The sequence below is a fragment of the Erpetoichthys calabaricus genome, chromosome 11 (genome assembly GCF_900747795.2).
Source record: "Erpetoichthys calabaricus chromosome 11, fErpCal1.3, whole genome shotgun sequence".
Lineage (NCBI taxonomy): Eukaryota > Metazoa > Chordata > Cladistia > Polypteriformes > Polypteridae > Erpetoichthys > Erpetoichthys calabaricus.
In genome coordinates, this window is record NC_041404.2 from 37,650,109 (window position 1) to 37,893,901 (window position 243,793).

General features: G+C 36.8%; 4 protein-coding genes and 1 pseudogene across 12 annotated transcripts; 4 read left to right on the forward strand and 1 right to left on the reverse strand.

Moving 5' to 3' along the window:
* The first annotated feature begins 5,675 nt into the window (after positions 1-5,675).
* Positions 5,676-7,174, forward strand: LOC114660329 (heterogeneous nuclear ribonucleoprotein A0-like). Its single transcript, XM_028812959.2, has one exon. It carries the CDS (start codon positions 5,763-5,765, stop codon positions 6,660-6,662), a length of 900 nt encoding a protein of 299 aa, XP_028668792.1. The 5' UTR covers positions 5,676-5,762; the 3' UTR covers positions 6,663-7,174.
* A 9,349-nt stretch (positions 7,175-16,523) lies between these two features.
* On the forward strand, positions 16,524-23,983 carry LOC114660330 (heterogeneous nuclear ribonucleoprotein A0-like). 2 transcript variants are annotated; one of them, XR_003717704.2, is made up of 2 exons: positions 16,524-17,691; positions 23,836-23,983. XR_003717704.2 is itself a non-coding variant. In XM_028812960.2 (1 exon), the coding sequence occupies exon 1, from the start codon at positions 16,602-16,604 to the stop codon at positions 17,496-17,498; it is 897 nt and encodes a 298-aa protein (XP_028668793.1). In that variant the 5' UTR covers positions 16,524-16,601; the 3' UTR covers positions 17,499-18,462. The 2 variants fall into 2 exon arrangements, 1 of the variants encoding a protein (XP_028668793.1); XM_028812960.2 differs by lacking the exon at positions 23,836-23,983 and having other exon boundaries at positions 16,524-18,462.
* A 15,045-nt stretch (positions 23,984-39,028) lies between these two features.
* Positions 39,029-106,808, forward strand: klhl3 (kelch-like family member 3). Of its 2 annotated transcripts, none has more exons than XM_028812970.2 (15): positions 39,029-39,235; positions 55,191-55,313; positions 58,027-58,133; positions 72,752-72,873; positions 76,135-76,297; positions 78,555-78,664; positions 85,460-85,576; positions 90,180-90,329; positions 90,724-90,841; positions 92,633-92,830; positions 95,984-96,085; positions 98,926-99,054; positions 103,460-103,600; positions 104,862-105,005; positions 106,270-106,808. In XM_028812970.2, exons 1-15 carry the CDS (start codon positions 39,222-39,224, stop codon positions 106,296-106,298), a joined length of 1,767 nt encoding a protein of 588 aa, XP_028668803.1. In that variant the 5' UTR covers positions 39,029-39,221; the 3' UTR covers positions 106,299-106,808. The 2 variants fall into 2 exon arrangements, with proteins under 2 accessions (XP_028668803.1, XP_028668802.1); XM_028812969.2 differs by lacking the exon at positions 39,029-39,235 and adding an exon at positions 53,098-53,387.
* Positions 106,809-114,028: 7,220 nt separating this feature from the next.
* Positions 114,029-242,965, reverse strand: fam13b (family with sequence similarity 13 member B). Of its 7 annotated transcripts, none has more exons than XM_028812962.2 (25): positions 242,754-242,965; positions 203,425-203,591; positions 201,775-201,960; positions 197,486-197,698; positions 197,134-197,311; positions 195,647-195,788; positions 182,708-182,847; positions 168,539-168,580; positions 167,528-167,659; positions 162,470-162,620; positions 162,215-162,256; positions 159,002-159,108; positions 157,164-157,218; positions 142,012-142,132; positions 134,685-134,750; positions 128,550-128,757; positions 128,054-128,192; positions 126,501-126,582; positions 123,986-124,209; positions 123,704-123,787; positions 122,920-123,015; positions 122,738-122,821; positions 119,143-119,327; positions 118,615-118,716; positions 114,029-117,639 (listed from the first exon to the last, which is right to left on the reverse strand). In XM_028812962.2, exons 3-25 carry the CDS (start codon positions 201,929-201,931, stop codon positions 117,516-117,518), a joined length of 2,874 nt encoding a protein of 957 aa, XP_028668795.1. In that variant the 5' UTR covers positions 201,932-201,960; positions 203,425-203,591; positions 242,754-242,965; the 3' UTR covers positions 114,029-117,515. The 7 variants fall into 7 exon arrangements, with proteins under 7 accessions (XP_028668795.1, XP_028668796.1, XP_028668797.1 ...); XM_028812963.2 differs by lacking the exon at positions 242,754-242,965 and adding an exon at positions 232,034-232,320 and having other exon boundaries at positions 201,775-201,957; XM_028812964.2 differs by lacking the exon at positions 242,754-242,965 and adding an exon at positions 232,034-232,319 and having other exon boundaries at positions 159,002-159,069.
* LOC114660334 (eukaryotic translation initiation factor 1b-like) lies at positions 196,017-196,406 on the forward strand (annotated as a pseudogene).
* Positions 242,966-243,793: the final 828 nt, after the last annotated feature.

A 243,793-nucleotide genomic window follows, 5' to 3' on the forward strand; every position in this document is an offset into this window, starting at 1 on the left:
GGCAACATATAGAGCTGATTTTGTCTTTTGTTGAAGTAGGTGAAGACCATAGCTTCTCTCAGCAAAGACAAGTTTTTAAAACATGTCCTTAAATTCCATCCAGACTAAATGCTTTATGAATGTTGACTCTTTTATAAATAAAAATCTACCCGGCATAATTGACAGAAACAGAGAATCATGTGGTGACTGCAGGTTCTTGCACTGGAGAAACTATGTTGTCACAATGAGAACAGCGGGCTTAGAAAGCATTAAGTTCATCCAGGTGAGAAATGTGGATGCAACCGAATAAAACTTTAGTATGCAACCAGTGACCTTATATAAACACTGACACATTTTAAATGAATCGTGACTGCTATTCAGTATCCAGCTTATCCCCATACTGACATTATCTGACTTTAATTGCTTTTTTGAAATGGTACCTACATTTCCTTCATGTTTTCATATCACTGACCTGAAATTCTTTATGCTCTTTTTCATGTCACTGGTGATCCAGTTTCTTATTAGAAAATATGTGGATTGTTTTTGTAGGCAGTCATCTATACAGTTAAATTCAGTTTATAACAATTGCATAGTCATCTAGATTTGAAGCATAATCTTTAAGCATTCCCTTAAAGCATAATTAGAATACAGTAATCCTCCTATTTAGTGCCTCTTTAGTACAGTGCTCATCCACCTTCCTTACTGGCTCCTTGCACTAACGTTTCTGGAAGCTCTGGAAAGCGGGAGTAATGAAAGACTTTCTGAGGTGAGGATGCATTAGCAGGTGATAAATGTCTTTTTTTGGGGTTCATTTCAATACTTTGGGTAAATATTCCAGTAAATAATCCATCAGCATGCTGGCAATGTCTTTTGGAAGAGAAAAGAGCACTTGATCATTAAATATTCCAGATCTCAGACCTTTTTTTGGGTTGAGATCTTTTAGATAATTTCAACATCTGTACACCATGCCATCTCCTATGCTCTTACTGAGCATGATGATTCAGTCCATTTTATACAGAAACTAGAAAAGCCTTATAGTTATACTGCAACATTTTGTATCTCAGAGGTCAACTGTGTTTCTCAGAAACAGAAAACACAGCAGTTTCTGAATCTGTTTCATCTGTCACCTTGTTTGTTATCCAGGGACTGATCACTGGCCTAAACAATGCTGGGCACAGGCAATTGGTTGTTGCAGTGTTTTATTTTTACCCATTTTCTATTTCTTTGTATCTAGCTGTCCCCAGCTGAATCATGTTTGTTTAGTTGCCTGCAAAGAACTCATGAAGGCTGCTCCGCATTTAACTGGTCACCCTTCCATTAATTTTTGTTCCAGTGTTTAAAAAGATAACCATCAGGATTCACTATAATCTGTGCAGCATTTTCATGCACCTCTTGTATGTTTTGTGGGACATTCCACGAAATCCAAGAACTGGGGTTGCTTGGGCAGCCATGACAGTCCCATTCATCTATTTGGACACTCAGAGACACAGTTCTCAGTAATTTTATCAAGGCCATACACTGGCCCAGACCCATTTCTTTAATGTCTACCAAAGCTGGTAATTGATCATCTTTTTTAAACAGGAAAATTGACCACTGTGTTTCTAAGGAATTATTTGGTTTATTTTTTAGAAAAACAAGATGCTTATATTCATCACTGAATACATTTACCTAGTAAATATGAATTCTTGTGTGGATAATTAATATGAATTTTATATGTAAATATAATTTGGAAAAACTATAAAACTGTTCTTACAAGGCTGTTTTATTATCATCCAAATTATTTGTGTGACTAACAGATAACTTCTTCAGAATTTACCAAATCATTTTTTTTTCTTAATTCTGCAATTTGTGATTATATGTAACCTGCAGGAATAGTAAATTATTCATGTCTTCCTAAGCTGCATGGTCACTGTTGAAGGTTATTTGCAATGTTCTAGTTCAGTGGTTCTCAAACTCAGGCATGGAAAGACCCCCTGTAGCTTCAGGATTTTTGTTCCAGCCAGTTTTACAATCAGTGTGTCATTTTCCCACTAAATGATCTAATTTAATCAGCTCATATATTTTCCCTTCTCTTATTCTGCATTCTGAAATGAACAACAATGAGATTTTTTTATTTATAAGACATTTCCATATATATTTGTATTTTTGCTAAAGCTTTGAACACTTAACTATTTTTGTTAATTTGCTATTAAGTGGCATTTTTTCTGTGTAATTTATTCTCTTAATAATGACAATTACAAGGCTACAACCACTTCATCTTACAGCGGCAGACACACTAACATGCTCACAAGTAAAAAATGGATTAAAAAACCAGAACACTTGGAAAAGCAGAGTGAAAATCATAATGGTTATAATGTTGAAGATCTATAAAAACAAGTTAAAATGCCCTAAGTTATCCCCATATAACATACATACATACATAGATGTTTGGGATATTCTAACAAAAATTTACCAAACTTAAGTTTTTTTAATTTCTACACTGACTTCAAAACATAAAACTGAGAAACTACAGCTTGCTTTTTTAGGCTAGGAGTCCAATTAAAAACAGACATTGATTTGAATAAAATTCTTGAAGCACAAGGGGTCTTCCACCATGTTAATTATAACTTAAATCCTTAGTATGTCTGTCTTCTTGGCTACCTATCTATCTATCTATCTACCTGTTTCTGCTCCAAATTTATGCTAGTGAAACGTATCAAACCAGTGTAGCATTTCTATAACACAATAGTCCACAAAACGTTAATTACACTTTTTAACTAATTTGTTATTATTCTGTGGTGAATTCTCTCAGGTTAAGTAAGTTAATTTCTTAGGTTAAGTTAATAGGTAGGAATACTTATTTGCACCTCTGCCTCTTATTTAGAACTGTTCTCCTTTCCCTGAATAAGTATGATAATTGTCCCCTGGAGAAACCCAGAATAGAAGCGCTACTTCCCCACATAGACAGGAACCAATGTAAATGCACTGGGCATGTGTACTTTTGAAAGTGTGACCAAACAAGGCCCACTAGGAGAAGACCCAGGATATGCTGGTAGGATTAAAGCCCATGATGGATGTGGAAGCATCTGTGAATTGACCAGGAGGAGTTGAAAGAAGTTGATGAGTACAGGATGTCCTGGTTTGCTCAACTCAGTTGCCATCGTGACCCACACAGTGATAAGTCAAGTGCAAATGAAGTGAACTATGGAAAAAACAACTGCTATTATTGCTATATTGCATTGCACAAACACTACAGAGTCATTTAGTATTCAGCGAACAAGGGAAACAAATGGTCTTGTTAAAAGTAGATGGTTGTAATGAAAACCTGAACCTGCTTCAGCTTCCCAGAATAAAATTATATAGCAGTGACTTAATACGTGTATGGTTCCCTCACATGTGTACTCACAAAAACCTATACATTGTAACTCATTTGTTAACCAAGCTTCATGTTGGCAGGTATCATCATTGAAGGAAATATACAGGATAATGTCTAATCAATTATTTTTGAAAGTTACTGGGTAAAATGGCATGTCCACACTGGTAAATGTTCACTGTAAAATGAAATTAAAATCTTCATCATTTGGATAAATGGGCTTTCTGATCTAGACTATATCTACCTATTTACAGTGATTAAAAAATACTTTGATGGATATTACCTTGTTAGACCAGAATGTTTTAAAGCAGTGTTTCCTAACCTCAGTCCAGTGCCCCTGCCCGTTCCAACCAGCTTCTGTTTTTAATTGGACTCCTGGGCTAATTAAGTGATGTGTTATTTCCCAAGTTCTGTGTTTTGGGAACAATATTGAAATTAGAAAACTAAGTTTGGTATATATATATATATATATATATATATATATATATATGTATGTTTTATATGTACCAAGCAGTTATATGAGAACGATGTATTTTTTTCTTTTTAACAATATTTTCATCTTCATTTTCAGTCTACTTTTCTAGGTGTTCTAATTGTTTACTTAATCCTTTATTTACTAATTAGTGGGTCTGATGCTAAAGTAGTTGCAGCCTTTGATTATTCAGTGTGCCTGCTCTGCTCATTTTTAATTGTCATCAATAAGATACAATAAAGGGGAAAATCTGCACAGAGAAAGGGCAACATATAATAAAATCAACAAAAGAGAGTTAAGCATTTAAATCTACAGTATAGCAAAAGCAGAAATATTTCTAAATGACTTATAAATGTAAGAATCATGCTGCTGTGCTTTTCTGAATGTAGAATAAAAGAAAACTAATACCAGCTAATTAAATGTGCTCAGTGTTACCAGGTGTTCTCACTGATTAGGAATCTGGTTGGAACAAAAACCTGCAGTCACAGGGAGTCCCCAGGACCGAGGTTGGGAAACACTGCTTTAAAATATAATGTGGTGCATTTAAACCACCATTCCTTTGGCACTTTATATCAGTTGCATTTGATTTAGTATGACACATTAAATGAAAAGACATTCTTAATTAAAATAAGATGGTTTGCATAGAAAATCATTTTATTTACGTAATAAAGCTTTATTAAGGCATACCTTACATGTATGCTTATTTTTACTAACTTACTGAAGTAAAGATATTATTGCAGCACTACAAATATATATATATATATATATATATATATATATATATAATATTCTGTAAGTGCCTTGAGCATGGGAAAGGTGCTATATAAATAAAATATTATTATTATTACTATTATTATTATTATTATTAAATACAGTATCCTCAGTTTAAATCATGTGTCTGGTCATTATTTGTGTGGATTTTCCATGTTCTCCTAGTGTCTATATAGGTTTCCCTACGAGTTTTCAACTCATGTCCTTAAATACATAAAGATGAAATTTCAAATGGATCCTGTTGGAGTGTAGCTGCGTGTTTGACAGAGATCAATGCTGGATCCCTGTCCAGGACTGGTCCTGCCTTGTGTCCAGTTCTGCCAGAATAGGGTTCTGTCTTTGGATCCTCAACTGGATTAAGTGGTTTTGCAAATCTTATAATGTTATATAGTTCTTATATCAAATGTATAAGAGGGAAGTTCTAAAGAAAGCATTATTTTTGAGCAGCCTGCAGTTAAATAACATACAAAATATGTGAACAAACTGAAAGAATTGGGCCCCACCCAGGGAAGGTTTCAACCATTAATGGGATGCTGCAAGGAAAGGCTTCAGCCCACCACACTCCTCAACTGAATTAAGTGGATGTAAGGGAATGGTCTGGGGTGACATTCTAAAGTACAAAACCGCTGCAACAAAAATCATACAAGTCAGACAAATGAATTGCTCAAAGTATTATGTATATTTGTACACAAAATAAGAATTGACTTATCCCTTGAATTTATACGAGTTCAACATTTGCCTTTATCCAAAATGCCACAAAAGACTGGCACGTTTTTAATAAATCTACATATATGAGTAATTACCAGAAAACTGAAAGTGACGAACACAGAAACGTAACATTTCTATTATCCCCATGTAAAAAAATATTGTTTTAAATAGAAGTGAAAACTAATACTAAACAGTATATAGTACAATATACATTTAACGTAATTTCATTACTATTTTAAAGTGTTTTGTCTTAATCTATAACCCCATTTTAAACCTTACTTCCCTCAAAAGACGACAGCCATCTACATGTTCTAGCGAACAGAGCTGTGGGTATTTGGGGGAGGGGAAGTAGGCGGGAATACTTTGCGTATTACGTACGTTCTGACGCCTTGCGTGCCTCGCTTTCGTTTAAACAGAGAGGCAGCCCGCCGGTATTGTAAGTTTAACGCACGAACCTCGAGTGCTCATTTTATATTAGCAATGGAGAATCAACTTTGCAAGCTTTTTGTCGGTGGATTGAATGTCCAGACTACCGATGATGGACTGCGAAAGCATTTCGAACAGTATGGGACGCTCACTGACTGTGTGGTAGTCCAGAACCAGCACCTGAAGCGTTCCCGGTGCTTCGGCTTTGTCACTTACTCGACTCCGGAGGAGGCCGACGCAGCTATGGCGGCCCGTCCACATGTGGTGGATGGTAATAATGTGGAGCTGAAGAGAGCCGTGTCGAGAGAGGAGGCCGGCAAACCAGAGGCCCTGGCTAAAGTAAAGAAAATATTTGTCGGAGGTCTGAAAGATGATGTCGAAGATGAGCATTTAAATGATTATTTTTCCAAGTTTGGTTCAATCGAGAAAGTCGAGGTGATAAGCGACAAAAACACCGGTAAGAAGCGAGGTTTCGGATTTGTCTACTTCGATGATCACGACTCTGCTGACAAATCTGTTGTGCTGAAATACCACACGATCAACGGACACAAAGTAGAAGTAAAGAAAGCCCTTTCGAAGCAGGAGATTCAAGCAGCCACTGCTCGCGGTGGTGGACGGGGTCGAGGAGGTCGGGGAGGCCCTGGAAGGCCACAGGATAATGGTTATGGAGGCTTCAGCAGCAGCAGCAGCAGCGGCGGCTATGGCGGCGGCTACGGTGGAAGTGATAGCTACGGATATGGAAGCAGTCTCGGGTACAGCGGTTATGGTGACCAGATGGGTAGTGGATATGGAAATGGGAGCATGTACAGTGACTTTGGCGGTGGCTATGGACAGCAGACTTCCGGCTACGGAGCGATTAAGGGGAGTAGCTATTCGGGCAGGAGTACTGCACCTTACTCACGAGGTGGTGGTGCCAGCTATAGCAGGGGTGGTGGGTACGGGGGAACTTACTGAAATCTCCTTCATTGTATTGCCTTTTGACCGGAAGCAAATTATATGATTTTCTGGCGCCAAATTTTTTTACTTACGGGATCGATTATTTTGATATGCCCCCCGCTTTTATGCCGTATTGCACCGCGAATTTCACCTCGGTTAGCAATCATTTTTGTTTAGTTTAAGAGAATACAGTATGGACATTTTAATGTTTCACGTACCTTTGTCTTTTTGAAAAATACTTTTTAAAAAATTTCAGTAACTTGTCAATAATTGTTTTATAAGTCCTTATTGTGTGTTTGGATGGTAAAGATGCATTCATGTTTTATTTTAACGGATTTGTATTGTATGAAAAGGTGTGGGGGGAGCAGCATTTTGTAATTTTATTCTTTTGTATATTTTAAGGGGAAAGATGATCACTCTCGTTTTTGCTAATTGCAAATGATATACCTTTCCTATTGTGTTGGGAGTGTTGTTTTTTTTTTTAATTTTATTTTTAACCTGTTTCAGTCCAATAAACACATTGAACTTTTCTTATCGTGTCTCTTTTGTTTTCACAATGTTCGTTTACTAATCTGGATATGTTTACACGGCTTTTTTTGCAGCTTTAAGAAAAAATAAATTGCCAGGGCACAAATTTTATCTTGCGTTTTGTATCTGTAGTGGTTGCATAGTCCTAAATGGCTTTCTCTGGTCCTAGAAGAGCATTAGTGAAATGCAGTAGAGGGAACTGCAGGTTAATTAGTCTGGCATTTGGTTATATATATATATATATATATATATATATATATATATATATATAAGAACTTCATCCATTTTAATAACCACTGTGTCATGATTGTGATGGTAATAAAGTTCTTGATTGCCAAGCTGCACGTTTATGTAACATGGGGGGAGAGAGAGTTGAAGTACTGCTACACAGAAGTTACTTGTGTTATTTATTACAAGTTTCTTTTTCAGAAAGTTGTCATAGTTTCAGACTTTAAGCTTTACAGTATATTCCTCACTGTAGAAAGTTTGCAGGTTGTGTCTCCAATTTTTAGTAGTTTAATATAAAGCAAGATTATGGGCTGGTGATTCACATTTATGTTTATTTGGATCTATGTTTAATTTTCCATTTTAACCCAGCTTAGAGTTATGGGGTACGGCCCACTCCTCCTCAGGATGGAAATGCCAAACCAGTACATGGGGACACTGCTGCAGTCTGCCACATTTACTACTACAAAGCCAACTTTGTTACTCCTTTACAATGCCATGCACATCGTGGTTGAAAACTTGTACCTTACATTCTGCCCCAGGTAGTATAAAGCAGACATGCTAACCACAGTGCCACCTTCTGTTTGCATACTATTGTGAAATCTCACTATTGACTACACATTGGTAGCGGTTGCTGCCTCTCGGAAGGAACATTCTGGGTCCACTTAGTGTGGGGTTTGCCTGTTTTCCCTCAGTCTTTCTGGGTTTACCACAGTCCAAGACGCATACCGGGGCCAATTTACCATTGCCAGGCCACCGTGTGTGTGTGTTCGAGTTTGCCCTGCAATGGACTAGCACCCTGACCAGGGATTGTTTCTGCCTTGCTTGTGCAACTTTTTGGGATAGTCTTCCTGCAGTTCTGCTCAGGATGAAGTGGGTTTAAAAGATGGATGGGTAGACTGCAGCATATAGGATTAATAGTAAATGACTTTGGACTTGTTTTCTTTATCTGGATTGTGACATGCATTGGCAATTATATGAAAAATATGTAATGAAGGATACTCAATCTTTATAAAATTACTACTTTAAAAAAAATGGAATGCTGTATAAAATTCAATTAGAAACAATTGTTTAATTCATTCAAACCCATAGTTAAATAAAAATGTTTAATGTGGGGGAAAAAATTGGTGGATTATCAGATGTAAAGATGGGGAGTGGTTCACCACTCATTGAAAGATTGCAGAGGTAAGTGGTGCCACAATTTAAGAATAATGTGACTCAACATAAAATGGTAAATAATTTGGGGATTTCATCATCTATGGTACCTAATATCATTAAAATATTTAGAGAAATCTCTGGATGCAAAGAACAATGCCGAAAACCAATATTGGGTAGCCATGAACTTCAGGCCTTCAGGTGGCACTGCATTAAAAACACATGATTCTGTAGTGGAAACCACTGAATGGGGTCAGCAACCTTTACGAAAAGCATTTTATGTGAACACAGTTCGTAACTGTGTCTACAATTGCAAGTTAAACCTCTACAATATGAAGAAGAAACCATATAAATATATATATATATAAATATATATATATATATGCACACATGATCCAGAAACACTGTCCCCTTCTACAGGCTTAAGGTCATTTAAGATGGACCGAGGCAAAGTAGAAGTCTGCTGTGGTCTGAGAAATAAAAATTTGAAATTATTTTTTAGAAATCCTATGGGCACTATGTCCTCTGGGCTAGAAGAGGGACCATCTTGCTTGTTATCAGCACATTTCAGAAGCCAGCATCAGTGCATGTAGCATTGGGTAGCTTACACATCTGTGAATGCACCATAATTAACACTAAACAATATATACAGGTTTTGGAGCAATATATACTGCCATCCAGATGATGTCTTTTTCATGGAAGGCCTTGCTTATTTCAGCAAGACAATGGCAAACCACATTTTGCATATATCACAACAGTATAGCTCCACAGCAAAAGAGTCTGGGTACTACACTGGGCTGCCTGTAGTTCACACCTGTCACCCATGAAAACATTTGGCACATTATGAAGCAACAAATACGACAAATGAGACTCTGAACCACTGAGCAGCTGATATCTTATATCGGGCAAGAATGAGATTACGTTTCACTTTCAAAGCTACGGCAATTGGTCTTCTCGGTTCCCAAACATTTACCGAGTTTTTAAAAGACAAGGTGATGCAACTCAGTGGTAAACATTTCCCTGTCCTAATTTTTTTGAAACGTGTTATTGGCATCAAATTCTAAATGAGCACAAATCTTTAAAAAAACAATACAATTTCTCAGTTTTAACATTGGATATGTTGTCTTTGTACTATTTTCAAGTAAACATAGGGTTTACGTGATTTGCAAATCATGAAATTCTCTTTTCGTTTACATTTTACATAGCATCAGTACTTTTTTGGTAATGTAGTTGTAAATACTAAAATTAAAAATTGGTAGATAAGAAGGATTACATTAAATGATGAATATTTTTCATTACACCCCATATTTCAAAAAGTTCAAATTAGTAGTAAGTTAAAAAATATGCTTTGTGTTGTAATTGAGGAATACAATTAATATATTACTTGTCAGATGAAAAATATTTTGAACATGATACAAGTGAATATGCTATTTTCCTGAAACCGTAAATGAAGCCTTTCAAGACAATTTTAATTTAAACTTTTAAAAATGTGGCTGCATGAATCCCTTGGAATGTGATCATTTTCCTTGTGTTTTTCTTGTACCTCCTGGCATGGAAAAAAAGTGCTGAAATCAGGTGGTTTGAAAAATTGTGTGTGTTCTGTGAATATGAATCCAGGCCGAATGAAGACGTTTTTGAATGCCTTTTAGATACAGTAAATTTGGGGATTTGGTAAATTTTAATTTGAGGTTAGCAGGCATTTTATTTAAATCATTTCAACTCTAAACATACTCGATGAAAGGATTTACAAAAACATTGTCAGACTATTTATATTCAACTGTTCATACCTCACACATTTTAAGGGTAGCGAGAACGACTTCATTTCAAATTCAAATGCACAATCCTTTTCATCAATTACAGGAGATACATGAGTAACGAGCTGTCTTTCAATACATTGACATTTTTATTTACATGTATTTATTTGGCTAAGGGTTTTATCCAAAAAGAGGCACAACATTTGAGATGTTGGTTACATTTCTTTTGTTTTTTCAAATGGAGTACAGGTGAGTTAAGTGACTTGCTCAGGGTCACACAGTGTTAGTGGTAGGATTCATTAACTACTGCCTGTTGTGCAAAATGTCTTAACACCTGTGTTGAAGCTTTTAAAGACTAGATCACCAAATGTTAAATATGATACGTAAATATTGTTATTTTCTTAAAAATAATTTTATTTTATTGTTAATACCACTCAAAGTATAGTAAATATATCTATATAATCTAAGTGTCTATATTAGCATTATTTAGCAAGTTTGGTGTTGATTTGCTATTAAAGCCTAATTATATTAATTGTAACATCCTTCTTTTTCTGAACTTGTTTTACAGTAGCCTATCCCAGCAGAAAAACGTGTAAGGTAAAGACCAACACTGGACAGAATGGCAGTTCATTGCAAGGCACACACCAATTCATACTAGGCCTTTGTAATATCACTACACACTATCTTAGATGCATTGGGATATGGCAGAAAACTGGAGTGTACAAAATAATAAAAAAAAAAATCTTAAAAAGATTAAATGGAAATGAAAAATATACACATGAACTCTAGAACCCTGACATTTCTTTAATGGCAGAATTCCTAGTCCTAATTGTTTTGGCCTGCCAACTGCAGCTCAGAAACCTCCATTTCAAATCTTGTAACAATGTTTATTAAAGAGTATGAGAAACATATTTGAAACATATAGTAAATATATTCAGTTCATCTAAAGGGACACCTTGCATAATCTTCACGTTTTGAAGTAGTCAGCTATCTCAGAAAAGAAGCAAGCCAAGGGAGCCAGTGGAGTTTGTGCTCATGGCTTCTCTATATATAAATATAAATTGAATATTTTTGTGTAGTATTAAGAGATTATTAACATTTGTTTGTCCTTCTGCTTTTCTAATTACAACCTGGCTAATGTAGGCAGTATCATTGTATCTCAGTCTTCTGTAGAAACTATCGGTATAGCACAGATTAGACTGAGTTAAGCAAATTAAACCTTTAACATTCACTGCATTAAATAAAAAATGTTTAGGCAAAGCAATCATCTCTGGAATCATCTTTAAAATAGTAGACACTGCCTCTGAGCATCACAGAATGAGTATCAGTTTGACTGTCCTACTGCTGTGTATGTTGGCTGATCCTCACTCTCTACAGAAATGGACATTTACAAATTCCCCATTTATTTATAATAAGGAGTGACAAGTCAAATTTTCCTTCCAACATTTACAATAAAATAACTATAGAGAAATAATTTGTTGTAAATAAATCAGTAGAACTGGGACAAATCATAGCTTATATAGGTAGCTACATAGTCTAATATTTCACATGCTGAGTGAGAATATGAGCAACAATATAAGCACTAAGTGAACTCTTCGCCCTTTTTTTTTTAAACCAAGCCTGTTATGGTCTACTGCTCAGCACTTGTTTGGGTTTTCCGTTTAGGGGTCAAGATGTACCTATAGTGATGTGCAAAAAGTATTCAGGCCCCTTGAGTGTCAAGCAGAAAATTATGATGACTTTCAAGGGGATTGAATTCTTTTGCATGCAACTGTAAAGAAAAAAAATGGAAAGCATGCACATGTGACTCCTGAGCACCTGAAAGTTTATATGTACTACTATTCTTTTAGTAAAACACTTTAAATGTGTAGATATGAAAGTGGGAACACTGATATAATAGGTAACTATAGACAAAAGCCAAGAGGATGTGGGCTTGTTGTTGCTCACAGGAGATTAATGTTTGCATCAGGATATGAAGGAGACATCAGTTAGTTAATAACAGTTACGTTACTGAAGAGTAATATTTAGTAGTCCAATTTAATTTTGAAATGTCACAGTCTACTGATACTGTAATTTTCAAAATGTGTTCCAACTGATGATGAACTGAAGCCCTGTAAAGCACCCTTTCTTATATTGTTCTCAAGGTTCATCATATAAGTGATCATACATAGTTGTTGCTTATTCCTTTGTGCATTGAGCTAGACTGACCTTAACTGTCGTAATTACTCATAACTTAAGATCATTACTCCTGTACCATTCACAAACGTATGGTATGTGCTTTCACCACATTCATCACATTTTAGTTGTTATACCAGTGAACATTACTTTGCCATAAAAAAACAGCTAATGACAACAATTCAGTGTTTGCTGATTCATTTTCAGCAATTAAATGTGTTTTTTTTAGTAGTTTTAGGACTGTGGTGGGCTGGCGCCCTGCCCTGGGATTTGTTCCTGCCTTACGCCCCATGTTGGCTGGGATTGGCTCCAGCAGACCCCCGTGACCCTGTGTTAGGATATAGCGATTTGGATAATGGATGGATGGATAGTAGTTTTAGGATATTCTGAACTCGGAAGCTGCCTTGGATAAAGACAAATACCTTAGTCAAATGTTCAAATATACTTAGCTAACAGTTAAGCTAACTTGTTAGCTTTATCTAATCAAAATACATTTTATAAAGGTTTCTGTTTCTTCTATATAATTTGGTAGTTTGGTCCATATTCCTGCTACTCTTTCTGTGAAGAAACAATTGCTGGATTCCATCTTAAATGTATTTCTCAAATATGTGATTCACCACTTAGGTAAAACAATTTTATTGGATAACGTTTATCATTCCATTTTTAATTTTTAAAAATGTGGATAAGGTCCTAAAGTAGCCTTGTCTATTAAGCACCAAACAGTTTTCATTTCCTTAGCCTGTCCCAGCAGACGAGGCCTTATAGTCCCAAGTTGGACTTGGTTGTGTTTCTCTGTACAACTTTGAGAGTTGGTGTGTCCTTTTTTGCATGTATTTATACTCTAAGCACTATATTTTATTCCTTTTCATACTTTATATTATGTGGAACAAATATTACATTAAATTATTCCAAATATACTGTGAAATAAATTATTATTTTTTTCTTTGTATTGCTATTATAGAAAAAAGAATTTTCTTTAGCTTCAGCTAAAAGATGGCATGGATTTCATTGTGTGATAAGTTGTGTACTTTAGGTTTCTAACTTTCTAGGCAACTTTCCACAGTCTATAAGATAATTTACTACTTTTTAGCTGTTTTTCTTATCTACTGTATGTCTATATAAAATTAGGAGACTAGGAACCTGTTTGTTCTACCTGAGTCGTTCTGAGTAGACAAAGAGTTCACTTGCTGCTTTTCTATAGATTTATTGAATTAAAAAAAAAAAAAAAAAAAAAAAAAATATATATATATATATATTTGCAGTTGGAGATCCACAAAGGGAGAAAAAACGAATCACGTATCATAAAATAGTTTTATTCCTGAGCTTTTTTCTCCCTTTGTGGATCTCCAACTGCAAATATGCAAACCGTATCACAGACCTTCTCTTCCATTCATATATATATATATATATATATATATATATACAGAAATCCATGACAATACAAAGCAGTTCTGTAATTCTGTCATTTAGTCATCTTTCTCAAGGAGTAGATTTTTACTCTGAATCTGACTGCATTTGGATTTTGATATTTACCAAACACTATTAGCAGTTTATGTGATCAGTCCATTGCATAAGTTATTTTAGTTTGTTTAGAATAAAAGTTAAAAACTTAATTTTTTTTAAATCTTATAATCTGTGCTCTCCCATACAAATTCTAAGATAATTTTATTGCTCTACTCTGACCACTGAGCTGGAATACACACTTCTGGAGCTACGTCCACCAGTCTGGGAATTCATTCCACCTTTTAATTTGCACCGTAGTGACACTAGGGCAGGGGTAGGCAACGTCGGTTCTGGTGAGCCGCAGTATGTGCAGGTTTTTGTTCCAACCCAGTTCCTTAACGAGAACTGAATTATTGCTGATGAAGCACATATTGCTTAAGTGACATTTTGATGCTTCATTTTAGTGGTCTCGCTTGTTAAGGTTCTCCAACCTTAATTGCTTATTTCAATCTTAAACTGCTGCATTCAGTGTTTTAATTGATCCTTATTAGCAATAAGATGTAAAAGACAAAGCAGCCAGCAGTTCTCCAGCTAGCTTTTTTCCAATTACATCTGTGTGTGTTCATCATGCACTGTTTGATTTAATAAAACACTTAATAGAAAAATGTGACAGACTGAAAATGATCTGTTTTAGGCTTCATATCATTTGGATGATATCTTTGGAAAGGAAAAAAAATCTACGATATAAGAGCCTTACATTGCACAGACTAACAAGCCATAAAATTAAATAAGGTTTGAGATTGGCAATGATTGGTTTCTAATTAAGCAATTGGGTTGGAATGAAAACCTGTAGCCACTGCGGCTCACCAGGACCGACGTTGCCTACCCCTGCACTAGGGCAACTGTGCCTGTGTAGCTGTGCAACTAAGACCTCATTAGGCTAACTACTGTATACTGGAGTTTATCACTTTTTTACCACAAGGATTGAGGATATTGTGCAAGTGATATGGAAATGGGCATAACAATTACATCAAATAGACTGATTTGTGTTTTCATTACTAAAATTAAATTATGTAATTTAATACATTCTTGGTTATCATGGTGCTGAGAAGTAGTATGTTAGTTGGATATGCAAGCAAGAATTTCACTGTATGTGGTAAATATTTGATAATACTACTACTGCACCATCTTGGTTCAGTTACTTCAAATTTATTTTAAATGATTTTCCTGCCCAAAAAAATAAAAGGTATAATTATGAAGAATTCCATTACTGCTACTGATTCAGCCCAAAACAGACACATCATGTCTCAGATTGATTGGTCAATTAAATTCTGTGAAATTTTAATTACAGTAATGAAACATTCTATTGATAAGGTTCTAAAGCAAACCTAAATCGGTCAAATAGTTTGATAACACTGTCTTAACGTGTAACTAAATTTCATATTCTACACTGCCTTAATTTAGAATTTAACGATTAATTGATTGGATGTATTTGTACGTCCTGTGATTATTCTTGTTTTTGTTACGTTTCCACTTATGTATGCATTTTAATTTTCCCATGGTATTAATACAGTTTGTTTAACTAAGATCTAATCTTTACTATATGACATCCTCACACTGAACTGAACACAAATAGATAACATTCTCAAGCCTGCTTGATGCAATTTAAGATCGCGTGGGCCCGCAGTCTGCCCCGGTGTACACCAGCAATATCAGGCACAAGGTAACAATTTGGAAATGGAGCCCTTTACCCGCAGCGCACGTTGCCGCACACAGCCAGTCAAATAGTCCTATTTTAAGCCACCGTACGTCTTTAGAAAGGACCATAAAGAATTGACATCGACAACAACCGAGGGCAGAATTCGAACTCGGGCCGTTTCTAAGTTTTCACTGTAACGGAGTTTTTAGCCTCATTTATGGATGTCTATGTATAAACGTGGATCTGGGCTTAATATTAAAAGAATGTAATGATGAAGTGTTTAAACCTGCCTAAGACCCGCCAAACCACCCCCCGGCCACCGTACCACTGTGAGGATGATGGATCAAAAAGGCAAGTTGCGTTAAACGGGCCCATGTTGCTTTTGGCACGAAGTCTTGATTGAAATGCGTTTCATAGTTTCGTATACTTAAAACTACTCCGTGTGTCTCTCTGACCGAACACCTATATATCTTCAAGGTAGGTTATGCAGTGTGCTTACAGTCACTGCAGATTGTAGATATATTTAATGTGACTTGAGTGTAAGTGAAACACGATTTGATACTCAATTACACTGTAAAGTGAAAATAAACACGCGCAAAGCTGGCTTCTTCAACATAGTATTGCTCACGACGTTATGCTGGGAGGTTTGCTCAGTGACAATTCATTACACGTGAAATCCTTTCGAGAAACACAATACTTAAAGCTATTCTTAGTTTGTTAATATTGTAAGTACATGTGGTTTTAAGATTTTTTTTGACTACAACAAATCAAAATGTCGTCGCCAATTGGCAAATGGACACGGCGCCTAGACGACCACGATGTAACAAACTGATGTGTGATTGGTTACTGTAGCAGTTAAAGGATTTGCACGTGCGCATTGTACGCCACAAGACACGCCCTTCTGCCTTTCTTTATAACAGCGAACAAAAGCAGTCCGTAATAGTGCACGAGGAGACACCGGCAAGGGTTTGTTAGAAAATGGAAAATCAACTCTGTAAATTGTTCATCGGTGGATTAAACATCAACACTACCGATGACGGACTTCGGAAACATTTTGAACAGTATGGAACGCTCACCGACTGCGTGGTAGTTCAAAACCAGCAACTGAAACGTTCCCGCTGTTTCGGCTTTGTCAGTTATTCGACTCCAGCTGAAGCAGATGCAGCAATGGCGGCTCGTCCGCATGTGGTGGACGGTAATAATGTGGAGCTGAAGAGAGCCGTGGCGCGGGAAGACGCTGGAAAGCCAGAAGCCCTCGCAAAAGTGAAGAAGATATTTGTGGGAGGCCTGAAAGAGGACGTGGATGAGCAGCACCTGAGTGATTACTTTTCTCAGTTTGGCTCCATCGAGAAGGCCGAAGTGATTGGCGATAAAAATACAGGCAAGAAGAGAGGCTTTGGCTTTGTTTACTTTGATGACCACGACTCCGCAGACAAGGCTGTTGTGTTAAAGTATCATACAATCAATGGACATAAGATCGAGGTTAAAAAGGCCCTCTCTAAGCAGGAGATGCAGGCTGCGACGACATCCCGTGGAGGCAGTCGTGGACGAGGAGGGCGTGGAACCGGTAGAACCCAAAATGGCTTTGGAGGCGGAAGAGGAGGCAGCTCCTATTCGAGTTACAGCGGCGGCTACGGTGACGGTTATGGCGGTGCTAATACTAGCTACGGAAGCGGTTACAGTACCAGTTATGGTAGTGGCTATGGGGATAGCCAAGTGGGAGGCTATGGAAATGGCTACAGTGACTTTAGTAGCAGTTACGGGCAGCAGCCTTCCGAATACGGAGCAGTGAAAGGCAGCTACTCGGGGCGAAGTGGCACGCAGTATTCTAGAGGTGGCGGCTACAGCAGAGGGGGTTATGGAGCCCCCTACTGAGCGCATTTATGCGAACATTTGCTGCTGTGCTACAAGCACCCGAGCAATCCCCCATTCAGAAAAATCGACTTTCCACGAAAAACTCTGAAAATGATTTGGACTGGACCGGAACTTTATTTTTTTTCCCCCCATTCCCTTCCGCAACCCACTGGTAAGAGCAAAGGAGGTCTCGATTTCAAGCTGGGTGACACAGGTAGGGTACTCGCTACCCGAGCTAAAGAGCCAGCGAATACAGTGCGTACCAGCCTTTTTTTTTTTTTTAATACAAATAGAAGCCGGTGCCTCCTGTCCGACAACGACCGTTTATGCTTCACAGGGCGCACATTTATGACATCTTCTCGCTGATAAAGCTTACAACATTTCTGTATAAAAATCTTTAATGATGTAGCTTGAATGCCTTTTCTTTTGGGAGTTTTTTTTTTGGTTTTATGTTAACTTTTAAGTACTAAAAGCTTTGTGAGGTTAATGAGCGGGCACTGTATATTTGTAACTTATGTTTAATTCATGTTTTATAAGTATTGAGTTACTCGGAGAGGATTATAGAAGTTTGTCTTACTGTAGTGCCCTTTTATATTCAACATGGTCCGAAGGAGAGATTGGTACATTCTCCAGGAATTGTGAAAAGCATTTTCGCCAGAAGAAATTAATCGCAAAGCACGTGGTACCTGAGCCCCCCCCCCCCCCCCCCCCACTTGATAGTTACCTCCTGCTTCTAACATCACGCAGTCATTCTTCAAGGATGTATGTCGATTAGTACTCAATACTTCCTGCTTCACGACTTTGTGTTCGTATTTTCTAAACTTAGGTTAAACATGCAGTTAACCGAAAACGGGAGCAGTTGAATTCATTTTCAGGAAAGAAAAATGTATTAATGTAGAACTATTGACACTTTGACGTGGTATTGTTATGTCTGTATGTATTCCATTTCAGAAAATAAAACTTTTTATTCCAAACAAAAATAAAACCTGCAGATATTCTTAGACTGACGTAAGCGTAGGTTTTCTAACATGTAGCTTTTTTCAGGTTGGTACTGAAATCTTGCTTCATTAGGATGTCTCGGCTGCATTTGGATGCTGTAGTTCTTAAGGATCCAGTTGCTGCCAGTACAAATCCATTGTGGGATAATGTGTGGTGGTTTTTTTTTTTTTTTTTTTTTTTTTTTTTTTATAAATCCCAGAAGCCTTGGTTCAATATGAAAGATGTCTTTTTCCAGGTTTGAACTACAGTTTCTTATTCTAGCCTTCATTTACATGGATTTTACCACATTTAAGCACTCTTTGAAAGTGGTGTTTTCTTGGAGTCCTACATCTCCTGACATCATAAGGGCAGATTATTCAAAAATTATTCCCATTGTCGACTCATAGGTTTGTATAGTTATTTCAGCCTGACGTTTATCAATGCAAAACCAGGCTTTTGAATAAATGTAAGTTTCTTAATCCTTTATGGTTGCCTGCTTTTGTTATCCATGTGGTACTGTATGGTGGTAGCACTTTGTCTTAAATCATTATCATTTTTTTTTTTATTTCAGTGGACAGAACACATCAGATGTACAATACTTGCCAAAAGGTGAAGTTTGTTTCAAATGGAAGGTGATTGGCGTTAAGACTAAGATTCAGACTACCTCATGGGTTGTGTCAGTTTAAAACCATATCATCAGAGTCCCTCCATTTCCCCCAACAGTATACATGCTCAAATGAACTACAAAGAACAAATTTTAAGTAAAATGTTATGCCATTGTGGAAACTTAAAACATTTTAGTTCTTCATGAGGTATTTCTTCTCAAGTTTCCAATTAAGTTAAATTTTAGAATCCTGGCACAAACACAAAGTTGAAAAAGGAAATTGTGGATAGGCTTGGGTCATTTTGAGGTTCATGTCTGATTAAGAAGCAAGCATAGCACATGCTCCGTTTTAGAATATTTTTATTTTTTTGCTTGCTTGTCATTAATATGTCAGATCAATTACTATCTTTGACAACATTTGTGAAATTAACCTACCCCTTGGAGGCAGTTGGTTCAGAAGCAATTCAGGATTGTCAGGTATGTCTTCTGCAGTTAATACACAATAGGATCTGGACATGTAGGGTTTGGTTTATAGCTATGGAAATAACTTTTGTCATATGCTTTAAAAGCATGACATAAGTAGTGTATATACCCCCTATTGCATTGGCATTATCTTGGAACACCAATTTAAAAAAAAAAAAAAAAAAAAAATCTGAAGCAACCTGTTCTGTCACATATTGCAAGATAGTGTCATGGTGGTCCTTCTCATTGCTGCAGTTGAGCTTTTAGAAATCATGGCTTAGCTTTTTTGCATTTATTTCATTGTACCCAGAGCACACATTTGCTTGGGGGCTTTAGAAAGGTGAGGTGAAAAAGTTGCTTAATGTGGTTTACACAATTCTCATTGGATATAACTTCTATGTAACTTATTGTTGTGGCAATACAATGCCTCACGATCTGTGATACATTTTTCAGCCTAGGTAGACTGTGTGTGGTGGTTTTTTTAAAGTATAAAAAAGAACCTCACACTTTCTTATACAGGGTCTGTTTTAGTGTTTCCTGTAAAGATACCTTGCATATGTCTTGGATATTGCAAACAGTTTATAGCAACGAGGAAAAAACGTATAGGTAGTACCCTAGACTTGTTAGTTGAAACCTTCTACTTCAGCTTAATTTAATCTAGTTAAATACAGCTATGTTGCTGACAGCATCACTGAACATGTATACGTCCAGAAGTTCTTGAGTGCAGTGGAGCAACATATAATTCTCAAATCCAATTAATATCAACAAACTAGATTTTGGCTTTATTGAACAAATTCAGTTTAAAAGGGATATTTTTGTGATACTGCCTTACTGTACCCCCTTAAATGCGCATTTCTGTACATTTAATAAATGCACTGCTGTTGTGGATAGTGCATTTGTCATATGGCTCCATATTCTTGGCATTCAATCCTGCACTTAGTTGCTTTGTGTTATGTTTACACATTTTGTTTCATTTAGTGTTTGAGGGGTGCTTTTTTCCAATTTAGGTTAACTGGTGATTATATAAATTTTTATATTGAGTAGGCTTGGGGTTTTGCTCAGGGTTAGTGCCTTTCTTTGCCATGCATAGACAAAATAGGCTCTTTTCCCGAGCAACCATGAGGATATGTTAATTCTGCTGTTTGATGGTTTTTGTTTTGGTAAATTGTCCTAAGCAGTGACTTTTTCTCAAGTATACTTCAGATTCCAAAGAATGTCCAGGGGTTTTTTTGCATTAGAAAGTTACCTCTTCCTGTTTGAAACAGGATTGGGTAGACTCCAGTGAATTATCTTTTTTTGCATTTCACAAACACTAGTGATTTAAGATCTTAATGCTTTTTTTTTATGTCGCAAAACAATGGCAGAACAGTTAAGCTGCTGCTATTACACTAGACGGGTAGAGGCAGATTGCACATATATTTATATTAATTTCTAGTGGGGATTGTATCACCACAAAGCAATGGGGGGTAAAAAGGGAATCTGCTGTGAGCCTAAACCCAACTTCCACATTGCTATACTTGTTTCAAGAGACTTGTTATGCCTTCCTTCAATATCTAAAGAATACTATACTGAATTGTTGAAATTGATTTTTTTCAACTTTTTATTTTTTCACTTTTCTAGATTTGACCTTTTGTTTATTTTTGTATATTAATCAATTAGAACAGATCCAAGAAAAAAATGAAAACATTAGGTTTCCAACCTTGTTAAATTTAACCTCCATGCTACATCTTAAATTTTAGTAATTGTTTTACTATATTTAATTTTTTTTAACTGGATACTTATGCCCCCCAGCCTAAATATCCAGTCTGTACCCCACAATACTGAGCTATCTACATCTAAATCTGAAGACCACTGGTTAAGTACCTACTGAAAGAAAACAAATTGATTTTTGAAACTTCTGTACCTTTTTATCACCTAAAGGTTAGTTTCCTTAAGGACAAATAATTATCAGTCTGTATTTGTATTGCTAGTCTTTCTGTGTAGTAAATTGAGTAAGTCAGAATTGTATGTGGCACCATACCTTTAGTTGACTCTTCTTGGCAAATGAAGTAATAACTTCCCTAGCTGTCTTAAGAGTCATTTTAACAAGTGAGGAGCATGGGAATGGACTTGTTGAATATGTAGACAATTTTCATACCTGGTTGATGGTTGGGGTGCATTAGAGTAAACCTAGAAATGCCAGAACTTAAGTCTGACTATGCAAAGAGGAATGTTAACCCTTTGTGGGAAAAACTGCAAGAAAACCTGGCATCTTTCTCTTGCTGCTGCTTATACAGAAATGAGCTGTCATCAGTTTAATATCCTGTTACACTTGGTTGGCTGTCTTTAATTAAAAAAAGTGATATTTATTGGAGTAATGCATATTAAAAACATCCATTCCTAAAACATTGCCTCTCTGCTTTCCAGTTTACTATTTGTTCTGCTTGAGGGATGACAATTGTAAATTATGCAGAAATTAAGAGGAAGTAATCCTGTAAATGCTGCTCGGTAAGCATAATGAACAAATAGGTCCTCAGTATTTAAGTTGCACTAAAACAACCTCATGGCTGTACATCTGTACATTATGTAGAACAGGTCCTAAGCTTTGCAGCCATATTAAAGTTCTGAAACAACCAACACTTTTTTTCTAGAGACTTTGACAGATTTGAATATACCGTCCAGTACTTAAAAAAACAAAAAAAAAAAAACACACCCATTGGAACTACAATTAGTCACAGACCCTCCACAACCAACAATTAATAATAGCACATCAGTGTCACTTTAACATTGCGTGAGTTTGAAATTAGTGTCTATAAAAGCTATTTACCCACTCCAAACATGTTTGAAGTTTTTAACTACATCACTCTTTAAAGTACTATTAAAATGTGTACTTAATGTAGTCTACTAATGCATGCAATTGCTTACTTTTATCACTCATTTTAAATATGACTCACTGGTGCAAAATTACTTAATGTAGTAACTGTATCTTGAGGTTGCTTAAAAAAAAAATGCTTCAAGTTTCAAATCAGTTAATGAAGTCCTGCAGTCCACCTAAATTGTGGGGTTTTTCTGTTTCTCCTCACCCCTTAGAGACCAAATAGTGAGTGAAGTGAACAAAAACAATGGAGACCTGGGTTTTATAGCCTACTGTGGAGTATGTTGTACTGCTGAACTTTTTTTTTACTTAGAAAAACCTATACAGTGCTTGTATTATATGAAACGTTAATTTTGTTATCGACCAAAGCAAGGAAAGAGCTGTGAATATTTGGAGGAAAATATTTATGAAGGTTTTTTTTTATGTACAGTAAATGTGTAGGTTTTTCATTCTGCATTAATCAAAGTTTACATTGAAAGGAATGTAAAAGTACTTGAGTCCAGTTACCCAGTAGGATGGGTTTTATGGACCATCTTGTATCTTCACAACATCTTGAAACAAGCTGGGTGTTTACCAGTTTCATGGGGCCACAAGCTTTAGCAAGGCAATATCTTAATGGCTAGCAAAATTTGAATTTATTCATACAACACCAACATTTGAAAATTGGTTATCTTAAGATTGTTCAGTAATGTGGGGTGGGTGTGTGTATATATTCTGATATGAAATACTTGACTTCACAGTTAGTAATTTAACTTAATTTAGATGTGCTGCAAAACTTGGATGTTGTTCAGTCTTGCCTGTGGTATGTGGTTCTTTTTGGAGTGGTGTCAGTTTAATTAGGCTCATCTTACAATTTCAGATATTTTGACTACACAAGACCTCCTCAACAGCAAAAGGACTTCTTTTACGGGAGGTTTTTTTTTTTTTTTTTTTTTTTTACAGCTCCTTTTAACTGTATTGTAGCACACAGTTTGGGCTTGAATGCACATTCTAGAGTTTATCATGGACGTATCTGTCAATTCTTTCAAACTTCCCTCTACTCCAGCCGCATTGTTTTAACATTACGGCAGAGACCATATACTAGACCCAGTGATTGTCCTTTTTTTAAGTGACATAGTAGAATTTGGATGTGCAGAATGGTTTCATTCTCTTGCAACAGGTTTTTAACATAATACTTTGCCCACACACCCACCCACCATATTTATGTATGAATTGGATTGATGTAGAAATATCTCGCTCCACAAACTGAATTTTTCATGTTCACATTTTAAGACATATTTCTTCACTGTTGCCTCCAGATGTAGAGTGTATACTGCAAAACTAGATGTTTATGGAGCGTGTGGCAGGGTCCGCTTTTGAGCTTTGTCGCCCAGTTTGTTAGTTGTGAAATGTACTGATTTATACAATTGTATGCTTGTTAAAGTTTGATTATTGATTTGATTTTTTTTTTTTCTTTACAGGAATGTTCAAGTTTCAGATGATATTTTAAAACCTTGGTGCCAAGTGATCTAGCCTTAACCTGAAAATGTTTCGTCTAAGGATTCTGGGTGAACGTTTTTCAAGGAATCTTGAATTTCTGGCTGTTTTGTTTTTGAGAAAGTGTGTTATATCGATTATTTTTTTAAAATCTTTAAACAGAGTTGCTCTCTATACTATTTACATTTTTATTGTACTTTCCAAATATTTTTACAAATGGTTTTTATTACATGATTATGGGAAGTAAACTTGGATTTATGCATATCCCAGTTTTAAAGTATTGCGCTATATATATATATATATATAATAATTTTTTATTTTTTTTTTAATAAAACTTACTTTTTAAAGTCATTTTAGTTTTGGGCTTTTGTATATTAATAAATTCAAAAAGTGTTTCGGTGTATTTCAATGTTTGAATTAACTTGAATTTTTCCTTTTTTTTTTTTTTTTTTTTTTTTTTATTCTTGATTCATGTATAACTAACAATGCAAAGTGCTGTATTTGGCTTTATGTCCTTGCTTTTTGGGTTACATTTTGTAAAATTTAAGTTCTTAATGGGTAGTAAATTGATTTTATATAACATTCTTTTGGTAAAGATTTTTTCAGTAATTGAAGATGTTTGGCTAAGGAATTGAGCTTCAAAGCACAAAGCTTGTGATAACTTATCTTTTTAAATTTATTAATGTCCCTCCTTTAAGGGTTGTTTTTTTTTTTTTTTTTTTTATAAATGTACTTGATACTTTTTAGTCAGTAAAAAGGGGATTTTCCCTATGCTGCCTTTTTAAATAACTCGCAGATAATTAAGGAAACACAACTTTTCAAGAATAGTAGGTTATAAACATTTTAATCCTGTTGAAATATACTGTAATCTATATAATATAAAATCCCTATGGGCGTGTGGGTGTCTTCTGATGAAGTGCGCATGCACGGTGCGACGCGCGATATTACTGTCGGAGAAAGTTAGAGGCGTTTTACGGAAATACAAACCAGTATTACTGCGAGAGGAAATTAAAGGTACACAATACAGTGACGCATATTACAGCCACATACAAGCCAGTATTACTGTCAGAGGAGATTAAAGGCATATTACCGACTTGCACGTCTGTATTACCGCCAGAGAAAATTTAAAGGTATGTTACGGACGTACAAGACGGTATCCTTCAATAAGGGCGCGCACAGGTATCCTTCAATAAGGGCGCGCACAAAAAGGTGAGCCTCAATTGGGCATAGCGAATAAAGGCGCGCGTAAATAAAGATCTGCACCTTTGTTGCTCTTCACATATTCCAGAGCCATTTGAACTAAATTATCTACGAACGCCTTTATTCGCCGCGCTCAATTGAGGTAGCCCTTTTGAAGCTCGCCTTTTTGTGTGCGCCCATATTGAATAGAGCCGTAACAAGACACTATTACTGTCACAGAAAATTAAAGACACACAATACACGGCGGTAGCCCACGAAGAACAGTCAGTTCAGCAAGTAAACATCAACAAAAGAGAGGCTGAAAGAGAAAAATACGACCAACAAAAAGAATGAGGTCAAAGTCTCTTGCCATTTAATATAGTGTTCCTTCTAATGTTTATGCACTACTGTTCTAGCACCCGTTATTGTAACGGGCTAAATGACTAGTAAGATTAAATAATAGAGCAGTGGTTCTTAACATGGTAACCACAGAAAGGATTTAAAAAATGGGTAGTTTTTAATAGAATGTTGAAATACCTTGCATGCTCTCTCGGAGTTTGCTTGTAGGTGCCAGTTCTAATCGGCTTGCAGAAAAAGAAAAGCGTCAAGGTTGCATAAAAGTTAATATCTTCAAAGATCCTTAGTGGTGGTGGGTGTTTTATTTTATTATAAATATATACAAATGCTTGGTGACTGGTGATTTGACTTTTATTCATTTCAATATAACTGGTAACATTGCAGTTTTTGCTCAGTATTTACGGGTGTAGTACTCGTGGAAAAGGAATGTGAACGGACTGTGGGGTATTATTGTGGTATAACCCTCTACGTACCCTTTAACTAGGGGTAAGTGTACTCCTCAGATTCATTACCAGGTTGGTCTACTGTCGCACCTTAAGATTATCACACACATACATAGATACACGCATACACACCGACCCTAACCACAACAGTCCCCCTTGAATGACACAGACAGAGCTGGCTAACCTCTAGCACTTTAAACCACACAAGTGCCTTAGGAATAACACAGCCTGTCACTCTCTTAGCACTGCAAGAGACTTGTTTATCAGCATGAACAACATCCGATGTTTTAAATATCTCAGACCTAAATATTACTTTTGGTCTCCAAGAATACATTTTAAACATAAAGGCTCAGCATCCCTGACTACAGGCCATTTATAAGCCAAGAATGCCTTACTTTATGTACTGCTCCCCACTGTTGGGTGGAGCTCTCAGCCTTAATGAGCCTCACAGCACAGAGGTAATGGCAAACCTCAGGCTGCATGAGGTGCCCAAAGAAATGTACCTTTATTACTTCAATCACTCAAGACATTAAGACAAAGCATAGAAAGTTAAAAGCAGCATGGTATTTATTACAGGAATAATATCAGTGGAGCAAAGAATAGAAAGTAGGACTGATGGTAAAGTCTGGATTATATATAGTCTTTAGAAAAAGCTTACGAAAAAGTAAAGATGACGAGGATAAATGTCGCAGGCAGCTTGTGACCTAGCACTCGTAGTTTGTTAGATGCTTTTCTGATGATCAGAAAAATCGGCTGCATGTTGACCTTGCTCTGTTCTGTTCTGATGTTCTTCAGGCAAGGCATATTTATTATAAAATTCTCCCGGGGGGTTGGGGGTGGGGTGTTTGCAAGATGTGATTATTAGATATTCCTATTGGCAGGCTGTCATCCGTTTCCCAAACAACATTTTTTGATGTCGCTTAGTACTACTGGTATGTCTTCCTTTCCAAGGCTGTAAACCAATTTAGTAACTTCTTGTCCCAGATCTCCGGTTTTAAAGTAATCGATAGCCTGAGGAGTCTCCTGAATTGCTGGTCAGTTCAAACAAATGGTACTGTGATTTAGGAAAACTGATTAATTGCCTTTGATCTTAACTGTCCATGCAGGTATTAAGTTCATCTGTTTTGTCTTGAACAAAATATAATGAAAATATAGTCAAATTTACAGATTTTTGTACCCCACAACAGGTGGGTTTGTGGGTAGGGTGCTGCAATGTAAATTACATTAATGAGTTAGTGTCTGTTACGGATTCACACTGTGAATGTGACTAATTTGACTTGCCATTCTTCTTGTTTGTTTCAGATTAGTTAGGAGTCCGGTCAAATAAAGTCCTAAATAAATTATTATTCTTAGTCTGTAGTGAATGTACTGTATCTGTGGAAAGATGGTGCTTTTAGAGGGTCAGTAATTACAGGTGTAAAATAAGAATAGACCAGGAAAATATATATATCACACATATGAGGGGAGAAAGTTGTTGTTGAATGTACTAGTTAAGATATAACTGGCTTTGTGTTCTTACAGCACTCTTAAGTTAGTGCAGTTGTATAATGTTTAGTGTTAAGTTGTGCAAAAAAATAACATACTGTCAAAATATCATCAAAGGTAGATGTTGCCTAATAAATTAGAAGTGAAGCTTCATATATTAGTCCTCTAATTGCAGAGCAGCAAATGAACTACATTGTGGATAATACTTCCTTTTGACCCTGCTTTTATAAAGTAAAAGATAAAATATCTTTGTAGTTGTGAATTAGCTGATTAACATTTAAAAAATGTAAAGTTCTAAGGAAGATTAAATAAAAGGTAGACTCTGCCCTTTGATTAAGAAATTAGCACAAAAGGAAGCAGTCCCTGTGGCCTCCGAAGTGCTGGGGTTTGGAAACTATTCAAGGCTGCATCTGCCAAATGAATGTTAAGTGTTAGTGTTTTTTTATTTGAAAGAAAATAATGGTCAGAGATCGGCTTTAGGAAGTGAGATATGCACAAAGAAAGTGGTGAAGATTTATTAATTCTTCATGCAACTGAAACATGCCATACTGTTTGCCTTATTTGGTAGTACATATGAAATAGATGTTCAGTATTGGTGGAATTACAAGTAAACCTGTGGAGTTTGAATCCAAGAATACTAATGACACAGGGAGGAGTCTTTCAGCACTGCTACCTCACACCAAGTAGTCCAGGGTTCATGTCTTGGGCCTTCCCTGCATGGAGTTTGCATCTCTGCGTGGGTTTCCTCTGGGTGCAGCGGTTATCTTTTATTGTCCAAAGACATGCAGGTTTCGGTGAATTGGTGATGCTAAATCTGCTATAGTGTGTGTGTGTGTTTTGTTCCTACCTTGTGCCCTGCGCTAGCTGGATAGGCTGTAGCACCCAGCCCACAACTCTTGTTTGCCTTTAGTGGGTTAGAAAATGACTTTACATCTTGTATATAATAAATAAATAAATGAACTAAACATTACATTTGACGTAAATAAGTGGCAGGAAAATGTAGAACTGAAGTAGTAAAAGAAGTGTTGGGAAGATCATAGCCCAAACAGGTGAGGTTTCCAATCCTTGGTGTTTTTCATTTAATTTGATTTAGGTTTCCTTGTCTAACGTGGTTATATGGAAAGCCAAATTAACATTTTCAGATATAGCTAAATGCATTTCAAGGTATCTAGAAATTCATTCAAAATATCTAAACATGAATTAACAGATGCAGCATCTCAAAATAGGTCTATTTCAAGATATCTGAAGTGTATGTTAAGATATCTTGAAATTATAAACTTTGTTAATTTTATATGTAATTGCTGGCATTTTAAATTGGACTTGCTGCCTACTTCAAAGAAGGAGTTCAGTATTTCATCACAAACATACAATATATACTGTAGGCATGTAGCATGCAATATTCTAAATTTAATCGCTTTCTATAAATTGCATACAATGCCTACACTGGCGCTTTATGTTGTAATGTATGGAGCATGGTGGAAAAGCTTAAAGGATTACCAGATATGTTCATTTTGAAAGCCAAGACAAGTTGTCAACTACTCGGAGTGTCTTACGATTACAGACGCGTTGTAAAATGGTTTATACCTGTCACTTTTGAACAGAAAAAAAATGAAATTCAGTCATTTTAAAAGTAGGGGAGCCTTCTGTGATGGCACTTACAACAACCTTTCACCAACCATGGGGATGTGGTTTCTTCTCTACAGACCAAATCACATTAAACTGTGCCACTAGGTTGGTTTAGTTTTGATTTACTTCCATATTTATGTGAGATGTATCCTTGCCACAAGAAAAATAGTACCAGGAATATGTGATAATATGATTACTTCCAGATTCCTTTTGTTGTCACAAACATGCTTCAGAAACACTGAAGGTGTGTGGATCAATACTTCACAACTGTCTTGGCTTGAAAAAAATATATTTGGACACTTTTTAAGCATTTAGTTTGTGCCCTATACTCTGTTATAAAACACCCAAGTGGGCAAGATGTATATGTTTTTATTTTTATAGCTTATCACTTAATTTTGTGTGGCAAATGCATATATACCATGTTTGTGAAGAAATAACTTCAACTTTAAAAATACCAAACCTAATCCTTTGAGATATCTTACAATGGTCAATATTATTTAAAGATAATCATAAAATGCATGTTAAATCTTCATATTGACTCATGTTACAGATTATTAAAATTCATTTTTTGATTGTCGACCACCTGGGTGCATACAGCCACCCTAACCTCTCACATGCACACACAGAGGCCAAGTTCAACTTGGCACACGTTTATTTTCAAGTTTAAATCACAGTCAACACTTCTCTTGCTGCTGCTTCCTCCGCCGCCGCCACCACCTCCTCCTCCTCCATTGCCTTCCACCTGACTCTTGCTCCTCGAATGGAGTGAGGCGGCTTCGTTTATTCTACTCCTGGCAGTGCTCCAGGTGGCACATTAGTACAGTATTACCTGGAATCGTCGGACCCAGGTGTGGTTGAAGTCCACTGTAAGGCTCTACAACTCCCCCTGGCAGCCCCCACGGAACACCAACAAGGCTGTACCAAACTCGAAGTCCCGGCATGCCCTGTGGGAATCCATGGTGCCACAGCCGCTCGGGAGGGCTGCCCTCTAGTGCCCTCAGGGGAGGTAGTGCTTCGGAGATGCTCTCTCCTCTGGTCCTTCTATCCCATAGGTGTCATGGCTGGGTGGCCACCCATAACAAGATATATGATGAAATTAATTTTTGATTTTTAACATAGGTCTCTGCTTAATTTCATATCTTAAACTGTCTTTCAAGATGTCTCAATTACATTTTAAGGTGTCTTAAAACAAGTTAATTTCATTTTAAAGATATCTGAATATTTTATATGTACAGTGAAATTCTAGATATCATGAAATGGACTTCATGTCATATTGCATTTCAGTATATCTTAAATTTGATAAGAAATTCTATTGAAATAATAGGAAATTTTTACAGGAAGTGATTTTCTAAATATTTCAATATGAATTTTAAAATTTTAAATTGCAAGGTTAACTTGAGATTTCAGAATGTATTTGAGATATCTTGAAATGAATTTGATCAGTAAAAGAACATTCTGAAGTATCTGGAAATTAGTTTCAGGTATCTTCTAATGTGAACTTCATTTTAGGATATCAAATGAATTTTGAGATCTCTAAATGTTGATTAACTTGCTTTATTAATTTGGATTAAATATTTGAGGATAAGTTCCATATTATGTTTGTAGTCCCCACCTGTGTTGAATTTCATGAATTGAAAAATCTTGTCTGCCAAAAACAGATTTGATGTTTAGAAGATGACAGTTTATTTACATAAGTTTTCTCACTATTCAGACTGCTTTATATAAAGAGGGGGGGAGCCACTTCAACCACTACCCATGTTCAGAATCCACCTACATGATACGACAGCCATCCATCCATTATCCAACCCGCTATATCCTAACTACAGGGTCATGGGGGGGTCTGCTGGAGCCACTCCCAGCCAACACAGGGCACAAGGCAGGAAACAAACCCTGGGCAGGGCACCAGCCGACCGCAAGGAGCGCACACACTAGAGACAATTTAGAATTGCCAATGCACCTAACTTGCATGTCTTTGGACTGTGGGAGGAAACCCACGCCTTTTCATTTTAAAATTTCCAAATTTGGCACTGAACTGGTAAGTGAGCTCAGATGGTGGTATGTATTGTCAAATATTTCTCAGTAGCATATATGTGATGACAATTTTACAAGAACTAAGAGTAATTCTTTCAACATATAACTAATAAGCACTTTTAACAGAACTGCATTTTCTGAAGTCCTGTTGCTTCTCCTCCTATTATAGTATCTATTTTACATAGTCAATTGTAGTTGAACTAAACATGTTTCATTTGCAATGGCTGGAAAGAGAAGCAATAGACTTTTGCATCATATGTTTTCCCCAACTCACATGATGTTTTTGTTTGGTATTGGGTAGATTTCACATACTGTAGTATGTTGAATTGAATGAAAGAGTTTTGAGAATTTTGTTCGTACTATATGACCTCTGCTGGTGAGATAGGCATAATACACCCTGCTACTATACACTGTTTCTTGAGGTTGTAGGTTTGCCCTTGGTATAAGAACAGCTCTTAGTATCCTAAATGTGGTTAAAATTTTCACAGCTTATTAACATATTCCACATTTAAAATTTTCTTTATTTAAACTCTTCTCATTACAATATATTATTGGTGACCAGGCTAAACTTCCATGGGACTGTTTTTCTAACTATATTTATATACAGTGTTAGTAATTCACTTTAGTGCCTTGTGACTTCTTTTAAAAATTAAATTTCCAATGTGTGTTTTTTACTATTACCTGGATAGTGTAATGTGATGCCTGTCTAAGAATACATGACTGGTGTCTTTGTCACACCAAAGAATTCGCTATAGAACATGAGGTACTGTATCCGAGTAGCACAAAATACGTTTACCCGGTAGCTAGTCTTGGAAAGCAAGTGAAGGTAGTGTTGGTTCTAAGCCTTGTTGCGATCAGAGTTTCAGTGTTTATTTAAACCTAGGTTACTCCTAGATTAAGTATAAATGGCAACTTATCAGCAGTAGAGGTACATTTGGAGTTGTGGGCATCAGTTAGTTGACAATATTAAAAAATAACTGGCTCCATTATCTGTTTCTACATTGTCAGTTTTTCTCTGGATAGGCTCTAGCTCACAAAACCTTGGTGCTGAGAAATGTGGTTGGATAACCTAATAAATAAACCTTTGATAAATATCCCTTGTTATTCTCTTGTTCATAGTTTTCTCCTTTACAAATACTCTTTGAATTTTTGGTACCAGTAGATGAGATATTTGACTTCCAAATATACATTTTTAAAAGGAATGCAATTTTTAACTAACTGGATGCAAAATATTTGGGTAGAAGGCCAATGCAGGTCACAAAATTATAATCTGCAAAATAAATGCATGATGAAATATACAGGGGCGGGCAAAAGTAGGTTTACAGTTGTTTGTATAGAAAAAGACATGCAAGTATTAATTGCTACACAGAAGCACACTTTTATAATAAGACAAATAATACAAATAAATAATACAAGAATAAACCCTGTGTTTCGTGTACTCACAGCTGTAAATGTACCTTTACACACCCCTGTATATTATTTTCAGTGTTGCAGGGTCTTCACAATTATGCAGCATATATAGATAAAACTCACACACACACAGAGGATTTCACATATTTGATTGAGATTGATTTTAAAATACAGCTAAAACTTCACTAGTGTTACTAATGGCTATTACTGCTTGGATTGATTGATTTTTAATTTGTTATTCATGTGTGACTGCAAAGCTTCATTTTCAGCAGCCATTCCTTCTGTGTACTAATGGTCACTCCCTTAGCTTATCCTTAATTAGTCAGGTATTGGTTATTAGAGAAACCTTTGTCATTGCATTAGCACAAATGAAACCAGTTATTCTGTTCACTTGGGATTCAAGGTACTGGCATTCATAAAATCCAGTTCTGGATTAAAAAATGGCCAAAATGAAACCGCTTTATCAAGAAACAGGTTAGTTTATTGTTTTTGTGCAGAGTGAAGGTTATTCCATGTGCCAGACTGGTAAAAGACTGAAAATTTCATACATATGTGTCTATCGTTGTATAAAGAGAAGAGGGGAAACAGAGGTAACCAGGATAAAATAAGATGAGGATGGCCCATAAGCACAACTGTGTAAGAGGAGAAGTGCATCAGAGTCTATAGTTTGAGAAACAAACACCTTACAGGTCCACAATTTATCTTCTTTTTTACATACACACAAAATACCTAGGTCATCTGCAACAGTTAAAAAAACAACTGTGGGATGTTGATGCAGGAGGCAAAGTTTCATAGAAAGAGCCATATCTAAAACTGGCATAAATAAAAGATTAAAATGGGTAAAAACACAGATTGGAAAAGCATATTTTATGCATTTTTTTAAAGCATATATTATGGTTAGCATCCTGGAGTCACTTTTTATCTGTTACAGATGATGCTGGTATTTGCCATGTATTTAAGAAAGAAACCAAAGGAGAACCTGTAAGGTGTTTGCTGTTCAAAGTACAGACTGTGATGTACTTACCCTAAAACTTTTGACAGCACTGAAATGTTTGAGGTTTCACAGCAAAATCTGTGTTTGACTAAATAATACACTTGATGATCATGGACCTGGGGAATGGTTACTTGTTGCATGTTGGTCAGACGTGCAGACAGGAATTTCACTGTTCTCTTTGTATGTAACAATAAATTTGAATTTTTATAGCAGTTATCTCTTAGTTACGTGTCCATTTATATGCTGAGATGAACCTATAAGAAATGTGCCTCAGTGCTGTTCAATGCAGCTGACAAAACAGGAGCTCTAGAGCAAAGCAGGTCTACATCTCTGTAAAACAGTAAGAGGGCAATAATTCAGGGTTTGAGGAAGAGAAATCGTTTGTGCAAAGTTTAAAAAAATACACCAGTTTAAAAATTAGGACTTTTTTCCATCGGAGGTTATTTTACTGATTATCCTTTGCATCAAGTAAATGCATCATGGTTTTTTTTTTTTTTCTCCCTCTTTTTTGCTTATCATTGAGTCAGTGTTGCCACTACACACATAATCCTTGAATATCTATGATTCAGGTAGTGTAGGGCTTTAAACAACATCTATTGATGCATAATGAAACGGCAAAAAGCCTATGTTTAAATAGTATTGAGCATTCCCTAAACAGAAAAACACAAAACTAAAACATCTTTTGTATTCTTACATTGTTTAAGGGTCATATAGACTTTTTTTTTTATTATTATTTTGTGTAGAATGTGTAGATTCTGTCTTTCTTCTGGGTCTCCTTTGGTGACTTTGGTTTCCTTGTTATCTAATCTAACGTAGTTGGATTTACTGGTAACACTAAATTGGCCCAGTGTGTTTGTGCATAAGCTGTCCCTGTTATTGCTGCATTTTTGCATTTACTGTATTTTTCATTACACTGATTGGTTTGATTATTTGATATATAATATATCCCAATCATTTTTATTATGGCAATCATTCTTTTAATTGTGCTTAAAAAAAAAAAAAACCAAAAAAAAAAAAACCAAAGAATCATTATAGATTTGTATAGTGAAAGAGTGATGCAGGGATTACTGCTGCTACTTCATAGATTAATTGTCCTGGGTACAAATTCTGTACCCACTTGTTATGTGTGGGGGTTTTTGTGTCCATGTGGGTTGTCTTCTAGTTTTCCTTCTACATCCCCAAAGAAATGCATGTCATATTAACTGGACATTCAAAACTGGATCTTTGTGGATATGTGCAAAAGTCAACCCTGTAATGGATTGGTGCAATTTGCAGTCCAGCTCTTGTCTTCTACCCAGTGCCACCAGAAGAGCCCCAGAAATCCCATGACTCTGACTTGGATAAAGAAGGGTTGAAAATGTTATGAGAATTTATATTTCATGAAGCAAAGTTGAATGCAATTACTTAGCAATAGCATTATGTAGCTGGAGCTCTGTCTACCTAAAGCCTTCATTTACAACATTCAGGTCCAGACTGAAGCATCACATTTTCACTGTTTTTATTTTTTGTTTAAATTGTATCTCTTTCTTTTGTTGCTGACTTACTGTATATTTACCTTTCTTTACAGTATTTTCTTGATTTAACAATTCCACACATAATGCTTTAATGAAAAATGGCTTTATAAGCTGGTATTGAATTAAAACAAATTTTATTGCAATGCAGTGTGCACTGGAGGTTACGGATGTAGACTGTACATCATTAGGTTGCTTATTCAATTCCAACCTCTGAGGTTGTATGTGAACTTGAGCAAGCTATTGAACCTTATGTGTAAAACACAGGTATATCTTGAAAAAATGTTTATTTCATGTGATTTTTATATAATGTTTGGCACTGAATTCAAAAATGAAAACCATTTTTCTCATTACATAACATTTTCACAAAACTATTTTGTAGCTGTCAATTATCGGTTTTTCTTTTGTTTTTGCACTATAACATTTACATATCAATATTTTATTATAATAGATTTTAATATTAGAATATATTATCTTTAAAGCAAAGGTTATTTTATTCAATAATAAGGCCCAAATATAACTGGAATAGAACATGATGATGAGTCATATCAGCAGGTAAGCAGCATGTAAAAAAATCTGTTAAAAGATATGTCTGTTCCTGTGCTTCCCTTGCCAATGATACACTTCACACGAGTGTAACAAACATAGCTCAGTGTGACTCAGTTGATCATTGCTCATATAAATGATCAGTAGAAAGTTTCTTTTTGTTGTACAGTTAATTCATATTATGGCCTCTAGAGGTTAAGTAGACAGTTCTGATGTTTTCTCTGCACTTGTGGGAAGTTTGTAGTAAAAAACAAAGAGAAATAGATTTTTAAAAGCTTATTTCAGAAAAAAAAACTTCAGTTTTTGCTCTCTATTTGTGTTTAGGAACTACAACAACAGATTAAAGGTAAGGTGTTTGATACGGAGGAATCCCAAAAAAAACCTGACAATTATCTTTTCAGTGTTTATTCAAGGATATAGTAAAAAAAATGAATCAGAAATTGTTTACCCTAATCTTCCATCAACAATAACACCTGTATCACATGGACCTGATGTATACCCCACCTGACAGTCTTGACTTTGTAGAAACTCACTCGGAAGGAGAAAGTACTTCTAGGGACAATGTAGAATTTGTCCCAACATGTTTTAAGCAATGAGGCACAGCCCCTCAGTAATGAACTTAATGATTTACTGTGAGATCTAGGCTTTCCCAAAGAGTCTGCTGAGCTCTTGGGAACCCCAATTAAACAGAAAGTATTTTATCCAGATACAACTGTCTCTTGGTACTGAAATAGAGAAGAGTTTGCTGTGTATTTCAAGAAAGATATATGCTTGGTTTACTAAGTGTCCTAGTGAAGAAACTTGTGTAGAAGAATGGAAGCTATAGACTCATTTAAAAGACACCTAAAAGAAATACTTCTTAACATTAATAAATACGCATCAATACTTATTACTCATTCTGTGCACTAGAAAGAAATGTACGAGAACATTAAAAATCTTCTTGCGAAAATTAACTACTATGACCACTGCTTATTCATATATGGTGACCTGCAAATGTTGTGCTTCTTACTGGATCGGCAGTCAAGGCATTGAAAATTGCCATGTTTTCTCTGTGAGTGGGACAGCAGAACAAAGAGTTTAAATTGTGTTCAGAAGAAAAGATCAACTAGAAAAAAAGTATAGAGCCAAAAAACATCACCACAACCAGATTGGTGGATCCAGATAAAGTGCTGCTACCACAGGTTCATATAGCATTAAGGTTAATTTATTGAAGCAGTTTTTCAAAGACCTATCAAAAGATGGAGCCTGTTTTTTACAGATTTGTGACAAAAGTGTCTGTGTTTTTCTGAGGCTAAACCGATCTATGGCATTTTTGCAAGGTCCGGTATTAGAAAACTGATTTCTGATGCGGAATTTAGATTCAAGGAAGTTATTTCTATGTTTTTAGGGAACAATTAGTATTCAAATTTTATAAAAATATTGAAAAAATGTACTAGTTATGTTTAAGGAACAGTGTTGGAACATGAATCTAAAAGTTAACTTTTGGATTTGCATTTGGAATTTTTACCTGAAATTTGTGGAGCAATAAGTGAAGAGCGGGGTGAAAGATTCTATCAGGATATCAGGGACATGGAAATAATGTACCAGGGGCATTGGGATGTCAGTACAATGGTAGACTATTGCTGGATGGTTAATTTTGATGTGCCAGAAAAAATGTAAATAACAGATTTTGTTCAAAAAACCTAAGTGACAAAAACTAGATGTTCTGTACGTCAATGAATACGTATTGTTTGTTTTCTTTAAAGTATTAGATTGCCTAAATATGTTCATGTTAAACTGATTTAATACAATATTGTATACACAAGTAAATTGTGTTATTTGTTATTTTAATTACATTTATTAAATGTGTTGTGAAGAAAACATTGCAATTATATTTTTTTTATTCATGAATTCACAAAAAATAACCTTTGACAATTAAAACTTTTATTAGTTTAATGAACAGCTTATGTATGTATCTGTACTTGTAAAGTGCCTTTGGATAGTGTTCACTGGAGAAATGAGCTACTGTATACAAAATAAATGTTCTCTGAGATCAGAGATAGATAAGGATAATTTACCATATGAAAAATAAAAATGTTTTATTGTGACGAGCCACTTCAATCTATACAATGTATCAAAAATGTTAACATATGCCCAGCTTGTTTATTTGTTCCCATCATTAATAAATTCTTGCCAAATTCTGAAGATGTTTTGGACTATTTCTGGTAGAGGAAATTTGACTTATTCTAATTTTAAAGAAATAAGATATCCTTTTCTCAGCGATTTATGGAAGGTGGACAAGTATCGTTAATTAGTAAATTCTTAAGATACCACACTATTTTCTAAACCCACTCTGAAGCAGAGTCACAGCGGACTACTGTCTTTACCAGAAAGCATAGTGGACAAGACAGGGCGCCAAGCAGTCACAGGATAAGCAACCTGTCTCTCTCTCTCTCTCACACACACACACACACACACACACACACAGGGCCAATTTACCTCCGCCATTCCACATAACCATCAAGTCTTTGAACTGTGAGAGGACACTAGAGCAAACCTCCACTCAAACGGGGAGAACATGCAAGCTTCACGCATAGAGGACCCAGGATGTGAATACCGGTCCCCTTACATAGTGGTGCAGTGGTAGCGCTGCTCCCTCAATGCCACACAACAATTACGATTTTAATTTTCAAATACACAATTATTTATTTTGCTTTAATTGCATTCATATTACATATTATTCCCTGCGTGGAGTTTGCATGTTCTCCCCGTGTCTGCATGGGTTTCCTCCGGGTACTCCTGTTTCCTCTCACAGTCCAAAGACATGCAGGTTAGGTGCATTGGCGATTCTAAATTGTCAATAGTGCATGCTTGGTATGTGTGTGTGCGCGCCCTGCAGTGGGCTGGCAACCTGCCCAGGGTTTGTTTCCTGCCTTGCGCCTTGTGTTGGCTGGGATTGGCTCCAGCAGACCCCGTGACCCTGTAGTTAGGATATAGCGGGTTGGATAATGGATGGATGGATTACATATTATTGTGTAAATAATTAACTAAGTACTGAGGGTTCAGTCATCATTTGTTAGTTTGTGCTTTAAGCTTATTTTGTATATAGTGTATTTGGGTGCTTTTGTGAATGGCACTCACTAAAAATGAAGTCTAATTTATTGCGTTAATTTTAAGACCCGAAGCATCACACTTGCTTACTATCTTGCAGCTCGAACAAGGCTTTACTTTTACCTGTACAGAATGTAGATGGAATGCAATACACAATGAATGCCATCCAAAATGTGACAATACCTACCATCAAATGGGCTGCTTATGTCTGATGTTGCCTGTGCGTGAAAACCCCATAGTAGGCCAACATAAGTACGGGTAGACAATGCTTATTCCACACAGCTAAATGCCAAAGTGACCTTACTCTAAACCCGTTTTTTTATTATTATTATTATCATTATTAGTAACGAATAGTGTCATTACGAGAGGAGAGCAGAACCAGTACCTTTGTGAAGGAGGCAGTCTCCGGTTGGGCGGGAAGGCGTGTTTCTTTGAGCGCAATTTTTTTGTGTCATACAACACTGAGGTCGCTATGCGGGCGGAGCGAGAGGTGCGCGTTCGCGCGTACAAGGGGAGAGAGAGAGAGAGTGATTTCGGAGAGAACGCGAGCGAGCTGTTCGCTTGTAGGCTCAAATTGTAGTTGCTACGCTGAATCCAGGCCGTTACATTCTTCGGTATTAATGGAAGCTAGAGCAGCGCCATAGCCGGTTCATGGGAGGCAGGGTCCGTTTGGGAATTCAGGCGTTATACGGCACACCATGGAGGATGAAGGGTGAGTTGCGTGGCTACTACTAGCATGTTTCCGATAGTCGTGTATCTCAGCTGGCGACACACTGAACGCCTGCTCCCCCTGAGAAAAAGCCGGCACTCAAGTGCCAAAATACTGGCGTCCAGTCGATTCCTTCCAAAGGATGATGATGCGCGTGCGCAGACTGTTAAGCATACTGTGTGATTTAAGATGTTGCCATTTAGAGTACTTATGAAATAGTGTCTGCCTTGTTATATAATGTTTGTAAAGAACCTGAAGAGGATTGTGTACATTTGGTATTTTTTTGGCGGTCGGGCAATGTATTTATATTTCCTTTTCGATCCCTCACACCACTATTTAGAATCCGGTTTCCTGATCCTGTGATGTTGACAGTGCTTGCTCAGAAAGCATCGACATTGCACTCTTTTTGTGCTAAACCTTTGCTTACACTTCTCAAGAGAATAAAACGACTGCCCCTAACGACATCACAGTCTTGCTGTAACTTAAGTCCATGTTTTGGGGATCTGGCGTGACTCGTATGCTATTAATCAAAATAAAATCCGGTTTCAGTGTTTTGCTTACATATTTGAAAGTAGTTTATATATAGTATAAACGCATATATTGCTAAAAATCTACTATTTTCTAACTTTGTCCTTTTAAATTTGTACTGTTAGTTTTACCATACATGTATTTTAATAGTGCCCAGCATGTATTATACGATAATTTATGAAGTACATGGATCCATGGCATAATTTCAGGTACATTTTAAATTTACCAGAAAGTTGATGAGCCTTCTTTATATGCGCTGTGTTTCCTGTTGTGGGTTCGGAATGAGAACTGGAATCAATAATATTAAATCTTGGTTGCCTTTTAACTAGGCATAGATCCTGCCGAAAGATACTGTACATTTAATGGCTTTAATATATTAAATGAGGGTTACCAGGCGATCAGCAGGCAAATGTGTTTTGAATGTATTTAACAGAAATCATAGCAATTTCTCTTCTCACTTTCGTTTGAGGACATGCAGTAGCAATTTTATATTAACACAGGTATATAACTTTATATACTGTATAAATTAACTGTTAGGTAAAGTAAAATATAGATACATTGTTTTGCTAGTTAAGATTTCATGTGTGGTGAGGCGAGGAAGCAAATTCATTGGGAGAGTTAAATCTTAATACCTTAAGTTTCTCTGAAATAGGTTTGAGCAGTAAACTCGTTCAACACCCTCCTCATGGAGATCCACAGATTCACATGAATTTAATTTTGTAAACTGTCATATATTTTGTAATTTTTTTGTAATATACTCATGACCTGTGGAACTTTACACAGTTATCTCTTTAACAGATGCTTTTATTTGATGCAACTCAGAAACTGTAAGTGTGGAAGGTCTTCTTTTTGCCTTACATTTGTTAGGTATTCAAGAAGCTGGTGGTCTGGAAAGTTGGATCTAATATCTTTATGCTTTTAGACAAAAATGTAAAATTTACAGATTTACTGGGTTTTTATTGTCATGTATACAGAATACAGTACAGTGATATTCTTCCTTTTATGCACTTACGTATTGCCACTCTCTGGTGTCATGAGTAGTAAGTTTAAAGACCTTAACTCAGAACTTATGCCTTCTTAGCCTTAAATATTTACCTTACCTCAAAGCCTATGTCCTTGTTACTTGAAAAATCTCAGAATTCATTTTTCATTTCCCAGTAACATAACAAAACGCACATATCTCAAACACTGAAAAGATGACATTCTGCCAAGTTTACCTGCTAACAGTAAAATGTAATGTATGTTTTACAAAATATGTTTATGAGACTGTTAAAACTTTTGTTGTATGCAAACTAATGTGCATGAAAATGCTATGCTGTGCTGTGTATGCATACAAAATGCTAAAATTCTTCTTAAATTGATGTTGCTCCATTTGTATGTGATATTCTTTCATCTAACCATTTTTTCTGAACTTTCTTTGCCCATTACATTCCTTTGAGGAATAGAAAACTAACCAGGCAAAAATCGCATGCAATACAGAAAGCAATCACACGTGGGTTGCCAGAACATAAGTAAGAAAGAAATCTGCACTCGCTCATTGAAGGCTAACTGATACCAATAAATCTGATACACACAGCCTTGTAAAGAGCAACCTAGAGTACATGAAGAAAACTCACATTGGGACAATATGGTTGACTACATAGACAATGGTCAGACCAGAAATACAGCAAAATAAGAATTGCAAACTTATCTGTAGGCTTTAGTTTAGATCAGTGTCCATCTTTTTAACACACAATGGGGGGTTCGGGGGGGGGGGACCTAAATATATCGCTCAGTTTTACCTCAAATATAATATATTAAGTAGTATAACCATCAAGACCTGTAAAAATTACCTTAACAGTTCAGCAGCTATGCAAAGATATTTTATGAAGTATATTAATAACTCTTTGTTAGGTATAATTTTAGAAATTATTAATTTATGAGAACGTTGATCTGTAAAATATATTTAAATTTTAGATGAATATTAAAGACTTTAAGGTCCGTCTTAAAAGTGTCCAGTTCTTTTTTAAGTGTTTTTTCCTGTCCAAGAAAGAGGAAGGTTAAGCTTTATTTGTAGCAAGGCATGAACCTATTAGCCTGTCCAGAATGGTACATCAGTCTATTGCCTGACGCTGTATTTCAAATATAACAATACTTTTCATAGTTCAATTAAAGCACTTTGAAGTAATGTTATTGGATTAGGAGGTCACATTGCTTCAGGGGACAATTAAAACTTTACAGTAGTGACACATTAGTGAACTGCTCTGTGTTGTGTATCTTTAAGTTTAAATAGTTTATACTTAAGGATAATTTGGTCATCCAGCAGCCATGCAGTAGGAAAACATCTAACTTCATGGATTGTGTATTGTAATTTTCTTGTGCCTGTCTTGTGTCTATATGAATTTCAGTGTCCACTCTGGTAAAATATAGAAAAGAATATAAAATATACCGTGATTTTCTCTAAGTACTAAATACTGTATCTGTCCACCTGTTTTCTGAGCCAGTTTTTTTTAGTTCACACATGCTGGTTTTCTTCGTGTGCTTTTAATTTGCTTTCACTAAAAATGTCTGCAAAATATGTACATATCATCCTAACTCACATGTATATTTTTGTGGTATATTCTAGGACAAGGAGTATGTTACACACACACACACATACATTCTATCTCTCTCTTGCAATTTTTTTTATATATTCTAGGACAAGGAGTATTTTGCACACACACACACACACATTCTTTCTGTCTCTCTCTTTTTTGTGCTTTTTTATTTATATTCATAAGCATACGACAACTTACCAGGTGTCATCATCAGAGGAAGAATAGACATACAAAAATGAAAGGTTATATATACCAAATGAGTAATAGAAAGAATAGTAAACCTTCAGAAAACTAGACTTCAACCTGATGTCGCGTCCAAATCAGGAATCAAAATAACGCTTAAACCTTCAATCACACAGTTCATTTTAATGCCAAAAGGAAGAAGTCTGCATCACAGACACGGAATGCAGCATACAGTATACCATGCAGTGCATACACAGCTGTATACGTGGGACAAACATCTAAAACACAACATGCATACATGAACATTGCAATGATGTCAGAAGGAAAGACCCACAATCTCTGATATACGCATATATGAGTTCAACTGGACACATATTTAACTGGGACACAGTGCGAGTAAAATTGAGGGTTAATAATAAAAGAACTGGCTGAATTGTGGCTCTCAAAAGAAAATGCCCAGCATATGCAGGCTTAAAAAGAAGTACATCTAAATAATCAAAAAGACTTTATGACCAACACCCTCTGAAACACACCTTATTGATCCACCCCCACCGCCTCATTTGCTATATATTGTCTTTGATTCCTGTATGTATAATTATTTTCCTCTGATGATGACACCTGTTAGGTTGTTGAAAGCTTAGGAATAAAAAGCAAGTTTAAGATACATGATTCATTTTCACCCTTTTTGGATTACTAGCTAGACATATATATATATATATATATATATATATATATATATATATATATATGCACTGAAACACTTGGACCTTCGGTCCTTAAAGACAGACTGCTGATGTTCTTCTTATTCTTGCTTAATATCATGGAGTTCTTCTGAAAGGTGCTCTTTAAATTTATCCCATGTGTTCTGTACCTTGGTGACTGTCTGGCAAGGTGATGGGCCTCAGTGTTAGCAAGCTTCTCAATGGCTCTATATTCAGGCTGACCTTTTGGTTTGGTATTTGTGGCGGTGTGCGTCTGATTGGCCTGTTCAGTGTGCTTCTTTTTCTGCAGATGTTACCACTGTTCTTTTCTTGACAGCTTTGGTGCATACCTGCACAGCTGTTCTTTTCCTGTCAGCTATTGCAAGTGCCTACGCCACTGTTTGCTATGGACCCAAGGACTAATTATATTGCTGGGGTATCCCGCACCTCAGATTTATTTTTTTTTAAATGTATACATTTTATTTGAAGAAAATAACATTCTGTATAATCAAGACTTTAACAACAAAGAAAATAACATCTATCAAACCTGAATTCAACAACAAGACCAATTCTTTAAAAAACAAGAAAGAAGGGAGAATATCCTTTCTCCCGATATATAAGCTTAATCTAAAATTTTATTAATTAGATCTTGCCATATTTTAAAGTTTTGAACAAGTCCTCTAAGTGAGAATTACATTTTTTTTTTTTTACAATTTCAAGTATAGAATATCAGTTACCCACTTAGGTATAACAGGTGGGTTGGAATTCTACCAGTTGAGCAAGATAAGTCTGCGAGCTATTAGCATGGTGTAGGCATTTGCAATCAGTTTGTACTTGTCCACATTAAGCCCATCCGGGAATACACCAAACACAGCCGTTAATGGGTTAGGAGTGATTGTGGAACCAAGGTTGGTTGTTAGGCATTCAAAGATTTTTGTCCAGAATGATGTTAATTTGGTACACGCCCAAAACCTCTGGCACATGAGCAAAATTGCAATGTTCACAGATTGAATATTGGACTGGATACATATCGGACAGTCTTAAATGAGGTAATTTTGCTTGATAAAGTATTTTAAGTTGAATGATTGAATGCTTTGTGCATATGGAGGTAGAGTGTATTCTATGCATAGCTGCCTTCCACTCCTTTTCTGAGATTTTAAGTGAAGTGTCCTTTGTTGGTGGAAGGTGAGGAAAATTAAGCAGGTTCCTTTTAACAAAGTTTCTGATTTGAAAGTACTGGAGAAATTGTGTTGATGGGAAGTTAAATTTGAATTAATTGTTCATAAGATGCAAAGACATTATCTATATACAAATTTCGAAGTGTTTTAGTCCCAAACGTTTTCCAAAGGTTAAATGCTGTGTTAAACCCTAACTACAAAGAGGACCATTTCATTTATGTTAGGTAGAATGCCCAGAGGGAACTGGGCGGTCTCATGGCCTGGAACCCCTACAGATTTTATTTTTTTTTTCTCCAGCCTTCTGGAGTTTTTTTTTGTTTTTTCTGTCCACCCTGGCCATCGGACCTTACTCCTTTTCTATGTTAACTAATGTTGTCTTATTTTAATTTTGTATTTTGTCTTTTATTTTTCTTTTCTTCATTATGTAAAGCACTTTGAGCTACTTTTTGTATGAAAATGTGTTATATAAATAAATGTTGTTGTTGTTAAATTTGATTGTTATGTAGAGGTGCAACAGATAGAAGCTTTTCTGCCTTAAAGTGCTTCCTGCATTGGTTTCATATTCTGAGTGATTGATGGACAGTTGGATTATTAGCATATTGATGATAATTTGTATTTACTGGGGCATAGAGCAGAGCATATAAAGAAGTACAGCAGAATTTTATTTCTTTTGCAGACCATGCTTGTGTATATTCATCAATTTGTGTCAAGTTCCAGGTCTTCATAGCTTGTATATTTTCCTCTTAGTAATAAAATTGAAAGTTAGGAAGTGCTATGCCCCCTGCTGCTTTGGGTCATTGTAGAGTCACCCTTTGGATGCGTGGATGTTTCGAATTCCAAATAAATAAGGTTATTATTGAGTCTAATTTCTTAAAGAACAATTTGTTAGTGTATAAAGGGATGCTCTGAAATAGAAAAGAAGCTTAAGAAGGATGTTCATTTTGACAGCATTAATTCTCCCTGCTAACGTAAGATGAAGTGTAGACCATCTGTTCATCTGTATAATTTTTTATGTGCTGATAGCAAAATTTTGTTAAGAGATCTTTATATTTACTTGTGATGTTTACCCCAGGTATTTTAAACTGATCTGCTAAAATAAATGAGATGGTATCCAGTCTAATACTGTGTGCAAAAGAGTTCACTGGATAAAGCACACTTTTATTTAAATTAATTTTAGATTTCTTTTGAAATTCTGAAATGCATTAAGGACTACTTTTACAGAATTTTGTAGGTCTGATATTTACAGTACCATATCATCTGCATATAGTGATATTTTCTGTTTGCAGGTCTGATATTTACAGTACCATATCATCTGCATATAGTGATATTTTCTGTTTGAGTCCTTCTCTGGTAATCCCTGTTTTCTCTGGTGCATTTTGAAAGTAAATGACCAATGGCTTGATGGAGATTGTAAAGAGCAATGGTAACTGGGGGCATCCTTGTTGAGTACCATGTTCTAGTTTAAAATCATGTGAAATAAGGCTGTTAATATGAACTGAGGTTTCTGGACTAGTATAGAGTAGTTTGATCCATGCATATATGTTTGGGCTGAACCCAAATTTGTGCAATGTGGTGAATAGGTAGTCACATTCAATCATGTCAAATGTTTTTTGGCATCAAAGGTAAAGATAATAAGACCTCTGGTGTGTTAGATTTTATGGGTGAGTATATTACATTAAACAAACATTGGAGATTAGAAGATAAGTGTCTGTCTTTAATAAATCCATTTTGGTCTTCTGATATTACAGAAGGAAGCACTTTCTCAGTCCTTCTAGCTTGAACTTTGGAGAGTGTCTTAACATCATTATTCAGAAGTGAATTTGGTGTATATGATGCACATTGTAATAAGTTGTTATTTTTCTTTGGAAATACAGTAATTAATACTTGGAGAAAAGTTTGAGATAAAGTTTTGTTGTCTTTAGCTTCTATAAACGCTGGAGTGGAGCTAACTTATTTGAAATTTTTTTATATAATTCCACTGGGTAGCCATCAGGGCCTGCTGCTTTCCCAAATTAGAATGAGTTTATAGCATCCAGTACTTTTGAGAGGGTCAGAGGTTTGCCAAGGACCTTGGCACTATGAGTATCTAGCTGTGGCATTTGTAATGAATCAAAAACCTGTTAAATTGTGTCTTATCTTCTTTAAACTGAGTATAATGTAAGGACCTCTAGTACTCTCTAAATGTGTGAGTTATATTATTATGGTCAATGATTTTATCTCTATCTGCATTGGTAAATTCTGTTATTGTGTTGTGAACTCCATGCTTGTGGATTTGTTGAGCTAAGATCTTATTAGCCTTCTCTCCATGTTCATAAAAATAATGTCATGATTTAAAGATGAGCTGTTCAGTTTCTTTTGATGTCAAGAGGTTACATTTTGATTTCAGAACCTGTCTTTCCCTGTAAAGTGCCTCATTTGATATATTCTGGTAATTTCACTAATTAACTCAGAAACCTTCTTGATTTCCAGTTTATATTTGTTTGTGAGATATTAAAAAGATATGTCCTGTTAATAAAGCCTTCAGAGTTTTCCAGAGTATCCCTGCATAGACCCACAAAGATGCATTTGTCTCTGAAAAATAATCAGTTTTCTTCGAGATGAATTCTGTGCAGTGATCATCAGCTAATGACAATTGTTTAAGGTGCTAGCAACGAATTGAGTGTGTAGGACGTAGTACTTTAAGTTCCATGATCAGAGGGGCATAGTCGGAAATAACAATAGCATCATACTTGCAAGATTTGATAGTGGGCAATAAATTATTAACTATAAAGAAATAATCAATTCTTGAGTAACTGTGATGAACTGGTGAAAAGAAGGAATAGGCTGTTGAGTTTAGATTTAAAAATCTCAATGTGTTTGGTAAGTTATGATCCATTGAAAACACTGTAATTATTTTTACAGTATTGGATGATATTCTCATTGTAGTTGAAGACCTATCCAGGCCTGGATTTAAAACATAATTAAAGTCTCCGGTCATTATAATTTTATTAGTGTTCACATTAGTTATAGATACAAATACATTTTGGTTGAAGTCTCTGTCATCCACATTAGGTGCAATGATATTTGTCAAAATCACCATGACATATACAATGCAATTTATTTTTGTATAGCCCAAAATCACACAAGAAGTGCCGCAATGGGCTTTAACAGGCCCTGCCTCTTGACAGCCCCCAGCCTTGACTCTCTAAGAAGACAAGGAAAAACTTCCAAAAAAAAACCTTGTAGGGAAAAAATGGAAGAAACCTTGGGAAAGGCAGTTCAAAGAGAGACCCCTTTCCAGGTAGGTTGGGCGTGCAGTGGGTGTCAAAAAGAAGGGGGTCAATACAATACAATACACAGAACAGAACAAATCCTCAATACAATATAAATATAAAAATTTTACAAGTATGGAGCAGAATGTAACAGTAGATGATATCACATATGATTTGGATTTGTTTAGAGACATATTGCCCTACAGGATCAGATACTAAGTCTGATGCTACAAATATTGTTTTGTAGTAGTTGATTTGAAATGGTACCTTATGATTGACCACATATAAAAAAATTAATAACGGTGAAGCTAAAAGTAAAATTTTTAGAATATATATGAAACATTTTCAAGTTGTATTGTTAAGATTAAGAAAATTCCACTATTTAAAAGTAACTGTTTTAAAGGATGCAAAGACATCAGATCCACAAGTATAATTAAGTTATGGAAAGTAGAATATAATACATTAATTGGTGAGAGTGAAATCTTAACCTACCACTACTTGTTTGTGCATTCATACAATCACTTATACTAGTAATTCCACTTACGAAATCATTAAATGGTGTATGTAGAGATATGGTCAGTTAGGGATTTTTCTCTGTAATCTTGTAATTCTGTGTAAGCATTGTTATTATTAAACTATACTCTAAGATCACAATCCTGCTAGCCTCATTGATTTTTATTTTAAAAATATACACTGTTCTAAAAAATTAAAGGAACACTTTTTAATCAGAGTATAGCATCAAGTCAGTGAAACTTGTGGGCTATTGATCTGGTCAGTTAAGTAGCAGAGGGGGTTGTTAATCAGTTTCAGCTGCTTTGGTGCACTAGAGGGGCAACAATGAGATGACCCCCAAAACAGAAATGGTTTAACAGGTGAAGGCCACTGACATTTTTCCCTCCTCATCTGTTTTTTCACTAGTTTTGCATTTGGCTACGGTCAGTGTCACTACTGGTAGCATGAGGCGATACCTGGACCCTACAGAGGTTGCACAGGTAGTCCAACTCCTCCAGGATGGCACATCAATATGTGCCATTGCCAGAAGGTTTGCTGTGTCTCCCAGCACAGTCTCAAGGGCATAGAAGAGATTCCAGGAGACAGGCAGTTACTCTAGGACAAGTGGACAGGGCTGTAGAAGGTCTTTAACCCATCAGCAGGACCGGTATCTGCTCCTTTGGGCAAAGAGGAACAGGATGAGCACTGCCAGAGCCCTACAAAATGACGTCCAGCAAGCTACTGGTGTGAATGTCTTTGACCGAACAACCAGAAACAGACTTCATGAGGGAGGCCTGAGGGCCCAACAGAGGACGTTGGGCCCTGTGCCCACTGCCTGACACAGTGGTGCTCGGTTGACATTTGCCATAGAACATTAGAATTGTCAGGTCAACTACTGGTGCCCTGTGCTTTTCACAGATGAGAGCAGGTTCACCCTAAGCACATGTGACAGACGTGAAAGGGTCTGGAGAAGCCGTGGAGAACGTCATGCTGCCTGTAACATCATTCAGCATGACCAGTTTGGTGGTGGGTCAGTGTTGTTCTGGGGAGGCATATCCATGGAGGGACGCACAGACCTCTACAGGCTAGACAATGGCACGTTCACTGCCATTAGGTATCGGGATGAAATCCATGGACCTATTGTCAGACCATATGGTGGTGCAGTGGGTCCTGGGTTCCTCCTGGTGCACAACAATGCCCGGCCTCATGTGGTGAGAGTATGCAGGCAGTCCCTGGAGGATGAGGGAATTGATACCATTGACTGGCCCCCACGCTGTCCTCACCTAAATCCAATAGAACACCTCAGGGACATTATGTTTCGGTCCATCCAACGCCACCAGTTTGCACCTCAGACTGCCCAGGAGCTCAGTGATGCCCTGGCCCAGATCTGGGAGGAGATCCCCCAGGACACCATCTGTCATTTCATTAGGAGCATGACATCCCCCCTGACGTTGTCATGCATGCATACAAGCATGTGGGGGCCATACAAACTACTGAATATGATTTTGAGTTGCAATGAAATTTCGGTAAAATTGACTAGCCTGCAGTCCATCAATTGTTCACTATGAATTTTGGGGTGTCTTTGAATTCAGCCCTCTGTAGGTTGATCATTTTCATTTCCACCAAATGATGTGACATCCTTTCGTTCCTAGCACATTACCCAGTCCATATCAGCAGAGATATCCAGCAGGATTTTTTTTCCCCCCATTGACATCTGATGTGTTTTCAAAATGTTTTTTGAGCAGTATATAAAGCTTTCTGAGTTACCTGCACACCAGAAAGACCCTCCCAAAACTTTCTGAACAGCTTTAATATAGTGTTCTAAAACCCATACCTCCCCCACCGACATGTGAAAAGAGCATTAACTCCACAGTGATCAGTACCTTTAAATGATAGACCTTCGTAAGCATGAGTTTCCAGCCAGACCTTGGTATATGGTTTTACTTTTCAATACTTATACATATCCTAGAAAGTTAATGCTATAGCTTTCTGTTCCTTGCATAACATGAAAGCAGTGTTGGCATTTTTGCTGACTTCAGAGCTTTTACATTTTCTTAATAATGAAATTTTAGATATTTAGCAAAGAACATTTTTTTTATCCTCCGGTCAATATGACGATTTAATAACCATTCACTGTAGTGTGTCAACAGCATGAGTGTTCCCTTCATCTGGTGGAGCCAATGTACATCTACAAAAGTAGAAAATTGTTAAGGGTTCTTTCCACTGGGTGAACAGTTGATAAGGATATTGTTTTGGCTTTGTAGTGTTAATGAAGGTAGTGCACCAGAAGTTTTTAACATGAACAAGTATTGTATTTTGATCTAAATTCTGCAAATGATGCCATATCTGGGATATGGGTTTAGTGAACAATCGGTAGGCTTATCATAATAGGGTGAAGTACTAGATCTATATGCATTTAAATTGGGTTTTGCACAGTTTGAGTGCTGCATACCTTTGCAAAAGGCAAATAAATAATCTAGATCACTACAGTTTTGTGATAAATCCCATTGTTGGCATTGTTACCATTGCAGTGAAAAATTCAGTGTTGCTTGAAAAATCAGATGTAAATAAATCAGTTGACATCATCTTATCAATGTTTATTACTTCACCTTGAGCCATTTTATAAGGAGGAGCACTTTCTATAGCAAAATTAATGACAATGCACTTAACAAAGTGGGCAGGGGTAGAATAGAACTAAGCTCACAAGAATACAGTTCCAAAATACAAAAGCACAATACAGTAAAGTGAAGATATAGATATACGCGCTTATGCTTTTAATTTTTTTCTCTATTGATTTAGTTTTACAAATGTTGCTTTGTACAAGGTGTGCTATGATTGCCATGGACTGTTTATAATCAATCCTTTAATGAATGAATGTAGATATGATTTCTGTTTTTTAAGTGTTGCTTTAACATTTGCATTGTTTTCCTTTTATTAAATAGACTACCAGTTCTGAAGACGGTTACTTGCTGTGTAAATGAATACGGAATCAGAGTGTTGCATGCTCTATTACTTTTAAAAGTGCATAAAGCACAAGGGAATCCGATGTTTACTGGGCTCTGAATATTTCATTGTATGTCCCTTCAGGGAGTTTCTCTCTGATATGTGCATGCCCAGTGTAAGAGAAGGTCCACGTCATATGCATTTTCAGCCTCTTTGCTGTAGACAAAGATACTTTTGTAAGTGATACGAAAACTTCACTGTGGAAGGAGATCATTTTCATTTAGAAGTATCATTTTTAAATGAAAATGCAGTAATGTGGATGTACAGTTAGGTCCATAAATATTTGGACAGATACAGCTTTTTTCTAATTTTGGTTCTGTACGTTACCACAATGAATTTTAAATAAAACAACTCAGATGCAGTTGAAGTGCAGACTTTCAGCTTTAATTCAGTGGGGTGAACAAAACGATTGCATAAAAATGTGAGGCGATTAAAGTATTTTTTGAACACAATCCCCTCATTTCAGGGGCTCAAAAGTAATTGGACAAATTGAATAACTGGAAATAAAATGTTCATTTCTAATACTTGGTTGAAAACCCTTTGCTGGCAATGACAGCCTGAAGTCTTGAACTCATGGACATCACCAGATGCTGGGTTTCCTCCTTTTAAATGCTCTGCCAGGCCTTTACTGCAGCGGCTTTCAGTTGCTGTTTGTTTGTGGGCCTTTCTGTCTGAAGTTTAGTCTTCAACAAGTGAAATGCATGCTCAATTGGGTTAAGATCAGGTGACTGACTTGGCCATTCAAGAATTTTCCACTTCTTTGCTTTAATAAACTCCTGGGTTGCTTTGGCTGTATGTTTTGGGTCATTGTCCATCTGTATCATGAAACACAGCCCAATCAATTTGACTGTATTTAGCTGGATTTGAGCAGACAGTACGTCTCTGAACACCTCAGAATTCATTCGGCTGCTTCTGTCCTGTGTCACATCATCAATAAACACTAGTGTCCCAGTGCCACTGGCAGCCATGCACGCCCAAGCCATCACACTGCGTCCACCGTGTTTTACAGATGATGTGGTATGCTTTGGATAATGAGCTGTTCCACACCTTCTCCATACTTTTTTCTTGCCATCATTCTGGTAGAGGTTGATCTTGGTTTCATCTACCCAAAGAATGTTTTTCCAGAACTGTGCTTTTTTAGATGTTCTTTAGCAAAGTCCAATCTAGCCTTTCTATTCTTGAGGCTTACGAGTAGCTTGCACCTTGCAGTGCACCCTCTGTATTTACTTTCATGCAGTCTTCTCTTTATGGTAGACTTAGATATCGATACGCCTACCCCCTGGAGAGTGTTGTTCACTTGGTTGGCTGTTGTGAAGGGGTTTCTCTTCACCTTAGAAATGATTCTGCGATCATCCACCACTGTTGTCTTCCGTGGATGTCCAGGTCTTTTTGCGTTGCTGAGTTCACCAGTGCTTGCTTTCTTTCTCAGGATGTACCAAACTGTAGATTTTGCCACTCGTAATATTGTAGCAATTTCTCGGAAGGTTTTTTCTGTTTTCGCAGCTTAAGGATGGCTTCTTTCACCTGCATGGAGAGCTCCTTTGACCACATGTTGTCTGTTCACAGCAAAATCTTCCACATGCAAGCGCCACACCTCAAATCAACTCCAGGCCTTTTATCTGCTTAATTGATAATGACATAATGACGGACTTGCCCACACCTGCCCATGAAATAACCTTTGAGTCAATTGTCCAATTACTTTTAAGCCCCTGAAATGAAGGGATTTTGTTAAAAAAATGCTTTAGTTGCCTGACATTTTTATGCAATCGTTTTATTCACCCCACTGAATTAAAGCTGAAAGTCTGCACTTCAACTGCATCTGAGTTGTTTCATTTAAAATTCATTGTAGTAATGTACAGAACCAAAATTAGGAAAAAAGTTGTCTGTCCAAATATTTATGGACCTAACTATAGCCTTAAACTGAATTGCTCCCTTATACCTGACTAGGTATCTGGTTCTTGGTAATACTGGTGGTTAAAGCAAATGTTACTCTCTCTCTGTCTTTTATACTATTCCTGATTCCAACCTCTTTGTTACATAATTTGAACCTTCACTGACTTTACTCCTGACTCCAGACTCAATACAGCTTTATTCATGAAGTGGCTTCAAACCACGCCCCAGACTGTCTTCACAGCAAGTTTTCACACAACCTAATTTTTGGTCCACTGTAGTCATCAGAATAGACCCACCCTAGTGGTCTGTTCCCTGGTTTTCATGATAGCTTCTCTGCTTATTTACCCACAGTGAGTAATAATTTCACTTTAAATTGGGAGTTTTATGCTAGTTTCTAATGCCTATTTTAAGACTGGATTGTATTGCCCTCGTTCCAGTCATATCTGAGCTTGCCCTTGAATGAATCACCTACCACAACACCCCAGCTAATGAATAATGGTTTAGTTACTATAGGCATTATAGATTCCTCCTATATTGGCATGTGCAGGATCATTACTGATACCTTTATTACATACTTTTTTTTGTACCAGCCTGATGGCACCCCTGCCCCTGGCAACTACTAGACAGCTGGGTGCCTGTTCACAATGGTTATTGGGAAATTCAGAGGTAAACATCTCCTTACCTCCTTACATTTAAGCCCCAGTTTGGGGAGTCAAGCTGAAAAAACTCCTTTGTGAATATATTAATCTAAAAGATAAGAATATAGAAATGTTGAAATACAGAGTTTAAAATGAACTTCGGCATAGGCAGATTTATTCAGGTTATCATCTTGATTTATTCTCGCGGAATTAATGCCACCGCAATCCAGATTCTGTATCTATTTCATAAATATAGTTAATAGTATAATGGTATTTAGCATTGTTAGTTGGATATGCAGAATGATAATTGTGTGATTTGGGAAATAACAGCTGTTAGAAACACATGGGATCCAGTCATAAATGATTCTTTTTGCATCACAACTGTTGCTTATATTAATCTGTCATTTCATATTTCCTATTGTATCTTTCATAATGTATATTGCAAATAAGCACCTAAAATCTGAATTAAAGTACTTTATATCCCTTTGACAGTAAAGTAAAATCAACAGGACATAGCATTAAAAGATTAAAGATGTCTCGCAGTCTTATTCCAGGAAAGGAAAGATGAATATGTTTTCTCTGGATATTTAAATGTAAAGTAATTTTAGTGCATTGCCTTTGAAATATTATGACAAGATGCAGGAAAAATAGGCTCTGGATTCTGGTGAATTTTGAGGGTCCCAAAACACTATTCAGGATAGCTACCACTGCTGTGATCCACACAAATGCACATTTTGACACCTTTTTTCTACACTCTAATGACCAGAGGAGCTGGTGATGTACTTAACTTAGAATATGTATTTACTTCTGTCCTATTATAAAGGTGTGAGATGCAACTGATGAGAGTATAATACTCCTGGGGTATTACTGGGATGGAGACTTTTATATTAGGTGGTGCCCAGAATTTCAAGGCAGTCATAGCTTATACTGCTTATTTTTTTCATGAGTTTATGGTTGTTTCATGAAGACTTGTTGTGGCTCTCCTCACCGAACAGTTATTTCAGCTATATAGGAGAGCCTTAGAAGTTGTATATTCAAAATTGAAATATTATATCTTAAATGATCAGAGATTAATTTTAAGATTTTACTGTTTAAAGATGTGGTTCAGGGTTGCTCACACAGTACCAGGACATGATGCTTAGTGAAATGGTGGATAACCACTATTAATTTAGCATGTCCGTTCATTGTGTTAACATCACAGGTAGTGTCTTTGCCAGATAGGTAGCAACAGAAAGTGATTTCAGCCACTTAAGTCTTGGTATTATTTGGGTAATTTTTATAGCAAGCATCACCACAAGTCATTTTGCAAAGCAAATGAGAGTGCAATACATAGCAGAACAAAATAACAAGGCTCACTGTAGCAGTTATGAAATAAACTGAAAATACCATTAAAATACTGCAGTTTTGTTTCTCTTGTATTTGAACACAGGATATGAATGAATGAATGAATAAAAGGTTGTCAATCATAAAGATTCTTAATGTATTCCATACTAAGCAGCCTCTTCTCTAATTTAGGAGCAGAAAGTCTAGCCCCCAGCCTCCTGCGGATACTGAGGAAGAAGAGAAGGAGCAGGGTGTGGTCACGGTTAACCAGTCCCACATGAAGAAGGCTTTTCGTGTAATGAATGAGTTGAGAAGGTGAGTGTGCACTATGAGAAAGCCTATTTAATTTCTTGATGTTGAAGTATGTGGAGGTTATATTTTTGCTTGGAAATGTTTCTGATTAAGAAAAGTAAGATTTTTTTAGTCAAATACGGTGTTTTCCCTATATATGAGGATTTAAAGCTTTTATTTGATTTTTAGATATTGTAAATTATTTTTGGGTAGTATTAGTGCTGCTGTCCTACAGCACCAGAATCCTTTGTTTGCATTCAAACCTGGGATACTGTCTTTGTGGAGCTTGTTCATTTTCCATTGTCTGCATTGATTTTTACTTGTTTTGTTTTTCTTCTTCTTTTTTATACATTTCAAAAATATGTGCACTTGGTTAATCGATGAGTCTAAACTGTCCATGTATAAATGAGTATAGGTGTGTCCTTGAGTATACATTGCGTTTGACTTCTCCTACCTTGTTTGATGCGGCTAGTATAGGTTGTGATTTTCCTGATCCTGAAATGATTAATAGTGTGCTGATGGATAGATGGATGTACATGTAGAAAGAATCCATCCATTCATTATCTAATTTGTTTACAGTCCAGGGTTGTGGGATTCAGAGCCCAAGTCAGTAGCATTATATGAAAGACCTCCTGCAAATAACATCTATGTACGACCCAAATTCCAAAAAGTTGGGATGCTGTGTAAATAAAAACAGAATGCAATGATTTGCAAATCTCATAAACCCATATTTTATTCACAATACAACACAGAATACATATCAAATGTTTAAACTGAGAAAATGTACATTTTAAGAAAAGAATAAGGTCATTTTGAATTTCATGGCAGCAACACGTCTCAAAAAAGTTGGGACGATGCTACGTTTACCACTGTGGTAGCATTCCGTCTTCTTTTAACAACAGTCCGCAAATGTCAGAGAACTGAGGAGACCATTTGTTGGACTTGTGGGAGAGGAATGTTATCCCATTCTTGTCCGATATCGGATTCTAGCTGCTCAACAGTCTTGGGTTGTCTTTGTCATATTTTTCGTTTCATGATGTCCCAAATATTTTCAATTGGTGAATGGTCTGGAGTGTAGGCAGGCCATTTCAGCACTTAGTGTCTTCTACTACAAGGCCATGCTGTTGTAATAGATGCAGTATTCGATTTAGCATTGCCTTGCTGGAATATGCAAGGCTTTTCCTGAAAAAGATGTTGTCTGGATGGGACCATATGCTGTTCTAAATCCTGTATATACCTTTCATTATGGATGGTGCCTTTCCAGATGTGCAAGATGCCAATTCCATAGGCACTAATGCACCCCTATACCATCAGAGGTATAGGCTTTTGAACTGCGTGTTGATAACAAGCTGGGTGGTCCATCTCCTCTTTAGTCCAGAGGACACAGCATCCATGTTTTCCAAAAAGAATTTCAAATTTCAATTTGCCTGACCACAGAACAGTTTTCCAGTTTGCCTCAGTCCATTTTAAATGAGCTTTGGCCCAGAAAAGATGGCAGTGTTTCTGGATCATGTTCACATATGGCTTCTTCTTTGCATGATAATTCTTAAATCTGCATTTGTGAATGGTACGTCAAAAAGTGTTCACAGAAAATGATTTCTAGAAGTGTTCCTGAGCCCATGCAGTGATTTCCATGAAAGAACCATGCCTGTTTTAAATGCAATTCTGCTTGAGGGCCTGAAGATCAAGGGCGTCCAATACTGATTTTCGGCCTTGTTCCTTTTGCACAGAGATTTCTCCAGATCCTCTGAATTTTACGTTGAAGAACATTATTCTGAAATTGTGACACAATTTGTAGACACATTTTTTTTGCAAATTGGTGAACCTCTGGCCATCTTTACTTCTCTACCCCAGTAAGATGCTCTTTTTATACCAAATCGTATTACTGACCTGTTGCCAGTTAACCTGGTTGGTTGCAAAATGTTTTTCCTGCTGTTTCTTTTTAGTACCACTTACTTTTCCAGGGTTATGGTGCGCCCATCCTAACTTTTTTGAGATGTGTTGCTGCCATCAAATTTAAAATGAACTAATATATTTCATGAAATAGTAAAATGTCTCACTTTCATCATTTAATGTTTTCTTTGTTCTATTCCAAATAAAATATGGGTTTATTTGATTTACAAATCATTTCATTTTTGTTTTTATTTTACACAGCATTTGAGCTTTTTTGGAATTGGGCTTGTAATATAGATATTTAATTTACAAATAGCAGGGGACTGCAGAAAATAAAATAGGATGCCTTCTGTGGGAATTTTCGCATGCATTTTGGGAGAGCAGAGTATTTTTATTGCTAATTTTGCCAATATATCACCTTTTCAAGAAGATTGTTTTAATGATTTGTGTTGTATAAAGCCAAATTGGCATTCTGTAAGGCTGCCTTTGAATGCATGGCCTTAATTATTTATGAAATAGTCCATTGTCTTAAGTATCATCTTCTATACAGTATCTATAAATGGTTGGATAGCTTGAATCTCTAACCTCTTTTTCCAGTGCACTCAGGGAGCATATCTGAAAATTTTTTAATTATGAGTTAAAGCTATTATAGTTTGCTTAATTACATACATATATTCTTTGTAGGATCTGTTGCTATTTTTGAAGTTTTCTTAAATGTGCTCAACTGTAGGTGTATGTGTAGGTCCCTTGATCATATTGAACTTAGTTTCTAGGAACTAAACATCACTTTATAATCAAGAGATGCACAGTATATAATCTTTGGTATATCCATGTGTATTTACAGTAAGAAGATGCTGTGTGATGTTACAATAGTAGCTGAGGATGTAGAAATATCTGCCCACCGCATTGTGTTGGCTGCCTGTAGTCCGTATTTCTGTGCTATGTTCACAGGTAAGTTTATTGAAGATTCTGGATCTTGTTTTTTGATACAGTAAATGGGGTGTAGTTGAACCATTTTATATTATAATTGGGGAAATCCTGTTGATTATATTGATGTTCATTATGTATGGATTGAGCCCTTCAATGAAATCCTTGTAGTGCCGCTCTTTTTTTAACCAAATGCAAGTAACCTTTAATTAGAAAATGTGTTTTCTTTAAGGGCTATTCTGACATTCTTGTATTTGTTTTATCTTGTTCAGTACAACTCATTTTTTGATGCTGGCAGCCTTGAACCTGATTTCAAGATGGTATTATGCACAGTTTATCAGAAAGTATTGCTGCAAAAAGCAGTTTATCCCTTATATGGATGACTGAATTTCCTTAAGAATAAGTATAAATACAGATTTTTCTGTTCAGACCAGAAGGGTATTCCATGAAGCATGTTTATGAAATCTTGACTTAACTGAGTGTCGCTTTAATAAGACTAATCTTACAATTGAGGCTCAATTGGTTCCACAAACGCAGTGTTTCTTGTTAACCTAAGTTGGATTTAGGCAATCCACAATTATGTGTGCATATTTGATATTTAAGCAGCCCAGAGAAATAATTGTTGAGTACACTTATCATGGCTCAAAAAACAAAGCAGAGTGCAGTGTCCACAGATTGAGAACCTGTAACTTTAAGTATGAGGCTGATGGGATGCATGGTATATAATATGATAGCTTGAAAAACTTCGAGTTTAATTAATTTTTGTAAAATAAAACATACAGTATATCAGACAGTGGCAGTCTTTTTAGAACCTGAACAATAAGTAATAGTTGATCAGTAATAACATAAAAATGAAATGCATACACTATTAAAATAGTGAGAGAGGCTATGTGGCAGTCTGTGCCAGACCATAAAAATATGTAAGTATAGTGTTTGTATTGCATTATTAATTGTTAATGAAAATGTTCAAATTAAAAAAAAAAGTTTAATTTGAATTGCCCATTTTGATTTGTAAATGTACAAGTTACAAAAATGTTGTATTTTTAATATCACACTATTGAAAAAAGAACATATATGGACTATTTTAATGTAACTGCATTGACAAGTAGCATTTGCCTTGGGATGAGCAACCAGCAGAATAAGTTGGCATTTCATCTTGCAAATGAGCAGCATCAAAGCCAGCTGCTGGGAAGCCTGTGAAAATGTCAAGCCTGCCAATGTTGTATTCCAACAGTGATGTGTCAACAGTGAGCTACCTAAAGAGTAATGTAAAGAGCAAGAATCTGATGTCACTCAGCACCAGTGAGTACTGGTGTGACAATAAAATAATAATAAAGAGGTCCAATGAGACTATTATCTCAGGGAGCACTTTGATAAGGGCAGCTTTTTCATGCAACTTTTTTTTTTTTTTTTTAATTGCGAAATAATAATATAAAAAAATTAAGTGTAAATGTTAAGAATTACATACTGATCCAGCATCTTATTTATGTACAACTTTTAAAAAGGGTGAGAAATATTTTAATTTTTAAAGTTTCAAATCTGGTATAATGCAGTTTGTAACACCTCACCACACAGTAACCCCCATTAGAATCAAAAAGTCACACGTGCATTTTGATGCCAAAAAAGTGTTAATTTTCGAGATTTTTACATATCAGTATAGGTGCTGTCTTTAGGGGGAGAAATCATGGAACAATACTAGAGAAAAGCTGCAATGGTAAAAATAAGTTGAAAAGCCCACACCAGCTGCATTTGTCTTTATGTGTTGCTTTAGCCAACTGAAGTACAGTGGAGCTGCAGTTTTTTTGGTTCATATGCAGTTTTTTTCCCCAAATCAATTTTGTAAGTGTTTGAAATGCAATGAAACTGTGTACCATTATTCAATTGTAAGTCTGCAAAATTAATAAAAATAAATCGATAACACAGATACAACCTAATAAACATGAATATCTGGTACTTGCTTACCTTAAAATGTTTACAGTGCATATTGTCTGAGAATTGATCAGCTCATGATTGCAAGATACTTTGACTGGAATCACCACTGCTGAATCTATCTGTAATATTTCTCTGGAAAAACATGTGTTTGAGTGCCTGAGATGTCACATTAAAGAAAACATGTAGTAATTAGGCTGTATTGGCAGGCTTTGTTTTTTTTTTTTTTCCTTTTTATTTCACATTACTTGAAAATGATCAAGTGACATGAGTGAAAAATACATAATCTTTGAAGAACAGTATAAACAAATATTATTTAGGGTGTCTGCCTTTTTAAACTGCCAGCCTACCAGGTAACTTGCTGTGATGTTGACAGTGTAACTATTTTTTTTTACTCTGCTTCCCCATATACAATAACCATTTTACAGATTACATTAGGCTCTCAAAATAAATTGACTAGCCAAATAATCACAAGATTCAATGAAACCAAAGTATAATGAGTGTCTTTAAACTAGTGCTGGGCAACGATTAAAATTTTTAATCTCGATTAACTGCATGATTGTCTGTGATCAATTGCAGGCAATCACATTTTTATGTGCAAAATTCAATAATGAACTCAAGAGTAGTGTATTGCGTGTATTTGGTTTGCAAACACCTTAAACAAATAAGGTGCTTTTTAACAGCCGCATTCCCTTTACATAGTAGCAGTTAAAATATTTCTTGTAAATCTCAACTTAAACATTAATGTAATCAAATCAAATATAAAACCAAAGCTATTTGCCACTGCCAGGGCATTAACATTTTATCTAGTTTGTTATAGAAAAACAACTTACCCTCAAGAGTCCAGAGCCACGATCAAGTTAACATTTCTAAATCTGTTTTCTTTTTTATCTGAATAGATACCAGCAGAAACATTTTCTTTTATCAGGGAGCAGCATAAACAGTCTATGTTCAGTAGCAACTCTTTGAGAGCTAATATTTTTTCCAAAAAACTCAGTTTTCTGAAAAGAGCACAAAGCAGTGGTTTCACACATACATCAACATAAAACATCTGTTGCTGCCTGTTGTGCCTGCTGTCGGTGCCTGTTTGCAGTTTGCGGTAGCAGCGGCGGCTGCGAGGAGGGCGGCTCGACGGCCAGCAGGAATGCATGGTGGGCTGGATGTCTTTGTGAGACGGATGCGTGGGGGTGGCAGTTGCAGTGAGATGCAATATGGTTTGTATCTCCTGTCATCGTAAGTGTCTGTCCTTCCAGGCGATCGTTGCCATAGGTGCATCAGCTACACAAATGTGTCCAGCACCATGATCAGCCGGGGACCGATCAGCTGATGCCGGTACCTCAGTTTCGTTATTGATCTACAACTCCAGATCACTTGCATCAAAACCGGAGTCAAACAAATCAGAGTCCAATTCAGCAATAATACGAAAAAAGTCATCCACGGATTATAACAAAAACTGTGTTAATGCGTGATAAAATAATTGTCGGAGTTAATTAATTAATGCGTTAACGCGATAATAATGTGTTAACTTGCACAGCCCTGCTTTAAACATTTACCTATATGATTCTTGTTTAATATATCCTCGCAAATGTATGTGAAGAAGGCAATATTGCCATCCAGTCAATGCATGGTGTCATTTTTTCCAGTGAGACTCTGGCTGTGGAGAACTTTTTAGCATGCCTTGAATGAATGTGAAAAGTATAATAATCAAGTTACTGGTGGTGGTATACTTGGGGCTGAATTTTTAGCAAAACATTTAAATTTCATTGCTGCCTTGTTGATGGTTTATTTTGCTTTGTGTCTTCTGTGCTATCCATTGATTGGATGGTGAGATTGACTTCTTTGCAGACATTTAGTTGGAATGATGAGATGTAAACTAGAATAATATGTTTAAATGTTTAGAAATAATCATTAAACTTTAGTTTCTTTACATTTTGTGATTTATATTAGCCTAATCAGTTTCGTTCATGGGTATAAATATAATTTACATTTTTATAACTTGTGGGATTGCATAGTAAAATTACAATTCTACTGTCATCATCAGTGTTAACTATCTAATTAGATGGTGGTTCAAATATAGAGCTACAGTGATCCCTCGCTATATCGCGCTTCGCCTTTCGCAGCTTCACTCCATCGCGGATTTTATATGTAAGCATATTTAAATATATATCGCGGATTTTTCGCTGCTTCGCGGGTTTCTGCGGACAATGGGTCTTTTAATTTCTGGCACATGCTTCCTCAGTTGGTTTGCCCAGTTGATTTCATACAAGGGACGCTATTGGCAGATGGCTGAGAAACTACCCAACTTACTTTCTCTCTCTCTCTCTCTCTCTTGCGCTGACGTAGGGGGGTGTGAGCAGGGGGGCTGTGTGCAGCTGCTTCCTGAAGGACATGCTGCACAGTGCTTCGCATACTTAAAAGCTCAAAGGGCACGTATTGATTTTTGACTTTGTTTTTCTGTGGCTCTCTCTCTGTCTCTTCCTGCTCCTGACAGAGGGGGTGTGAGCTGCCGCCTTCAACAGCTTTGTACCGGCGGTGCTTCGCATACTTAAAAGCCCTATTGATTTTTTTTTTTGACTGCTTGCTTTGCACTCCTTTGAAAAGGAAGATATGTTTGCATTCTTTTAATTGTGAGACAGAACTGTCATCTCTGTCTTGTCATGGAGCACAGTTTAAACTTTTGAAAAAGAGACAAATGTTTGTTTGCAGTGTTTGAATAACGTTCCTGTCTCTCTACAACCTCCTGTGTTTCTGCGCAAATCTGTGACCCAAGCATGACATTCTAAAAATAACCATATAAACATATGGTTTCTACTTCGCGGATTTTCCTATTTCGCGGGTGGCTCTGGAACGCAACCCCCGCAATGGAGGAGGGATTACTGTACTGCAATTTTCAATTATCCATCCATCCATTATCCAACCCGCTATATCCTAACAAAGGATCATGGGGGTCTGCTGGAGCCAATCCCAGCCAGCACAGGGCGCAAGGCAGGAACAAATCCTGGGCAGGGAGCCAGCCCACCGCAGGGCACACACACACACACACACCCTCCCCTACACACTAGGGACAATTTAGGATTGCTAATGCACCTAACCTGCATGTCTTTGGACTGTGGGAGGAAACCGGAGCACCCGGAGGAAACCCACGCAGACACGGGTAGAACATGCAAATTCCATGCAGGGAGGACCCAGGAAGCAAACCCAGGTCTCCTTACTGCGAGGCAGCAGCACTGCCACTGCCCCACCGTGCTGCCTTAATTTTTAATTATGTCTCCTGCAATTCAAATATATATTTTTTTTGCTCATGATAGATAGATATGACCTTTTTAGAAAAATGAGAAATGCAATAATAATAAAGAAAGCCTGCCAATGCAACTGAATTTCTAAGTGCTTTCTGCAATGTGATGCCTCAAGCTCATCTCAGAGTCTTGCAGATACTTTTGGCAGTGATGTTTCTGGTCAGAGCATCTTTCAGCACTGGCCATGGTATGCTAACCAATTTGGAGGTGCCCTGCATTGTAAAAAATATGAAGTCTGAATGTAGCTGGTATTCATGTTTGTTTATTAGGTCCCATCTGTCTGATGAATACAGTGGTGTGAAAAACTATTTGCCCCCTTCCTGATTTCTTATTCTTTTGCATGTTTGTCACACAAAATGTTTCTGATCATCAAACACATTTAACCATTAGTCAAATATAACACAAGTAAACACAAAATGCAGTTTTTAAATGATGGTTTTTATTATTTAGGGAGAAAAAAAATCCAAACCCACATGGCCCTGTGTGAAAAAGTAATTGCCCCCTTGTTAAAAAATAACCTAACTGTGGTGTATCACACCTGAGTTCAATTTCCGTAGCCACCCCCAGGCCTGATTACTGCCACACCAGTTTCAATCAAGAAATCACTTAAATAGGAGCTGCCTGACACAGAGAAGTAGACCAAAAGCACCTCAAAAGCTAGACATCATGCCAAGATCCAAAGAAATTCAGGAACAAATGAGAACAGAAGTAATTGAAATCTATCAGTCTGGTAAAAGTTATAAAGCCATTTCTAAAGCTTTGGGACTCCAGCGAACCACAGTGAGAGCCATTATTCACAAATGGCAAAAACATGGAACAGTGGTGAACCTTCCCAGGAGTGGCCGGCCGACCAAAATTACCCCAAGAGCGCAGAGACGACTCATCCGAGAGGTCACAAAAGACCCCAGGACAACGTCTAAAGAACTGCAGGCCTCATTTGCCTCAATTAAGGTCAGTGTTCACGACTCCACCATAAGAAAGAGACTGGGCAAAAACGGCCTGCATGGCAGATTTCCAAGACGCAAACCACTGTTAAGCAAAAAGAACATTAGGGCTCGTCTCAATTTTGCTAAGAAACATCTCAATGATTGCCAAGACTTTTGGGAAAATACCTTGTGGACTGATGAGACAAAAGTTGAACTTTTTGGAAGGCAAATGTCCCGTTACATCTGGCGTAAAAGGAACACAGCATTTCAGAAAAAGAACATCATACCAACAGTAAAATATGGTGGTGGTAGTGTGATGGTCTGGGGTTGTTTTGCTGCTTCAGGACCTGGAAGGCTTGCTGTGATAGATGGAACCATGAATTCTACTGTCTACCAAAAAATCCTGAAGGAGAATGTCCGGCCATCTGTTCGTCAACTCAAGCTGAAGCGATCTTGGGTGCTGCAACAGGACAATGACCCAAAACACACCAGCAAATCCACCTCTGAATGGCTGAAGAAAAACAAAATAAAGACTTTGGAGTGGCCTAGTCAAAGTCCTGACCTGAATCCAATTGAGATGCTATGGCATGACCTTAAAAAGGCGGTTCATGCTAGAAAACCCTCAAATAAAGCTGAATTACAACAATTTTGCAAAGATGAGTGGGCCAAAATTCCTCCAGAGCGCTGTAAAAGACTCATTGCAAGTTATCGCAAACGCTTGATTGCAGTTATTGCTGCTAAGGGTGGCCCAACCAGTTATTAGGTTCAGGGGGCAATTACTTTTTCACACAGGGCCATGTAGGTTTGGATTTTTTTTTCTCCCTAAATAATAAAAACCACCATTTACAAACTGCATTTTGTGTTTACTTGTGTTATATTTGAGTAATGGTTAAATGTGTTTGATGATCAGAAACATTTTGTGTGACAAACATGCAAAAGAATAAGAAATCAGGAAGGGGGCAAATAGTTTTTCACACCACTGTATATATTTTTATTTATTTTGCAGATTCGGGATAGATATTGGTCGGTACAAGGTAGGGGTTTCAAAAGCTTCCAAATGTTGATTGGTATTGATGTTAACATATTAAAATTATTTCAATACTCATTTTTCATTGTATTGATTCTGCAGCATGCATTATGAATGCACTTCCAGTTCGCCATGGCTAAGATAGCAACCCCATTTCCACCCACTCACAGGTGTTAATACACCAACTTCACTATCTTTGGAGGCTTCACTAGCATGCTTACTTGACCAAGATGGAGTGGCATCTGTATCTGTTTTGTATTTGTGCAAATGGGGACATAGCCACAAGATGCATGCAAGCATACATGCAAGATTTGCTATTGCACAATACCAACTAAAGGGGCTAACACAATTAATTTATTCAAACACTTAAAGGTAGTGACAGTTGAAGCCTATATTGATCACTAGGCAGTAGAGTGCCCCTCAGGTAAGTTAAAGTCTGAGTGCCCTGAACACTAAGTGGTGCCCTTGGTGATCACTGAATGTTGCTTAATGAGTTGACTAAAAGACCATCACGTAAGACAGTATGAATCATTTTAAGAGGATCCTATTTATGAATTACGGAAACATTAATAAGTATAAACCTGTAAATTGTTGTGTTTCAAGTAGGGAAGTGACTTTGTTTCTATAGGTAAAACTTTTTCTGTTGTTTATTAAATATTTATAATGGCATTAAGACAGGGATTTGTAATTTTTTTCCCTCTGTGCCAGTTTTATTCTCTGTTGTTCATTCAGGGGCAACAATCTTTTGTACTGGCACTCCTTCACTCCCTTGATTTTTAAACTGCTACAATGAAGTGTACTGCTCTATTATGTTTCTTATTTTATTATGTGCTATTTTAAAAATTATATTTCATCACATTTACTGTATAATGTAAGGTGCTATAATTTGTTCGTGCTTAATTGTGTAAATAGGGGTACAACTCTTTCATGTGCTCTTTTTCTTCAGCTATGCTTCAGAGCATGAATTTAGAATGTTAGTGCTCATTTGCAGCCCTATAAAAGTATCTCTCATGGAAGAGCACCTTGAAATGCTAGCCATTCTTGCAAAAAAATTGGAACTTACAAAGACATCATAGTTTATTTACGCAATAATATAACGTGTACTGTTCGCTTTTATGCACCATCTTTAAGTGTGTTAGTGGTCTGTTTGTGTGTAACTTTTCTTAACAATTGTTTACAAAAGACCACATTAAAGTTTTTTTTTTTACTTGAATGCTTATTTAATGTTTGTTGTAAAATTTTTTAAAGCAATGCATATTAATACTTGCAGTGGTTATTAATTCTGCTTTTAATGACATTTGTAACATTACCTACTACATCCTCAGTGATGTACAGTGATCCCTCGCTATATCGCGCTTCGCCTTTCGCGGCTTCACTCCATCGCGGATTTTATATGTAAGCATATTTAAATATATATCGCGGATTTTTCGCTGCTTTGCGGGTTTCTGCGGACAATAGGTCTTTTAATTTCTGGTACATGCTTCCTCAGTTGGTTTGCCCAGTTGATTTCATACAAGGGACGCTATTGGCAGATGGCTGAGAAGCTATCCAGCTTACTTTCTCTCTCTCTCTCTCTCTCTCTCTCTCTCTCTTGCGCTGACGTAGGGGGGTGTGAGCAGGGGGGCTGTGTGCAGCTGCTTCCTGAAGGACATGCTGCACGGAGCTTCGCATACTTAAAAGCTCAAAGGGCACGTATTGATTTTTTTTATCTGTCTCTCGCTATCTCTCTCTATCTCTCTCTCTCTCTCTTTGTCTGCTCCTGACAGAGGGGGTGTGAGCTGCCGCCTTCAACAGCTTTGTACCGGCGGTGCTTCGCATACTTAAAAGCCAAAAAGCCGTATTGATTTTTTTTTTTGACTGCTTGCTTTGCACTCCTTTGAAAAGGAAGATATGTTTGCATTCTTTTAATTGTGAGACAGAACTGTCATCTCTGTCTTGTCATGGAGCACAGTTTAAACTTTTGAAAAAGAGACAAATGTTTGTTTGCAGTGTTTGAATAACGTTCCTGTCTCTCTACAACCTCCTGTGTTTCTGCGCAAATCTGTGACCCAAGCATGACATTCTAAAAATAACCATATAAACATATGGTTTCTACTTCGCGGATTTTCCTATTTCGCGGGTGGCTCTGGAACGCAACCCCCGCGATGGAGGAGGGATTACTGTATTTGTTTTCATCATTGTAAAACAAAGCAGTTTCAACACAGTTAAGAGTTTTTATTGTTTACAGAGCTTTGCTTTTACATTTTACAAAAGATTGCAACAACTTGAAGTATTTACATTTAATGACTAAAATTTCTATTTATTTTCATCAATATAAAGATTTGAATGCATACAGAAATGCAGTTTGATTGAGTTGCATAAAATACTTTGGCGGGTATTGAAAATGGTATCAAATTTCAATTCTTTTCTTAGTATAGTATTGAAGTTTGAAATTTTGGTATCATGAGAACCCTAGCACATAGTCATATATTTGAATTATGTGCAAAATTAACTTGAGCAATCAAAGAAGAAATCATGCACGATCCAAAATATGGAATTGAGACACTTTTAACTGCAGTGGAGCCTCAGTGGGCTGTAGCAACATATGGAGTAAATCGCAGTCGGTATGGACTTTTTAACTCATGTTTACCATTATGATTTTCCTGTAGCACCACTCCAGTATTTCTCACAATTTTTAAAGATAGTGTATTGAAATTATTAGAGTTCACACTTTTTTGTTGCATTATTTCAAACTGTTAAAGAAAAAATAAAAGTTACATGACAATGCTGCCCTTATCAAAGTGCTGCCTGAGGCGATTGCCTTGTTGCCTCACCACACGTTATAGTCAGACCTGACAGTGTAGTTAGGAGGGTTTGACATAATATTTAGGAGAGCTTAGCCCGACTTGTGAATTTGTGAATTTCCCATTGGGATTAATAAAGTATCTATCTATCGATCTATCGATCTATCGATCTATCGATCTATCTATCTATCTATCTACCCTCCTGTAGGTTATCCTGCCTCAGATTCAACTTAGAACTACAGGATGACAAACCTTGATCTCCAAGAATAAAATACACACATGGAGGCTAATACACCTTGATCAATGCCACTTACCAACCAGTGATATGTAACTCATACTGTAGTGTCCTTCTTTTGGGGACATCCTTCCTCAGCCTGCTAACCCTTTGTCTACTTTATCACTCAAGATATGCAAAGAAAGTGTAGAGATTTCATAGTAAAGCAGTTATTTATTTAGAATAGACAAAGAAATAAATGATAGATATAGTGAATAATAGTAAAATCAAGATATACCCTTGCTTTAAAGTCTAAAAGCTTAAACAATACTTTTGGTAAAGATAAAGGTTACATTTGCGTCCAAGGATGAGTGTTGCTGGGTGCTTTTAGATTTAGCAGATGGGCTGATGCATGGCATCTTTAATGTTTGGGAAAATTTTAAACTCTCTGATGTAATGTAGCCTGTATCTCTCTGATGTCACCACTCTGACAGGCTGGTCTTTATGCCAAAAGGCACATGCGGGGCAGAGTACCTTGTAATGTTACGCAGAGATAATAGGCTAGTAATGGGCAGCTCTTCCTATAAACTTTGACACAGAATTGTGATTGGATGGCCAGAACAGATTCCACTATAGGAACCCCAGAAGGGTGTAGGCGGCCAGTTGGCTGAGGTTTCTGAGACTGTGACTTTTGACTTTAACTTTCTATATTACAGTTTTAATCTCCATTGTCAATGGGCCATACTTCATCAGTTAATTAATGTACAGATATTCTTAGTTTCCATTTATGTGTAATCAGTTTCTACCTTGTTTTCTATGTGTTTTAACACATTTGCATTTATATGTGTACCAGTTCTGTATTTAATAATTAGTATAATCTATACTATGTAATTTAACTGAAACTTTTTCACAGCATTTTGCGACTGCACTCAGTGAAGGGGGGCTATGCAAAAAATAAGTTGTACTGTGATCCCTCGCTATATCACGCTTCGACTTTCGCGGCTTCACTCTATCGCAGTTTTTTCTCATACACGCTACGTCACTACGCATGCGCTTTCTGAGAACTTTTATCTAAGCCCCACAATGGCTCCTAAACGTGCTGCTTTTTCTAAGCCTTCTGACAATAAAACTAAGCGCCGGAGGAAGATGCTTACCCTCCAGGAGAAGGTGAAACTCTTGGATATGATCAAAGATGGCAAGAAAATCATGGAGGTTGCCCGCCATTGCGACTTTAATGAGTCTACTGTTTGCTCCATTCGTAAAGATGAAAAGAACATCTGTGAAACAGCTACCGTCTCTTTCAATAAGGAAGCAAAGCGCGTTGTGACAAGTCGTAATAAGTTCATAGTGAAAATGGAGTCTGTCCTAGCCATTTGGATCAGCGACAGCCGCAAGAACAACATTCCGTTGGATTCGCTGGTCATCCGGGAGAAGGCGAGGCAGCTCTATCAGCGCTTTACGGCGGAAGAACCTCAACCAGGACCCTCTTCTGCAACGTTCATGGATTTCACGGCGAGCAAGGGTTGGTTCGTTATTTCATGTCTAGAGGGCTCTAATAATGTTAAAAAACATATTTAGAAGATCGTAAACAGGTTTTCTATACACCAAACTGCGAAAATATTCAATTTATAAATAAAGAATCCTACTTCGCAGAAATTCATTTATCGCGGTAGAGTCTGGAACGGATGAACCACGATAAACGAGGGTTCACTGTATTATGTAATGCAAAACACTTTATCTTGTTAAGGGTGCTTTATCATTTTTGTTTTTCTCCTGTTCCATTGATGTCTCCATTTCCCACATGTGGATTCTACCAGGTAATGTTTTGGAATATGTGGTCATTCTAATCTAAGATCATAATGTAGATAACAATGAAAGAAAATGGGCCTGGACTTAAAAAGAAAAATATAAAAAATACATTGGTTAAAATAGTGTGTCTCACAGTGCAACTCAGAGCATTGCTCTTCACAAAGTTGTATAAGAGAATTAATTTACAGCTCATTGCAGTCTGTCTGAGCATAAACATGTAAATAAGGCCTAATAGTTTGCATTTAGTATAGTGCCTGCAGTCCTACAACAATGATTATCCTGTCCAAAACATATATTGCTTGTTTGTCAGTCTCTTCTGTTTTCTTTCCTTTCTTTTATGTAGATGTATAAGCAGTTCTCATATTTATAATCCTTGTGTTTATCAATAAATGTATTATTCTGTTTCTTAAAACAAGTGTGTTTTAGTATGAACATTACTAAATTATTTTACTTAATTTTTAGCATTGACAAAAGAAAAGACAATAATTAATTGATCAGCATAAATTGATTGATTCTTCTCACCCACCTTAGCATATTTTCCTCAAATTTATGTCTGTATTTTTGTTTTCCACTCCCAAACAGTCTAGTTTAAATACTTGCACACTTGTACAGAGGTCCTTATTTCCATGTATTTTTCCCTTTTTCTTGTAGATGCACCGAATGTTGTAAGTAAAGAAAGTGATTTTGGTTTTCCTTTGGCTGAGAAAACTAAAACCATCTTATTCACAACTTGTATTCTTCTATGCATTATAACTGAAGCTTTGATGGTGTAGCTTTTTTTTGCCTTTTTATCCAAATAAAAATTCTTACTGAACAAACTGGTTTAAGCTTTTTGAGGCAGATCTGCCATTATTGCATTCTGGGTTCTCACCCAGGGGCCCATGATGGTAAGGTGCCTTTTCACCAATTCCCAAATCTCCCCAAACCTCTGAACTGACCAATGATGATCAACACTCCCCTTGGTCAATGAGACGATCAAGATTGTGCATGTAGAAAACAAGTGTGAGAAATACCTTGTTGCTTTAAGTGAATGGGTGTCTGCATGCTGCTTTGTTAAAAGTGTGATCATCTGTCTGCTAAGGAGCTAAGTCACCCAGGGGCCTGCTGGGGTCTCAATGTGGGCTTGAAGCTGTTAGATTCTGTATGCATGTAAGATTAAATGATGGGTTTTCTTAAATTAATTATATTATATGTAGTAATTATAGAAATGGATTGGAGAATCCATGAATCCAAGCAGTTAGCCTAAAAAACATATTAAAAATATAACTTAAATTAGGTATGTTGTTTCATGTATGGCAGAGATGTAGCAAGCCCTTGAGGTTTCTGTTCTTAAGAGCTTATTAGTTTAATTCATCATTAATTTTTATTAATTACTAATAATTAAATTCACGTGTTTTTTTTTTTGTTTGTTTAAATGTCAACGATGTGTTACAGTAGTGTTAAAATAAGACGATTCCCTTCTGTTGTCAACTAAGTATTGGAACAACTGTATATTAACTCTCATAATTAAAAGGAAAATTACTACTACAGATTGCCATCCAGGTTGGTCAGCCTTCTCAACCTTTCACCAGCAGGTTATATGCCACTGTTTTCTAGGAGTGGACCGTATCTTCAGTTTTGCTGGTGTACTTATTGTAACTATGTCACATTAAACTGTGAAATGCCAATAATGTTAATATTAACATACGAGTTCATTACCTATAGGTATTAAAGATTCAAACTGCAACTTTCCCAAGATGGGTTACTCTCTGCACATTAATATCCAGTTCATGATCTCATGATTAAGAGAGGAAAGAAAACACACCCTTGGCAACATTGATGCCCAATTTCAATGGGTTTCATATAGTGGAAAGTTTATGAACACTAATGGTAAAAAATGTGTCTTATTAACTCCAAAATTGTGGCCCATTAACTCCATACTCTTGCAGAATGTCTTATAAAATGTTACAGGGTATTCAGTCAGGAGCCATTTTTCTAGTCCAGGAAGTATATATACATGATTGGCAGACTACCACAAACTCTTACCTATCTGTATAAGGTCAAATAATTAGATCACTATTATATAGAGAAAAATAAGTTAATTAAAAATAAAATGAAAAATGAGACCCTTTATTCACAGATTTTAAATAATTGTCTTTCTGACTGCAAAATGGGAGCAAAAAGATAAGCTAATTAAACAATAAGTTAATTTGGTAAATAACTTGGTAACTTTGGCCTGAGCAAAACCATTGCTGACCATTGCTTCATCATGCAGTGCTCAATTTGAAGAAGCAATCAAATTATTTCTGACAGTCACAATAACCAAAGACCAGACAGAGACAAAAAAGTCAACAGTTGTTAACAAGGATTAGCTACTTAAGTGTGATTTCCTATTTTGTAGTCATAAGCTTAAGTAACTTAGACATTTTTAAAATAAAGAGAGCATATGCAAGATCAAGAAGACTTAAACTTGATTTAAAAATGAACACAAAGTTAAAAATTGGCTAGTGATAGTAGGATTCCACTTAAAAGATGGAATTTCTTAGAATAGATGTTGAGAATCGCTATTAGATTTTGGAGACAGTTTGTGAATAGCACATAAACGGGGAAAATAAATGTTAGTTTAGTGAATAGTCACATTTTCTGAAATAACTAGAATCTGATCTTTTTATTCTACAGGAGACATGACTGAAAGGAAAGCAAAGACAATAGAGATTAAAGATATGGATGGTCACACACTGAATAAACTGATAGACTACATTTATACTGCTGAAATAGAAGTTACAGAAGACAATGTTCAGGTGAATGTCATGCAGTAACTGTGCCAGTTTCGTATATTTGTGGTTAACTTTAAACTGGAGCATCAGTATTTTTTATAAAATTAATTTATCCTTATAAATGATATACTGTATCTTATATAAGTTTGGAGGATCTTTTAATCTGATGATTATGTGTTGCTTTTCTTCAGTTAGTGGTTCTGGGCAATATTCTTAACAGCATGTACTATATATATTCAACTCCTTATATGCAGTCCATCACCTGGCCTGCTTTTCTTCTCCCCCACTGCTGTCGAGTCCTTCAGAACGATGACAACAAGCCCATTAGTAGGCAAGGCTTTTCCTGCTGTTGTTGCAAAAGGAAGCAAGGTCACTGCAAGGGGATATCCTCTGTGTGTTTGTATCAGTTCTGTTTTTGTGGCGTGCAAAGAAAACATGTAAACCAAGAAGAATTGGTGTATATATGTTCTGGATTACTGCCGATTGTGCATAGGAGTTGTAAAAAGTAGGCCTTTATTGGAAAAAACTTGTCATTTTCAATGTAGTTGAATCTTTTCCTTTTCTCAATCTGAAGTATTTAGATCATGAGTAGCCACTCCTAAATTCTATTGTAATCATACAGAAGAAGAAGACAAAATCTGAACCAGGTACAGGACATGTAGACATGAATACTATGTCTATTTTATGTTTTATTCATTTGTATAGTACTGCTTTGTCACAAATTCTAGTTTTTCCAAATAAACCCTGCCTTCAAAATTGAATTATTTATAGTTATTGTGGCAAGAAGTTGTTCCCTATTAAACTAAACTAGTAGAAATGATCTACCCTAGAGGTCCTGTATTAGAAATAGAACTAAGATATCTCAGTTTCGTCATTGCTAATGTACAGACTAAATTACAGATTTTTTCCCCCCCATTTGCCATCATTTTTTAAAATGACCCTGCATATTAATGCTAATTTAAGGTGAATGTCAAATGGGTATTTATTTCTGTGAAATATGTGTGTAAAAAATTCACTGATATACTGTTTGCTGTTTCTAAGAGATAAGTATTTAAATCTTGAAAATATCGGGCTATAGGTTCCTAACCAACTGTAAGCTAATTGTTTTACCCCGTGTGTTGTCATTGCACCTCTCTAATGTGAAGATATCTTATAAGAGATTTTATTTTTGTTGTACCATTTATGGGCTTTTATTGGGTTTCAAAGGTACTAATGTGATTGGGTTTCAAAGGTACTATATAAAAAGGTGCGGTATAAAATAAAACATTTGTTATTATTAACATGTAAGAAGCTTGTATGTATTAATCTTCTAAATAAATAAATAACTCTTAACTACAAAATGCAAATCAATTTAGAAATATTATGCCTTACTGCATTTTTTTGCCTAATAGTACATGCAACAATTAATGTACAGCAAAAGGGAACTACAATGAAGTCAATAGCATTCCAAAATAAATTCTTTAATATTAGCATACCAGAGTGCTTGGATAATAATTCTACTAGATGTTGACTACAACAAATCATATTCTTCAAACAAAAATATATGTCTAAGAAATTTTATTTAAAAATGCATTTACTGGTTAATGTTTGGATGCAGCATTAAATAAGATATAACTAATGAAACATTAACTTGCATATGTATGATCTATTTTATGAATGAAAACTATATAGAAAACACTGATTTTATTGTTTAGTGGTGATATTTGATTTAGAATATGTAAATAAAAAAAAATCCTCCTTTTTTATTTTATTTTTTTTGGAAAATGGTAGTGATGTTGGAATTGTTTATCATTATCTCATTTTCATATTATGTGCCTTACTCCATTTATTCTGGTTGATTTGTTTATTACAAAACGTATTCTATGCATTTCATTGTATGTAAAGGGCGTAATGCAATACTACATTTAAAATTATCTGAAGAAGTACAGATTACTTTTGGAAGAAATTGGAATAAACAGCCTTTATTTTATATAGCATCTTTTTGTAGTAAAATGTCATCCCGTAATAGATTTCAGTTGCAGAGTTACAATATTATATACTGTATCTGCGGAGGGCTGGCGCCCTGCCCGGGGGTTTGTTTCCTGCCTTGTGCCCTGTGTTGGCTGGGATTGACTCCAGCAGACCCCCCGTGACCCTGTAGTTAGGATATAGCGGGTTGGATAATGGATGGATGGATATTAAATATAAAGATTTAAATTAGATTATATTAAAATTGTGTTGTGTATTTTTGTTTTTTTCACTGGAGCAAGTGAAGTTTCAATGACTTGCTTGGTGCGCGTACAAGACATCACAACCTATTGCAACTATAATGCAGATCTAGCAGCATAACCGTTTCTACAACTAGAGATGTTACACATATTGAGAAAGTTTATTAAAGTACATTACATTTGCTCAACACATTTTCAAATAAGGCAGTTTTTTATGTTGAATTTCTGGTGATTACACAATATTCACTTTCTAGTCTAGGGTACATATTTTACAAAAAGGAGACCCCATTTCTTTTCAGTCTTTTCTGTTAGATTTGTGTTACAGATTTGTTGTTAGTAACAACTGTTATTTGTGAGGAAGACCCAGATCTTAGGATTTGATTACCAACATCAACATACAAGTGGACACTTCCCTTCACTATGAGCATATTTTTTTTTCCACAATTTGTCCCACATTAATGAAAATGTACACCACACACAGGACAACCATCAGTGATTTAAATTCTGTACAGAATAGTATGTCTTGTGGCAGTGAGGTAAATTTATTAAAAAATATACACTGTATTATGAAGTGCTGTGCCTTTCACCATTAAATAAGTAAGTTAAATAATTTATGTGTGTGTGTCCTGTACATATACACAATGCATCAATCATTATCAGATTACATTTATAAGAAGTGACAGATATAAAAGTGGCAAGAAGAAGGGATGAATGACAAGTGACAAATGACAAGTGACTTGGAATATTGCACATATGGACAACCAGCTCAACATATTGGAACAGCAGTCTCTGCTCTGTATAAATGTATCTTTTTTCCATCGCTGATTTAAAACATTAATGGAGGAAATAAGCTACAGTGCAGATTAAACCTTTTATTAGAAATATAAATAAGCTGTTTGTTGGATTGTAATAAATGGTCATCTGGAGATTGATTTATTTGTATTGTTTTAAAATATATTATTTTTTCTTTTTAAAATGGGTCTTAGGAAGTTAAGCAACCTAGGTAGGACTTGTTAAAAGCAATGTTTCATATTCTGTGGTTTAGATTCTGACTCGTCCTGTTTCTCTCTGATCTTAGGTCCTGCTCCCTGCTGCAAGCTTGCTGCAGCTAATGGATGTTCGACAGGTGTGTTGTGACTTCCTTCAGTCGCAGCTTCATCCCACAAATTGTCTGGGAATTCGAGCTTTTGCAGATGTGCATGCTTGCACTGAACTGCTTAACCAGGCCAATGCTTATGCAGGTGAGGTTTAACTGGCATAAGAGGACATTCTGCAATTCCAAGCTACATCCTGACTGTGAATTCAATTTTTAAAAATGTGGTCATCCAGAAGCTTACCTGGTTTTAAATTGGAAGCTCATACAAAGTGTTGCCACTTCTCTTGGTCTTCCTCATAAAAGAAGTGAAAACCTTCAAGTTTATTTTTCTCATAGTAACTTCAGATTTTTCCTTGGTGAGAAAGGCCACTGTTAAGTGGGTGAATAAAAAGGAGTTCTGATATTGGTGCCACAGAAAAGTGATTTCAGTTAATGTTTAACCAGAGCCCACTGTTTTTGCCCTCTACAAGCAAGCATGTCCCGCTCTGTTACCAGCAATGGTGATTAAGAGAAAAGTATGAGCAGTGAATTCGGTTAGGCCTTGGCCATTAATTAAAAGGGTTGCCTATAATGGGATCTAGAGTTCTATAACCAGAGACTCATTGCAGGTGCTAACACAATCTAATTAAAATTCTTTAGAGCTCAGATTCAGAATTAAGAGCATTAACTGCCTTTGCTCAGCTGATGGCATAAATTGGAAGCTCATTTAACCATTTGAACTGAGGTGTAGAGTATACAAAAGTGCTATAAACTGTTATTTATGAAGAACTGAAACTTAGACCTTTGTGCTAAAATATACAGCTAACATTTACAATGTACTCCAAGTAATAATAAAACTGTCTATACACACACACACAGACACAGACACACAAGCCATTAAAAAATAAAGGTTGAAGGTTACTATATATAAAGGAGGTGTTTATTACTCTTTTTTTCCATAGTTGCATGGTTGATCCAGTGACACCATATGCTTTTATCTTGTTACGTGAACTTAAGCTGCAAAGATTCTGTGAGCACCTAGAATAATGCAATGCTATAGTACCTCCTGATGATGAGTGTGTCCATCAGGGAGAGTTAGCACTTTGAATGAATTCAGTCCAATACTGGGACCCACACTGTCGAAACATTGTTCCACTTACAGTGCTGGCTTTGAGCCACACCAGCAATAAAATAACCATAAGAACAACAAAATACAATCATTACACCAACAATAATTTTATACTTTGTATTAAAGAATCTTTCAGCATACAAATCCATAATTTGGCTCTGTCAGGAGACCCGCAATAAAAGTCGACAGAGGTGAATGTAAGTTGTTACTTAAGGTGCTCTTAAGTTCTCTGGCTGTTGTCTTCTCAAAATGCTGCCAGAATGTGAAAAAGTTTGGAATTTGGAAGCCCAAGGGTTAAATAGGTTAACAGTTATGCGTCCTGTTTGGGGTCTAGCAGTTGTTGAGTCTCAGATGCCAGGGTGTAGTAAGTTTTTGAAACTTTAAGGCAATATTGTTTTGGTGTAGGAAATCAGTGTCTGAATTGGAACTTCACAACCACATTTCTAGAAATCTCTGGAAGCAATTAAGCTTCTCGCCATTTTTCTTGGCAGAGCCCAAGAAATACTTTCTTGCACATTGATACAAAACAATGATGAAACCAAAAAGATATGGATGAATAACAAAAGAAAAAACAAACAATGCTACCTAAACACAATAATAATAGGGAGAAATAAAATGTATTCTATAAGTAAGAATAATATTTCGCAAGTAGGTTATTTATACGAGTTCAAACCTTATTAAATACACAGACCACAGTGACACACTGATTATTAATCTCCAATACTGCCTACAGTAATTTTATAATTAAAAAAGACATTATAAATATTGGCTCTCTGTGTTGGTTTTCATTGCCTAATACTTCAAATTACAACTCGGTCTACTCAGGAGGAAAATACTGTATTGGTTATTCACAGTGGAAGGAGACAAATGTAAGCTAAGTCTTCTATACTGTGTGGTTTCTTAAAAGTCTTGTGTTAGGTCTCCACATACAGAAAAAGTACAATCATTGCACACCAGTACCAGGTTCCAATGCTATGCCCCATGATGAGTAAATATGGAACCCTCTTAGGCACACTAACCTCAGCCAGTGCTGACCAGATGACATAAGTTGGTCAAGGTGAAAGTGATGTAAAGTGCCATTTCATGGCAAAGAGAAGAAAAAGACAATAAGTGAAATTTAACAGCAGCCTGTCACAGTGATTACCACAGTTAGTTAAAAGATAACTTGGACTGTCTTAATGGGAGTTCCAAGAAAAAAAGGTTCATAGCAGTATCAATCTTGTATTCTTGTCCATATTCCTATAATCCTCAGTTTTTTGTGCAACACTTTTGTGATATTTTTGCTTTTGAACAGAACAGCACTTTCCAGAGGTGATGCTAGGTGATGAATTTTTAAGTTTGTCCCTGGAGCAGGTTTGCAGTCTTATTTCAAGTGACAAGCTAACGGTGTCTTCTGAGGAAAAGGTAGGAATCACTTGTGACCTAAATTTTGGTTTGAAAATTAATATAAATATTAATGTTTTATTTAAGATTTCTTTTTGTTTAAAATGAATTGCAGATTTTGTACATCTTTTTGTTCAGCTTATACCTTTGATTTATTTTCTTGTAAATTTACTTTATGTGCGTTTAGTCAATCAATTGGTTAGTCTTTTGACAATGCTTCTCAATTTGAACAGTTATGTTTTTCTCTTTTACAGTAGCGAAAAGTACTCTTTCATGTGTGAGCTTTGATAAAAATGTGCTGTGAAATGGTGTAGTTATTTTTGTATAAATCACCAGAGAAGACCAGTAACATGATGGTCTACTACTAAACTGATGTAACAATGATGTCACCATTCCAATCTTCTGTGTCAATTTACACAGGGTTGCGTTGTTTCATGCCACGATTTTTTTAAACCTCTTACATGAAAGAGTACTTTTCGGTATTAAAAAAGGAAAAAATGTGACTGTTCCTCTTAAATAGATAGCAAGAAAACTATTCTGGCATTTGTTAATCAAACTGCTTGAAATCATTAGAGAATGGATGGGTCAAAAGAGCACTATGAGGATGTTAACCTCTGTTGATTCTAAATTGTTCCATAATTATTTCATATTAGCTGGTGTTTGTTGAGATTAATTAACTTGGAGATACCTTTGCTTTTAACTGAATCCACATGTTATGTTTATAGAGAAGTTTTTGGATTTTCCCATCTTTGTTGCATGACACATTAACTTGTTAAAAAATATTTTCAGATTGGTGCACTGCCTCTGTGTCTCTGTGTGCCTGTTTCAGACGATAATCACATCTGTTGTGCACCCCGACATTATTGTATTTGAATCAGCTGACATGAACAGCTGATTGCATGCAATGAAAACAAATCCCCACATTACTATACTGTCCCTTTTGAGCTTACAGTTTTGACATGAACAGGATGGACTCATGAACATGCAGGCATTTTGCTGTATCTTGCCAACCACACACCAGTGTATTTTAGCAAGAAACAGGATTTTTCATATCATATTATTTTTTTCAGCCCTCTGATGTTTGAGAAAGACACTTTTTTAAGACATTAGAGCAGCTGTTTAGGAGTTAGGGGTGCCTGCTGCCACACTCCATTCATAACAAGGAATGAATTGTGCTTTGATATGCATTTTAGGAGACCATTGCTGTATTCAGTTGACTGCTTACAGACTGTTCGGTACCCTCCACAACTCATGTCAGTCTGTGAGATATGTTCATCAGGAGAAACACCCATGGCCATTGAACCACACCAGTCATATGTGAAATTCCTGTCAGGAAGTTTTTTTTTTTCATGCACTCATACTAGCACTCTTGACAACCAACAAAATGCCCCTGTCAAAGCCTCTAAAATCTTTCCCAATTCATCCTATGAACTGATCTGTCTGTATAATCTGTTGGTACCTGCCTATCTGCATTAATAATGTGCCTGTTAAATCAGTCTTTATAAGATATTAAAAGCAGGATAACAAGCATACCTAAGTAAGCATGCTGTTAATCAGGAAAGATAAATTTTACTGCAGTAAGCAAGCCGTGGACCATGAGAGATAAGTCCGTGTCTTGCCTTTGTGAGGATTATAGAGTAGATTGTATCCATCACCTTTAAACGACATATATGAGATGTTAGTTGAAAGTTATTTTTCTTTGATATTTTTGACTGTTGTTTAGGGTAATTGTTTTTGTATCTTAATATATAAACCAAGTTTATAATTAGAACATGCCATGCTTTTTAGATAAATATGTTTTTAGCTTAATATTGTTATTTTGTACATTTATTCTCTTACCCTCTTATTCCAGTAGTGGGTCTAAGCAGGATTGAAAACAAAGCAGGAACCAAACATAAATGCAGGGCAAAATCACTATCACATCCACCCTCATGCACCTTAGTGCCATTTACAGTTGCCAGTTAACCTGTCCTACATTAATTTAGAACAGGCATACAGGTTCCAGGCCCAGAACTGAAAATAGGACTCTAGAGCTGTGGTACAACACAACCATTGTGCCTCAATGCCACCCAAAAATATTTCCTTAGGATAGGATTATTTAATATTAAAAATGTAATGACCATATTGATATTTTTTTCTGTTTAGGGTTTTATTGGAAATTTACAGGCATATATACACATTTTACTTAAGTAGGTTTAGGCAACTTTTGTTTTCCTTTATAAACCTAGGCAATCTTATTGAGAGTTGCAGAAAATCACTGGTGCAGAGTAAATACATTATCATGTACACATGGGCTCATTTATTGTCGAGAAAAAGGAAAACTCCACGACATCTTTGTTGACTGTGAAACATCACACAGAAGGAATCCTAGCTGAAAATTGAATCTGCCATCCTAGTGCAACAGAGCTGAAAACAGAGATAGGCATTTTAAAACTGTTAGTATTTGATAATCCTGATATGCTACTGAAAGAGAGAAGTAATTTTTAACTAAAAAATGTGTATGCCTTTGATAATTGTGGGCTTGAATTTGATTTTTGTAAAACAACCAGGCAGTTCAGGATTAATACCCCTTTGATTAATGTTGTAATAAACGTTGCCTTCAATAAAAGAAAAATATATGCCACTCTCTGATTTACTGGTTTTGATGCAAACAGTGCTTTATGTCAGAGAAATTGGGTCCACCACTTATGGTATAATATACTATCCATATTTGTACTGTAGAGCTAAGATACATGCAGATAGAGGTAAGATACATGAACTGATTTATAGGAAGTAAGAATGAGTCCAGCCCATTGTGTAGTTAATTCATTGGTCACTGGAGCTTACATCAGTACTTAAGTCCAATAGTAGATATCCATCCATCCATTTGCCAACCCGCTGAATCCGAACACAGGGTCACGGGGGTCTGCTGGAGCCAATCCCAGCCAACACAGGGCACAAGGCAGGAACCAATCCTGGGCAGGGTGCCAACCCACCGCAGGACACACACAAACACACCCACACACCAAGCACACACTAGGGCCAATTTAGAATCGCCAATCCACCTAACCTGCATGTCTTTGGACTGTGGGAGGAAACCGGAGCCCCCGGAGGAAACCCACGCAGACACGGGGAGAACATGCAAACTCCACGCAGGGAGGACCCGGGAATCGAACCCAGGTCCCCAGATCTCCCAACTGCGAGGCAGCAGCGCTACCCACCGTGCCGCCCCAATAGTAGATATATTATGCATTTATAATAAGTTTCAATTAAAACATTTCTTAACTATAATCAAGAAAGAAAGGCAGTCACATAGAAATACTTTTTACCATTACTATTCTACAAACATTTTGAGTGGTGCAGCATACAGTTTTATTACATTTTCTATATTATAATATGTATAAAAAAGTAATGTGTTAAGGAAGGATGGATATTTCACTCCTTTTTGCTTTGCACCCTCACCCACCATAACCTATCGTCTATGGGGGATGAGCGAAAGCTTTAGATTCAAAAATTTCATGCTTCGGTTTTCAACAGATCTCCTGATACCGAAAACATTGATATCTCGATGATGTGTGTGTGTCACAGTTTCTTGAGGACAGTCTAGAGCTAAAATGGTTGGAAAGGAAAGTACCAAACTCGAAACTTAAGCCTGTTATGAGATGACGATGTGCTGATTACTTTTTGAGCCAAATCCTGCAAGAGAAAGTGGCACTCTAGAGGAACCCTTAAATACCTTAATTCTGCAATTAATTATGAATTCTTCTTGTCAATTGCTATTGTAATGACCAATTTTATGATCGGAAAGATCAACATCAGAGCGGTAAATAATTTTTGAAATGTAATGGAATATTTCGGGCAACTTGGTTAATAAGGAGCAAAGCCTACTGACGCTCACATCCAAATGGTTTTAGTTAAGTTAATATGAAATACATGTGGTAACATGGGATAACAAAGTGGCAAGTTCATTGAGGCCTCCTTCAACAAAATAGCTGAATAAGGAAAGAATATATTCTATAATTTTAGATTTAAATTCTCAATTAGCATAAAATATGTATTTGTGCCTGGGCCTGGAATGTGGGGGAAGAGGAGGAGTACCTGGAGAGAGAAACACTCTGACATGGGTAGAATGCACAATTTAACACAGCCAGTTACCAGGCTAGAAATCAAACATAGATCTTTAGATCTCTGCTGCCTGTAATTAATAATCATTCTTTGAAATTTACAGACGTAAAAGCTTTTACTTGACTGACAATTTTGTGATTCATACAGATAAGTCTACGTCTCTTTTTTCCCTAGTGCCATAGTTGTGAAATCCACCTGACAAGTTCATTGTGAGACACATAGACCACAAAGGTTGTTGTTGTGCCATGCATAACTCTCTTATTTGTGTTAGCACTGCTCATATTTGCATCATTATGAAAATAGTTGAGAACTTTTTAAACTATAAATGTGAGTAGCAAAGAAAAATATTGAGAATAATGACGAGAACCTTAGAAATGTAGAGTTTATTTTAATTTTCAAGATCATAGTACAAAGTAATGATTTTAGTGTTTTAATTGGAAGTAATTGTCTCTATTTAGGAGGAGCACATGGATCAAAGTACTAAAATTAGAAATTATTTGAAGAGTTTGTGGAAGAAAGGGGGTAGGAGACTCCTTGTTAAAGAACTAAGTCCAGGAGGGCAGCGCTTAACCTTTTCTGAGTGCCAATAAATTGCTAGCAGTCAAGTCAAGTTTAAATGTGAATGCCTTAAGGTTATTGTACTGTATTTCTTAGGGAATTGCTTCACTGACTCCTGCTGATCCTTATCAAAAGCTTCCAGTTGAGTTGACATTAAACTGACAAGGTTTAATCTGAGAATAAAGGCGTGGCTTCAGTGAAAATTGAGCTATATCAACTGAAATGCATTCATGAACACATAGAATGAGAGTTTGATTTGGGAGGTCTTTAGTGTCATTGTGACTAGAAAATAAAATATATATGGAATATTATATTTTAAAAACCCTTTCCAGTTTTCTTTCCTCTGGTACACAGTTTAGTTTTTTTTCTCTCTTTTAAAGTCAGCTACATTTCAGAATATTTATCATCACTGCTTTTTCCATATAAATCTTTCGGATTCCTGAAATCCTCAGGCTTTAGTCTTCTTGCTATCCCAAAGTCCTGCATGCAGCACCTAGTGAGAGGTATTTTGAGTTTGCTGATCATGATTTTGATAATATTTGTAAGCATGTGTTGTATCATTTTAGACTATTTCAAAGTCAGTGATTAAGAATATGATGTTATTTTTGATTTCTGATCCATTGCTATGGACTCTTGTCGATATAAATGAATATAAATGCATTGCCTAGTGGCAGTTGTGCATTATAGGCAAAGAAAGAATCATCTTTAGTAAATTTCTGCCTGTCATCTACAGTTGGGTTTTCTTGATATCTGATAAGAAGACATTAAATAAGGGTGGCTTGGCAGACAGAAAGGTGTTTTGATAGCAAGTATTGGGAGACCTCTTGAAGATGAAAGATTGTCACATGTTAGGACAGAAATAGAAATACATAATGAGAGAAGGCCTTAAGCAGGTTATAGAAATATTAACACTTTTACCTTTTACAGTACTGAAGCAGAAGAATCTAAGAGGGACAATGAGTTTAATAAGAGAGAAACAATAGTTGCCTAAAACATATTACCTCTCATTCATCTGTGATCTATAGTATATTAGATGGGTGATATAAAGGAATATCCCTTGCTGACTTTACTAGGTTGTCATTGTTAATTCATCCTGTGTTGTAATTTAATCATTACCTATTAATTGCCTTCATGGTAAAGATCACTATTGAGGAGAATATATGTAAGTAAATGTTGCTTGGTCAATGGATATAATTTGATAACAAAATAATAACAAATGAGTTTGTATACTGTAAATAGGTTAGGATGTAATGGCTTGCAATGGAAATATGGGTATAACATTTAAAGAAGTTCTAAAAATACTGCTATGATTAATTTACTTATTATTTAAGCTATGAAGCCCAGTAATTCAGTAGATAGATGCAGCAGTGAGATATTTAACATACTGTATAGAGCAAGGGCAAGCAAATTACTAGAAACTATGATCTATTATTTACCTATTATGTGTCAAGAAAATTGTGGCAACATTTTAGTATTGCCATAAAATGTCTGTGTGTATAGTAAAAAGATTTATGGGGGTCATTTGTTTGTAACCTGAGAGCAAAGCAAATGTGAAAACTAGAGAATCAATCAAAAACATCACTTAGTCACCACTTAGCTTTTAATTTACACAGAAGGAGTCATAACTGAAAGTAGTCATTTTACAAAGCATATAATTTCAAAAACAATTTTGGAAAAAGACATTCCACTCTCTAATATTTCAAAATATGATGTACATACATTTCCCTTGGGTTCCTTGTTATTAGGTATTATTGGACCCTGACAGTCAGTAGCTATAGAATTGCAAGTAAAGGGATAAAGTACCATGGTTTAAGTGGTTTGTAAATTAATAACCAAGCATTCATAATGAGTAAACTGGTAATTGGGAACCCTTCCAGCACTCATTAGTTACGTGCACACTCAAAGATTAGAGGCTACTACTGCATGGAGGGAAAAAAACAAATGCGTCATAAAGCAGAGTTAAGAGTTAAGCAGAGTTTTAAAAGGCTATTATTATGGTTCATTTTGAATTACTCTTGCATCGATTTACATGCATATGTCTGATGGTTCTTATACAAAGCTGTAGATATTAAACTTCTAACTGAGACAAAGTGATCAGTAGCATTGTAATTTGGATTCTATTTATAAAGCATTTACCTTTGTATTTCTGGGCAGGTTTTTGAAGCTGTCATTTCATGGATCAAGTATGACCAGGAAGCCCGCTTGGAATACATGCCCAGATTAATGGAACATGTCCGGCTGCCACTTCTACCCAGAGACTATCTAGTACAGGTAGGAGAAGCATGGAAATTATTTATCTGTCTCTAGGCTAATAAATTTATGGGAAGGAATAGGCTTATATGCATATAATGGGTGTAGATAACATTTTTAAGTATATTTTTATGCATAAATGTATTACCTGATATCAAACACTTTATTGTCATTATGTAACACAACAAAATTACTTTTGTAACAACCCCAAAGGTGCATTTAAAATCTGAAAAGGCAAATACTTCATATAGATAACAAAACAATAAATAAATATAAAATAAAAGCTAAAAACAGAAAAATCATACAAAATATGTTCAAAATATTAGCAAGATGTCATATACAGTGTTAAGTATTCAAGCAACCAGGACAGATTATTCTTGCATAGGTGTACAGCAGCATAAACTATTATTACACATATTAGTAAACGGTGTATTACACATTACCAACATCATTTTTTGTACATGTTTAATGAAAAAGTATACTAAACTGAGGAGATAAAAAAGTTCAACAGGTTTATGGCAGTTGAGGAAAAGATATTTTTTAGTCTATTTGATTATGTATGAATTGATCTGAAGCACCTGCCTGATGGAAGGAGCTTAAACAAGTTAAGTCCAGAATGAGTGATATACTTGGTGATGTGTTTAGCCCATCTCACACAGCGAGTCTTATATAGATGTTAAAGTGATGGCAGTTCAGTGCCAACAATGTCCTGTGCTGCAGGGCTTTTTTGGCGGCTTTGTTGCAGCTGTTGTACCTGGCTGTCATACATTTAGTCAAGATGCTACCTATAGTGCATCTGGAAAAGTTGACCAACAGCTTCTGCGGGAAGCTAGCTCTCTTTAGCCTTCTCAGAAAGTAGAGGCAGTGTTGTACTTTGCCTGCTAACCAGTGAGGTGTTGTTAGCCTAGGAGAGTTCTTCTGTGATGGTAACTCCCAGAAACTTAAAGCCGGAGACTCTCTTCACATCCTCTGCTTTGATAGCTACTAGACTATAAGTGGTCTTTTTAGTGGTCCTAAAGTCCCCAACGATTTCTTTGGTCTTTTTGGTGTTTAAGGCCAAGTTTTTGGTGTCACACCACACTGTCAGGTTCTGAGTCTCCTCCTTGTATGCAGCTTCATCGTTGTTTGATATGAGCCCAATGATGGTCACATCGTCCGCAAATTTAACAAGAATGTTTGATTCATGGGTAGGGTGACAGTCTGTGTTTTCATTATTCTTTTCATTGAACTTACTATGATTTATGTGCAACTTTCTTTAAATACAGTATAGTGGTTAGCAAAAGTGTATTAAATGATTTCAACTTTTGTTGATAGGCTAAAATTAAGATAAATTATGATGGACTTTTTTAAGTTAAGATCATGTAACCAACAAAATGTAAATAAATCTTTTTTTCCCAAAAATAAAAAACTGCATTTTCAATGAGTGTGCAGCCATTTGTCATCTATAGCTCAAGTTTCAGATACTAAAATTTCTGAAACTTGACACAGATTTTCATATTATATTGAATCTAATGCTTACAATTATGAGTTGTAACACATTTAAGAAAGGTCTGGTCAAACCATAATTCTTTTTTTTATTTTATTTTATTAATTTTAATTAAAAGCAAATAACAATCCATATATCCACAATCAAATCAAACTTAACAGAACCAAAATTCAATTGTAGAGATGCTATCTGAGTCTTCAAGACTAATCAATATTTCTTCTGGAATAGAAATAGGTGAAAGGTGAGGAAAATTGGATAGGTTCAGTTTTGCAAAGTTTCTAGCTTGAAATTTGTGGAAAATATTGTGATGAAAAGTTCAATTTCAACCTTAATTGCTTATAGGATGCAAAAACATTATTGATGTACAAGTCTCTAAATGTTTTAATCCAAGACATTTTCCAAACATTAAATATTGTGTATGTTAGAGAGGGTGGAAAAGAGTGGTTGTCATGTAGAGGTACAATAGATAAGAGCTTCTCTGTCTTAAAATGCTTCCTACATTGGTTCCATATTCTGAGTGAATGAAGGGCAGTTTGATTATTAGTGTATTGACGATATTTTGCTTTTACTAGGGCACAGAGTAGGGAATATAAAAAAGTACCTACAAGATTTTAACTCTATTGCAGACCAGGCTTGTGTATATTCATTTTTTTTGTGTCAATGTCCAGAGGAAAAGAGGAAGTCCTAAGAGAAGGTTTATGGATGTGGTGAGCGAAGACATGAAGGTGGTGGGTGTAACAGATCAAGATTCAAAAAAGAAATAGAATGTATAGTTACGGCAAATGTCGCATTACAAATGGTCCAAGTTGCAAGCAGACTCTTCTTTGCCTTGTCAGAATACAGTTTGGCTCATGATCATGTTTCAAAAGGATGTCAGTATCACTCTGCTTAGCTGTTTTTCTGCTTCATTTGGAGAGCTAAAAATGTAAAACTGACTTTCAATATACACTTTTAACTTTGCATGATACAAGAGGCTGCATCTGATATCAGCAATGCATAGACACTGTTTAATACTGTAGGATACAGTGTGTTTAGCAGCTGTTGTAGGGGAGAAATCTGGGGAAAAAATAAAAACATTTGTTTTCAAATATAATCTCCTCTTTCTGCCTGAAAAGGGACATGAAGTTTTGTTTGGCCTGTAGTTTGTTGAAAAGGACAACAAGGCTTCTCAGTTTTGATGCATTCTATCCACGTATACGGTAGGCTGCTGAGATCTCGGTGTCCGATTTGAAGTAGTCTCCAATTATTTTAGAGAATAGTTCAGCTATGAATTTTGCTGGGTTTGGACTTTCTCGTTTTTCAGGGAGACCTTTGATTCTGATGTTGTTTCTTCTATATCTATCTTCCAACGCAGCTAGTTTATCAGCGAGCACTTTGCATTCTGATTTTGCAGCCGTTGCCTTTTTGTCAGTGGCGGATGTCAATTGTTCAACAATTTCAATACAAGTTGTTAACATTTGCTTAACATCTTCAAGCTGAACATCGAGTACTCTAATTTTACTCTCTAACTTACTTATATTTTCCTGTATTTTTTCGTCAATTTTTCCTGGAGTTTCTGTAAAGGCTGTCATAAACTTATTACTTAAACGTTTCTCCAGGTGTTCAAAGTCTTGATGGTGTTTCTCATTCTTCTTTTTTAGGTCCATTATTTCTTTCTTTCTGTCCTTATTTATATTGCTCTTTATATCATTTATGTCCACCCCAAGGGTGGCAATCATTTCCTTCAGCTCAAAAAATGCATTTCGGAGTTGGGTCTGGTTGGGGTTGATGCAGCTGACTCTTGGTGGGATGTATTAGCTGCAGTTGACAGCAGGGATGAAAGGGCCATGCTCAGTTCTAATTGTCCTTCTGAAATTGATAAATCCTCCTTGCCTGCCTCGCTTGCAGTTTTGCTCTCACATTTGCTTTTGGCTGGAGAAGATGCTGCAGCACCAGGTCCTGGCAGATCAATTCCTTTGCCCATCTGTTCTAGATCAGTCTCTGGTAGGCTGTACCATGACTTTGAAGCCAGTTTTGACTTTGATGAAAGTTAAACTGGTCAAACCATAATTCTTCCTCAAATGCCAGGAGCCATTTCAACTGCTACCCATCCATTAACTTACACTCACCAGCTCGCAAACTTAGTGTTAGTTCACACAGAAGATTCTTTTTCACACAAATGTTTTAACTTGTGCATACTAAAACGTCTATCAATACTGAAACCCCAATAAAGGGAACTTATTTGCTTGAAAAAGACATACTTCATCTTCCTTGCCAGATTGCTGAAAAAAAACTACTTTTCGTAGTAGAAATGAATAAATACTCGCAGTTAGATTTGGAGTATCGTGACTCTAAATACAGTATTTAAAGTATATGTTCTTTGAAGTGAATGGTTGTATGTTATTTGTTTGTTTGATTGAGAAGCATGCCATTGAAATTAAAATGTAAAAAAAAAAAAAATACAGTACATCTTGGGGTAATTCATACAATCATATTACACATTTACCTGTAGTTAATCTGGGTTAGATCTTGTTCAAGAGCACATATCTAACAAGCACTTTAGAAGTTTCCAGTGCTTCAGTGCATAATGGCAGAGCCTCTTCCCACGTGATATTTTAAATCCTGTAATTTCTTGCAAATCAGCCTTCAACTGGATTTTTTTTATCAATTATTAGACAATATAGTTGTTTTCTATAGTACAGGACCTTATCCTCTTAGCTACAGACATAATGAAAGAAGGCAGTTGCTCAGGGTTGTCTGGATCACTCTCAGTAATTGGGTAATAGATTTAATAATATGAACAGAACTTCAAGTAAAACCACTGCTTTTTGTGGCCTTAGAGGAACTAGTTAAAAGTATTCTGCGAATGTAGTGTGTATATACAATGGGTGTGATCCACATTAAGAGACTAGTTATGCAGGCAGTTGAATGTAAACAAACCGATTTCAAGGTAGGGATGTTCAAAATCTTAATGTTGACTGTTTACTGGTTGCCATCACAAAATTAGGTTTTGCATTTGGACCTGCATGCAAAGTAATTCTTCGGTCTCTCTCCAAATATTTCTTGGAATAAATTTGTAAACTTCAGTTGAAGATGGTATTTATATTTAAATGTTGACTGTAAGTTTGTGATAAACTGGTAAATCACTATCTCTTGTAGACTGTGGAAGAAGAGGCCTTAATCAAGAACAATAATACATGTAAAGACTTTCTCATAGAAGCCATGAAGTATCATCTACTTCCTGCTGACCAGAGACATCTCATGAAGAATGCAAGGACTCGACCTCGCACTCCTGTCAGCCTCCCCAAGGTATTCTGCTTTTAACTATGCCTTGCACTGATGTCTGTATGATTGACTAACCCATTCATTGTGTCATGCATTGAGTCATCAGCAAAACTTGCATACTGTATTATTGGTTAAATCCTGGTTTCACATATTTCTTATTATCTAATTTTTACTTCACTGCCTACACTAAATTACAACAGCATGAAAAAAACCACTAAGTGGAAAGTGTTACTAAAATATACAGGTATACGGTATCTTTTAACAGAAATTTAACAGATACATTAATAGTCCAATACAGGTAAATGAACCCTGTTGTCAGATCATTTATTTTTCGGATTGCATAAGCAATGTTTTTGTAAATAAATTATTTATAAGAAAGGCTTTGTGTTTTTTTTTTTTTTTTATATATTATATATAGGTGATGATTGTAGTTGGAGGACAAGCCCCAAAAGCAATCCGAAGTGTGGAGTGTTATGACTTTCAAGAAGATAAGTGGTACCAGGTAGCGGAGCTGCCGTCGAGAAGGTGCAGGGCAGGTACCAGAAGTTCACTTCCTCCCAAAGTCTGTTATCATCAAGGGGTACACTTGTTCTTTTCAGGCACTGGAGCAGACCACTAAAACACCACTACTGTCTTTTCCGCTGTTTGATTCAATTTTATTTTCACAGGGAAGTCTAGCTTGCTGCCTTGTATGAAACCGTATGTGCTTCATATTTGACATGAAATTAAGTTTCAGTGAATTTGTCAAATTCCTGTTGCTAGCTTTTAATTTAAATTGGTTGATTTGATTAATTTTAATCTTCCATTTTGAAACCCCTGGCACTTGTCCCATTTACAAATATACTATAGTCAAAATAAAATTAAAAGAATAATTTCATGTTACGAAACACAAAAGTACAACGCTGACCACAAAAATCTAACAGTATGTACAGAGTGCTATACAAATATCCCATCAGAAATGGAACACCTTTGCCAATATGATGATGGGACTCGCCCATCAAGACTACTTTAATAGAATTTCTAGCTAATTTAGTTTATTAAACAGAAACGTTTGTAAATGAATAGTAACTATACATAATGTTTTAAACATGTATACTAGGCGTGCTAATATCTTATTTATTTTCGTATATTTATTCAGATAGAAGGACTTGTTATGGTGATTATTTTAAAGTGGTGACACATTGTCAAAAAATGCTCTAAACAAGCAGACAAAGGTGAAAGTATTGCAAGAAATAAAAGAATATTGTGTGAAAGTATCATTTTTGTTGATATTTTGAAATAGATCGGAATATCTCAATGGCTTCAGTGTCGCAAGTGCCAATTTGTATTTATCATTTAATTTGTATTGGTGGTATAGTGCATATGAACATGACCTCCATTCATAAAATACTGCCTCATTACCTACTATATATTTGCCTACACTGCAATACATAAAATTATTGTTTGAAAACCTTGATGACTCATTTTCAAAGCTTTATGCAAAGTCATCAAAGGTCCCGTTTTTCTTTTGTAGCTGTTCATAGAGATATTAAACATAACACTACTTTAAGCAGACAGCTAGAATTTTAAGTAAATTCTCCACTCCATGGTTGTGCAGTGATTAAAATGTATGTCTTACAAGTCCAGGAGATAGGGTGCTTTGAATCCTAGGCCAGATCACTGTTTGTGTTGGATTTGCATGTTCTCCCTTTGTTATTTTTTTATTTCCACAGGTTCTCCAAAAAAGGAAAAAAAGACAGTAGAGTGTTGCAATATTTTTGTCACACTATATGATGGATACACTGAAAATGAGTATAGGTCTTTTGCCTCATTTTTTTTTCCTTTTTTGTGCCTTATGTTTGCAGTGAATCATCTTTTGGAATGAAGTAGTAATGAAGCTTGCATTTTACATGATTAGGTTATTCACAATATTATAGCAAAGAAAGCTCAATAAGACAAGTGCAATTTGCAAGTATCATACTGAAACTACATTGACGTGAAAGTGCTGCTGATTTATACTGAATTCAGAATTTTTGTTTCATGCAATCATACAACTAGTAGAAAAGTTAGAAACCTCAAATGACCTCACGAATCACATTCCGCTATAACAAAGCTCTGCAAGCAAAAGAGTCAAGTCACTCTGGATAAGGATCTTTTATGTCTGGCATTATTAAAAAACAGAAGTATAGTATACCCTAATTTTTGCATTTCCATGGAGTGCCTGCCATCACTATGCATTTCTCTCAAGGAGGTATTATGGCTGGAATTTTGAAAATCAAGAGCAGAATATACTTTGATTTACATTCCTTTTAGCTGTTAATAATATGCATTTGTCTCATGTCTTCCAGGAGTTGTTTACATGGCAGGCCATGTTTATGCAGTTGGTGGGTTCAATGGCTCACTACGTGTCAGAACAGTAGATGTTTATGATGGTGTAAAGGATCAATGGATATCTATTGCCAGTATGCAAGAACGACGAAGCACATTGGGAGCAGCTGTCTTGGGAGATCTCTTGTATGCAGTTGGAGGCTTTGACGGAAGTACAGGTAGGTCAGCCTTTAGTTTAGTCATAAACAAAAGTAGTGCTGAAATTGTTTGAAAACACCTTTATTTGTATATAAATGTGAAAAGAAAAAAATAAATCTGTGCGAGTCCTGTCCTTCATTCATTACTGTGTTCTACAGCTTGGATACTGATTGTATATTTTGTATTGGTTGGCTTGTCAGAAAGTGGCATTTTTTCCAGGTTTTTGGGTTCGAATTAATGTTGATTAACTGCTCATGAAGAGTATGCACATTCTCTTGGTAATCTGACTCCCATAATATATGCATGTTAGATTAATTGGGCAATTATACATTGGTGAGTCTGATTGCATCTGCAGTATATAAAGTAAGATTTTGGATCATATTTCTGTTTATATTTTGAAGCTTTTATAAAATCTGAGATTCAATGAATTCTGCTAATATTTACTCAGTGATTGTATTCAGTGATGAAGGCCGTTTTTGTTTTTACATCATTTTCATTTACACAGTGTTCAGTAAATACATGTATGGATATCATATGATATGAGCGATATTTGCTACAGTTTAAATTTCCTTAGATGGCACGTTCTTCAGAAGGGGCCTGAGTTGCCTCGAAAGTTTGCATAAAGTAATCTTTTTTATTTAGCAAATAAAAGGTGTCATTTTGCTTGACTTCTCATTACATCCATAATGGCGAACACAGTACAACACCCTAGTAATTAGATGGCACAAAAGAGCAGTGGTTTGCATTGCTTTCTCTTAGTTTCAGGGTCTTGGATTCAGATCTCAGAATCTAACCACATCCCAAAGACATTCAAGTAAGGTTAAGTGAGATCTCTAAATTAGCCCGTTGCAAAAAAATTTATCATGTTGTAGACTTGTGCGCCATCTAGTTGGTTCGTGCCTTGCCCTCATTGTAGCTGTGATAGGCTCCCTATGACCTATGCAGAAATTAGAGGTTTGTAAAATGAATTAATAAATTCACTTTTACATTTCAGTGTCTAGATATTTATTTATTGGAATTAATAAGTATTCTAACATGTTTTTGTTTCTCAAATATATATAGATACTCTGATTGAGGTTTTGTTTTGTTATTTTTTTACCTGAATGTGAACTATAGTATGTGGAAATGATGGTTACTCGTATACCAGTAATAATTTAAAAGTGTACTCCAAGTATGCTCCGCTTTCCACCTCTATTTGTATAGATGTTGGTTCTGATATGTTTTAAAAAATTTCCACAGATTTGTTTTCTCTCGGGCGGCACGGTGGCGCAGTGGGTAGTGCTTCTGCCTCGCAGTTAGGAGACCTGGGTTCGCTTCCTGGGTCCTCCCTGTGTGGAGTTTGCATGTTCTCCCCGTGTCTGCGTGGGTTTCCTCCGGGTACTCCGGTTTCCTCCCACGCTCCAAAGACATGCAGGTTAGGTGCATTGGCGATCTAAATTGTCCACAGTGTGTGCTTGGTGTGTGTGTGTGTGTGTGTGCACGCACCCACACTGACGCCCTGCCCGGGGTTTGTTTCCTGCCTTGCGCCCTGTGTTGGCTGGGGTTGGCTCCAGCAGACCCCCGTGACCCTGTAGTTAGGATATAGCGGGTTGGAAAATGGATGGATGGATAATGGATGGATGGATGTTTTCTCTCAGGACCTATTTCCTGTACTTAGTTAGTATTTTGAGTGTATTTAAGTGTAATTTTGTGATTTTAGCCAACATAAAAAATCAGAGATAATATTTTCCTCATCAGTAATGATTATCAGAAATTCTGGTAGAGATTTGAGGTGGTGGAATGGTTACCACAGCTGCTTCACAAATCCAAGGTCCTATAATAGAATCCTTTGTGGAGTTGCTGCCTATGTAAAGCTGCACATTTACCTGTGTTTCTCCGCATATTTTTTATTTTTTAACCACACCCCAAAGATATGTGTTCCAAGTTGATTTGCAAATCTAAATAGACCCAATCTGAGAGTGGGGGATATGCCTTGTATCTGCTGGTGTTGAAATAAACTCTAGCTCCCTTAGAACCTCAGTTGGATTAAGTGAAACTAAAAATGTTACTAATTTTGACTTTGGAGCAGATCAAGTTTGCAGTGTAAAATGGTATACTTGTTCTTTGGAGGAGGATTTTAGTATTTACCATCCATCCATCCATCCATTTTCCAACCCTCTGAATCCGAAGACAGGGTCACCATCATTTACATAAAACATAGAGTATCAACTGTAATATGCTAGTGTCTGTCACAGTGTAAAGCCATGTCTTTTTTGCATCCTAGACTTTAGATTACTGCTGAGTCACTAACTGACATTGAACACATCACTTAACCAGCTTGTGGTCCAATTGTAAAAATACATATGGAAACAATTGCAATATCATAATCTTGCAATTCTCTTTGGGTAAAGGTGTTTTTCAAGTATGTAATAATAATAATGCAATATGCACCAGAAATGGAACCTAACAGAATTGACCCTTCAGCCCCTTTTATATCTAGGATTTCTTGAGACTTTATTATATCTCCTGTCTTACCAAGCACTATGTTTTGGGACAGGGAAACTTATAACAGTTGAGAACTTATCCTTCACACAGACTATTCATTTTGATTACAGTAATACCAACTACAAGTGTACATTTGCTGGCTTTACTCGGTCTACTAAGTTACAAACAGTAGCCTTGGGAAAAGTAAAAAGTACTTGTCTGCTTTATTACTGTTGTCTCAGGTGGAAGTGATGCCTTTTGATTCGTGCAGGGTCTGTGGAAAGCTTCCTTTCACACATGTTGAGGGATGTGTAGGATGTTTTTCTCTTTTATGAGTTTAGTCGCACCTAATGGTTGCAGGCTGTACTGCAGTGACTGTCTTTTGAGGTTTCACACTCAGTGGCCCTCTTTTTACATCTGCTGAGCAGTTAGAGCTCTATTGACTTCCTTTCTTCAGCAAGACAGTGGTGCCCTCTCTGCCTTGCTTGTGTAGGTCATTGTCCTTCAAAGTTGACATTTTATTCTATGACACCATGGTTGTGTGTGTGTTTGTGGGTAAGTGTTTTTGTATACTATGTATAATATAAAACATATGCTTTTATTTTCTATTTATATCTTTTTAAGAGTTCACTTAAATGAAATAGCATATAATGGCAATAAACACCAAGCCCATCAACAGCTGTGTCTTCATTGATTTATGTTACATGCAGGCCTGTCATCAGTGGAAGCCTACAGTTATAAATCCAATGAGTGGTTCTTTGTGGCTCCCATGAACACAAGACGCAGCAGTGTGGGAGTTGGAGTAGTAGATGGTGAGTGTAATTTTTTTTTCTTAAACTGAAATTAACTGAACCTTCTTCTGTGATATTTTTTCTGTTTATTTTAGTAATTCCACATTCAAAATGTTTTCAGCTCTCACCCTGTTTTATTTTTAAGTCTTGCAGTCTAGCAGATTATGAGTTTCTGTGTCATGCATTCTTCTTCATAAAGCTTGTCCTTAAAAATAAAATAAAAACATTTTTTAAGAATACACCTAAGGCTATATATATAGAGATATCTTGAATTGAAGGTCAGCACTTTGTTGAACTATTTCTGAAATCTGTCCTATTTTGTGTTAAGACTCTCATAATCTTTTAACATTATGATGTCACATGATTAGCTCATTGTTCCATGTAAAGTGATCTATCTGTGTTAAACTGATTGAAGAACCATAAAATGAGGAAACTGACTGGGTCATTCAAAGACAACTGTTGTCTTTAATCCTCTATATCAGTGCTCCGCAACCGGTGTGCCGCGGCACACTGGTGTGCCTTGAGCCGATACAGGTGTGACGCGGTCAAATAAGACAATTGTCTAACTAAATAATATTTCAACGGTCCTCCTTAGAAACACAATAACGAGAATACGTGCAATGAAATATTCGCGTAAATAGCCTTTTAAAGGTTTCATAATTTTATGTGTCATTTCTCTGAAATAATAAATCCCATCGCCTGTCGCCTACGACGTAGGCCCTACGTAGTCGCCAGACAACTCCGTAGTATGCTTTGATAGGCAGATCGCTCCGTGCCCTCACCTAGATTCAATTCAAGCTGACGTGTTAGTCGTGCTACGTCGCATTCACTCGTCTTGCGACAGTAGTTATCATTCATTACTATTAGTTGTGTTGCTGAATTGTGTATGGTTAACGTTCTTCGTGTGATTCATATTTAGTTTTATACCCCTTTAAATATGGATAAATTTTTACGTGGAAAAGATTCGTCTTCACGTACAGATGATGAAGAACCCAGCACAAGTGTTGCAAAAAAAAAACCAAAGAAGATTGTGAAAAGGAAGTACAACGAAGACTACATTCGATACGGATTCTCGTGGTGTGGTGACGAAACGGCTCCAAAGCCACAATGCATCATTTGCGGCGATCAGCTATCAAACGAGGCAATGGCACCCAGTAAACTAAATCGCCATCTAAATTCAAACCATCCCAGTTACGCCAAAAAAGACAAACAACTCTTGTGTTAATTAAAAATGATAAGCGGTCATGCTTAAAAGATCTTGACCAAGAACTTCGGGTTGCGCTGTCAAATATTGAGCCGAATATAAAACTTTTGTGTTCATTGAAACAAGCGCAGGTATCACATTAATCAGTCATTATGTTATAATAATTATTAAGATTGCATAAAAGTTAATATAGTATAGTTTTTATGTATGTATACTTATAATAAATGTATACTTATAATAAAAAATGAAAATTTATTGTAATATTTGTGTATTAAATTCATATCTATATATCAGTGGCGTAGCTGGAGATCATGTTGCCCGGGGCGGTGAAAAATTTGACGCCCCAAAGCTGAAAGAAATTTTTTTTTTTGCGCCTCCTCAAGGAACAAAAAAAAAAGAAAGTACCGTAGTTTGGACGCCCCTAAATAGCTGCCGCTCGGAGCGGTTGCCGCCCCCCCCCCCACACCCCCCCAGCTATAGCGACGCCACCGCTATATATTTTAGCTTTTGATGTGCCGCGGAATTCTAGGAAGAACTTTGGTGTGTCGTAGGTGAGAAAAGGTTGCGGAGCACTGCTCTATATTGTTGTCTTGGCAGTTGGTTTTGGAACATTGCTATTTTTAAACGCACATCTTTGCCAGTCTGTTTTATAGTAGATGACCACAGGTACTGTACAGTATTTATCTAATAATTTTTTGAATTATGTCTTATGTCTTATCATTGTTTACACATGTCTTAAACAACTATTATCATACACTGATAATTTCTGTATTATCTATACAGTATCTATTATTTATTACTTATTTATTATATTAAATATCTTACAGATCAATATTGCTGCTACTTCTTTGTCTTTGCACAATGTCTTGTCTTGTTTGTGTTTCAAATTTAAATTCTATTTTTATTATTTGCACGTCATGTTATTCCACTGTGGACCCTGAGCTTCGCAATTTCGTCTATCTGTATACTTGTATATGGTTGAGATGACAATAAAGTTCACTTTGACTTTGATCCATTCTTGCAAGCTTTCTATCCTCTGCTGTTGAAAAGTATCTACAAAATATAGTGGAAATACCACAGCTACAGTGTGGATGATGTGAATTGGGTTGTGTGTGTTGTTTGATTCGCACCATAAATTGTTAACCTTTAACTCAGTTTTGATGATGAAATGAGAAAAAAATGAATCAGCACATACTTGTTTACATTAAGAAATAAAGTGGATATTTTACAGCTGAATTGAATAGCAAATTTTTTATATATGATAAAAGTGTGTGAAATTGTTGGGAAAGCCAAATTACATAAATTACAATTGCTGTTATTAATTTGTTTGGGACAAAAATATTATTATAACTCATGTCAAATATTAAAATGTTTAAAAAAAACAAACTGCAACAGCACTAGCACCAAATGCAGCAGTGTTTATTAGAAGGGATTTGGACTGATATATTGAGAAAAGCTTCTTAGTGATCCATGAAACACCATTATTTTGTGTGAAAAACTACAAAAACTTGCACACCAATCCTAAAAATGTATGTTTCAATTAAATGCTTCCTTTTATCAACTGATAATTTTTTTAACTGGCTATATTTTTCTTTGTTTGAAGTTTAAAAACACTGAAGGAATTAGTTTTATTATTTTCAATATTTTTTTCTTACAGGAAAACTATATGCAGTGGGAGGCTATGATGGTGCATCACGACAGTGTCTAAGTACTGTGGAAGAATATAATCCTGTCACCAATGAGTGGTGCTATGTGTCAGACATGAGCACGCGTCGTAGTGGAGCAGGTTGTAATAATGCCTAATAAACTCAAGTATGCGGGTTCAATCAGTGCTGTTCTACTTCTTTTTCCATTCCTTCGCATTATCCCATATCTTTAAGCTCACAGAGTTATCTGAGGACACAATAGGTGGTAATATTAACCCAATATGCCCAAAAAAAGTTGTCCTGTGAACATAATTTAAGTTATGCTTGTTGGCAGGTGTGTAGATTCTGTTATGAGAAGAAATGATTGTGAACTCTGCTGTTTTGCTTTCTTACATAAATGGCCCTTAAATTGTTATCTGGTCTTTTCCAAGGTATTATAATAGGCATATGTCTGTTGACGTTTACGTTTAATAATTCGTGAAGCCTCTGTTGTTCATACCTGCACAGTTTCTAGCGCACTTTGGGACGTTTCTCATTAAAAACTGTTTATTCACATTGCTGTGATGAAAACAGAATTGCTTTGTCCCATACCATGGAATTTCAGCAGTATTAAGGTCAGGATTGTGACCTGGTTGTTCTAAAATACAAGTTCTATACAGGTGGTATAAGTTTTTTGTGTGTTGACATGCAGTGTTTTGTTTTCACCAAAGCTGAAAGTTCAACATTTGTCTAATCTGGCCACAGAACATTGTATCAGTAGTGTTTTTGAACATCCAGGCAGTCCTTGGCAATGTTTAGACATCCAGAAACATCACTCTTGCTCATTTGCTCAGTGTTTTTATTAATAAAACAGTGGTTTAAGTCCTAGCTAACTGATAGGCAAGAGTTTGTTAGTCTTGGCAACAACAGGTCCAGCTCCGTGTCTGTCACACAAGGAGTTCCTTAGGGCTTTGTCCTCGGCCCTTTGCTCTTCTATTTTTATATGCTTCCCCTTGGCTGTATTATTCGCAGCTTTGGACTGGGTTATCATTTTTATGCAGATAATACTCAACTCTGTTTCAATGTTAAAAGCGAAACTTCATCAGAGCTTTCCCAGCTCACAACTTGCCTCTGTGAAATTTAAACCTGGATTGAGCAAAACTCTTTGAAACTTCTGCAAATTGGTACTAAAGCACAACTAAAGAAATGAGCTCCTTTTCAGTCACTCTTGATGGTGAGCTCATTAGACCTTCTTCTAATGCAAGGAATCTTGGTATCATTTTTGATTCATTCCTTTCTTACTCCACCCACATAAACCATATTGAGAAACTTTCTTCCACCTCTGTAATATATCCTGTGTTTCCTCTTTCCTCTTCTTTTCTAATGCTGAGAAACTTGTTCATGCTTTTATCACATCCCGCATCGATTATTGTAACTCCCTACTGGCAGGTGCCACTTCTAATCTTATATAACCGCTCCAGTTAATTCAAAACTCTGCTGCAAGAGTCCTAATATGGACCAACAACAGCGAGCACATAACACCCATTCTGCTTTGCTTTCACTGGCTTCCTGTGTCTTACAAGACTGAGTATAAATTCTTTTAATAACCTACAAAGCTTTAAATGGCCTCACACCGGACTACATCAGTGACCTTCTCTATCACTATGCTCCCGTTTGCCCACTAAGGTCCTCTGATTCTGGCAGTCTTGTTGTCTGCCACTCTAAACTACACTCTATGGGTAACATGGCATTCAGCTGTATAGCGCCCATGCTGACCTCCGAAAATTAATTAGATCAGTTGACTCCATTCATTCTTTTAAAAATAATTTAAAATTCATCTGTTTAGGAAGGCTTTTACTTAACCTACAGTAACTCTCTGCCCTTTCTTTCAGTTTACCTCTCTGTCCAGATGCTTGGGATAATTTGTGTGTGTGCGATATCACAAATGACATGTGTTGTCAGGCATTTCTTTTAGTATTGAATTTAGTATTATACTCTGGCTTATTCTTTTTTATTTTATTTAATACTTTTGTATATCCTGTGTTTTTTGTTTATTATTCTATACAGAAACTATTTGTATCATTTTTGTTTTATGTGCCTTGCACATGGGAAATGCACTATATAAATACAATTTATTATTGTTATTATTATAGACTCATGAGCCATGGGGATTGTGAAATGCAAGAGGTACCCCCAGATCCTTAGTCACCAGAGATCTTTCTCACCAGGTTAAGGATTGTACAGCACACTCTAGGGAGTGATCTTTGTGGGACAACCACCTCTAGTGGATTTCTTCCTTTCATACACTGCCTTGTCTTAGAAATCTAGACCATTTCTGGCTTAGAAACCTCAAGGGTTTTTACAATTTTCATGTATTGTCCCTTCTCCTACCTTGTATTTATAGATACAGACACTTCAACAATTCTTGACTTTTCTTTATATCTTAACTCCTTTTGAAAAAGGTATTATACCCACCTGCAATCAGTGATGGCAAAAAATTAGTCTAGATTTTATTGTGTATGATTATCCCCTTCTCCTCCATTTTGATGAAGCTCACAAAGAATACACTACACTGGTCAACAAGCATTTTGCAACTGGGATTCTTTCACCTGTTCTTTAACAAATTTCACTTGCTGACTGCAAATCTGAAAACCGTTTTCGTCCAGCAGCACGTCCCATTTTTTAGTTATGCTGTTCCAGGTCTTGGACAACTAGGGTGACTGGACAGTAAAGATGGATAACCATTTTGATAAATACCGGTAATTCTACTATGGATGCCATACGCTACTAACAGCTGTGAGTTGTTTACCTTATTATTAATTTTATTTAAAAATTATTCATTTTTAATTTGTGGAAAAAATATTTGTTACTGATTACCAAGTCTTATATGATTCTTAAGCATAATGACACAACTCAGACTTGACGCTGCAGTAGGTAGTCGGTTTTTACTGCATTTCAGCACATTTTGTTCATTAGATTCACCATTACTTTGAAAATTTTGTCAAGGCGATGGACAGAAATGGCAATGCATTTAAGAAATGTTTGGTCTCGAGAAAAGTGAAGCCAAAACTAAGGAAGGTGTTTTGTGTTGGTCCTGATATCCATGAACTGATGCTTGACGATGAGTTCAAAAGGGAACTGAAGCCAACTGAATCAGCAGCATGGGCATTTGTGCAGGTTGTCCAGAATTTGCTTGGCAGTCGCAGAACAGAGAGTTATGCTGAGCCTGTGGAGAACCTGCTGGTATCGTCTTCTGGTTTGTTTGCAGAATAAACACATCAAAACAATTTTGGTGGGACAGAGTTCAAACTCCAGATATCGTGTTGATATATTGATATTCAAAAGTGTTACAACACCAAAGATGTGTATCTCAAAAACCTGACGTGCTAGCTTAATTCCGATTTCACATATGAAATCAGTGTAAAAAACTTAATAAAGAGCTGGTCGGAAGTTCCCAGTAGCAAATAAAAAATATTTTTTTGTAGACCTGTGTTATCAATGTCTTGATATAGCATACTACCTTTTGCATTTAGTAAATTCTTCAAAAGGAACAGCATGGAGGCACAGTGGTTAGCACCACTGCCTGACAGATCCAGCATCATCTGTTTGAGTTGTGTGTTTGATTTCCCTGCATCCACATGGGTCCAGGTACTCTTGTTTTACTCCAGAATACATGCTATCCTAGATAAATTGTTAACTCTAAATTGGCTATGTGGTAGTGTAGGTGTGTGTAAGTGAACTCTGTGGTGGACTCACACCCAATTCAGAGTTGTTCAGTACTGCCAAGAGAGGATCCTGCTTTCTGTGACTCTCAATTGGATTAAGCAGGTTTGAGAATGTTATGTTTTTATTCTTTATAACTTATTTTATATCATCAGATACACAATTTTGTGTTACGTTTGAGTATACTTGTATCCAGCAGGGGGCGTTAGCTCCCTTGTTGGAATGAGTTCTTTTGTAATTGCGGTGTGTTACATAACCTGAAACTATATAGATATAATATAAAAAGGCGATAACCCCTCCCTTAGTGATATGGCGGTAAGAAATCACATAGGAGAAATAACAGCTCTCTTTAATGACGGCTTACGCTGCATAACAGACGAAAGAAGCCATGACAAGAACCCAGTTCGGGAGTGGGAGCCCGATGTGTAGAGTCTGCCATTTTCATCACTGTGTTGGAAGGATTTTCCGGATCAGATGAGGTTATCTCCCATCTGTCCGTTGGCTTCAAAGGTGTGCTGAGCAATGTTCCAAGGCTTTATATTCTTTCTTCATGTGCAGGCCCCCCCACTTAGTTGAATAATAGAATTCCAAAAAGGGCAAAGAGGGTAAAATTTTATGCTGACTCAGACAGACGAAAAATAGTGCACGTTTCCCCCAACTGTCTTTATCTGTCTTGTCTTATGCTTTGCCTAGCAGTTCTAAATGATGAGCCCCCTGTGCTAAATGTGTCAACTGTGCATGTGAGTAGAAAGAAAAGTAGATTTATAAAATATATTTGTACAGAGGACAGTGACATATTAAACTTATGTTCTGATTATAATATCTAGTATCTTTTTTTGGCAGGTGTGGGAGTTCTAATTGGGCAGCTTTATGCTGCTGGGGGTCATGATGGACCACTGGTGAGGAAGAGCGTGGAGGTGTATGATCCTTCTACCAACACTTGGAAACAAGTGTCAGACATGAATATGTGCCGTAGAAATGCAGGTGAGTTTGTGAGCTGACAGAAAGCTTACTGATGAGTCGTAAAAATAGTGTATTTGTAGAATAAGAGTTTACATTTCACTTTAATATTCAGAACAGACCTTTAGTGGGGTTAGGTCCATGTCATCTGTAAACTATAATAAGAATAAATCTAACTATACATTGGTAGTGAGCTGCAGCAAGGTTCTTCATCCTAGTAGCAGACTTGCCACTGCACTGCAGGTATTATCAACATATGCCACTACTTTATATCTCGCTCAATAAACTTTGTTTGTGTTCATACATGTGTATAAATATAGCAGTTTCTATTCTACATGGGGCAGACATTCAAGGGATCTCTTTGCAAGTGTATGGTCAATATATATTGACACTTAAATGTGTAATAGATACTGTGTACTGAAAATTGTGGTCCAGGTCTTGACAATTTCTTGTATGCCATAATTACAGCTACACACACACACTTTTATATCTTCAGAAAATAAAAAGTCTGACAATTAAGAGAAAACTAATTCATCAGGGGTTTTGACCTTGTTTTAAAATATTGGCCTAGTGAGTGAGATAAATTCATTTGCTTAATTAATGATTTTTATTTTGTTCAGAGCACTAATGGCAACAATTCATGCATTCAAGCATTAGTGGCTGTGTTTAGACTTTATTATATACTAGCTGTGTAAGCAGCCCGGGCTCATAGAAACTATTGAAATTGTCAGTAAAACAATTGTAATGCAGAGTCGTCAGTTTCGTTTTGAGGATGTGCTCGCCCCCCTTGACTATCGGTGGCTAAGCGAGTTTCTCTCTCCTCGAAGGCTTTGGTTTGCCGATGTGCTCGCCTCGCTTGTGTATCAGCGGCTAAGCGAGTTTCTTTCGTCGGCGGTTTAATTTTGGTGACAGAGTCGCTTTCTTTCAGCTTCATGCTGTAGCCTCGCACTTCTTTTCTTCTTCTGACTCGTTAACTTGGGAGCCCGCCTTGCTGGCTCTTTGAGCTTCATGCTGTAGCCTCGCACTTCTGGGCCAGACAGACAGACACACTTACACGCATAGACATTTATATACAGTATAAGATATGGTAAGTGACCAAATTCATGCTAATCAAGTGGTATCTACAGTATTAACCAAAAAGAGAATAGAGGACATACCGTGACCTCTTTCATAAACCTCAGTTGTGTCAAAGCTGCTAGCTAAACTGAGGTGGCTTACCGTAGCTTTTGCAGATCCATCCATTTGTCTGTTGTATGCTTGTTTTTAATCTTTCCTGTCACTTTAGGCGTGTGTGCAGTGAATGGCCTGCTTTATGTAATTGGTGGAGATGATGGCTCTTGTAATTTGTCTTCTGTGGAATTCTATAATCCAACTACTGATAAATGGACCCTTCTTCCCACAAGCATGAGCAATGGCAGGAGCTATGCAGGTAAAGGCTTGTTCAAATGTTAGCAGTAATATTAGTGGTATAGCTCACAATTGTATTTTGTTAATAGCAAAAGTAAACAAACTTAGTAAGGTAAGTACAGTTTTTTTTTGTTTTAAATAAATTGCAGCGAGTCAGTAAAACAGAATCTCTTTAAACTTTGATGCTTGTGGAACTATTGCTGGATTGAAAGAAATTTTATTTTAGTATGTTACAGGCACTTATTAGAACTCAAAGAGTTTTTAGTTTCTTTACATATTTAATAGAATCTAAGTTGTGATCATAAGGTTAGTTCAAAGAAAAATCTGCAGGCACTATGGGCCTTCAGAACAAGACTGCTTAGTCCTGATTGTGAGTGCAATATATAAACAAAATTCCTTCTAATTTCTGTAAATAAATTAAGGTGCAGAATAATTCATCTTATTGTTAAAAACTGTGATTCAACAGAAATATTATGCAGAGTAAGTTGAAATGTCGTGAAGTCAAAGTTTATGCTGTTGAGTTTCAACTGACCCCAACAGAGCTTGTATGTCGTTATACGAGATGTGTAGCAGTACTGTATTCTGTATACTGTATTCCTTTTGCATTCCATGCTTGTTCCATTTCGGTCCTACTTTGGAACAGGAAAGTACAGTGTCTGTTTAAGTGACCAAAACTGTATCTTCTGAAGACATGATTGACAACTGGCTATTTGTAAACCAAAGCCATTCATTTAATAAATTTAAGCTGGACTATACATTTATGAAATTTGTCCGCTTGTGCACTTATTTCCCATTTTAAAATACCTGTGCTTCCTATTAAGTTCAGATATTTCAGTAACTAATCACAAAGCAGGTTTTGGGACAGAACTTGACTTCTGTAAGTGACATGGTGGGTGCTTTCTTGTTCCTCACAGCTGATTGCAATTTTTGAAGTTATGGATGAAACAATGTTGACCCGTATTGTGCCCATGGTACAACAAATACTGTAAATTGTATTCTTGGAAGAAAAAAAATAGTTGTTGCCCCTTGTATTATACTACCGTATATTAAACTGAACTGACCAACAAGTAAATATTGTTGCAGCCATCAGACTTGAGTATACACCTTGAACAGCTGCCACAGTAGAAGTAACTCTCTTTTTGCTGTGGATGTAAACAGAACAGGTGTGTAGTGCAAAGGTAATGCAAAGTACAAGAGAAATACCGTGGTACAAATAAGAGCAACTAAATTAAATAGGTGTAAATATAACATGGCTGCCACTTACTCACTGCTCTGATCTGTTTCAGGAGTGGCCGTCATCGACAAGCCATTATGACTAGAAACACCGGTCAGCAGGAATGCTCGACCGGTAGAAAGAACAAGGTGGCTTCCTTGGTGATGAAACAATCCATTTCCTAATCAGCACTTGGATGGAATACTGTTTTCTTATTTTGGTTCAGGTGACTGCATAGAAAGAACTCAAAATTTTGGGAAATGGCAACATGCAAAATAAGCAGAGGTAATGACAACAGTTGTTTAATCTTCCTCATGCTTTAATGAGGCTGCTACTGATCCAGGTTAAGCTGGAATCCTATGGACATAAATCTAAAGCTAGCATACTGTAGAACTGTGCGGAATGAGGACATGGCCTATAAAACTTTATATTGTGGACAGACACAGTTCATCAAAATTTGAAAAGAAGCAAGTGGACTGTTATGCTTAAATCTACAATGTAGGATTTATAGATTGTACTACTGATCTGGGATGCACTGAATCACAATTTTATGTATGTTATTTGTTTTATGGAATCTTATTAAGAAATGAAATTTTAATTATTACGGTTTTATTTTTTATAACAAATTATATGTTAAGGCTAAAAGTGATTTTTTACTGTTTTAGGTCCAGAGTTAATAGAGGAATGTTAAAAGAAAAAAAAAAAAAAAGAAAGAAAGACGTACTCCTGAGATTTGATCTGGTAGCGTTCATACAAAAATCTGCCCTGTGGATAACAAAAACTGGAAACTTCTTAATGCTCAGATTTTATACAAGAAAGAGTGCGTGATATATCGTAACAGTGTTAATCGCAAGTACCAGCTTGCAACAATGCTTCAGGTTCTTTAAAATTTATTTGAAACTAAGAACTGCAGTAGTGACGTGTGAAACAAGAAGCTCCATTGACAGATTTTGTATCAGGCTACACGTATGAATGAGCCCATGAACCTGAGGCAATACACTAAAGTGATGTAGCCAAGAGTGTATACAGTAGCTTTTAATCGTTTCCGAGGTGTTCATTCTGTCTGAAGAGGTAGGACACAGATGTATACACACTCATAAAAGTGAAATTCAAGCAATTTCCAGTAGCAGATATATATTTGCTTTAAAAAACACAAGTTGTTTACTTCCTAAATTTTCACAGGCAAAAGCAATATAGTGAACATGTATAACTGGGGGCTGGATCTGCAGATTTATCATTTCGATTGACTAGAAGCTAAGCCAACCTTCAGCTGAAGGCCATTGATTAGTGATCATTCTTGTCATTTAGTAAAAGATTGATATTACAGAATATGAGGCTCATAAAGGTGTAATCTGTCACTGTTGAGCCGTCACTAGTTTGCTTCATGAGGGTTGTGTTTCACTTTTAAACAGCTTAGAAATGGGGCGACTGAATTCCTATTAACAGTGGAACTTTTAATTCCTTACTGCTGGCATTGAGGCCTTTCAATGGACTGCATGTTATAAGAACAATGCACAGTTTTCTTATGTTTTCCAACTGCGGGGCAATTTTAAATCCTAAGACTGACTACAGACATAGGAGAATAAAAGTGTAAACTTACCAGCCCATTAAATTACTAGAGGGAATTCGTCTTTACTGCCACTCTGCAATAGAGCCACTTTGGGCACTTATGGGGTCCATATAACAAATATATCCAAACTACATTTTATATCTAAAACTGAAGGGCAACAGGAGTTTGCTGTGTAAAACATATTGTAAAATAAATGTTTTTAAATGTGTAATAACATTTTGAAACCACTTAATCCAATTAAGGATCACATAGCCGAATCGTCATTGAAGCAGCTCTCGTCAGGTCGCCAGTGCCACATGCACACTTATACACTCAGCCAGTGCCAAATGACCATCTGCAAAATATTCAATACAGCTAGAGTCTGTCACGGTCTCTACAGAAGCACTCATTTTCATAATTGTTTTGTTGATGCTGTCCACATGTGCTAAATCAGTTAATCAAATGTCAGCTCTTACTATGGCCAGTCCTGGGCAGCAAAGGTGGCAGGAGGGTAGCCTGCAGAGCGAGCCCCTTTACTGTCCGACACCAGTTGTGCTGAGAGTGCAAAGTCAATTATAGTTCAAAGAATGGGGTTCTATCAATTTCTTGGTACAGTGCATTCAGAAAATTACTTTTCTTTACATTTTGTTATTTTCAGCCTTATTCTAAAAGTGTTTAGATGATTTTTTTTCCCTAATCAAGCAACAGTTGATACCTGGAATGACAAAGTAAAATGGGATATTAGAAATTTTTGTAAATTCAGTAAAAATAAAAACCTGAAATATCCCATTGACACAAGCATTCAGACCCTTCCTTGGCTTGTCTGGTGTGACGAGCTGGCTGTCCACACACACACACACACACACACACACACACAGATTTTGTGACACTTCTCTCTGCAGGTCCTCTCCAGCTCTGTCAGGTTCAGGCCTTTCCAGAGATGTTTGATTGTGTTTGAGTCAGGCCTCCGGCAGGGCCACTCGCGGACATACACAGTTATTCCTAAGCCTGTCCTGTGTTGTTTGTGCTGAAGGTCAGTCTCCTCTTGGAGGTGCAGAGTGATCTGGGACATATTGTCATTAAGAATATCCCTGAACTTGGCTATACTCGGCTTTCCTTCAACCCTGAGTAGTCTTCCGGTCCCTGCTGCTTAAAAACAAACCCACAGCACGATGCTTCATAACTGGATGGTATTGGAGATGATGAGTAGTGCCTGGTTTCCTCCAGACCGGATGCTTAGAATTAAGGGCAACCACTCCAAACTTGGTTTCATTGGACCAGAGAATCTCGTTTCACACGGCGTGACCTTCATTAAGATGCCTTTTTGCAGACTCTGAGCAGGGTTTTGTGTCTTTTACTGACCAGAGGCTTCCGTCTGGCTGCTTTGCATAAAGGTCAGGGATGTGGGTGTTGCAGTGACGTTGTCCTTCTGGAGGTTTCTCCAGTCTCCACTGGGGTTTTTGGGAGCTCAGCCAGAGTGACCATCGGGCTCCTCTCTTATAAAGGTCCTCTCCTATAAATGTTCATTTCGGCTTGGTGGCCATCTCTAGGAACAGTCACGGTTGTTCCAAGCTTCTTCCACTTAAGAATTATGGATTCAACTGTGGTCTTAGAAACTTACGTAGAATTTTTTTGCAGCCTTCCCCGGACCTGTGCCTTGACACAATCCTGTCTCTAAGCTCTACAGGCAGTTCCTTTAACTTCATGACTTGGTTTTTGCTCAACTGTGGGTCCTTCTCTAGGAGGTTTAACATGCCCGGTAAACTGAATTGACCACAGGTGGACGCTAAACAAGGTGTAGAAACATCTCAGAGATGAGCAACTTGAATGGGATGCATCTGAGCCAGATTTTAAGTATCATAGCAAAGGGTCTGAATACTTGTGTCAATGTGAGACTTCTCTTTTGTATTTGTAATAAATTTGAAAAAAAATGTCTAAAATCCTGCTTTTGCTTTGTCATCCTGAGGTACTGCATGTTGCTTGATATGGGAAGTGAATAATTTAAATGATTTTTAGTGTAAATATTCAACATAAAAAAATCAGAATACTTTCTGAATGCACATATTTGGGACTAAAAATGTATCAGTGACAAGCACACACTGTGTGGCTGGGAAAGGCAATGTGGTGTGAAGCACATAAAATGCAGGTGGTCTTTCATTAAGACAATTAATGGGAGTGTGGGGGGGTCCCCTTCAGCATTTTGCAGTGAAAAGGTGGGCTTGGAGACCTTCTAAATGCCCAGGCAACAAGCAGAAGGCCTACTTACTTTACGTTTTCAAAGACACTGGCATGGTGGTGCAGTGATTCCGGGTTTCAGTTCCAAGCGTAGTCCTTGCCCAGGTGTATTGTGTATGTTATCCATCCATTATCCAACCTGCTGAATCCGAACACAGGGTCACGAGGGGTCTGCTGGAGCCAATCCCTGCCAACACAGGGCACAAGGCAGGAACCAATCCCTGGGCAGGGTGCCAACCCACAGCAGGACACACACAAACACACCAAGCACACACCAGGGCCAATTTAGAATCGCCAATCCACCTAACCTGCATGTCTTTGGACTGTGGGAGGAAACCCACGCAGAGAACATGCACACTCCACGCAGGGAGGACCCGGGAAGCGAACCCAGGTCTCCTAACTGCGAGGCAGCAGCACTACCCGCTGCATCACCGTGCCACCCTGTGTATGTTATACCCATGTCTATGTGGGGTTTCCTGACACTTTCCCTAAAATGTATGGATTAGAATAACTGAAAACCGGAGTGGGCCCATGAACTAATAATAATTCTTTACATTTATACAGCGCTTCTCTCTCTACTCAAAGCCGTCTCCACACAGGGAGGACCCGGGAAGCAAACCCACAATCTGCTTACTGCAAAGCAGCAGCACTGCCTGTGAGGATACGTCCTGTTCAGAGCCGTTTCTTGCCTTGAGCTCAGTTCTGCAGGGATCGGCTTTGGCCCACCACACTCTTCAGTTCCATTATGTGGGTACGAGTGTGTTCTGCACAGACATTCATTTAATGATAATGTAATCTACAATTCAGACCAAAGGTTTTTGATTGTGTTCAAGCTCAGACAGTGACATGCTCCTTTTTGTCGATTTCTGTACGGTGCTAATAATCATGCTAAAAAGTCCACTTGCCACACCTCTACAACTTCCTAAAAGAGACCGTCCATTTTTACAATTTATTCAGATGTAACATCCAATTACTTCTTTGCACTCATGAACTGAAAAGCAGGAAAAAAGGGCCACATGTTTAATGATCTGCTGCCAGATTTGAGAATGTCTTCTTCTGATGCCAAATGCACTAATGGTGTGATTGGTCAGAAAATTCCATTTTTGGCCGCTGTAGACCGTAACATTCTTGTTTTATTTTAAGTGCCAAAACTACTTAACAGCCATTTGTCAGTGAAGGCTTACTTCTTGCCATCCTTTTGTCCAGACCTTCTCTGTAATTGTTGCTGAGGAGACTTGGTGACCCTAAAAATAAAGGCCGATGCTGCACTTCCCCGTTTATGCTGGTATGGATTGTTTTTTGTATCCTTATTTCCCCTCTGTGTGCGTTGCCTGCTTGTCCTGTTTAACTTTTGTTGTTCCTTTGAAGTACTAGTTACGGTTTTAATAGTGCCAAGTGGTATATTTAAATTCATGTGCTTTTTTAAATTGCATCATTTATGAATCATAACATTTGTCTCGTTACGTTCCTCAGTTCTTTGCTTTTCCTCCTGGTGATGGATGGATGAAAGCTATTCTAATGGAGGTTTTCCCTTTTTTTGACCGTGATGAGAGAGGTGGCACAACAGTCATTGTTTAGGATTAAGGTTTATGTGACCTAGCAATGAAGAATTCATTTTATTTGACTTTGCTTCCAAAAATATCACCTAAAAGTGTTTTTGAAATAATTGTGTCAGAATAAAATGATGTCGTTTTACCATTTGTGCTGCATAAAATATAGCTCATCATCTTCTGTGCCTTACTCTTAGCGTTTCACCTATAATTGAAGGTTTATAGGGTCATTACTGCCACATGTACAGAGTGCAGTCAAGTTCTTACTTGCATGGGCCAATCAACATTTAGTGCCATGATTAGTGAATAGAACTCCTGTCTTCCTTACCTCAAAAATCTCAGGACACAGTCAGTCAGTGTACAACACTAACTACCGCTACAAGACATACGGAGTTTCGTTTAAATTGTAGCGCAGCTCTACAGAAAAGAAATCTAACATTCAAAAAAAATGCACTAAGAAGTATTAAATTAATTCAATTAAGATGCATAGATTCGTTAAAGTGAAATTTCTAACCAGCTTAACTATGAAAAGAAAATGACACTTCATGATAAATTTGATTGAAGTACAGTGGAACCTCAGTTTGCAAGTAACTTGGTTTACGAGTGTTTTGCAAGACGAGCAAAAATTTTTAATAAATTTTCACTTGATAAACGAGCGAGGTCTTACAGTACGAGTAGCATGTATACGCTTTGTCTGCTGAGCGTCATGTGATCACAACTGAGCTGATGGTTCTCTTTCTGTCGCTGCAGGATTGTGGGTAATCCTCTCGTATTCTCCGTCTGAGTTGGTGAGCCTCACTCATATAGTCAACATCCGTACGAGTGTATACTGTTTACTACAGCATTGTGACTGTGTGTGTGTGCATATGCTGTGACGTGCGAGTCCCCGTCTTGCACCCCAAAACATGAAGCTGAGTCTCGGTTCTTCAACACCAGCTTTATTCAGCTTGAAACAGCAACAGCGCGGTTATTTTTTGTAGCGGGATCAGCCGCTCTCCTGTACACAGACACAGCAGTCAGGCAGGGTGGTGGCCAACTAGGACTGTGCCCTGCGCCTTTATAATGTTCCTTGTATCACCCCGACGGCAGGCACTTACAGCATGTCCGCGATCTTTTTGGATTTGCTTTTACGGCGAACTGCTACAGCGCTGGGAGACTGCGATTGCTTCGGGACGCTCTTCTGCGTGTCGTCCCATTGGGTGGAATCCAACAAGAGTTTAGAAACTCACTCACACCAGCCATGATTCTTTTCAAAGGTAAAGTGCAGGTTAATTTGTTTTATGTATTTTTAGTTTATATTTTGTATTAATCATTTTTATATGAATAGTTTTGGGTTGTGGAACGAATCATCTCAGTTTCCATTATTTCTTATGGGGAAATTCACTTTGATATACGAGTGCTTTGGACTGCGAGCATGAGGTTCCACTGTACATGCGATAACTAACAGAACAGCTACTTTGTTTTTAATATTTGGAAAATAAAACATTGTTTTCTAATGGGACAGGTCTACAAAAAATATTTTTTGTTTGCTACTGGGAACGTCCGACCAACTCTTTATTAAGTTTTTTACACTGATTTCGTATGTGAAATTGGAATTAAGCTAGCACGTCAGGTTTTTGAGATGCACATCATTGACATTGTGACACTTTTGAATATCAATATATCAACACGATATCTGGAGTTTGAACTCTGTCCCACCAAAACTGTTTTGATGTGTTTATTCTGAAAACAAACCAGAACACGATACCAGCAGGTTCTCCACAAGCTCAGCATAACTCTCTGCTCTGTGACTGCCAAGCAAATTCTGGACAACCTGCACGAATGCTTCCCATGCTGCTGATTCAGTTGGCTTCAGTTCCCTTTTGAACTCATCAACAAGTACCAGTTCATGGATATCAGGACCAACACAAACACCTTCCTTAGTTTTGGCTTCACTTTTTTTGAGACCAAATTTATTTCTTAAATGCATTGCCATTTCTGTCCATTGTCTTGACAAAATTTTCAATGTAATGGTGAATCTAATGAACAAAATGTCCTGAAATGCAATGTTATGTTAAGGAAACAGTAAAACCGGCTACCTACTGCAGCGTCAAGTCGGAGTTGTGTTGTTATGCTTAAGAGTCATATAAGACTTGGTAATCAGTAACAAATATTTTTTCCACTAATTAAAAATGAATCATTTTTTTAAATAAAATTAATCATGATAAGGTACATGCTGTTAGTAGTGTGTAGAATTACTGGTATTTATCAAAATGGTTATCCATCTTTACTGTCCAGTCACCCTAGTTGTCCAAGACCTGGAACAGCATAACTAAAAAATGGGACGTGCTGCTGGACGAAAACGGTTTTCAGATTTGCAGTCAGCAAGTGAAGTTTGTTAAAGAACAGGTGAAAGAATCCCAGTAGCAAAATGCTTGTTGACCAGTGTAGCTGAACATAATTGTTGGAAAATGCAACGCCCAAAACAACATCTCGTTAATAACAAAACTCAAGAGTGATTGATGTTTTTTGTCATTTATTGTGAAAGAACAATTTGAAAAGTATAATCAGGAAAAGCAAAACTGTAAATGTCATTAAACCGTATGTCCATGCTGCAGCAATACACTTACAACAACACTCTTATAAGGAGCTCTACTAGGAGCTGTACAACAGGTGGCACACTTTAAAGTCGCCCATACCCATGCAGTCTATTAGGTTGCAGTGTTTCTAGTCACAGTTGGTAGCCAGCAGTTTTGGCATTGGGGGGGTGCTTGGCTGGTAGAAGCAATAATATAAAACACTCGTGGTGCTCAATACAACAAGCTGCTGTTTTGTGGGGAAAAGGAGAATATGACTGACTTTTAAAGTAGGTACCCTACATACAAACCCAGCTGGCACATTGAGACATCTCTTGCACTGTTTCTTGCCAGCTTCTCCCATCATGCCACTCATACAAAGTCTCCACATTACATTTAAAAAAAGAAGACAAAAAAGTGCTTGTGTGTGCATTTCAAGAGAAGCCGGGTCTGTGAAGAAGCCTGTTCTTAATACAGAAGTGATAAGAAAAGTGCTGTCATGGACAAGACGTCTCAAAAGCTCACTGCCAAAGTCAGGACAGGACAGTTAAGAGTACCAAGTGGTAGGAGGGACGTTTGTTTTGGACATTTTAGGGAGCTTTTGTCAACAACAGAACCACATGATTTGTATCTGCAAAGTCTCAATGTCATCTGGAGCCCAATTCCTCCATAATGGTCTCAAATCAAGTGTTGAGGGTTTCCAGCGCCTGTCCTGGCAGCTCTGGGCACAAAGCAGGAAACTGCTCTGGACAGGTTGCCAGGCCAGTGCAGCGCCAACTCACCTAACCAGGGTGTCTCAGCATCAGGCATGCGAGTTGAACTGCAAAGGCCTCATCTGTGGGGTTGTGTTAGTGTTAAAACAGCATCTTCTTGAATGAGCACATTTACATTGTCACATTCATTTTTTGTCCATGTTCTGCTTCTGTTATGGATTATGAGGAACACGTGATGTTAATATTCTACCAGTAAATGACAGTGGGATTTCTCATGTACAGATTCATAGCTGCAGATATGTGTGTGTGTTTGTAACTGGCATTCCTATTTATTCCTTCTATTTTGCCCGTTTGGCTTCACATACTGTGCAGCTTATCTTGCTTTAATTTTTTAAATGCACATCAATACACATGCATCCAGAAAAAAATAAAAAACAAAAGGCCAATGCAGCACAGCATTCTGTGACCACATTAAGTGCATGCAGGTCTGTTCACAAAGGAAGATAAAAGAGCACCAGGAACGTGACAAGAGACGTAAAACAAACTGCTCCACTTCAGCATCACGTTCAGATTCAAGGAACAGAAATAAAGATGAACACAGTTCATAAATTAGACATTGTTCAAAGATTTCGTTTAGGTGGCCAAGCAGCTGAGTAAGAAAGCACGCTGTAGAATAAGCAGCTCCTGTCCTGTTTTAGAAGGGGCACCAAAAGCTTTGAGCTGACATGATTTGGTTTTAAGTGTTTGCAAACGCTGTGGCAGATTAGAAATGAAATGCTCAGAGAAGTCACTGACAGACTAGCGTTAAGGAAATAAAACACAGTAACCATCTGGGGAGTTTCTAACTCTAAATGTACTTCAAAGGTGGTCTCTAGTACCCTCATTCTACAAGTTTCTTCAGCCTCCTGTGCTCTGCATTTCTGGGTCCAGAAATCACAATTCAGGATTTGTTTGCCACGGTGAGCTGGAATGAATTAAACTCTCCAGAGCACACGGACGTCTTGTGTTCCAACACCAACCCCAAGGGCTATGTGAAAACGAACAAATTCCTAATACAATAAATTGCGTAAGGCGAAATAAAGAACTTTCAAAACAGTCGGCAGCTTGGCCTGAAGAAGATCGGCTTTCTCTCATCTTTTCCAAGTTATCTGCTTTCAGAGCATTTCAAGACAGAATTGCCAATACCTACACCTCACGCAAATTATAAGTCCAGCACATTTATAATCAGGACTTGGCAAAGGAAATAAAAAGAATAAATCAAGTATTCTAATGGCAGGAGGTCAGGAAAAGACAAGCCAGAAGTGTGCAATCTTCACTTTCTACCTTCTGCAAAGTATTCTAACAAAGACTAGCGGGCTCGGCCTCTCCCTCTCCTTTTTTCTCAGATCTATCCCAGTAACACTGGATGGAGATGACTTCACTACCACTGCCAGGCATCCAAGGATGATTTCTTTAATTTTGTTACATTCATAGAATTCTTTTAGAACAATAATAGCATCTAAAGCTTATATGTCACGTGCCTAGTACGCTAGGAAATGCTCAACTTTCCAGGCCAAAAAAAAAAAAAAAAAAAAAAGGTGAAAACTTGGTGTAGAGATGTTCATGCGTGTTAGATGTCACAACTCTCGCCTTTTCAGCTTGGATGTAAATCTCTTCTAGTGCCTTTCCACCAGAGTCCGGGGTTGTCTGGGTGAGGTACATCTCTGCTCACAGGACTTGGCAGAAGACAAACGGGCCTGTACCCCTGGACTACATTTAAAACCTTGAAACTGAGTCCTCACTCCAAGGTGAGCCGCTCCACAATCACGTGTCACAAAAAGATATTCTGTCAAGTCCACATAAACAACGTTAACCTTTTAACCCTTCACTCTCCTCGAAAAATGTCAAAGTTTAACAATAACTACAACTTTAAAAAGGTACACATATTTAAAAAGCTGGAAATTAACATTGAGAAAAAAGTCAAGTTTCCGTCAGTCATCTTGAAAATGAATTGCGTTCAGATTTCCCAATCTGCGTCCCACACTGCGACACTTCTTAAAAAACAAAAATTGTGCAAACTGTTTGAGCTTTTCACAAAGCAAACTAAAATGAACTACGTTAAAAATGCAAGTATGGTTAGCCAAGCTTTTTAAAATCCTGACCATTTTTACATCACCAATTTGAAATGGCCTAGAATCTTTTTTCTTCATACTTTCCGTCTTGTGCGCATATAATACATTTATATGTATAAAAATGAGTTTATAATACAAGCAGTAAATGTCAACAGTAGTTCCAAGTGCCTTTGCTTTCCAGAAACAATAAAGGCCATGCCAGTCAAGATTCAAAATCTTATCAGTCCTAATAAAATGTTTTACAGCTTGAACTTGAAAATTCTGCATCTTTAAATATGTTAAAAAATGAAAATCAAAAGAATAGCAAAAGAGATCCTTAAAGACTCGGACACTTACATGACGGGTTGCAAAAAAAAAAAAAAAAAAAGTTTTCCGATTGATCGGTCATCGTGTCTAAATGAGTGAAAGTGAAAATTTATTTAAAAAAAACAAAAAACTCAAACACTACACACCAGCAGACTTGTCTAAATGCTAGGACTCAACATCCTGGATTTTTCCCCCCAAGATAAAGATGGCATGGGGTGCCAGTTTGGCGATGTCCAGAACTTAAAAAGAAAAACGTGCACAGAGGCACTTGGGATTGTCCAGGAGTTGAACTTTGTGAGTTTAAATGGATTTCGAAGAATCCTGCTTACTGATCAGGACTTCTAGTAGTCGTAGTTTGGCTTTGATCCTTTTGTACTCCTTGTACTCTTCCATCATTGGAATGCGATCTTCTTTTTGTACATTCCTAGTAAAACAGAAAGAGACAACAACAGTCGTCACATAGTGTCCTACCTGGTGACAAGGAATATTAAAAAGTTATAACACTAATCAGGACCTGGAGTGATAAACTTTTTATTCAATTTTAATTAATTGATTTAGTATTCTTTTTAAAATTGCCATTAGTTTTCAGAGTATTATTTGTAAATATTATTGTCCTTTTCAAACCTACTTGTCCCAGCAAGCACTGGGCACTAAGAAGGAACAGCCCAGAATAATTCTGTTTCGGTTCGCTGTTGGGCTCCAACAGGAGATACGCAGCTAACTACGGCACACCAAGCAGACTCCCTCGAAGTACAAGACCTGCATTTATTTGGGTTTTTCTACATTGTGGTATGTTTTCAATCAATACGACTTAATTTTGAGTTACTAAAATAAATTTATGAGAGTGACTTGTAGCAACACTCTAATTTCAGAGTTATGTTTTGCAGCTACAACAATGAGTAGGTGTGTTCACAATGACAAGGAGTTTTAATGTTGGGTTAAGGGGTGTAACGTAAGCACAAAGCACATGGTCGCCGACTCGTACATTATACTGAGCTACCATATCAAAAAGGTCAGGCCTTGCCTTTAGTAATATCTCACGCACTTTCAATATTTTGGTCTTATTTTAAATCTTGCACGATTCTTTCCCTTTACAAGAAAGAAATAAATTCAATATTTTCCTCCTGTGATCTATAGGGGGGCATATCAGAGCCCCAAACCCCAGACACAACTCTCCAAACATAGTACCCCCCCCCAAACAACAACAAGGTTGCCCACCAAACTATACTTCCCATTTAGTCCTGTGGGAACATACTGTGTGTATGGGGAACACACAAGGCTACAAGAGGAAGTTTTCCTTTGCCCTTCTGCTATAATAATGGCCTCCTGGTCAGGAAAAGTACCAAGAGCCATCCCAGCATCCTCCTTTTACACTACCAAATTACTGAGGTGCGCTTACCTGCCATTCTGCTGATAAAAGTTGTCCTCAAATTCCCGAATGATTTTCCTTAATTTCTTTTTATCAGCTTTCGCCTTCCATAGCTGTTCCAAGAGGTCTGGCCTAGAAAACATTTCCTTAAGGTCACGAAACACATTTTTTTTCCCCCAAGAATTCCAACTCAAGCACTTGCCTTGCTTTGTTCTTGCCTTCTTTAGGCAAGTGCATCAAATAAACATTGCTGTGGGAAACCTTTATGTTCTCTTGATCTACTGTTTGATCTTCTGCCAGAGTTCAGATATATGGTGGACAGATAAATTATTGATATTTTGGTGAAGTCCTGCCCTTATGAATTGCATTTTGTCTTACAAACTGCTTGCACAAGACCGTGTAAGAAAAAAAACTGAATTATACAAAATGGAAGATTAAAACAATCTGCAAATATTCATGTCACATGCTCTTATAAGATGGGTAAAATCTGCTCTAAAACACTCCGTGCACTGTACTACATGAATATTTTCAGTTTTAGTCACAAGTCAGTTTACTTACATGGATGTTTCACTGGTGTTGGACAAATGTAAATCAAGAGGTAGTTTTCCTGACCGCTGTTCTGGTGGCTGGTCTATCTTCTTGCTTTCTAATTGTACTTTTAAAGAGCCAGGATAAATAGCTGGGTCCAGCATCACCATAATTGATGGACTTTCACTAAGCTCTTGCTCTTCCTCTTCTTCCTCCTAGTTTAGTGTGGGGGTGTGGAGAGAAAACAAAAAAAATTGTTGAATGCAATTTACATAAACGCCGAGCAAAGGCATGTTCAAGTAGAAAAGTTTTTAAAGGACAGTATGAGTAACTGTCACACGATTGTTTTAATCCATCTTTATACTGCAAACTGAAGTGAGGCAATGTACTTCAAAATCACCTATTCACGGTCTGAAATGGCTCAATTCAATCTTTACTGTGTGTATATTTCATATTATGACAGTATATGTGGACAGTGCCAAGTCAATAAAAAGTAAGTCTCAAAAGGTGCGCCATACTTATTATACTCTCAGATCTACTCCATGGGCAGATGGCAGACCAACTTGCTGTTAGGTAGATCTAATTAGATGCAGTGGTCACCTCCTACCAGTTTTAAAAATGAAAGATTTTTATACAGATGTTGTCTAAAGGCGGCACGGTGGCGCAGTGGTAGCGCTGCTGCCTCACAGTTAGGAGACCCGGGTTCGCTTCCCGGGTCCTCCCTGCGTGGAGTTTGCATGTTCTCCCCGTGTCTGCGTGGGTTTCCTCCGGGCGCTCCGGTTTCCTCCCACAGTCCAAAGACATGCAGGTTAGGTGGATTGGCAATTCTAAATTGGCCCTAGTGTGTGCTTGGTGTGTGGGTGTGTTTGTGTGTGTCCTGCGGTGGATTGTTTCCTGCCTTGTGCCCTGTGTTGGCTGGGATTGGTTCCAGCGGACCCCCGTGACCCTGTGTTCGGATTCAGCGGGTTGGAAAATGGATGGATGGATGTTGTCTAAATGACTAGCAAAAATGCAAGGTTGGCACCCAAGATTTTTGTTATTTAGTCTTTCTAATTGTGCCATATTTTATTGCATCACATGACAAAAACTCTTATCAAAGAGAAATGCCACAGACCTTTCATAATTTAAAATGAAAATGACTCTGGTCCATAAGCATTCACGCCTTTGCTGTAACACATTTAAAGCAGCTCCGGGTAACCAGTTGACGTCATACATCATAACCACTTGAACCCATGGAGCAGGTCTAGTAAGTGGGTTAAAGACACATTGGCTCAGTAGTAAAAAAAGAACTGAAAACTTGTTTTGTTAAAGTCAAAGAGGTGGAGACCACCTATCTGCATAAAGTTCTTGTTGCAAATAATGCATTTCATTTTACTACATGTGTTTATATGAAAAATACTATCACTGAAAACCAACAAGCTAGGTTTACATTTCAAAGTGCTGGATGTCAGGCCGTCATTCACAATAACCCTTTGGTTTAGTATAAGTTGTCACCAAGGTCAGACCAAGATCTCAGTGGTGAACTTCAATTAGGAATACCGAGGTTGAGCATCACCTGATTGTTGAATAAATCCAAAGGAGTAACAAAGGGCTAAATGGAAACTTATGTTGGGGGCACCATTTCTTAACTCTGTGCTCGATATAATATTTTTAAGTTTCTAAGGGTGGATATTACAATAATGAATTATCCAAAAATGTACTTGTGGAAGTTGAAGAGTGATGAATCAAATACACACAAATGTTAATGAGTGCTCTAACTGACAAGCTACCACTGCAGCAGCGTGAAGTGTGTGCTAAGAGTGAAAGGGAAACTGCTCAGCTGACATCTCCGGAGACCAAACTCCAGCTGAGTAACCGAAAAGATCAAAATAAAACTGCTGTTATCAGGAGAAAGACTGGCAAAATATAAACTTGGATGGATGCAGTCGCTGCAGCCGCACTGATCTTAAACAATGAAAGGAGATTCTGTGACGGGCTGGGGGCTGTGGCCAGACGGGGTCGCTGCTTATGAAAGGCAGTGGAGTGGGACAAGAAGCAACTAGCATTAGTTACAAAACTGTATGGAACTCTCAGACACGTCATAGTTTGGTTCTCCACGGCTGTAACAATGAAGCTGAAATAGGAGTCTGGAGGCTGCAAAAGTGCCTGATTTTAATAAAATCAACAAATAATCTTACATACAAAAAGGGCTGTGCTGTCAATTCTGTGCCCTGTCTCTGTGTATGGTACTCATTACAATATTTTAAAGCAATCTTATTATGGTACAACACAAATATCATACACATAAATAAAAGTGAAGGAAACTGCAGTGCCCTTAAAGGCTTGAAGAATGAGGTGGACTGCTGAACACAGTGGTCATGCGGTGGCACAGACTGGCAAGCCCTGGTCTTACCTGAGGTAACAGTAAACAGGGTTGCATTTTACACTTGTAAGAAGTACATAACAGACTAACATATCCCCACATTTTAAACTTTACTTTGCTCAGAATTATAATTGACAGAAACTGTTTTAGATAATATATGCAGATACTCCAGGATATTAGACTGATTAATGATAACAACTGTCCAGAAAATTTGGTGTGCCAAGTCAAAAGTTGGCAATGAATTTCTTTAACACAAAAACGGTCTTCTTTTATTTAAGCAATGTTTTCAATTTGTATACATCTTCTTTATGAAACTAGTGTGCTATGAATGAATGATTTCTTGATTTTAATCAAATAAAAAATAATATTCAAAGACACTGACATTTTGAACTTGATTTTCATAAACTGTTCATATGATTGTTTGCACTTGCCAGGATACTGTAGGATTGTCAGATTTACATTACAGATGACTCTGCCAAGTGGGAAAAAAGTCTAGTTTGTCATTGCATTATCATACTTCTTGTAAATTTGTGAAGATGATGATTTTTGAAGGCAAAATGCTAGTTTTGTGCTTAATTTTTATTCTTTTGTGTTTTTTTTTTATTCTTTGTGATATTCTGCCGCATTTAAGGCTCTACTTGAAATATATTTTCTTTTAGAGGACAGTTATAGGTGCATTTTACAATCAATAACTTCTTATTAAAATAAAAAACAGTCAGTTTAGTCTGTACAAGTGAGATAGAACGGGCCTCTCCATTGCAGTTTCCAAGTTGCAGTTAATCACAAAACACACGGAGGATGACCCCACACTGAAGAGCACAGACTTTCAAGACTTATCAGAATTTAATGCATTGAAATTTAAAAAGGTGCTGTTATGAAGAAACTGCAGTTCACTAAACACCTCTAAAGTAATTCTTTTTTATATACCACAGATCAGAGTAAACTTTCAGCTAAAGGCAATTCAACTTCAAATCAATGTGGATTTGCATTACTGCAGGTAAACAAGGAACTAGTGAGAGGAGTCCATTCTGTCCAAAACTACACAGACCACATCACTCAATCTTTTGGAAAACATTTTCTGAGCGGTCTGGAAAGAGTGCGGTCAAACTCCTTTTTAAGGCAAGAAGTTTGTTTGATGGGTTATAGGTGTGTTTCTTGCTCTGACAAGGTAAACAACTCATAAGGTAGTTCTATCTGTCTGACTGTCATACAACGGTGATAAAATGCTCGCTGACTCATCTTACCACACGGTTTCAATCCTACCTTGATTTCGTCACAAAAGTGAGCAGTTTCCCCTTCAATGATTGGCTGCAACATATGACCACGTCTCTTGGTTGACGGTGAACCCTGGATACAATGAAATAAAAAAGAAACACAAATTTGCCAAAAACAATAATCACCAGGTCTATATAAGAAATTACAAATGAAGTGGAAGGGTGACTTACAATAATGGGTGTGATACTGACACGGGTCAACATCTGTTTCACAAGACGATATCTATCATACAAGGGCTTTACAATTAGTCGTTCATCTCTAGTAACCTGTGAAAGAAGAAAAAAGTCTGTCATAAGAGACTACTTCATTCAAACACAATGATAGTTAGTTGACAAAAAAAATAACAGGAAAATGTGAAAAGCAAGATACTAGTACAACACTGCTGTATTTTAGATTCAACCCACCACCAAAATAAAATAGCATTTTATTATTCTAAGTTCTCATATGAAGCTGGGATGTAAATGTATGGGAACTACTTCAACAAACTGTTCTCGTTAGTCTTCTAATCCACCACACTGCTAAAATTATCCACATGCTAAACAAACATAAAGATAAATACTCAAATAGCTCCCTTTCTTAATCACTATTTGAACTTGTTTTCTGTAATACTTGATTTCCTTTGAGCACCGCCGGTTACTGTTTGTTGGGCATTTTCACAGTCAAACTGTACATGAATGATTTTTGAGCATGAAACATTAACTGACAATACAACTAAAAGCTTAAAGAGTGCAACATACATGGAATCAGTGGCAGTGATTTTAGAGCAATCATATACTTGTAAATTACAAGACATTCTGCATATTGGGACACACGGAAATTAAATATTTGAAAAATGGGCAGCCATTCAGTCTGGAAGGATAAAACACAGCTATTGGAATTTCATGATTTTTTTTTCTTTCCTGAACATAATTGAATTTAAAATCTATTGACAGAAATGAAGAAAGAAGGCAGTACCGGCCGACCGTGAATACTCTCATAGTACAGTAGGTTCTTCTGCAGTGTCGTCTTCTCGTACGACAGGTGTTCTTTTGTCATTTTCTGTGTTTAGGGAAAGTCAGGGAAAATAAATACATTTTAACTGAGTGATTAAGTTACTATTAATGGTGTAATAGCTCAATTAATTAACAGAATAAAATAATAAAAGCCTGTTATTAAAATGTTTATTTATGACCATGCAGTTTAAACAACATTCTGTTTAATGATCTGTAGGAAACTGTCAACATTCTCTGTCCTCACCTTAATATCCTCAGGCCATTTGGCCTCTTCCCGTTTGTCCTTCAGTCTACACAGGATGAGCTCCACAGTGGCCTCGCGGGTTGGTTTCTGACTTTTCCCATCTTCTTCAGTTAACACTTCCAGGTCCTTTTGATCAAGGGTAGAACCAAAGCTTTTTGGCAAAGTCTTGCTCCTGGGGCGTGCCTGTGGTGCAAGTTCCCCATTAGATAACTTCTGTTTGGTGTCTGGCCAGGAAAAGAGAAACAGAACAATATTTATGAATTCCTAACACATATCAGTTGTTCATGCCTTCTCAAAAACAGGTTTTATAGTCTGTTTATACTGTAGTACACTATCATTAAAACTTTATGTTTAAAGTACTGCTGCTAGTGTTCTGAGCTGGACCAAATGTAATTGCTACATTGTCCAACAACTGTCTAGGCCACAGAGATTTCATGTCCATTTCAAAGCTGTTTGGAATTTCTGGGACAATACCTGGTGGCATTCTGTCCCTGCATCTGTGGAGTAAGACTCGAGAGTGTATCTTGTGTCCTGGCCATTTCAAGTTTTTTATTTTTTTATGGTTAGATTATCAATGTGCAGCCAAGATGTAAAGGGTATTCAGCTTGGAAAACTACGGGGTAGAGCTCTGATGTTTGCAGATGATGATGTTCTCATCAGTCTCTGATCTCTGGTATGCACTGGAAAGGCTCGCAATTGAATGTGATGTGGCCAAGATGAGAATAAGCACCTCCAAATTTGAAATTAAAAGATCCCTTCTGGAAAAGTGTGGAATCTTCTCTGTAGGTGGGGCGAGCATCTGTCCTAACAGGATGAGTTCCAGTACCTCAGGGTGTTGTTCATGAGCAAAGGAGGAGGTGGCTGAGAAACTAAGCAACAAATTAGTTGAGCAAGAAGGAGGAGCTAAATCTGCAGACAACACTGTTTATTTACCAGCCAGTCTACATCCCCATCCTCATCAATGGCCACAAATGTAAGAGTGGAGACTGAAAGAATAAGTCATGGGTACAAGCTTCCAAACTGAATCTAGATTGACAGGAGACAGCTTAGATAGTTTGGGCATGTAGCTAGAATATGAAGGTGTATTAGGTGTGTTCTAGGAGAACATCTGTGACAACATGCTGGAGGGAATGACATCTCGGGATTTTCTTGGAAGTATCTAGATTTTTAGTATTTCTCAGGAGGGACTGAAGAAAGTTGCTGGGTATGGAGAGGCCTGGTTAGCCCAGCATAGCTAGTTGCTACCACAACTCTCTCTAGGAAAAGCAGAACAAGTTAATGTATGAATTGTATTATAGTTTGTTTGCACTCAGTGTATTTTTTATTTTGTATTACCATTTCAGTACTAACCAGGCTGGGAATGGAGCACAGGGTTTTGGAACTTTGATGCATCTTAGCTAACGATTACTGTGCTATAATGCCAAGACTCCAAAAATATCTTTCTAAACAAGAACATAAAAATGTTATATTGCCAATATTTAGATGAGAATTAGGAAAAACAAAAGTTTGTTTTTGATAGAAGAGTGCCATTAAGTTAATGCATATGTTAACTGACTTATATGTTAAAATGAAACCTCTAAAGTCAATGTGAAATTGTACTAACAGAAAGTGCAAATGCCCCATGACAAAATAAATGTAATTTCTGAATACAATCCTTGCTTTCTCATAATGTGCGAAACTAAAATACACTTCCATAATTTGTGCTAAACACAGGGCAACTTAACTCAAAACTTAACCAAAATGCATCTGGGTCAAGACCCTAACTGTGATCATCAAACACCTTGCAGGGGCAATTGTTTTGTTAATGGCCCAGAATTTACTGGAATTAATTCTCTTCTTCTGTATCAGAAAGTTTTGAGATCACAATAATCCGTAAGCCTCCATCAGACCTGGCTGGGGTAACACCCAGTGGGACATAAGTGCTTAACAATGTATCGCAATAACTTGTGCTGCATTGCTGGAGTCTTATCTTGCTCAGCCAGAAAAAAAAAAAAAAAAACACTAACCGCCCACCATAACACGATTGGGATAAATGTCCTATTTTTACTTACAAAAAAAAAATAAAAAAAATGAAATTTGCAAAGAACAGTTAAAAAGTTAATTAAGAATCTCAAAGACGTGTATTAATGTAACCCTCAACCAGCTTAGCATGTTGAATATTTGAGCAGCAATGTGGTATACACAAGATGCAAACCTTTGAACAAAGCTGAGGCAGAATAAATGACTTTGACAGTGATACACCACAAGCCTTAAAAGATGAATATTTGAAAAAATATTTAAATTAAAAGGGTTGTAGACTTAACAAACCAAGACCTAGAACACGTCGCTAGCTTTAATTTTATAAAGAGATCATGCTTTATTGTTTAAAGTAGTATTAAACTCAGCTTAGAAAATTAAAGAATTCACTAGCATCCCTAGTTCTGCTGCTATACATAAAAAGGTGTAATCCATGCATCTTCCAAACAAAGCTACCACAAAATACCTAGGAAAATATATGACTTAAGAGAATGATTACCTTTGATTTGTTTACGTAACTTTGTGAGCTCTGTCATCCACTTCAACACCTTTGGGTTAGCTGCCTTATCACTGTGTGAAGGCTACAAGGCAAGAAGATTTACAAGTACTTGCTTAGCAGACAGTTTTATCCAAACAGACTTAAAAAAAGAGGTCAACATAATTGAATAACCATTGGTTTGGGGGACTGTTTAAGAAGAAGCGTAACAGGACACAGGTACAAAACTGACCATCATAAGTGAAGAGCTCAGAACAAAATACAAGCCAGTTACAAAAACCTAACAGCTAATAGCACTTAGACAGAAATTCACCAGAGTCTTCAAATGCTTCTTAAGCACATTGACCTTTGGATGGATGTGAGCTGCCCGCTCCACAAGCTAGAAGCTACACATGAAGAGTCTGGATTGAGGTTTGATGCCACACAAAGGTGGCATCATCAGATACCTTTCCTCAGCAGACTCGAGTGGTTGAGAAAGAGCATAGGGCCTCACAAGTGTTGCCTCACAAGACCCAGTGACTACTCTGTAAGTAAGCAACAAGGATTTGAACTTAATACGTGCCACTATAGGGAGCCAATGTAGTGATCTGAATAATGTAGCAACATTAAATATATTTAATATATTTGACTATACTGTTGTAGCGGATGCCACATGTGCTTTATTCCAGGGGCAGTTTGCTGCCTCTTTGTGTGCATTTCAGGAAAGAAGAATACTGTAAATACACCTTTAAGGGGGAGGTCATAACTCGGTCAGGGCGGTTAAAAACCGGAAAAGAAGGGGAGAAAGAGAGACATCTTGTGGTGGAGCAAAGAGAAGAGACGAGGTAGCGCCAAGAAAAAATATCTGCTGGAACAAGTTCTTTTTTTTGAAGACTCAGCGACACAAGGGAGACGCGTCTCTGAAGACGGACCTTTTTTTTTTCTTCCTTTGATTTCGCTGGAATACTTGGACTGGTAGGATTGAACTTTTTTGTTACCGGCTCGACGGCCGGCGTATTCCCGTATGGTTTCTCTTTGCCCTGCACAATAAGGACAGTAATTCCGTTTGGTCGAACTGGTTTCTATGATTTATGAACATTGCGCGTTTAAACCAGAAAGGAGGGGGGTTTGATTGTTATGTATTTGCTTGTTTGTTTTTTTTCATGTAAGATAATATATGTGTTATTCTTTTGCTTCTTCTTTGTGTTGTAATATGATTTGTTGTTAATGCTAAGTTGGGACTGGTGGTGGGGAAATCAATAAAAGGACGAGCGTTGGTCACGTTGCCCGATAGATTTTACATATTGAACTGCTTTACATTAGCAGTTTTCTAATCGTGCTTATCCCGGGGTTTAGTTGTTTCTCCCAGGGCAGCGGTACACTGTATATAAATAGATTCTTACATATACATTGCAGTTGACAATGGAAGCAGTTTCTGTATAGAAATTAGTTTATAGCTTTCTGGTTAGCTTATGAGGCCTGTAACACAATATATACAAACACGTCAGTGTCAACGTATGTATCATTATAGATGCATTATCATGTTAATTAAAGTAGCAGTGAAAACCTAAACTCACTTTATAGTTATGGTCTTTCTCAAACTGTTCCTCAAACTGTTTGATCTTCTTTTTGAGGCTCTGAACTTTCTTAGAAACCTGAACAGGAACAGCATCTCCCCTTCCTTCTTCTTTGGAACTGAACGAGGCTCGACGAGGTCTGGAAACAGACAAAAGAGGTCATGTGTGAGACTATCAGCCAGAATACCTGTTATAAATGTAACATTAACTCTGATGTTAAATATATCAAAACCGATGCCTTAATACATTGCTAAGTTTTTGAGTGTGGTCATTTTAGTCAGAATCAAAAATAAATTAACTGTATTTCAATTTTATAAAGAACAGAAGTATTTGATGTACTTGTCCAGTGTCTTATTTTGATTTGTGCAGGTGTTCAAACTTAAGTATGAGAGAACATTCCAGTGTACGCTGCTTCCACCATGAATCAGAAGAAAACATGATTTGCATACAATTCCTAACAAATGTAAAGGAGGAATAAAAAAATAATACTACGTACCTGCCAAGTGGTGGTGATTTCACAGGAAAGTTTGTATCCTGATCCTGGAGAAAACGCTGACTGTGTCCAAATTCAAGGAATCTGCGTGCAAGAAGGGGATGGCTATCATCTTCTAAAGGATGGTGAACAATGCGTCCAGCCAGCGGAGAGAGCTGAGCCTCTCCAGACTCTGTGTCCTCCTGCCAGGACTTGAATGCAGGCACTGGGTCTGTAGCAAAATAAAGGATATGGCCTCTATTATAAATGCATTATTCTCACAATTAAAGAAATCAGTTCATACACAAAAATTGTACTACAAAGCCTAGATGAAGAAAAAGTACATTTAGAAAATACAGAATTATCACAGCTGAATGCTGAAAGTTAATGGCTAAAACTACAATGAAGAGTTTTCAGCAGAGTAGCACCCACGTGAATCAGTGGACTTAATGAGAAATGATTGTTGAGGTGCTGCCAACTACCTACTGCAATTATAATGTAAATCTGTACACTGCCAATGTAAGCATAAATGAATATTGCACATTAACAGCTCTGCTGGAAAACAGTGCAATGCATTTTGGTGGATAACTTGATTCCGTGTCATTTTAAATTATACAAAAACTGTACACTAAAATCAAATAACTAATGATGATGGCATCTTTTTATTTTTCATGCCAAAAATGGGGAGAATTGCAATGTATAAAGTATAAATTTGCAGAACAATTAAGATAGGCTCTGGACATATACAACTCTAAAACAGTAAGAAGGTTCAGATAATGCATGGATACAACTGGTTAAATGTGTAATATTTAATTGGTAACACATTTAACTGAGTATTAGAATAATTATCAATTAATATCCATGTCATTTTCTTGAATCATTTTTCACGTTTTTGTTTTTGGCTACATTTAAATACACAGATTTTCCATATTATTTGCCAATGTGTGTTTATAATCCTTTTAAATTTTAATTAGCTTTTTAGGCACCATATAGCCTAAATATTCTTCTGTACTTTTGAATTTGAAGGTTATTTTGGTGTATTTAGTCACAGAAAATTATATCATGAGCTCAGTTGGAAAAATAGTTGTCTGAAACTTTACTTTATACTTCACAATAGCACATGCTCATACACAAACTTTTAATATAACTGAAGCACTGAAAGGTTAAATAAAATTTTCTGTCATACCACAGAGGTTTACCATGAACAGCCAGTCACATACTGTATACTTCAAGTAATCTTAATAAAGATTTTTTTTAAATTTAATTCTTTTACCTCATACTGTGATAAGCATATAAATGTTTGTTTTTTGTGTGTGTACATGTGGATGTACCCCTTACTGTTCGAATTACTCACGTACACACATAAAAATTAAGACTTATGCTAACCTTTTTGGCTGTGCTGCACAATATATCACTTTAATACATTTTAAATCAAGAAGCAAAAAAAGTATCCTCTTTAATAAAATCCCTGTGTGCATCCAGGTGTCCGTGTGTGTGTGTGTCTTTTGGTGAAGTGCGCATGCGTGGGGCACGGTGCGATGCGCGCTATTACTGTCAGAGAAAGTTACAGGCGTTTGAAGGAAATACAAACCAGTATTACTGCGAGAGGAAATTAAAGGTACATAATACAGTGACGCATATTACAGCCACATACAAGCCAGTATTACAGTCAGAGGAGATTAAAGGCATATTACCGACGCGCACTCCTGTATTACCGCCAGAGAAAATTAAAGGTATATTATGGACGTACAAGCCAGTGGACGCACAAGACAGTATTACTGTCACAGAAAATTAAAGACACACAATACACGGCGGCAGCCCACGAAAAACGGTCAGCTCAGCAAGTAAACATCAACAAAAGAAAGGCTGAAAGAAAGAAAAATATGACCAACAAAAAGAATGAGGTCAAAGTCCCTTGCCATTTAATATAGACTGTTCCTACTAATGTTTATGCACTACTGTTCTAGCGGGCTAAATGACTAGTGTAGGTATAACTACATGCAAAGCTTTATGGCAAAGACTGGGGAGCTACTATTGGAAGAAACAAGCTGAAGCTTTCATATTGTTTGTAAGGGCCAATGCCACAAGAATGTCAGTTATCTGAATGTTTACAATTTTTAATGTATTTGCTCTTATATAGGATCTTCAAAAAGAATATGATCAGTAATAATTACAGCGGCTGAATAATCACTGTTATTGTGTGCGATTAATACATTTCAAATTTTAGGGGTAACATTTTTTAATGCAACCCCTAAATGTGTTCATTTAATGTGGATAAATTGGACCGGGTTCCACACGTTAAGAAGCACCATTAAATGAATTGAAGTCTATTAGTAGCAGGTCACCTGTGCTTGATCATGTTCTATGTTACTTCTTGATAAAGGTGTTCAACCACACACACACAAGTTGCCACTCAGCCCTCTGTGGTGTTGCGGGTCCACAGCTCCCATCAGGAAGGCCAGTTTTAAATAAATAATCACCACACTCGCGGCTTAGCGAGGGGACATGGTGGTTGTGTGGCTGAAGCGGTTCCCGGGGTGATTTGTGATGTGGGTGTTTCTCACCTAAGTGCACAGGTGAGAAACCGTCCGCATCCGTAATTGTTCCCGGGGCTGCTGATTTGCCACAGCTGCCATGTCCTCTTCATAAATAGAAGCGCGAGGCGGCTAAGGGGAGAAGAGTAAAAGAAAAAGAGCCGGAGGTTGCAGGAAGCAGTATGGAGAGAGAACTGGTGTGAGTGAGCGTGTGCTTGCAGGCAGGCAGGCAGCTGGACAGTAAGCCCTAGCAGGGGTGTTTGGCCGACACTTGGTGGGGCAGAAGGAAGCAGTCGCTCCAGCTGAGCGAACAAGGAGCTGGAGTGACCGGGGATGAAGGACGGCTGGCCTAGTAAGGCCAAGATGGCAGCAGGAGTCGTGGAGTCTTGGGAAGGTGAGACTCAGCGTGAGCGACCTGGCCATTGAGGAACCCAAGTCTCAGTCCGGTAAGGGAGCTGTACGGAGCCAGGGAACAGAAGGCAACCGGACAGTAGTAAGGTCAGCTGCAGGAGGGGCGACTCCACTGTTGAGAAGCCCATATGGGAGAAGCAGGGGAGCCGCCAGATAAAGGGTCTGCTTCCAGCATTGTTTTAACCTCGTTTTAAAGGATTGTTGTTTTTCTATTTATTGGATTTATTAACCTCCACTCTACACCTATTTTATGGATTTATTTATTGAAGATAATAAAAGCACTTTGCACTATGACACCGTCCCCTTGCTCCATTTGTTATGCCTCACTGCCAAGCTCATCTGTGACGTTACAGACGGTGCAGGTTTCAAGGGCTCCTCGAACGCAAGATGGGAGCATGGAGCGAACCCGCATCGTCACACCGTCACGATATGGGATCGTTCTGTATTTTTGTTTCATATTTACTAACTCTTTGAAATACAGACAACAGCACGAGAATGATTAAAATCAAAGCAGTTATACAAGTGGAGTGAATGGGTTTTATTTTTACGTCATGCCAAGATTGCAGACAATCGAGCAAAGCGCACGGAGTGAGACTGCATGTTAGCGTCATCCTTGCCATTTTGCTGCTTTCACACATTTGACCATTAAACAAAAAAAAAATATGTCACATTGTGCAGTATGGTGGAACATCCAGAAAATGCCGTAATGTCTATTAATGCAAGTCTGCCAGTGAAATGTAAGAGTCTGTTGAGGTACAGGTCTGAAAGTTAGTGGGTCAGCCCTGTCCCTAGAGATGTATGTTTGCCGTGGACCTTTTTTGGGTGCCCATAGAGGGATATTTGACCCGAAACAGCACAGTACAGGTGCTACCCATGTCTGAGCAGCTACAGAGCATATGACGCAGAGTGGAATCTCTTGATTCCTTATATCTCAGTCAGACTTCCCCAAAGTATAGTTAATTGTATGTTACCTCCTGTAGCCTACTTCAATAAATAGGCAATAATCAGTGTAAATCGATCATGCTAATATTTCCATTTATTTCAGCTGAAGATGATAGTCAGACTTGTTTTATAATTCATAAATGATACATTATATGGCAGTGTTCAAATTAAAACATCTAAATAAATAAACCAATCAGATGCATACTTAAGAATTTTTTTCAGTCAAATTTTTGCTATTTAAAATCTAAATTCAATATACATTTTTAATCCAATTAACAACTTCTTCTCTCCTGGTGACAGCAGCAAAGTTGACTTGTGTGTATCACACAGTTAAGCATAACCTGAGCTCTAACAGTGCTGATTTTGCACAAAAGCTGAACCAGGATTTGATGTTTGCTTTATAATATTTGTTTGTGTGATTGTTAGTGTTTTTGGAATGTTGTCTTGTAACATAGCGCTTCAATCCATATGTATTGGTTTCCCCAAACATTATAGCAAACCCCATGGGGTTTGTGTGTACGTTGGGGTATTTGGTGGTCGTTGGGCATTGTTTCTGTTATACAAAACTGTTCATTAAACTGGAATACTTGAGTATGCACAGAGAAGTGATTATTAAAACGGTTTTGAATCAAAATTAATAACAGAATCATTTCTGGCTTATAGAAAAATATTAATATGCTTGAAAGTAATTGCGATAAATTGAGAATAATATGCAGTTAATTTCAATTAAACTTTTTAATCACACCATGACTTCCGATTAAATTTTTCTTTAAATCAAACAGCATCCTAAAAATACTTTTGGGTGAAATATTCCTTTCCGATCATTCAGCAGAAAGCCTTGAAGTTCATTCCTAATATATTGGGCCTATACACCCTTTTTTAAACATTACTCACAACATAGTCTAAATGGTGCTGTGTCCATGCGTTTTTCTGTAACAGTGTGCAGCAACTATTTTAATTGTTCATTATAACAATTGGTATTCTTTATATTAAAAATATAAGGTAAAAGGCGTCCACTAGAACCAGTTTATTGTGCTTAAACCATCCTGTAGACATGTCTGAACATAATTTGTTCTGTAAAAACTAAAACCAATCTTTCTTTGGCCAAGAATACGAAAGCTATATTTCACATCTATAGGTCCTGCGGAATTCTGAATTACTTATATTGGTTGAAACTAGTGAGTAAGATGGGTGTTTTCTGCAGCACATAAAGTTTAAGCCATACCTCAACAAGTGGTGTTATGCTCAAATAACGTGGATAACATGAGTGAATTGGTACCAGCAGTTTTACTGAGATTAACTCTGAAAGCATCTCAAGTGTATTCATATGACCAAGTGCTTAAAAAAACAAAAAACCCCACTAATTTATGTGGAAGGGATACAATACCAACAACTTTACTTTTATTTAAGATAGACGGATAGACACACAGAACTTTATTTGTCTCAAGGGGTAAATTCAGCTAGCTTTTAAAAATTTTAAATAGTGGGAAAATAAAGTCCTATTATTTGTGTGATGATAGTTTATCCTTCTTTGTGTACCAGACTGACACATACAGTTATGTATCTCTTTCATGTGTTTTATTTTTTGAAGAGATGAATGGACTTGAAACAAAAATCCTCATCACTTTATATGTCATAAGAACATAATCAGAACTGCTCAAAGATCTAATCATCTCTGTCCGTGAATATAAGAAACTGCCTGGACAGAAAATCGATAAAAGCCAGCCTTTTTTAATCGAGGATACAGACATCTAGACACACAGAAATTATTTTTTTTTTTTTGGAACAACATAACAAAATGTTCCTTTTGTAATTTAAAAAATAAAAACAGAACTGCTTACTGTCTCTACTGAAATTCCTGATACATGTTTTTATTCGATATTATAGTCTGTGCATATACAGTAAATACATAGCAAATGTACATACTGTTTTCTATCAAATGTGAATAAATGTTCATATGTTTATTTTACAGTTCAGTCTTTATTTTTGTAAGGTGATTTAGTGAAAGAAACACATATCCATTCACATTACTATAAATATACTATTCAAAGCTTTACTTCTTTACTTTCTAAAATGCAGCACCCACACAACATAGCACATAAAACAGGAGAAGCACAAGACAGAATTCAGATATCCACTGGGCACTATGGGAAACCAAAACCAGACACAAACAGAGAATTTGGTGAGATGGTTCTACAACACGCAGTAATTAATAATACAAAAATGGGGGAACGTTTTATTGAGGTGTGGGTGGATGGCAGAGTGTACTTACCTTCCCCATCCTTCTGCAGGTGCATTGATTTGAAGTCAATGAGGGGGAAAGTGATTGAACATGGTGCTGACAGAACGGGAGAAAAATGGTAGAAAATACTGCAGTGAGCAGACATCACAATCAAAAGAAACTCAACATTTACTGAAAACAAAGGCAGAACAGAGCTGGGACAAAAAAGCTGCTGGGTCTTTTTCACCACAGTGAGAATGGGAAAAGTTAGACATTGGCAAAATGAAAAGCAATTAGCTATAAAGTAACTAAATACAGCAGTTTATAAAGGTCACTTTAAGTTTATTTAATTATAAATTATATATAACCTTTTGGATCAGACTAAATTCCAAAATGTACTAAACCTTTGTAAACACAACAAAAACAGAATAATGATAACAATAAAGCCACCTCTTCCTAGTACCACTGCTGATACGACTTTACCTTTCTAATATGTTAAAAAACAAATGTCATATTAGTGTAACAGAAAAATAAACAGCATGCATTGCATTATTTTTTCTTCATGTTATTCAAATTTGTTATGACAGAAAGCATAAATTTCATCAACATATCAAAGATGTACCTAAACTGTTACTATGAAATTCTACTAAAACAATAAATCGCTGCTTTTGTAAAGCACCTTGAAATAAACTTTGATATGGAAAACACTACACAGAACAAAACGTGGTGGATCGAGGTCTGTTTTTATTCATTTTTTTAGTCAATAAGTATAATAAATTCTGAATGGTTTTTAGTATTCAACACTGAGAATTCCAAATTCAAATTGCTGGATTACTTTATAATCAAAAATAATTATTGTTATCTCTGAAATTAGAGAGATAAGTCCTTTCAAATAAGCTTACAATCAGGAAACATACAATGCAATGCTTACTCTACAAGCAAACTGTTGAATTTGCTTTTACACACTTTGGATAAATAAAGAACATTTAAAAAAAGTTTTAAAAGAAAGCTAACTGACAGAAGTCAAGGAGACAACTACTCTGACAGTGGCAATTGTCCATTAAATTGGACAGGTGATTTTATATAAATGCCATTAAACATTAATAATGTGTAAAACATGGGATAAGGACAAAACTGGAAATGTGCATACGGCCAGAAAAATTCAGATGTATAAAAGTGCGTAAGCAAAGTTTCATACACCTTCCTTTTATTAATCTCAAAGAATTTGAATGAACATTCACGCACCTACAGCCACACCCCAACTCCTCCCTGAATTTCACATATTTCAATATGCAAATCAATATAAATAGCCCCTTCCATTCAGTGTTTTGTTAAAAGACAATGCAAAACACATGGAAAAAAAGAAGAATTTCAGCAAATGTGAAGAGGAGGCAAGGAAAAACATTATTTGTTGGCTCAAGCAGTGGTATAACAAACAAAAGAAAATTGATGGAATAACAGAGATGCCGAGACACATGAAAGTTCAAATTCAAAAAGTCGCACAGTGCCCAAAATAAAAAAAAAAAAATTGTCAGATATCAAGTCACAGCCCACTGTCTGTTTATTCCATTACAGACAATATTACAAAAGCTGACCCACATGCTGAGGTCACGATGATGGTGCTGCCTTTGGCTCTGTCTGCACATAAACCTCTGACTCAGAAACCGCTGGGCAACCATCTGGCCGTGTGCTGATGGACACTGTTCTGGAGTTACAAAATGCAATAGTGGATTAACTATGGAATATAAGGGCTGTACTACAGTATGTGATACTCAGCACAAGTTAAAAAATAAATGCTGCATCTGATTGCCTGTTTTTACATTCGGCTACTTACATTCAAATTAATTTGTAATGCACTCAGATATGGCAGATCATTTGGTGGTTCAGGGTCAGGTTCATCATATCGCATTTCTTCAGGTATAGGCAAGCCATGAATGTGTGCCATATTATGCAGCACGCCACATGTTTGCACAATGCAACACACTTACTGTGCACAATAGAGCAGCACATTAATAGAGTGGACATGCTTTCAATTTAGATAAGCAAATTCATTCTCTGAAGGTGCCTTTGTAGTGTTGTGTCGGTGACAAGTGCCACAACAGATAGATGCTCTGGACTTTACATGGCTCTTTGAGGTGACTCACTATCCTTAACACTAGAATTACCAGAGCCTACGAAAAAACTCGTAGATCTGTCCCACCTTAAATCGCTTTTTAAATCCGTTCTCCGCCATTGTCTTTTGTCTTCTAAATGTGCAGATAAAGACAAGCTGCAAACAGCTGACTATTCCATCCCCCCACCGACTTAGAACGTGCACAAACTTCTCCCAGCTCATCCCTTGATTGATTATCTGGGAGTGAAGTGGAGTTTTAGAGTGGAAATAACAGATCTTTATTTGAAACGCACGCATTTCATGTGTGTTCTGTTTCTACAGTAATCTGTGTAAACATATTTTTAAAACAGAAACATTTTTCATATTCTAGCAGTAAATGACAAAATGTAGGCATAAACTATATAATGTATGAAGCCTGAAGTCCAAATATCAATGAAACACTTTCATGAAAGGTACAAATATAACAGGACAAGTGCGCTTTTATTCAAAAATATAACTACAGAAAAAAAAAAGCCGCCTTAGTGTGCGACACTGACACTCATTTACTACGACGGCCCCTTGGCGCAACAGTATCAGTTGCTAACTGGGAACCAAAAGGTCACGAGTTCGATCCTGCACGACTCTCTTTTGAGAAGTGAACTGCTCTTATTTTTACTATTTTAGAATAAAAAGTTACATTTGATTTCAGTCTGTAACAGCTGGTGTAATTTATGAGATTTGTAAAGGTTGGCTTTGTTTGTTTTTTTTATTCACTTTTCATTCTCTCAGTCGTGTTCAAGATCCTTCCCTACTCCATCTGACACTGCTGTTTTCACATAAAGACGCGCTGTAGCTCTGCAGTGTATCATGATACATACAACCGCATGTTTTTTCCCCCCCCAATCTTGCCAGTCCCCACAAGTTGCTGTATGCCGTTTCTTTTGTACTCCAGGACATGCAGAGGAAAGCATTGTAAAGAGCCGTAACTTCAGCGCTATATGCAATCATCAGACACTCCCCATTTGACACTGCTGTTTTCACATAAAGACGCGCTATAGCTCACCCAAGGAGCGCCCGTCCTACATTTACAACATGTGTACTTGTTGCAGTGTACACACCTCTCTGTGCTATGGTTCCTATTACACTGAACAAGCACCTGTAATTTGCAGCTCTATTCATTATCTCAAAACAAATATATGTGATGTTTTGAAGAAATCATTTTATGACGTGAATAGTACCAATCAGAAAACATCGTCAAAGTAATGCAATATTATTTGAAAACAAACAGCGTCAGATTGAGTGTGATTTATACTGGTGCTGTTACTTAGAGTCAGATCAGAAGCTGAATAAGCTCCTGTTCTGACTCTAAGTAAAAAAGCATGAATTAATCAACAGAAATAACCGCGATCGACATTTTAAACTTAACGATTTACTGTGCATACCAATTTATAAATTTTACGTCCATTTGAGGCGACAAAGAAAAAAAAAATTTCTTCCCCAGCGGGGAATCGAACTCAGGTCTCTATGGCGCAGCAGGGCTGCCATGCTCTGAGTCAGCAAATCTCAGCGTTACGCCATGGAAGGTGTTGTGACATTCTTGTGAAAGTGTTTATTTGATGTTTGGCCGTCAGGCTTCAGACATTCTATAGTTTATGCCTACATTTTGTAACATTTATTACTAAAATATAAAAAAGTTTCTGTTTTAACAATGTGTTTACACAGATTACTGTAGAAACGGAACACATATGAAATGCGTGTGTTCCAAATAACGATCTATTATTTCCACTCTAAAACTCCAGTTCAGTCACTCCCAGATAATCAAACAAGGCATGAGCTGGGAAAACTTAGTGAACGTTTTGTGATGGTAGGGGATGGAATAGCCAGCTTTTTGCTGCTCGTCTTAATCGGAACATTTAGAAGACAAAAGAGAGGTGAGAACGGTTTTAAGGTGGGCCGGATCTACAAGTTTTTCGTAGACTCTGGTAATTCTAGTGTTAAAAAGACTGCATGCCTTTTGCCACTCTAGTTGGAAAAAGCACCTGCAACTGGGCAGAGTTGCCATTTTTATTGACGCTCCTGCTATAAATGATGTAATGCCAGCTCATTATTTTGGTGATTCATCCCTGGTTGATGTAACTTGTCTGGAGCCATTGCAATAGCAATGAGAGTGCAGTTGACCACTCCGATTACATTTGGAAAAGCGGGCATTGCTGCAAATTACTCTTTGATGTTTGCCAGTCCAACCACAGTGTAAAGAAAAATTATATATCTGTATGACATTCAGATAATACCACCCCATACAACTGGCATGGCACGACTCACTGATGATTGTGAAATACCCAATCGGTCAGCAAGCTGACGTTGAAAAGCACCTGTGGCTATAAACCCAAGAGTGGACAGAACTTGCAAAGGAGAAGATAGAGCACAATACCTGAAAGTCTGCCTTTGTAAAACCGGCACCAATTCAGCACATAGCTTCAAAAGGATAGCTCTTGGAAATCAAAATTGACTTAGAAGCCAGTCATCATCACCTATAAACGTGCACTCTCTTAATTCTTCCATTTGCAATGTCTTCTAACAAAGCTAAAGCAACTATGGTAGTTTGAATAGTCTGGCCATTCCATGCACCATTATATTGTTACTGAATGATTACAATCAAGTGAATTAAATTTGTAAACCATATGCAATTAATCTCAGTGTATTTGATAACCTGTCATGGATGCGAATATGAAACAGAAACGGAAACTGCAAAGAATTAATAGCACTGCTTTGATGGTGTGTGCTGCCCATTTGCAAAACCGAGCAGAAAAGTATGTATGCATGGTTCGAGGCTGCCGAGAAAATGAGTGGCTTTATGCAAAGCTTAGTTTTTATACATCTTGAAGTGTGCATGGAAACGGGCGTACACCATTTTTGTGCGTACACACCGTTTATACATGAGGCCCTTAGTGTCAGAGTTCAATATCCAGTAAGTATCCTAACATGAAATGAGTGTCCCAGCATCTCAAGTTACTGGTAATACAATGAATTGGGAACCAAAATTATACAGATAACAGCATAACACAAAACCAAGACTATTCCCAAATTCTCAATATGCTGAACTATAGAGATGCTAGATATGAAGATACATTACATGCTTGAGAAGCATGATGTACATTGACTATAAACTTGAGAATGTACAATTTGCTTGGTGTACAAAACAACTTTCATTTCTGAATACCACCAAATCAATATGTAAAAAGCTTTCTTTCTGTCAAAATTTGACATGGGGGGTGATAATAAAAATGTCAAAACAATGATTATTCAATCATCCAAGAAGGGCACAGAAGTACTGAGAAAACGCATTATGCATAGGGCAGTGAAAAATGCTCAATTGTTGTGTAATACAGTATTACGTGAAAATATTGACTTTTACAATTTTTCAGATCTGTCTGGATTAATTTCAAAACCAATTTTCAAGACAAAATTAGTTATGTGTCAAAACCTGGAATATGCTGCATTTATTAATATTCAGACCCCTATACTCTAGCATATTTTGATATCTGGAAAAAAATCTGCATAGCAAGCATAAAGTTAAGTTAGGTCATATTTATTTTTAATAGTGTTCTTCAATGAGTACAGAAAAACGACATTTTTTAAAGACTGCATGATATATAAACACACAATTAGGATAGAAGTGCCTTGCACTGATCTAAATTTGTGCATCATTGAAAGTCAATTTATATTTTCTGGATAAACACTCCATGTCAGTTTAGAAATCACTCTTCACGCTGTGAATCTGACAACTAATGAACATCTAAAAGAAGTCAGAGGTAAAAGTAAAAAAAAATGCATTAATTAGGAAAGAAGTCTAAATTTGTATTAAGGATTTGCAGTACACCTTAATTGTGAATTCCTGACTCAATACTTATAATGTAGGAGCTTCAAGACAATACACATATACTGCCTAGAAAAGGACATCTTATCAAAATTCATTATCAAACAAGAAAGAAACATGATCGTGAAGTCACTGACAGCCCATGAAAGACCTATAGCATGCAGTGGCTGACAGCGCAGAGAAGGTGCATTAGTTGACTCTTCCAAGAACTCTGCCTAACAATGGAGGAAAAAACACTTACCCCAAAAGAACTGTCTTATGGTCTCTCTGGCTGAAAACACAGCAGTGAAGCAGTTAAGTTTTGGGAAAGGACCTTGTATTATGATGAAAACGAAACTCAGCTTTTGACTAAAACTTCAAATTTAAACATAAAAATGCACATATCCCAGGAAAACACTATTCCACAAGTGAAGTATGACAGGAGCAACTGCTAGAAATCTGAAGGTACTATAGAAAATCTGCCAAACTGCATGGACAAAATCACTTCTAACTAGTATACAAAGCTGAAGAGCACATACCCAAAATGACATGAAGCTTTTATTATTGCGAAAAGCGTCTCAACCAAGTATCATTGTGTGGGGTCAGAATGCTTATGCAAACAATTTGCATTGTGTATGCAGCAATTCTGAGTTTCTGACTTAAGATACAATGAGAAGCCTGGCAAAATGCAACTCAGGCCCCTTCTTCAGGCAGTCTGTAATTGTAACGTTTCTGATTACAAACTGCCTGAAGAAAGGGCCCAGGTTGACTCTAAAGCTTGTATATTGTAACATGTTCAGTTAGCCAATAAAAGGTGTCATTGTGCTTGACTTCTCATTGCATCCATAATGGTTAACACAGAAAAACACCCTACAACTACTGACTTTAAGATATTTAGTGGAAAAAAATGTGAATTTTGGTCAAGCAAGTTTGCCAAAAACTAACACATTATTTGTAATCCAGTAACACATCAAATCATACAATGATGTATTTTAAAGATACAGGATATTAGTGTCTAATGTACTTTACTGATAGACATTTCAACAAGAATTCCGTAAGCTTTCAAAGTTTCATGCTAACACTGATATTAAGACTAATGTCTACAAAAACGTGTACAAACTTAAACATTTTATACTGTTTTATGAATAGTATAATAACCACATAGATACTAAAATGAAATTGTTTTTTAAAGCACAAGTTAAAGCTGCTTTCTACACAAACATTAAGCATGCAGACTGCTGACTATCAAGTACATAAAAACCGTTGTGTGTATGTCTGCTTGTCTACAAGGATGGATCAAATATTTAACAGTGTTATATCAGCCTACAGTAAGTTGATTCAAAATGCTCAAATTATTAAAAATAAATAAATTTATATATATATATATATATATATATATATATATATATATATATAAAGCATTTGTTTACCTTCTTGTGTCACTTCTTCAAACACACTGCGCAGGTCCAAATGAGAGGTTCCAAGTGACTGACAGAGTAAATCCACAGTTTTCGAATTTGCATTTATATCGCATTCTTTTGTGATGAACTGCTATAAAATCAACAAAAAGAAACAAGCATGTAAGATTTACCTTGGTAATTCGCAACAAAATCATAAAAAAATAATTTCCTGGTTTTGTCAAAAATAACTTAACACTAAATCATTACTTCACCAGGGAGCTCAAATATTGTACCTTGTCATTTTGTGTATAGATTTCATTTTTGAATCTCTGCAAAGACGAAGTAAGCAGCACACTAGGATAATGTCTAATGTTGTGTACCCCAAAAGTCTGTGTTAGGTGCTTCATGTTGCCTATCTGTGTGTAACATTTAGGTATGGGTATCTAATCCAAAAAAGTGGTATCTTCTGATTACGTTGGCCAAGTAGTAAAATGTCAGTTAATACACTGTATATGCCAGGCCAGAGATATGAAAACTAATAATTTATTAACTAAATCATCTAAACTTATATAAATGACTGGGATTATAAGAAATGGCAAATGTTTTAGAAATTTTTTAATTCATGAATATTCATGAATATTGCTGTAATAGAGTAAATTGCATGCAGCTTGATGTGATTGCACTCATATAAATAAAATACCAATACAAACACAAAACATAAGAACCAATTTAACAAAAACATACTTGTATATGTTCATCAAAACAGTGAAGAAGTCTCTTTAAGATCAATCTATAATAATAAAAGGCAAAGCCCTCACTGACTGACTAACTGACTCACTCATCACTAATTCTCCAACTTCCCGTGTAGGTGGAAGGCTGAAATTTGGCAGGCTCATTCCTTACAGCTTACTTACAAAAGTTAGGCAGGTTTCATTTCGAAATTCAAAGCGTAATGGTCATAACTGGAACATATTTTTTGTCCATACACTGTAATGGAGGAGGCGGAGTCACGTATCGCGTCATCACGCCTCCTACGTAATCACGTGAACTTATTGCGTCATCACGCCTCCTATGTAATCACGTGAACTAAAAACAAGGAAGACATTTACAACACGAGTCACACGCGGGAACGAAGGTAAATGACGTTAATTTTTGACTGTCTTTTAATACTGTGTAAGCATACATATTAACACATGTGCAATTAAACGTGTGCATTTACGGGGTGATTTGTCAGGCTTAAAAGCTCACCTTTTATCAAACGCGGGAACAAAGGTAACTGACGTTGTTCACTGTCTTTTAATACTGTGTAACCATACATATTAACACATGTCCAATTAAACGTGTGCATTTACGGGGTGATTTCTCAGGCTTAAAAGCTCGCCTTTTACTAAAAAGGTAAATGCAAAACTATTTTCAATCAGTTTATTGAAACGCTCCCGTTAAGGATTGCAATAACATATTCGCGAGATAAAAGAACGAAGTAGGGGAAAATGGAGGAACAGCCGCAAACAGCGAAGAGCAAAAAATTAATTAAACAATTGAGAACGGAGCGAGTTAAGCATACAAGCATGTTCATAAGGGAAACAAAGCACGGTGTAAAACGTAAGTTTAAATTAAGTTTATAGAAACGCTCCCGCTGCGGATTGCAATAACATATTCACGAGATAAAAGTTTAATGAGAAGACACGAGGTATAAACGAACCACACGCCGTGGCGCAACGTTAGGGGCAACAGTTTCAACCATTCTATGATCTGCTTCTCGCAACTGAAAGACAGCACATGGCGGATGTTAGCCGACTTGCTGACCGCAACGTTAGGGGCTTCAACTATGGCGCTGACGCCACATCTCAGTGCCAACACTTTGCAGACTGTACTTAAAAGACACGCCCTCCTCACTGGACAGTTAAAAACACCAATCAAACTAACGATGACATCAAGTATTACCCAATCAAAAGTAGGAAAGGAGGCATCTTCATAAAATGCGTGTGGGATGATTTGCATGAGACGCTGCTTTAAAAAAAAAATGATAAAAAAAAATACGGGATAAATCCCGTCCAGTATTGATTCAAAACGGGACGTGCAATTTTTATTCTCAAACGCGGCACGATTCCGTATTTTAAAGGACGGGTGGCAACCCTACAGTGCCAGGTAACCACCCATACAATCAGATTGTGATTCAGACTAGGAATGCAATGAATGTAATTACCCCGATCTACATACAAGGCGAAAGTCTTGCAACATTCAAAGATGATGGTTTGGGATAAGTACACCATACAACATAAAAGAGCTTATGAAGCCTTGAACCGAAAAAAGCAAGATCTCAGAGATCGTAAAAAAAAAAAAATAGGAGGTAATGTCGTTTTACTCACTGTAGATTTTAGTCAAACATTACCAGTTATTCCACGAGGGAGACCAGCAGATGAACTCAAGGCGTGTTTAAAATCCATGCTTCTCCCACGCTCGGTTATATGTCGCGTGTTCTCCGGTAGGTGCACCAAAAAATGTATACATTTAAGCATGTAATGGGCAAACAAAAAATGAGGTATACCCGAAGGCACTGCATTAGTACTTAATGTAACTTTACTTCTTAAATGTTAATGTTTTACTGTTTAATAATTTATACGCTTCTTATATGTTGTTCAAATTCTTTTATCAAAATACCACTGACAGCGCAATGCACGATAACATGGAGTGAATACACCATACGCATCCGCCCACGGCCGCCCTGGTGTGCGCAGATAGGAGTTGATTCTACAATAAAATAAAATAAAGATAAAAAGAGTAAAACAATCATCACCCATAAAGCGGATAGTAGACGTGACGTACTATATGTGTACCACATTTCAAGTGTATAGGTGAAACGGTTTGCGAGCTACAGGTCATTTTAAATCCTGGACAGACACACAAATTGCCACGGTAGCAAATTACAGAAGAAGATTTTACTGTTTAATAATTTATATTTATATGAAATGTGCTTCTTATATATTACTTCATATTCTCATATGATAATGATGTTAATGTTTATATTGATTTCTGTGTTATTAAAACTGCATGTATGTGTGTATATATATATATATATATATATATATATATATATATATATACTAGCAAAATACCCGCGCTTCGCAGCGGAGAAGTAGTGTGTTAAAGAGGTTATGAAAAAAAAGGAAACATTTTAAAAATAACGTAACATGATTTGTCAATGAAAGCCCGTTTCAGTCAGTAAGTCTTATGTGTGTGTTTATGTATGTGTGTATATATATGTAGATGTGTATATGTAGATATGTATATATATGTATATAAATGTTTATGTGTGTGTGTATATTATATATATAATATATAATATATAAAAGACAGCAACAGTTATAACAATGACAACACAATTACATTGACAATCATGTTACGTTATTTTTAAAATGTTTCCTTTTTTTTTTCATAACCTCTTTAACACACTACTTCTCCGCTGCGAAGCGCGGGTATTTTGCTAGTCTATATATATATAATTCACAGTCGCCTCCAAAGGGGAAGACACCCATGAAAGCACGCACACCAAAACAAGACACCCATGAAAGCACGCAGGAAGAGGCATGGATTCACTAAGCCGCCGACAAGTAGGAAAGAGCCTCGCCCACCAACTCTATGACCATTGGATACGACGACAACTCACAGAGCCACGGCCACTAACTGGGACGCGACGCCTCCGAAAAAACGGCGTCATTTATGCTCATCTGTTGTACGCTACACATGGACCTCTGAGCCACCTTGAGTTGGGGGCAGCAAGTCTTTGATAGGCTGCAACAAAATGATGAAAGTACGGGCGCATTTTTTCACACAAGCTGTGTGTGTGTGGGTGGGTGTTAGTTAATTTGTTACTCGAAGGATTTCAAGATTTAATATGCACAGGCGGTAACACTGCAAATGCAGCCCAAACGAACCAAAAATCTTCCACAGTCTCCTTACTGTAAAGCAGCAACACTACCACTGTGCTACAAGACAGAGAATGCAGTTAAAGAATGCACCAGTCTCGATTTTACTTTCACTTCTGTTTGGACAACTGTGTCGTTCAGAAAGTGTTCACCCATCAATACATAATTATGCGACATATGATACGCCGTGAGTTGGCAAGAGCCACGAGTGTTCAGCGGTGTTTCCCAAACTCGGTCCTGCTGAACCCCTGTGGCTGCAGGGTTTTGTTCCAACCAGATTCCTAATCATTAATGCCGGTGAAACTCATCAGGGATAAGTCGGTTTTTCAAATGCAGTCGTGTAGCAGATTAGCTGGATGTAATAATCCGAGATGAATGCGCACCTCCGCGCTGAGTGAAAACACAATGTATATTGCTGCAACAAAATGATGAAAGAACGGGCGCATTTTTTTCACACAAGCTGAGTGGGTGGGTGTGTGTTAGTTAATCTATAATAATAAAAGGCAAAGCCCTCACTGACTGACTGACTCACTCACTCACTCACTGACTGACTCACTCATCACTAATTCTCCAACTTCCCGTGTAGGTGGAAGGCTGAAATTTGGCAGGCTCATTCCTTACAGCTTACTTACAAAAGTTAGGCAGGTTTCATTTCGAAATTCAAAGCGTAATGGTCATAACTGGAACATATTTTTTGTCCATACACTGTAATGGAGGAGGCGGAGTCACGTATCGCGTCATCACGCCTCCTACGTAATCACGTGAACTAAAAACAAGGAAGACATTTACAGCACGAGTCACACGCGGGAACGAAGGTAAATGACGTTAATTTTTGACTGTCTTTTAATACTGTGTAAGCATACATATTAACACATGTGCAATTAAACGTGTGCATTTACGGGGTGATTTGTCAGGCTTAAAAGCTCACCTTTTATCAAACGCGGGAACAAAGGTAACTGACGTTGTTCACTGTCTTTTAATACTGTGTAACCATACATATTAACACATGTCCAATTAAACGTGTGCATTTACGGGGTGATTTCTCAGGCTTAAAAGCTCGCCTTTTACTAAAAAGGTAAATGCAAAACTATTTTCAATCAGTTTATTGAAACGCTCCCGTTAAGGATTGCAATAACATATTCGCGAGATAAAAAGAACGAAGTAGGGGGAAATGGAGGAACAGCCGCAAACAGCGAAGAGCAAAAAATTAATTAAACAATTGAGAACGGAGCGAGTTAAGCATACAAGCATGTTCATAAGGGAAACAAAGCACGGTGTAAAACGTAAGTTTAAATTAAGTTTATAGAAACGCTCCCGCTGCGGATTGCAATAACATATTCACGAGATAAAAGTTTAATGAGAAGACACGAGGTATAAACGAACCACACGCCGTGGCGCAACGTTAGGGGCAACAGTTTCAACCATTCTATGATCTGCTTCTCGCAACTGAAAGACGGCACATGGCGGATGTTAGCCGACTTGCTGACCGCAATGTTAGGGGCTTCAACTATGGCGCTGACGCCACATCTCAGTGCCAACACTTTGCAGACTGTACTTAAAAGACACGCCCTCCTCACTGGACAGTTAAAAACACCAATCAAACTAACGATGACATCAAGTATTACCCAATCAAAACTAGGAAAGGAGGCATCTTCATAAAATGCGTGTGGGATGATTTGCATGAGACGCTGCTTTAAAAAAAAAAATGATAAAAAAAATACGGGATAAATCCCGTCCAGTATTGATTCAAAACGGGACGCGCAATTTCATTCTCAAACGCGGCACGATTCCGTATTTTAAAGGACGGGTGGCAACCCTACAGTGCCAGGTAACCACCCATACAATCAGATTGTGATTCAGACTAGGAATGCAATGAATGTAATTACCCCGATCTACATACAAGGCGAAAGTCTTGCAACATTCAAAGATGATGGTTTGGGATAAGTACACCATACAACATAAAAGAGCTTATGAAGCCTTGAACCGAAAAAAGCAAGATCTCACAGATCGTAAAAAAAAAAATAGGAGGTAATGTCGTTTAACTCGCTGTAGATTTTAGTCAAACATTACCAGTTATTCCACGAGGGAGACCAGCAGATGAACTCAACGCGTGTTTAAAATCCATGCTTCTCCCACGCTCTGTTATATGTCGCGTGTTCTCGGGTAGGTGCACCAAAAAATTTATACATTTAAGCATGTAATGCGCAAACAAAAAATGAGGTATACCCGAAGGCACTGCAGTAGTACTTAATGTAACTTTACTTCTTAAATGTTAATGTTTTACTGTTTAATAATTTATACGCTTCTTATATGTTGTTCAAATTCTTTTATCAAAATACCACTGACAGCGCAATGCACGATAACATGGAGTGAATACACCATACGCATCCGCCCACGGCTGCCCTGCTGTGCGCAGATAGGAGTTGATTCTACAATAAAATAAAATAAAGATAAAAAGAGTAAAACAATCATCACCCATAAAGCGTGTGTGTGTGTATATATGTGTATATATATATGTTGATATGTGGATGTGTATATGTATATGTATATATATGTTTATATGTGTGTGTGTGTATTTTATATATATATAAAACACAGCAACACTCATAACAATGACAACACAATTACATTGACAATCATGTTACGTTATTTTTAAAATGTTTCCTTTTTTTTTCATAACCTCTTTAACACACTACTTCTCCGCTGCGAAGCGCGGGTATTTTGCTAGTTAGTTACTCAAAAGAATTCAAGATTTAATATGCACAAGCGGTAACACTGCAAAAACAGCCCAAACCAGGAAAGACAGCTGGCAAAAAGTCACCAACAAACTAAACGCGTGTACATTGTACTTACTGAAAGCAGCGTTACGGATTTTACAAATGTTCATTTTTTTCCCTCTGCTTAAAAAACATTGAAAAAGCGGCGTATACTACGCCTTGGGTTGGTTTGCAGCGTGTAAAATAGTCTGTTTGTCGCGGATAATTTGCTATCCACACAAGGAGGAACCAGGAAGCGAACCCACAATCTTCCACTGTCTCCTTACTGCAAAGCAGCCGTACTATGTAGCTGCGAAAAAATAAAAGCAATACGAGTTTTAACAGACGTCATTGAAGTGTATCATAAGTTTCTGTAACGTTAATAAAAATGGCCAGGAAGTGTCACTACAGAGGTGAGTGTTAAATGCTTCGAAGCTTCGATACGATTTCCGACACAATTGCTTCAAACGTGTTGATGCTTCGTGAGGCTTCGGCGTCCTTCCCCTCACCTCCGGATTTTTCAAATGTTCATTTTTTCCCTGTGCTTAAAAATGATTAAAAACCCAGCCTGATTATGCGGCGTATGGTAAGCCGCGGGTTGGCTAGTACTCTAAGTTTCATCTCATAACTTACTGGTACGTATTTTGATAAACTTTTTAACGGACTACTTTTATTAACTACTTGTTTACTGATGATTAATGTAAGCTGGTTAATAGACATAAGTAGAGTGAATAAAGGGCTGACAGAGTATGACATGCATGATTTTAATATTAAAAGTTTCAATGTAGAAGCATAGACTGTATTCTCAGTGGAAATGTTAACAACCAATGACTTTAGAAGCAGTGCATCTCTCACTTTCTCCCTAATTCCTGTCCTTAGAAGGACAAGATTCACATCACCTAATCTTATTTTTGCCCCCCCCCCCCCCGCCCAATGGCTGCCAGTAAGCTTTACTCATGTGTTGCTTATTTGTAGGTGTTATGAATTTTCCTTATTTCTGTACTATGAATATCCTAACATCAAGCTGTACATTATCAAATATTTAAAGACGCTTCAAAATACAAAGATCAAGGCATTTCAGCAAGCAACTATAACTGAACAGATAGAATTGCTGAAAAAAATTAACCCTGAAGACAAAACTTACAGTTAGGTCCATAAATATTTGGACAGAGACAAATTTTTTCTAATTTTGGTTCTGTACATTACCACAATGAATTTTAAATGAAACAACTCAGATGCAGTTGAAGTGCAGACTTTCAGCTTTAATTCAGTGGGGTGAACAAAACGATTGCATAAAAATGTCAGGCAACTAAAGCATTTTTTTAACACAATCCCTTCATTTCAGGGGCTCAAAAGTAATTGGACAAATTAAATAACTGGAAATAAAATGTTCATTTCTAATACTTGGTTGAAAACCCTTTGCTGGCAATGATAGCCTGAAGTCTTGAATTCATGGACATCACCAGGTGCTGGGTTTCCTCCTTTTTAATGCTCTGCCAGGCCTTTACTGCAGCGGCTTTCAGTTGCTGTTTGTTTATGGGCCTTTCTGTCTGAAGTTTAGTCTTCAACAAGTGAAATGCATGCTCAATTGGGTTAAGATCAGGTGACTGACTTGGCCATTCAAGAATTTTCCACTTCTTTGCTTTAATAAACTCCTGGGTTGCTTTGGCTGTATGTTTTGAGTCATTATCCATCTGTATCATGAAACGCCGAACAATCAATTTGACTGCATTTAGCTGGATTTGAGCAGATAGTATGTCTCTGAACACCTTGGAATTCATTCAGCTGCTTCTGTCCTGTGTCACATCATTAATAAACACTAGTGTCCCAGTGCCACTGGCAGCCATGCACGCCCAAGCCATCACACTGCTTCCACCGTGTTTTACAGATGATGTGGTATGCTTTGGATAATGAGCTGTTCCACGCCTTCTCCATAACTTTTTTCTTGCCATCATTCTGGTAGAGGTTGATCTTGGTTTCATCTGTCCAAAGAATGTTTTTCCAGAACTGTGCTGGCTTTTTTAGATGTTCTTTAGCAAAGTCCAATCTAGCCTTTCTATTCTTGAGGCTTATGAGTGGCTTGCACCTTGCAGTGCACCCTCTTTATTTACTTTCATGCAGTCTTCTCTTTATGGTAGACTTGGATATCGATACGCCTACCCCCTGGAGAGTGTTGTTCACTTGGTTGGCTGTTGTGAAGGGGTTTCTCTTCACCATGTAAATGATTCTGCGATCATCCACCACTGTTGTCTTCCGTGGACGTCCAGGTCTTTTTGCGTTGCTGAGTTCACCAGTGCTTGCTTTCTTTCTCAGGATGTACCAAACTGTAGATTTTGCCACTCATAATATTGTAGCAATTTCTCCGATGGGTTTTTTCCGTTTTTGCAGCTTAAGGATGGCTTCTTTTACCTGCATGGAGAGCTCCTTTGACCGCATGTTGTCTGTTCACAACAAAATCTCCCACATGCAAGCACCACACCTCAAATCAACTCCAGGCCTTTTATCTGCTTAATTGATAATGACGGACTTGCCCACACCTGCCCATGAAACAGCCTTTGAGTCAATTGTCCAATTACTTTTGAGCCCCTGAAATGAAGGGATTGTGTTAAAAAATGCTTTAGTTGCCTCACATTTTTATGCAATCGTTTTGTTCACCCCACTGAATTAAAGCTGAAAGTCTGCACTTCAACTGCATCTGAGTTGTTTCATTTAAAATTCATTGTGGTAATGTACAGAACCAAAATTAGAAAAAAGTTGTCTCTGTCCAAATATTTATGGACCTAACTGTAGAACAGAAGGCAGAAATCAGCCCTATGATGATGATTTAAAATGCAATGAAAGGAACACCATCCATACTGCTTCTTTGGTGGCTTTTTATATTCAGTGCCTTCAAATGAGATGGGTCTGTTCCTCATGCTTGGGTAGAGGGTGAAGAACAGAAGTTGCTGCAAAGCCACTTTTGAATGGAATAAAGTCATGTGGCTGAAGCATTATGGCACAATCCCGGCTTTGTTTTAAATTACAGTTTCAACCACTAACACTGTAAATAATGCCAGGCTGTTTGCAGATCATTGTTGGTTTTTACTACCTAGTCTTGACTGGCAAAAGCTAAAAAACAGAAATGCAAATACAAAATAAAACAATTTTGCCATTCTCTGCCAATTACTGGTAGCATTTACATAAGGAGCACCATATTTTAAAATTTGTGAAAGACTCTAATTTTTAGTCTTTATACATGATAAAGAGAACAATTTTGGACCTACTAGCACAGGGGTGGGCAAACTTTTTGGCTCAGGGGCTACATTGACTTTTAACATTTGACAGACGGGCCAGGCCAGCACTAGATGCATACATATCAAGCATAAACATAAAAAAGGCATTACAGTGTTAATATTTACATTCACTTTTAGTGGGAACAGTGTTGTTGATCACACTTTTTTGCCAGTGCATCGAAGTCTGGTGTTAGTTTTGTTGTGGCAATTTTCAGAAAAGATCTGAGGTGTTCATCGCTCAAGTGGGATCTGTGGGGTGCTTTGTTAGTGTTCATCACAATAAAAGTCTGTTCACCCACATACGTAGAGCCAAACACCACCAGAATCCTCTGTGCCATCTTCTGGACGTTTGGAAATTTGGCTGCGCTTAATGAAGCATAAAATTCATCCAGTTTAAGAGAGTTGAACTTCTCCTTTAAGATGGTGTCACACTGGAGATCAATCAGTTCCAACTGCAACTCCTGTGGCGCCGTTTCAGGGTCCTGTGTGAAGGGACATGACACCAGCTGAAGTGGCTTGTAAATTTTTCCAAAATCAGAGAACAGACGGCAGAATTCTCCATGCAGGTCGTCCAGTGATTTCCTATATTTTTTCACAAGTCGAGGGGCCTCTTTCAGCGTAGCCAGTGTGGGGAAATGAGCGAATGAGTTGTTTGACATTTGCTTTGAGAATAAAGCTAGCTTGGTTTTGAAGGCTCTGACGTTTGTGTACATTTCATGCACAAACTGGTATTTCCCTTGTAGCTTCACGTTCAGCTTATTCATGTGTGTCAGTATGTCCACAGCAAAAGCTAAATAACAAAGCTAATCTGTGTCACTCAGCTCAGGAAAATAGTCAGCTTTCTCAATTAGCTCCAAACATGACATAATCTCCTGTTTGAGCTCCCACACTCGTCAACATACTTTCCCCAAACTTAACCAGCGGACATTGGAGTGATAAAGCAAGTCCTGGTGATCAGCGTCAATTTCTTCATTAATAAACGGACGATGCTGAAGTCCCCTCACTCGAAAAAAGTTAACGAGTTTTACAACTGGCTTCACTACATAGTCATGCTGCAATACGGATTTACACAGTGCTTCCTGGTGGATTAGGCAGTGTAAGAAAATTACCTCCTGCTCAGGGTTGTCCTCCGTCACCCTCTCCTGGATTCTTTTGAGCAACCCAATGTTTTTTCCAGTCAGATTTGGCGATCCATTAGTGGTAACGTTGGCGAGCGTACTCCATGGTAGCTTGTGCCTATTGTGGTGCCCGGCGGGCATCCATGCCCGGCCGGGACGCCTAGGAGGAGGGCTTGTGCCTCCTCCAGGACACGAGAGGGCGTCCACCCTGGTGGCTTTGGGGACCGCGGGTACGGAGCTTGGAAGCTCAGCCCTGTGGGGGCCCGTGGTCACCGCCAGAGGGCGCCCCAATGCCTTGGGAGTGTTGGCCCTCAGTACTTCCGCCACACCGGGAAGTGCTGGGGGGAAGAAACCTGAAAGCACCTGGTGGACTTCCGGAAACACCTTGGGAGCTTCCGCCACACAGGGGTGTGGCCACGGAGGCCCTAATGATGCACCTGGAGCCCATCCGGGGCATATAAAAGGGGCCGCCTCCCTCCAGTCAGGGCGAGAGTCGGGAGGAAGGAGACAAAGCGTGTTGGAGAGGAGTGGAGGCGGACCAGGAAGAGAAAGGCATTGTGTTGTGGCCAGGACTTTAAAAGGGGTGATTGGTGCTTTGTGCACTGGGTTTGTGCAATTAAACTATAAATATAATGTATAATAAACGTGTGTTGGGTGACATGAACGTGTCTGCCTGTCTGTGTCCGAGCCAGTCTCCACACTATTTATGACCCCCGATACGCTGTCATACAAGTCCTCTCCCCGCGTTTTCCCCTTTAGGGATTCCATGGCCAAAAACTCCTCCGTTATCTCAAAATTGTCATGAATCCTTCGGATAAAAATTAAAAGCTGAGCGGTGTCCTTTATGTCATTACTCTCGTCCAGTGTCAAGGAACATAATGTAAATGACTCCGCTTTTTTGTTTAACTTCGTCAATTAGCTCAACACGGCGAGTCACTGTCTTGCGTGATAAGCTAATTTTTTCAAATTTGTTCTTGCTCTCAGGACACAGGATACCTGCTGTCTCTACCATGCACTCTTTGTGAAACTCCCCTTCGGAGAAAAGCTTGCTGGTCTTTGCTAATTTGAATGCCAGCACATAACTTGCCTTCGTGCTTGATTCTTGGATGGCAGTTTGTTGGATAAAGGTGTTTTGCTGAGCCTGCAAACTAGCTGGCAACCTCTGAGCAGTAGCCGTCCGTTCTTGCGTTGACTGGTTTTTAGCGTAATTAGCATGCTTGTTGGAAAAGTGACGGCTGATGTTGTATTCCTTTAAAACCGTAACAGTTTCTTGACAAATAAGACATACAGCCTTTGACCGGACTTCAGAGAAAAAGTATTTAGTTGTCCATTCCTTATTAAACACTCGGCACTCACTGTTGACTTTTCTTTTCTTTGGCCCACTCATTGTTGCAGATGGGGTCAGAGCAGTAGCAGAGTAATAACAGAGAGTAACCTGGGCTCCGCAAAATCAAGTCAATGTATCACTGCGCCTAATGCGCCAACTGGTGGAACGCCAGGCATTACAGGACAAGGTCAAAGGAATGCAGTCATAATTATGATATGACTTGATTTGGGCCATTTTGTACCAATCTTCGGCGGGCTGGATTAAAAAGACCAACGGGCCCGATTTGGCCCGCGGGCCGTAGTTTGCCCACCCCTGTACTAGCAGTACATATGCCTAAGCAGGTTTATCTAGCTATTAGGGTGACCAGATTTTGTTATTTAAAGAAGAGGATGAGGGCAGGGATATAACTGAAACTTGATACATGCCTTCATTTACAATATTGGTCTTTACTTATTTTTCTTCAGAGGGAACATGAGCTTTAAGTAACATATACAAGCTTTCCTGATCACATATTCAGCTTCCTACTAGTTATGGTCTCATTGAAAGCCTGGGCATTATTATTATTTTAATTATTTTACTTGTCTGTAGATGTGCACGTTTGCTTTGTTGGAACGTTTTGTAATTACAGCTTGTTCCTGAATGGTAACGTTGCTCTTCTCAGCCTTTCTGGATATCAGAGTCAAAACTACATTTCTGCTTTTCTTTAAACAAACTCTGCATTGTACACAAGTTGTACTGACTCCAAGATGCACACATGTCACATATGGATTAGACAAAATCTGTACATCTACAGGTGGAGACCTATACAGTTTATTTATACAGTTTAAGTAACGATCAAGACAAAATCCTGGATCATTTCTTGCAAGTCTCAAAAACAGAACATTGTCAAGAATAACAGGATACCTGGTCACCATTTTTCTATTCTTCATTCAATTATTTTTTGAAAAAGATAATACAGTGATCCCTCGCTATATCGCGCTTCGCCTTTCACGGCTTCACTCTATCGCAGATTTTATATGTAAGCATATTTAAATATATATCGCGGATTTTTTGCTGGTTCGCGGATTTCTGCGGACAATGGGTCTTTTAATTTCTGGTACATGCTTCCTCAGTTGGTTTGCCCAGTTGATTTCATACAAGGGACGCTATTGGCAGATGGCTGAGAAGCTACCCAGCTTACTTTTCTCTCTCTCTCTCTTGCGCTGACTTTTTCTGATCCTGACGTAGGGGGATTGAGCAGGGGGGCTGTTCGCACACCTAGACGATACGGACGCTCGTCTAAAAATGCTGAAAGATTATCTTCACGTTGGCTACCTTCTGTGCAGCTGCTTCGTGAAGTGACATGCTGCACGGTGCTTCACATACTTAAAAGCACGAAGGGCACGTATTGATTTTTTTATCTGTCTCTCTCTGCTCCTGATGGAGGGAGTGTGAGCTGCCGCCTTCAACAGCTTTGTGCCGCGGTGCTTCGCATACTTAAAAACCAAACAGCCCTATTGATTTGTTTGCTCCTTTGAAGAGGAAGATATGTTTGCATTCTTTTAATTGTGAGACAGAACTGTCATCTCTGTCTTGTCATGGAGCACAGTTTAAACTTTTGAAAAAGAGACAAATGTTTGTTTGCAGTGTTTGAATAACGTTCCTGTCTCTCTACAACCTCCTGTGTTTCTGCGCAAATCTGTGACCCAAGCATGACAATATAAAAATAACCATATAAACATATGGTTTCTACTTCGCGGATTTTCTTATTTCGCGGGTGGCTCTGGAACGCAACCCCCGCGATGGAGGAGGGATTACTGTAGATCAACTCTGATTGTATTGCAAAAAATCAGTCATAAGAAGATTTTTCACTTGTGTTATCCCCTTTCCCACCCCCTTATAGTCTGATGTTTTAATACCCCACTTAGGTTTTAAGTCCAATTCAAGTTCCATTTAAAGGAAAAAGAGAGAATGTGGTTGGGAGAGGAATGGAACATCTTGTGGACCCAGGATGACATTTCGTCAGCACCAGCCAGAAGTGGGAAGAAACCATGGCCAAAATCGGTACTGTGCAGACCTCTAGATTACATTAACTTCCTGTCATTTACGATGGTATTAATCTGTTTTGATCTTACATATATTTGCAACTTTCACTGTACCCCAATTCAACATTAGCACATTTTACATTTTTGAATGGTGAAGGTAGGTTTTCCAAAAGTAACAATTACTTAAAAAATATAATTATTTAAATATCAGTAATTTACTGTATTTAATGAATTACAATAACAGTGACAAATACTTTTAACAGGTATGCCATATTATTATTGTAAAAAAATAAACGAAACATTTTAAACGCTAAATTTGCAATTTTTCAACAACTCAAGTGTCTGATAATTTAACATTAACAATTTTTATTGTTGTAGTAATAATCAAAATTAATAATTGCAATTATAATATTAAGACAATTATGGTCAATTATGAATTTTGTAGTAATCTTGCACTCCTATTAGAAGCCATGACAGAATTGAATGGACTTCTGTTTCAACCAATTTATTTTAAAAGCATTTGCATTTCAGTTGGGAGAAAGTGACAATCTAGAGACTATCTAAAGTAGTACACGGTTCATTCTTGTCTTAACAAGAAATTCATAACTATCTGAAGTTACTCAAATAACAGAATGTATGTGATGGACTACTATAACATTGAGTATATTTTCTAATGAATGCGCTAAAAATTTCCAATGTGTAAAAATTAGTGAGCTCAATACTTTGTGTCAAAAGTTGAAAAAACAAGTATTTACTTACAAAAGTTATTATTTCAGAGATGCTGTTGTCTTCAGGTACAATACATTCTTCTGGTCTAAAATGAAAAAATAACCATTGGTATGATTTACAAACATTTAAGGAATAGTTTTGTATTGTATCAAATAGGTTTTAGAATTTTGGCCAGTACTAGATTTAAATAAAAGGCCACATTATTACATGTTATACATAACAAAATACATAACTATCTAGAAAAGAGCAGTGGCAACACACAACCAGTATATTGGAGCTGTAAATGTTAGTCAGCTGAAAAATAATTACAACTGCAGTAATATTAAATTATCAATTTTAAACATAAAGAGAGCAATAACAAGCTATTTAACTTAAAACTAAAAGCAGATTTCCACATTTCGGACATATTACCTTATACTGTTTTAAAAATCCATAGCTTACAACAAAAGTATATTTATGACCTAAAGAACATCCTGAATTGTATTTCTACTATCAAAAACATTTAGACACCTTAAAAATTTAGTTTTTTTTGGTGAAATTTTAAAAGCACTATAGGATTGTTAAATGAAAGTTTCTCTGCATGTGAAGATGTCTTAAAAGTTGATAGTCAAATTTAAAGGACTGCTCCTTTTCATAGAAAGGGATTTTAAAATTCCTTCTATTGGAAAAGTCATTTTAAACAGAAAGCAAACTATTAAGAATATTGAAATGATGAATGAGAAGTGCCATTTTCACTGTTTCAACATGCATAAATAACATCAGTCTGATATAGTGAATTGCTTTTAAAAATTTTATTCTATGTTTTTAACTTGTGGTGGCACAGTACATTAGCTACTGCTACTGACTCATAGCACCAGGGACAAGGCTTCGATTGCAAACCTGGTCTCCATTTGTATGGAATTGCACGCATATTCCACTTATATTTATTAGGAGCAGGACTCCTAAGAAAGAAACAACAGCCACAAGGCAGGAACTAATCCTGAACGGAATTAAAGTTCAATGCAGGGCTTACTCATTTACTTAAGTATAGTTGGTTACAATAGGCCAAAGTAGTGCTGCCAATTGTTTTGACTACATGTCTTATCTGTTAAACATTCTGATTATGTCCACTGGGAAAAAATTCTTTCTATGATGAAGAGAATACTTTATGTTCATAACTCTCCCATCATCTTGGAGTTTGCATTTTCTGCTTAAACAAGTTATTTTTTCTCTGGAATTCTCTGCAGTTTTCTACCACAGTCCAAACACTAGCAGATAAGATTGATTGCGAAATATAACTTGAACCAATATGAGTGAGTGTGGACACGTGTGTGTGTGTGTGTGTGACAGAGACAACATCTCCTGTGATGGACTAGTGTCCACAGAGTTGACCAACAGACAAAAGCAGATGCCTCAAATCTGATAAAATATTTATAAATACAAATGTAATTTTACTTATTTAGTAGATATGGTAAAAATGAGGACTATTAAAAAATGATATTTTAGGAATTTAAGAAAAATTTTGATAACTGGCCACACAGTCCAATATAGCTTGTTAATTTCATGCCTTCCCTCAATAACCTAAATCCAAGTAATAAATCACAAGAACCTTAATTATTAGAACCATAATTTCACCTGCTTGAATCTTCTCTCTTTTTAATCCACATTTCCTAAGGATGAAAAGATTCAGCTTCTTCTATCTGTCCTCATAGTTTCTGATCTCCAGTCCTTGATTTGGAGGAATTTTTAAATGTAAATTGAAGAGGTGAGAACTTTGCATTTTTCATATAAGATTTCTACCTTACAATGTAAGTTTGTTTTTGACAAAAATTGATGGAGCACCTACTATAGGCTTGCACTATTTTATACATAAAAGTCTTGATACAAACCTTGCTTTGTTGAGATTGTTTTCTGCATCAACCAATACTGTGCTACTTAGTTCAATGGCACTATCTTCCTGTTGATCAAGAGTTAGACAGGAGAGGTTTTCAGCTTGCTGGTAACACAAGAAGAGGGGAAAATATGAGTTGGTAAAAACAGAAATACAGTGGAACATACAGGTTTTAGTAGATCTTTTTTCCTTTAATGTTAATTTTTATTTTGTTTTTCTGAAGTCTAAATAATGCAACAACAAAATGTGAACTTTTATTGTAGAAACTGGACTGAAAAAATCAGAAATGTTTTTATTCCAGCAGTTTAACACATTAATACAGGTTTTTTTTATAATGAAAATGGTGTTCACTTTTTGATTACAGGCAATTTTTGGAGTGAAACATTATTACCGGAACTAATTGAACTACCTGTCTAAGACAGGTTGAAATCTAAGTAATCAACGTACACCTCATGTTTTTTATTTGGTACATGGGTTGCCATTTAGTCTGGTATAATAATACGCACCAGATGCCTTTCCCTCGCGGTGGGATTTTTCCTCTTCAGATAGAGTCATCTGTTTGTAACGCTTCCTCTCAGCATTACTTGTTGAACTGACCACTCTTGTAGTTGAAGTGTTTTGCTGAGAAAATGTGCTGTGGTCACTACTGCATTGGCCTGGTTTAGTGACTCAGTAGCCTAGACATGTCGGAGTGTTGGTTTCCTGACGTGCGTGTCGATTTATCTTTAATTTCACTCATCCACTGCCCACCAATCTATCATGCATTACCATTTCAACTATAAATCTCTCATGTGGCATGTGCGGGTGCAAGAAAGTCACTACTACATGTAGTTGTCACCATATAATGTAGGACAATAGAATAGGCTGATAAGACAAATTTTCTTATTTTTAGATCTTTATTTGGTATTTTTATCATAATTTTTGACTCTTCTATATATTTTGCCCATTTTAAATTTTTTATGCCTAACCTTAGAAACTCAATGGATACCCAGATACACACACACATTAAGGTGGATAATAGAACTGGAGGAAGGATAGACAGACACTTTATTAAATAATCACAAAGGAAATTGTAGGGTTACAGCAGCAGACAAAAAAGGCACAAGCATGCACATAATGGGGACTATAATAATCTTAGGTATGCTAACAAGGTACACATACACATATAACATTAATTAACTGTAATTAGATTAACAAAATGTAGGCATTTACTAAGTGTAAAGTGATTAGAATTGAAATACTTAAAAGTTACAATTTCATAGTACAGGATTGTCACTAGCATAGTATATTGCACATGGCCACGAGGTCTGTTAGGATGTCTGCTAGATAAGATCAGTACCTTTTAGCAAACAGAAAACAATAGGCCAAGGGTCAAATTATTATAAAGCATTTTAGCGGAGGGTAAAACTACCTTAAATGGTGCTCAATGAAGCAACAGAGTTGTATCAGTGTGTTACAAAATGCGCTCCTCTGTTTAGCCAAACCCTCATTCAAGGGGCGAGTGTCATTGCCCTGGATAGTCAGCAGCTTCCTGAGTGACCTCTACTATACCAGTTCCTCCAATGTTGAGAGTCATATTGGGCTCGCTGAACTAGCCTATCTGACCACATTATTTAGTCTGTTGGCGTCAATTGCCATTTCCCAGGTACACTATTGCACAGAAATAAACACTTATCACTACAGAATGATAGCAAACATGTAAAAGTGGCCAGCATATACCAAACGACCTAAACCTCCATGTTGGTACTCCACTCAAGGCTACCATTCAAATGCACTCCAAGGTATTTGTATATACTAAACTATGGCTGTGTTGTCAGAAAATTTCTATAGATGACATAATTCGCTATTGTATCTAAAGTCTGAAATGTATAGGATAAACAGGAAGGTGGAACCCCTGTGCAACACATCTTAATGTACCTTTCTAAAAATTTCAATTTTATTTGTCCAAAATATTGTTTTATGTAGCTCTCCATCCAGGTACTGTTAAATGTCCTGTTTATGTATGTGAATCTACATAGAATACAGGTTTATTATAATGAAATAAGTATCTTCAACATAACGAAAGTTTATGAAGAAAAAAAGAACTTAAAACTTCAAATCCCACAGTCATTGAGCAATGCCTAAATTTAAAATGAATTCCTTTAACATAATGAATTTTCTTAAAACAATAAAGAAACATGAAGCACTCCTTGCTATTACATCCTAACTTACTCAGTGGTGGCATTATCAGGCGCACCTATCTAGTAGGCCTTTTCAGTTACCTTTGCATACTGTAAACTAAAAATACTCAATTAGACTGAGATTTGGAGATTTTGCAGGCCAGTGAAAAAACTGAAGTCACTGCCATATTTGTGGAAAAGCCTAAGAAAACAGGAGCTTAGAGAAATGGCACATCATTTTGCTGGAAGTATCTGTTTAGTAGATTGTGACCATAAAGAAATGGACATGGTCAGCAACAATACTCAGTTACACTGTGGTATTCCAATAAAGCTCAGTTGGTATTAAGAAGCCTAATGTTTGCATAAATGTCTTCCATACACCATTACATGATTACCACCAGCCTGTACCACTGATCCATTCTGTTAACCACAAATTGAGACCCGACCATCTGCATCTTACAACAAAACATTTTGCTGAAGCATGGAACATTTTTCTACTCTTCAGTCACCCAGTTTACTGACAGCCTGCCTACTAGAGTCACATCTTTCTGTTCTTAACTAATATAAGTGGAACCAAGTATTGATAATCTGCCTCCTACCTATCTGCTGTTGTGTATTCGGGTATCCCTTTTTGTACATACTGCTGTAAAGAGCAGTTATTTCAGTATTTGTTGTCTGTCAGCTTGCATGAGGCTGGCCATTATTTGTTAACCTCATTTATCAAAAACTACTGTCACAGAGATGTCTTGCACCAACTATCGCTCCTCAGTTAGTCAAGCAGATAAAGTGTCTTGCATATTCTAATGTTGGGTTGAGCAACAAATAAACATTTTGGATCAGTATGCATGCTACATACTGTACATACACGGATTGCTAAATGATTGGCTATTTGGAGGAGCAGGATTTTAGCATTAATAACCAGTACAAAATAAAGTGGTTACTTAGTGTATGTTGACAACTACACAGCATAAAACCGTTTCTGGTTAATTTAGACTTATAATAGACTAATTGAAAAAATATAATAGGTAGTATATTAATAATAAATTCAGTACCTTCTTGATTTTTGATTGGTAACATCTTGTCAACCAGGTTCCCTTGTAAATAAATTAAATTAAAACTGTTAATTAAGCTAAACTAAATCAGAAACCTAATGATTATTTATATTTTAAAAGACACCACAGTCAATGTTATCTTAGTGATAAAGTTTGATGCTCTGATGTCTGTCAGCTCTTAAGCCGTCCTAGACCAGAGTATTATTTCATTCAAAATTTCTTATACATAGCTCTTTTCCAAAATTGAAATCTTACCTTGTCATATTCCTCCACAGTCACCACTGGACAAACTGAACTGCAAAATATGTGGTTTGAAAGCAGATCTTGAGCTAGTACATTTACTTCCATGTAGTTGTCCTCATTTTTCTTTTCTGGGCTTATGGGATTCTCTGCAGTGTTGTTCTCCCTAATAACATACAGTAATATTATTTAATGTTACCAGGCAATATTAATAGTTAAGGGTTATCTAAATAATAAGTCAAAGACTAATGTTCTTATGACTGTACTGTATATTATCAAATAAAGCTAGATCTTTAACCTTGTATCTAAAGCAACCCGATGTTGATGTTGGAAGTGCAAATCAGGCTAGCAACAATGTTGTTTAGGAAGGAATGTTATTCCTTATCAATTTTTACTTTGATGACAATGCAGCTGATGAAGCCCTTTCCAATATACAATAAGAGGATCAGGCCATAAACACAAGATACATACAGTATGTGTTGATTCATGCAGTCACCCTACATTCTTATCTGTCGCTGTGATTTTGGCAGCAAAGCTGCATTTTAATTCTCTTTCCTGCTTTTTGCTTTGCACTCTCCCCCACCATAACCTATCGTCTATGGGTGGAGGAGCAAAAGCTTTAGATTCATCAAAAATGTATATCTCCAGTTTTCGATGGATCTCTGCGTTTTAGGGTCCCCCGATACCGAAAACATCGGTATCTTGATTATGTGTGTGTGTTTGTCTGTGTGCCACTGTTTCTGGAGGATGGTCTAGTGCTAAAATGGCTGGACGGAAAACTATTAAACTCGAAACTTAAGCCTGTTACGACATGATGATGTGCAGATTAGTTCTTGAGCCAAATCGTTCAAGAGCACTCTAGAGGAGCCCTCAAATACAGTAATTCTGCAATTAATTATGAATTCTTCTCGTCAATTGCTATCATAATGACCTATTTTTTGATCAAAAAGATCAGAATCAGAACGGTAAATAATTATTGAAATGTTATAGAATAGTTTGGGTAACTTAGTTCCTAGGGCGCAAAGCCTACTGGCGTTCACATCCAAATTTTTTTTTAAAATAATAATAATAAAAAAAAAGCCTACATTGGGACATGTGGAACCACATATCCAAGTGGAACGTGCAGCAACAGTTTTTGCAATCAAAGTGAAACATTTCATATTAAACTTGTTGTTTTGTATGGTCTTCGCTGGGTTACATTTAAAAGTTGAGCCCGGTATGGTTCCTTCCTCTATTTTGGGAAGGTATTGCCCAATTTTGAGTTATACTCTAATTTCAATAAAGCTATGCTAGAACTCCCTTTTTGCCTTCTTATACTAATGGGGTAACCTATGTACTGTAAAAAACTGGTATTGTTTTACAGTGTGGGTATATGGAGAGCCTTGGGTTCAGGTACAAGTTTTCCTCTTGTTGGGTTTTTTAACTAGTGATGGTAATGTCTAATGTCACTTCTGATAGCTGCTTGATCACCGTTTAAAAAGAAAATTTTAAGAATATTGAAAGGATTTTAACAGTACTTTCAGTGTGGCAGTACATGACTTGGCTCATTCACAAAATTCTGGACTGATTGATATTATTTCACAAAACCACTAACATACACATATCAATACATTCAAACTTCCTTTTTACTTCACTTTTTTTTTTTTTTTTTTAAACTTTTTTTTTTTTTTTAACTTTAGCTTTGTTCCAGTTACCCTCAAGCATCCAATAAGTTGGGTCTGTACTGAAAAATACTAGATGATTTAAAAAAAAATCTAATGACCCAAAATGTACGTTTCTTTGTAAAATAATGCACCAAGCACATATGAATTCACGATGACCACTCTTCAACTTCACCATTTGACATTTCTTCTTTCTGAAAAACCAATTGTGTTTTTTCTCTTTACTTTCAACACCATCAGACATTGTAGGATTAAACTAGATTAACTGGAACCATGCCTATTAGGCTGATTTTCAACTGGCCTTGTGTGAGTGTGGGTGAGTGCATGGTTGTATGCAGTTCTCACCTGGTGTCCAATAATGCCAAGATGGGCCCAGGTCTCCAAGATCCTGAACTGCATAAATCACTTAATAAAGGGATGGAATCGCTGATGTATATTTCTGAAACATGTTTCTAAATCTGTGCACATATCATCTATTTAGTTATGAAATTAATAAAATGTCCTTAAGTTTTATCTTTAACAATATCAACTAATTAACCAACACAGTCACATAATACAAGATCACTGCCTGCATTGCTTTGATGTTTAAAAACTTGATTCTGGCCAGCTACTCCTATAAGTATATTCTGTCTAAAGTTTTGAAGGCACTGAGGTTCGTCGTCGTCCTCCTATAATCTAAATAACAATCACACCTCAAATGACTATTGTATTAGCCTGAATTAAGCTGCATATAATGAGATGACATTCCTAATACACCATATGTTTGTCCTCATTCACAATACTACATCAATTCTCAAAGCATTAATTGAATCATAACCCTGTTGTTTTGCTTGGCAGAGCCCTACGTTCACAATAAAATTTACTTAATAAGAATCCAGCGATGACTGTTCCTCTACAACACAAAAAGAGTAATGACACACTACAAAAAATCTCTTACTTGTGCAGTGACTCCCAAAAATGTGTAAATAATACTGGCAAATCCCAAATTCTTCTTATATACAGTTATACGAAAAAGTCTACATAATAATTCACTCTACTTTCAACAAAAAAGATAACAGTGGTATGTCTTTCATTTCCCAGGAACATCGGAGAACTGGGGTGTTTTCCGAACAAAGATTTTTAGTGAAGCAGTATTTAGTTGTATGAAATTAAATCAAATGTGAAAAACTGGCTGTGCAAAAATTTATGTCCCCTTGTAATTTTGCTGATTTGAATACATATAACTGCTCAATACGGATTACTTGCAACACCAAATTGGTTGGATTAGCTCGTTAAGCCTTGAATTTCATAGACAGGTGTGTCCAATCATGAGAAAAGGTATTTAAGGTGGTCAATTGCAAGTTGTGCTTCCCTTTGACTCTCCTGTGAAGAGTGACAGCATGGGATCATCAAAGCAACTTTCAAAAGATCTGAAAACAAAGACTGTTCAGTCTCATGGTTTAGAGGAAGGCTACAAAAAGCTATCTCAAAGGTTTCAACTGTAAAGAATGTAATCAGGAAATGGAAGGCCATTGGCACAGTTGCTGTTAAACCCAGCAGGTCTGGCAGGCCAAGAAAAATACAGGAGCGGCATATTCGCAGGATTATGAGAATGGTTACAGACAACCCACAGACCACCTCCAAAGACCTGCAAGAACATTTTGCTGGAGATGGTGCATCTGTACATTGTTCTACAATTCAGCGCAATTTGCACAAAGAACATCTGTATGGCAGGGTGATGAGAAAGAAGCCCTTTCTGCACTCACGCCACAAACAGAGTCGCTTGATGTATGCAAATGCTCATTTAGACAAGCCAGGTTTATTTTGGAACTAAGTGCTTTGGACAAATGAGACAAAAATTGAGTTATTTGGTCATAACAAAAAGCGCTTTGCATGGCGGAAGAAGAACACCTCATTCCAAGAAAAACACCTGCTACCTACTGTCAAATTTGGTGGAGGTTCCATCATGCTATGGGGCTGTGTGGCTAGTTCAGGGACTGGGGCCCTTGTTACTTTGAAAGCTCAGCCAATGATAAACAAAAATCAAAAGAATTAAGAGGGGTTCACAAACTTTTTCATATGACTGTATCTATGCAAAAGCAAAGACATGGCTCTTATTCCTTGGGGAGTTGTGAATCCATATTTGTCCTCTTATGTCCACACAGAGAGACAGAAATGAGACTTGCACCTTTTAACATCCAGACATTTTCTTGGGAAGCCGAGGAATATTATTCTTAGGTAAGATGGCCAAATTATATTTTTGTAAAGAGAAACACCAGTATGTCATTTTGCTAATCCTGAGCTATTGCCTTAGACTTTAGACAGTGAAATGAACAAATGCTATTAGATGCTATACCACCTCTGAGGTCCTCCAAATCAGTATCCCCAAAACATGTCAACACTGCTTTGTACGATCTCCTTCTTACTCTCCTCGGTCACTAACTAATTTGCCTTAAGCGGCCATACAGATATTCTCCATTTACTCATTACATCCCAAACAAAGACATCCACTAGGTATTTGTAACACACCATGACAACTGTTTGATCTAATTTGCCAGAAGACAGGGATGCTCTGGGTTCCAGTTATAAGCATGACCAAGTTTGTTCTTAAACATATGTTATGGACAATTAACAGCTAGTTAAACAATAAACTGACTGTCATTCCTTACATGAGCACTGAATTTTCCAAAAGGACCAGGTCAGAAGACAATGCTGTTTCTCCAAAAACACTGAATAGTATGAAAAGTTATTATGCATATACAAACAGACAACAATACCACTCAGACACTCTTGATAGGAGGTCCTTAATCCAAACTCATACTACCTAGAAAGGGGCTTATTAAAATATGTTCACCTGTTAAATGTCTAATTTGCAAGTAATCCCCATAACGAGAGAGAGAGAAGTCCTGGTCAGCATCCCTTGCTGCCAGCCCACTGCTACATGAAGTAAGTCAGACTTTACTCACTTCATTCTGTTACATCTGCTAATTAAGTTCTGATTCCTTCACTATCAGTGAAGTAACTTTCAATGTCCCAAGAGACAATAATAACAAGGTTCATATACTATTTTTAAATTTATGGTGAGACATTTTAAAGGCCTTAAATGAAATATTGAAGGACAATAAAAATGTGTGCTTTAATTTAGAAAAATCCAATAAGCAGAATGTTTTTGAAGAGCTATTTTGTAAAAACAATTACTCTGCCATGATTTTAATGCTTACTTAGAACTCCACTCTTGGTTTGTAAAATTTATCAAACTAATTTAATTAATTCTTTAAAAAGTAACTCATGACTTCATTGACTTGTATTAATATACCAAATTCAGTAAGATCACCAACAAAAAAAAAAACATAGTACCAGCATAAAAACATTCTTACTGTAAGATCCACATTATCAAAGGCAAAGTCCAAGTTAAATAAAAAACAAAACAAACCTATATAGTATCCTTTCTTCATCTTGACTTGATGAATCCTGGATTGTATAGCTGTGAACCTCCTGGTCAAGGCTGCTATGCAGGTCAAAGAGATGTTGTTCCACAGCAGCCCGGATAGTCCTTTCGATTATACTAGAGAGAGGGAGGGAAAAAAAGGAAATTTAAATCATATTTATCTCCAGAAAATTAAAGCGTAACAGTTAATATTTGTAGAAGTATTAAAATATTCCTTTTAATACTAGTTACCAGGAAACAACATCAATCTCATAATAACTGAACAACAGACAAGATCTATTCTGTATTCTTTAATACAACTAATGGTCAAATGCCAAATACACAAACTACGAACCTAAAAGGTAGGTATATATTAAAATTCTTCTAAAATTAGGTCCCCAAGTCCCAACACTGTTAAGACATTTTGCTTCAAGTATTATATAATACAGTGGAATAATTTTCTTTTGAACATTTTTAATTATAAAGACATTCCAAAAAATATTGTTAATTTCAACTTTACAACACTACGCACAAAAAAAAACTACAAAGTGGTTTAAGGAAGGAACATGCGAGATGCAAACATGACAATACTTGATAGAAACTTCTGAAGAGAATCAATTGCATAATAAATAAATATTCTACCTAATATAAAACTAGGCAATATTAACAGAAACCATACTAGCCCTAAAGCATACTAAATTCATAGAGTAACAGAAAGTGCAAAAAACAAGAAATAATAAAAACCTGGTATATAAAATGTCACACTGCTCAGCGCAAATTGCCATTGTGGCTATGTTTAGAAAGCTCCAAAGATATTCTGTGTCACTAGGGCTACAAATGATAAGAGAAAAATCAAAACCCAAGTTCTATGTAAAACATTTAAGTCCATGTAGTTGTACTGAGAGCTTTGTTTAGAGTCTGATGCAGGTTGGCTATTTGTAGTACTGGGGAGACCACAGAAGAAGAACATCTTACTCCCCCTAAACACCTTTAATTAAAGTGGTTTGTTTTACTTACTCTGCAGACGCTGGTAAAATGCTGAGAGGAGAGATGTGAGAGCTGAGAAAAAGGAAACAAAATGGACAGTTTCATTCAGAAGGCAAGCAGACAGACTAACAATGCTGAACAAAACCAGTGGAGCCAACTACGTCAATGAAAATGCTTTAAGGTTGAACAGTTTTATTTTTTAAACTGACTCATAGTGGAAAATCCACAGGAACAGTACTTGTCTGTTTGACACAATAATTTAATAGGAACTAGTAAGAAATAATTTAAGTATACAGTTGTGAATGTGTAATAGCGATCCAGCCTGACTGGCTCCATCACAGAAGGTATCTAATTTGTGTTCAGCAATTTTGGCTTTTCAAATGAACTTCATAACAACACTAACAGCCAATTAAAATCCTTATCTCCCAAATGGAGCCACTTCTATGACGAGTTGGACAAAATAAAATAAGGGTGCTGTTATAATAAAGAAAAAGGCTGTTTCAGTAAAATGCACAACAAGCAATTCATATGCTACATACAAATTCCGAAATAACAAAACTCATTTAGGTTAAAATTTACACTTAAGTATGTCACCCCTCCTTTCACAGGAATGTGCTACATACCAGTAATTAGCTGCAATTATCAGAGAAACGCTGAAGATAAACAAATAAAAATCAGCTTTCTTGATTGATACATGGCTCACCCAAAATGATACGGTCTTACAGAAGTAGAATATGTTCATTCCCTTGATAAAGTCTGTAATTTTAATGAATTACAAATCTTTTCCTAAAAATTTGTTCTCTTTGATATTTTAAAGCACTGAAATTAAAAACTATTTCTAATCTGCCATTGTTTTATGTGAGAAAAACATTGTAAGGAAAAAGGGAACTATGCTGTTTAAAATTTCTTAAGTATTCAATCCCTGTGTTGTGAAAGCTCTAAAAGTACATAGCTGAAAGACTATTATACTATCCATCCATCCATTTTCCAACCCGCTGAATCCGAACACAGGGTCACGGGGGTCTGCTGGAGCCAATCCCAGCCAACACAGGGCACAAGGCAGGCACCAATCCTGGGCAGGGTGCCAACCCACCGCAGGACTATTATACTATTACCTTATAATTAATTAGCCTTCACCAGTCAATCATTAAAATTACTTCTATATGTCTAGTTGTGAATCTGAAAATGGAGACTACAGAGTATTTTAAAGAAGTTAAAAGATAAAATCATCATCCATCCATCCATCCATTTTCCAACCCGCTGAATCCGAACACAGGGTCACGGGGGTCTGCTGGAGCCAATCCCAGCCAACACAGGGCACAAGGCAGGAACCAATCCTGGGCAGGGTGCCAACCCACCGCAGGACTATTATACTATCACCTTATAATTAATTAGCCTTCACCAGTCAATCATTAAAATTACTTCTATATGTCTAGTTGTGAATCTGAAAATGGAGACTACAGAGTATTTTAAAGAAGTTAAAAGATAAAATCATCATACAAATGCATAAATTAGGAAAACAGAGTACAAAACAATGTCCAAGATTTTGGAAATTTCTGAGGGCATTCTTATGGAAAAATAACTATGTCAAACCACACAAACATGGATTATAAAAGGTCACCCCTCAAAACTCACAAAGCAAACTTGTTAGAGAATCCACAGAGAGGCCAACAATCACTAAATAATTATTATCATTATTAATATTAATAAGAGATACCAATATCAAAAGCTTTGAATAACAACATGTTCCTGCATGACAGTGTCGCAAAAAAGAAGTTATTGGTCAAAAGCCAATCATGATTGTTTCTCACATCGCAAATGGGTGAAATGTGATCAGATGAAAAAATGATAAGAGCCAAGTTCAAAGAGATACACATGGCACATATATTTAGCTCTGTCCATGTTGTAACATTATGATAGCATTATTCTGTGAGGCTGCTTTTCATTAGTAGGGCCTGGTCATCTGATTAAAATAGAAGGAAGAATGGATGGTGTAAAATATACTGCTCAAAAATTAAAGGAACACTTTTTAATCAGAGTATAGCATCAAGTCAATGAAACTTCTGGGCTATTGATCTGGTCAGTTAAGTAGCAGAGGGGGTTGTTAATCAGTTTCAGCTGCTTTGGTGTTAATGTAATTAACAACAGGGGCACTAGAGGGGCAACAATGAGATGACCCCCAAAACAGGAATGGTTTAACAGGTGGAGGCCACTGACATTTCTCCCTCCTCATCTTTTCTGATTGTTTTTTCACTAGTTTTGCATTTGGCTACAGTCAGTGTCAATACTGGTAGCATGAGGTGATACCTGGACACTACACAGGTTGCACAGGTAGTCCAACTTCTCCAGGATGGCACATCAATACGTGCCATTGCCACAAGGTTTGCTGTGTCTCCCAAAACAGTCTCAAGGGTATGGAGGAGATTCCAGGAGACAGGCAGTTACTCTAGGACTGGTATCTGCTCCTTTGGGCAAGGAGGAACAGGATGAGCACTGCCAGAGCCCTACAAAATTACCTCCAGCAGGCCACTGGTGTGAATGTCTCTCGACCAAACAATCAGAAACAGACTTCATGAGGGTGGCCTGAGGGCCCGACTCTCTTTAGTGGGCCCTGTGCTCACGGCCGCCCAGCACCATAGAGCTCGATTAGCATTTGCCATAGAATACCAGAATTGGCAGGTCCACCACTGGCACCCTCTGCTTTTCACAGATGAGAGCAGGTTCACCCTGACCACAATCGACATAGATGAAAGAGTCTGGAGAAGCCGTGGAAAACGTTATGCTGCCTGTAACATCGTTAAGCAGGACCAGTTTGGTGGTGGGTCAGTGATGGTCTGGGGAGGCATATCCATGGAGGGACGCACGGACCTCTACAGGCTAGACAACAGCACCTTGACTGCCATTAGGTAGCGGGATGAAATCCTTGGACCCATTGTCAGACCCTATGGTGGTGCAGTGGGTCCTGGGTTCCTCCTGGTGCAAGACAATGCCCGGCCTCATGTGGCGAGAGTATGCAAACAGTTCCTGGAGGATGAAGGAATTGATACCATTGACTGGACCCACAGGCTCGCCTGACCTATATCCAACAGAACATCTCTGGGTGTGACATTATGTTTCGGTCCATCCAACACTGCCAGATTGTACCTCAGACTGTCCAGGAGCTGAGTGATGCCCTGGTCCAGATCTGGGAGGAGATCCCCCCCGACATTGTCAGGCATGCATACAAGCACGTGGGGGCCATTCAAACTTCTAAGTACGATTTTGAGTTGCTGCAATGATATTTCGGCAAAATGGACTCGTCTGCCTTATAATTTTTTCACTTAGATTTTCGTGGTGTCTTTGAATTCAGCCCTCTGTAGGTTGATAATTTTCATTTCCATCAAACGATGTGGCATCCTTTCATTTCTAACACATTACCCAGTCCGTATCAGCATGATTTTTTTCCCCATTGAGATCTGATGTGTTTTCAAAGTGTTCCTTTAATTTTTTTGAGCAGTTTACATGCAAATATTGCTTGAGAAACTGGTTTAGTCTGCAGAAAAACTGAAACTTACCCCAGTTTGTCTTTCAACAATAATACCAAACACAAGTCTAATTTAACTTTTGAGTAGGTCTAGCATAAAAAAGAAAAATGTCCTAGAGTAGCCCAGTAAATCAGGTAAAAGTCCTGACCTCCATTCAATTAAAGAATCTGTGGCACTATTTGAATATTGCAGTACACAAGTTTCACTTGGGTATTTTGAAAAACTTTGAGCAAATGTATTTGGAGAAATGGGATAAAATCATTGATCAGTGTGTGGATAGTTGGTGCATAGTTAACCTAAAATATTTAAAAATGTTATTGCTGTAAAAGTTGGCATTACATATTTCAGTATTGGGTTTGAATACTTAAGCAAACATCTAAATTTGGCTTCTAATAAATATTAATATCACAATCAAAAAATTAATTTTGAGTTTCAGTGCTCTGAAATAAAAATATCACAGAAAATAAAGTGAATGATTTGTTATTCGGTAGAACTAGAGAATGGATGAAGGGACTGATTACTTTTAAAAGGAACACTATTGGTTTTTAGGACATCAGAAATAGGTTATTTAGGCAGACAGTGCTGTCCAGTGGCCCTTAAAGAGATTGGGCTGTTAAACACAAAGATATAATGGTCAATTTTAATTGCTGACTCAGTGTGGTTAAAATAAGCAAGTAAAAAATATTAATATTCTGATAGAGAATTTAACATAATTTCATAATTCACTGGTAATGGTTAAGAGAGAATATAATAAACACTACAGCTAATTTATTACTTCTAAATTTTAGATGACATATACTAGTCTAATAAATCTGTATACATAAACATTATCAAACACCACAGTGCTGTAACCACAAATTTCTTAAAGGAAAATACAAGTGTATAAAGGAAAATGCTGCATACAGTTTTTAGTACATGTGGGTAGCAGATTATCATTTCTCCTCAATAGAAGCAATGGCTCCAAGTGTCTGAACACTGTCTTGGTTTATGTGCAGGCGAGACATAATTGCATTCCTTATAAGTGATGTAATTAGAATGTGTGAAAATTCTGAGTTTTCCACTTATGTAATCTAATTAGATGTACGTGTCAGCATCTCAGGAGAACCTGTTTTTCAATATTCTGTCAAAATTATTTTATATTATATATATATATTTAATCAAGCATTTCTATTTAAATGGGCTGTGAACAACTAACAGTCTTAGTACAATGAGTATCGTTTATTGTATTTAACACAATTAGCATAACATTAGTGGAGACGCACAGGGTGCACTATATAAACTGACCATACCATAAAGTATTTTAAATAATAAAAAAACATCATCTTTCATTGTTGTCTCGCGTTTCAATCAATTTCCCATTGCAGGGCTTTTATTTATTTTATTTTTTTTAGAGCCACACAACCTGGTAACACTATACCATCTGCTGTCATAATCTAAGGTCATGAAATATTTTGCATTTTCACCTTTCACTCTGCCAGTTGAGAAACTATTTTGCAACCTGCTCTACACTTACAGAAAGACTTTATAGAGTAACAAATTGTATGCTTCACTTATTATGTGTAAAAAATAATCTGAGGTTTATTACAAAATTTGTTAAGAATCTAAATCAATACATGGCAACTTCAGGTATAAAGTAGTTACTAAAATTAAAAAGAAAAAAAAAATGAGGGTATGTGAAAAATGATTTGCAGGACATAGAAAGGTAAATTACACTACCTTTTTAACTGTAAAATCTGTTCCAAAAAATTGTAATCTGATTTATCTGCATTGGCCGTTGCTTCAGTTATAACTGACCATTATACTTTTCTACAATCAGTATTTTAAGAAATGACTGGTACAAAAATCTGATGGGTCATTTTGGATTTTTTTTTTCCCCCAACAGTCTCTTTGTGTCAGCAGATATTTTCTTTACATGTATTCCATTGTTCTCTTCATAGCAGCAATGTAGGATTGGTAACAAAAATAATTATTTTCAGTAGCAGACTGGGGGCTAATTTCAAAATTTTGATTTTTACAAGTTTAGGAGATTATCATATTTACTGTCCACCGGTTAATGGTTTCAACTGGGAATACCTGTACATGGTTACAGGTTCATCAAAACCATAGACTCTCCCTGTTATCCTAATCTAGACGTATGTCAGTAATATCACTGTTTAAAATTGATTGTTAAAAAAAAAAAAAACCACTAAAGAATGATTCACGTGTAAATAAACCATGAAAGGCACTATTGATTAGATAAAGTATGTTAAAACAGATGAAAAAATAATTAATGCTTTAATTTAAAAGATGATTGTCGACTCTAGCAAGCAGTATAACTCTGAAAATAGACTTTCTTTTTAGTCTAAACAGATCACTTTTTCAAAGTCAAATTATATGTGCATGTGAAAAAACAGCAATGTACATTGTTTTATAGGGGAATGTGTTATTGAATTTATTCATCTGATGTTAAATAATACCACCTTGTTGGAAAGTGTACAGGCAAATAGGCTTAATCACGGCCAAGTATAAAACCCAGCTGGTCAGCATCTGTGGCAAAAGGTTTTTTGCTCTTTCTTGTCTTGTGATAATATTCTTTCATCCTTTACCTTGGTATTATAAAGCTTATTTTTTCATCTTAGGCTACTAACATCTAAGGAAAAACCCTCCTAGATTTTAGTTCTTGCAATACTATATCACAAACACCCCGATTTAGCATATTAATATAAAGGGACATTGGAGCTGACATACAAGTACATTAGCTGTGCTTCGTATCTACTACACCTCACAATATTTTCACACATAAATCATACATGGTATTCAAAATAATACGTTGTTATATGTAATACGGAATGAAATGCTATCTAAACTATTATTGCATTTGTCACTAAATTTGTGATTAAGTGGAGACTCGGACAGAATAAAAAGGCTATTGGTTTTCTAATTAAACAAACTACAAAAGCATGAGTAAGCACTGCAGTGCTCAAAAGCTCAGCTTACTTTGAGGAGAGAAAAAAAAAGACCAATATTATCTAATTTTATAAACAATATTTTCAGTATACTGTCTTAACAATTTTTATGTTGCATTAAATACCACATTTATCAAACCATTAAAAACATTAAGATTAAATAATCATAGCTTTCTTGTGAATCATGTAAATGATACATCTAAAATATCACATATGCAGCAGTATCAGCAAAGAAAGGCTTTATCAAAAATCGTTACCTGTGAAGCACAACAACACCGCAGGCCATTCTAAATTGTATTTTTCTTTATCCAGACTGAGCACTCTGGGGCAGTAAAGTGCACTAAAATATTAAACTGCAAAATCAGGCTGCCAAGGTACATTTTATACACTCTTCACAAGCATGGTTTAACACAGAGGCAGGCACTGCTCAAAGTGCTGCAGTAAACACTCCTGACACAAGCTCACAAACAAAATTGGGTGATGCAACAGCTGGCAGCTGAAGCAGCCAATCAGTCTTTATAGCCTTTACAGAGAAATTTGCCAGTTTTATTCTTGATATCCCTTGGGCGCAAACTCCTTTTTTACTTCTTAATAATCCATTGACAAGTAGATTTTGTTTTAGTTCTAAAATGTAACTATATAAAGAATAAAACACTTGGCTTTTTAAAAGGTCTAAACTGCTTAATTACAAAATGTGAAACATTAAATGTTAGACCAATAACAAAGGAAACTAAAAAATTATAAGCAATGGTTCCCTATGATGCCAAATTAGAAAATTGAGGGATGGACATTTCAAATCTTACAGTCTTATTCTTATTCAGTTTCTTAAATTACATTTTAAAATTGTATGCCAATTTATTAAAAATCAAGTTATTCATAGCAAAATGGCTTTAAATAAATAAGCTACCATTTGTTTTATCTTCTCAGTAGGGTAACCTTAGAGGTGCATTACTGCCAAATAACACACTTTTCAAAGATGAAGAAAAATGTCAATGACTATTTTGAATACCTAAACATCCACTGCAATTAAAGGATTACACAATCAGCACTAGCAATTATATATGTAAGGTCCAATTTCTGCTAAAGACAAAACAAATTTGAAAATGACCAAGGCCAAACCCAAAGAAAAAAAAAAGACGCCAAATTTTACACTTGTGGATATTTCTCTGTCTTTGCCTAATGACACTTATGATATCTGCTTTGCCACTTTGTAACCTCAGCCACTGCAATGGCTGCTGCTTCTATATACAGGTACTGTCTAGGGGCAAATCACTCACTGCGCATTAGATTACTAGTCTGATCACTGGGTGATGAAAGCAGCTCACAGATGAGATGTTAATTTGGAAGATTACTGCTCCTTCCATCAAGCATACCAGCACAAACTGACCCTATCTACTGGTATACATGGAAAAATAAGGATATGTTTTGAGAAACTAGATTTGCACTTTGCAGGCCACAATGATTTTTTTTTCTATAGTAAAATTAAAATAAACATCCAATCAAATCTAATTTAGAAATTTTTCCCAATTGGAAAGAGCAGTGTACTGTCAATTAGAATGACCACTTGCTACTGGCAAACTGCATAATAAACAATCAATTTCAATTTCTTTTCTTTCATTAGAGTGCCTTCACTGTCATTACTGAGCCTGTCACTAATTAAACTTTTTAATGACTTTAAGCTATAATAATTTAACATAAAATGTTTAGAACTTATTTTAAATGCAGAATATCATAAACATTTAATATTTGCACAGTCGAAATGAGTCTGTTTAAATTTACATTTATACACAATATAACTGGTAACAACAGATACATAATTTACCAAATATGCATGGTACATGTTGACAAACTCTGTTTACCAGACTGAATAGCAGTTACTATGTTTATTAAATAATGCTCATTAATATTACAATTTACATGAATTAAACATTTAATACACAAGTTAATGAGATGAACCTTAAATATTTATTTTCAACAAAAGAATATTGTACTTTATCCATTAGCACTAAAACATTTTGCTTATCAAACTCAGTTTCCAAAAAAAAACAAACAAAAAAAAAAACACTCACACAGATACTTGTCACTATTACAAATTATTGACATTACCTATAATCTCGGCTATATTGATACGTGGACTGAATGTGAAAAATTTTAAAGATTTCTAAAATCTATTCCCATATTCCCACTATATTTAAAATTCAGGAATGAGCTTTCGCTTGTAGATCTTAATTTAAATGGAAATTACATTTCTTTAATAATACTATTTATAAAAAAGTTTAATTCTTGATTTTGTGCCACTGCAATATAATTAATGAATTGAAATTCAGAAACACAATGGGATTTGCAACATTTAATTTAAGGTTATGACGTAGTAGCCATGACATGTTCAAAAAGTTTAAAATTTGCATAGGTCAATGAATGGTCTGCCAAATGTGTGTCGCAACCTCTACTATTTTTACAAATACAGTAATCCCTCCTCCATCGCGGGGGTTGCGTTCCAGAGCCACCCGCGAAATAAGAAAATCCGCGAAGTAGAAACCATATGTTTATATGGTTATTTTTATATTGTCATGCTTGGGTCACAGATTTGCGCAGAAACACAGGAGGTTGTAGAGAGACAGGAACGTTATTCAAACACTGCAAACAAACATTTGTCTCTTTTTCAAAAGTTTAAACTGTGCTCCATGACAAGACAGAGATGACAGTTCTGTCTCACAATTAAAAGAATGCAAACATATCTTCCTCTTCAAAGGAGTGCGTGTCAGGAGCACAGAATGTCACATAGATAGAGAAAACAATCTCTAGCAAACAAATCAATAGGGCTGTTTGGCTTTTAAGTATGCGAGGCACAAAGCTGTTGAAGGCGGCAGCTCACACCCCCTCCGTCAGGAGCAGGGAGAGAGAGATAGAGAGAGACAGAGTTTGTTTTTCAGTCAAAAATCAATACGTGCCCTTCGAGCTTTTAAGTATGCGAAGCACCGTGCAGCATGTCCTTTCAGGAAGCAGCTGCACAAAAGATAGCAACGTGAAGATAATCTTTCAGCATTTTTAGACGAGCGTCCGTATCGTCTAGGTGTGCGAACAGCCCCCCTGCTCAATCCCCATAAGTCAGGATCACAGAAAGTCAGCGCAAGAGAGAGAGAAAAGTAAGCAATCTAGCTTCTCAGCCATCTGCCAATAGTGTCCCTTGTATGAAATCAACTGGGCAAACCAACTGAGGAAGCATGTACCAGAAATTAAAAGACCCATTGTCCGCAGAAATCCGCGAACCAGCAAAAAATCCGCGATATATATTTAAATATGCTTACATATAAAATCCGCGATGGAGTGAAGCTGCGAAAGGCGAAGCGCGATATAGCGAGGGATCACTGTATATACTTTGAGCACATTATTTTATTTAGTGACAAGTAATGCTTAATGTTAGGAATAATACTGCATTTTAAAAAACATTTGGATGTTAATCTGTCACCTAACAGCTTTTCTAATAATTACCTTATCTCCACAAAATATGGCCTTTACCATATCAGACATTATAAATGGCATCTTGTTTCTGTAGGGTGCAGAATATTTAATTTTAGACAGAATGCCAGAATTAATTCTTGAAAAGTTAATAAATTAGATGAGAAGCTTAGTGCAACTGTCTATCTTCAAATCTCAACTTAAGACTATGCACGGTTTTCACATTTTCTCAAGGTCTTCTTCCCAATGACATAGATTAGAATAATAGGGTGTGAATCAGTGGAAGTTTGGGACTGTAACAACAGGGTAACATGCAATGGGTTACAACTCATTTCAGGGTTGGTTTCACTTTATTTTCCTACAGATACAAACATAAAGTTCATGCTCCCCACAATCTTGAAAGAGTTCAAGCAATAGATGGAGAGAATATTACCAGAGGAGGGTAGAGTAGCCAAAAATTGTACTCAAGTAAGAGTAGCTTTACTTCAAAATAATATTACTCGAGTAGAAGTAAAAAGTAGACTCAAGAAAGAGTAAAAAAGTATTTGGTGAAAAGACTTCTCAAGTACTGAGTAACTGATCATAATAAATTATTTACTTTTAGAAATGTTGTAATAAGACAGACAAAAAAATATAAAATAATATACAAATTCTGCTATTTCCAAATTATTAAATAAAAAATGAGTAAAAAATAACACCTTTACAAAATAAAGATGTACAAATAACACAAAGTTCCGAATCTGTTTTTCACAACAAAGCTTTTGAAGCCAATACCTACAGTAGGTAACATGTACGTTTGAACAGTGCAAACCATTTACAGTGACAAGATATACTGTACACTGCCCTACAAATTGTACAGCTGATAGAAAATAACATCAGAACAAGGCAGCTTGTGCACGTACAAGAAGCCTCACTTTACCATGACTATCTGTGTCTCTGGCAAGTTTGGTTAAAACGTGCTTGTTCTTCACTCCGTGAAGTGATGGCTAAGCTTCAGCAGGAGTTGGCTCTCAAGGTTCTTGTTGTGAAGCTGTGACCGTTTAGCAGTGAACAGGAGCCCTGCATGACTAAAGTCTCTCACAGGCTGCAAACGCAGGAAGTGTGTGTGTGTGGTAATGTGACTGCATGGCTAAGTCTGATTGGTGAAACGGAGTCATGTGATTATTGTTGCTACGTTTGATTAGTGAAACAGTCATGCAGTAGATCCACTGGCAGCTTCTCTCTGTCAAAAATATAGCATATTTAATGTGTAAATGGAAAAAAAGTAACGAGTTGAGTGTTGCCCAATGTAGCAGAGTAAGAGTAGCGTTTCTTCTTCACACATGTACTCAAGTAAAAGTAAAAAGTATGGTGCAATAAAACTACAGGTACTTGTCGACTTACGACCGCGATTGGTTCCGACTGACTGGTTGCAAGTTGATCTGGACGTAAGTCGGCCTATGTTAATTTAAGGTAAGAATATTAGACTGGGTAATAATATTGTAATCATCTTAAAGTAATATTTTATCAACATTTTCTTACTTTCTAAGACAAACACAGCATACTACAGTACAATTTGTTTAATATGTGGAAAACGTACAAAACAAGAAATACTGTACTGTACATTTAATTCCTGGCACCATTGGTGCTTGGCTGCGGGTTGTCGATATCGCCTTCATCAGATCAGGCGAGGCTGCGGACGGGGTGATGGGAGGAGTTGCTCTTTTCATAAACATAGTGAGCTTCGTCTGAATTGTTTGTTTTTTTTTCTCTTCATAAATTTCGCAATAAGGACGAAATGTGTTGCGTGCCATCCGTTCAATCCTCGCAAATCGTTCAATATTTGGGTCCATTTTTTCAAAATGAGCGAGGAGTTTATTCAGTAGAGATAAATCTTCTGACAATCCCTTTGTGGTGAACATTGTTTGTGGCACCTCCTCCTCTTCGTCTTACTCCAATTCTCTTGTTTCTTCTTCCGCCACTCTTTCTTCTTCCAATTCTATCAGCTCTTCATTCATAAGTTCACCTGATTCCCGGTCTAGCAACTCCTCGACATCTTCCATTTCACATTCCAATGAAAGGTCTTTTGACAGTTTCACTATTTCTTCACGAATCTCATCAAGTTCTTGTTCACTGTTAAATCCAGCAAAAGTATTTACATAACGCTTAACACACTTCTTCCATACGCCATTCATACACTGTGAGTCGACATTTCTTGCGGGGAGGGCTTCTGTTTTCTCTGATCTGAGTTCACCTCTGTTATAGCGCGTCTTTATTTGAAAAGAGCAGTGTCATATCGGGGCGAGTGTGAACGCTAACTTTGACAAGCACTATAAATTTACAGCGGTAGTTACAGACGTAAATCAAATGTATGTTTTTATTGTATAATATTAACAATAACAGCAGCTCTCTACTCAAAGCGGTAAACTCGAGAAGCTGCTAGCATCGAACCCAGAAGCTCTTGATTGGGAGTCAGCAGTTGTGTGTGGGAACTGTTAACATTTGAATGTGATGATTGTATATAAAACTTGTGCACGAACGAGACTGGGATAACTGTGGATGTGGATGTGAGTGGTGTGTGTGACTGAGAATGACTGGTGTGAAGCCTGAAGTCCAAATATCAAATAAACACTTTCACAAGTACAAGTATAACAGAACAAGTGTGCTTTTATTCAAGAAGAAAAAAGAAAGCAGGTTGCGGTAAGCAGTTGATGCGACTGCTTGCGTAGTGCAATCCTAAGAACTGCCCAATCAAGAGCTTCTGGGTTTGATGCTGGCAGCTTCTCAAGTTTGCCGTTTTGAGTAGAAAGCTGCTATTAGTGTTAATATTATAGGGTTATATGTTAGGGTTATATTATTATCGAAAATTGTCAAAACAACAAGACACAAACACACGTGGGGCAACACTGCTGCGTATATTTTTACTGCTGCGTAGCGAGACTTGAGAGTGCGGGAAACTGGCGCTGCCAACAGCTGGCAGGGGAAACAGTCAAACGCGTCGTAAAGTCGAACAGTCGTAACTTGCATAGGTCGTATGTCGACGAGTACCTGTACTCTTAGAAGCACATTTTTTTAAAAAAGTTACTCAAGGAAATGTAAAGGAGTAAATGTAACTCGTTACTACCCACCTCTGAATATTACACGTGTGTGTATATATATATACTACATATACACACACACACAAAGTCCCATTCACACTGCAAACGCACTTAAAATCTCTGCTACAGAAGTAACACACAAATATATAATTTTTTATCATGACAGAGAAAATATTTATCATATCAAGCAAAAAACTGCACTGTAGATGTTTTTGAACTGGTATCTAGTCAAGGATTGCTCACAACCCCCTGTCTCATTTGAAATCAAGAATTCCTACAAATTTTTATATATGAAGAAGATCTTAGTTTAAGCTATAAATATATTAAATTAGCTCTTCTTACAACAACATTATTCATAACATTATATCCTAAACTCTGTGTAACCTAAAACAAGGTTGCAGTGGGCTGTATGTACTACAAAATGCAAAACTCAAACTATACTACACTTTAAATTAAGGCAACGTTTGACCAAAAAGATTCTTTTACACATACAAAATAGTGTGTCTTAGAAGTCGTGCACCCCACAACTAACATTTGTTATGTCATTTTGCTCAATCTCATGAATGCTATCTGGCACCCTCTAGAGGTAAACATTCATGATGAAATGGAACCTAAGTATGCAACAATATTAAAAAATCAAAATGGTTTGAAGAAGACTCAAAGGCAGAATCTAAATGTAGATATATTAGTTAGTTTACATTAGTTTATGTAAACTGAAGCTGCATTTGGTTTATTTCTAAACAAACAAATGTATTACACAGTGTTAGATTTTGTGGTAGAATATGTTCATACTTGACAGATTTTATATATGTTTTATAATTATATTAGATGTACGACAACACAGTAATAATAACAAGTGTTTTTTTTATTTTTTCATTGTATATACAGGACAACAGATAAACACAACAGTACAAAGAAGTACATTCTAGCTTTCACCTTAACTTTACCTCTATTATTAGCATTATTTATGACAATGTTAACCCCCACTTCAAAATCTACAGCTTTTTAATTACATGCTGTATATGTACATGCCATATTTCCAGTAAAGCAATTATAAAACACTTTCAAAATACAGACTACCATAAAGGTAAACCCACAGTTCACAAACTAGAAGAAAACTATATAAAAAAAAAAAGTTCATGCAAATACTCAGAATGAGGGTAAATTAAGGACTAGAAGGGGGCAAAGAATTACCTGGAGGATGCAGTGACCTCAGTTGAATGTTGTTCTGCTTCAGAGAGGCATGCATTGTCCCTCTGCAGTAAATCTTCTGGGCTGTCCTGAGGTAGTTCCTCGCATGGCTCTACTTTCTCATCATCTAGCAACTCTGTCAGCTAAAGAAAACCAAGGAAAACAGGGCAAATGGGATAAAGAAAGAAACCATATGAACTTTTTTTCCCAGGCACTGTATGCAGCAATTTATAACCTGTAACAGTATAAAAACCACTGGATGCTGTCGCTGTATGAGAATACTCAAAATACAAAAATCAGGAAAGTTTCAGACTTACATTAATGTCCATAATACTCCCTGATCTGTTTCAAATTCTTAGACATGTACACTTTCAACATGTTTCAACAGAATGTCAATGGAAAAGGCAAAATTAAAAATTCAGTATTTTCTACTGCAAACATAAAAACCTTGGTAAGGTAGATAAGCCTGAAACCCCTGTGATCCTTAGAACCTTGTGGTTTTGACAAGGTGACTGTTGGTAAAATAATCTTTAGGAATCAATGACCAAAAACTCAATGACCAAAAACACTGACTTGATGGTTTAATGTGAAATGAGAAAAACCTAACCTACAGCAGGGAAATGGCAATGTTACCTTGGGGCAGACCAAAGGGTATCGTTTACCAGTCCGTGTCAGGTGACAAGGTTCCTAGTATTGCAGACCATGGCTAAGCCAAAGAAGTTGCACGGTTCTACTATAAGGGCTTAACACCCAGATGGATTGGGCTTTAGGAGAGAATGGGATAGATTTGGATGCCCTAGATATTGATGAAGGAACCGGACAATAGGGTAATACTTTTCTACTACAGAACCCAAGTGGAAAGACTGTATTGTAAATTAAAGTAAAAACTAACTTTTTGTGTGTAAGCATCTATACATACTATTCATCCCTCCCAGGGACAGTCGGTTTTATGCTGGAAAAGATATCACAATCTGACACTTTAATCATACAGGAAAGAATTACATAAACAAATTAAACAGACTATTAGTGAAATTCAAAATTAGTACACATTTTCCATAACACTATATACAATATATTCTAACACAACTGTGCCTATAAGAGAACCTGCTAACAGAATAATTTAGAGGAAAGGCATTTGTAATTTTGCTCACAACATGTAAAAACACATACATTTCTTCCAAAACTAATATTAAATAAATGGTTTTGGAGAAAACGGTGCACATCATAAACAGGAATCCCCAATGAAATGGGGCTGTGTTTTGAATTGAAGAGCCAACTCACCCCTTAATTCATTGGTCAAGAGTTCAGTCTAAAATTTAAAAACCCAGTCCTATGTGATTTGAGTTTCCTGTTTATGTTGTGCACAATATTTTTGGATGCACTTCTTTAACAATATATTAAGATAAAAATGTATACAGTAATCCCTCCTCGATCGCGGGGGTTGCGTTCCAGAACCCCCCGCGAAAGGTGAAAATCCGCAAAGTAGAAACCATATGTTTACATGGTTATTTTTATATTGTCATGCTTGGGTCACAGATTTGCACAGAAAAACAGGAGGTTGTAGAGAGACAGAAACTTTATTCAAACACTGCAAACAAACATTTGTCTCTTTTTCAAAAGTTTAAACTGTGCTCCATGACAAGACAGAGATGACAGTTCCGTCTCACAATTAAAAGAATGCAAACATATCTTCCTCTTCAAAGGAGTGCGCGTCAGGAGCAGAGAATGTCAGAGAGAGAGAGAGAGAGAAAGAGAAAAAAAAGCAAACAATCAAAAATCAATAGGGCTGTTTGGCTTTTAATTATGCGAAGCACCGCCGGACAAACCAGCTGCAAGGAAGAGAGCAATGTGAAGGTAGTCTTTCAGCATTTTTTAGAGGAGCGTCCGTATCCTCTAGGCCAGTGTGCGAACAGCCCCTCTGCTCACACCCCCTCCATCAGGAGCAGAGAATGTCAGAGAGAGAGAGAGAGAGACAGAGAAAAACAAACAATCAAAAATCAATACGTGCCATTCAAGCTTTGAAGTATGAGAAGCACCGTGCGGGAAGCATGTCGCTTGACAAAGCCGGAAGGGAGCAATGTGAAGATAATCTTTCAGCATTTTTAGATGAGCGTCCGTATCGTCTAGGGGTGCGAACAGTCCCCCTGCTCACACCCCCTCCGTCAGAAGCAGAGAATGTCAGAGCAAGAGAGAGAGAAAAATCAAAAATCAATACGTGCTGTTTGATCTTTTAAGTATGCAAAGCACCGTGCAGGAAGCATATCGCTTGACAAAGCAACCATATGTAAGCCCAGCAAGGATGGCAGCAATGTGAAGGTAATCTTTCAGTGTTTTTTGAGGAGCAGTTGTATCCTCTAGGGGTGCGAACAGCCCCCGTGCTCACAATATATTTGAGGAGTTTTATTTAATACGTAATATGTGCTCTGGTTGGGTAGCTTCTCAGCCATCTGCCAATAGCATCCCTTGTATGAAATCAACTGGGCAAACCAACTGAGGAAGCATGTACCAGAAATTAAAAGACCCATTGTCTGCAGAAATCTGCGAACCAGCAAAAAATCTACAATATATATTTAAATATGCTTATATATAAAATCCGCGATAGAGTGAAGCCGCGAAAGTCAAAGCGCGATATAGCGAGGGATTACTGTATGTTTTCCATGTTTTGAACAAGTGATTGGATAACTGACCTGTGGATTATGTGACATGAGCAACGTGAGCCCCTTCATGGATGTTTTTCTTATCATTTGCTGTTATATGGCAGTGGTCACCATTAGCTTGTATTATATCATAAACTTGTTTAACTTTTGAAAAGTGTTTTCTCATTCATCAAAACACATGGGGTAAGTAACAAAGAAATACTCCTCCCAAAAATTATTTTTAAGGACTTCAAGCCTTAGATATGATTCCATAACTACTTAAAGACCTTAGTTTTCTCTCTGCTGTTCATCTTTCTGAAATCTGATAGGAGTGGGGAGTATGGCCTATATGTACATAGGTTTTAGACTGAAATGTATTTTTTTAACAAACAGAAAATATATTCCTGATTGATTAATGCAACTAATACAGCTGTGCCTCTTATCCATCGAAATCCTTGTTACTTAAACAGACTTGACTGCAGGTATTCACCTCTCTTGAAGGTAAAAGTGTACTGTTGTTCTCTTGCTCTCTTTTGCTTGTTCAAGCTAATGCTGCCAAGCAAACATGGCACCAGCCATAGCTTCTTCTTGTTCTCCCTACCTGTTAGCAATGAGTCACCGATCAGGTTGAACCATACGGCACTCTTGGCAATTCTCTCGAATAGGTAAACTCACTTTTTGCACACAAGTCCAGACGCAATGATACTGCCCTTAAGACACTAGTACACTATCACATTTCCTGCGTGCCTTTTGCAAGTTTTGTGTTTAAATTTTTAAATGTTTTTGTACAGTTTTTATTAATTTTTTTAGCATACCGGTAAAACAGTTCTTAAAATCCATATCAGAACAAAACTTTCATCCAGTATACTGCCCAAAACTAATATGCGATATTAGAGAGTGCAACACAGATGATGTTAACCATCACCTAAAAATATGAATTAAATGTTTTCCTTTGGCAAAAACTGGATACATGGCTCTGTTCATCTTTTTGATAGAATGAGAAAACAAGATACATTGAGACTGCTAGTTAATCAGTGACTCTGCAGAAATAATGCAGATATGAATATTAGCATTCATAGTTTTCATACTCTCTCTGTACGCTTAGCATTCATTTGCTCAGAGGTTGATGCACTTGCTGCTTCCTGAGCAGCTCTTCTTTTCTTCACCCTAGCGGCCCGCTTCTTGTCTTTTCGTCGGCATCTTTTAGCGTTAAAACTGATTAAGTCAGTGTTTGTGTTGCAATTACTTAGTACGTTTTCTTTCATTTTTCACATAAGCTGGCACTTAAGTCTTCAATCTGCCTCAAGAATGTTTTAAGATATGAAGAGGTACGGGAAGTGATGGTGAAGGTGGTAGGAAATGAGAACGGCGGCAGCGTGCATGCAACACATGACTGCCCTGCTGGCCGCTGCCAAGAGTGGATTCTACAATAAAATAAAAAATACAAAGAGGAATAACCCTGGAGGTCAATTATCACCCAAACAAGCAGACAGTAGACATCATGTAGTATACGTTGTGAGAAGTAGCCCGGACACAGACAGACGGACATCGTATTTTCACCCAACACACGTTTATTTACACTATTTACAAAGTCCAGTACGCACAAACCCAGTGCCTCCAGCACCAATCCCCCAAAGTCCAGGCCTCTCTTCTGAGTGCCTGCTTCGTTCAGGCCGCCTCCACCCTTCTCCACTCAGACTTCGTCCACTCCTCGCCCAACTCCAGTCATCCTTTGCAGGGAGGCAGCCCCTTTTATACACGTCCGGATGAGCTCCAGGTGCTTCCCTGTATCCATGGCCTCCAAAGGAACCAGGGTGGTCGCCCCCTCGTGGTCCGGAGGAGGCATGAGCCCTCCTCCTGTCCTCATGGGCGTCCCAGCTGGGTGCCACCCCCAGCCGCGTGCCACAACGTGTACCAAATTTCAGGTCAATGGTTTGCGAGATACATGTGATTTAAAATCCTGGAGAGACAAATGGACAGCCACGGTAGCGTATTATATATAAGAAGATAACTTTCACCAGAACTTCCAGTCAAATTCATATCCTTATTTTGAGTATCATATTTTTGAGTTATGGCTAAAAGAGGTGTTAATTCTTTTTATATGACAAGCATGCATTCTCTTTTTGTTAGAAAGGCAGATATTTTTTTTCTTTCTCACTTCTACCAATACATGCTGCTAGTTGCAAGGTCAGATGGATGCACAATTACTTTTCAAAACAGTTGACTTAATCTTGCATACATCACTGTGACTACATCAATGCTGTAGTAAAAGCACAATATTTCAAAAGAGGTTGCCTTAAACTTAATTGCAAACAAGATAAAACAACCAGATGTACCATGTATTCTTTAAGGTTTTATTCTTTAAATCACACATTTCTTTAAATGGCAGATGTCAGTATGATTGCATAATAAGAGATAAAACATACAGTACATTCCCATTATTACTGATCCCAGTCATAATGTTACATGACAAGTTTTCCCCAACCCATGGAGTTACAAGTATAGGTGTTTCATTTTGCTCCATAATTGGACTTCTAGATATACATTCACTGATCAAACCACATATTTATTAACTACTGTACATATCATGTCTTGGGTGCTACAGTGTTTTTACAAGACAGTTTTGTGAATGTGAAATTAGAAGCAAAGACTCTTGCTGTATATACAGTGGGGCAAAAAAGTATTTAGTTAGCCACCAATTGTGCAAGTTCTCCCACTTAAAAAGATGAGAGAGGCCTGTAATTTTCATCATAGGTATACCTCAACTATGAGAGACAAAATGAGAAAAAAAAATCCAGAAAATCACATGTCTGATTTTTGAAGAATTTATTTGCAAATTATGGTGGAAAAAAAGTATTTGGTCAATAACAAAAGTTCATCTCAATACTTTGTTATATACCCTTTGTTGGCAATGACAGAGGTCAAACATTTTCTGTAAGTCTTCACAAGGTTTTCACACACTGTTGCTGGTATTTTGGCCCATTCCTCCATGCAGATCTCCTCTTGAGCAGTGATGTTTTGGGGCTGTCGCTGGGCAACAAGGACTTTCAACTCCCTCCAAAGATTTTCTATGGGGTTGAGATCTGGAGACTGGCTAGGCCACTCCAGGACCTTGAAATGCTTCTTACGAAGCCACTCCTTCGTTACCCGGGCGGTGTGTTTGGGATCATTGTCATGCTGAAAGACCCAGCCACGTTTCATCTTCAATGCCCTTGCTGATGGAAGGAGGTTTTCACTCAAAATCTGACAACACATGGCCCCATTCATTCTTTCCTTTACACGGATCAGTCGTCCTGGTCCCTTTGCAGAAAAACAGCCCCAAAGCATGACGTTTCCACCCCCAAGCTTTACAGTAGGTATGGTCTTCTTTGGATGCAACTCAGCATTCTTTCTCCTCCAAACGCGACGAGTAGAGTTTTTACCAAAAAGTTCTATTTTGGTTTCATTCCTCTTCTGGATCATCCAAATGCTCTCTAGCAAACTTCAGACGGGCCTGCACATGTATTGGCATAAGCAGGGGGACACGTCTAGCACTGCAGGATTTGAGTCCCTGGCGGCGTAGCGTGTTACTGATGGTAGCCTTTGTTACTTTGGTCCCAGCTCTCCGCAGGTCATTCACTAGGTCCCCCCGTGTGATTCTGGGATTTTTGCTCACCGTTCTTGTGATCATTTTGAACCCACAGGGTGAGATCTTGCGTGGAGCCCCAGATTGAGGGAGATTATCAGTGGTCTTGTATGTCTTCCATTTTCTAATAATTGCTCCCATAGTTGATTTCTTTACACCAAGCTACTTACCTATTGCAGATTCAGTCTTCCCAGCCTGGTGCAGGTCTATAGTTTTGTTTCTGGTGTCCTTTGACAGCTCTTTGGTCTTGGCCATAGTGGAGTTTGGAGTGTGACTGTTTGAGGTTGTGGACAGGTGTCTTTTAAATTGATAACGAGTTCAAACAGGTGCCATTAATACAGGTAACGAGTGGAGGACATAGGAGCCTCTTACAGAAGAAGTTACAGGTCTGAGAGAGCCAGAAATCTTGCTTGTTTGTAGGTGACCAAATACTTTTTTTCCACCATAATTTGCAAATAAATTCTTTAAAAATCAGACAATGTGATTTTCTGGATTTCTTTCTCATTTTGTCTCTCATAGTTGAGGTATACCTATGATGAAAATTACTGGCCTCTCTCATCTTTTTAAGTGGGAGAACTTGCACAATTGGTGGCTGACTAAATATTTTTTTGCCCCACTGAATAATATATTGTTACTAGTATGAAAAGCGAAAGTGTATACACCAGAAAGTTTTCTGAACTTTTTGTTTTACTTTTTTTTGGTTATTATTGATAAATCAATATTTTGGTTGTCACATTTTATAGCACAATAATAATATTTGAAATTGGTTTGTTATTTTTTTATTCCAAGAAATATTGGACATGTTTATACTTACAATGTGTTCTCAACCCATTGATCATCTCTGTCATAAATATGGAATTCCTTCAACATACTTTACTTTCTATTTAGAAATCAGAAACACTGTTAAAAGGAAACGGCTTCATTTGCCTAATCAATCACTGTCCACCCTTATGCAATATCCATATTTATTTAGCTAGTAAGTTACATAACATTGAAGATCATACACATCTTTTTGATTAAATTTAAAATTTATTGAGAGTACATCAGAGACTGCATCCCTAATTTTGAAAAAATTCCTTGTAGCTCTAGCCTTACTTGGTCGTATGCTTTGGGACTGTCCTAAAGTAAAACAGTCAGCTATTTGCTTATTTATCAGATAGTGCTGGATTTACAATTACTTGTAATTCTTTTCTGGCAATGGGAAATAGGCTATATGTTGAAATAAACTAACGGATTTATTATATTTCAATGTTATCACTTCAACTAATTTACCTCTGAAGTTTGTCTTAAATTATCTAAAAATAGAAATGTGTATTTTCTTTGCAAGGAATGGTGCAGCATTTCACATTTTGGCAAGAATGTAATAATCCATGCATCTATAAATCACAACCTCTGTTCATTTGTTGTTCATGCACAGCTTTATTCTTCAAGCCACTGGACTTGAAATTTTCTACAGAACTACTTCAGCCACGAGTCAGATTTTTGGCATATATCTTCTGGGCTTACTGTTTAAAAAAAGACAAAGAAACAGTGTCATATTGGATGTGATGGTGGTGGGACGTTTATCATGTTTGCTTTTCATCCAAGGTTTGATTCCTGCCTATTATATTTAACCTAAATTAAGCATTTCCCCTCACTATTTATGTTGAGGCCCCAAGCTGCCCTGGAATGGGCCATATTTTCTCTGAAGCTATTTACTGAAATTTTGCACAAGAATAAAAATACAAGAATACTGGATAAAATAATTTTTCCAATATTAACAAGAATTCTGTGCTAATTTCAACAAGTCTAAGCGTAATGTCTGGTGATATAAAACTGATCACTTTTTACCTTTCCACCTCCCCATTTTCAAAGCCCCAGCAATGCGGAGCACGTCCGCTAGTATTACTCTAAAATACATCTGCTGTGCTACTGCCATCATTTTTGTTTAAATTCTTTTGTTTTATTGATAATAAGTAAACATTATATTATAGTTCCTTATCACATAGGCCTCCTCACTAGATAAGAATGAGCTTTTTAGGAGATGCTTTTGATTAATGCATTTCAACTCTCTGAAGGGATGCAATAATTATAATTGGACTCTATTTTCATACCACATCATGTTTAATTGTTTTGTTATAACAATGAATAAAATAAATAAATATTAAAAAAAATCAAAAACTTGATCTGCTACACTTCATAAAGAAAACACAGAGGCTTGGAAGTAATAAATAGCTTTTTAACTAATGTGTTTTATAATAAACACAGTATTTTTAGAGAGAAGACATGTTGGACACAAGGTCATACTGCTTCAGTCCTACAAAAATAACTTGTTTACACTCTTCTTTCTGGGAAATACTGCTCACATATCCTCCAATTCTAATGTCAGCAAGGTCTTATACTATTTTAATGTCCACTACCTATTTCCAACTGCTAACTAAGCACTTTAGACTATTTAAAATTGCCTACTAACTGTTGTCATTTCCTGAAAGTTACCGGGTATTTCATGTTAAAGTGCAGTATATAATAAAGTTGATAAATGTAACAATTTTTTTTTCTTTCACATGGCACTGATGTATAAACCATAAGAGTAGCAGGTCCGTCTTAGGAACGGAGCAAGATGCAGTGGACAGGAAGATATGGAAAAAAGATAATCTGCCTTGGTGACCCCTAATGGGTGCAGCTGAAGAAGAAGAAATGTCTATTACAGTGATCCCTCGCTATATCGCGCTTCGACTTTCGCGGCTTCACTCTATCGCGGATTTTATATGCAAGCATATTTAAATATATATCACGGATTTTTCGCTAGTTCGCGGATTTCTGGTACATGCTTCCTTAGTTGGTTTGCCCAGTTGATTTCATACAAATGACGCTATTGTCGGATGGCTGAGAAGCTACCCAATCAGAGCACGTATTATGTATTAAATAAAACTCCTCAATGATATATGATATGCTTCCCGCTTGCTGCTTCGCATACCTAAAAGCCAAACAGCACCGATTGATTTCTGATTGTTTGCTTTTCTCTCTCTGTCTCTCTCTCTCTCTGACATTATCTGCTCCTGATGTGCACTCCTTTGAAGAGGAACATATGTTTGCATTCTTTTAATTGTGAGATGGAACTGTCATCTCTGTCTTGTCATGGAGCACAGATTAAACTTTTGAAAAAGAGACAAATGTTTGTTTGCAGTGTTTAAAAGTCCCCGTCTCTACAAGGGTGTTATTTCATGTCTAGAGGGCTCTAATAATGTTAAAAAACGTATTTAGAAGGTCGTAAACAGGTTTTCTATGCTCTGTGAAAATATTCGATTTATAAGTAAAGAATTCTACTTCGCGGAAATTCATTTATCACGGTAGAGTCTGGAACTGATTAACCGCGATAAACGAGGGTTGACTGTACTACCAAATCTGTTTGGAAGATAGCATGTGCCAATCAACACTGTTTCTTTCCACACCCCCAAAATACTAATGATAGATTAATGGTTGTGTGCATCACGATGGACAGCTTATTTGCCAATGATTTGTACTTTGTTTCTGATGCTGCTCGAAAAGAAAGATGATTTTATAATAAAATAGTCAAGTCTGAAAAAAAAACTGATAGACGGGTAACACAGATATTAATACTTATGTGGATAATGTTTAAAAAGGTATTCTGAAAAGTGTAAAAGGATTTTTTATGTGATGATTAGGTTTTATTTTACTATTATAAAAATAAAGCATGTTAATCTTATAAATAAAAAGTGGTCTGTTAAAAGAGGTTGTGGAATTGTAATGTCATTTTACAGTACTAAACATACAAGAAGTTGTTTTTCATATTGGTGCTTCTTACATAGTTTTTTGTAAATAAATATGCACGGAATACAGAATGCAAATAAAGTAAAAATATGTAAATAATACTTACTAGAGGCAATATAATTTAGCATCATATTAAAAATTAACACAAGTTATTGATGGCAGCATATGAAAACAATTACTCTTTTCCCCAAATTTGCTTTTTTAAGTGTAAAGATGCAGGGATCCAAGGACTATATATACAGCATCAAGTAGAAGGCACAAAATAACTTTTGAAGACTCTAGTTTACCACAGAGCACAGATACAAAATACCCACACAAATACAGGATATACTATAGAGCTGGTAATAATCCTAACATGTACAGTATGTATTTGGAATATGGGATGAGACTGGAGTGCCCAAGGAAGCTCACACAGACATGGGGAAGATGTGCAAACTTCACAGGAATATTACTCAAATGGGTCTTTCTCCTCATAACTCTGCTTAAGATAAGGCAAGTTAACAAAACACACCACTAAATGATTTGATCAGTTATTTAATTTCTATTTTGTTACTTTCTGGAAAACTTTCGTAGGTCACTGAAGCTTCCCAATCAAAACAGCTACAGGAAGACTTGGGAGGAAGTGAGCCTGTGGCGTAACTCATTCTGGTTATGAAAATGGTCAGATGGATTTTTACTAAATTATCTAACAAAGAAATGAATGAGCCATCAAATACAATTTATTATCCAACACCTACTTCAGACTGATGCATATAAATTGAAATGTAAAAATTAAAACTAACAAATGCAATGGGTATTTTTTTATTCAATTCAGCCAATTTAAAAGGCATTATTCAGTGTACAGCATGCATACGGAATATAAAAGAAAGCCTGCAGACCTGGGGGAAACAGGCAAAAGGAGAATCTGTTAACTTCAGATTGCTTCAGGGAGGGGACTCAAACTGAAGTCGCTAGGGATTTGACAAAACAGTGATGATCACTTTATCATCATTAAGTACCAAAACTTGAATAAAGGAACTTGGTGGTACATTGCTGCTTCTTTGATGAAAAACCCTTTTCAAATTATAGAAAATAGCTAATCAGAATGTGACCTCTCAGGCACAAAATGTATGCTTTTATAGGGCAACCGTGATGAAATTTGTAATCAGAATGAAACATCTTAAAAAAAGTATTTTGTAGTCAAGTACCAAAACCTAAATGTACTTTATGTCAAACCATGTTTACTATCTCTGAATTAACCTGTAGTAGCAACAAAAGATATTCTGGTAGGCATAATACATCTTTTTAAATCTTCTTATATAATACACTACAGTGACTGCCCATTTGTCTGTCCAGGATTTTAAATCACCTGTAGCTCGCAAACCTTTTGAACTATTGACCTGAAATTTGGTATACATATACTACGTGACCTATACTATCCGACCTCCAAGGTTATTCCTCTTTTTATTTTTATTTTATTCTAGAATCAATTCTCAGCAGTGGCCAGCAGGGCAGTCATGTGGCCATGCGTACGGGCACTGTTCTCATTCCCTACCACCTTCACCATCACTTCCCCTACCTCTTCATATCTTAAATCATTCTTGAGGCAGATTGAAGACTTAAGTGCCAGCTTAAGTGAAAAATTAAGGAAAACGTACTAAATAATTGCAACACAAACACTGACTTAATCAGTTTTTACGTTAAAAGATGCCGACGAAAGAAGACAAGAAGCGGGCAGGTGGGGTGCAGAAAAGAAGAGCTGCTCAGGAAGCAGCAAGCGCATCAACCTCTGAGCAAATGAATGCTAAATGTACAGAGAAAGAGTATGAAAACTATGAATGCTCAAGTCAAGTGTATTCACTGCACGTTATTGGGCAGTACACCGTTACTTGTCAGTAATAATTGACAAACAATTAAATGAATTGATAAGTAGTTTAAATTCCATATTATTTGCTGGAAACACTGCCATTAAGGCCTCCCAATCAAAACAGCTATAGGAAGACTTATCAGGTCAGTCCCTGACCCTAGCTGAAAAAAGGAGGTATTATGTGGTCTTATTGGAGACTTATTTCTTTCTTCTTGCATAAAATTACCTAAATCCCATGAACAAAAAATGTATCCCACAATGCAAACTAAAATAACTGCACAAAAACAAAAAACTACTCAACAGTACAAAAGCACAATTTAAAGAAATGTGCTCAATAAAAACAAAGTGCCAGATGTGCTAACAAAGGTAGGACAAACAAAGTGAGTATAAAAGCAATGAAAAAAGAAAAAAAAAAATGAACACAGCTCTGGGATCTCAGACTCATCCAGAAGAAGTTAACAAGAACCTGCACTCTTCTCTTCACTTTGTTTAGAACAAAAAACAAAACATTACTGCTGTAACATCGCTCACCAGCACATGGCTGATGAGCAAAACAAAACATTCTTGTGCATATTTTCTGTAGAGTTATGAAAAAAATGACTATATCTGATGACACAGTGAAGTCATCATCCTTTGAACACAAAAAAGACAACAGTATATGATACTTAGCAGGGTTTAAGTTAAGCAAACAAAATGTACTCATAAAAAGCACAGCCAACTAGCTGAAACCTTGTATTATTCAAGCTGGAAGTTTGAATTTTCTTTGCAAAATTCACACGATAATAGACTAGCTGATCCTCTATCATGCTTGTCTGAAGGATGAGCACAAAAACTAAAATGTGACTTTGCACTGCCTTACTGTAAGGGACTCTGACTGTTTACGACTCTGGGTTTTCTTTTTACTGTGATTTGCAATTTCAGTGCAATGCAATATTCTCATTGCAACCCAAAACATTTATATATTAAACTCAAAAAAAAAAACTGATCCCTTCTAAAAAGCCCTTTCAATTAGTACTTAAAGAATTGGCAATTACAATAAAATTATTCTGGAAAACCATCCTTACATGTTCCGTTATGGAGCTATAGTCATTGGTAGAAAAATCTTCCTCTTCAGAATCAAAGAATTCTTCTTTATTTTCTATCAAGTCAGCCATTACTCTGCTTACTAGTTCTTGCTCTTTAAGATCTTCTACATCTGTAGCAATACTGTTAAGAGAACAATTATAAATTAGGTAACCTGCTATTACGCTTCTTTAACAAATGAAAATGACACATAAATACATTTTAAAAGCATAAATGTATAACAGATTTAACAAGAAATATGCATCCATTTAATTAAATATTTATCACAGGCGCCTCAGTGTTATGCGGGTGTAGCTTCTGGTGAGAAGTGAAGAAGGTGATATCGAGCTCTACCCTAGGCAAGGGAATCTTATGTCCGCAATCCAGAACCTACAAACCTTCGACCCCTTTGCTGATGCAACTAAGGGTGATAACCTGCTTCTGGCTGGGACCGAGGGACTACATCCATATAAGAATTCAACAGCGGAACGGAAGAAAAACTGACAACCGTCCAGGGAATTGCAGAGGAACATGATAAAAAGAACCTGGTGAAAGCCTTCAAAAAGAAATTTGTCTGCAATGGAACTGTGATTGAGCACCCGAAGTATGGTAAAATGTTCCAGCTGCAAGGTGACCAGCACAAGAATATATGCCAGTTCCTTATGGGGATTGGTTTGGCTAAGGAGGAGCAGCTGAAGGTTCACAGATTCTAAATGATGACATTACGGTGCTGACAGCTAGAAGTTTCTGCTGATCTCCTGTGCATATATTAGATAATGAAGGCTTGTTATTCAAGGCTCTTAACCCTGTCTCATATTTGGAAAAGGGGCCTGCATAATTCACTCAAGGACACAAGTGGATAACTCCCTACAAGAAGAGTACCATTCTTAGATGAAACACTGGCATTTCTGTTCCATTTTAAATGCTTTCTGTCCGTTATTTACAATGTGCTTTTTGGAGCACTATTTTTTCTTTGTAGGTTTCAAAATAAAAATAAAATATTTTATATATATAATATATAAATATATATATATATATATATACACATACATATATATATATATATATATATACATACATACACACACACATATATATACACACAGTTTTCTAGCTACAACTCATAAAATAGAAGAGTTTCTTGACAAACCAAGCTTCTAGTGTTAAATAAAAAAGTGAAAACAACATGCTTACGCAACAAATTAGTATTTAAGCCTCACTGTGTAGAACAGCCAGAGGATGAATCACTTTTAAAAAGCTGTTTTTGAGCAGAATTTTACACAGCAGTGATTTTGAGTGAGGCTAGGAGATGTAATGTTCATACATAAAAGATGATACAGATATTGAGGAAATACAGAGCTGACAAAAAAGATATTCTGGCTATTTGGTGAAAGGAATCAGTAGTTGATAATGTTAACTAATGTATGCAGTGGACATAAAATTTTAGCATAGATCAGAAAAATGAATAAAAGCTGAAAAGAAGGCCTACTGGAAGATATCTGGTCCAAAGACTGCTGCAAGACCCCCTGCAGTCCACACTTCCTCTTGTAGAGAAGCCACATTGGACAAAAAGCGGCAAAGAAAGCGCAGAAGGCTGTAGTTAAACTGTGGGAGCTGTTGTAAAAAATATTTCATGTTTCTTGTCAGCTCCTCTTCTGTGCTGTATTCTAGATTGAGAAAAAAAAAATAAAAATGAATTTTGACTGTTATTATTACAAAAATGTTAACAGTGATTTGATGATAAAAATAGGATTTATAACTTCTATATTATATAAAGTAAGCTGACAAATCAAATTCTTTAAACTTAACCTATGAGACTAAATTAATGACAACAGGCATACCTTGATAAAGCTGAAGGATATGCGTTTGCAGGCTAGCAGGTATCAGGGGTTCAGGAAGCTCCTGTAGGAAGAGCCTAAGCAGACTGACAGCTGAGGCCACATCTGCTTCCTTCTCAAGGTCTACTTCCTCCCCACTTTCACATCGCTGTCGTAACCATTCTACTCGTTCTGCATTTCCATTCACCAGGAACAAGCCATCTAAGTCCAAGCCTCCTAAAAGGGGAAAAAAAAAAAAACATTACAGATACATACAGAATATATGTTTACCATTAATCAGTACTAATCACAGTGGTTAAAATACATGTGGACTGAAAGTGAACTGTAAAATAATATATGGTCAGTTTGCTAGCTATAAAATGAGGTGAGGGTAGAGATTGCTATGGTCATTGCTTAGATATACAGATATCTGTTAGATCCTTTGATAAATTCAGAGAATTACAATATGTGAGATCACAGGTTTAAATAATTATACTGCAGGCATAACTTGATTTGAGTTGTGAGAAAAAAAACAATTGATAGGTATAAAGTGCAAGAAAAGGTTTGTTAAAACCCTACTTCAAGCCAATAATGTTAAAAATAATTATGAGACGACTATATAAAAATTTCCTTATTTGGATTTATATGAAAAAATAAAAATGAAGACACAGAAAATCAATATTTATGGATTCACACTAATATTTAGCAATCTGTTAAGTAGTGACTTCTGTCTCATTCCAGCTGCCACGTGCTTCCAGCATTCTTTTGACATGTCCTCTGAGCACATCCTCAGATATTAACGTAATGCATGAGTGAGTTGCAGTACCAGCAAAAATATGGGTAGTGTGTGTGTTCAAGTTTTGGTACGTGATGTCACCATCCTTGTTTAGAATCAACATGTGACAGCAGGCTTGCAGCTTCAACAGGATCAATCTGTGTGATTCAATGTGTGATGAATGGTTCGATGCGGTGAAGCAAATTATCAAACTTAAATGCTGACATGCAAATGTCATCATGGTGCTTTTCTTCATCCATTTCAAGCATAGGCAATGCAAGCGTCGCATATTCCCCCATCGTAATGATGCGATACATTTAAAAGGTGTCACATTCTCTCTCAACATTTTGTGTCGCTGCTGGTTTTTTTTTTTTTTTTGCACCTTCGCAAAAGCATCAAGAAGCAAATAATTTTTACTTTTCACATCTTTCTTCCCTCAACTCACAACACAGCAAAAACAAATGTTTGCTCCCCGTAATGATTTCTCGCACCGACAGAGCAGCAGAGTCGTCGTCAAACTCATGTGTCGTATAACATTAAGTATATCCCTGGCGTTACAGAACAAGTTCCGGCTCACTGTTATTTGATTATCATTTTACATGGATCTCTCTCTTTACCAAAGCTAACAGATCAAATGTCACTCAAAAACGTATTTTAAAACATGTTACTCAAAGAGAAAAACTGTCATTTTAATGTTAGATATACCTTGCACTAATTTCAGCATTGTGTTAGTGTTCAATACTGGGGTATTTCAGAACCTGTTCTTGCACCTTGCTTCCATGATTATCCTTTTTGTAGTTTTGAATCATTGTTGGTAAAACTGACAGCCTTCAATTTGTTAAGTCCATTTTACAATGCATTTTAAGACAGATCTTTTTCCTACTTCACCAGCCTGCTCTTGGACCTGAAGCTGTAGTAAGAAAAAAGCACTCCTATAATTCTCTAAAAGGAAAAATATGCTCCTGATGTTGCTCCAATTCACTCGAACCAGAGATCACTGACTTAAAGCTGTTTTATGCTAGAACCGATAATCATCCATTACAGCAAGCAAAAGCAGGTTTCCTTTCTCATTTATGAAAGTAACAAAGTAAAAATAACTGCTAGATTTTCCTATTATTATTATAGCAGCTTTAAAATTAACATTTTAAATAACATTTTATATGCTGACAATGCTCATTTAGATAAATCAGATTACATAAGGTTTTTACACACTGCATATTAACTGGCTGCTGAATTAACCTAAAACAATGTTATTCCTTGACCACCTGCCTGCAGTATTCACCCAATGTCCCACACTACAAAGTTTCACCTTGGATCATGCACACTCAATGCAAATCACCTCTTATTGCTTGGTTTAAAATTTTGCTCTGGATTATTTATTAACATTGAAATTTCCTTCAAAAACACTCAAACTCAGTTTTACAGTTACTGGGACTAAAAGCAGTTTCGGCAACACAGAGTACATTTAATTATTTCATCGGAGAAACACATAAAGACCACTAGTGCCTGTGACACCCCGTGTAGTGGGAAATAAAAACACCAGTCTACACTCTGGATGTCTAGTAAATGGGACCAAGCGTGACCAGGATGATAATGGAAGACAGGGAGACACAGACACAAAAAGGGTTAGGTTTTTTGAAAAATAAAGTGAAATTTTTATTTATAGGTACACTTAACAACAAACAAAAAATAATAATAATAATGTCCTGTGGAACTTATAAATTAATCACAGTTCGATACCGCTAAGGACACACAAAAACAGTCAGCAAATAAATCCCAAAATAGTGGCTATAAATTTAGTGGTCATGGTGTTGAATTGCAGACCCAACAACAAAAATATTCAAAATACTAAATGTGTATATACAAAAACAAACAGTGCACCATTTAAAACCACAACCCACAATAAATACCTCCATCAAACAAAAATTACTATAGAGATATTTATATCTATATACAGGAACAAGTATTTACAAAAAATAACAAAGCACAAGCCGCAATGATTGGTAATTTCAATAAATTGTTCTACCGAGTACCTTTCTCCTAGAGGGTCTAATCAGAAAAGCACCCCGCTCTGGGGCAATGAGTTCCTTTTATATTCGGCGCCCTTGTACTGACCAATTAAACTGTCCAACGTCATCCTTATAACCGCACGATGACGAGAACTCGTCGGCGAGAAGTGGCGTCTCTTGCCCAGCAAAAATGCTATAATAAATCGAGCAGCCGGCGTGCGTGCGCATAGCTATGCCGGCTTTTGAGATGCCAACTGCACTTCTGCCTTAAAGCAACGTAAGCACTTTAAATATTCACGTCCTTACCCTTGAGCTAGTGCCCAAACAACTACTTATATGGGATCCCTTTTTCTCAACCGCGGTAAACTAACACTATGACGCTTCACCCTCTCTTTTAGTATTATGGTGTCGCAGGAGGCACACGCAGGACTGGAGGACTGACAATGTCATCCCGGCCGGTAAATGGCAAGGCTGTCTCACCAGTCTATCCGAGACCTACCGCAACACTCTCCAAAACGTGCTAATAAGGTCTGTGAAGATGTCTATCTGCAATAGTATAAGAAAGGAATAAGGCAAGTTTCCTTTCTTTGTACTTTAACTTTTTATAACAAACAAATGCCTCTCCACACGGCAGAGGATACTTGACGAACATTAACTACAGATAATGCCAGTAAGGCACATTATCACAGTGCCTCAATTTATATAAAGATAGATGGATAAGGACATTACATTTTCTTGCCTCTAGGAATAAAAAGAAATACAGCGGTTGGGAATAATGATTGTGTTTAACAAATGTAATCATCATAAGTGTTTTTTTTCTGGGCTTCATATGTGCATTACAGGCAGTAAAAGTGTTTCTGTCACCACATTCTTTTTCTTGTGTAACTTTCTGCGCATAGCTCTTCACAAGAATGGGATTCTTAAGTGTCACAATCATTTGAGTTTTCAAGTGCATCTCCTGTGTGAGTATGCACATGAAGTAAGCACATAGTGCTTTACAAAAAGCAAAGTATTAAAAAAAAAAAAAAAAAAAAAAGAATTTATAACCCACAGTCAAATTCATTCAAATATACACTTATTTTCAATATGAATATTTAAACCTTAACTTCTGGTTAAACTGACAGCCATTCACCCTACTTTGCAAAATCTTTATTCAATGCAAAATGTATTATTGGGTCAATGACGGTAAGTTGTAATTTTACTATTATATCCATTTTGTAGTTTTGAGGGATGCGTTTCCGTTGAAAGGAATGTTTACTTTTGATAAATGTATCTTTCCACAATACTCCAAAATTACTATGAATAGTTAATCAATATATACGGAGGTAAATTGATCCAATAGACTATGTTTGTTTATAATACCTTATATAGATTTAATCATTGTTGTTCTTTAAGGAAGAAAAAAAAACAGCTTGATTTAGTTTCTAAAAATGGTTATTTTTTGTTATTTGGGTAACAACAATCAACTTCTCAGAATAATTACATATTTAAAGTATCAGTTGTACTATGGCACGGGAAAATGTACTCACCATGTTCTTCAATGTATTCTACAATGCGTTTAACCAGAATGGGAACCTCTTGTCCTGGCTGTCCGACCTGGAGTAGTTCCTCAAGAGGAACCCCAAATACTCTAGCTGTGTTAAGAGAATCACAGGAGCCTAGGGCAGGGGTGAGGCTCTTCCTCATAGCTTCCACAGCAAAGCTGCTTCTTTCTGCTGAATGCAGGTAATTACATAATAAATACAAAGATGTAACAACAGCAAACAGCAAATGTTTCTATGATATGAAGCATTCAATATGTGGAACATATTATGTTATTCCATTACTGTCCAAATCATTAAATTACACTAACACATTGTAACCAAGATGTTTGTAGACACAAACTATAAGCCTTTGGAAGTTTAAAGTTGTTTTTATGTAGTATGACTATTTAAGACAGGTTCTGACTTTCAGTGTATTTCTGTGAATAATGTGGCTTGTGGGAGGGAGACAGAGAATACATATATCAAAATCATGAAAATCCCCTTTAACCGGTGATAGCTGGATATATTGAACACTTCTGTCTACAGAATCAGGACAGAAGCTTTGTAGGGTTACTTTTACATCATCTTGTCTTTATGTTATGGGGCAGTCAAAAGGACAAAACAAAATGTAATAAAAACAATAACAATTAACTGGTAAGTAAATGTTTTAAAGGGTTTTGCCATGCAAATTTAATATGCAATGGTAAATTCAATTCACTATCATTATGCCTTATAGCACAATGAAAAGTATTATTTACTTGACCAGCTGATGCAGCAACATCAAAAACACGTTACATACATTATATGGTGCAATGACAAAATTCTGTAATAGACACAGATAAATACATTTGCAATAGTATCAAAATACAAAAAATAAAAATACTAATCAAAAACATTCAACATGTATAAAATGCACAGCAGGAGTTGTATTATTGTAGAATGCCCACAAGGGGGTGGGCAGCCAGCTGGCCTTGGCCACCAGAACCATAACTTTGACTTTTGACTGTGCTTATGTATGTTACAGCCAAACTGGACACCCCAAAATATATATTTTCTACTGGTATATTATTAGCTTTAGTCTTCCGTTTACTATTATCCACTGTCAACTGAGCATCTTTAAGTACAATGTTAATGGACTTGTACAATCAAGATATTGCTAATTAAATTGAAAAGTGTTGTTTTAGAGTGTGTGAAACAATTTGTGTGTTCAAGTATATATTGTGCTTGGTGCAAGGTTTAACCATCTCTGTTATTGCAGTATAACTTTAACTTTCTGCAAGGGTTTTAAGTCTGTTCTCAATAAACAACACTATGCAAATATAATCAAAAGGAACTGAATATGTTCAAGACAAAAAAAAACAACAACCAGGCAACATGAAATTGGCAGTGTAAGCTACATGCTTTATGTATTCAGTTATAAAATATTAACTATGTTAAACACATAGTAATATTTAGCACAATGAAAACAAAGAATTTTAGTTTTGCATAGGTAGACTGATTCAACAGAAAAACACATTTGAAATTTACCTGTATCTGAATGTAATTATACTTCACTGTTAAAACTTACTGGCGACATGACACAACGGGAAGAAAAAATACATCAAGCCATAGACCTATTTATTTGTGTTATAGTAAATACCATAAACAGACACTTACCTTTTAGCACACAGACGGCCAAATATACAGTTTATCTCCAACTCCACTCACTCTCTGTGAATAGGCATTCTATGATCATCTATGGCTGTTTCAGGTTGTGGCAGAAGATAAGCCTGTAGTTCCTCATTGAAGAATAGCAAATCCTGATCAGGACTTCAGTTATTAATCTGAAAAGAAAAAAAATGAATATAAATCTGACTAATACTTTATTTAAATTAAAACAAGTTCAAGGCTTATATCACTGTTTTTTCAAGCAATGACAAATAATAAATAGCCCATTTTATGAACTATTCGTAGAACTTATCAAATGTTCTGAAGATGAAAATTATTAAACAAAATTTTATTTTACATATTTAGACTTTAATGCAGCTCAGTTTCATAAAATATAATAACATGGTTGATTCACATTTAACTTTATACCCAAATTCGTCAATATTCTATGTACAGTATATGTACATGAATGTATGCATAGTTTTCATGGTTAACCCGATTTAAAGAGGATGTTCACTGCGTTAAGACATGAAACAAACTTTTTCATGCAAACATTTTATGTATGGCAGACTTTAAATATAGAAAAATAACAGCAGTCATCCACCTCTCTGTTTTAATAATGATGCACCAGAGATGTCAGTCATTTTTGCATATCTATGAATCCACCTATATTCTTTGTTGTCTTGACCATGCTTAACTTATAAAAGAAAAGCTGCCACACACTGTTGCCCGAAATCACAATAACTTCTAAAAGTTAATCCAATAAGCTTCTTGAGGTGCATTAATCGTTTTCTGTACAAGGCAGGAGATGGGTGGCTAAATGTGGCTTCAATTTGGTTCTATAATAGGGGCTTGATTCAGCAGTTCACATTTAAATGAACAAAAAGCTCCCCTTTGAGATTTCACTGCACTCACTGGCATCTAAGATGCCACTATGGTTATTTTTTAAATCAAGTTCTTTCAAATGAGTTAACAATAATCTAACACAAATAGACACAGTTTATTCATTTCCAGCTACTGCTAAAGAACAATTTCTAAAAAGTAAAATTTAATTAGATTTAATTAAATTAAGTGTTTGCATTCAAATACATAAGTTTTGCAATTGCTACGGTATATGTTTTAGTGATGCTCCAATCAATCTTTCAACCTTTGAAAACTGGGTGATTTTTAAATCAAGAAAACTTGATTTGTAGTCTATAAATTGGCTCTCAAAAAACAGAAGTATTATGGCAATAAAGTTATAATGCACCTTTAGATTAGTGCGGAGCGGTATACCAGTTCATACCGAAAACCGTTTTTAATTTTTTTTATGATATGGATTTTTCTTATACCGCAACTCCGGTGTAAATTGCCTAAACGACGTTTGGAACGTGGCACAGCGGGAAACTGTTTAAGTGGGGACCTTTTTCACTGCTACACCGCTAAACACAGATTTGTTGCACTAGGGCTCTTTTTCACTGCTACACCACCAAATAGTGGGCGGTAGCATAGGTATCCCGCGTGGTGAAAATGGACAGAGAGCATTCCGAAACTGAACTAAAAGTAAAGTTGAACATGTGATGAACAGAAGAACTTTTGCCGAAAAAAAGGAGTCATGTCCGTCGCCTGGAGATACTTTAGTTTTAAAAGGTCAGATGTGTAAATACTGTTTCTATACTACTGGATAATACTGCAAGCCAAGTTGTACTTGTTTTTGTACTTGCTAGTGTATGTTTTGCTTGTATTCATTCTGCGATGTGCTATCGACACGTTCAGAGATGGGCGCAATCTGAATGGATGGCATAATTAAACATGTATAACGAAGATATTTTTAAAGTTCTGAACACTCCGTCGGCTAAGTTAATAACTAGTTTTAATTTCACAAAGACGTTTAATGTGTGGTGATTGGTAATTATTGTGTGGTTTTGGTAGAGAGCAGGAATATCATGAAGTGAATGGATTCTGTGCGGTGATTGCTGCAGGCGCCTGCTCTTAGTGCGGAGGAAGTCAGTTTAAGAAGCGTATTGATTAACGACTGGGTCGGGGAACACTTAACACAAAGTATTTGATGTGCTGCATTAACTTGTGACGGGGTTTGAGAAAATCTAGTAAATTAAACATTGATTTTAGGATGAAGTTTAGTTTACAACATTCTACTTTATTTATAAAATAAACTGAGAATAAAGTGGAAATGTCGACTTTAATCTTGACATAGTCAACATGTCGAATTTATTCTCGACATAGTTTGTTATTTTCTTCCGTGTCCATATTTTTTTTTCTTCACAGTGGCCCTAATGCGCTTCCATAGGGCTATACCACAAACAGCATTATAAATGCAAGTTGCAGTTTTTATTATTTATGTATATAGCTTAGCTTGAAGCAAGGTCCATATTAATGCAGTTTGCCTAAATGATGATACAGTTGGTAAGATGTCATCACCAAGTTGCACTTGTTTTATTTTATTTTAATTTGGTGAATACTGTGTAATGCACCTGGGCTTGAAGCCTTGAAGTAATGGTGCAACTATCAGTAATACTATTATGTATTCTATTGTTATTATTTATTTATTAGTTTAAATATTATGCAGTTTAATGATGGTAAAATTGTTTAAAAAGTCACTTTAACGTGTCAGTGGACAGAGTATTTTCACATTAACAGAAAGTGTAGTTGGTTTACAAAAAATATTTACTATTTATTCCTTTTCTAAGACGTGTTCAGTGCAATCCAACTTTTGACAAACACCTCTGGATATTTTACTAAGTCTAAATGCCTCTTTGGATGGTTGAAAATATGTTGTCAAAATAACAGTTTAAGCTTTTGCAAAATTTGTTCAATTAAAGGTTCTATATTTTGACTGCATCTGTCATGCAATGTGATTCCTTCTCTTTAGTGCCACCCCCTTGAAAACTATCACTTTATGGGGCCATGCAAACCTGGATTAATACTTGTGTGCACATTAAAATATGAGAATTGTACATCGTACAAAAAGACAACAGTCTAATAGGTTATTCTTAGCCAGTCTACTGCAGTAATTGCAGTGGAAAATGTGGTTAACATCCACTCATGTATGGGGAAAAAAATACCGTCTAATACCGTGAAACCGGCAGAATTTAGAAAAATACCGTGATATAGAATTTTGGTCATACCGTCCACCTCTACTTTAGATAAAGAACAAAAGTACTTGAGGAAGACGGTGGACCCATGCTGAATATAGAGGGGAGAAGATTGAAATACCACTTTTACATTTAACAAAATGGAGTGATATGTTGAGAACCAGAGATTTGCGGACTTGTCTTAGACATAGAAAGGAAAGGCGGAATATTTCGTCCAGGTGAACACAGAGTGGAAGAAAAAAAAAGTGCTTTAAAGAAGGCAGACCTTTTCACTTTGTCCCTTAAATTAAAACCACTCTGTTTCTGTTAAACAACTTATTGAACATTTTATTAGAACTATAGGTTGCGACAGGCAGCACGGTGGCGCAGTGGTAGTGCTGCTGCCTTGCACTAAGGAGACCTGAGTTTGCTTCCTAGGTCCTCCCTGCGTGGAGTTTACATGTTCTCCCCATGTCTGCGTGGGTTTCCTCCGGGTGCTCCGGTTTCCTCCCACAGTCCAAAGACATGCAGGTTAGGTGCACCGGCGATCCTAAATCGTCCCTAGTGTGTGGGTATGTGTGTTTGTGTCCTGCGGTGGGCTGGCGCCCTGCCTGGGATTTGTTCCTGCCTTGCACCCCAGACCCCCGTGACCCTGTGTTACGATATAACGGGTTGGAAAATGACTGACTGACTGACTATAGGTTGTGATTATGACAAGCCTTTTACTTTGTTTTATCTTTTTTTTATTGATGCCATATGTACTTTATACAGTTAGGTCCATAAATATTTGGACAGAGACAACTTTTTTCTAATTTTGGTTCTGTACATTACCACAATGAATTTTAAATGGAACAACTCAGATGCAGTTGAAGTGCAGATTTTCAGCTTTAATTCACTGGGATGAACAAAACGATTGCATAAAAATGTGAGGCAACTAAAGCATTTTTTTAACACAATCCCTTCATTTCAGGGGCTCAAAAGTAATTGGCAATTGACTCAAAAGCTATTTCATGGGCAGGTGTGGCAAGTCCGTCGTTATGTCATTATCAATTAAGCAGATAAAAGGCCTGGAGTTGATTTGAGGTGTGGTGCTTACATATGGAAGATTTTGCTGTGAACAGACAACATGCGGTCAAAGGAGCTCTCCATGCAGGTAAAAGAAGCCATCCTTAAGCTGCGAAAACAGAAAAAACCCATTCGAGAAATTGCTACAATATTACGAGTGGCAAAATCTACAGTTTGGTACATCCTGAGAAAGAAAGCAAGCACTGGTGAACTCAGCAACGCAAAAAGACCTGGATGTCCACGGATGACAACAGTGGTGGATGATCGCAGAATCATTTCCATGGTGAAGAGAAACCCCTTCACAACAGCCAACCAAGTGAACAACACTCTCCAGGGGGTAGGCATATCGATATCCAAGTCTACCATAAAGAGAAGACTGCATGAAAGTAAATACAGAGGGTGCACTGCAAGGTGCAAGCCACTCATTAGCCTCAAAAATAGAAAGGCTAGATTGGACTTTGCTAAAGAACATCTAAAAAAGCCAACACAGTTCTGGAAAAACATTCTTTGGACAGATGAAACCAAGATCAACCTCTATCAGAATGATGGCAAGAAAAAAGTTATGGAGAAGGCGTGGAACAGCTCATTATCCAAAGCATACCACATCATCTGTAAAACACGGTGGAGGCAGTGTGATGGATTGGGCGTGCATGGCTGCCAGTGGCACTGGGGCACTAGTGTTTATTAATGATGTGACACAAGACAGAAGCAGCCGAATGAATTCTGAGGTGTTCAGAGACATACTGTCTGCTCAAATCCAGCTAAATGCAGTCAAATTGATTGTTCGGCGTTTCATGATACAGATGGACAATGACTCAAAACATACAGCCAAAGCAACCCAGGAGTTTATTAAAGCAAAGAAGTGGAAAATTCTTCAATGGCCAAGTCAGTCACCCGATCTTAACCCAATTGAGCATGCATTTCACTTGTTGAAGAATAAACTTCAGACAGAAAGGCCCACCAACAAACAGCAACTGAAAGCCGCTGCAGTAAAGGCCTGGCAGAGCATTAAAAATGAACGTGGACGCCTACAACACGCGTCTCAAACTGCGTAGGCAAAGCAGGCACGGATTCAACACGACACAGCTCGAGTGACCATGATACAAACACACGCCTGCCTGGATATAATTAATGAACGCAGGCGCCTACAACGTGCGTCTGAAATGCCGCAGACCAGGCAGGCACTGCTCCAAAAAGAAAGAGCTCGACTAAACGAGATACGAAGTAAAACAGGAAACACTACAGAGTCCGCAGTGCTCCACAATGCACCGCATAATAGTTCGGAAAGAGCTTCGTAGTAACAGTGGGGAGACCCAGAGTGACACGGGCAAACGCTCCGTATTAAACATACGTCATCCTCACACGTCCAAACTATACAGCATAGGTGAATCACATTACAGTGATGCATTATTAACAGTACGATAAACATCACAATATCGCAAACAAATGAAAATTATTACTCGAAAAAGGAAAAATATATTCACCATGGACCAGTTGTCATTGAAACAAAAGCAGAATAAAGCGAGATCAGAAATGAAAGACAGAGTAGAAAGCAAAGTAAAACGTCATAAACAGGTTAAACGAGGGGGCCAAACACATGGACAGCAGGTTACAGATAATGAAGACCGGAATTCAAAAGCTTCAAAAACAAAAGCTCGACTGGCCGAGATACAAACTGAAACGGGAAACACTACGGGGTCCGCAGTAGTCCACAATGCACCACATAATAGTACAGACGGAGCTCCGTATTACAAGTGGGGGGCCCCAGAGTGACACGGGCGAACGCTCCGTATTAAACGTGCGTCATCCTCACACGTGGCTGGTTCAAAACGCCGGGGGTAGGCGAGCGAAGCGAGCAGGGGGCAGAGCCCCCTTGTATGTGTCTAACTGAAAAGTTAAAAAAAACAAAAAAAAACGCATTGCAATACTTTATATTCTTGGCTATTTAAATGTAATTGCTTTATTGATTGTAAATGTACGAGTTATTATATCTTTTCACTTGTGGCAATCAATTTTGTTATCTGTCCTATTATACTTCCTGGACAAATAGACCCTTGCTTAATGTTACTCAATTGTTTACCTCTTTTGTAAGTCACTTTGGATAAAAGTGTCTGCTAAGCAAATAAACGTGTTTGTACTTGTATTTAATCCCTGAGTGGTGACAAAACAGAGGCTCTTTGGTGTGGCAAAAATCAATAACCAGTTCCTTGGCTTTTTTAATACTGAGAGGTTGCAGACCAACCTTTCTCCACCCAACTCCTATACTCTGTCTCACCCCCACCCCCCTCCCTTATCAATACACCCGTACAAGTGCAGAATCACCTGAGAACTTCTGCAAGTGACATGACCGGGTGTTATATTCATAGTTGGAGGTGTACAGAGTGAAAAGAAAAGGAGACAGGACTGTTCTTTATGGTGCTTCATTGTTGCTCACATCTGTATCAGAAACACAGTCCATGAGTGTCACAAACTATAGGCTGCCCAACAGATAGTCCATTATCCAGGACACCATTGGATCCTCCACCTGCCTATCTCTGAGTTTACCCCTTAACAGGGATGGCTGGATGTTATTGAAGGTACTGGTGAAAAAGAAAAACATAATCCTCACAGTGCTGCTAGCTTTGTCAAGGTGAGAACAAGGCCAGGTTTATACTTCACGCAACGTGATGCGATGCATGCTCCAGACGACGATATTGTTATGTAAGCATTGTACTGTTTATACTTGCGCACATACTTCACGTAAACCTGGAAGATTCCACTAGGTGGCAGTGCAAGATATTATCAAGGTGAGAACAGGTTTGGCTTCGCGGTGTTGTGAATTGCCTGAAACATCCATTAAATTCCGAGGACACCTTGCCACAATATCTCTGAAAATGACGTTTAATGATTACATCCATCAATCCAGGGATGGGCCATTCCAGCAAGCATCGGGTGTGAGACAGAAACAAAATCCCTGGATGGGGCCTCAGCTCATCGCAAGCTCAACACAAGCACACACAAACACACTAGCGTCATTTTAGCGTCACCAAATCCCCAAACCTTCATGTCTTTGGAAGGAAAACAAAACACACTGTGGAAACCCACCAGGAAAACATGTAATCACCAGGCAGGGAACACCAGTGACATGACTCCCTGTGAGACAGCAGCGCTACTGCTCCGCCACCATGTCACCCCCATGTGTGTAATTATTAAGAGTTTTATTTACAGTTTATCTGTAAAATGTAACATGCATTTCATCATGAAGGTGATGTCAAGTATAAATCAAAGGATTCTAAATGTGCAGAGAGTTGGAATACCATACATTGATTTAATGTGTTCTGTGTGGCGATCTATTGCTGCTTGCCACTGTGGTCAGGTCAGAAGGAAGCCCCAGAAGCTTGTAGCGATTAACAACTGGGTCAGTTTAAGAGGACGTTTACGACAGTCTACTTTAAAGTGGAAATTTCAGCTTTAATCTTGAAATGTCCAAGTTAACCTCACAGTTTACCTTATCATTAATCAGAAAATACACCTTTTCACCATGTCCTTCATTTTTTTTCTCTGTGGCTCAAATACAGCACTATACATTATGTTGCTGTTGTGAAGTTGCAAAAAAAAAAAAAAAAAAGACGGCACAGAAAGATGGTGTGCAAGACCTTTAAAATGAATTATGTCATTAGGATGGGGAATATGCGACGCTTGAATATAAAAGCACAATGAATGTATTTGTATATTGCCATTTTGCTTCACCACATCGAACCATTCATCAAACACTGAAGCACACACATCAATCCCAGAGGATCCTCAAAGCGGCCTTTTGTCACATGTAGATAGTAACCAGAGACTCTGACGTCACATTCCAACTTTTAGCACACTGCGCCCCCCGACTTTTTGCTGGTACTGCAACTCACGCATGCATCACGTTAATTTCTGAGGACCTGCTCAGAGGACACATCAAATGAACGCTGGGAATGCGTGGCAGCCACGATGCAGGTGCGTACGCGTTCTGAGCGTGAAGTATAAATGAGCCCTAAGAGGGCCTCAGCAGTAATGCACTTTTAGTTGCAACTTCTACTTTATGTGTTTCTGTATTTAAAAGAAGCTCAGAAGGGTGAGCTTGGCTTTCTCAAAAATATTAGCCTAAAGCTAATAAAGTGGCATTAAAAAAATATAAGTGCTATATTTGAATTTTTGTTAATTAACTTTGGGAAATATTTTTCCAAGATTTTTTATGGACATCATTGTTTCCAATGCAGTTGTCAAGAGACTGTAGTAAAAACCAAGGCATAGTGTCTTATTATGATAACTAAAAAAACTTGCACAACATTTGTACATCTGCCAAGTTGCTGGGCACATTTGAAAACAGTATGTAAAAACAGCACACTGAAAGAATTTCTATACACTATTTTTCTGAACATTTTCTTGTAATCAAAAAAAGAGATGTAAGCTTTAATCTTTCTTCAACTTTTATTATGCTATTAATATCTTGTTTCATTTATGATAAGTACTAACAAAATAACACGGTGAAACATTTTTTTCTTAAGGGCTTTCTAAATAATCATAATTCATTCAGTTCTACCAAAGCTCACTTTTGAAAAACAACTTTTCATCATTTAATTATGCGCATTAACAACTTATTAATGACAGAGTTTTAATTGTTTTCACTTTGTGGAACAAACTCATGGATGTAAACACTATTACAGTAGTTATCATCAATGTCTCACACATTCAGGAGACTGAATTTGAATTGTGGCCTGATTGCCATCTGTGGAGGCAGCACACTTTCCCTTTGTCCATGTGGGTTTATCTCTGGGTGTTGTGGTTATTCTCCCACATTTTAAAGATATGTACGCCAGGCTAACTTAAAATATTGTTGTCCTATGATGAACTTGCACTCCAACAAGGATTAATCAATATATAATGCCCAATACTGCCAATGTCGAGCATTCAAATTCTCAAATTACACATGGCCATTTCAAAACAAGAGATGCTCTAATGGAATGGCCGCTGATAGCAATCAGCTGATTTTTTCAAAAAAAAAAAACATCTCAATTGGTGATCAGTAAATTGCCCAATCACAAAAAATAAGATTTGGTAAGAAACAAGTACTGCATTATTAAAATGGTAATCTATATTTATATAGTAAATGTATATTGTAACAGTAAAAAAAAGCTGTAGCGGTGCAATTAATAATTAAAACCTACAAGTGCAGGTACATTTACATTTAAGCATAATATATATATTTTCTTGTTAAAGAAATGGTGAAAACTACTTTTTTTAATAAGCATTGTTTCAGATAGGTACATTACAGAAAAACAATTAAATAATATAATAGCTTGTAATTATGAGAAGCATTTTATTTTCTTTAATGCCAAATGTTTTATGTATAAATATTTTGCACGTATTTTATTTGGATGCAATTTAAGGAATTTTTTATTGTCAATGAACAATACACCAGCAGAATTTCATTTTGTTAATAAAAAATGAAGTTAACACCTGTGATTTATAGCTGAATTACAAAAATACACTTTACTATAGGACATCAGACTTCTATGCCTCTGGTTGTGCAGGAGCCTAGTATAAAAAGTTTTTGTAAAGGGAGGAGAGAAAAAACACAATATTCAATTTCATCTATGCTGTTACAAACAGTTGAGATGCCCTCTCATTCACTTGTAGAATACACATGGTAAAAAATCATGGCTGAAACAAATATTTGGAGAAGAGTCATGTGGCTTCCCCAACAATCAGTTCACCATTTCAATGCCTGATGGTTAGTATTGTGGCACATCTGTTTGGTTTTCACCCAACATGGTACTATGCATACTGTATAAAGATAAAACAAGTGCATTTTAGTCTTCTCTGTGCAGAAGACAACAACATTTTCCCAAGTTCCTTCTTGTTCATTAAGACTATTTTGTAAAATAAGCCACACAGCTTTTTGGAGAGAAGCATATTTCATAAAATGTTTAGTTATTCCTAACAGCAATATTAAAAACTGAAAAACGGTTACCATGCTAATAGAGGCCTGTAGATCCTTTGCTTTAGTTTTTCTGATTGTGTGATTATTCAGCACATCATATGGTCTGGATTTTGGATTAATTTGCTGGGATAGAATATTGGGAACTGTGACAAAGTTCCTTCATTTATTAAATAATCCCTCTAACTTGTGAATAATAGAAGGTCATTTAAAAAAAATGAAGTTCAACTCTTCTCAGACTGCTGAGAAGAAATAATTACTTTCCAGAGATTACTGTAGACGTATTTTGTTCTTGGCATGCTGTTCCAACAGAGGTGAATGATACGGACTGAACTGCTGAACATTTTGCTTTATATAATGATGATAGCACTTCAAGATCTTAAATAATAAGGTGCAGTTGTTTAGCAGCAACTGATTCAAAATTACCTTCTTAATGTATATGAATGCAGTAACGATGTACAGTAGAACCTCAATTTACATAATCTGAGATGGAGCATAAAAAATAAAAAGAAAATGCATGCAAAAATTGGCATGATGCAGGGTAAGGTGCTTTTTTAGTATTTTGCAAAAGCAGCCTCTCATAGTAACAGTCCACCTCTGTCACTACAACATACTCTTATTCTTGCTCAGCATACTTTTGTACTATTGCTATAGTTTACTGAATCTGGCATGTGCTGGCGCAAGAATGAATAGATGTATGCCTTGCTGAATCAACATCTCTCACACTCACCACAGTCTATGGACAAGAGAAAGAGCAAGAGACATGCTTATTTAACATATGCTCAGTTTCATCCACATGGGCCGAGAAGAAGCAGAACACCATGGCATGCAGTGGTACAAGAATGACAGTCACCCCCGCGCACCTGCCATACTCTCTTTCACAACAATGCACAAGGTGGAGTGAAGAAGAGCAAAATGCAGTCCTCTCATGTTCTCAGTAGTCTTACAACCTCTTTCATTTATTTACTCTACACCTGTACACTCTCAAGTCTTGATATCAACTGGCTATATGCAATTTTTACGAAACAATGCTCTTTTCTAAATTGAACTGAAACAAAGTTCTGTGTCTGCCTCAGCCATAACTTAATGCACAGAGCTCGAAACACCTGTAAAATAACATTACTGTATATGGGTATGTTTTGTTAAAAGCTACAGAAGCACATTACTGACGTATACAAACCAAAACAAAAATGAACTGTGTTTAAGCGAACTCAAGCTTTGGAATTGAAGACCCGTCAACTCCCCTTAATCACTGGTCAACAGCTCGGTCTTTACTTCTGAAGACTAATCTCATTTTCTAGAAGAATTTATTTAGCAATATTTTAGTAAAAAATATGTGTTTTAGATGTTGTGAACATACTGTATGACTGATAGGTGCATTATGCGACACAATTAACTTGAGATTTTTTCCATGGATGTTTTAATATTATTTGCAGCTATTCAGTACTGGCCTTTGCTTATCCCCTTGGACACCTATTACACAAGAAAGTATGCTATCCCTGTTCAGGACAAAAACACAAAATTAAAAATCACTACAAACAATACAGGATAGGTAGCAGATTTATAAAAAAAAAAAACTGGGTGGGGCATTCTTTTGAGGCTTCTTTTTTGTAAACACACATTGACACACTCGCAGGCAGTATGGAGTAGTGGTGAAGGCTTTGGACTTCAAACCCTGAGGTTGTGGGTTCAAATTCCGCTACTGACACTGTGTGACCATGAGCAACTCACTTGACCTGCCTGTGCTCCAATTGGAAAACCAAAAACAACAATGAAACCAATTGTAATAAATGTTATAAGTCACCATGGATAAAGGTGTCAACCAAATAAATAAATGTAAATAACAAAACAAACTTAAAAAGTTTTCTTTATTATGTCTCATTTATTACTTGCATATCTGTCCAGAGCATACTAATAATCTATCAGCATGTATTACATTTACTCGATACTGATAACTACCATACAGCCTAATTTTCTGATCTAAAATTTAGTGACTACAAAGGGTTTATTCAGAAGAGTAGAAGATGTTTTAGAAACTTGCATTCAAATTCATAACAGCCTACACTGCTAGATGTCTCTTTTGTTACACTGAACATTGCTATAAAAAGCATTTTATAATGCAAGTTTTCTTTCTTTGTGTTTTAAGTATTTTCTAAATTTGCTTGCAATTTTCACTTACATGTTAACATATAGATGTTCTTTATGATATTGAATTAGTATACAGTAAACACCTATGACATAAAGGTGGAATGCTTAGGAGTAATGTCTTATAGATCCATGGTCTAATTTCATTTCCTTGCATGTACACTAACTGTGCACTCAACATATCACCCACCATACCACTTTGGTTTTCTTTCATTTTCCAAAGGTGTGTGTCCATTATACAAATTGGTGAAACTAAAACTAACCTAGCATAGTACAGAAGGGTGCCATACTCTAAACAGGCACTTTGTCTACAGTTTTCTGCTGGTTTCATTCTGGTGCTGTCAAGATGTCAAAGTGGATTTACAAATGAATGTCAGTTTACTTTAAATAGGATTGCTTTCTACTGCAATAGAGACTAAAACAAGCATGTTAATACTAGACATTAACAACCTTCAATTGAAATAAGTAAGAAGTTAAAAAGCTTTGGGGCGGTGTACCTAATTATGATGATAGCTAATAAGAAGCATTCCTTTCAAACTGGTAGAAAAGTGGATAGTGCATAGTAACCTTTTTAAAGAAAGTTGTCAAGATGTATTACTTCATTAGGATTACACATCTCAGACACTGAATCTCGTGCAGATAACTAAAGCTATAAGCATGACAAGTAGTTATCTTGCCAATACTTGACAGACTAAGCACTAATTTTAAAAAAAAAATAAAAAAATGTATTTATTTATGGAGAAATATCTTAATACATAATTCGGCAGCCTCCTCACTCACGTCCGTCCGAAACCGAATGCGGAGTCGCCTTCTGTGCACGTCCGAAGCCGAATGCGCAGTCGCCTTCTGAGCAGCTGCCCGAAAAACCTTTACGAGACCAACATTGCGGCAGGCGGCGGATTTACGGCCGCGAACATTCAAAGAGAAAGGCGACTCCATTACTGGTTTCAATATATTTGACCCAGTATACTAAAACGATTACTAAAAAAAACAACACAAATCTATAACATAATGAAACAATGATATTGACTACATAAATGTATGATTGTATCAGAACAGATGCATTTTTCATACTACATCGAATAGCTGTTTAACACTAGAATTACCAGAGCCTACGAAAAAACTCGTATATCCGGCCCACCTTAAATCGCTTCTTAAAACCTTTCTCACCTCTCCGCCAGCGTCTTTTGTCATCTAAATGTACTGATAAAGACATGCTGCCAGCAGCCGGCTATTCCATCCCTCCAACGACTTAGAACGTAAACAGGCTTTTCCCAGCTCTTGCCTTGATTGATTACCTGGGAGTGAAGTGGAGTTTTAGAGTCGAAATAATAAGATTGTTATTTGAAACACACGCATTTCATATGTGTTGCATTTCTACAGTAATCTGTGTAAACACATTGTTAAAACAGAAACGTGTTATATATTCTAGTAGCAATTGACAAAATGTAGGCATAAACTATATAATGTATGAAGCCTGAAGTCCAAATATCAAAGAAACACTTTCACAAAAGGTACAAAAAAAAGCCACCGCCAAAAAAACCCGCCTTAGTGTGAGACATTGACATGAATTAACTATCACTGCTTCCGTGGCGTAACAGTATCAGTCGCTGACTGGGAATCAGAAGGTCATGAGTTCGATCCTGCACAACTCCCATTTGAGAAGTATTCTTATTTTCACTATTTTAGAATAAAAAGATAAATTACACCAGCTGTTACAGACTGAAATGAAATGTATGATATTTGTAAAGGTTACCTTTATTTTTTTAAAATTCACTTTTCATTGTCTCAGTCGCGTTCAGGATCCATCCCTACCGCCCCCCACCTGACACTGCTGTTTTTACATAAAGACGCGCTATAGTTCTGCAGTGTATCACGAGACATACGACCGTGTGTTTTTTTCCCCCAATATTGCCAGTCCCCACATGTTGCTGTATGCTGTTTCTTTTGTACTCCAGGACATGCAGAGGAAAGCATAGTAAAGAGCAGTAACTTCAGCGCTATATGCAATCATCAGACACTCCCCATCTGATGCTGTTTTCACATAAAGACGCGCTAAAGCTCTGCAGTGTACTTGTGACTGCATTGTCGTACCAATGCTTGCGAACTGAAGTGTCTGCATGCACTTTTCGTGGCATTATACGTGTATTTTTTGAGCATGCCCATGTAGCTCAAACACAGGAACATATGTTGATGTAAAAGTATAACAAAACAAGTGCACTTTTATTCAAGACTATAACCGAAGAAAAAAGAAAGCAAGTTACAGTAGGTGGAATGCTAAGAACTGCTGATTTCCATTCTGTGCTATATAACTTAACATTTGAATCTGATGATTGCATATAGCGCTTATTTAGTGTGCGCAAGAACATGCAGGTGGCCAGTTGCTGAGTGCTACAACGCACATTTTACAAAAAAAGAGACAAATATATGTGACGTTTTGAAGAAATCATTTTATGACGCGAATAGTACCAATCAGAAAACATCGTCGAAGTAATGCAATATTATTTGAAAACGAACAGCGTCAGGTTGGGTGTGAAGTTATACTGGCGCTGTTTGAGTCAGATCAGAAGCTGAATAAGCTCCTGTTCTGACTCTAAGTAAAAAAGCATGAATTAATCAACAGAAATAACCGCGATTGACATTTTAAAGTTAACGATTTACAGTGCATACCAATTTATAAATTCAATGTCCATTTGAGGAAAAAAAAAAACACTTTCTTCAAAGCTGGGAATCGAACTCGCGTCTCTGTGGCACAGTAAGGTAGTAGTGCTCCAAGTCAGCAAACCGTCCTTATAACTTTTTTTTTTTCAAGATCCATAACACACAGACAGACAGAGCACTGCGTAATACAGAGACAGACAGGCAGAGATATACAAATAAACAGGGAAGGCACATGTACTGAAAGAAAAAGCACTGAATAAGCACACCCGCTCTAACATCACCCCTCCCCCCGATCTGACTCTCTAAGTAACAGCGCAAGTACAGACACAAATCAAGTGCATGTGTGTACTGTATAATATTAACAAAAGAGCAGCTTACTACTGAAAACGGCAAATATAGGAGTGAGTGGGGATCGAACCAGTACTCTTGATCACACTTGGTGATATCGATCGCGGTTATTTCTGTTTATTAATTCATGCTTTTTTACTTAGAGTCAGAACAGGAGCTTGTTCAGCTTATTCAGCTTCTGATCTGACTCAAACAGCGCCAGTATAACTTCACACCCAACCTGACGCTGTTCGTTTTCAAATAATATTGCATTACTTCGACGATGTTTTCTGATTGGTACTATTCGCGTCATAAAATGATTTCTTCAAAACGTCACATATATTTGTCTCTTTCTTTTTTTTAAAATGTGCGTTGTAGCACTCAGCAACTGGCCACCTGCATGTTCTTGGGTACACTAAACAAGACAGCGCTATATGCAATCATCAGATTCAAATGTTAAGTTATATAGCACAGAATGGAAATCAGCAGTTCTTAGCATTCCACCATGCAAGCTGTCATATCAACCGCCATACTGTAACTTGCTTTCTTTTTTCTTCGGTTATAGTCTTGAATAAAAGTGCACTTGTTTTGTTATACTTTTACATCAACAGATGTTCCTGTGTTTGAGCTACATGGGCATGCTCAAAAAATACACGTATAATGCCAAGAAAAGTGCATGCAGACACTTCAGTTCGCAAGCATTGTTACGACAATGCAGTCACAAGTACACTGCAGGGCTTTAGCGTGTCTTTATGTGGAAACAGTAGTATCAGATGGGGAGTGTCTGATGATTGCATATAGCGCTGAAGTTACTGCTCTTTACTATGCTTTCCTCTGCATGTCCTGGAGTACAAAAGAAACAGCATACAGCAACACGTGGGGACTGGCAATACTGGGGGAAAAAAACACACGGTCGTATGTATCGTGATACACTGCAGAACTATAGCGCGTCTTTATGTAACAACAGCAGTGTCAGGTGGGGGGCGGTAGGGATGGATCCTGAACGCGACTGAGACAATGAAAAGTGAATTTTAAAAAAATAAAGGTAACCTTTACAAATATCATAAATTACACCAGCTGTTACAGACTGAAATGAAATGTATCTTTTTATTCTAAAATAGTGAAAATAAGAACACTTCTCAAATGAGAGTTGTATAGGATCGAACTCATGACCTTCTGATTCCCAGTCAGCGACTGATACTGTTGCGCCACGGAAGCAGTGATAGTTAAGTCATATCAATGTCTCATACTAAGGCGGGTTTTTTTTGGCGGTGGCTTTTTTTTGTACCTTTTGTGAAAGTGTTTCTTTGATATTTGGACTTCAGGCTTCATACATTATATAGTTTATGCCTACATTTTGTCAATTGCTACTAGAATATATAACACGTTTCTGTTTTAACAATGTGTTTACACAGATTACTGTAGAAATGCAACACATATGAAATGCGTGTGTTTCAAATAACAATCTTATTATTTCGACTCTAAAACTCCACTTCAATCCCAGGTAATCAATCAAGGCAAGAGCTGGGAAAAGCCTGTTTACGTTCTAAGTCGTTGGGGGGATGGAATAGCCGGCTGCTGGCAGCATGTCTTTATCAGTACATTTAGATGACAAAAGACGCTGGCGGAGAGGTGAGAAAGGTTTTAAGAAGCGATTTAAGGTGGGCCGGATATACGAGTTTTTTCGTAGGCTCTGGTAATTCTAGTGTTAACACCATCTTGATTACTTTTCTGGGTGAAAAGCTTGGTCCTGGTGTTTTAGCTTTCCTTACAAAACTTAAAGGGAAACATGCTCGTGGCAATGAAATGGCAGCTCTGTCAGAGCTTTGCGGCATTAGTTCCATAACCAGGATTTACCAGATTGGTGGCAATTTGTTGTTCTGTAGCCCTATATCTAAGAGAGTGAAAGTGGTGAAACACTGTTCAAATGAGCAAACCTGTTACAAAAACTAGCCAATGTACAAGTGTATCATTGTTGTCAGCCCCGAAGGCTAAAGTAGTTGTTTTACAGTATCTCAATTGTCAACACAGGCTCAAGTTTCCTCTCTATTAAAGGATAAAAATATCCAGTAAGAACAACAAAGTCTCCAATATACTGTTACAGTAAGAGAGCAATACAGATTTCAGTTTGCATTGCAAAGAAGTAGTGTGTTAGCTGTGCTAAACTGCAGGCTCTGTCACAGTCTGCCACATGAGGCCTTGTTACCTTGACTTAACATACCTGAAACAACCACTAGCCAGGCATTTCTCAACCTTTACCGTCTTGCAACCCAGTTTTACCCGTTTAAATTTATTAATTACCCACAAGTCGGGTGGTCCCGTTTGATGAATCTAGCATAAATGTTATAACATCCCCCTTGGAGAATCAAGCATGAATAGTGTTTGGAAGAAAGTGGGGGTTGTGGGTCCCTTGCCCATTCGTGAAAATTGCGCAGATACAAACAAGGATAAATAGCTCACACCACTCAATGATGACAACCTGCGACCCATTTTAGTTGAGAACTGCTCTAGCCTATTGACCTATTCTTTATTTTCTAACATATTCTCTATATACAGTATAGACAAAATTCTAATACTTCCAACAAAGAGCATAACTGACAGTTATCTGCTGGCAAAAACAATTTCGCATGTACACGATAACATTTACCTTTTGCCTTTTTCCATAAAGACATTGCCAACTGATCTTTGAATAACTTCTTGCACACATGTACTCCTGCCATCTGGTGACAGCCAGTGAGGAGGAGGTTAAGCATGTGTATTGCGTGTAATCAAGTGAAGAGAACTGAAGAAAAGTAATATACACTTCATTGTACACATGCAGAGGGTTAAATTTAAATCTGGAAATTGATTTAGTCATCAAATACAAATAGTTTTGTATTGTAATCTTTTTTTAAAAGGTAAGTGTAAAGTTCTGTAAACAATAAAATGACACGATGTACACATCTTTGCAAGTTTTTTTTACATTGATGAAAACAAAAAATAATGTTACTGAGGTAGAACAGTGAAATGTTACAGAAATCATTAAAATGTTAATTGAATAAGATACATGTTAAAACAACAAGTAAAAAAAGAACATTAATGTGGTTTTTTGTAAACAATTGTTTAGAAAACTAACACACATACAAAACACACTTAGACTTTGCACAAATGCAAACAGTGCACATTGCATTTTTGCCTAAATAAATTACAGTATGTGTTTGTAACTTCCACTTTTGTTTGCAAGAAAGACTAGCATTTCAACTTGCTGTAAATGAGCCCTAGCATACTAAATACACAATCTGAAGCACAGATGGAAGTATATGAAAACAAAGAGAAATATAGCGTCGCTGTTTATGCAATTGACCACTGAAAAGTTACAGCACCTTATATTTTATAGTAAATACGATGAAATTTAATTTTAAAATTGCATGAAATGTGGTACAACAGCAAATTTTGTGGTGCGAATTTAAAAATCAAGAGAATCAACAGTGAGAAGACCTCCTGAGCTGGAAAAAGAAAAAAAAAATCTTTCCTGGTCAGCTTTCTCCAGACACATGGAAAGGAAACCAAGTATCGCTCACCTCAAACCATAAGTATACTTTGATTCCGAGAACTATTAACTACCATTTAATAGATTGGACAAAGACAGATATGTACTATGGTATTGGTGTCGACTGTAACTAAAGATAATAAGTAGTTCTGGTTATTATAAGTTTCTCACCCTAAATTCAAAAGGAAAGAGCAAAGCAGCACCTGACTCAGACACGCATGCAATCACGCGCACACACACACACACATACAAATAAAGAGATAGAGAACTGTGTGGTGTGGTTTGGCCCCTGAGCCAGGGCTAAAGCTAGCTGCTGTGAGCAAATGAACACCACTTGCCAGCAATAGAAACTTAATAACCAGCCAGAGAACTTATCCATCTTAACCTCATGAACATTCAGAATTTGTAAGTCGTGTGCCTTTTCCAATAAGCCAAGAGACAGAATTGATAAGTTTTTTTTCTACAGGAGACAAAAGGGCAAACTAAACTTCCATTATATTATATATATTTATTTGCATATATCCATCTAATACATCCACCATGTATTATTTTGCTTATTTCAACAAGTGTATCTGGGTTATTTGTGACAGCAAGTCTTCAGCCAAAGTGAAAATGTTAATTTAGACTTTCGCCATTTTATGTACCTTGTTCATAAATTGTATAGAGCTCTTTATATTTCTGGCACACCTGCTGGAACATGAAACAGATTCAACACCCTATTCACAGCATTAATTTGCTGTCCTGGGGTGGGTGTCTTATTGGTTATTAATTGATCAAAAAATCCTACAGTATGTGGAAACGGTCTGGTAACTCTAGCCATACCGTTAAACAACCCACAAGCCTCAAATGTCAAAAGCCAGGGCAAGCAAGAAGTGCATTTTTAATTTATAAAGTAGAATAAAAACCATTAAAAATAAGTACAAAATTTTAAAATGTTAAATATTTATTACTATTTTGATACTTTTGACAATTCTATTTGTAACACATCACATTTTAAATTTTTAGCAATAACATATTTAGCTACACTTTTTGTAAGTAATGAGTAATGGAACAACCTGCAAGTTATTTTTAAAAGTAATGTTCCCCAACACTGCTGCCAACAACTTGCCATTGTGAGATGGTGGAAACAAAACTATTTATAAGACATGACAGATAACCAATGGGTACTATAAACATTGGCAGAGGTATCAAATTAGGCCAATAATCGGCTGCAGCAAATCTATGCATTAAACCAGTACCATCATATGCTTCATTTACAGTAATCCCTCGCTATATCGCGCTTCGCCTTTTGCGGCTTCACTCCATCGCGGATTTTATATGTAAGCATATTTAAATATATATCGCGGATTTTTTGCTGGTTCGCAGATTTCTGCGGACAATGGGTCTTTTAATTTCTGGTACATGCTTCCTCAGTTGGTTTGCCCAGTTGATTTCATACAAGGGACGCTATTGGCAGATGGCTGAGAAGCTAGATTTCTTACTTTTCTCTCTCTTGCACTGTGATCCTGACGTATGGGGATTGAGCAGGGGGGCTGTTCGCACACCTAGACGATAAGGACGCTTGTCTAAAAATGCTGAAAGATTATCTTCATGCTGCATGGTGCTTCGCATACTTAAAAGCTCGAAGGGCACGTATTGATTTTTGACTGAAAAACAAACTCTGTCTCTCTCGCTCTCTCTCTCCCCCTGCTCCTGACGGAGGGGGTGTGAGCTGCCGCTTTCAACAGCTTTACAGCTTTGTGCCACGGTGCTTCGCATGCTTAAAAGCAAACAGCCCTATTGATTTGTTTGCTTTCCTCTGTCTTTCTGACAGACTCTGCTCCTGACACGCACTCCTTTGAAGAGGAAAATATGTTTGCATTCTTTTAATTGTGAGACGGAACTGTCATCTCTGTCTTGTCATGGAGCACAGTTTAAACTTTTGAAAAAGAGACAAATGTTTGTTTGCAGTGTTTGAATAACGTTCCCGTCTCTCTACAACCTCCTGTGTTTCTGCGCAAATCTGTGACCCAAGCATGACAATATAAAAATAACCATATAAACATATGGTTTCTACTTCGCGGGTGGCTCTGGAACGCAACCCCCGCGATGGAGGAGGGATTATGGTATTCTTATTTAGAAAAATTTTAATTTTGGTACTAAGTAAAATTGTCTTTATGCCAGGTGACACAAGTCTGTTTCCAGCTGATGGGAAAATACATTTCACCCTGAAGTGTTCTAGGTTAACTCTTGATAGACTTGAGTATATGTGTGCGCATGTGCAATTGGAACCTTCTAGTTTAACAATGCAGCTTGAAGGCTTCACCCACTTTTTTTGATAAAATCTCACATTTACCCAGTTAAATCTATGCAGTACAAGCCAAATTTCCATATCATTTTCTTCCTTAATGTTAGAATTGATGAAAGGGAAGAATAAAAATAGTACGCAGTCCAATATCAGGAATCCATCTAGCACAAGTCATTTTACTGATGGGGTTGAGTGGCACATTGATCTTCAACCACTGTTGAAAAGAACTGCCCAATAGCCACCAAAAAAAAAAAAAAAAAAAGCCACCAATGACTCTTCAACATATGTTCCTTCCACAATGTAGAAAAAAAAATTAGTAACACAGTGCCAGTTTTAACAGGTATTTAGAAAATAGTATTTTCAATTGTTTTTCAAGTGTTTGGGGACTTTTCCACCTCAAAATCATTTGTTTTTAAACTACTTTCAATGTAGTCAGTACATAGGCAATATACTTCCCTGGTACTGGTTGGATGAGAGGCTCTTGGTGAATAACATTTAAATCTATATTTCTGCATTTGTCAGATAATGACAATGTTAGAGGATATCGTAATGAGAATCCCATTGTGTAATTTTTTTCTGATGCACATGGTATGTGAACTTGCACATCTTGCTAGTCATAAGTAAAAGAGAAACAGATATTATTTAGGTAAGTTACAATAAAGGAAAATTATGCTATGGCCCCACCGGAATTTTCATGCCAAAAATTTTAATGATGATAATACAATTTCAGACAAAACCACAAGTTTCACATTACATAATTCAAACTAGATACAGGTAAGGAAAACCGAAAGTACTAAGACTTAATTATAGCTTAGAAGACATATTTCCTTTTCATTGTTTTTGTAAAAAATGAGTTTAAGAATGGATAATATTATATTACATGCTCCAACATTGTGAAAAGGGAGTATATTGAATAGTCTCAGGTTACAGATGATGAAAATGACTGCTTATTTTGTCCCAGTGCTTAATCATGATTTACCCATTAAGAAAAATACTTTTAATTACAACTTTCTACATTTTAGTGGTATCTCAGATTCTTGCCGAGCCCTTTATCACACCCACACACATAGACTGCTTAAGACAATGTGTAAAAACATTCAGGCACTAGCTTTTCAAGTCATGTTTACAAACTTCTAAATCATTTTACATTTTTTCATAATTTTCAAAAGCAGGTAAAGCTTTTTACTTTAACAAAACTTTAAAACCCAAACACTAAAAAACTGAATTAAAAATGCTTTATATAAAATTAAAATATATTTTTGCTCACCTTAATTGGTATAACTGGTCAAAAAACACATACATAAAACTACAAGTTGAATTACATTTGAAACTAAAAACACCAAAACAAAATCAATTATAAATACAAGTTTAATGTGGTAAACACAGCATTCAGATATGCAAACACTTAAGTTAGTAAATACAATTTAAAGTGTTAGACTGGTAGTGATCCTTTTTTTGGGTGTACCATATAGCCAAATTATTTTGGTGCCATGTTTCATGGTGTGTTTATATATCGCTCTTTACAACATAGTGCCTGTGACTACTCCATGCATTACCAATAAACATAAGAATTAACATAAAACACTATGCAACTATAGCTTAATAAATATTAAAGATCATTAACAAATACTGTGGTCTCCAAATTTTGGAGAGCCGTTGTACATTTTTGTACAGAAATCAAAATTTGAGAAAAAACAAATTAAGCATTTTGCAATCTCAATCACACATTGAATACCTCTAAAAGAACAGAATCATGATGATATGTCCAATATACTAGTAAAAAAGAGGGAAAAAAATGAGTAACCAAGACTTAACTGCAAACAAATTATTTACTCACCAAAACTAAAAATTTCCCATAGACAAAATACATTTATATTGTTATTCTTTGCAAAATAACACCTAATCAAAGACCTAAATATTTAAAATTACAATGTTAAAAAGGTACGGATAATATTATGAGAATACTATAAAATTATTTGACCAGCAATAAATGATTAGCAGCAAAATTTTATGATGTTCTTAAAAGACTAAGCTCACAGACATTAACGTCTCCAAGAACATGTTCACCATGTCCACATAACATTAGATTCTGAAAATCTTGTAAATACACTTCCAAATAAGAAACCAGTTAACCTCCTTAGTGTTATTTTTACCTCAGGAAAAACAAGCCAAAAATGTTCACTTCTTTCCCCCCAAATAAAACAAATGTTAGTACATGTAACAGAAACATTTAAATAGCAAAACTTCAACATAAATACAGCAGAAAGGGGTATGTCTAGTGTCCACTGTTGTATGGATGCAAATTTAGTACATGCCCTTTGTGGGATATGTTTTGAAACAGTCACCAATGCAAAACCCAATATTGCAATAAGAACAGTAGAAGTGTGTTTCTTTGCATTATTTTCTTATACTTTTGTTTTTTACACATGAGAGGGTAGAATGTCCTTAATATGCTGACTTGCACACCCCTTGCGTTACTGTAGGCAGCCACAGTGCAAAGCTTAGTGACTTCCACATTTACCCTGACATGCATAATGATTGTTGCTGCATTGTGGTAGCACTTCATAGCAATTATTTTGTCATGTTGCTACTGCCGCACCATGGTGAACCTTCATGTGACTGAATTCATTGGGCATATCACACCGGTTTGGTCATATAGTGCTACATGAATCAGTTACACTATTTGTGTGAGCATCTGATGACCAATTCATACTGTCAACATTTTTACTTGATTTGAGCAGTGTTTCAGTTTCAGTTCATTCTAAAATTGCCTTTATGGATTTTCATTTGTTCACTAGTACATGACTCAGGTTTAACCAGATTTTCAAAGAAATCCAAACTTGAATCACTCTTGGGGTTAATGCCATACAGCAGTTCACTACAGGGAACAGGTAAACTAAAACCACGACAATTTCAAGCTGTCACGTAACCATCCATGTTCTTAAGAATATAAGAAAAAACGAGACTACACACTGATAACTCCAAACAGACAGCAACAAGGCTGGGAATCAAACTCAAGTCCCAAGTCATTTAGCAACACTACCAGTTACACGATGATGCCTTCATGGAATATTTGTTCATATTATTTTTCATCTTTGAAATTTAGTTTGTTAGCTATACATTAAAAGAAAACATGGAATATTTGAGAAAACCATATTATCTAGAAAACTTCAACAGATATGGTTAGCACATATAACATCACCAAATTAAACCTACTCCTCTGTCATTATGGTTTACCTACAATGATAGCTATACCCTTGTAACACTAAATACGGATGGCAGGAAACATTTATTAAGAACTAGCAATCACTACTAACACATGCCATTAAGTAATCGATCAGATCATGCAAGTCATTGGTCTAGGGGAGAAAACTGCTATAAAAAGGGAACACAAAAGAGAAAATAGAAGAAATATATTTTATCACCCTACTAATAAAACAGAGGTGCAGTTATGACACCACAAACTTACAAGGTGAAAAAACCCACTTCAACTTTATGTCAGTTTAGATTTTGTTACATTTTAGGATGAGGGGAAAAATGCATCTTACTTGGAAAGCTGTACTCCTTTGCCTTATATTTCATTTGTCTCATACTTAAACTCACTGTTTCACGACTGTATCTTAACATTTGATCTTAAAAACTTGGTTTTTTTTACCATTTACATTACTGTAGGAAGAACCTTTTAAAATATATAATTTATATTGATCTGTTAACATCAATGAACAGTTGTTTTCTTGTTTGTCTGAAGTGGCCTTCTGATAGCGATTTTCAGTGTGTCCCCAAGTGTAGCCTGAAATTCAGACATTCTGTTCAGGGTTAGTTCCTATCCTGTGCTCAATGCTCCTTGGATAGACTCTAGGGCTATACGACCCAACAAATGAAACCGATAGTTTCAGAAAATGGATAGACTGGCATTTCCTCAGAAATTCACTTCTGTTTTGTGTCCAAATATGACTGTTCAGGCTATGTCCCATTACAAGTAAAAAATAAATGTGTTAATAAAGCAAATGAATGGAAAGACTGCTGCTCTGCTTTGCCGACTGATTTGGGGCTTCCAAAAGCTGCTCAAGTGTCCAATGAAATCTGTGTTTAAGGCTGAAAAGGTGGCACTCCATTGGTCTGTTAAGTAAAGAAGTGTACTTCAGTCCAAGGTGGCAGTTTGCTGCACTTTTATGTACTATATAGTATACTTATGTTCTTAAGATTATTTTAGATTTAATCTGAACCAGCTTCTGCACATCCACCCCACTGAAATACTTGGTTAAAGGCAACTCCTGTCATCCACCTTACTTAGATATGATAGACAGACAGAGGGAGACTTATTTGTCCCCAGGGGGGAATTTTTTTTTTTTTTGCAGAAGCTCATCAGATAGATAGGTCTGAACACATACTAAAATGATAAAAAAGGAAGAAAACTAAAAAGAATGAAAAACCTATGACTTGCCAGCTACAGTCGCAATGAGGTATTATATGGGCATATTGCCATTGGTATAAAAGAGCCCCAGTAGGGTTTTTTGACACACTTCTAGTGAATAATTTGTTGGCTGAAAGTACTCTGTGTTAAGCGTGTCAGAGTGATATTTCCTGGATAAAATTAAAATACAGTCTTCATGCCTATCTTAGCCACAGTTTGCATACAGTATACTTCCCACATTACATACAACTTTTGAGACGTGTAAACTCCTCTCTGTATTTTTTCAAACACTGCTTTGTACTTCTTAAAAGGCTCACAATTTGTTCTAGATGTGGTCTGATGCGCACATTTTATTTTTACTCCATACACTTAGCTATAAAACTAATGTTCCATTAGTTTGTTTACAATACTAGTAATTTGTCATGTACTTAGCTAACAGGTATGCACTGAAAAATTTGGATGAGCATAAGTAGGATTGTGCTCTAGGAACCAAGTTACATGATCTATTCTTTAACATTTCAGTAATTATTTACGCTCTGATGCTAATCTTTCTGATCATAAAATAGGCCATTATGTTAGCAATTGACAAGAATTTGAGGCTTCCTCTACAGTGCCCTCTTTCTCTTGCACGACTCAAACACTAACCAGCACATAGTCATCTTACAACTGGCTTAAGTTTTGAGTTTGGTACTTTTCTGTCCAGCCATTATACCTATAGACTGCCCACAAGAAACTGATACACAGACACATACAAACAGACAGACACACACACCCCCATCATCAAGAGACCAATGGTTCTGGTATTAGGGAACCCTAAAAGGTCGAGATCTGTCGAAAAGCTGAGATTTAAATTTTTTGACGAATCTAAAGCTTTCACTCCTTCCCCATAGACGATAAGTTCATTATTTTAAGTGATTTTCATATATTTTTGGGTGCTAAATTCAAATATGAGAACCATTTTTATCCATCTCATAACATTTTTTTCACTAAACACATTTTTAGCTAACAATTATAATGCAGGAACAAATAGAAAAACTTATTAGTATTTTATTTTAATGATGTGTGAATTTCATGTTTTCTAAAATTAAAATATATGTTTAAAGCAAAAGTTATTTTATTTTATAAAGGTTAGAATATTGCTGAAATTAAACATGGTGACAAGTCAGCAGCAGGTAACAGCATGTAAATCTAGTTAGAGACATATCTGGCTCTGTCCTTACCCCACCAATAAGACATACACTTCACTAAAATGTAGCAAATATACCTCAGTGGGACTCAGTTGATCAGTGTACTTGTAAATGATGATTAGTGTAGAGAATGTACATGTACTGTTATTTCAAAGTACGGCTTCTACAGGTTATTTGAACAGTTCTGATGTTTATTGCTATATTTGTGAAGAGTTTTTGAATTAAAAAACAGAAACAGAAAAAACAGGCAAAACAAAAAAAAAAAGATTATTATGCCTACTTTGGAAAAAACCCTTGGTTACCAGTACCATTGTTCCTATGTCGGGACCTGGATGTTCTGCGTATCTTACTATGTGAACAGTCAAGGTACATAAAATTCTAATTTTTTCTCTGTTATTGAGTCAATAGAGCCAAGAATTTACATTAGATTCAAAAGGAAAAGCCAGCTTGAAAAAGGCTACAGCTTGGTGCCAAAAACTTCACCAGACCCAGCTTGGTGGATCCAGATAAAGTGGTTTAACCACCACTTCATATTAGGCTTAGTTTAATGAAGCAGCTGGTCAAATCTCTGTCACAATATGGTGCCTGCTTTATGCATTTGTGCCAAAAGTTTGCAGGTTTGTCTGAAGCTAAATTGACAGAGGGCATTTTTGCTGTACCTGATTAAAAAAAAAAAAAAAAAAAAAAGATTTCTGATGCAGAATTTCATTGTGGGATGAATACCTGGACATACATTTTTTGGTATCATTCAAAGAAGTTTTTATGTAACAACATAGCTCCGAATTATAAGGAAATCGTGAAAAATGTATTAGTTAAGTTCAAGGAATTGGGTTGCAACAGGAGTCTCAAAGTTCACTTTTTGGATTTGCATTTGGAATTTTTCAAATATCAAGAAAATGCAAATAAGGTACCAGCGACATTGGGATGTCAGTATGATAGTGTAATTTGTTAAATTTCTTTTCAATTTTGCACTTAAATGTGACATGATGTAAACAAATATTCTAATTATATTTTATTGCAAATAAAAACAACTACAGTACTCATAATTTATAACATTTTTATGTTCCATTTTGCAGACCTGTGTATGGATAGTGAAAACGCTCTTGTATTTTCATCAGGCATACCCTTTCATTTCAAATCTGAATTCCATCGACTAAAAAATGTAAGAAACTTTTCTGACACATTTCCATTTGTCACCAGGTGAACTGCTGAGCTACAACGTTTCCTTGCTGCAATACTGTCTACAAATTACAATTGCGTATTTATAAAAATATTACTTTATTCATTTTTTAAAAACTCTTTATGAAAACGCGTTTCTTTTGAAGTTTATGGGGTCCTTCTTTATCGAGGGGCTACATTAACATGTATTATTACTAACATTCCTCTAAGAGAAAAGGTTTTGCTCCCTATAATCATATTGGAACTGTAACTCATCTGCATGGAGGTGTATCCTCGGCAATAGGCTGGAGTCCAGTAATGGGTAAGCTTATGCTGACCACAATCAAAAAATCGTAAATGTCAGAATGCTTCGGCTTCATTTGTTCACTGTGAACAGGAGCTTCTTTAATCATAAAATACAACAACCTAATGGCATAGTGACTATCATTCCTATCACCAGGCAACACCCGCCCTCCATCATTATCATCTTTACCGGGTTGCTATGTACACTTCGCCTTCGCATTTCAGCAAGGCCCAGTCTCCGCTTGAAACATGAAATACTTAAAACAATGCAGAAACGAAAGTAAAAATTAAACCGCGATTTATTTGTGTCCACTAGCTATTTATAGCCTAGCTGCCAAATTAAACATCACATTCTGTAGGCAATGATCTGATAAAATGTTAAAAAGATTAACACACTAAGCATTTTAGTTCAAAGTACAAAAACTGATTTTATTTAAAGAAATAAATGAATGCACCTGCAATACAATGAACCAAAAAAATCACATGCGCAAAGAAGAGGAATAGCTGGTACCTACCAAGTAAAAGCCAACGGAATCCTTAACAGGAACCATGAAAGTCTGGGTGTTGAAACCCGGTGAGACCTTGCTTCCTTAAATCTTCCCCCTCCCACCCCAATTTGTAAACAGACACCACCCGGGGGTGTGCAAATTGCAGCCGATGAAATTAAATAAACGATGTAATAATAAAAGGGGTCGCGTTCTCCTTGTTTCTCTTTCTGCCTCCTTCCCCTTCCTGCTTTGAGCTTGCTGTTTACTGCGCTCGCTCAGCACAACTGAAGGACTCACACCCACCCCGGGAACAGCTGCCAGATCCGGTCCCCCCCCCCTTATCTCTCTCGCTCCTGCGCACAAATTCACGCTATTCCTAACGTTTGACGCTTTCTGGTTTATCTAACTCTTTGGCACGCATCTAGGCGTACAAAGAAAAGAAAGGGTTATAATGTTGCAGAAAATGGCAGACAGCAATGTACATGCTGCTTGTTGTTCTAGAACATTCTAGTCTTTACTGGTGGCGGTAAGTAAAGCTCTCGGGCGGGCGAGGAGACCGCGCAGTCCTCAGTCGACTAGTGGCCGTTTGTCTCGCGCGACTCACTGAGACGAAGCGCGCGCAGGAGACAACGCCTGTTTGAAATGACAACAAATAAACAAAAATAATTGAAAAGAAAAATCAGAGGATACTAAAAAACCCGCAACCACGCAGCGAGAAAAAGGGGTCACAAATTAAAATGTACAATCAGACTTGACACTCGCATTTTGTGAAAATGAATGATTGTGGTAGACCGAAATAAAAATTGTTCTCCCTTAGAAGGTCATGTTAGTGCATATTGCGAGCTTTCGCCCAGAAAATTAGTCATGTTATGCTTTATGTCTATAAATTTATATATATATATATATATATAATTATATTTTATATATATATATATATATATAGAGAGAGAGAGAGAGAGAGAGAGAGAGAGAGAGAGAGAGAGAGAGAGAGAGAGAGAGAGAGAGAGCGAGAGAGAGAGAAAACTTTATTTTGTCCTCTGAGGAATTTGTTTTTTTTTTACAGGTGCTCATGAAATCAATAAATATTTATATCCCCGCCAAAAACAAAAAAAAAATTGAGAATTTAACTGGAGCGCTTCTTCAGCTATTGTTATGTACTTAAAACTTTTACTACTGTTAAAAAATACATTTGTATTTAAATATTTAAGTATACTGGAAAATTCATAGCTTAAAGAGGTGATGCTGTAATTATAATAGAAACAAACAAAAAAAATCTCTCTGTATGCCTGGCAGATATATATGAGGGGCGTTTAATAATTTATCTACCTCAATAGGAAAGAAAACAGTTTTCAAAAAATTTTTGTTTTATTTTGCAATACACTTCATCCACTTTTCCTGCAATGACTTTAACTCTTTCAAACCAGGACTGCCTTGACATCATCATCACTTGAAAACCACTGTTCTTCAAAACTGGAAATAATCTGAGGGAGCCAGGTCAGGACTGTAGGGTGGATGGTTCAGCTACTGGAACCCACATTCTCAGATGGCAGCCTGTGATTGACGTGACATGTAACTGGCGCTTTGTCGTCAAGAAGCTTACTTGATTTGCACGAGGACTCTCCTGACTTGCTGTCTCTTGGAATGATAGACTCGCACTGAGCCACAACTGTGCAGGAATAACATTGAGACGTGTCACAACATGTCCAGACTTGTTTCAACAGGCTTGCTACTTTTGTTTTCAGAAAGGTTCGAAAACTGAAATCTCTTATACAAGTATTCACACCCTTAATTCAGTACTATGTAGAAGCCCTTTTGGCAGCAATAACTGACTGATGTCTTCTTGGGTAGCTCTATAAAACCTTTGCACAGCTGGGTTTAAACAGTTTATCCCATTTTTCCTGGCAGATCCTCTCAAGCTCTGTTAGACTGGATGGGAAATGTCTGTAAATTGCCATCATCAGGTTTTTCCACAGATGTTCTAAGGGTGTAAGTTTGAGATTTGGCTGGGCCATTCAAGGACAGTCAGATACTTGTCTTGAAGTCACTCCACCATTGCATTGGCTGTATGTTTTGGGTCATTGTAGTGCTGAAAGATGAACCATCATCCCAGTCTGAGGTGGCGTGTACTCTGCAGCACGTTTTCTAGAAGGACCTTTTTGTATTTCGCTGCATTCATCTTTCCCTCGAATCTGACCAGTCTCCCTGTCACTGCTGATGAGAAGTACCTTCATACCAGGATATTTACACCACCATGCCTCACATAGGGATGGTATTAGACAGGTATTTAGCAGTGCTTGGTCTTCACAAGACAAAATTATAAGGGTTCTGCCCAAGGAGTTCAGTTTTTGTCTCATCAGACCGAATAATATATTTCCTAATGCTATCAGAGTCCTTAAAATGCCATTTAATAAACTCCAGGCAGGCTGTCCAATGCCTTTTACTCAAGAGTGGATTATGTCTAGCCAATCTGAAATAAATGCCTGATTGATAGAGTACTGCTGACATGGTTTTCTTTCTGACAGGTTTCCCCATCTCAGCAGAGGGCTTCTAAAGATCTCCTAGAGTGACAATTGGATTCTTGGTCACCTCACTGACCAAGGCCTTTCTTGCCTGGTTACTAAGTTTGGCCAAACAGCTAACTCTAGGAAGAGTTCTGGTGGTTCCAAACTTCTTCTGTTTCACAATTATTGAGGCCACTGTGCTCCTGTGAACACTCCAAGGTTTAAAAATTGTTTTATATCCTTGCTTCTCCGCAACTTTAATTGTCGGGGTCTACTGAGAGTTCCTTGAACTTTATGGCTTGGCATTTGTCCTGGCATGCAGTGTAAATTGTGGGACCTTATATACACAGGTGTGTGCTTTTCTAAACGATATCCGATTGATTCAGTTTGCCATAGGTGGACTCCAGTCAAGTTCTAGACACATCTCAAGTATAATTACAGCAAACAGGATGCACCTGAGCACAATATGAAGTGCCACAGCAAAGGCTTTGAATAAGTCTATGAATAAGAGATTTCAGTTTTTGATTTTTAATAAATATGCAAACATTTCTGAAAACATGTCATTATGGGTTATCGAGTATGGATTGATGGACAAAAATGGCAAATTTCTCCACTTAAAATTAAGCCTACAACACAGTAAAGTTTGCAGAAAGTGAAGGGGTCTGAATACTTTTTGAATCCACTATACGAAAGGATATTTGCTGCTCAGCACCCTAGAACTGGTAGTCATGAATATTTATTGATACTGAGGTAAATCGCACAGTGTGTAATAAAGCAATTTCCTATAAAGAACACATCATTTTGCCACAAAAAAATCCTATACATTCATGGAACTATGGTCTAACCTAGAGGCATTTAGAGGGATGTAGGAACTAACTGTATTTCTACCTGGGGGCCCTTCTTGGTTCTAACCTTGCTATCTGCGTTGGGCCTTGCATTTGGTTCACAAGCCATCTTGTAAGGCTGCAGAAACAAGACTTGCAGACATGTCACCAGGACGTCTTAAGTTTTTTGCAGTATTTTCTATAAGCCAGTGTGCTTCCACACAACATACAGTATGTCATTAGATGGCAGAGTAGGCTTGAGACAAAAGGAAAATAAATAAATATAGGGTATGCCGAAATAATGGTTAGAAATAAAAAGAACCAACAAATTATTATTATTTAGAAATCAGGCACTGCAGTGAAATAAGTGGGTGCCATTATAACAGCATGTACAGGATGTGATGAGGATGTAAAATAAATATTCAAATCTGGGTGGAATAAGTGGTGTGTGGTGTGACAAGAAATTGTCATTGATCTATGGTGCTGTATGGATCTGAAGCATGGACAATGAGGAGACACAAGGGACGGCTGATGAAAAACACAAATGAGAATGCTGACATGGATGTGTAATATTATGTCTAAGAGACAGAGAGAGAAAATGAAGACATTAGAAGGAAGGTAGCATGTCTAACTAGTAAAGTCTTAGATAATAGGCTAAGATGATTTTGACATGTATGAAGAATGGATGAAAAATGTAGCCACTAAAGTTATTGAATGGAGATCACAAGAATATGGTGGGGCCAGATAAATAATGATTTGAAAGTGCTAGGAATACAACAGCAGACTGCAAAACATAGGAATCTCTTGAAAAAGAGAATCTCTGTCGCTGACCCTTGAAAAAGGAATAACAGCCTAAAAATTGGGCAAAAAACTATATTGGATGATAGTCCACTATAGGACATAACCACTTACCCAAGCTCAATCATACTGTGCCAACCTAGTTTTGTTAATTAATCTTAAGTGCATACATTCTGAATATAGTTGGAAAATGATTCACCCACTGAAAACCACACATAAATGTAGAAAGGCACAAAATTCTCACAGAAACTAAACAGGGTGTAAGGTCAAACAGTGCTGCCTCCTACTCTAAACATAATTTTATTTATTTGATAACTAATCTTAATAAATGCTTGTATCAGTTGAATATTTAATAGTCTAATTAGTTGCATGCATCATCACAAGCTACACTTCAAAGAAATTGCAGTTTTGCTACCAAACATGCCATTAATTAATGTATCAATTCTTCCATTTTCCTAATCCGCTTATCCAGAACACGTGTAGTTGTGGTTGTGTGTGTGTTGATCAATACAATAAAATGAAAACTGCATATGTAAAAATAATACAGCCTAAGAGATCACACACATTCCTCCATAACCCGATCACTTTTGTAGGCAGCAAATCTATGTTCCTTGATCCAAATTTGTAAATAACAAAAGTGTGCTTACTTGACAAAGTATACTGTCGGTTAAAGTAGCCTGAAGATGGATATTGATAATTGATATTGATAATTTCTTCCATTGCTCAATAATAATTCTGGTTTTCAAATAATTTGTCAAACAAATACTGTAGATGTTTCTATTCCCAGCCACTTTCTTTTGAAACAGTTTTCTGAAAACCGAGTCAGTATCCTTCATAAGCATAAAATGACTGTAAGCTGGAAATGGGTGAATGATTTGAATTTGCAGACCTTTTAAATTCTGACAAGATCTATTTAAAACTTTTTCCTAGAAAAGGAACTTCACTTTCAAGGAAAAAAAATATATTTATGGTAAATGAATTGTCCTATGAATCAGTTTTCTTTTTTTTTTCAAAATTAGTAGTTGATTACAATATGAGGGCCAAATTTGTTTGTGAATGGTTGATCCACTGACAAGTTATGTGTGCAAAAGACACACACCCATAAATGTAGAAATCACTTCTGAAACTGTGCTCTGGGTTGTCTAAAACATATAAATATTAAAAAACTCCAAGCTAAAATTTAAACTAAGTTACAATACATGCCACTTTTCTATGTAGAACAGAAAATAACTCTGTGTACTTGACATATTTTTAAAGCAAGAAATTTTTATAAACACCAGTATAACAGTGTACGAGACATGTAACCATAAGTTTTTTTGTAATCTTCATATTACTCCTCCAATAAGTGGCTTTTATGATGTAGCATTCACTTCTATTAACTGGATTGTACACCTAATACCGTATGAAATGCTGAATATGTGTTTATGCATTTGTTCAGTACACAAATTGACACCACTGAAACTTCATCTTCCACATTTTGCAAAGATTTTCCATTTGTACCGGGGAAGGCCATAGACTATGTTTTTTTTTGCACTTTATTAGGGAAAGTGCCCCTAGGAAGCAATTTGTTAAGACTGTGTGCGGAGTTTTAGAGTGAACCAGGAGATAGATGAGTAAAACAGAAAAGGGGTCAAAACCAGAAGATCAAAAAACATGAGTATCAAAGCCAAACTGAGAAAGAAAAATCATGGACAAAAATTCAAGAGCAAAAGTAAAAAAACAAAGGAAGTTTAGGCATTTCTTTTGAAAATAGTGATTCAAAAAAAGGTTTTGAATCTACAACTCAATAAGGAAGTGAAATCCTGGTTGACTTTTTAACCCCCTGTGTTCTTACCTGAAGGTCGCCACCTTTGTGTACACACCTTTAACAATGTGTGAAGCGGTCCTAATGACGGAAACCTAAAATTCCAGTGGTTGTAAAATTAAAAAATGAAAGACGAAACAGTCAAAAAAATGTTATATCTCTTAAAGTGACTGAAATTGCCAAACATAAATATATTCACTTTCAGTGACCCCAAAAAACTCTAACATATGTTACACCTCAGAAATCCATGGAGACTTGCTCCCCATATTGGATTTAGCCAGTGAAATTTTAATTTGGGGACAAAGATTTCACCCTGGGGAATTTATTTAGTAACCATACCTGCACTTTATACCACCACAATTTAAATGATTTTTTTTCCCTTATCTTTCTCCTCTGAAACAATATTACAGTATATCTTTTTTACTTTCTTGTGTAGAATGTTTACAGGAATTTTGGGTTTGAAAAAAATACTTACTAAGACAACATTTTTAAAATGATGTATAATATCAATTACCTCGGCATTCATGGTTTTCTTTTCATCAGGCATCCCTGTTTATTCCCAAATCTTAAAAATTGGTTATTGTCCTCTCAGGACTGGCTCACTAAGAGTGTGTGTTGATAATTTTTATTCATGAGTATGCCTTAGGTACTCTCAACTTGCAACCAGATAATGGAAAAAGCAGGGTTAGAAAATGGACCCAAGGATAAGCAGCAAGAATTGTAGTACAAAAATTTAATCAATGAAAAGTTTCATATGTGTAAATTTTTATTTACAAAATCAGGATTATGAAGAATAAGCCTTAGTTTAACTTGTTTAACATGGAGGTGAAAATATACTGTATAAGACTTAAGAAATTCAAATAATCACTAAAGAAAAAAAAAAACAATACTTACAACTATTAGATTTAGCGTAAGTTCCACTATGTGTGTATTATAACTTTCTTTTATTTGTGATTTTCTTAACATATTATCTTAAATTATGCAGATAGGCCTCACAAATGATAGATATTACTATCTAGATATTCAGTACCATGAAATAATATTTGGTTGATGATGTTCAAAATTGAAAATATGCAATAACAGAGGAAATCAAGGGAGGACAAATACTTTTTTACAGCATTGAATATAAAAATTGTTATATATTATATATAATAAACAGCCTCCCAGCATGAACTGTTTTTTTCCTTGAGTCTGAAACTAATAAATGCATATTTTATATAGCTATTTTCATGGTGAATAATTCTAAGGCTTTGAATAGATAGTAGAATTAATTAAAATTATTCTGTAAAGAATTTTCATGTAGGATGTCAAAACCAGAAATAACAGTGTAGCAGAAACAGCTATGCAAAAGAAAAATCTTTTTCTTTTTGAAACATTTTCCTAGCATTTGAAAGTAACATTTTACCTTTCTTTGCAAGTAAAATAAATAAAAAACATCCTCGCTCTATTCTTTCTGGTACCATCCTTTGTTACGTGGTTATTACTAAACTGAGAAGTTTATCTTGTTTAGTTTTGTATGACTAGCTACACATTATGAATTAATAAAAGCAAAATGTACTAATCTGTCCACAAACCTTCACTTATTAAAACAGGTAAACTAAAGTTTTATTTGGAAACACCATGTGGCAAAGATTTTATACATGACAAAATATTCTTATTAAGTATGACTAAACAAATCTTTGTATTAGATGTTTCAACTGTCTGAACAGCTTGTGATTATTATTGAGAAATATATCGTACAATTAAGAACAAGGCCAGTGACATAGGATATGATGTCTGCCTCCTTTTAGCAGACCAGATGTGTCAAAACTAAACAGCAGTTAAATGTACCACTTGAGAAAATCTCTTGATTCAGTGCTAGTCTGCTTGACACTAGAAAGTTTCTTTTTAACAGATTGTCCATTATGAACATACTGTAATAGACACTTGCTTGTTATTGCTATTATTTTAATCTACTGTACAGTATATTTCTTTGTATTTCTCCTCAATGGTTCTATGTATTTATTCCTTTTCATATACAGTACTAATTGTCACAGTGCAATTCTGCAGAGAACTATATTGCCTATCCCAGCATCAACACACATTGAGAGGAACTAAACCTGGAAAGAAAGCCAGTTCATTGCAGAACAAACTAGCACATACAGCTACACTCACTCACTCACACTGGATAATTTATAGTCTTTATTCGATCAAACAACATTTCTTTTGAAATTATACTGGGCCATAAATTAGCTACTTTATTGGAACTTTATTTGAACACAATGGTCAGGCTCAAAATTTACATTTATTTATTTTTAAGGCTGATGCCTTTATCCATGGTCACTTACAACATTTATGATACAATTGGTTACATTTATTTTAGTTTTCCAATTGGAGTACAGGCAGGTCAAGTGACTTGCTCAGGGTCACACAGTGGCAGTAGCAGGATTTGAACCTACAGCTGCAGGGTTTGAAGTCCAAAATCTTAACCACTACAACACACTGCCTGCCATGAGATTAAAATCATCAGATTGGGTGCAACAAAACCTGCACTAACTACAGTCCACTAAAGTTTGCATAATGTAATAACAAAATGGAATTAAAAGTTCTGTTTATATCAACTTGGGTTTTCACCTCCATTTGAAAGATGTACTGTACATGTTATACAGTATTACTTGGAAAGCCTAAACTGCCTCACGTTGAATGCATAGGGGAGTGTCCATGAGCATGCTGCTTTACTGACTGCTATGCTGTCCAGGAGTGGATGGTGGTGAATTGGATTACGTTCCACAGTACATGGATAAATGGATTATGAAGCAGTGCCCCATAATTAAAACATGTACAGTATGCTTTGTATAAATCATATAGTGTCAGTGTGGTTTTTACTGATAGTTTCACTTTCAGGATTATAATTTTAATTTAACATTATTTTCACCTGGCAGGTGAAATTGTTTTTTTTTTGTTTTTTTTTTTTTAACATATACATATTTGCCAGGATAGGGTCTGGCATCTCCACAACTTTAAATTGGATTAAGTGGATTTGATTTTGCTGTGTATTTTAATATAATCTTTTAAGTACTTTAGCGGTCCTGCTAGGGAGTTCAGCATTGAATTTTTCAAAATCACTTCTTCCAACTGTAAGTTTGAAGGAGTTTAGAGCCCATCCCTACTGCTGCATACACAAAACTGAAAAATACCTTGGAAACCGCACTATTCCATTAGATAGATAGATACTTTATTAATCCCAAATGGAAATTCACATACTCCAGCAGCAGCATACTGATAAAAAATAATATTAAATTAAAGAGTGATAAAAATGCAGGTATAACAGACAATAACTTTGTATAATGTTAACGTTCCCCTCCCCACCCCGAGTGGAACTGAAGAGTCGCATAGTGTGGGAGAGGAACGATCTCCTCAGTCTGTCAGTGGAGCAGGACAGTGTCTGGAGATGAAACTGATACTGCATTACAGGGCACAAATGTACTTGACTCACACCAAGTCAATTTTCAGTTTCCAACTAACATAAAATGTTTGTTTTCTAAATGCAATTCACCTAATCAGCATTTTTTGAGATGTTGGAAGAAAACAGGATCATTGAGACAGGTGTGGGGAGGCTGCAAACTCCAGAAAAGTGATTTCTGCCAAATTCCCAAGCTATGCACATTAATTAAACTGGTAGTTCAAATTAGTCCTATACCACTGTTTGTATGCCCTTTGACTGAATTCCAAAAGTTTGAAAACGTATACATTTAAAGTGAATTTTTATTTAAAAAAGAAGCATCTAAGTTTTCTGTGAAGAAGGTAAATCCTGTCACTCGTGCTTATTTTTGTTACATGGATTTATTTTCTTGAAATTCTTTATAGTAGCCCAAGATTTTAGGTTACTTAGCTGTCGTCTTAGTTCCAGCTTCAGAGTTTTATGAGGTCAAGATTTCACAGGCTAAGCAGTCTGTCCAGTACATTAATAGGATGGGAGATTTGCAATAGTTCCAGGTGCTCCTGGATATTTTGCAACGTGTTTAAGATATGACGTCAAATCACACTCCCATCTGTTTCTTTTGCTGACACAGACAAAATCCATGCCAATTTTCAGCTTCATCTCATAACTTACACCACACCAATAGAAACCTGATAGCTAAATGCGTGCCTTTTACCAGCTGGGCATCCACTAATGGTGTTGTGTTGTTTTGCTAAAGGTCAATGATAATACCGCACAGAAACATTAGAAACAAATTAAACAGAGATGCTGTGAGTAAATGTTATTCAAAACTAAAAAATAATCTTTCCACTTTTGCCAAGCTGCTATAGTTCGGAAATTATTTAACCAAAAGGAAAACAGCCTTTCTAAATGAGAATATGTTTGATTAACTGGTTATGAAAATCCAAACAAGATTTACCAACTAAACATTTACGCATTAGCATTTTATTTTCTGACAATGACGACAGAAAGTATTTATAAGTGTTTAATCAATACGTAATAACACAGTATGTTTAATTTATTTATGGACAACCGATTTTATTTATCAAAAGCATCACGACCATTACAGGCATTCTTTAGTAAGCATTTTAAGTCAGATTTAAGAATATCGTTATTATCAATATTTCTCTAATCAAATACACATACACTGTATACACAAGAATGATGGTTGATTACGATTTAACATGAATTTGCTTAATGGTTTCAGTTATCGCTAAAATAGCGGTACATATTTTAAATTAACTGCGGCACACTCCGCGCATGCGCAATTTGAGAAACCGTTTGCCTAACGCATGCGTAGTTCTAGCACATTGCGTCGAACTTGCAGACTATCTGATACGCACGCGCAGTAAGAGCTTACCGTTCCTCTCCAGAGGCGGAGCTTGCAGCGTTGAAATGAAAATATAATCTTTTGTGCGTCGTTTTTGTGGTTTCTGCCTGAAGATTATTACGATGACAACGTCCTTACTTCATTCCGTACTTTCTGACAAAATTAGTGTGGACGCTCCCGTAAAGCCCCTACATCAGTCACTCTGTTAGCGGCTCCGTTACACCTCTCTCGGTAGTCTGAAGGATGACCAGATATGGAAATGGAGCTCTGATTGGCCATCTCAAGAACAATCGTGTTCTGACAGGTGGAAGCAGAGCATCTTCTGATTGGCTGTACTTAAATCTCTATCCATTATCCAACCCGCTATATCCTAACTACAGGGTCACGGGGGTCTGCTGGAGCCAATCCCAGCCAACACAGGGCGCAAGGCAGGATACAAACCCCGGGCACGACGCCAGCTCACCGCAGTAAATCTCTAACATGTTTACTTTTTCAGTAAGTGGTTATTGACATAGAAAGACGCTTTATTTTGATAAGTGTTGCCGTTGCTCTACATCGTTCACTGCTTAGTATTATACTAAAATTGACTGAAGATTTATGTTACATTTGAAGATCATATACGCTTTCAAAAGTGAGTGAATGGATGGCCATTGTTTTTACAGAGAAGTGTTTAGTGGCACTGTGACACAGTGGTTAGTGCTGCTGCTCATAGATCCATAAGCCTGGGCTAGAATCACATGCCCAGCAAAGCCCACCAGTCCTATCCACTTAAGTCTTGCAAAATAGCATCAAGACAACCACAGTACTTGGCAACTTATTCCAGGTGTCTTTGGTTCTCTGTGTGAATAAAAGCTTCCTAATGTTTGTGAGAGATTTACTCTTTACAAGTTTCCAACTCTGTATCAGTGATCTTGTTGAACTCATTTTAAAGTAACAGTCTCGATCCACTATACTAATTCCTATTCATAATTTTAAAAACTTCAATCATGTCACCTGTTTGTCCCCTTTTGTTTGAACTGAAAAGGTTCATCACTTTTAATCCTTTCTCTAAAATCATTTCCTGTAGCCCT

Excerpts from the sequence above, each read along its gene's own strand:
- fam13b (XM_028812962.2), bottom strand. The coding sequence starts at position 201,931 with ATGAGGAAGAGCCTCACCCCTGCCCTAGGCTCCTGTGATTCTCTTAAC. Across the intron at positions 134,751-142,011 it reads TGAAGAAGTGACACAAGAAG|CACCATGTTCAATCACTTTC; the intron begins GTAAACAAATGC and ends CCGTTCTGTCAG. Across the intron at positions 118,717-119,142 it reads AACACCAGTGAAACATCCAT|GCCAGACCTCTTGGAACAGC; the intron begins GTAAGTAAACTG and ends AATGTTTTCTAG.
- LOC114660329 (XM_028812959.2), top strand. The coding sequence starts at position 5,763 with ATGGAGAATCAACTTTGCAAGCTTTTTGTCGGTGGATTGAATGTCCAG.
- LOC114660330 (XM_028812960.2), top strand. The coding sequence starts at position 16,602 with ATGGAAAATCAACTCTGTAAATTGTTCATCGGTGGATTAAACATCAAC.
- klhl3 (XM_028812969.2), top strand. The coding sequence starts at position 53,359 with ATGATAGCTTCTCTGCTTATTTACCCACA. Across the intron at positions 76,298-78,554 it reads CCAGGCCAATGCTTATGCAG|AACAGCACTTTCCAGAGGTG; the intron begins GTGAGGTTTAAC and ends GCTTTTGAACAG. Across the intron at positions 103,601-104,861 it reads TATGTGCCGTAGAAATGCAG|GCGTGTGTGCAGTGAATGGC; the intron begins GTGAGTTTGTGA and ends CTGTCACTTTAG.